At 47.3% G+C, this 245,345-nt stretch overlaps 4 protein-coding genes across 13 annotated transcripts; 2 read left to right on the forward strand and 2 right to left on the reverse strand.

Annotated features, from left to right (window-relative positions):
- Positions 1 to 5,980: 5,980 nt before the first annotated feature.
- Positions 5,981 to 143,840, reverse strand: SMOC1 (SPARC related modular calcium binding 1). Its single transcript, XM_081087628.1, has 13 exons — positions 143,433 to 143,840; positions 80,798 to 80,963; positions 79,560 to 79,672; positions 59,756 to 59,855; positions 57,625 to 57,672; positions 41,478 to 41,534; positions 39,260 to 39,340; positions 22,310 to 22,502; positions 21,766 to 21,848; positions 19,488 to 19,593; positions 12,948 to 13,192; positions 8,431 to 8,484; positions 5,981 to 7,953 (listed from the first exon to the last, which is right to left on the reverse strand). The coding sequence occupies exons 1-13, from the start codon at positions 143,529 to 143,531 to the stop codon at positions 7,937 to 7,939; spliced, it is 1,362 nt and encodes a 453-aa protein (XP_080943754.1). The 5' UTR covers positions 143,532 to 143,840; the 3' UTR covers positions 5,981 to 7,936.
- A 9,069-nt stretch (positions 143,841 to 152,909) lies between these two features.
- Positions 152,910 to 153,764, forward strand: LOC308514228 (aquaporin-9-like; the record flags this gene model as incomplete). The annotated part of the gene is made up of 1 exon (XM_081084310.1): positions 152,910 to 153,764. One exon carries the CDS (start codon positions 152,910 to 152,912, stop codon positions 153,762 to 153,764), a length of 855 nt encoding a protein of 284 aa, XP_080940436.1.
- A 51,136-nt stretch (positions 153,765 to 204,900) lies between these two features.
- On the forward strand, positions 204,901 to 225,111 carry SLC10A1 (solute carrier family 10 member 1; the record flags this gene model as incomplete). Its single annotated transcript, XM_081087641.1, has 5 exons — positions 204,901 to 205,256; positions 212,937 to 213,147; positions 220,404 to 220,582; positions 222,725 to 222,921; positions 225,005 to 225,111. The coding sequence occupies 5 exons, from the start codon at positions 204,901 to 204,903 to the stop codon at positions 225,109 to 225,111; spliced, it is 1,050 nt and encodes a 349-aa protein (XP_080943767.1).
- Positions 225,112 to 230,218: 5,107 nt separating this feature from the next.
- SRSF5 (serine and arginine rich splicing factor 5) lies at positions 230,219 to 235,973 on the reverse strand. Of its 10 annotated transcripts, none has more exons than XR_013995788.1 (10): positions 235,699 to 235,935; positions 235,041 to 235,380; positions 234,796 to 234,940; positions 234,401 to 234,471; positions 234,166 to 234,264; positions 233,410 to 233,479; positions 232,613 to 233,140; positions 232,122 to 232,195; positions 231,615 to 231,725; positions 230,219 to 231,081 (listed from the first exon to the last, which is right to left on the reverse strand). XR_013995788.1 is itself a non-coding variant. In XM_081087955.1 (9 exons), the coding sequence occupies exons 3-9, from the start codon at positions 234,919 to 234,921 to the stop codon at positions 230,790 to 230,792; spliced, it is 840 nt and encodes a 279-aa protein (XP_080944081.1). In that variant the 5' UTR covers positions 234,922 to 234,940; positions 235,041 to 235,380; positions 235,699 to 235,959; the 3' UTR covers positions 230,219 to 230,789. The 10 variants fall into 10 exon arrangements, 7 of the variants coding, with proteins under 7 accessions (XP_080944081.1, XP_080944076.1, XP_080944077.1 ...); XR_013995789.1 differs by having other exon boundaries at positions 235,821 to 235,915; XR_013995787.1 differs by having other exon boundaries at positions 232,122 to 233,140; positions 235,699 to 235,937.
- Between the last annotated feature and the right edge of the window lie 9,372 nt (positions 235,974 to 245,345).

Below are 245,345 nucleotides of genomic sequence, written 5' to 3' on the forward strand. Positions count from 1 at the left end.
ATGGGGACACAATGGAAGGAAACACTCAGCCTGGAAGTGGGAAGGACTTCCCGGAGAATGTGACATTTACGTAGAATCTTGAAGGAAGAATAAATAGTGATTTGCCTTGGTGAGGGGGCTTGGTGTTGAAGGACAGACAAAAAAGGAAATAGCACAAAGGCGTGGGGGGAGGGGCGGGGTGAAATGGGGTCAATAGTTAGCACGGCTAGGGTATGGAGTTCAACAGGACGCAACCCAGCGAGGCAGGCAGGGAGGAGCGCTTGGGTAAAGGCTTGTTTGGCTTTTTGACGCTCATTAAATTTAAAATGAAAAGTGCCCTTTAGCCAATTAAATGGTAGATGTAAAATCATGAAATCCATTTGTACCCATATGTCCCCTTTTTGCAAGGAGGGACGGAAGAGGGAGGGATGGAGGGAGAGAGAGAGAATAAGAAATTGAGTCACAATTATGGAGGCTGCCCCATTTTGGGGTTATTTAGATGTTAATTTGCATAAAAGAGAAGCTGGGATGAACCATAGAGAATGGGAAAGGGGGTTCAGAAGAGGAAGTGGGTACTAACCTAGATGCCACCACTAACCAGTTCTCAGAGCCAGACTGGTGCCCTCCCTGCCCTGATAGACCATGTGACTTTGCTCCTGACATTGTTGTCCCTTCAATGACACCCTTAGCTTCTCCTCAAGGAGTTATCTCTCCGTAATACAGTCCCGCATGACCCCTGTGTTTGCAAAGGAATGTACATCTCATGGCGCTATTTCCACCTCATTTCACTGCCTCAGCAAGTAGATTTTATTATACTTTTCCTAAACTGCTCAGATTTTAGATACTGACATGACACACTACTTACCATCACAGAACACACTCTCCTTCCACATTTAGTGGATTTTTTTGTTCATATATATCATGCCCCTCTTGTATACCAAATTAAGTGCCATTAAGAATACTAAGTTAAGGGTCTGACTGTACCACAAGCTAGGTGTCAGATCTGAAGAAGGTCACAGCTTACCGGGGTCCTGGACTGTTCATGCATGAGGATTAGGGCAGGGGATTTTCCAGGCTCCTCAGCACCAAAGTTCACCGATGATGCAGAGGAAGAGGAGGTGGAGGATGACTCACAGAGATTGAGCCCCGAGTTTGTACCAGGCACTGTGCCATGCACTTTACCCTCGTTGTCTCACTGAATCATCTTGGCCACCCAGTGAGAAAGGATCATTAGCCCCATTTTTCAGATGAAGAAACAGACTTGGGGTAGACAGGTGATTTGCCCAGAGCAGCAGCAATCCGAATGTGTGCTTGGATCCGTCCGCCATTAGAAACGAAACTCTAAACAAATGATTCTCCAAGTATAGACCCCAGATAAGCGACATCAACCTCACCTGGGAATTTATCATAAATGCAAATTCTCAGGCCCCACCCAGACTCTCCAAACTACTAGGGACAGGTCTTAGCAAACAGTGGTTAATAAGTCTTCCAGGTGAATAGATGCATGCTCATGTGTGAAGCCCCCTGTTCCAAACCATTATGCTCTATCATTCTCTCTCTCTCTCTCTCTCTCTCTCTCTCTCTCTCTCTCTCTCTCTCCCTCCCTCTCTCTCTCTCTCTCTCTCTCCCTCCCTCTCTCTCTCCATCCCTTTCTCTCATCATATTCATCTTACTACATGCTCAAATATGCAGATATCAATACTGCTCTTTAAGCCTCAGTGTCTATTGTATATTCAACTTTATCTTTAAATGTGCTAATTGTATAATTCTTCCCATATAAATATCTCAGTATATCTCAGACATTCTTTAAATATTTTATGATAACTGCCCTCATTCAGGTTTGCAAGGCGTTCTAAGCCTTAAGGTGGTCACTCCAGTCCAGTAGAAGGAACAGACTTGAGAATTATTACAGTGTGGGTAGAAATATGTGCTAGGATGGATGATGTATGGACAGGCTGTAGGAGCCTGAAGCAGATCCTAAAGCAACATATAATGAACAAAGAAGTTGGGGATTCTTTCTAAAAGGAAGTGACACTTGGGTAGAGTTTTAATCATGAGCCTCATGAAAATTATTGCTATTGTGGTCTGTTTGTTTTCATCTTAGTTCTTTATTTAAACATCAAAAAGAAAATCTTTTCACCAACTCAAAGACTTTAGTTGACTGTTCCCCAATGACAAATTAAGAAAAAGCCCTAATTCAAATTGTCACCATATTTCCTCCTGAGAGCTCAGGGCTATAGCTGAGGTGAGGACAGGGTGGCTTGAGAGCATCTGGTTGGAAGCACTGAGATGCAGCCTGGGTGAGCCATATGCTGAAGGACCAGGCACCACTAGCTGGAGGAGGACGACAGAGGAGGTGCACAGCCGGGCTGGTTAGCAATGCTGCCTGGGGAAGTGGCCGAGAGCAGAGTGACTCAGTTGTGAAGACCTGGGTTCCCGTCCTGCTCTCCTCGTCCTGGCAGGGTGACCTTTGCTATGTCACCTGAGGTGCTGAAGCCTTGTATTTTTCACTCATTTACATAATTAAGATACTATTATCTACTTTAGATTTTGGGGGGATTAAATATATAAGTGATGCATCATACTGCCTGGCTTTGTGATCATGTGTTGTCATGAATGCTGCTGTTCGGGGAGGAAGCGTGAAATGTGAAGGCGTTGAGCAGCGTGTGACACGGGAAGAGAACACTCAATGTGCAGGCAACAGGTTTAGCTGGATGTGCACCAGTGAAGCGTGTAATGCCACAGCAATGAAATGTGTACATTTTGCAGGAAAGTGTGTATGGGAGGAGTGGTTGAGGATCAGGACCAGACCAAGATTAGTTTTGTGGGCTAAACTAAGCAATTGTATTTATCCTGAAAGCCATGGTATTAGTCTGCTCAGGCTGCCATAACAGAATAAGACAGACTGGGTGGCTTAGACAACAAAAGTTATATTTTCACAGTTGTGGAAGCTAGAAGTTCACCATCAAGCTGCCGCCAGGATTGGCTTTTGGTTTGGCCTCTCTTCCTGGCTTGCAGATGGCCACCTTCTCACTGTGCCTTGGCTCAGGTGCCTCCTCCTCTTTCTATAAGGACACCAGTCCTGTTGGTTCAGGGCCCCACACTCATGACCTCATCTATATTATAAAAGTCAGTGGCTGTAATGCCGGTACACCAAAACAACCAAATGACCGGTCACCAGGAGGTGCATTGATGGGTCCCACAGCAGTAGCCGCGGCGGCAGTGGCAGGGACTCTGGGTCTTGTGTGATTTTGTGCGCTGGGCCTCTAGTTTAACCATAATTACCTCCTTAAAAAGCCCGTCTCCAAATATGGTCACATTGGAATTTAGGGCTTCCACTTATGAATTTGGGGGGACACAATTCAATCTGAGCTGTCTGCATTGAAGGGGGTGGTTGAGGTGGGGAATGAATGGAGTGGAGACCACAGGCCATATACAACTATTGATTGTTGTAGGGAGCAGATGATAGGGGGCCCTACGGGTGGGAAGGAGGGCACAGGGGAAAGAAATGGGAGGGGAATTTACAGGACATGGTGATGAACTGAATGGATGGGAGGGAAGGACATAGGAGGAGGCAGGGAGGGCTCTGGGCTCCAGGCCCAGGGAGAGGCTGGCTGGTGCACCAGCACTGAGGAGAGGTGGGTGGAGAGTGTGTGTCAGGCTTGAGGCATATTGAGTTTCGGGGCTTGTGGGACACCAAGTGGAAGTGTCTGGGAGCCAGGACTCAGCGGAGCCCGGGCTGGAGGTTGAGACTGTGACAATCTCAGTAGCAGATTTCAAGTGCCGTCGAGATTCTCCTGACGGCTGTGCTGCAGGAGTGAAGAACCCTGTGTGATTGAAGCTATGAGGTTGGGGAATGTATTACTGCAGCTTCTCCTGGTCGCTCCTGACTGGCTCTCACGCGGCCTTTAGCAATGTGCCCATTGTCTTGTGGGAGGACCATGGACCATCAGCCAGAGTCAAAGCTTTGGCTAGGAAGACTCCAGGCAAAGCGACCTTTACCTTATTAAAGAGTGCACCTTGTTAAAGGAAAAACCGGTGGTCCAGACGGGAGGCCTGCAGCTGCATCGATGAGGTGTTGGCGAGGGTCCGAGAGTTCGCCTGGAGTTGACAAGAAATGACAAGAGATGCCTGGGTTACACAGGCTTTTAATAGGCAGGCATGTAGCCAAGGGAATGACCCTCCTCCCTATCAGTTCATGGAAGGCACAGGAAGGGGTGCAGTGACCCCAGCTTTAGAACTGAGGGCTGCATTTGATGGCATTATGTGAAAAAGTTAGCTCTACCTATCCTCACCTCTAGCTGGGGAAAGACCGATGCCACAGGCAGAAGGGCAGGGTGCCTGGGAAAGCAGCCTCCTTGGTGGGCCTTGTAGGTCATTTGGAAACTTGGGAGTAAATGACCAGAGGATCAGCCTGGCTTTCTCTGGGTTTGTTTCTACAAGGGATTGGTGCTGCCCATCTCCCATCTCACCCAGGAAACCAGGGTGGGTACCGCCTGGAGGCCCCTCCTCTGATAGCATCATAGGGGCCCCGACAAGATGCCTGGCCCTGCAGCTGTCATCTGTGACATCCCGACTGAAAATGCCCAGTGTTCTTCCCCTCACAGGGGCTAAGCCTGGCTCAGGGCCTCGGTGCAGGAAGAATTCTTGACTCTTGGCCCTGCTGCCAGTTTGTTGTTGTTTTTTATTTATTTATTTATTTATTTATTTATTTATTTATTTATTTACTTATTTACTTATTTATTTATTTAAGAAAGCAGTGGAAAGCTAAATGGGGCCTCCAGTCAAGTGTGAGCTCAGACCCGCCCCCTTCCCACACCAGGCTGGTCTCTCTGCTGGAGGCTAGGTCACCCCCAAGTCTCCCAATGAGGTCCTGAATGAGCAAATACCCCCTTATTTCTCTTCCCCAAATCCCTTAAGCATAGGATAGTCCTCTGCAAATTAGCGGCTTTTAATGAGCCTCTAAACTGCTCAGAGAAAAAAATGCTCTCACAGCTGAAGGCAAGCACCTGGGGCCAGAGCTGGACAGGAGGGAGCAGGTTGCTGTTCTAGCCCCTCAAGGAAGGCAGCTGGGGAGTGGGCGGAGCTCTGGGCTGGGACTCAGAAAACCTGAAGGTGATCCCTGGCTCTGCCTTTCCCAGCTGGAGGCAGCCAGCAACTCACTGAACCCAGGAGTCTGAACCAATGTGTGAATGGGGAGCCCGTCCTGCTGGGCTGTGTGGGTGTGTCAGCACTAGAGGAGGAGGGACCCCTGTGACAACGTTCAAAGGGGTAGGCCCTTTCCCAAAGATTGGGAGACGTTTGCAAGGGGAAATACCTCCTGCTCACCTGCACGTGTCAAGGCCGCAGAGTATGGCAAAAGGATGTGAAGGAGGCGAGGAAGCCCTTTCCCGGGACAGCTGTGTGTAGAGACGGGACAAGGGGGAAAGACGCCGGGAGCCCTGGAGAGAACGGAGAGCCTCGTCTTTGCTGCCGGTCCTCACCTGAAGTCCTCCCGCTCTGGGAACCACCCCAGCTGCCTTGATCTAAACGTGTCCCCCACAAAACCAGGACCCAGCTGGCAAAACCCCACTGGGGAGCTGTTCCCTAGTCTAAAGCTGCTTCCCAGCCTGGGGTCTTGCAATCTGGATTGCGGCCAATGTGCCCACTCCCACCCACCAGCCTGGAGCCATGGGATGGGCTGTCCACCCCCTCCAGTTCTCACCCCAAAGCACAGCCAGTGACGTTCTGTACTTCCCAGGATGGTTTGGAGGGGGCAGCTGAATGGGTGGAGGCAAGAAGGAGAATTACAAAGAGGACACAGACAGTGTAGGCAAGGGCAAGGGGACCAGTCAGTGTCCTCCCAACAAAGTCTGGTGCCACCTCGTGGCCACATCTGGGTTCCCTCCAGCCGCTGGGACTTCCTAGGATCAGTGTGGAAGGCACCCGAGCGGGGGACAACTGGACCTTTTGGGAAATTATGCGCATCCAGAAGCCACCCAAAGAAAGAGGCAACAGCCACCAAGGTTTACTCATTTTTATTTGTCATAAAACAAGCTACAGATAGTGTCCCTCCATCCTCACAAAGGAAAAGCACACAGCCAGCTACACAGGCGAGGAGGAAGCAGCCTGGGGGGGCTGGGTTTCTCCAGGACCGCCTTCTCCGTGTTGAATGCTTCCTGCAGGCCCAGAAGGGGGCTGGGTCTCCCGGCAGGGCCGTCCAGTGCCAGCACGCCCAGTTCTCAGGGTGGAAATGGGCGAGGGCTGCCTTTCTACGTCCCCATGTTGGGATAGGGCCTCCAGTCATCTGGAGATGAACTCTAGGACTTCCTCCAGGACAGCCAGAACCTTCAGACCATGTCACAAAAGGCCATGCTCCTCCCGGAGGGCCCTCCCCCTGGAGGGACCTCCCCCCAGTCAGGCCTTGAGCGGCCAGCTCTCCAGACCCAGGTGGGATACACCATCTGCAAGGTGGGTGCACCTATGGGAACACTGGGATGCGATGCCAAGTAAGGCCAGATTTGCAAGAGCAAGCCCCGGGGGACCCGCCCTCCCTCCCTGCTGCCACAGCTGCTCCTGGGATGAGGCGCCAAGCGTCACTTGCTCTCTGTCTGAGGGGGCATGGTCACCTGGGCAGAGGAAGCTGCTCTGCCCGAAGGCGGGGCAGCCCCCACTGGAACCCTGGGAAAAGGTCTGACGAAAGTGAGGCCAGTATTCCCCCAACTGGGTTATTATTCCTGCACTTCCAGGAGAGGCAGAAGTAGGAGGCCTAAGGTCAGGGTCGTGCTGGAATTGGCCTCAAGCCTGGAAGCCCTTAAAAGCATTTGAGGAAACAGGAAGAACCCCAGGGTTAAAAAATAAAACCATTCGGTTACCTACAAGGTGCGGGACCCCACCCCTCCCCCAGGCTGCGCTGACCACTGAGATGGCGGGGGCGGGAGAGTGGAGGGAACACCCAGTGTGACCGGGCAGCCCAGGAGGGCCAGGTCTCAGAAGCCTCCCCTTCGGGCCTGCAGGGGAGGAGCCCTTCTACGGGCCCTGCATTCGCCAACGATACTTTCGGTCCTCTTCCTTCCGCTGCTTAAATACTGACCTCTAAATAAGAGCCCCACTATGTGCCTTTTTCCTCTTTGCCCTCCCTCTCATGTTTTACACAGAGTAGGTACTAAATGTGGGAGAAATGTTGATGCAAATCCTCTGAGGACATCTGCACAGGGGTCACTAGAATCCTGGTCTGCCTATGGGCCCAGGGCCACCTGGGGGTCTGGGTAACAGGGGGAACTGGTGTCTGAGCTCCCTATTCCCCTCCCTCCACCTCTCCCCCAACACAAGCTCCCTTGAGAAGGTCAGCGGCGAGGTGTCTTGCCAACCTTGACAGCTACGACGTGGGGCAATTCCCTCCTCCCACCAGAAAGGACTGGGGGAGTCTGCAATATAATCACAGGCCCCCACCCATGTGCACACGGGGTCAGTTTCCAGAAAGAATGCAGGTGGGCTGGGGACTCAGCCCTGGGTTGTAGGAAGCTGGGCCGTGTGGCTGGAGCTCCCACACCCAGAGCAGGGAGAGGGAGGGAATAAACAAACAGCAATGCCAACGCCTGTACAAAAGAACTATACAATTTACATATATATTTATATACAGTATATAAATCTCTTTCTTCTCAGTCCCGCAACACCTCCCTCCCACCCCCCAAAAAACCCCTAAAAGTTGTCAGTAGCAGATCCAAAAACTTACAATAAGAGAGAGAATAAACAATCATTCTTCCCTTTCCTTTTCCCACTGTGGTATTAGATATTGGTGTTTACAAATGAAACCAAAAAGAACACACGCAAATAAGAGTTATTAAAAGTGCAAACAGGGTGGGCACCACTCATGTTACAGGGGATGTGGCTGGGCCGTGGCAAGGTCGAAGGTCAGGCGTCTGCTGATCCGTCCTGCCTCCCTGGTCTCGCCGCCTGCCCTTTGGTTTTCTGCTTCTTAGACGAGGCGTCCTACTGAGAAGGGGCGATATAAACAAGAAGAAGGTAGAGCTGGGGTTATGAGAAAGCCAACTACATGGATCCATTTCCCCCAAAGAGCAGCCTTTTCCACCTGCTGCTAGATATGGGCTGGGGCAGGACACAGGTAGCCTAGACTTGCAGATGAGCCCATGTTTTCACCAGCCCATTCGCTGCCACCAGGAGGCATCATCACATGGTAACTGGAACGAGACTGGCTTGCTCTGCACAAACCACACTCGTCCCAGATGCCAGCCTTTCACCCGGGGCTGGCAGAAGCGGCCGGTGCTCATCTACAGGTGGGGATGGTGGGATCCTCACAGCACTAACCAACCTTTCTCCTGTATCCTCAGCAAAAAGAGAAAAAAAATTAAATAGGAGGCTAGGTCCTTGGCCAATCCCTCCACTCCCGCTGCAGTACCAAAGCTGTGTGAGGGGGCCCATAGAGCAGACCCCAGAAAGAAGGCAACTTACTGAATGGGTTTGTGCCTGCTCGTTTTCCCTGGGGGAAGCTGCCAAGACTACCACCTGCAACAAATAGGAACATATGACGCTCGAGTGGCCTTGACCCAGGGAACGGGCAGAGCTTCTTCTCCATCCCCTCCAGGCCCAGAAGGAAGTGGACGAGGGAAAGAGCCAGGGGTTGCGCTGTGCTTCCCGTTCTGTGGGTGCCGGCAGCCCTGCTCTGCCGGAGTGAGCTCATTGCTAGCCTACACCTTTAAACAAAGTCCCTGTTCCATCAGGCCAGGCCCCACTGGGGGCCTCTCTGTTAGCTCAGAAGAGCTTTGGTGCCGATGGACATGTGCATAACCTTCTTGGTCCTGGTTCTCCAAGTCACAGAATGTCAGGTGGAAGCATCTTTGCGACCACCTGGTCCCTCCCTTTTACTTGACATATCTGGAAACTGAGGCTCAGAGCAGTTGAGTGACTTGACCAGGGTCCAAGGTGTGTTCTGTAACTCGCATTCCGCCCCACAGGGAGGCTCCTGCGGGGCCCAGGTCTTCTAAAGGAAGAGTGGGCAGTTGGGAGGCAGCACACCAGGAGTCATGTGACTGGAGTCATGTGACTATGCATGCCCACCACCCTCGGGGTAAGTCTGAAGAGTGGGAGTTAGGACCAAGGCCCTGCTGCTCCTGCTCTGCCTCTCATAGGACTGCCCTGAGGATCGAGAATCCGTGGAGGTTGAGAGAGGGCTGTGAGGAGTATGAAGCATTGTGGGATCCACGCCACCCGCTGGCCAAGTGAGCCCACTGTTCCATGTGCCTCCAGTTATGCTAACCTTCCTGAAGACCTTCCTGAGAGGGAGAGGACATGGGGTGGGCTGGGGCACGGGGCAGATGTTGGTAAAGCCAATTCTACATGGAAAGACAGGCAGCTGGGAAGAGGCAGAGCCATCGTTCATGGACTCCAGCCAGCAGCGCTTCTCCCAGTCGTGAGCTGAGACCTCCGCACCTAGAGGCTCCCGCGGCCCTGCCCACCCGCTGAGACTAGAAGGGACTCACAGCCAGGAGCAATCAGCTCGCCCTGTGAAGCTCACCGCGCTAGTCCCCTCGCCTAAGTCCAGCAATGCATTCCTCAGGGCAATTGTAGGTGATAGTTAGAAAATGGTCATGTCCCCATAGGAGGCTTGGAGATGGCACAGCCTTTATGTGGCGAAGCAAACTCAGACCTGGCTCTGCTTCCGAACCACCAAGGAGGGCAGCGGGCAACAGGGGCCTGACCCAGAGCAGGCGGCATCCAGGGCAATTCAAGGGCAAGCTGCCATTTTTCAAAAATGGAGGAACTGGTCTCCACCCTGCCTGTCTCACAGGATGGTGACAATATTCCTGACAAAGGTGCTTTATAAACGGGGAAGGGTCAGTTAAGAAAGAGGCCTAGACTTTTTCTGCCACAGAGAATTCTGCTCCCAGTGAGGAGTCTGATTGCTAAAAATACCCGTGTTCAGGAGTCATTTCCAAAAAATTTGGTCCCGCAGACCCAAAGCTACATTCATCCCAAACACGGCATCCTTCCCCAAACCCTTCCATGCCCCCATCTGGCATGCAAGCCCCTCTCAGCCCACCAGAGGGCAGCACATGACACCAGATGACCAAGGCAAGGGCTCCATTCCCTACAACCATCAACCCAAGTGACCTTCGGAGGCTCCTGGAACAGAGGGACCAGGGAAGCTGCTGTCAGTCCGTGGGTGTGTACCCCTATTACTACTAATTTTCTTTTGTGCCTTCACCACGAACCAGGTCTGGGCCTAGTTCTTCACATGCACCATCGTGTTAAATCTAGGAAGTAAATAACATCATCTCCATTTCGCACGTGAGGAAGCTGAGGCTCGGAGAGTGTAAGTAACTTGCTAAAAACTGCAGGGCTGGTAAGAGGCAGAGCTGGAGGCTGCCTTGAGGGCCCGTGCAGCAGCCGGGATTGTCAGACACCCGGTGCCCAGCAAGGACTGCGTGGCCCCGAGGTCACCACACTCTGCCTCCTCTAGGCCTGGGCGCTGTGCGGCCATAACTTCCCTCATGGGCAGGGGACCAAGGGCAGAGTCGCTAGAGACCTCTGTGTGCCCATCCCTGCTCTGCTCAGTTCTCCTGGTTAGGCCTGGGCCTACACTGACACTGGGTGGTCTCTTTCCAATACTGGCCTCTGCATGTGCTCTGTGAAAAAAGCACAGATTCCACGTGTATCGAAGCAGGATGTCACCACAAGGGGCAACCCCCTCATCTACTCATTCACTCATTTGACAAGGTTCTAGTGGACTGCTACCAGGTACCATGCACGATGCTAGCGGCAAGGAATTAAAAAGGCACAGTCCATGGCTTCCAGGGGAAACAGAACAGTCAAGTGCAATACAGAGTGGTAAGTGCTACTGACAAAGAGGCAGGAATCTCATGAAGAAGAACAGTAATACCGGCATTCTATTGAGCTTTCCCAGTGTCTCGGGCATTGTGATAAACGCTCTCACTCACTGTCTCACTGAATCGGCCCAACAGCCCAACGAGGTGGATGCTATAGTTATTCCCATTTTACAGATGGAGAAACTGGAGCCCCGAGGGGCTGAGTAGTGTGTGTGTGGCGAAAGAGCGAGTCTGCGGCAGAGGCAGGGTTTGAACCCTGACACTGGTGACTCCGAGAACTCTGGGGACACAAAGTGGCATCCTCACCGGATGGAAGTGCCCAGAGTGATGAGGTCACTCATTCCAGAACCGGGGCCAAAACCCAGAGATGGAGGGGGCGGGCCCTGAGACTGGATACCTAGGGTGACTCAGGCACTGCCCATGCAGTCCCCGCGTTTACACCATCCACTGAGGGTTCGAACACGGACAAGGCCTTGGGTCTCCTCCTAGGTGACCTCACCTTTCCCAAAGCCTGCATTTCAAATAAGTCAGCATCACCCAAGTCAGTACCATCAGCCCAGGCCCTTCACCTGCTCCACTGATCATCTCATCTTCGGGCGCCTCCCACTTGACACACCCTGACATGCCCGGTGCCTTCCCCGGCCCCTATGCGCGCTCTGCTCTGCTTTCCATGCCGCCCACCTCAGTGAATGGCCCCCCGTCCAGCTGTCCATCATCCCCATCTCCACTCAGCCACTATGTCCTGCCTCTCTCAAACCCACCCACTCTCTTCATCCCCACTGGCTTTCTCATAATGTGGGCCTCCCCCACCTCCTGCCTGGACGATGCCACGGACTCCTGTTGGGTGCTGGGCCTTGTTCCTCTCCATTCTGTTTCCCACGCTGCAGCCAGAATAATTTTCTAAAGCAAAACTGATCTATGGTTTCTTACACTGAGCCCCTTCAACAGCTTTCCACTAGCCTTATAAAGTTGAATCTCACCGTGCTTCCTGCCCCGCCCCTCTCCTGCCATCCTCAGACATTCGCTGCAGCCACACTCACACCTCTGAGTTCCTCTCCCACTCGGTGTCCTCGCCACTGCACTTGCCCTCTTCCTTTCCCCTCACCTGGCCTGTCTGCTTCGCCAGCTCCTCCTCATTCCTCAGGCACTGGCTTAGACCAGGGTTGGCAAACTTACCTGTGAAGGACTCGATAGCAAATATTTTAGGCTTTGTGGGCCATGTACTGTCTCTGTCATTCCTTCATCTTTTTTAAAAAATTACATCCCTTTAAAAATATCAAAATCATTCTTGCTCACAGACCATATGAAAACAGGCCACAGACTAGACTGGGCTCACAGCCAGGGTTTGCGGATCCCTGGTTTCGACATCAGTTCCTTCAAGAAGTTTCCCAAGGCCGTCTGGCCCCACGCTGACGGAGGTGCCCCTACCGATGTCCCTACGATATTCTGTACTTGTCTGCCTGTGACAGGGAAGATTAGATGTTGGCCAGACTCTCTCCTCTCCTCCTCCTCCTGGGCTCCCAGCCTTCCTTACTGTTGGGTGTGGTCCAGTGACTGAGTTCCGGCCAGTGAAATACGGGAGGTGACGTGTGTCACTTCCAGGCTGGCCCATAAAACTCCCCACGTGCACTGCTCCATGCTTTACCCTTGGCTGGGGATGCAGATGACTCCATGGTGACCTTGGAAGCCAGCTGATAAAGATGGCACAGTCATTCTTAGCTGGGATTTCAGAGTAAGGAGCAATCCCTGCTCCTTCCTTCCCCTACTCACCACACACACACACACACACACACACACACACACACACACACACTGACTTGGAATCATGCTGAACTATTACGTGGAAGAGACACAAATTTCCACTGTGCTGAGCCATTGCATGTGTGGGTCTGCACCTGGCCTATCCTAACACACTCTCACAGCACTTATCACAACATCTGTAAACATCTGCAGATCTGAAAAAGGATGGGGACCTTGTTCATCACTTCCTCCAGTGTGCAGGCATCTAGCATGAAGCATAGCATCCTCCCAGGACACAGCTGAATAAGTGAGTAGCTGGGAGTCCATGGATTGGAGAGCCTTTGGTCCCTGAGCCTGGTGGGACACGTATTGGAAGACCAGGAGCCCTGGGGGAGCACTCACCTTCTTTGCTCACACCCAGGCAGCCCTTCAGCTCGGGCAGCGAGATGACCTTGTCCTTGTTCAGGTCACAGTAGTCGGTGAAGCGCCGGGCGCATTTCTTGGGCTTGGCTTTCTTCTTCACGTAGCGCTTGAAGGGCTTCATCTCCCGCTTGTTGATGTCGTTGCTGCTGTTGCTGTCCAGCTGGCTGAAGTACCAGTGCACCACTCGCTCCTCCAGGGTGTGGCTGGGGTCCGGCTCTGAGAACCTGGGCCACGGGCAGACACCCCCACCCCAGAGAGCACGGCTCAGATGCCATAGGAACCATCAGCCCCACCAGATTCTCTCCCGCAGCTCAGGTGGTGGGCTGCGGGCAGCCAGGAAGACATGGCTCCTCCAGCCAGAGATCTCCCAGACCCGCTCAGCCTGTACAGAATCAAGCCATCCTCTCCAGTCTGAGTCTCCAACCGGGATGGTTCAAGTCCAGTGGGTGACTTTATCACATGAATGTGCTTCACTTTCTACCATAGCCGTTCTTGTACAAGATGGGTGCTCAGACATACTGGCTGGCCTTAACTCGCCTGAGAAAACCACAGGTTGGACCTGAACTGTCCTTCTCCTGGCCTAGTGTTCCCTGCCAGACAAGCTGCTCTTCACACATGAACATGTATGAATGTGGCTCAAATGCATGTGACTACGGGAAAGGGTGCTCCGAGCACCAGGTCAGGTCCCGGGAAGGATTCCAGAGTGGGAGGCACAGCCCTGGCCCCAAGCTGCTCACGCAGAGCCCCCGGACAGGAAAGCAGGCAGGGAGAACTCGGTGTGAAGTGTGACGTTCCTATGGCCCATCACTGTCAGGTCCCACAAGCATTGAGAGAAGGCCGTTAGGAGGCACACAAGCAGAGGTTCTAAACTGGCCATCCCAGACCTGCTAGAGGCGAGTCCACAGAGAAGGTTGAGCCAGGAGGTCCTGGGTGGGCCTGGCGTGCCACATGCTAACAAGAACCCCGGCAGCTCTGCTGAGAAGCACTGGACCCGAGGAACCACGACAGCCTGCTAGAGTCTGTGGCACAGTAGCAGGCATGGCTCACAGCCACAAACATGGTGACCACACAGCGACACTGCCTGTACTTGTAACGTGCGCAGCTCACCCATCGTTTTGTTCACTGATGCCTCATCTTCTCCCCAGAAGGACTTGGGGTGCTAATATTTAAAACGTTTAAAGCCAGTGATGGGTCTATCCCAGGAGGAGACTGAGGTCTCTGACCAGAAGGCCAGAGCCACAGGAGTGAGTATGGACACAAACAGAGGTGCTAAAACTGGCCAGTCCCAGACCTGCTAGAGGTGAGTCCACAGAGAAGTTTAATGGCAGGAGGTCAAGGGTGGGCCCAGGCCCCCGTGTTCAAACTCCTGGGCAACCTTCCCTTGGTAAGGGGCGTAAGACTGAGCTCGGGGGGTTCCACACATCCAAATACTTAGTCTGCAGCGCGCTGGGGCAGACAGGTAACCACCATGCGTCAGAAGCAAGACCAAGGGGCTCACTGCTCCAAAGGGGTCCTAGCTCAGGGGCTTGGGGCCTGCCAGAACATTCTGCAGCCGGGCCTGGCAAGAAAAATATTCAGGGCACTTGCCAACGCCTTGGGGTTCCTCGCTGGGGTTTGCTGAGTTTTCCAGACAGTAGGGGACCACCCTTAACCCCTCCCCTATGGACAAGCCAGCACACTCCCTCCGCTTCCTACCCCCAAGTGACCTCAACGTTTAGGGAAAAAGAAGTTTCATTACTGCTAAGTGCCCAGTCCTCATTAAGTGGATTGCAGTCTTGGGCAGGCTCCCTGGGCACCCTGGACTGATTCCAAGAGAGCGCAATTAGTGGATCTGCCAGCGGGGCCTCATCCTGACAGGTTTAATGCGGGAGGACCTGGGAGGGTGGAGGGACGGGCTGCCTCGGGCTCACTGGGAATCGCTTGTCTGTCCTGGAAGCCAGGCTCGGGAGGTCTTTGGAACAGGCCTTGCAGTTATTCAACGCGGAGCTCAGATTTCTGTCTCTGCCAGTACAGGTACCTGGGTGTCTATTTTACCTGCTACATTCACTTTCAAGCCTGCCCCTGCAGGGTATACCAGGTGGGCAGCAGAAAAGTCTTTGTCAGGATGCTCACAGTGCAGGGAGGGTGGCCAGCTCCTTGTGGGAGCGCCCTGCCTGCCTCTGCAGCCCCTAAACTCGAGGGAAGACCCACAGTGGAGGAGCCCCAGGAGAGGTGTTCCAGTTACTCCCACCGGGGGTTCTCTAGGGCAGCTGGGGCTGGGTAGGCCCCTCTGACCAGGGGGGCATGAGCGTCCCAGGCAAAGGCAGCTAACCTTTAGGCTCGGCATAGCGTAATGTCTACCTAGAGGCTGGAATAATAAAGTCTCAGTCGCTGAGACGGGAAGGAATGAGGTCATCCCGCCTGGACGCCCTGCCAGGAGAGGCTCGCTGCCTCCAGCATGTGTTCCTGGGGCTCCGGCAGGCCCAGTTCTCAGCACCTCCATTGATGGAGCTCCCTGCACCACCTTTGGGTCCGTTTGCAGCAAGAAGCCTCTCTTCTCACTTTACAACTCCTAAGAGTTCCCTCCCATGCTGAGAGTTAGTCATTTCGCTCCTGCTCCCTTGTCCTTCCCTTTCTTTTTTAAAAAATTGATTTCAGAGAGAGATAGAAACATCAATGATGAGAGAGAGTCATCAAGCAGCTGCCTCCTACACGCCCCCTACTGGGGATGCAGCCTACAATACGGGCATGTGCCCTGACCGGGAGTCAGTGCCCTCCTGGTTCATAAGTCACTGAGCCACACCAGCCAGGCTTCCCTCCCTTTCTTTTGACTCTCCCTCCCTGCCCTGCCTCCCTTGTCCAGAGAGCCATGTTCCTGCCCTCCTTGCTCCCCAGAACCTCAAGCCTGGAGCAGCCATGATTTCTGACTGCTGGCCTCCCCGGTCCGCCTCCTGACTTGGCCCCTGGAGGCTCCAAGGACACTTGCAGAGGAGAGGCCCTCTGCGGTCCTGCCAAGCAATGCCCCTTTCTCTCTGTAACACTGACACAGCCCAGCCTGCCTGTGGAGCCTGAGGTCCTCCTCTGTCCTCCCTCCTCCCAGCTGGACTCTCGGCTCTGAACTTCTTTGACCTCCAGACGCTCCCCCTCCCTCTCAAATACAGAGCTCGGCCCTCCACGGGAAGCGGCAGTGCTAAGGTTCTACCTTGGAACCCAACACCTTGTCCAGGCCAAGCTCCCAATGCATTTCTTAGCTCTGGGAGATGGTGGACCCTTCTGAGAACCTGGGTAAGCTCTAGTCCCTCTCCCTAAGAAAACGCACACACACATAGGACTCTATAGATTTTAGGGGCTTAATGGATCCCCTAAACCTCGTCCAAGGTCACAGACTCAAGTAAAGAACCCTTGATTTAGAGGGAGGAGATTCTCACCACACCCCGAAGAAGGCTTAAGCATGAGCCTTCCAGAAGACGACGGGGTGAGAGACAAAACATAGTAACACGGAAGGATTTCGGGGTAGTTTCCATATTTCCAACAAAACATAATAGAAAAAAGAAAACTCTAAAGGCATCGGGTTTAAAACTGTGTAAATCAGGTTTCTGGCTTCATAACAGCCTTAAGTCCCAGACCTACCAAGCGTCACAAGGTTTAGTTAAGACCGAAATCTGCTGAGCGTCCTGGGCCAGCCAAACCAGCCGTGAGCACAAGTGGAAGACAGGAGGCCTCTGTTAACTAAGGGGAGCTAAGGTTTTCCCAACAGAGCGAGGAGGGGGGCAGGAGGGCCCCTCCCAGAGTTTCCAAGAATCTCTTAAGCGGTCTTGACTGGAGCCCTTTCCATCGTAGTTAGGCTCCCCAAATTTACCCCCACCTCCAGGCTATTCCCTACTGAGACCCCCCACTCTTGTAGCTTTCTACAGTATCCTTTCAATACTTTGACAACTTGCACTCCCAGCTCTAGGCTTATACTGGCATCAAACTTCAAATCCCTCTCTCACACGTGCACACATGATACCCACTGGAGACCAGGATTACTGGAATTCAAAGCTGGTTAGACAGGGTCTGGAGACCCTACATTCAAGAGTGCAATGGTCCCTTCAGATCACTTAGCATCAATTTGCTGGTCCATGCCACAGCCTCCCTACAGGTAAAGTTCCACTTCTACTAAAAGGGCCCGTTGGGTATGTAGGGCATTGAAGTATCCTTGGATATGGCGGGAGAGACACAGTAAAATGCCCTGCCTCTGGGCTGTTGAGGTGGCTGTCCTGCTGACTCCTGCCTCCAGGGATAAGGAAAGCCACTAGCAGCGGTTCTCAGCCAGTGGGTCGCGACCCCTGAAAATACATCCTGCATACCAGATATTTACATTACGATCCATAACAGTAGCAAAATTACAGTTATGAAGTAGCAACGAAAATAATTTTATGGTTGGGGGTCACCACAACATGAGGAACTGTATTAAAGGGTAGCGGCATTAGGAAGGTTGAGAACCACTGTGCTAGAGCCAGGGGCCCCTGGACTGGCCTCCATGAGTCTTCTCCCAGGTGGAGAGGTGGCAGGTGCCACCTTTCTGCAGCACTTTCAGTTTTGCTTCTGGGGCCTGAGCCGTGCCAGGCCTTGGCTGCAATGTACAGCTGGAGAGCCAGCCCCATTTGCCACAAGGAAACTTGCTTCGGCCAAGATCGTGGGCCCAGTTCTGCTGTCCCAAGCAGTTTTATAGAAGGTGAGGTGGGACGGCCCGGAGGCACTAGCCAAACCAAGCAGACCAACTGAGCTGCATGTGGCATTGGGGCCAGCCCAGCCAGCTGTGCGGGAGGGCGGGGCTGGGAAATGCCAAGTCAGCCACATTCCAGCCTCTTCCTGCAAGGCCATCAACAAGTAACCACACTGGGCAGGAAGGAAGAAACCACAATAAAGACAGTCTCTCCTGGAGGGACCACAGAAGGCCCAGGAGGTTCACATGTCCCATCCCACCGCCCCACACAGTTGCCTTTCTCCAGGGCGAGTGAAGAAAGGACTCAAGCACAGTCCTCCAGTTGGGATCTCAGAACTCGGCCTTTGGGACTGATAAAGGCTAGTTGGGTGCCATGGGAGGACTGATCTAAGGGAGAACTCTGCTTCGTGAAGCTCTAGTGGGAAGGACCAAGAGGATAATTCAATCATCCAAGATGCCTTCACTGAGAACGGCTGCCATGAAAAGACACTAGGCCAGCCCCTCCCATGCACCAGTGACAGGCGTTTCTAGGGACACTCTTCTACTTTGTCTATTTTTAGATTTGGGTGGCACTGCTTTCCCTCTAGGTCAGGCTAGCAGACCAGAAAAGGAAGTAGACATCTCTCTCTCTTCCATTTCCTGCATCTGAGAAGTCTTCAGATCCTATCGATCTCATTCCTAAAGCTTCAGTACATCATCCCTTCCCCATAGCTGTAGTCCATTCTTTCTCACCCTTCACACTGGCCATTGGGTAGCCTTCCTGTCCCGACTGGCTGCTGCCCTCTTTGCCATGAATCACAAGACCCAGCATGATCTGGATGCCGGCCAACTCTGCCATCTCATCTCTTGCCTGGCCACAGCCTGCTTCCCAATGTAAGCCATGCTTCTTGCAATTCCTTCCACAAGGAGCTACCTCGTTCATATCTCAGTACCCTTGCGGCCCCCTCTGCTAGGATGCCCTTATCCCTGGTGCATCTAAGTCGGAGCATTTTCCCATTTGTAAGCGAAGAGGTGGCTCCAACGTCGCCTCCTGTGTAAAGCTTTCTCTCACATGCCCTCCCTCCCCTGAGTCCCTGCAGCACCTTATCTGCCTCTATTATTATACTGACTTTAAAGTGCAACCACGTGATTAGCTATCTCTTCTTCCAGGAGCTCCTCCAGACCAAGAGCTGTGCCCTTGTCCCCGAATGTCCTCAGAACCCAGCGCAGAGCTTACATGAGGGGAGGGCAAAGATGTTAGAGTTTGAGCAAAACTGAAATCTCCATGCCTGACAGGTGAGTGGGGAGGGAGGACACCCTGCGTTCAGCACTGTCCAGCATCCCTCTTGCCCCTTCTCCCACTGTCCTGAGTGGGACTGTTTCCCACTGGCCTCAGCTGATGTCCAGCTTTAACTGCCAGACCCTGAGCAGAGGTAGGAGAGCCCGGATGTGGTTTCCTTCACACTCGTGTGTGCGTCAAAGAGAACTCAAGTGCTCTGTACCCGCTCCCTGCCCTCCCTGCTTCCATCATATACCATCCTCCTTCCTGCCATGGAGGACTATCACTCCATGTATCCACCTCTGAGACCGAGATAAAAGGCCTTATCAAGATATATTTCTCTGTATCAGACAGGGATCCCTCCACCTATCCATCCACCCTTCTAGCTGTTTAATCATTTAGCAAATATTTATTGAGCACCTGCTATGGGCCAGGCACTATTCTGAATTCTGGGAATAAACACAGCAGGGAAGAAGGACTGACCCTACTCAACCCCTCCCCAGTCTCCACAGCATCTGGGAAAGTCAGGGGCCCCACGATCCCCGCTGGGCCCAAGTCCTGCTCACATTCTCACCTCCCGCCTCCAGTGGGCGCTGCTGAGTTAATGGCCTGCACCATGTCCGTGGTGAGGGCATCCAGGAGGCTGGTGATAAATTCCATTTTCTTTCCTTCCGGACAGCCTGAAAAACACGGTGAGGTTTGAAGGCTGACGCCAGGTAAATAATCAAGTAAACAGTTTCCTCGGTGACCACCATTTCCCAAACCTCTCCAAGTCCTTCTTGTCCAGCCAAATCCATTTTGGGAATCATTGACTGCTCAGATGACTCGCACAAACCTCCACAGTTCCTCTACCTGCAGCCCACAAAGGACCGTCAGACAACATGGAGAGTAAAGCTTTCAATTTGCTTTCATCCCACAAATTTTTGCTGTGTGTCAACACAGGCACAAACTTTTGCTGTGTGCTAACTGTTAGGGATATAACACAGGGTATAGTGTCCTCATCCTCGTGAAGTTCACAGTCTACCGGGGAACTCGAGCTGGTTCTATTACTGCGTGACCAGCGGTCTCTGCAGGCAAGGACAGGAAACAGCGGTCTCTCCAGGTGCTGAAGGCACCAAGGTCAGTGTTGACATAAATAAATGTACCAGTTTACCTATCCAAGAGCCTCCTCCTTTTTCTCACTTCTCTTCTCATCCAACTTAGATGATAATGATCAAATCTCCCTTATAAATGCTCTCAAATCCTTTGTTTTTCTTCCCCTCCTTTGCTCTATTCCAGCAAGACCCAAAGCACGGATGAACCTTCTCACAGATTTGCTCTTTCCAGGTCGACAGCTCAGTATGGCTAGTGTACACACCACCACACAAATGGGTGTCCCTGTCAATTCAATGGACTCCGGACACTCCCTACACAGTCCTCCTTGGTGACTATTTCATTCTCTTTCCTTTGCAAACACTGCAGGTCTCAGTGTACCTTCTGGGCAAATACCTTTTCAGAGAAGCCACAGACTCTGAAGTAGGCTCTCCCTGCCCTTCTCACAGCACCGTGCTCTCTCCCTTCAGAGTTCCTGTCACTGCTATTGGGATGCTTGTGTTCATTTATTTGTACACTCTCTGTCTCCTCCACTATGGAAACCTCATGTCGATTTTTGTTGTTGTTAATCCTCACCTGAGGAAATTTTTCCATTGAGAGTGGAAGGGATGGTAGGAGAGAAAGAGAGAGTGGGGGGGGGGGAGGAGAGAGAGAGAGAGAGAGAGAGAGAGAGAGAGAGAGAGGGGGGGGGGAGAGAGAGAGATACATCAATGTGAGAGAGACACATGCTTTGGTTGCCTCCTACAGGTGCCCCAACTGGAGCTGGGGGTTGAACCCTCAACCCAGGTATGTCCCCTTGACTGGAAATTGAACCCAAGACCCTTTGGTGTGTGGGCTGATGCTCTACCCACTGAGAAACACTGGCCAGGGCCCGTGTGTCACTTTTGATCGTGCAACGATACTCAGTGCCAGGCACATGGAGAATCCCAATTCACGCTTGCTGAGGAGATGGCTAGAAGGAACTACCCCGGCCTCCGTAACTCCCTCTTGTAACAGGGTGATCTCTACACACCTCAGTTGGAAACCCCACACCTTCAAGAGCTTCTGTTGCCAGTTCTCACACTGGAGTCCTGATGGGGAATGGGGAATAGGGACAGGGAATTGGAAGGGGGGCCCAGCTCCCACTATCACGGGTCCCAGTTTATGCTGATTTAAACGAGTGTTTCAAGCCACCAATCTGTAGTAATCTTCTCATAACTCATTAGCAGAGTACTCTATGAATAAGCAGGAAACCAGCACAGAAGCCATGTAGAGGTCCTGGGCCCCCCACCTTTGTGTCTTGTGTCATAGGCCAGTGACAGTCCTGGGCCACCAGGGATCGTCACAAATGCACTTGGCAGGGCAGGCGACAGGCGGTGCCCACATCCCCCAGGACAGCTCCTCCCTGTAAGCTGTCTACTCTTCACAGCCCTGGGAAAAGGGTTCACAGCACCCAGAACGCTGTCCCGGTCACCACAGGATAGAGAGAGAATGATAGGATTGTAGGGACAGGTTGTAACCCAGTGATCACATGTTGAAAATAAAAAGGTCAGGGCAAGGAGGAGAGACAATGTGCTCAGGGGCACAGGACTAAGTAGGGACAAGTCCCGGACTGGATGCAGATCCCACAGCTCCTGGCTCCGTGCTCCCAGATGCCCCTGTCCAGCACGCCTGCTCCATCTCACAGACAGGACACAGACCTCAGGAGGGAACACTTTGCATGATGAGGAGGGGGTACAGAAAAAGGTGAGGTGCCAGCAAGGGGCACCCTCATCTCCCACCTGGCAGCTCCCTGTCCTTGAAGGGGTCATCCACTTCCGTGCTCTTGGCCCTGGCGTCGCTCTCACAACTGGGCATCACGTAGCTGGAGAGAGAGAGATGATGCGTGAGGAGGGGACTTCAGCCACTACTGCGGCAATGATCTGTGTTGTCATGAAGCCTGGAGCTCCCAGGGCTGGCAGGGAAGTACCTCCTGCCCTGGCCAGCAGCCTCACTGAGCAACCCAGCGCAATGTTCCCACTGAGACGTGTCCTTCAATCGTTTAAGCATAGAGATGGCACCCTGTGTCTGTATACGGGATCTTGTTTGATCCATAGGACCTAGGGACTCAGGCAGGGCAATAGGGTTCAGAGAGGCTACCTACTTTCCCCAGATGGCCCGGCATCCAGGACCCAGATCTCTCTGTCAGAACCTCATCTGCCCATGAAGGGAGGCGCTGCTCCCCCAGTGCCTTGATTCCCCCAACCTAGGGCAGTGAAGCTGAGAGGGGCCGGGGGCCAGCCCCAGGATTTACCCGGGGGGACAAGACAGGCTTGGGGGACTTACCGTGTGGAGGTCCCAGGCAGCGGGCGCCCCGTGTCCACCAGCACACACCAGCAGTAGCCCGTGGACTGGTGGCACTGCACTGGCTTGTAGAGCCCCCCAGGGGCGCACTCTGGGATGACAATGCCCTCCCGGGGGTTCTGCCGGGCCTCTTCCAGGGCACTCTGCCTCTCCTGGTCACATGAGTGGACTTTCTCTGCAAAAGAAGACACAGCCTGTGGTTACTATCACTCCCATGACTCATCGTTGCTGCCCTCCATGCAAAGACCCAGCCTGGTCCCAAGGAACTGACAGCTTGGCTGGCGAATCCTCAGGAAGAGCAGAGCGGTGCCTCCCCGCCTCCAGGGCTCATCAGCATCCACACCCAGTAGGCTCCAGCCAGGGACTGCGGCCACTCCTTACCAGGGCAGTGGTTTGCCAGGGGCTGGGGGGAGTGGGGGTGCATTTCCCGACTGTTTCAGAGTGGCTCCTGCTGTGCACTGTCTGCTGTCACAGTCACCACAGCAGATGCAGGGAAGCCTGCCTGTGGCTCTCCCAAGCCCAGACACAGCAGGACAGAGCCACGGGGCTGCCAGCCTCGGCAGGAGCCATGCTCAGTGCCCAGAAGGGGCAGACACGAGGCCCTGCCCACTCCTTCCCAGCTCCAACAAGGCTGGACAAAGGAAGCTGACGGGACTTGATCCTATTACACAACTCTGCTTCCCGCAGTGGGAGGGAGCAACGGGCCTGCGGGAAGGTGTCTGGACCCCGTGGCCTCGGGGACCGTGAACGTGTCTGGACAGTCACACTTGGCTTCCCTGGAGCCAGGCCCAGGCTGAGGCGTGTGCGCTGCCCAGCGCCAGGAAGGCCGGGTCAGAGGGCCTCAGACCCACACGGCCACCAGCCTGCAAATCCCACCCCGTCAACCAGCCAACCCACCTCACTTCCCTTTCTTGGTTTTCTTTTCTTGTTATTGTTGTCGGGCTGTGCTTCGTCTTGCAATTATTAAAAATAAATAGCATTGGGTTTCTTTTTGTGTTATTAAGAAATATTTAAAAACCCATAATCCCACCAATTCAATGCCACCTCCCCTAGATCTTTCCTTACGCGCGCGCGCACGCACACACACAAGTGCATATGCATACGCCAACTTGCATTTTTACAATCAAAGGGATCACACCATAAATCTCTACTGTTACTTTTTATCTACTTATTTATTTGTTTGTTTCCCTTATTACTTTATTATTTTTTTAAAGAACATTATTCAAGAACTTTCCTCTTGAAGATGACAGGAATACAGCCTTGAGCGTGCCGTGGAATTTTCAGTGCGTTACAAAAATACCACTCCTAGGGCCAGGAATTTGGTTTCAGCAGCCTGGAGACTCATGCCACTCACTGAGCAACCGAACAAATGATCAAAATAACAGTAACTCAACTCTCGGGGAGCCAATCCCTCTGAAAGAATGGCTCTGTTAATGGCACACATATGAGCAGTGCAGATGTTTACGCTGCAGTCATGCCCAGAGATGCAGAGCAGCTCCACTCTGCCTCTGAGAGACACCGGGTGATAGGGAACCGATGGCCTCACAAAGCTGAGGAGTGGCTCACACTGCAGGGGGAGGGAACGTTTCCTTGGGGGCCTAAGAACATCTGAGGGGCAGGAGGCAGGTGTTGATAGCACAGTCACTATTACAACAAAATTTTGAAACTGCAAAGTGAAAAACATACTATTGTTTTCATCATGCAAACACAGCAAAGCTAAACCGAATCACCTTGGCTGGGGAACAGTTCTCCACAGCAGCCCGGCGTTAGACTGAGGGTTCTGAACCAGAATACAGCTGCCACCTGCAGCTTAGGAAAGGGACGTAGGCCGATGGGTGAAACCTGGTTGGAGACCAGAGGTTGCACTTGAGCTCCTGGCTGGGAAGGAACCCTGGCACCTTCCAGGGGGATTACGCAAGTTTTTCAGCTGCTGCACAGCCCCAGTGTGGTAGCCTGATTTTCCTACCTCATATTTCATGCCACAGAAAAGGCGACAGGGGAGCAAAACCAAAGGAAAACGGCGTTTGACCGGCACCACGTTGGTGAACAACCTCTGACAGAGGCTTTAAATTAAGATCCTGTGGTCCAACATTCTAAAGCCATCAATCAGACTGGAAGCCAGACGCAGAGAGGTGGGGGGGTTGGGGAGGAAGCTTCCCCAGGGGCAGAGCGCATGATGAACCTGACCTCACACCACTGGGGATCCCGCAACTGCAGAAATGTGGAGAGGGGCCATCTCGGGAGGGTGGGGACTGCGGTTTGGGGGCCGTCTGTCTGGGAGTCCCTGGAGGCTGTTCTGAAATGCTTACAGCAGCTTCCATAGCGGCTGCACCACGTTCAATAGAGAATAAAAACCATGCAAATGGAAAACATGGGGGCTGGCGTGGAACTAGAGAAAAGGTTAAATGCAGGAGTTACCCCCCTTTTATGTGTTTGTTTGCTTATTACTTTACGGTAGTCCCTATAAGTCTGGGTGCCCCTCTAAGAGAGAGATAAGAAAGGTTTGTAATAATAGCGCTAGCAGTTTGTCTTCCAACAGAGAGAAAATCTCCTTTAAAACCATCTTTAAACTAATCATAGTCAAAGCAAACATTCTGTGCGTAGCATGTGCCCGTTGACAAGCCAGGGGCTTTCCTTGCCTCGTCTCTTCATCTGTATGAGGTGGACATTATCATTATGGTCGTTTGTGTAGACAAGGAAGATGAGCTTCGGAGAGATCCATGAACTCTCCCAAGTTCACTCAGGCTGGGAAGAGGAGGGCTGGGGTTCTGGTCAAGGGCTTCTGAGAATCAAGCCTGTCTTGCTAACCTCTGGACGGTCCTGCCTCTGATGATTGGCTCTTGGAGAAAAATATGTTTACTTTTATAGTGTGGAGTTTTTCCAGGTCAGTCTCCTTGCAAACGACCCCAAATTGCTGCCTCAAAACACATACTTGCTCATTCTACACAGGACAGCTTCTTCTGGAACAATTTCCTCAGCTTCAGCATCCTATGAATCTTACACCCAAGTGTTTTTCCCTCTTTGCCTTGGAACTGGAATACGTAAAGCCAAATTTGCACCTCGCCTGCCATTACAGAGGAGTGACATGAGTACCAAGAGCATTTGAGTGTTTTCTGTGCGCCGAGCTTGAGAATGACACTTGCACTAACTCACTTGAAGCTCATCAGCAGCCTCTAAGACAAGTGTTCTCATTACCCCCGCTGAGCAGAGGAGGGCCCGGGGACACAGACTGGCTGGGTGGTTTCCTCAAGCTCATACAAGCAGGAGGTGGCAGAGCTGGGGTTCGCCCAGGCAGTCTGACCCTAGGCCAGTGATGGCGAACCTTTTGAGCTCGGCGTGTCAGCATTTTGAAAAACCCTAACTTAACTCTGGTGTCGTGTCACATATAGAAATTTTTTGATATTTGCAACCATAGTAAAACAAAGACTTACATTTTTGATATTTATTTTATATACTTAAATGCCATTTAACAAAGAATCAACCAAAAAATGAGTTCGCGTGTCACCTCTGACACGTGTGTCAGAGGTTCGCCATCACTGCCCTAGGCTGTGCTCCTTACCTCTGCAATATTGTCTCTCACCGCCATAGACAGGCCAATCTGATTTTATTGTAACCCGTGTTCTCCTTTTCTTTGGTGTGGCAGATTGTTACAAAATGGTCCCTGAATCCTGCGCTAATTCCCAATCTTGATTGTGCCCAGAGTTGACCCTGTTGTTCTGGGGACCTTTTCTCTTTTATCATCTTTTGCTTTTTTCCCCCTCCTTTACTTTTTAAATTAGGTAGTTAGGCCATGCAATGAATTGCACCTCTCTGTACCGGCCCTTGTGTAGCCCCTCCATGTTTGTTGACTCTGATTTGCTCTGATCAATGGAAAGGGCAGAGGTGACAGTGTTTGGCCTTAAGAGGCCTTGAAGCTTCCAGTCTCCCTTTCTTGGAAGCCACCTTGAGACACCACCTAAAGAAGCCGGTCTAACCCCTGGAGGATGAAAGGCCACAGAGGAGAGCCAAAGGGGCTCAGCCTCGGCCAGTACCGACTGCCGGGCGGGAGAATGAGGTCATCTCGACCATTCCAGCCCAGCTGACCCTCAGCTGGATGAGTCCCAGAGTGAGTTCAGGTAGAACCAGCCAGGGAACCACCCAGCCAACCCATAGAAGCAGTAGAAAGAACACATTTTTATTTAAGCCATTGACTTTTGTAGCATCTTATTAAACAGCAACAGATGACTGAAACACTAGACTTGCTCAACTCTTTATCAATTTACCTCATATTTTTGTAGCCCTCTCAGATCCTTCAGCCAATCAATCAATCGACCAACTATTTCTACAGTGTTTCTCCGGAGGTCATTCAAATACTAATCACTATGTAGCAAGGATGAATGGAAGAAATGGGAAATATCATCAAGAGAAAAGATGTGTCATCAGAGACCAAGGCTAAGATCATCCACACCCGCATATTCCCAATAGCCATGCACAGATGAGAAAGTCGGACAGAGAAGAAGTCCAACAGGAAAAAATTTTATTCATTAGAAATATGCTTAACTTGATGAACAACCTGGACCACCAGAAAGATGAACAAGTGGATCCTAGAGCAACTTAAGCCTGAAACATCTCTGGAAGCAAAAATGACAAAACTGAAGCTGTCCTACTTTGGACACATCATGAGAAGGCAGGGTTCTTTGGAAAAGACAATGATGCTAGGAACATAGAAGACCGAGCATGAGAAATTGACTCCATAAAGGAAGCCATAGGCATGAATCGATAGCAGCTGAGCAGGGCTGGTGAGGACAGGACATTATAGACATGGCTCATTCATAGGGTCTCCAGGAGTCAGAGCTGACTCTCTCTCTCTCTCTCTCTCTCTCTCTCTCTCTCACACACACACACACACACACACACACACACACACACACACTCCAAGGAACATGAGCTCATTCTGTCTCTGAGGACCCAGAAGCCAGTCCCAGCCTTGGAGCCATTTTCACCCCCTACCCTCTGAGTCTCCACCCACATGAATCTTACAATTTCCAACTGTCAGTTTTCCTAGACACCAAGAGGTCACCTTCTGGAATGCAAGGCAAGGAATCTATGTCAGGGGTCTCTTCATGGCCCTGGGTCAGAGAGGGCGCTCCCCAGAAGTGAACACTACTGTTCTAAAATATTCCATCTCGCCGAAACCGGTTTGGCTCAGTGGATAGAGCGTCGGCCTGCGGACTGAGAGGTCCCAGGTTCGATTCCGGTCAAGGGCATGTACCTGGGTTGCGGGCATATCCCCAGTAGGAGATGTGCAGGAGGCAGCTGATCGATGATTCTCTCTCATCGATGTTTCTAACTCTCTCTCTCCCTTCCTCTCTGTAAAAAATCAATAAAATATATATTTTAAAAAAATAAAAAATAAAAAAAAATAAAATATTCCATCTCTGCTTAGGAGATTTTGAGGAAGAAGGACAAGAGTAGAAGGTCTGGCCTGATCACTGAGAATGGGCCAGGACTCTCTGTCAACATTTGAAAGACAAACAGCAGGGGAGAGGGAACAGTCGGGGCTGCCCAGGGAGCCTAGGCCACCTGGCCACACATTCTTACACACTCATACCACCCACCCCTATACTCCAATCCCAGGTGATGGAGAGAAGAAGGGAGAGCCAGGCCACTTCCACCTGGCAATGGTAGTTTAAGCTTCACTCACAAGCTCTGACGTCCTAAAAGAAGAAACACAGTGGAACAGCATCCTGTGGGAGACATGGGAACATGGTCCAGCTACTGCCACAGAAAATGCACCGAACTCCGTACCCACAGTTCCACCGAGCATCTGAGCACAGCAGGACTGAAGTGGGTGGGAGAGGGCAGGGAGGGGACGGGAAAGAGAGACTGGGCTGAACCACACAGACACAAACCCCGTCTGCAGGCTTAGGGCACGGGTCCTTATGTGTCCAGCCAAGACAGGATAAGCATGGAGAACAGCTCTGTCCGCTTTGGCCAGCCCAGGCCTCTGTGCCTCTCAGTTATTCGTGGTAAGTAGCAGCAAAGGGGAGTGTGGACGACCTAAATTCTCTGCTAATCCCCAATCCTGATTGTGCCCAGAACTGATCCTTTTGTTCTGGGAATCTTTTCTCCTTTATCAGCTTTTGTTTTTTTCTCCTTTACTTTTTTTTTAAACAAAAATGGCCAACAAACATAAACATTACAAGATCCTAGTTTCAGGTCCTTGGGCTGGTCTTTCTTTCTGGTTGCTGCCTTCTGGAGGAGGAGCTGCTGAAGGAATGAGCAGACGGAAAAGCCGAGGCGCTGGGTAACCCAACATCCAAGGAACAGGTACAGGTGAGCCGGTAGAGAATGCTTTGGAGAAAGAGCAGGGAACCTCATGGTGACGGAGGCAGCACAGTGATGAGTGGAGACAGAAGAAAGCAGTCAGAGATCAGGAGCAGTTAGGCTCTCTAGAAAATCAGAACTAATAGAAGAAATATAAATGGGGGGGGGAGAGAGAGAGAGAGAGAGAGAGAGAGAGATATTTTAAGGAATTGGCTCAAGTCTGAAATCTGTAGGGCAGGTTAGAAATTCAAGCAAGAGTGATGGTACAGTCTTGAGTCCAAAATCAGTAGGTTAGGCCAGCAGGCTGGAAACTCGGGCAGAATCTGGAGACAGAAGTCCTCCTCCTTCAGGAAATCTCAGTTTGTTCTCTTCAATTGATTGCGCGAGGCCCAGCCATGTTATAGAGGGTCAACTGCTTCACTTAAAGTCAACTGATTTTAAGTGTTTATTGCAGCTAAAGAATACCTTCACAGCCACACCTGGACTAGTGTTTGCGCAGACTGGGCACTGCACCCTAGCTGAGTTGACACATACAGTTTACCATCACAAGGTCCATATGAAAACTGAAACAAAGCCCAATCTTATAGAAAACCAGACACAGAAGGACCAAGAAGGATTGTGGCCATAGAAACATGCACTGGGAAGGTGCCTCCTCAATGAGGAACATGTACTTTCCAGAGAAAGGACCGGAAGCTCTCTTCCTGGCGAGGCGAGGCTGGTGATGAAGGGCAACTGTCAGGCCACTCTGACCGAGAGCTGCTCACACCTGAGGAAAGGGGAGTGGGGAGCTGAGGGCATGGGGGACAAGGTCCTGAGAGAGGAGGGTGACCCTGAGTCTTGGACCTAACACGGGATCCTGAAAAACACGTGAGATTGGGGCTCACGGGGAGATGGCAGAGAAGGTTGGGGACCTTCGTGGACCTGGTTCTCACACAGGCTGGTACTGGGTGGGGGTGTGCTGGCACCATGTCGGGCTTGTAACACGTGGCAAGAAAAAAGAAGAGGCCGCATGATCTTAACCTACCCTCATTCTAGCGGCCCTTCATGCCTGAGGGCTCCAACCCAGAGTCTCCTGCGCTGAGTCTAAGACTATCTGCTCCCCTCATGCCCACCTCACCCTTGGTACTGTGGCCTGACCAGACTGTAAGCTCCTGAGAGCAGGGCCTCTGTCACATCCTTTCTGATCCTTCACCACACCCATCTTTGGCCCCTGGCTCCCTTTTCATAGCTGAACCATGGAACCTCAGGTGTAAGGGACCCACAAAGAGTATTTAGTCCTAAAACCTCTCCATTGCTTGGGTCCTGCTGTGCCACCCCAGCCACAGAATTCTGTTCCAGCCTGACCTTCAGGGATAGGACCATCCACTGCTGAGTGATTGCCAGTCAGTGGGGATGAGGCCACAGAGGCTGAAAGAAGAATATCTGTCCCTTTGACTCATCTTGGGAAATGATACACTCAGACTATCAAGTTCTGGATTTTCTTAGGTGGAAAAATCAATAAAAAGTTACCCGCTTGAAAAATGAGAGGAGCTTATTTATGTTTCATTGCAAAAGGAATCCATCCCACCAGCCAAGAATATTCAGAAAAACACTAGCGCTGTGTCGCCTACAATTACCCCGAAACCCCTTCAAATACCTCACAGCCACTTAGCTTCTTATCAAAAATGAATGAAATGCCGAACAATAACCCAGAATAACAAATTGTATGTTTAAAAAACCACCTTCCCTAAATCACAACATGAAATTCCAGAGGCGTAAGAAATCGCGTGGCTCCTGGTCAGAATTCCCTGGGCTGGCGCGTAGGATGGTGCAGGGATCTGGCTGAGAAGGGGACAGCAGAGACAAAAGGAGGGTGGGAACAAGTCTGAAAGTACTGACTCCTGATATATATATGATCTATTTTTATTGATTTCAGAGAGGAAGGGAGAAGGAGAGATAGAAACATCAATGATCAGAGAGAATCATTGATCGGCGGCCTCCTGCAAGCCCCACATTGGGGATCAAGCCTGCAACCCGGGCATGTGCCCCAACCAGACATCAAACTGTGACCTCCTGGTTCATAGGTTGACGCTCAATCACTGAACCACGCCAGCTGGGCCTGACTCCTGCTCCTGAAGGGCTGGCCGAGCTACTGAAGATGTGGCCTCCGGGGAGGAGATGCTACTGGAGACCGAGTCTTCGGGAGGGATTTAGGAACATCACTGAGCAGGCCCCTTTGGGTGGTTTTTTTTTTTTTTTTTTTTTTTTTTTTTTGGCCACGCAGAGTTCTAGCATTTGAAGTTTCAAGCCAACTATGTGAAGAAGTTATTTTTCTTACTTGTGGACTTTGCACTTTTCACAGGAGGGCTAAGTGGCCCCAGAGGACCATTTTTCTGAGCACCATTTGCTGGGCTGGTTCTGCCCTCTCACTGTGGGCTCTCTGTCACATCCAGCACTGAGCTGCCACTCGGCCCTCGCCAGTTCCTGAGCCTCAGGGTCATACAAGGACTCCAAGAACCCCACAAAGAGAAGGGAAACCCAGAGAGAATCACTCAGGGCTCCCTTTGGAGCAGAGGGCAGATGATAGGCCTGGAGAGGCCCAGAGGAGAGTCTGGCCAGGGCAGGGAAGGAGCAGACGTGCTGACACAGAACTAAGTCAACCCCTGAAATTGTGCTCAGGTGAGTATCAAGTAGGGGTGGGGTGGGGAGAATAGAAACAGAATATGCACCCATTCAAAACCATCACCTCTTCCATGGGAATAAGTTTCCTCATCTCATTTCATCTAAAGGCCCTATTCCCCATAGAGTAGACAACCAAATGAAGTGAAAACGATAACATCATCTCCCAATCTTGACCTACAATGGGACCTTGGACCACTTCCCTGGAGGAAGGCCCCCCTTCTGCTGGACTAACCAGCTGAGAGAAGAGATAGTCTGTAGCTCTGGCCCAGGAGAGTGGGGGTGCTGTGAAAACTCAGCAGGATGGCTATTTCTAAAGGCCAGAGGGAATTCAGGGCAGTCAGAGGAAAGGGGTTCCGGGAACGGATGAGGTAGGTGGGGATATCTGGCTTCCTTGGCAAGGCTGAAAGCAAGAGTACGTGCCTACTACCTTGCTCCTGTACATGCCACCCCAGGGCCTGACATGGAAGGTTCTGTCGCTGTTTCATGGAAGTCAACCATAGTTAGAATAGAGACAGTGTAGCATGGAGGTGAAGACATGGGCTTTGGGAGATGAATGGATTAAAAAGTTGTACATTTACACCATGGAATACTATGCAGCTGTAAAAAAGAAGGATCTCTTACTCTTTGAGATAGCATGGAGGGACCTGGAGAGTATTATGCTAAGTGAAATAAGCCAATCAGGAAAGACAAGTATCACAAGATCTCACTATATGTGGAATCTAATGAACAAAATAAACTGATGAACAAAAAAGATCCAGAGACATTGAAGCACGCAACAGACTGCTGTATTTCAGAGGGAAGGGGGTGGGAAGAGATTAACGAATAAACTTATATGCATATATACATAGCTCATGGACAGACAATAGTTGGGGGAAGGCCTGGGGAGGGGACGGGAGCCGGGTGGAGGAGGTCAATGGGGGAATATTGGGGGAAACCTATAGCACTTTCAACAATAAAGATAAGCTTTAAAAAAAGACATAGTCTTTGGAGTCAGGAGGATCAGCCTCTACCAACTGTTAGCTCTGTGACCTTGGGCAGATAACTTAGCTCTCAAGTCCCTGGTTTCTTATCTGTATAGCAGAGTAACAACAGCACATGCCTCACAGGGTCATTGTGAGGACTAAATGCAGTCGTGTAAGTCAAGCGTTTAACCTGGCACCAGAGTTGATAAATGGTAGATTGTTAGCTGGTCTGTAGTGTCCTCAACAAATGTGGAGTAAACCCAGACTTCCTGACCCATCCCAGTGATGGCCAGTCCCCTCTCTGGACTGCAGGGGGCGGACCACAGGCAGGTTCTGGGAACAGCCTGCTCTGGGGGCAGGCAGCAAAGGGCCATCCTGTAGGCAAACTAAAAAAGTAATAGAACTGAGACTCAGTCTGCTTTTTATGTCACCATGCAGCAACTCAAAACAATGTCTGTGATAGAACAATCCCTCTGACTGAGGTGGACTGCCCCACCTTTAGGCACACCGCTGTCCAACAGTCAGCTCCTTCCTGAGATGGGCCTTGTATTTCTTCCATGGGCCCCTCAGCACCAAGCAGGGGACTTGACACATAGTTGTTGATGGGACTCTGACCCTGGGACAGGCCCTTAACTAGGGTGGGCTCCTTCTTCTCATTTGAAACGAAGCAGTGGTGCCAGATGAGACCACGCTCATGGCTCAGCGTCAGGTACGATCCCCACACTCAGGGGCCCGCAAGCACCGGGAAGGGCCTGATGTTGGGCAGGGCTGCTAGGGGCCTTCAGGTTCTCCCTCGGTCCTCGTACTGCCCTCCACACTCGTGTGTGTGGCCCAACCTGCTGTGGCTCAGAGGCCTCACCTGCAGAGCAAGATGACCAGAGCCCACCCCACAGCCGGCGCTGGCTGAGAGCACTGCTCACGGCGGGTGTGCAGCGGCCCTGGAAATCAGGCTTGTGGCTGGGATGAAGGTGAGGAGGTGTGAGGGAAAATCACACACCATCAGTCTAAGCAATTTCTCTCTGTGGAACCTAAAACGGCCACGCACGGTGCACCACTGTGACCTTCCTTCCCACACAGACAGAAACTGAGGAGTAAAAGAAAACAAGCTATAAAATCTACCAAAGATATTTCTTCTGGGATGGGTTATCCCAATATAGCAAAAAACAACACTTTTCCCCCAAAGCACCACTGAATCACATCCACTCAGATTTTAGAAAAGGCTCCATCTCCGTTGACTCATACCATTAAGTGGGCTCATGTGACCCTCCCACCAAAAATAAAAAAAATAAGTGTGGTTTTGTAACGAGAAGTGGCAAGTTGTCTTCTTTTGAGTTCTTCTCAGTAACTCATTGACCTTGACCTGAGCAGCTCTGTCCCTTAAGGATCAGAGCTAGTCAATAAAAACGCAGGCGAGAAGGAAGCAGGGGGCACAGGCCAAAGGGGAAGACGGGAAAGAGATTTTTTAATTTGTCCAAATAAAGTATCATAACTTCACTCTTCATGCCCCAAACCACGAATGCTGCCTGGGAGTATGTTTATAAAATCTATACCCTGCCTACTTCCAAAGCCGTTTGACAAATAAACACAGAATGAGGACCCTCAGATCAAAGCAGAGACCATCGCTGACTTCTAGCAAATTGGAAGGAGTCAATTACGATCCTCGGCAGGACCTCTGATTTCCGTTTTTTTTAGCAACAGAGACTAAAAGAAAAACACAGGGACACGTGGTTTTGCTATCAACACCAAAAAGCACGCAAACTCACCTACAGAAAAAACAGCACCTTTGCTGGCCGAGCAAGTTCCAGAGGCCGGATCGTACCCCCACATCCCACCCACTGTCCTTCTGTGTTCCAAGCAAACAATGTGGGGTGAAGGCCCCAGGCAGCCAGAAAATCTAGTTTTAAAACAAGTAAGGATGGACCATGGGGGTAGGCTCTCTGGGGCCTCTAACTGTGTTTATGGCTCCTTTCTGCAAAGGGAAAACTTGAGAAAGGCCTTTGTTGCCACAGAGAAAGCCATAGGGATGCTCGCCCGTCCCAGCTCTGTTCCATTGGCCATGATTGGCCGAGGCACCTGCATAGTTAGACGGGCAGACGTCCAGAAGGCCAGTCAGAGAAGTAAACATCAAGGGTTTGTTTTTATATAGATATTTTAAATGCACACAAGCCCAGACCCGTCCTCGGCTGCTAACGTTAGTGGATTACTCATTCTTCCTTCCAATCACGTCATGTGCGAGGTTCCAGGTGGCTGCGGGGTATTTGCTTACAACGGCTACCGCTGGTTTCCCTGAGAGCTGTTTATTTTTCCAGGCCTCAGGTCATTACATCACCCGCGGTTTCTGGGCAGGCCAAGAGTGCTGGTTTGGGGGTGGGGGAATCAGCCAGGAGGTGCAGTTGCCTCAGTGACCCCAAGTCCCAATCATAGCAGCAGCCCTCCGGGCAGGAACTTCCAGGTGAGGAGGAACAACACAAAATGTGGCCAAAGGGCCCTCAGCAGGCCCAGAGGAGCAAGGCTCCAATGCGGGCAGGTAAAGGCAGGATGCTGCGGATGGCTGTCTGGTGACAATGGGTGGGGAGGTAGGCACACTCACTCGTGTATGAAGAGACAGGGGGCCATTTTCCAGGCAGAACATATAAGAAATGCATTTCCACCTGCATCCCCGCTGATGGCTGTCTCTGGGGACAGTTACCTGAGCTGCTGCCCAAGAGGCAAGGAAGGAAAGACGTGGTCTTTTTAGATTTCACGCAGGCGGCCAGGTTCCAGGGCCTTCTTGAAGTCCCAGATCAGATCATGAAAGAAGTTAATGAGAAAAGGTGGAGATAAAGGAAAGAAAGAGATGGAGAAGAAGAAAGGGCAGGTTGGTGACCTCACCAGAGGCTACAGAGTCAGCCCCTGGGACCAGGGATTGAGGGAAGGTGCCCATGTGCTGCACAAAGAGAAGGGTTAAGGCTCAAAGACCATATAGTTCCTGAGAGAAAGCATTTTTTCAGAGAAGAAAGCATAGACTTTTCCCATACCAAGAAAATAAAAAGGAAAGAAAAGACTTGTATAAATCACAGTTGTAGCCAAATGTCCACAAACAGTAAAATTAGAAGCAGTGGGGTATGGGATGAAGAATGAGATGAAGCCTAGTTTTTGTCATTTCTTTAATCTCTCTACGCTCTTCTATAAAATGTAGATGACTTTTAAAAATTGTTTTAATTCTAGTTGTATTAAGAAATTCCTTGGTAGCTAGCTCCCAAAACAAAAAACCCAGCAAGAGTTCATATTTTCTTATAAAAGTAGAACAAAGTTTCTGGCCAAGACTCATGCAAGAGAGACGATGCCTACTCTCGAATTTTGGGTGTCAGCCGGCCAGGTACATGGTCTTGCTAAATGCAAGCACCCCTGGTGTGAGAATCAGAGAGAAGTCCAACGAGGCAAACCTGTCAACGCTGGACCTGCCAAGTTCTCAAAAGGCGACACTGACCATGGTGAAATACACGACAAAGCCTTAAAAACAAGGACCAACACCTCCAGCAGGAGTGAAGGAGACAGGCTAAGTCTGCAGGCATATGTGTCATGTTATTGCAAAACTGCGGCTGCCCAGTGGAACCTCTCCAACATCAACAGTCCCCAGGCCAGAAAACAAACCTGGCGTCACAGGGTCTGAGTGTGAAAGACGGACGTTTGGGGTGTAAAAGAAACTGGGATGGCCTCTTTGCCTCTGAGGCAGAGAGCTGAGAAGAGCGCTCGCTCAGTCGGTTCTGAGTCCCATTCCAACCTCCCCAGAGTTGTGGGCCAAAGTGCCCTGGAAGCCAGAATCTTTTAGCAAACTCTACCAGGAAACTGTCTCAGGGGCTTGACCCAGAGGTTCCAGTCCATAGCAGAGCCAGCTGCCTGGACACGAGGTGCCACTAAGGTATATCTGACTCCTCATCAAACCAAGTGAGAGAATCTGAAAAGTGGCAAGCATGGCCGGCCAGTGTGGCTCCGTGGTTGAACATTGATCTATAAACCAAGAGGTCCCGGTTTGATTCCCGATCAGGATACATACCCAGATTGTGGGCTTGATGCCCAGTAGGGGGAGTGCAGAAGGCAGTCGATCAATGATTCTCTCTCATCATTGATGTGTGTGTTTTTTAAAAATATGTTTTTATTAATTTCAGAGAGGAAGGGAGAAGGAGAGAGAGAGAAACATCAATGATGAGAGAGAATCATTAATTGGCTGCCTCCTGCACACCCCACACTGGGGATGGAGCCTACAACCCGGGCATGTGCCCTGACTGGAAATCAAACCATAACCTTCTAGTTCATAGGGTCAGTGCTCAACCACTGAGCCATGCCAGCTGGGCTCGTCATTGATGTTTTTATCTCTCTCTCCCACTCCCTTCCTTTCTGAAATTAATTTAAAAATATTTTTAAAAGTGGCTAGCACAATACATAAAGATATTCCATCAAGAGTAGCTACTGCTTTTATCTCTCCCCCAACATCCTACCCTATACCCTAACCTTACAGACGTAACCTCACAGATAAAACTGGGGCCAACCAGGGGAAAATCAAAGTGGTTGCGTCACCCTAACAAAAGGAAGGTGGCTGTAGCTGCCTGGCAATCATTTCTCCATACTCATGGCCCATACTCATCCAACTGGAAACCATATACAAGTAGGAATGGAAAGCAGAACTTATGGAAGCAGACAGCATCCGCTGACTTGGCATTGCCACTTGACTGCATGCAGAGAATACAACTCAAGAAGACAGGCACTCTGCTCCCAGAGCATGTGCTTTCCTCCAGCCCCACCACTTGCCAGCTGTGACTCAGGACAAGTTACTGTCTCTCTCTCTACCTCTGACCCTTCTCCATGTAGGATGGGGACAATAACAGCACTTATCTCATAGAGTTGTGGTAAAGCTCAAATGGGATAACATATGTGATGTCCTACAGGACCAGACACGGATGAGCGCCGATGACAGCGATGACTCCGGTTTTACTGAGGATGATGATCTTGCCTCCTCCATCCTTCCCCAAAGCAATCAAACACCTTGAGCTAGCTTCTTTAATAGATATATTAGATAGCCAATAAAGCCCTGGTCCTCACAGAGTTTATAATCTAGGTAGAAAGATTAACCACTTGCGGATGAAAATGAAACAATTCATGGGAGCTGTTGCTAAATGTCAAATGAGTGTTCCAGGCAAAAGGTGCTGAATCATTTCAGAGACAGCACACTCTCATATCGACCACCTGGTCACAGAATTAAGCCTCGTACTGGGGCTTTGCAGAGCTGCTGAGACTCAGGGACTGAGAGACCGTTTGCAGATGTCACTTCCAGGTGCCCCAAGCACCAAAACCACTTCTCTTTGACTTATGCTATTTGCCTAACAATGAGGGGGAGTGGAGAAGGTCCTAAGTAGAGGCTTCCTAATAGATGCTTTTGCTTCAGATGACAATCACAAATTCTCTCCTGATTGAAGAATTCTCCCTACAAGTGGCATCATTAATATTCCTATCTTTTCCTACCAGTAATGATAATAACAAATACATGTACTTGCAATATATCATACACTTACTATTGATCACTTAGCCAGGTATCAGTCAAGTATCATACAAATGTTAACTCAGGTTAACCATAGTTTTTTGAAGGAAAGATCATAATTCCAGATGAGAACTGAGGCTCAAGGGGATGATTTGACTTGGCTGAGTCGCACACTAAGTATTGGAGCTAAAAAATGAACTCTAGCCTGGTCGGTGTTGCTCAGTGGGTTCAGTGTTGTCTCGTGCACCAAGAAGTTTCGTTCGATTCCCAATCAGGGCACATGCCCGGGTTGCAGGTTCGATCCCCAATTGGGAGTGTGCAGGAGGTGGCCTATCAATGTTTCTCTCTCATCAATGTCTCTCTCTCTCTCTCTCTCTCTCCCTCTCTCTTTAAGAATTCAATAAAAACCTATTTTAAAAAGTGAACCCCAGATTTCACTGATTCCCCAAAGCCTGTGCTTTAATGACAGACCTGTTTTATCAAAGAATCTGGCCCACAGAGGTTCACATGGTCTCCTTTCTACCCACCATCCCACAGCGACTCCAGCTTTTACCAAACAGGGAACCAGATACATGCTGAGGTACTGGCCTGCCCAAGTCACAGAGGAATCAACCAATGCTGCACTGATTCACCTTCATAGTCTAACTCACTCCACGCATACCAGTCCCCACACTACCACCTTTAGGACAGAGCTAAAGGGGGCCAAAGATAGCAGACTCACGAATTACTGGCCATATAAAATTCTGTCTGCCAGTTGAAAGGGATGTAACTTTTGATTATATTCCTTGCTATCTACAAGAAAAAAGATGATATGGCTAAATTCAACAGGCAAGCATAAATGATGCCAAATGGCATTTCTCACAATAAAGCCTTAGGCTAAAAGAAGGATGATTCCCCCTGATAAGATATATGGATTAGGTCTGATAATACATTTCCTGTTGATGGACATTTGGTCTTTACTAATGGTAAATAAACCTTATTGACTTTGGTCTTCATGATGGTAAATGAACTCTACAAATCTGATTATCACCTTTCTACAAGGGGTTCAGCCAGTACCAAAACCTGACTACTCACAAGTTCCTCAAAAGATAGGACTAGAAAAGCTACAAGCAGAAGCATTTATTCAAAGCCTTAAAAACCACACAGAACCAAGGCTCTGAGACTTGAAGTACCACTGCTCTATGTCCAACCATTCTTCTTTCAAATACAGAAAGTCAATTAAAATATTAAAACATAGAACCAAAAGGTTGGGTTTTTTTTTTTAGCTAAAAGTGTCAACTGCTCATGAAAGAGGATCCCTGAGATAATAATTGAAGACGATTAGAGATGGAAGGGATTATCTCATCTAATCTCATTCTACAGCTGTAGAAACTGAAGACTAGAAAGGGTAAATAACATGCGCAAGCCTACCCAGTAAGTAGTCATGGGGTAACCATGGGGCAACCATGGGCTATCAGGTAAGCATATAATCCAAGGCAGATTATTTACCTGAATTTCTTACATTGGTGTTGTTCAGTTTGGAGTCCTTGATTACCAAGTGCTTAATCCATAGAGTGGGAGCTGTGATTTCTGAAAGAAAAAAAAGGAGAGAGAAAATGAAGCCTAGGCAAAGAGAGCATGTAAATTGGACTATAAACTCCCAGGCTTCTTAATAGCATTTTTAAAGCCTGAGGCATTGAGGCTGGACTATCTGCCTCATCTGCTCTTTGTCCCCAAACCTCCCCCTTCCTTGCTGTGGAAGCTCCTCTCCCTATCAGTTTGTAGGAGACAAGCAGGGCTCCTGTTCCGGGAGGCAGAGTGGTCAGCGTCCAGAAGCACTGAGCCACTCCATCCAGGAATAAAAATATTATCCCAGGAGGTGAGGAACCTGGGCCAAGCCAAGTCTCTCTCAGCTGCTTCCCTGGAAGAACTTAAAGGGGATAAGTCAACAAACGAACACCAGACAAACCACAAAGGCCATTTTGGAGGAAATGGCTGAGCCACACAGATTTTAGGTGCTGAGCCTCTCCTGCATGTGGGAAAAAGAGTAAAGGGCTGGTGTGTGCTTCATGCCCTGTCCAATGGTTCCTCATTGAACAGAGGCTGACCCCCATCCAGAGAGCGCGGGGGTGCTTCTAGGCCAGTGATGGCGAACCTTTTGAGCTCGGCGTGTCAGCATTTTGAAAAACCCTAACTTAACTCTGGTGCCGTGTCACATATAGAAACTTTTTGATATTTGCAACCACAGTAAAACAAAGACTTATATTTTTGATATTTATTTTATATATTTAAATGCCATTTAACAAAGAAAAATCAACCAAAAAAAATGAGTTTGCGTGTCACCTCTGACACGTGTGTCATAGGTTCGCCATCACTGTTCTAGGCCCTCCAGGGACAGATGACCATGAACACGCTGTAGAGTGGCAAGATCTTCAGTGGGGGTACTGGAGAGGTCGCCTAAGCTGGCATGGTCTCCATTCTCCACCCAATCCCCCAGGGCCCAGGCTTGCTGGTGATAAAGGACCTCTGAGGATCACAGAAGCATTGGAACTTCTGGGCGTGAACACAAATATGTCCCACGAAATGATCAGTTGCAAAGGACAGCTCATGCTAGGGCCATCCCTAGCCATAGTACCAAACAGTGGCATGATTTCTTTTATTCCTCTGTCTCACTGTCCAGGCTCATGATCCAGCCTGCATACACTCGCTGACAGCTACTAAAGGTTGCTGTACATTGCACCAAGGCCTGAACCTAGCTGTCAGACTCGGCACTGTGCTGAGCGTCCAGCTCCTCCTGGTGGGAACCCGGAGTACTTAGCAAAGCACTCTGAAGAATAGGCCCTGAGCACCTCAAACTCAAATCGAGGCCAGCCTTCTGCACCCCAAGCTCTTCCTCAACCCCTCTTATATCTCCAGGGACATCTATTTTGCCACCAGCCACAACTATTTCTCTTGACCTAGAAATTCTCCTCTCTCAATTGTCTTGACTCAACTCTCATGATCCCTACAACTTAACCAAACCAGCTCCACTAACCTGTCCCTTTCCTGCTACTTTCCTTACAATGTCCCATCCCCACAATACTCCCTCCCTTGTCCATGCCGGTCCCCTGCCTGGAATGCCCTAATTCTTCCTTCCCACCTTCAAGGTTCAGCTCAAGTCCCTGCCATCTCCTCGAAGAATCTCTCCCCAGAGCATTGTGATCTCTTCCTTCCATACATTTCTACTACAATTATAACCAAGACCACGTAGTTTAACACACAAAGCCCTCCAGGGCTTGCCACTGCCTTTAGAGCGGGGCTTCATCTGCTCTATTTCTCCTTCGTCCCCCAGAGGCTGAGCGCAAAGCTGGGCCCAGGGCAGGAGCTTCTCGGCGCTGGTTCATTTACTGAAGGGACGGTGCCGGCCTGACTGTCTTTCTCTGCCATGGCTCCTCAGTCTTGGCAGCTCCCAGGGTCCGTGCAGGCTGTGTTATTGCTGGCCACCAGCAGCCAGGCAGGAAGCCTGGCAGCACAGAGGGCCTGTCCAGAAGTGGCGAGGGTACCAGTTCCTGGGAGGGTTTGCATTTGTTTAAAAGGTCAAAACAACCCAGCGTACACTGGGGAAAATGACAATTAAAACAAGAAAAAAGAATGATAATGCTTACACAGACATCCGAAGGAAAGACCTACCTTCCCCACATCTGAAACCTGGTGGGGAATGGGAGTCTGAAGTAATACCAGAGCTTACCGTCCCCGTCGAACACCGGCTGCGTCTCCATCGTGGGCGTCGGCTTAGACCCGTCATCTGAATTGAGGGTTAAAAAGAATCGGAAAGAGACTACCATTATTGAGGTAAATACTATCTACTCTCCAGCACTGTTGAATGGTTTGGGTTTGCACATGGCCCGGCCAAGTCCCAATGAAGAGACCAGAGAGAAAGAGAAGAACAAGAAGGAAAAGAGAACCACAGAGAGACACCAACAGGAAGGCAAATCCAGGGGTGTGCTCGCTCTTCCAAGGGAGGGTCGAAAGGGAGCTGGGCTGCCATGGCTTGGGAGGACCTGTCCTCGTCGGTCTGAGTTCCTCGGTCTTCCCCACGAGAAAGTTCCTCTCCTTGCCCAGCAGCCCCGAATGGCAGCCAGGCATGATCACACAGAGTGGCCTCAAATTCCCCAAGTTTCTTCCCGCCCTCTTGTGAGAGGTGGCAGCCCAGTACCTCTCTAGTGGCCTTCATTGAAGAGCTTAAGGAAAGCAAGAGACTTGAGGTGCTATTACTCCCCTTCCACTGGACTCCTAACTATATCTTTAAAAAAATAAAATAAAATAAAAATAAATATATATATATATATATATATATATATATATATATATATATATATATATATAGATTTTTTACAGAGAGGAAGGGAGAGGGATAGAGAGTTAGAAACATGGATGAGAGAGAAACACCGATCAGCTGCCTCCTGCACACCCCCTACTGGGGATGTGCCCACAACTAAGGTACATGCCCTTGACTGGAATCGAACCTGGGACCCTTCAGTCCGCTGGCCGATGCTCTATCCCCTGAGCCAAAGTGGTCAGGGCTCCTAACTATTTCTTATCCTCTTTTAGAGTAAAGCACAGCACAGGGAAAAGAGTCAATCACGTTGTCATAACTTTGTAGGGCGTCTGATGGGAACTAGGCTAATCAGGGCGATCACTTTGCAAGTTATATAAATGTCAACTCACTGTGCTCTGCACCTGAAACTAGTATACTATTGTATGTCAACTGTAACTGAAGAACTTAAAATTAAATACAATTTCAGAATGAATAAGAAGAGAAGGCAGGAAGGACCATTCTCTCTCCAGCATGCTGAACTGAAGAGAATTGGGAACCCCTGCGAAATAGCATGGACCACAAGCCCCTGTGAGAGGAGGGGGCAAATGACATGAGCGGGGACATGGGAGATTGCACCCTGGATTCGCTCTCCAATGTCTAACCCAGATGATGGGAGCAGGGAGCTCCCAGCAGTCAAGTCCTGACACCCTCCGTCCTGGCAGGGTTGGCCGCTCTCTCTCACCTTTCAGACTCTGCTATTTTCATCAAAATAAACCTTAGTTTGCAGCAGTGGTTTTCAACCCCCCCTTTTTTTTTTCATTATTACTCACCTAAGGAGCATTATAGACACTTTTCTCCTAATCACTTCCCTAATAAAAGATACACTCCATGTACTGTATGTATATCTGTGTTTTATATGTAAACAGAGCATGCTCCCACCTCCCCCACCCCCACTGCCCCAAACCGATGCCCCAGAACCAATGTTTGCCTCCTTGGCAACAGCTGGGAGCAGGTATCTTCGCCCCCATTGAGAATGCATAGTTTAGAGAATTCTGTTTCCTCCCTCAGTGCGGGGAGGAAGGAGGGTGCTGTGGTCGCAGACATTTTATAATTACAACATCTCTCTCTTCCCAACACCCCCAGAGGTCTCTCAGAACTGAACACTTTATTCTCCGAGCATTAACTATTTGTGGAGAATGCGAGTTCTCAGTCTCTGCAAAGCCAGTCAGATCATCAGGAATAACAACCCCGGCACCATTTGGATCTCCAGAACCTTTGGCTGACTTCCCTGCATCATGTCCAGAGAGCCAAAAAGAACAGAGCCCTGATCCCCTTCTTGCACCAACACCTGACCCTTGGGATCTTAAGACGGGAGAGCTATGCAGGCCCTAACCCTTGCTGGGGGCTGAGGCCGGCGACCCAACAGTTGTGTGACACCTGACCCTGCTATTATTCTCATGTGCTGACACCAACATTGACCTCCCACAGGGGCCAAGGTGACCCTGAGTCACCTGACCACCATCCCAAGGGATAAGACGCAGCAGGAAGAGAAGAGCAACTAACCGAGCTGGAGTGCTTATTTGCCTCACACTGAGTCTGGCGCAGGCCTCTCTGATGCCAAGCTGGGTGAGTTTGTCTGGAAGTCACTGAGGGAGGATAAACACGGAGCAGAGCCACACAATGTCATTTTTAATAGCATCACTTCCCCTGACCCTATTAACACCTCTTTCCATTGACTTCAACGAGCCACTGAATGAAACCTTTTGGCAGCTGCAATACACAGTTGGTTGCTGCCACTGGATGCAGAGTTCAGGGCCCAAATGGCCCAGCGCAGTGTGTGCAGGCCCTTCGCATCGGGCGGAAGGGCATCGAGGGCAGTAAAGGGAAAGCGAGAAGTCACGCACGGCCAGAGGGACAATGCCAGGTGAGAACCTCAGTGGAAAATGGTTTATGTGACATTGTAATATTAAATTAAAATCCTCCCGTATTCCAAGAGCTGTATCTCTCTCTGGAGCAGAACAACAGAAACATTCTGTTTACTTCTCTCATCATCCAGATAAGAGCCCGGGGGGCGGGGGGGCGGCGGGGGCTGCCCATCTGGTCCAGCGGCCAGACCATAATGCCTGCTGCCAAGGGAGAGGAGGAAGGGCTTCCGGTCTCCTGGGAAAGCGCGCAGGTTGAGGACCTCCAAGATTGCCCAGATGCAGGCCCAGAGGCCACACAGCATGAAGCCACGTGCAGGGAGTGGATCTGTCTGCAGGATAGGGTCACCGAGGGTGAGGAGACGCAGCTGCACTGCCCCGGGGAGGCCCGAGGTGGAAATCTTTATGAAGTGCGAAAAGCAAGGTGCCCTGCTGCCAGGAGAGCCACCTGTGAGATCCAGCATGCCCAAAGGATGGGAGGCCAGGCCAACGCCAACAGGACCCTCTGACCATCATCTCCGGGCACCTGGGCACCTGGCTCCTGACCCAGCAAACAAGTGCTCCCTTCTAAGGCCTGGGTCCAAGGTCCACATCGGTCCTGCCTGCTGGCAAGCCTTCGGGCAACACCAGGCCCCACACAGGGCCCTGGGGAGACAGAAACGCTTCCACATGTGCCCCTGGCCTCCCGGTCTCCAACGGGGTCACACTCCAGACCCAGGTGTTATAGGCAATAAGTTGGTAACCCGAACCCCTCACTTTTCTGCTCTGGGCAGTGATTTCCTCTTCTAACAGCGAAGGTTGCCTGCCTCCCCAGCCCCAGGATGCTGTGTAGGAGGAAAGGCTTCAAAGTCCTCTTATAGGAGGTATAGTAGTACAAAAACGTCTCATCCCTCAGCCTACTTTCAAAATTGGATTTGCAAAGTTAAAATCCTACCAAAGTTTTTAAGTTAAGAAATAAAGTAAACCTTACAACTCAATAAGAAGGCACACAATCTGACTTTAAAATGAGCAAAATATTTTAGAAGACATTTCACCAAACAACATGCACGGATGGTTGCTAAACACATGAAAAGATGCTCAATGTCATTAGTTATTTGGAAAACGCAAATTAAAACCACAATGAGACACCACTGCATACCTACTAGAATGGCTAAAAAATTTTCAATAGATAATGCCATGTGTCGGCATGGATGTGGAGAAACTGAAACCCTTGCTCATTGCCAATGGGAATATAGAATTGGGTAACCACTTTGGAAAAGAGTTTGGCAATTTCTTTCAAAACTTACACATAAATTTACTGTTCAACCCAGAAATTCCAATCCTGAGACTATCCAAGAAAAATAAAAACATATCCAGCTAAAGACATGTGTACAAATATTCACAGCAGCATATTTCCAGCCCCAAACTGGGAACAAATGTTTGTCAACTGGTTAATAGATAAATACATTGTGATATCTCCATATAAAGAAATATTGTTCAGCAGTGAAAAGGAATGAATTACTAACACATGTGCAATATAGTAATTGCACATATAGTAATTGCAATATAGATAAACCTCGAAAACATTATACCAAATGAGAGAAGCCATGTGCAAATACTACATATTGCATGAGTCCATTTACATGTACAGAGATAAAGCAGACCCCTGGCTGCCTAGGGCTGGGAGTGGAAATGGGTATAACTATAGGTGGGCACAAGGTTTCTTTTTGGGGAGATGGAATTGATCTCTGGTAGTGGCTGCACAACTCCAGAAATGTACTGAATTCATCGAATTGTACATTGACAGTGAGTAAATGTTATAGTATATAATTATACTTCAATAAAGCTGTTAAAACAAAAGGGGAGGTAGTGTCAACGTCATCACAGATAAACCATCGGGCGGCAGCAACAGCTATGTTATTTGAGCAATCCGTGATTTGGGGGGAGACTTTTCCATATACAGGGTGGAGCAAAAGTAGGTTTACAGTTGTGAGTACGCAAAACACTGTTTATTCTTGTATTATTATCTATTAATTATTGTATTATTTTCCATATGAAGAACTGTAAATCTACTTTTGCCCTACCTTGTATTTTAAAGAGAAAGATAGCTGAATCTCAGTTTATATATATGCACATGATAATTTGATGCCTGACACTTACTCTTGGTGATTCTTTTGGACCTCAAATAGCAAGACTTTATTTTTCTTTCATCTACCATAACACACTTCTAGACCACGGTGAAGCAGACAGAACACCGGGGAAAAAGCCAATTCAAAGATTTTTACTTTTCATACCAGGAGAAAAAAGTAAATTTGGAAATATTAAAAAAAAAAAAACAAGGCAAACTTGGAAGAATTTCTCAAGGAGGATGTCAAGATCAACAACAATAATAATATTGTCACATTTCACAACACTCAACTTTTCTGGCCGGTGGCTTTCCTCATCTCTTCTCACCACCGACCAGGGGAGAGGAAGTCACGAAGAGACCGAGCCTCAGTTACAAAGCCCCGAGGCAGTGAGCAGCCTTGGAAACTACCGAGCCCAGAGCCACAGAGTTTGGCCTCCCAAGATTCCCCACCCCCAGGCTCGCCTCCGTGCAGGTGCAGCCCCAGAGCGTGCAGCCCCCGCACGGCTCTGGGAGCCCATACACACACAGCGGGTTTGTGTGACAGCACAATTCCTTGCCCTGAGAGAAGGCCTGGCCCACGCACAGACAGCTGGAAGTCACTTCGACCCCCGATGACACCGTTCAAAGCCTCCTCTGTTTGGCTTTTTGATTCCTGATTGACATTCGCTGGCGAGTGGAGATAAATGCTGGGCTGAGGACAATGTTGATCCGCTCTGACTATTCTCAGGAAAGGACTTTTCAGAATAACAAACAAAAAACAAAACAAAACCCCAAAACATTGGTGTGCATAAGGGACTGAATAGAGCCCAAGAGGTCCAGGGAAGCAGGGCTGGGCCTTTCAAGGGTCTGGCAAGTCCATTGAGGAGTTAATTGTTTGGGTGTACAATGAGTTTATTCTGACCACATACAAAGAGCTTTCTCTTCCAGGTCCTTCAAAAGCAAATGTGTCAAAGGGGCCAGGGGAGAAATCCTTATTAATGGCATCTTTTGGGGTCTCCAAGACTGAGAAGCCTTGGAGACAGAGGAAAAAAGAAACCACCACCCCCTCCTGAAATTCAGAAGGTCTCTCAATGATCCCAACTCCCCTCAGTTCTTGGGCTCTGTCCAGTGCGTGTCCATCACCAGTCACTCTCTCACTTATATTCTTTTGGGCTTCTGTTGACCAACTTGTTCAAAGACATGGAGATAAAGTTCAGGCTGGTAGAAGTGTGGTAGGTACTTGCTTTTGAAGAGGCCACATTGATGCCAGACTCAGGGGCCCAGTGTGGAAGTTGAGATTACTTATTTTGAGCATCATAAAGAGACAACGAGGCCTGTTTGCAAAATCCCTTAAAACCTGGCCAGGCCGGAACCGGTTTGGCTCAGTGGATAGAGAGTCGGCCTGCGGACTGAAAGGTCCCGGGTTCGATTCCGGTCAAGGGCATGTACCTGGGTTGCGGGCACATCCCCAGTAGGAGATGTGCAGGAGGCAGCTGATCGATATTTCTAACTCTCTATCTCTCTCCCTTCCTCTCTGTGAAAAATCAATAAAATATATTTAAAAAAAAAAAAAAAACCTGGCTGGAATCACACCAGGCGGACGATGGAATGTTACTCAGCCTCGGCATTTCCTGAGATGCATGTCCCATGACCACCGGGGCTCAGAAATGCACTGGGAGCTGTCCCAACTCAGAACTTTGACAGCAGAAGCTATCTGAGCAGTTTGGGTCCTTTCCAGAGCAAAAGATCAATGTTTTACATTCCATTTACCCACCTGCACACTCTCTCCCTAAAGAAGTGAAAACAAGCTTAAAGCTGTCTTTTTGCAAGCAGTTGCCCACATCCTCAAGTTCCACATTCCCCTGAATAAGAGCAAAAGCATGAGGCTGATGCAAAGGGTAGACCAGAGGTGAAAGAGGAAGAGGAGGGAGAGTGGGAAACAGCGGGGGGGGGGGGGGGGGGGCAGGAGGAGCAGGGGGGTGGAGAGGAGGAGGAGGAAGAGGAGGAGGAGGAGGATGAGGAGGCAGGGGGAAAGTGGAGGAGTCGGTTCAGGGCTGGGTTTACACAGAAGACTGCTATTTTTTTTGAACTATTTATTTTGAAATGAATATAGATTCACAGGAAGTTGCAAAAATAATTCAGAGCAGTCCCATGTATCCTTCACCCAGTTCCCCTCAGTGATGGCATCTTTGTAATTAGATAATTATATAGGTAACATAATTATATAGGTAATCCTATCTAATAAAAGAGAAACATGGTAATTAGCGTACGGCCGCTACCCTTCCCATTGGCTAATCAGGGAGATATGCAAATTAACTCCCAGCCAAGATGGCAGCCGGCAGCCAGGCAGCTGAGGCTAACAGGGAGGCTTGCTTGCTTCAGTGATGGAGGGAGCCAAGCTTCCCCGCCTGCCTTGCCGGCCTCTCAGCTGCACTCTAAGCAACATTGTAACAAATATAGAAGCTAAACAAAACCCTGGGCTTCAGCCAGCAGGACCACAACATTGTTTCAAATACAGAAGGGTAAACAAAGGCCAGAAACCTGCTTTCAGCAGCGGAGGTCTCATAGCTGGAGCCGAGCCTCAGAGCTAAAGCTGGCCCAGAATTAAAAAAAAAGGAAAAAAGGACAGGTTGGGAGCTTCAGTCACCCGCCAGCCTGAAAATGGCCCTCAGCCCCTCACCTAGGCTGGCCAGGCACCCCAGTGGGGACCCCCACCCTGATCCAGGACACCCTTCAGGGCAAACCAGCCAGCCCCCACCCGTGCACCAGGCTTCTATCCTATATAGTAAAAGGGTAATATGCCTCCCAGCAACGGGATCAGCGGAGCCGCAAGGCCTCCCAGCACCAGGATCAGCGTGACAGGGGGCAGCGCCCAAACCCCCTGATCGCCCTGCGGCTCTGTGTGTGACAGGGGGCGTGGCCACAACCTCCCTATCCGCCCTGCTCTGTTCCTGAAAAGGGGGAGCTCCCCAACCCCCTGATGGGCCTTGCTCTGTGTGTGACAGGGTGGAGCTCCTCAACCCACTGATCGGCCCTGCTCTGTGTGTGACAGGGTACGGAGCCCCAACCCCCCTGATGGGCCCTGCTCTGTGCGTGACAGGGGGCAGTGCCCCAACCCTCTGATCGGCCCTGCCTTGAGTGTGACAGGGTCCCATGAACACAATTGCATAGAAGTTACATAAGGCCTGTTTGCGGTGCCCCAAACCCCCAATCGGCCCTACCCTGAGCGTGACTAGGGGTGGCATCACAACCTCCCGATCCACCCTGCTCTGTGCATGACAGGGGGCGGCGCCCCAACTCCCCAATCGGCCCTGCTCTGAGCCTGACCAGGGGCTGCACCTAGGGATTGAGCCTGCCCTCTGCCACCTGGGAGCAGGCCTAAGCCAGCAGGTCGTTATCTCCCGAGGGGTCCAAGACTGCAAGAGGGCACAGGCCAGGCTGAGAGACCTCCTCTCCCCGCTGAGTGCACAAATTTTTGTGCACCAGGCCTCTAGTATCATTATAGTACAATAGCAAAATCAGGACATTGATATTGGTATGATTCACAGACCTTATTCACATTCCACCAGTTTCACATTCATTCATTTTTGTATGTAGGCAGCTCTATGTAACTTCTATGCAATTGTGTTCATGTAACCACCACCACAATGAAGATACAGAACTATCACATCACAAGGATCTCCCTCGTGCTACTTCCATTATAGTCATACTTTATCGTTATAGTCATACTTCCCTTCCGCTACCTCATCCCTCACCCCTGCCAACCGCGAACCCCGTCTCTATCGTTTTGTCATTTCCAGACTGTTACATAAATGGCATCATGCAGTATGCGGCCTTTGGAGATTGGCCCTTTCCATTTTGCATCATGCCCAGAGGTCCATCCGAGTTGTTGCACATACCAACAGTCTGCCCCTTTTCAGTACTGAGTAGTATTCCATGGTATGTCTGCAACCCCGTTTACTCATTGAAGGGCCTGTGAGCTGTGTCCATCTTTGGCCCTTACAGGTAAAGCTGCTGTGATCATCCATGTACAGGCTTTTGTGTGGACATAAGTTTTCATTTCTCTGGCGTGAATGCTCAGGAGTACAATTGCTAGATTATATGGTAAGTGTATGTTTAGATGTTTTATTTTTGAAGAAGCTTCCAAAGTATTTTTCAGAGTGGCTGTATCACTTTACATTCCTTACCAACAATGTGTGAAAGATTGAGTTGGTCTGCATCCTCACCAGCATTTGGCATTGCACTATTCTTTTTTTAATTTTAGCTCTTCTAATAGATGTGCAGTGATATCTTATCATAGTCTTAACTGGCATTTCTTTATGGCTATTGGTGTTGAACATCCTTTGGTTTGGTTTGTTTTAGGGGTTTTTTGGTGGGGGGTTTTTTGCCCTCTGCCTACATGCTTTGGTGAAATGTCTAGTCAAGTATTTTGCCTATTTTTAAATTGAATTGTTTTTCAACTACTGAGTTTTTGAGAGTTCTCTGTATGTTCTAGATATCAGTCCTATGTCAGATATGTGGCTCACAAATATTTTCTCCCAATCTGTAGTTTCTTTGTTCCCTTAACAGGATCTTTGGAAGGGCAAGTTTTTAATTTTGATTAAGTCCCACAATTAATTCCATTTTTAAATGTTTTGGATCATGTATTTGGTGTTCTAAGGAAACAAAGGTCTAAGGTCACCTACCTACAGATTCTGAAGATTCTATCCTATGTTTTTTTTCTAAAACTTTCAATAGCTTTTTACATTTTAAATTTAAGTCCAAGATTCATTTTGAATTAATTCTTGTATAAGGTGTGAGGAGCTTGGCGGTTTTGGTTTTGCCTATGGACGTCCAATTGCTACAGAACCATTTATCAAAAGGAGTGTCCTCCTTCCACTGCATTGTTTTTGCACCTTTGTCACAAAACAGCTTTCCACACTGTGCAGAAGGCCCATTTCTGGGTTCTCTATTCTGTACCATTGATCTATGTGTCTATCCCTGGGCCAATACCACACTGTCTTGATTACTATAGCATTATAATCTTAAAATCAAACAGAATATTATGGTTCCAACTATGTGACATTCGAAAAAGGCAAAATTTTAGAGACAGGAAAAAGGTCAGTGATTGCTGGTGGGAGGAGAGGGTAGGGAGGGGAGAGCAAGGGATGCACAAGTGGAGCACAGAGGATTTTTAGGACAATGAGAATACTTTGTGTGATACTGTAAGGTAGGCACCTGTCATAGTATAATTGTTCATTCCCATAGCACGTACATCAAGAGTGAACCCAATGTAAACTGTGGACGTTGGGTGATAATGATGTGTCAGTGTAGGTTCATGGATTGCAAAAAAGGTAACACCCTGGTGAGATGTTGATAATGGGGAGGCTGTGCATAGTGGAGGCAGGAGGTACAGGGGAAATCTATGTGCCTGCCTCCTAATTTTGCTGTGAACCTAAAACTGCTCTAAAAAAATGTCTTTTTCTAAAAAAGAAAGTGAAATCAATACTAAAAGGGTTATAGCATCTGTTCGGAAGAACAAAGGGAAGCATCAGTTGAAAATTCATAAAGGGTCATGAGGGAGTACAATAGTAAAGAGATCTTTATTTATAAAAACAGATGGAGTAGGATCTCCCATTTTCTTTGTCTTTGGAAACTTTGCTTTAGCTGTTCTAGTTCTGTCGCCCTTCCTTACACATTTTAGAATAAGCAGCCCTTGAGCCTCACAGCTTTCTTCAGCAGGCACAGAATTGGTGCAACAGGGCCCAAGAGTGCTGACCCCTCAGCCTTTGCCACAGGAGCCCCCTGGGGCTCGGGGCTGGAGACAGGGGTGCAGATGTGGTCTGAGGCCTTCCCACCACATGCCGGCATCCCGGCCTCCCTCCAGGTTTCTGTGTCACACCTGGAACCGAACTCACTCAGCCAAGGAACAGTGAGCTGTCTCACCTGGGTGTCAGGGGCCCCACAAAGGCACCAGGTAGAGGGACCAAGAGCCTGCCAGTGGCCATGCTCATCTCAGGCAGACAGCCTCCACCAGAGGCCCTTCCTTAGGGTCTCTGGCCCTAAGAGCTTCCTCCCAGGCCTGTTTGGAGGATCCACCCGTCTTCTGTCCCCTTCAGAGGCGAAAGCTTCCCAGCATCTAGAAGCTGTGCTCCCCTGGGAGGCCTTACCTCCACCTGAAGGTAAGTTCTATAAGAAGAGGCTAAGGACTATTAAAATATGAGCTCTGTGAGGCAAAGCCAGGGCTCTTATCGTTTTACTTGTCGTTGGATCCTCAGTGACTGTAACAAGCCTGGTACTCAGTAAGTTCTCAATAAGTATTTGTTGAATTAAAGAATAAAAAAAGATATATAAAATGTCAATGGTTACTAATAACACCAGGGACTTGTAAGAACCTATGACTAGGACGCTATTCCAGATCCATACACCCCATTTCATCTCCAGCCCTTGGAAATGGAGATATGGCAGGGATTCAAACTCTAAATTTAGTATCTTCCACGTACAAACTTTCTTTTGGAGACCCCAGAATAGGGGCTAAGATGCAGGGCAGGGGGTTCAGTAGATGGGCCAAGCTGGGAGAGTACTAACTGTGGGAGGAAGGAGACGTGGTGCACACATGACACTCATGCACACCCCTTCTGCAACGAATCTCTGCAAAGCTGGTGCACGGATATGCCAGGCCTGGTCAGGGTGGCTCAGAGCACCAGAAAGCAGCAGCAACATGCATGCAGAGAGCAAAGAGCTGCCTCTCCTGGGCTTGGAGTTGCTCAGGCACAGTTCTGGTCAGCAAGCACAACATGGGAATGAGAATGCTTCTCATCCCACAGGGAAATTCAATGTGCACAGAAGCCAACCCGTACAGGTCATCCGCTGCCCGCCTCCATTCAAATCCAGTGCAGGCTGGTAGGTCATCACACTTTTGCCATTGGATGACCATGCTGACACATCAACTACTGATCCAGCTTCTCCCTCAGTGCTTGGGGAAGAGGAATCAGAGAGATAGCTGGGAAGAGAGTACAGCAGGAGTGACGCCCCACATGTAGAATGTCCCAAGACAAGAGCCTGCACATCTCAGCCAGGCTCAGGGCAATGAGGCGAACCTCCTTCAGGTGTGCTAACTCCCCCCTTCCTCTGAGATGCCTGCCATCCGTCACCCCTGCCCTAAGCACATCCCTCAGCCCCGAATCAGGAGGATGCTTCATCCGTCACTTGAGTGACAAGATCTCCCAGCTGGTACCAATCTGTAGACCCAGGCTCCATGAGAAATTCTAAAGATAGAGACAAAAGAGAGGGACCTTTGTCTCTATCTTTACCCGGATAAAAGAGTGTGACCTACTCTTTACCTGGAGCACATACTACACAGCAGCCAGTGAAGATTAAAAACAAAATCTCTGCAAATTAAAGGTGGGTTGGGTTTTGGAAGTTCAGTGCCTCTCGAAGACTGGCTTGACAAATACAGAAGCCCATGGAGAAGTGTACACAGAGGCTGCTCGTGTTTTCATTTTTGTCCTCACTTTCTTTAAACAGCAAACTCCCAGGCCTGGTACAAGGAGAAAAAGGCAAACTGCAGAAAACCCCTGATGACCCTAGACCAGTGGACGGCAAACCGCGGCTCGCAAGCCACATGCGGCTCTTTGCCCCTTCAGTGTGGCTCTTCCACAAAATACTGACTTCTGCGCATGGACCACGAAGTTTCAATCACACTGTACGTGCGTGCCCGCACGTGGTATTTTGTGGAAGAGCCACACTCAAGGGGCCAAAGAGCCGCATGTGGCTTGCGAGCCGTGGTTTGCCGACCACGGCCCTAGACTTTCCCCTTGCCATGTACAGAAGCATCACCCTGGGCTCTCTAGGTCCCAGGTCCAGAAGGAAAAACCTCCTGGAGATCTGCCAGCACTCAGTGTACAAGGGCTCGCCTGTACGTCATGCAGTCACTCCTCGCCACGCCCCTTCCCCACCGCACCCGCTGGAGGCAGGCAGTCCCTCTGCCACCTCACAAGCAATGACTCCGGGACCAGTCCCTGGCTGTATTCAGTCATCCCGAGGGCTCCCCAAATCATCCACATGCATTATCACCAACATCCCAAAAAGAGGCACCATAGGAAACCCCACAAGCCTTGGTCGGCCAGGAAAAGCCATTCAGTAAATTCATGATCTCTAAACACATTTGCTTCCCAGCCATTCTTCAGCTGAAATCGAAAATTCATCTCGACCACAACTTCTGCAGCCTTGGGCTGTTTTAGCAACAGATCATCAGGGGTTAAGGGCTGTTGGGGGCTCTTTCCCCTGTTCTGACATTCCTCTGTAGCCTCAATAAAATACATGTGGATGCACGTGTGTCCCCCACCCTCCAATACACACAGAACCCCCCCCCCCTTCTGTCACTCCTCAAGGGCAAAAACCAAAGGAGAAGAAGGGGAGGGGTGGCCAGGATGGGAGTGCCCCAGATCAATGGATATTTGAAACTCAAACACATGGCCGGGACCTACACTGCACGTGTTAATTACCACACATGTGCCTGTAAAGGAGTCGGTGAAACACAAGGGGCCCAGAGATCAGAGCCAGGCAAGGACATTCCAAGGGATTAAATAAATAGTCTGAAGTTCTGACCCGCTCCCTTCCAGGAGCACGTGCATCTGGGTAAGATAACAGCACCTCCCCCGCTCCCCTTCTCCCCTAGGGCTCCACACCTGTGGACCCAGGAGCCTCAGCAACCCAGGCCTCCCAGTCCAGGCCAACCGGCTGTGACCTGCTACTGCCTGGCCTCTCTCCCTCCTCCTTTGCTCCTGCTATCTCTCTGGGCCTCCTCCCCCAGCCTCCTCTCGCTCTGCCTTTCTCCTCTGCTTTGGAGGACTCATTCCTGGCTGGCAACCAGACTCTCCGTGGCTGCACAATACGTCTTTTCATTCCTTCCAGGCAGAGAGAACCGATCCCTCCAGCCCTGTCAGGGGAGCATGTTCAAGAGGGTGGGGAAAGAATAGGCCGGGTCTGCTCCTCCCCCGCATCCCCCCACCGCTCACACACCCAGCCCTCTAGCCTCACCTCCTTCCCACCCGGACCCCTGCCCTGCACGAGGGCCAGGCCCAGCATCTGCCTGTGGCAGGCCTCAGGGCTGCGAGCTCCGGCTCTCTGGAGATGCCTGCTAGGAGACCCCACGTGTGGGCACGAGCTCAGACAAGGGGCCTTTGTGTCCTCCCACCTGCTGCCCTCGGAGCACATTCCATTCTTAAGTGGCAGCTGAAAGAGGGACCTCAGTGGGCCAACACAGGATATTACGAATGCCCTCTCGCACCCTGTCCCCATTCAAACCTCAGCTTCCTGGGCAGGTGTGGCTTCAGGTGGCCCTTCCTACAGGTGGCCCCAACTGCATTTCACTGCACTGCCCATGGCAGAGAGAGAACAGGATCAGCACCTACACCAATCCTCCCAAGTAGAAGGAAGAGAGCTCACTGACACGTCAATTCTCCAGGATAAATACGCCCTAGCATCCCTCCCTCCCCACCTCCCCACCCCCCACCCACCCTCCAGGCCTTTTCACTAAACAGGGGGCCTCTGCAGAACCATCATGGAGGGAGGAACTCATCTGGTATAGGACAGCAAAGAACTAAAAATTGATGACAGCTTAGCTCTGAGATGAAGCTTCAGACTCTATGCCCCTGTTCCCTGCACCACCCCTGGAGGAATCAGGTTCCCCTGCCCTCTTCCTGACAAATCCGTGAGATCCCACCATGACCGTGTGTCTGATTCTTACGTTATCCATGGGGTGCGAAGTCACGTCAATCTGGAAAGCACTTCTCTGTGCAGTTTAAGAACCCAAACCCCATGGGCCTTTCTTGGTGTGGATGCTTAACTCAGCATCATGAACTCTGTACCCTCTCGTGGGGAAAATCTGGGTGGTCAGTTCTGAGTGGATTGCCTTTTTTTTTCCTACTACCAGGACCTCATGCCCAGAAATAAAGCGCATGTTCTGAAGACTCCTGTTGCAACAAGCAACACTGAAGGCAGCTTTCTTTTCCAGCCCCAATACATGGCAGATACATGCCATTCACAGAATGGATGATTCCAGCTCTTTGCAGAAAGAAACGGCCATGTTTCTCTCCCAAGGGAAGGAACCACCCACACTCACAGCTGTCTCCGCTGTTCCCAGGAAGACCTGGGAAGGCACGTGCTCTCTTTTTTCACCCACTTACTCATTCCTGCTCACAGGAATAGGAGCAGCCCATCTAGTCCATTGGTCCATGTTTTGCAGTGGGTGGTGGTGTTACCATGCCCTACCTCCACATCTTCTTGGAGCACCCACAACTAGGCAGCAGGTTCTCCGGACACTCATCTCCTACGTCCAGGAAGGGTGACCTGGCCTCCTCCTCCCCTCTCTATTCAGTAAGCGCCTGGAGCAGGGTCTAGGCCCTCTAGGGACTCACCTTGGTCTCCCTGTGACAGCGTGTGCCAACTAGCACGTGGGTCTTATGAGCATGAAGTTCCCAAGGCCCAGATTCAGGTGGGAAGCCTCAAACTCAGCCAAGGTCCCTTGTCTGGGTTTTACCTGAAAATGGGGATTCTGGATTTCTCACTCATGCAATGAAATTGAGAGTTATTTTCTATGCAACCACACCTCTCCCTGTGCTTGTATGTCATTCTGGAGGTGAGCAGCGGTGATCTTAGTGTCTGCCACACCGGAAATTATGGTCCGCATACCCCGGGGACCTGCTCCTCATGGCAGCTGGACCCCTAAAGAGCACTCAGACAAATGCCTTAATCGGGGTATATATAATTTGTAGGGCCCAGTACACAGTGAAAACGACAGGCCTTCTGTTCAAAAAGCAGGGGAAAGTGTCATTAAAGAGACTAAAAGTAAAGTTGTATCCTCTCTTCCATAGTCTCTCTCGGCTTGCCATGGTGTTTTAATTTGCTATTTGATGTTGCTGTAGGTAAAGAAAAATTAAATTTTGAGCGTACTATAAAAGCATGCATCACAAAAGCTATGTGCACATGGGACCAAGGATCAACAGCAGACATGTAACTGCATGTACTGCTGCTCACATGTACATGTCATTGTCCCGTCGACTTTCCGCACTTAAAAGCACAAGTTCAAAGACAAAACAGTTGAGAATTTTATGACAACCAATGCACGGGGGGCAAGCGGGTGAAGCCAGCCTAGTCTTAGTGAAGAGAAACTGGAGGAGCTGGAATAGTTCTTGAGAAGCAGTGAGGGAAATAATGCTCAGATGGGTTTCCAAAATAAGAGAGTCGGGGCAGACTTGAGCACGCCTACTAGTACTTTCATTATCCTTCTTGTTTAATGCTGGCGACACTGATTGACTGAACTTCCTAGGAACCAAGATTCTCAGGGTCCCTGCCAGCTCTGTGGCCTGCACTCGCTCACCTCCCCCAGAAATCCTGGGAGCTCGGTCCCCACCACCGATGAGCCTTACTCACCTCCGTGCTTCTGGGAGGAAACACAGAATACGAATGGATATTTTCTGCAGGGCACCTTTAGCTCTCACCCCAGCTCCATCCATCTTGTCCAAGAATTCTTGCTTGGACTGGCTTTAGGAGCAAACATTTAGATAAAGCATAAAACTCTACTCACCTTTCCTTCCTGAGTTACCCTGGCTCAAGGGCTTGTCGGTGACTGAACCTTGGGTGAGAGGGGAAACAGAAACACAGGCATTCAGAATGCATCGCGGTTGGTTCCTTTCACAGTGTTGGCACAGCCTGATGTTATGAGCATATGGTTATGTGTATATATATCGTGTACACATCTAGGGACATTATATACACAGTTAGTACATACATACATGTTGAGTGGGGTTTGTTTAATGTCAATGTCACTGGTATCACAGCACTGTTGAGATGAACCATGATTTCCAGGTTCCCTGGCAATAGTTGTAACCAGACTTCTCCCTTATTGAACATTCCAATGACTGCCCCTCGCCTCCACTCCCCATCTCCCCCACCGGCTCCATGTTCGGAGCCATAGCTATTCAGTAGGACCAACCGAAAAGAAACCCCCTCTTACTGCAAATGCAATGATTGACATCCCTTGCTGGTTAGGGCAGGAAATCGGCGATTTTCCATCTGCATTAAGTAGAAAATTGTTGGCCCAATTGTCCTGAATGGGCCAAAATAGTCTGAGGCATGGAAACAATTTTCTAGATGCAGCAGGCTGCTCCTTAAGGAGAGGGTAGTGTGTGAGTTTGGCCAAACACTTTGCCCTGCAGATGCCAGGATGCCATATGCACCCATCCTTTGGTCCTGACCGTGTGGCACCTGTCTTTTCCACAAAACCCACCACACAGGCAGGGCACAGCCAGCTCATCCACAGAAAGGCATCTGTGGACATCCCAGGCCAAAAGAAAAGAGAGAACCCATATTTCTGCAGTCTATATCATACCCTTTTTCCAGGCACTGATTTTGTGAGGATTCAATTATCTTACCCTGCATGACTTGCTTCTAGTGCATTTGTTTGCTTTCAATGGAACTTTCCAGGTCATCTGCAAGGAGGGCTCATTCCTGCCCCTTCCCACAACAAGCCCAATTAAGGTTTCCAGTTTCCATGTAAACCAAAAATAAACTTCCCTTTTTGGCCTGCAAGTCTTGGTTTCCTAATGTAGACACTTACTGCCCTTCCCACTTACTTCTCCCTTTATATAGCAGGGCCAGAAGAAAAATGAATAAATTTTGTGGAAAAAAAGGAAAATGTTAGGATAGCAGAACTGCTAGCCTTTGGGATCTCCCATAGGCTTTAGAATAATGTTTCCATCCTTTGCTTGCACTTCAAAATTAAGATAAGTAAATACATAAAACCTCATATACATAGCTATTGAGAAATATGAAGCAGCAGATGGTGGGATAGGGTTTTGTATTTTTTAATGAAGGCTGAGCGGCATAGTGAATTAAGGGAGAAACTCTCATCTTAATGGAAGGTGAAAGTGTGGGGCTTGTGTAAATCCACAGTCCACAGTCCCCTGAAGCTAACCTAAGGGCAAAATGTCCCTATGCTTATCAAGTTGGAAATAGAAAGGACTTAATATTTGGCATGGGCTGACCTAGAGGGTCAGCTGTGGTGCCCTAACTGGTCTACTCATCAGAACCACCTGAGAAGCTTCATACACATGTGGACTCCAGGTCTCACTGCAGACCTGCTGGGTGAGAATATACAGGAGGGGCCTCAACACCTGGGTTCTTTTTCGTCCCCCAGGCACCGCCGAGGGCAGCCAGGTGTGAGGGCCACTGTGATGAGAGTTCTCCATCGCTCTACATTACATTGTTCAGGGGTGGCACACCTATGGTGCATAGGCCACCACTCTCCTCTCCTGTGCTCATGGCAACTATCACTAATGGATCATCATGGTCTTTATTGTTGCATTCCCATGGAGCCTTGAAATCCACCTTAATCAAGTGCTCCCAGGGCCACTAGCAGCCAGAGCATTAGAGCTAAAAATGTATATGCCGTGTTCTAGGGGTTACAGCCAATATTTGGGGAAAAGAGCCTTGAACCAGAAACCTACACTGGCAATAATAAATATATGCATACAGGTATATACTGGCTCTGTCACCCGGCTGACTAAGAGCAAGTGCATGTTCGAGTGGAACCCCCCCTCACCTGGGGATGGCTGATAATCACCACCAATCTTTCAAATATTCCCCTACAGAATTCAGGGGACAGCAAGAGGTCTCTCTCCAACCCTTTTCTTTCCTCCCGCCCCTCCCTACGGTACCTGAACATACAGGAGTTTTATTCTGCACAGAAGAACCACTGATGGGCTTCCCATCTGGGGTGACACACCAGCAGTACCCTGTGTAAGTGTGGCACTGCACCTGTACGAAAAAGTCAAAGGGCAAGAACTGTAAGTCTTGGGGCACAATATCAACAGCCATCTCTCACCCCTTCGAAAGCATCCCCAATATGGTGGGTGAACTCCTCCACCTCTCACCCCAGCAGCTGTCCCCAGAGTGGGCTCATCAGCCAACAACATTATGTTTTCTGCATGACTCCCATGTACAGCCATGGAATCTTATCTACTTCTTTCTTATGACTTCTAACACTATCTTAGATCCAATATGTGTTTCCTGTGATGGTTCTCACCAATACCCACATATTTTTCTCCCAAGCACTGGCATACACTCCCACCCAATTGTAAAAACGTCTGATTGGTAAACTAATTTGGCAAATACAGGTTAAATGTCCCCATTGTAGCTTGATGTGACCCTTGTTTAACAAGCAGAGGCGGTGCTAAGCTTTTCTTGTCTTTCCAGCTTTTCCCAGCATCCCTTCTTATAGTCAGCTGCCTGCTGGTCAGGTGGCTCTCCCGAGACAAGGGCACACATGACGGGGTTAAGGCAAGAACAGGTCACTTGTGCCTGCAGGTTCTAGCTGTCCCTCTGCACCAGGGCTCAAGCCTCCACCTTGCCTGGAAATAGTAAATGAAAATGAGGCTTTGCTTCATTCGGGGTAACTCTTCTTTCTCTACCGATAGCTGCCACTCTATCCACCTCATCTTACCTGCCATTCTCTTCCCGTCTGCTTTCTACACAACTTCCTAAACACAGATCAGGGCGCCACTCCCCTCCTTAAAACCCCCAGATGACTTGCTGGACTCAGGATGGAGATTAAGCTCGTGACCGTGCAGGACCTCAAAGCAAATTTGGGTGGCACTTGAGGTCCTCCATGATCTGCCTCCTTCCTATTCCCACAGCCTCATTTTACACCCATGTCTCCACACACACTCCATTCCAGCCACAACAAACCCATTAAGCTTGCAAGCACGTCCAAGTTTCTCATAATTTTGAACTTTGCTCCAATAATTCAATCTTTCCAGAATACCATTCCATAACCCATGCCCGGCCCACTTCTAACCCCTTCAGATTCCCACCTCCTTCGTGACACACCTTCGCTGCAAAGTGGTCCCAGCCCCTTCCCCACCTCTCCTCCCTCCTTTCTCTGATCCTCCACACACCTTGGTCTCCCAAATTCTGAGCCCTTATCACAATGAACTCTAACTGTTGCTCTATCTAGTCTATTTCCTCCCTTTACTGTGACCTCCCAAAGGCAAGGGACTACAAAAGGTTATTTCTATATTCTAAGCATCTAGCATAATGCCTGGCACTTACTGTAGGCATTTGACGAGTTGAACAAGTGCATGAATTACCGTATTTACTCAGTCTTGGTCTCTGTCGATTCTAAAAATGCAACATCAATTTAAACAGCCCCACCACATCAAACGTAGACCTCATTCACAAGATGTGCCGATTTGCACAGATATTAAAGCATGAAGAAGTGTGCCTCCTGGGATCAAGGACATGCTGAAGCTGAGGGTAGACAGTAATAGCATACAACCTGAGTGCTGAGGCCCATGAGGGGCACAGAGGTAAAGGAGATCTGACGGCCGGCATCAGTGAGGCAGGAAAGCCACAGAAAAGCCTGTTTTTGTGTGGATCCCAAACACTGTAGTATTCCCCAAGGCTAGTCGTTTCCCTATGGACCTACCCCCAGAAATCAGGACAAGAACAAGATGGAGGGCATCTTGTTCCTACCAGTATGATTCTGTGTTTAAATGAGGCATTCACCTCTCCTGTCCATGCAAGGAAACAATCCGAGCCAAGGCCTTCACCCAGGGCCACGCTCCACTCCCACCTCATCTCCTGGAGCCAATCCCATGCCCATGGCTGCTGCCCAGATGCTCTCTCGGGATCAACATCTTGGGTTGGGCCAGTGCTACCTTCTGAGGAGGCGTAATGGTGGAATGGAAAGAAACCCAGACAGACCCAAGTTTGAAGCCTGGTCCAGCCAAGTTACAAACTTAGCTCTTTAGTCCCATCTATAAAATGGGGGTGACAACGCCAAACCTGGAAGGCTCTGGAGAGCAGAGCAAACAGTGTGAGCCCAGTGCCTGGCGTGGGTGATGGCCGAGGCAGGGTGGCTGTGGCAATGATTGCTCTCAGCTGCGTCAGGAACACCTGGCAAGCCGGCCTCCTCCTACGCCAGAGCTCGCGAAGCTTGGGTGGGAAACGTGGTGGAAACTTGGATTTTACCGCTTCGGACTCTGTCAGCCCTGCAGGGGTTAGTTCCTAGAGACGATTCCTCGCCACTAACCATTTTAATAGGGCCTGGCTGGCAGCGTTCTCCTCCTTGGCCAATAATCACCTCAAGGGAAACCTGTCTCTGGGGCTGGGCAGCCACACTGACTCACTCCCGGGCCCCTTGGCTCCCATGGTCAAGGCTGCCTCCCTCTCCTTGAGGACAGTACTGCCCAAGTCCAACACCCCAGGCTGTGCCTTTGGCCCAGTGCTTCCTGCTACACTGAGCGCTGTGGTCCAGCTGCAGAGAACCGCTGGGTGGAAGCCCTCTCCTCCAGGAGCCCACCCAAGGCTAGTGGGCTCAGAACTAAATGGGTAAGAGCTTAAGCCCAAAGTTTTGTTACAAGGGATATAATCTGACCTCTGTGCTCAGCGGGTCCCAAGGGCTACATGCCCTCTGACTATGCCCATTGTCTCTCCAAGGGCACATGGACACCGCCTCCCAGCCCCCAGCCAGGCCCATAGGCCTAAACACAGCCCCTTTCTCCCCGAGGCCCTCAGCATTTTCCTTGGCTCCAAGGAATAGATTTCAAATCACGAAATCCTCAGGCTGGGAGCTACTTACAAGTCCTAGAAAACTGGAGCCAAGCGAGGAATTGTTGCCTCAGAGGCCTGGAGCACACAGAAATGGGCTCACCTGCCCCAGGTATGCTGCAGGGCAGGGGCAGTGGACAAGGTCACTTCCCTGTGCTGAAAGAGCCCCAAGTGAATTAACCCATGATTCTCAATCAAGAGGGTGTTTGTAAGATGTTGGGGAGTTTGCAAGATGTCATCTTGAAGAAAAGATTTACATGAAGACAGGAAGCAATGGTCATAAAGTCAGACTGCAGCCCACCTTCCTTAACACACCAGCTCTCACTTAACCACTGAACCTTCCAACCCTCTGCGGCCTCGAAAAGGTTCTTAGTCAAAGCCAGCCTCAGAATGTCTGAGGCTATTTTATTTTTTTAAAATATATTTTATTGATTTTTACAGAGAGGAAGAGAGAAGGATAGAGAATCAGAAACATCAATCAGAGAGAAACAGTGATCAGCTGCCTCCTGCACACCCCCAACTGAGGATGTGCCCACAACCCAGGTACATGCCCTTGACCGGAATCGAACCTGGGACCCTTCAGTCCGCAGGCTGACGCTCTATCCACTGAGCCAAACCGGTTAGGGCCCGAGGCTATTTTAAAAGGGGAGCTAATAATGCCTACCTGGTGCCACTGCTGATAGAATTAAATTAGATAATGAAAATAAAGCACTTAGAGCACATGGTTAAGTACCCAATCAAGCTACACTATTTATTATCACTGTGTTCTTTTTCAGCAAACTTTTTTTTTTTTTTTTTTTTTTTTTTTTTTAGAGGGAGAGAGAGAGAGAAACATCAATAATGAGAATCACTGATTGGCTGCCTCCTACACACCCTCTACTGGGGACTGAGCCCACAACCCAGGCATGTGCCCTGATGGGGAATCAAACTGCAACCTCCTAGTTCATAGGTTGACGCTCAACCACTGAGCCATGCCCGCCGGGCATCAGCAAACTATCTCTGCACTCCAAAAGGGCACAATCGGATTCTCGGGTGGGAACCACCAAAAAACACCCTATTCTGACCAGGCACATGGAGGAGGCAGTCTGGAATCAGCAAAAAGTTTGAAGACGTTTCGATGGAGTAAGGGGAAGTTTGTTTTCCTATAGCAACAGTTTTATTACACTCAGAGGAGAGAAGTAAGGCTTCTTGCAGAAAAATTCAGGATATCAAGTCTATAGAATTGATGGTTTACACATACATCAAGATCTAGTTTAGCCTCTTTCTTTGCAAACTTATTTATTCTTTTGAATTAATAAATGATTTATTCTTCATTCTACCTCCCCTGCCCCCCAGCCTCAAATTAATAAGCTCACAGATCTATCTGTGGCAGAAGCATGGCCCAAGAGGAATCGACAAGGTAATTAATTGGCCATTTCTAGTCTCCACTGTGCAGTTCGCAACACTCAGGATTGTTCTGGCCCCAAAGGGACAGGTACAAACCATGGACTTTGCTCCCACCCATTCTGGAGCATCCCGGGAAGGCTAAAATGTCAACTGATGGGTCCTTTTGTAAGAGACTAGAGTGTTTGTACATCAGCCTATGTGAGGTTACTCTCTGCTTAACTATACTGTTGAATGTAACTGGCATTCCTAAAAGTACTTTAAAAGTGTGTTCTGCCCAGCTGGTGTGGTTTAATGAACCAAAAGGTCACAGATTTGATTCCTGGTCAGGGCACATGCCCAGGTTGTGGGCTTAATCCCCAGTATGGGGTGTGCAGGGGGCAGCTGATCCATGATTCTCTCTCATCATGGATGTTTCTAACTCCCTCTCCCTTCCTCTCTCTCTAAATTCAATAAAAATATTAAAACACACACACACACACACACACAACAAAAAACAGTGTGTTCTTAGATATGTAAATTTCATCTCTGACTCATATACTTGAAGATTTTTGGTTTGGCCCTGACCGGTGCTCAGTTGGTTAGAGTGTCGTTCCAATACAGCAAGGCTGCAGGTTCGATTAACCAATAAATGCATAAGTAAGTGAAAAGGCATCTCTCTCTTTCTCTCTCTCTAATAAAAAAAAGAAAGATTTTGGCTTGAAGTCCTTTATATAAATAGCTCAGTGGTATATTGCAAGTCAACCTCTATTTAAATTATGACGAAATTTGAAATTATTTTAGGCCTGTTAATCTTCAACATTAGCCCAACTCCTGGACAGTGGCAGAATGTGAGAGGCTAGCATTCCCAACAAATGCAGTTGAGTGAGTGATGAGTAGAGAAGAGCAGGCAAACACCTGCTCACAGGATCGAGCAGGTAGGGGGTGGATGGAGGAAAGCGCCGAGAAGGACAGAGGAGACAGCGATAACCACAGGTGCCACGCCCCACATGGAGATGACCACCTTCTACTTTACAGCGGTTTTCCATCACCACCCGCCATCTATGCATTCTCTCATTCGGGCCTCAGTCACCCTGGGTGTACATCTTTCATAGGAGGGCACAGCGAGTGGAGGATGCGTGTTCAAATGTCACAGCTAGTTCAGAGCAGCATAGGAATTTGAATCCCGATCTCCAACCTCTTGTAAAAAATGAGAATGGACAGAGCTGGAGAAAACCTTAGCATTCACCTGTCTAACCCAAACATTTTACAAACAAGGAAACCAGAGACAGAGAGGTAGCCTGAGGGCCAGCACCCCGTTGTGGCAGGTGTGCTGGTGTCAGAGGGAACTGTGTCTCAATTCCGCAGCAAAGGGCACCCTTTCGGAGGGAGGCGGAAGATATGGGATAACTGGTCAGGAGGCAGCTGAAAGAGAGTCTTTTGCTCCAGACTGGGTGAGGATAATATCCTGGAGTGATTTGGGGAACTGCGTGGGGGCCTCCGCTGTGCGCAATGGCCGGCCTGCTTTCCTTGGTTATTCCTGGGGTGGTTCTCTGACAGGGGTCGGACCTCACATCCCACAGTTCATCTCCATCGCTGGACGTCTGCTTCCCCTCGTGTGAAGGGTCCCCTGCTTCCTTAGACCAGTCTCTCCTGCATGTGCACACTTTTCTCCTCTGCTCCCGACACCTTCGCTTGGCCACTTGGGTAAGTGATGAATGCAGCCGGTGTCCTGTGGGGTGTGGCTAGGAATTGTTGAGGATGTGGAGCTTCTCTAGCCAAATAACTTTGGAAATATTGGGTCAACTGAAATGAAAAGAGGTCTCGACTGCAGAACGTCTCAGAGCCTTATATCGATCCAAGACTTAGCTCTCAGAGGACGAGATGGTTTGCAGCAGTGCCTAACCTTACTTCACTGTGGGCCCCCCTTAATTTTGTGGGGGGGGGCACTTTTCATGGTACTAGTGTTCTCTGAAATTTGCTTTATAAATTTATTTTCAAAAAGGCAATATAATGAAGTGCAGGGCGTTGCTGTATTTCTTTGCTTCTCCCAGCCCTACTTTTTTACAGTCCGGGGAGCAGGCTCTCTTGAAATAATTTCCCTCCAGCAAGCCCCCACCCCCGTTTTCGTAAGGCTTTCCCAAGCTCTATATCTGTGAGGAAATCCATCTTGAACTGCCCCAGACCTTCACTGACTACTGGGGTCCCCTCCGAGGCACAGTGCCTCCTCGCCTGGTGGTTTTGTTCCCCCGCTCTGTTTCTTTGTGCCTCTTTTGTAAAACAGAAAATGTGAACCATATGCAGAGAGACAGGCTCAGTTCAACATCCTTGGTAGCAACTACCGAACTTGGGATGAAATGTCCACTATCATGTACCTGAACATTTCCCAGAGGGACGAGTTAAACTGAAAGCAGAAGGCAAGCAGATATTTGTCTCTTTAGGTGGTGAGAGTATGAGGCTGCCTTTTTATTTTTAATCTGCCAGTTGCTCCAAATCAATTAGCAGATTCTGCGGATTACGCGAATGCACAGTGAAAGTTAAGGATCTTGCTGGGTTGGTCCCACTGAGCACTTTGCTTCTGGGCAGCCCCGTTTTCGTTTTGTCAGCATTCCCTACAGAACCTCTGAGAAACTGTGTTCCAGGGGTGTCTTGGCCCTGGCCAGTCTCCAGGCCAGCTGAGGTTGCTACTTGTACCCCCAGAACACCTTTCTCCATCAGTAGCTGCAGGAGAGCATTGCTTATTACCTGGAGAACTTATGAAAACAGATGGCTGGGCCCTGCCCACAGAGTGTCTGGGTTCAATAGGTCTGGGGTCGGCTGGGGAATCTACATTCTAACAAGTTCCCAGGTAATGCCATGGCTGCTGGCCTGGAGACCACCCTTCAAGATTCGCTGTTTTACCCTGACTGGTTTGGCTCAGTGGATAGAGCGTCGGCCTGTGGACTGAAGGGTCCTGGGTTCAATTCCAGTCAAGGGCATGTACCTTGGTTGCAGGCACATCCCCAGTGGGGGGTTTGCAGGAGGCCGCTGGTCGATGTTTCTCTCTCATCGATGTTCCTAACTCTCTATCCCTCTCCCTTCCTCTCTGTAAAAAATCAATAAAATATATTTTAAAAAAAAAAGAATCGCTGTTTTAAAGGAAACTTCTCATGCCACCCTTTCTGGCAATGATCATGAAATACTCAAGAAACAAGCACAAAATTTTCTAGGTGGGAATGTGCGAACAAGGGCCTTGTGACCATCCTTCTTTCCGAAGTTCTTCTATTCCGGGTGTTTTGATGGTATATGGTCTTTTCATTCACGGATCTGGTGATTGCAGCATTGCGTTTTCTGGATGATTTCACATGTGGAGGAGAGTCTGGAGCGGTGAGAAGGGGTGGGGCAGAGGAAGGGATGGGGGACCCTTTTGGTCTGCCGAGCACGAGCATACTTTTTTCCTCAGTTTGAAAAAGGTGGTCCAGCAATGACCTCCTCATCTTCAGTCAGGTTTGGCTCAGAAGCAACAAGATGCAGAAAGAAAACATAGCTTTGGAGCCCAAAGAACCGATCTCGCCTACAAGCTGTGTGACTTTGATACAGTCATATAACCTCTCTGAGCCTATCTATGAAATAAGGCTAATGGCACCCACCTTGAAGGTCATTGAGAAGACAAAATGAGACAAGATATACAGGGTGGGGCAAAAGTAGGTTTAGAGTTGTTCGTATGGAATATGATAATTAATAAATAACACAAGAATAAGCCATTGTGCTGCTCACAACTGTAAACCTGCTTTTGCCCACACTGCATAAAGCATCTGAAGTAGTGTCAGGTCTAGAGTCTGCTCTCAGCATACCCTGATTCCACCCTTTCCCCTTCCTTTGTGCAGGGAGAGCTGGAGGCCGAAGCTTCAAAGCACAGCTGTTCTGTGGGCTGTAGACACTGTCCCCTGCTCTATGCCAGGTCTAGAGAGGGCAGTGTGCGAAGGAATGAGGGGTTTTCCTTTTACAGTATTTACCTCATCCTCCAGAATTTAATGGAGGAGATGCAGGAAGGAAGATAACCCTTCAATTTCAAATCCTCCTAAATAAGGGATTCTTTGTCGATTGTGTTTTTTATGAGATGATGGTGTAATGTGGCTGCCAACACCATATTCGTTAGAAGTGGTGTGTTTTAGAATGAGGCAGTCTATTCTCCCCCAGGCTGATTATGACCACATCCAAAATCTTGTGTCCAGTTCGGGGAAGGACACTCTATATTGAATTCAGAAAAAAAGAGACCAGAAGGAAAGAGAGACCTAAATAAGTCCCTATGACATGGGAATGAGTGATAGAACTAAGGATTTATGCCAGGACAAAAAGAAATATTTGTTGGCTAAAAGATAGAATTTCAGAGGACATAATGGTGTCTGTTTTCAAATCTTTCTGTGGAAAGTAGGAGTACCGTGGATTCTATAAGTCCCACAGCTAGAACTGAGGTCATTTGTTGGAAATTATAGGAAGACAGCTCTCAAGTCATTGTAGAGAAGGACTTTCCAACTAAATTGTCCCAAAATACATTATGTATGTTGTCATTGGTGGTGATGAACTTCCTGTCTCTGGTGGCAATCAAGTAAAAGTTAGATGACTGCTTCTTGAGAAATTGTCAGTGGAACCTGAGCCCTGGATTGGGGCAGGACAGGGAGAGGAAAGAGAAGATGAACCAGGAACCTCTGAAGTCCCCTTTAACCCAAAAGTTATACGATTCTACGACCCTCTCTAAATTGAACTTTTGCTGCCTAGGAGTAAGGTACAAATTTACAAATTAGTACTCGATTTGTCCATGTTAATACCACGTTTTCAAGTATATGATGAAGACCTTTTCCCCAAAAAAAGTATGAATGAACACTGTCCCCCCCAACACACATCTAAAATATATTTAGAACCTCGGTGTTAGGGCTTCAGGGACTCAAAAAGTTTTATTTTCTTGACTCCTGACCTTCGTTTGGTGTTTAGAATAGCCAATTTTGTAAACAGCAAATGTGGTATCTGGTTCATTCACTTTTATTTCCATTTGGTGGCACCGGGGGGAAGGGCAAATATGTTTTTATGTTTTAAAATGCCCATTAAGAGTCCCTCCTGTGTAGGAGCTTTGCTTAGATCTGAACTGTGAGGGTCTGGCCAGTCCTGGGCCTGCGGGAGTGGGAGCTCTTCCTCTTCCCATGTCTGATTTCACTTTTAATTTAACTTTTCTGCCTTCATAACTCCCTCCTGTGTTCCCATTACCTTTCTCTACTTTGACCTGGCAAAAAAATCTGACCCCTTTAATTTTGCAAAATAGTTTAGTTGACTGACCTGCAGGGTCACCTCCTGGTGTGTTACATGCACACAGAGTGTTGTGGCAATGAATGGCCCTAAGTATTAATGGTTCTGCCTGGAAGGTCCCTGAGTAAGTGCTTGCTGTGGGCCTACTGTGTACCTACCCACCTAGTTGAACATTAGCTATTGTCTCATAAAATCCTAAAAAGTGAGCGAGTTACTTCCCAGGAGTCTCTAATTTAAGCTCCTTCCCAATGCACTGGCACTCCCTCCCCACCCCCACGGCACCCCTGCTCAACAGCCTTCAGTCCCTGCTCACCCATTTCCCAGTTAAGTTCTCTGGTTCAGGCCTTCCATCTGTGAATTGCTCTGCTTGTAAAAAGTTCTTCCCTATTTTGAGTCAGAATCTGAGTCATTATACATATAGTAGAGGCCCGATGCATGAAATTCGTGCAAGGGGCTCAGCCCTCGCAGCCCCAGCTTCGTCCGGAAGGTCATCTGGACGGTCATTCTGCTGTTCAGTCTAATTATCATATTAACTCTTTATTATATAGGATTTTACTCAGTAATCCTGAGTCGGCTCTGTGAGACTATTCAGTAAAAAGCTATTGTCATCCACAGACAAATGTCTGAAGAAGATGCTCATTTATCCCTTTGGTCTCCAAACAAACCATCTCTGGCTCTTTTGAATATTCCTCATGGAACATAATTTCCAAACCTACTCACCTGAGTCACCCTTAGCTATGCTATAGCCAATGTCACTTTAAAAGATGCAATGTCCACCCGGCTGGTGTGGCTCAGTGGTTGAGCATCGACCCATGAACCAGGCGGTCACTCTTTGACTCCAGGTCAGGGCACAAGCCTGGGTTGCAGGCTAGACCCCCAGTAGGGGGTGTGCAGGAGGCAGCTGATTGATGATTCTCTCATCATTGATGTTTCTATCTCTCTCTCTCCCTTCCAGTCTTTGAAATCAATAAAAAAAAAATGTTTTTTTAAAGATGCAATGTCGTTTAGAGAAGTATAGAGAGTAGTGATTAGGACTAAGAACTCTGCAGCAGGCCCTTTGGTTTGAATCCTGACTTTACTACTTGCAAGCTTTTCCTTCCCTTGGAAATACCAAACCAAGGACATGGATACTGTCACAATGCCTAAAACCACAGCACTGGCTTCAGGCTCCTGGCCCCATCTCCTCACTCTCCTGGTGATGGCAGCTGGCATTCGCCCCACACATGGGTGCAGAACAACACTCACCCCACTGTTCATTTAAAAAGGAAATGGCCCTAGCTGGTTTGGCTCAGTGGATAGAGCATCAGCCTGTGGACTCAACAGTCCCAGGTTCGATTCTGGTCAAGGGCACATGTCCAGGTTGCAGGCTTGATCCCCAGTAGGGGGTGTGTAGGAGCAACCGATCAATAATTCTCTCTAATTATTTATGTTCCTATCTCTCTCTCCCTCTCTGAAATCAATTAAAAATATTTTAAGTGTTTAAAAAGAAAATGGAAGATTCAGAAGTTACTACAAAGCTGTAGTAATAAAGAGAGGGTGGCACTGACATAAGGCGAGACATGTCGATGCATGGAATAGAATTGAAGTTCAGAAAGAAACCCTCACATATAGAGTGAATGGATTTCCAACAAGGAAGCTGTGACAATTTAAGGGGGGAAGGAGCAGTCGTTTCAACAAGTAGTACTGGGATTGCTGGATATATACATGCGAAGCCTCACACCGTGTACAAAAGTGAACTCAAAATGGATGATCAACCTAAATATAAAAGTGAAAACCATAAAACTCTTAAAAGATAACACGGGAGTAAATCTCTACCCCCTTGGATTAGGGAATGTTTTTTTAGATATGACACCAAGAGCACAAACAATGTTTTTTAAAAGTAAATAAATTGGACTTCATTAAAATTAAAACTTTTATGCATTAAAAGACGTTATCAAGAAAATGAAAAATTAACTGAATAATGGGGGAAATATTTGTAAACCATGTGTCTGATAAGATTCTTGCATCTAGAATATAAAAAGAACTCTTACAACTCAATAAAGATAAATAACTGAATTTTTTAAATGAGCAAAAGATCTAAATAGAAACTTCTCCAAAGAATATATACAAATGACCAAAAAGCACATGAAAAGATGCTCGATATCAATAGTCATTAGGGATGATGAACAGGGACAGATCCAAAGACTGAGAAACAGCGATCAGGCTATCAATCCCCAGAAGGAAAGTAGGGGAGGGCGGGGGTAACGGGAAGAGATCAACCGAAGGACTTGTATACATGTATATAAGCCAAACCAATGGACATGGACAACAGGGGGATGGGCGCATGAGTGTGCGGGGCGGGGGGGGGGGGGCGGCGGGGGGGGGAGGCTGGGGGTTAATGGGGGGGATGAGGACACATTTGTAATACCTTAGCTAATAATAATAATAATAAAAATAGTCATTAGGGAAATGCAAAGTAAAAACACAATGAAATGCCATTTCAGCCTGGCCAGTGTGGCTCAGTGGTTGATCATAGACCTATGAACCAGAAGGTTATGGTTCAATTCCTGGTCAGGGCACATGCCCGGGTTGCAGGCTCAATCCCCAGTAGGGGGTGTGCAGGAGGCAGCCGATCAATGATTCATTCTCATCATTGATGTTCCTGTATCTCTCTCCCTTTCCTTTCCTCTCTGAAATCAATAAAAATATATTTTTTTTAAAAGAGAGAGATACTATTTCACAGCTAACAGGATGGCTATAATAAAGAAAACAGATAATTACAAGTGTTTGCAAAGATGTAAAGTAATTGGAACCTTATACATTGCATGGGTCAGAGTTTGCCAGCCTCCGTATGGCTCAGCCAGCTCCCCCATTTTACAGTTGAGCAGCCTGAAACCTAAAGAGGAAGAAAATTAACATTTGTCAAACAGCAATTATGTACTAAATAGAGGGCATTTTCATGTAAGTTATCACATGCAATATCTAATTGTTTGGAACAAGAGCAATTCCATGGAAAAAAAACACATGAAAATCAAATAGTAAGATGCCCTGGGCATGGTGGATGTTCACACTGTTAAAAAAAAACAAAAACATAAACAAAAAAAACCCAATATTTTTACTGAGCACTTAACAAAAAGGAAAAAAAAAGCAACCAGTTGCCCACCAACAGTGGGTCTATTGACCATTGTGCCATCAATACATAAAGGATGGGCTTGGATTTTTAACAGTGTGACTGCTTTTTTAAATAAAAGTTGGCATTCTACATGCGCAGAAGGCTGAGGGAGCCTAATGCAGGGTACTGCCCAGTGAAACGTACAGGACTGGCTTTGTTTGGGGGGAGCCATGGGCTGGGGAAGCTCAGAACACTCCAGCTTATGGATGCAACCAGGGTCTTAGTACTGGAGTGTTCTGAGCCTCTGGACTCGTTTGGGACCTCCAGGCTCATCAAAAACAGGACAAATCCTTGTCACCCTATGAAGACGCTCAGCAGTCCCGCCTGTCTATGTTTAAGCAGCTGAGGCCAGCAGAAGCTCACAGTCTAGGAAATCACAGAGACCTCCCGTACTTGCTGGAGAGCTGGAAGAGGGAAGCCCAGCTGGTAAACCCAGGTGTCTCTAGGGCAAGCTAGTCACACAACTCAGGTTTGTAGGGGTGACTTCAGGAAGCGCAGTTCTATTCTGTGGGGCTGGGGGTGGCGGGGGGAGGAGGAGGAGGAGCTAAAAAAGAACATCAAGGCCTGCTCATAGCTCAAGCCCAGGCACTTGGGAAATAGGCTGTAGTTCCCTAGGATTTGGCAAATACAACAGTAAGAGCTATAGGATGCTGACAAGGGGAGCCCACCGTCTTTGCCAAAAAAGCCACAACACATTTCCTTTGGGCTTCCAACTTCAGAATATAGCATCAGGAAGAAGAAAGTACAGCTTCCCAGTCCCCTATATGCAAAAAAAAAAAAAAAAGACTTCAGAAAATAAGAGTATGTATATGTGTGCATTGGTGGAGGAACAGTGATTAGAACAAGTGAAAATGGGGAAAGGGTTAGTACCAGACAGATCTACTAGTATATCAAGAAAGACTGTTCCTGGGACATGGAGCAAAGATGGGAAACCTAACGCATCTTTTTCATATAGAAGTAACATTATGAATGGAGTTTTATATTCTATAGGGTTATTAGAGCTACAATCCATCTACACAAAAAGTTAAAATGGCTTGGGAATGTATTTGATAACAACCACTGCTCAACACTATGGAAGGCAGTTTGGTAGCATTCATCAAATGCCTTAAAAAGTGAATGCCCTTTTGACCCAATATTCACCTTCTAAAAATTTAATCCCCACATTTCCAGGATTCATGGTACATTCATACAAGGAAATACAAGGCAGCCATTTTACAAAATGAGGTAACGTTACATGTAATTAACCTGGAAATAGGTCTACAATATAATTAGTTTAAGAAAGTGTTATATATGATTTATGATATTATACCATTTCTTTCCTAAATAATAAGAACTCACAGTGAAAATAAATCTAGAGGGCTATAGACTTCATTGTCCTTATTTCAGGAAGATGAAATCACGGGCTTTACCTTCCTGCCTCATGTGTTTCTGTATTGTCAGAATTTTTTTTTTACAAAGTATATGTAACTTTTCTATTTAGAAAAAAAAATGAAAATAGTTCTCTCTTTAATTAATTGAGTCCCTAACATACTTACAGATACACATATATAAAATAAAACTTTGCAACACACCATTTTGCTAGCTGCATAGTGTGTGGCTATGTCATAATTTGTTTTGTTTAAGCAATTCTCTATTATTGGATATTTAATACTTGTGTTCTTTCAATCCTCACCTGAGGATATTTTCCCATTGATTTTTACAGAGAGTGGAAGAGAGAGGAAAAGACAGAGAGAAATATCAATGTGAGAGAAACACATCGATTGGTTGCCTCCTGCACGAGCCCTGACCAGGGCCCAGACTGGGGAGGAGCCTGCAACCAAGGTAGGTGCCCTTGACCTTTCAGTAGGCAGACTGACACTCTATCCACTGAGTCAAACTGGCTAGGGCAATTAATGGATATCTAGGTTGTTTCTAAATTTTTGCTACTATAAGCAAAACTTAGATGGAAATCCTTGTGGCTAAATATTTGCACTTATTTTTAATTATTTTCTTAGAATAGATTCCTAGAAGTAGAATTTCAGGTTTAAGATGTGGGCACAATTAAAGACTTTTGACCCATACTGCAAAGTTATGCCACAAAAGTCAGTGCCAATTTACTCCCCCAACTACAATGTGGGGGTCACCTTCTCCCTTCATTCAAGCCTTTTCCAATTTTTACCCATCTGGCAAGCAAAGTGACACATCATTATTTTTATTTGTATTTCTTTCATTACTAAGAAAAATGACATCATTCATTTTCCCTTATTGGCTATCTGTTATTGTGTAACCTGTTTGTTAATATCTCTTTCCCACTTTCTACTAGAATCTTTTTCTTTCTGGTTTGTGAGAGTTCTTTATATAATATTAGTCCTTTGTCATTAAGGCTAATAATGTGTATCATTTGCCTTTTAGTTTTGCTTCAGGTGTGATTTTTATGTTCAAAAAATTTTAATTTGTATATGTTTTCTCAACAATAAAGTATGTACATTCAGGATTCTAAACTACTGACTTGTAAATTATTGAGCATTTGAAATATAACCAGTTGTACATGTATGACCTCGTACACTGGTTGCTTTATCATATGTTTTCATCTCTTTTCTGCATGTGACATCTGTGAAGGCACAGGTCATGACATTTCTCGAATCCCCCATAATAACCAGCACATAGCTCAGAACATAGCAAAGCTCCAAATTGTCTTAAATGAAAAAATATTGCCTGGGATTTGCTTTGAAGCAATCTAATTTGGAGTGGAAGACAAAAATGGGGTAAGATGAAACAGAACCAGCCACATGTCAATCATTGTTGAAGCTGGGTGATGGATACATGGAACTCATTATACTATTATTTCTACTTTTTTATATATTTGAAATTTTCCATAATCAAAAGGATTTTTTCAAAGGTTTGCTTGACCAGTTGATCAACAGCATCAGAGAGGGGACTTCTAGAACAACAATGGGAAATAAATTACATTTATATCAAGGACCCTTCTGTGGCACCAAGAAGTTAAGATCACAGGCCTTGAAACTAGGCAGGCTGAGTGCCAGTCCTTTCTAGCTTAGTGACTTTGAACCAGTTATTCAACCCCTCTGATGCTCGTGTTTCCATTATAAATAAGGGTATTAAGAACTGCCTCAAGAGGTCCTAATAAAGATTTATGGGTGTAAAACTCAGTGCCTAGCACCAAGTAGCACTCGATAAAGAGTCGTCATCGTTATTATCCAGGGATGCACAAGCTTGACACACTCCAGCCACACTTCCTGGTGGTGGTGATCCGATACCTTTCAACCACAGCTCTGGTTTCTGTGAATCAGCTCGGGCATTGGGCAACTGCTTGGCAGAGAAGTTGGTAGAACAGATGTCAGGAGCCACGTTCCTGATGCCCAGATAAGGCCACAGCAGAGGACAAAGACCACAGACCCCCGACCTTACTCAGCAGGTCACCAAAGAGCATTAACTCCATGTTCCAATGATGCAATCAAGAACAAGAGTGATGATGCCCTAACCGGTTTGGCTCAATGGATAGAGTATCGGCCTGTGGACTGAAAGGTCCTAGGTTTGATTCTGGTCAAGGGCATGTACCTTGGTTGCGGGCTCGATCCCCAGTAGGGGGTGTGCAGGAGGCAGCTGATCGATGTTTCTCTCTCAACGATGTTTCTAACTATTTCTCTCCCTTCCTCTCTGTAAAAAAATCAATAAAAATATATATATATTTTAAAAAAGAACAAGGGTGATGCTGCCTGGCCAGTGTAGCTCAGTGGTTGATCGTTGACCCACGCACCAAGAGGTCACCAGTTCGATTCCTGGTCAGGGCACATACCCTGGTTGCAGACTCCATCCCCATCACCCAGCTTCAACAGGAGGCAGCTGACTGATGTTTCTCTCTCATCGATGTTTCTATCTCTCTCCCCCTCTCCTTGCCTCTCTCTCTATGATCAATAAAAACATATATTTTTTTAAAAATTTTCAACAATAAAACTTAAAAAAAAACCAAGGGTGATGAAGCCCTTTGACCCAACACTGGCATCACCTGGGGTCCCCCTCCCAGGATTTGATTTCACGGTCGGGGATGTGGACTGGGTAGGTATCAAGGTTTTTAAAAACATCTAATGTGCACCAACCACTGTGCTGTGTGAGCGGGGGTGGAGGGGAGAGGGCAGGGGAAAACAAAGAAGAGAACAGAGATCATTGCACCCACATGAACCCCATGAAAGCCAAACCAGTCATGTGGTCCCAAGCTGTGTCCGATGCCAGACAAACCTAGTCCCTTTCAAGCCCCTTCCCTCCCCCTCTAAACTTCACAATTCATAGGGCTACCATGTTTTATTGACACCAAGATACATGCATATCAATATTATACAGAATAGTTAAGCAGCACAGCCATAGCTCATCTCTGGGTTTCAGTCTTAAAAAACAAAAGAGTCCAGCTCGGTGCTGGTGGAGGTTGGGGGAGGGAGAAAGCAATTTGTCCCTCGCCTTTTGGCAGCCCGTCAGGGCGAGTGAAGCTCACTCAGAGAGGCAGCCTCGTTCTGTGAAGTTATTGCCGTGTCTTTGATCAAGGGGAAAAGCACATCCAGTTCAATCACTGTAACGGGCCCGGCCGGCTGTCTGGCTGCCTGGCTGCCCACCGGGGTGACCAGCCTTGAGCCTGCAGACACATGGCAGCGCTTACCGTGTCAAACAAATGAGGGGTTCCTGACTGCCTCCCCAACCTTTGCTGAACTTCAGGGGCCTCTCACTTAGCAATTCCGCCCTGACTAATCTGGAAGTTCCTCCACCTGGTCGGCCCGGCCTCGCCCAAACAAAGGCTGGCCAGCAGCTGTCTGTCATGCGGCAGCAAACACTTCAGAACCAGGAGGGCAGGGGTCAACCGCTCTCATAAGCAACACACTCAGAATTACACAAGCCTGGAGAAAAGGGGGGAGGGAGGACGAGATTGTGCCTCCTTCCTATGATCTTTACCCCATCTCGGCCCCAAACTCAGCGCAGAGAGGTCTGTTCGAATTCTCAAATCCATACACAAAGATCGCCTGCAATCTTCCCACTAGAATAAATACTGTAATAAAAAATTGAGGAGAGGGCTAATCAATTTTCAAACTTGGGGAGGTTCGACACAAGGTTTTTATTTTCTTTAAGTGACATCATTCATAAAATCTGGGGGAGACGTGAGTAGCAGAGCCAGAGTGGAGATGGGGAGGATGATGATAACAATGACAGATATTTATACACAGTTTATGTGCTTCAAGTGCTTTACATGCATTAACTCATGTAATCTTCAACACAACCTTATGAGGTAAGCTATAGTAATGTTTGTTGATAGTAATAATAGTAGCATAATAATAGATATAATAATTATCACTATGTACAATAATGGAGATAATCTCCAGTTTTCCCATAAGGATAATAATGACCCAGAGAAGTTCAGTGGCTTGCCTGAGGGGTGGGGGCTGGGAGTCATGCTCAGGCAGTCTGGTACCCTAGCCACAGCACTAGGATCGGTGCGCTAACCACAGCACTACACTGCCTTCTGCCAGTCCACACCTCAGAGTCCACTTTAAAACTGCCCGTTCAGAGAACAGCAGAGTGTGGAGACCTCTGGAGCTAGAGAGAGCTGAGTTTGCATCCCAGTTCGGCCACTCTGCGCCCGGCTGTGGTTGCATCTTCTGTGAATGGGATCATCGCACCTCCCTCACAGGCCCGGGTGAGGCGTCAGTGAGCAAATGAGCCAAGGCCCATTTTAATGCAGTGGCCCTCAGTCCTGGACAAACATTTGAATCCGCTGGGAATTTCTAAAAATATGAGGCCCAACCACTTCCCCACCACCCCACCACAGTTCCCCCTAAGCAGGTGGTCAGTCTGAAACCAGCCTTCCCCTGGCCCAGCCCCGAAAGGAGACCTGAAACCCATGGGCCCGAAGGCCAACCCACACCCTTTGCCCCACCGATTCAGAATTGCAGGGAAGGTTGAAACCTCTGAAGGTTTTGCTTCCACCCAACTCCGCTCTCTTCCACAGAGAAAGTGGAGGCACCAGGACCATCCCCAACGCCCCGGCTGGCGCACCCCTGCCCTGTGACCTTCCCCACGATCATGGACAGTGCCTTCATCCAGCCGCCTCCCGCCCCACCTCCAGCCTAAACACTTCTGAAGGAGCAACCTGCTGTCCTATTGTCCCCTGCTGCCTGTTTCAGAAATAGTCTGAGCCACATCAACACGGCCAGCGTTCCTCTTACACAAAGCTCTGGCCAGAGCAGCATGAGAGGCGGGACTGCCTGAAAAGAAACTAAAATCTGTGTGCACGCAGACACATGAGCGTATGCATGCACGTGGATGAACGCAGACGCCACACATACACACACACACACACACTCATACACACACACACACACACACTCACATACTCTCACACACACACTCACACACACACACACTCACATACTCTCACACACACACTCACATACTCTCACACACACTCACACACACACACACTCACATACACACACACACTCACATACTCTCACACACACTCACACACACACACACTCACACACACTCACATACACACACATACTCTCTCACACACACTCACACATACACACACTCACACACACACTCACATACTCACACACTCACACACACACTCACACACACACTCACACACACACACACACACAAACACACACACCACGTACTCCTATTACCACAGTACACTTTGTACCCCAAGGGGTACCTGCTTCATTGAAGGACTTGGGAGAAGGCGGGGGGGGGGGGAGCAGAGAGCAGTAGCAATAAATAGTGAAGGGAATACCAGGGTTGCCCATGGAAACTGGCAAGGATAAGAAAAAATAATCAGCCTCCATTTGACAGGAGAGAAAAATGGAGAGGGCCAGCAGGGAGGACGGGGACCAAGCAATGCCAGTTTCCTGGCTCAGACTTGCACACGCCTTCTTGGCGCCCACTGCCAGCTGGCAAGGGGCGGCGTGGAGGGTCCAGGAGGGGGAACGTAGGCACCAGAAGGTAGCACAGAGGGTGTCAAAGAGCCCTCAGCTGATTCCCAGAGAGCCAGGCTCGGGGCGGCCCTCCCGTGCCTGGCACCTCCTTTCGGCCCGGTTCCAGAGTCCAGAGAGACTGGGCCAAGGCCTCACCTGGGTGAAGGAGCCATCCTCGCTGCATTCTGGGACAAACACCGCCTCCTGGGGCTTCTTGGCTTGCTCCAGGGCCTGAGCCCGCTCCAGGCGACACTTGCTCTGGCCAGCGTCTAGAATAGGAGAGGAGCGAGCAGATGTCACACCTCCCTTGGATTCTGCTCAGGATGGCTGCCCGACCTGGGAGCCTGAGGCCCCTGCAGGATCTCTCCGTCCATCCTCACCACAATCCAGCGGCGCCCCCACAGCACCGGCTCCTCTACGACAGGCAGGGCCAGTGAGTCCCGGGCTCATCCTCCTCGTCGGTGTTCTTCTTAGAAAAGTGGGGGCTGTATTTATACACCTTCTACTTATTTTTTCTCCCAAGTACCCCCAAAAGCTTGTCCACCTCTCTTATTTTTCACTGGGTTTGTTAAAAAACACGCAAGCCCACGGGGCCTCCAAGATGTTTTCTAGTTCAAGAATGGCCAGCACTTCCTTCGGGAAATCAGAGGCTCGAGAGAGGCCTGCTTAGCCTCCCACAACTCCTATAATGGCTCCAAGCAGCTCAGAATCACAAATCCAAATATTTGCAGCGGGTAGGAGAGTGACAGGAATTAGAGGAGCATTCAGCTTGGAGACACCATAGTGGGTGCTGAGGCCGGTGACAAATCGGAGAGCGGGTTCCCTTTACAGGAGGTGGCTGCTACGCGCTCTAGCCGCGTGTTGCCTTGTGGGAGGGAACACAAACAGAATATTCCCAGAGCTCCCAATTTTTTATGAGAAGTACCAAAATCCGGATTTTGATGTTGAATCTCCTAATGTTTAAATGTTGTCTCAAATGTTTTTAATATTTTTAAACAGGTGAGCGGACCAAAAACAACACCACATCTCTTGACCAACCATTTGGAAGCCCTGTTCGGAAGCCAGCAATAACGTCTTGCTATTTTAAGCATCTCCATTTTTAAAATAAAAATAAATAGCCCATGCCACACAGCATCACCTCCCTCTAAGCCCGAGCCTGGCGACAGGGTTTCAAAGACAGAAAAGTGTTCATTTCTTCAGGTAGACCAGTTCACTTCATATTCCCTGGTAGAAAGGGTAGGGGGGTAGGATAGCAAACCAGATAAATAGACTCGTTCTGAGATCCCCAACTCCCCCCCACCCCACCCCCCGACCCCTGCTAAGGAGTGTACCATGCAGGAAGCTGTGGTGCCCAAGCATCTCTCCTCACCTGGGTAGAGATGGGCACAACTCACCTTTGCATCTGCCTCGATGTACCACACCCAGGGCTGGGTCTCTGCACTTGGCTCGCTGGTACTCACACATGGACTCATAGGACCGGCCATCGGAGGCACAGATGGGTTTGGGTTGAGTCCTAGAGCAGTGGAGGTTGCACTGAGGGTCGCGGTCACTTATGAGAAACTAGATTGGAAAAAGTGAAAGGGTATAGAGGTTACTCTTGCAAGAAAATTTAGGGCGAGCCCATGCCTTAGAACACTGACTCACTTAGCAAGTCCAGAAACCCAAAGTTATTAAACCCTGGATGTGGAAGGGAACTGAGCAGCCACAAAGTCTCACCAAGGAAGGCACCTGTGCTGGGTAATTCCCCCACAGGATCTATCTCATCAATCCTCACAGCCACCCTATGAAATAGAAACCATCTATTTTGTAGATAAGGAAACGGAAGCTTAGAGAGAGGTAACTTGCCCAGTGTTACAAAGCTGTAAGTGGTGCATGTGATTGGCCAGAAGTCAAATCAAAGCTTTTCCCACTGAGACATTCAGCCTTCCCATTCATGCAGGTCACGAGTCCTCTCTTTTGGTACTTCCCCAAATTAGGAAGTCCCTAGCAATCTCTAGATTCCATCTTTGCATCGTTTTATTTATTAGAAAGTAATATTGATCCACAAATCGATTACTTTTTCATTTAGGCCCACTGCTCTCTGGCAGAACTCAAGCTACATGATTTTCTGTGAGTAAAGGAGTTCCTGATTTTAAACAACAATAACAACCAGCTTGAAAAATGCTGAGTTAAACAGGTTTCTTCAGGACTTCTCAGGCACCTTGGATACATTCTCATGCATTGTGACTCTCCAAGAGATTCAGTAAATTAAAGATTGCTGCAAATTATTTGCTACTCTTCCCATTGAGCTGTGGAGTCTACGTCCCTCCCCGTGAATCTGGACTGGCCTCGCTAACTTACCTACCCAATAAAAGGCTGTGGCAGTGATGTTTGGGGATTTCCAAGCAGGTTCATACGAAGCCTTACAGCTTCCTCCCAGGCCGCTTGCAACACTCACTCTGGAGGAAACCAGCTGCCATGTAAGAAGCCTAACAACCCTCAGACGGCCATGCTATGAGGAAGCCCAAGCTACCATGTGGTGAAACCATGTGCAGGGAGAAATCCCCAGACAACCCAGGCCGGGAGACGTGTGAGTGAAGCAACTTCTGATGAGTCTACCCCCGGTCACTGTCTGATTGCAACTAACAGAGATGAGAGGAAGTAACTGCGTGAGAGACCCCAAGTGAGAACCGCTCAGCTGATCCCCATCAACCCGCAGTCCTGTGAGAGATAATAAATTGTTATTTTAGCCATTAAGTTTAGTGGAAGTTTGTTACATAGAAATGGATAACCAGGAAGGGGCATTTATGATGATGCATCTCCCAAACTTATTCAACCATGAGCCCCTTTATCAGTGAACCCCTGTTAACAGGAGGCCATACAATCCATAAGTTTCTTTTGAACAGCCCATAATTCCACAGCATGGGCCTTGAGAGCCGGGTCTCCTCTCATCCACCCTCGTACAGCAGAATCTGGGCACACTGAAGGCTCTTCATCAGTGCGGAGCGAGGGAATGGGTATCCCACAATGCATGGCAATGTCATGAGCACACATCTGGCTGCAGTGGTGCTAGAGTCGACTGAGTGATCACACCAAGATCACAGGGTACAGGGAAGGTGTGACCACAGCCCCTGTTTCAGGTATATCTGCAGGCTCTTTGTGTGAAGCAGAAAGATGAGAACTTGCTGACCCTTTTCCAGAACAGCAGAGGGAGGTCCAGAGGCAGTGCCATTTCTTCAAGGGAGCACTGGAAACAGACGCCCCCTACTGGAAAGATTCTAAGAGAGTCCAAGCCTGTCCATTAATGCACAGACTGCTTCCCAGCTGCAAAACCAGTCCCTCCCACCCCACCCCAACCCAACCCCCCCAAACTCCTGCCTGGTGCTGGCTGCTCAGCACAGGGAGGAAGAGCTGAGGGCTGACAGCACTGCACAGGCTTCGTCAGGTTACGGTGCACTGTGGCTCTCCCTTCAGAGACCCTGAGCTCCACACTCACAGGTTCAACCTAAGTCTTGCCCAGAGCCCAAAAGGAAATGTCCTGGGAGTGTTTCATGATCGAGCCTAGTGTTCCCAGATAAAGATCAATAATATATCGAGTCACGTCCAGAGGAAGCCTGCCGCCTCCCAGGCAGGCACACAGAGGAGGGATGAGCTGATAGGATAGCAGGAGGGGGCACACAACCCCCAGCCTCAATTCCCCTCAGGTTGCCCCTGCTTAAAACCTAAGGTATCCCACTGCCCTTGGGGACCTTCACGTGGTTTTCTGTCCTGTGGAAATCTGACCGCAGGGCCCCTCTCTGGCCTCAGCACTTCCTGCTCTGTCCCCTCCTTGCTTGTGCTGGTCAGGCATCGGCCTGCGTTTTCCCCAGAGCCACACTGGTTCCACCTCCAGGCCTTTGGACACACTGCTCCTGCTCCCCGCTCTCCCATCCCTGCTACAGACCTCAGCTCACGTCATCTCCTCTGGGAGGCCTTCCCTAACTCTCACAGGTGAGGATGGTCCCCCGTAATAACCTCTCACACCCCACTTTTCCTTCACGGCTCTTAACACAGTTTGTGTGATGCATTGATTGTGTGCTTTGAGGAACAATGAAAGCACCAACTCAGAGCCCCACATGACAAGGATTCTGTCTATCCTGCCTGTGAACGCAGCCCCAGCATCGGAGCAACGCTGGGCGCTCCATTCTTGTGCGATGAAGCATCCCTGCCATGGCATTTCCCACGTGGCACTAGCTCAGAACCAGGTGACAGGCTGGTGCAGATGACAGGACTGGCCTCTCAGGCTCCTGCCACCCAGGGATCCCTGGGCCTCTTCTCCACGCTCATGCTCTGAGCTTTCCCCCTCCCTCCCGAGTTACATGGTAGGCAGCAGTGGGCACAGCTTCCTGCCTTAGCTCCACCCCAGAACTTAAGTTATCTTGAGGTGACCCCGGCCCCTCTGCCACTAGAGCCCCCAGCCTCCAACCGACTGTGCACCAGGGAAAGTGTGGGACCCAAAGGTCCAGCTGAACACGGCACAGGACACAGGAGGCTGCAAACAGCAAAGCCGGCCTCCCTTCCTCCCTCAGTATGGCTCCCTGAGTCCCATTCCTAATCTCTCTGCCACCTAGAATGCAGCCAGACCTGGCTCCGTCATTCTCCCTGGTGAGCAGCAGACGCCAGGCCAGACGGCAGGATCCATGTCCTCACGCGCAAGGCTGACCAAGAGCAGGTTAGGGCACTGCTGTCGTCACACCACTCGCTCCTTGTCCGTGGAAGTCAGGGCTACTCACGTGAAATAACACGCTGATTCTTAAGACCCATTTGTTAGGTTATTTGCCATGTGAATCAGCAGGCGCCGAGGAACAACATGCCCTCTATTTTCATGAACACACGAGGATGGAAATACATGTACCTTCCAACGCCTGGGAAAACCAAGGGACCCATCCTTGGTCACAGGGATCTGGTAGCCAGACCTGAAGTCTGAAGAGTAATAATAATAAAAGCTGATAATTATATATTACTTATAATATGCCAACAATTTAATCTTCATAATCACCCTCTGAGGCAGGGTATGTTACGGTCTTCATTTTACAGATAAAAAACTAAAGCCCAGAGGAGTTAGGCAACTTCTCCAGGATTACACAGTGTGTACATGTCCACGTTGGGATTGATACCAAAGGCCTGGCTCCAGACCATGCTTCTAACCACTAACCCACACTGCCGTTCATTATGCCAGAGAAACGCTGCTAAAAACAGCTCTGGCCCAATTGCAAAACTGATTCACAAAATCAGAAACTGATCGTCAAGAACCTACTGTGTGCCAGACACTAACCTGAAGATCTAGATAGGACAGCCCTGCCCACTTTAGGCCTACTATCAGGAGCTCCTCGTAGGGCTCTTGTTCACCTTAAAAACAAAACAAACAGGAAGCAAAAAAGACAGTTTCTTTTCATACTCCAGGAGGTGACCCTGTTGTCTCCTCCTCAGCTCACAGGGGATGACAGCTGCAGGCGTCACCATGGCATTGAACTACAGGCCATAAATTTGGTTTGGAAACGGCCTTCTCTGGACCAACATAGGCGCCACATAGACGCCAGAAACCAGCTTAATAACTAGGGGAACACTCTGTCTACAGCAGACAGGTTAAAGAGCTTCAGAAGAAACCCCACCTGCCTCACACATGGACATTCGTCCAGCGTCAGAAGAGTTCCCAAAAGGTCCCAGCTAGAAATTACTGATCCCTGAGACCAAGTTAAAAAGTTCTGAGACAGCATAGGGCCCTTGCTAAAGACCATCTTCAATCAACTGTGGTGTCTTGTTTTCATCTGTTTTAGGAACTGTATGTGTTTGTGTTTAAAAAAAAAAAAAAAAGCAATGAGTTCTATAAAATGGAGCTTGGGTAGGATGACTGTGCCCTCATAGTTATCCTATCAAAACCTCCAGGGCCCAGGGGGATTACTGTGGGTCCACAGACATTACTTATTTAGCCACCCATTCAACTACTTTTGTACTCAACAAGAGAATACTGTGAAGAACCCAGCACTACAGAAGGCATGGGAAGCAGACCAAAACCAACATAGTCCTGCCCTCAATGACTTGCACTCTAGGGCAGACACACAAGCAAGACGACATGGTAAGGGAACAGGGCACTGAAGGACAAGAGAGGATTTAATCCTAGGGTCTCTGCAATGCTACAAAGCCACACACTCCCGCAGAACTTTCTGCGGGGATGGCCCTGTCCTACATCTGGGCTGTCCAATATGGTAGCCACAAACCACACATGGCCATTAAGAACTAAACTGTAGCTACCGCAACTGAGGGACTAAATTCTTAGTTGCATTTAATTTCAGTTAACTTAAATTTGCATAGCCATATGTGGCTAGTGGCTACCCTATTCAAGAGCACAGTTCGAGAGTGGAGCGGAGATAGGTTCATCCTCACTGGAATTTCTCTTATTTGAGCTAAGCTCAGACAGACTGGACCAAGGGGGGCGGGAGAGGGGGAAGAAGCAGATCCTGGTGATAATTTCCACATTCTGAAACTGGACATGAAATCAGTTCATTGCTTATGGGTCAGCAGCAGGACAGCCCAGGAGCTCATCACAGCCCGCCTGAAGCCACAAGGTAGATGTTTCCCTCTCTCCTGCAGGACATCGGAGGTACAGGCTAGAAGTCTCCAGCAGCAGCCTGTGGCCTGGGTCAGTGCTCTCAGCACACAGGCAAAACTCAGTCTGAGTCACCCTGCCGAGACCTGAGCCGCCGAGCCACAGAAGTCTGTTGTGGGCTCAAAAGCAACTTGCCGTTGGTGGAAATTTTTGGTGTGGGGCAGAGGCGAGCTGTCTCCCCAGTGAGGAAAACGCTGAGCCGTCTCCCTCTGGGGGAAAATAGTATTTTCATTAAAATCCTCACATACATTCCCTTCCCTCTTCCCAACCAAAAGTCAACAAAAACAAAATAATTATGTTAAACATGATTGCGTAATGAGGAAACCAAACAAAAGGGGCTGGGACAACTGTGCATGTGCAGTCTTCTCCCGCCCTCTCTCCTTGGGGAGTGAATGATTCCAAAGCAAACACACATTTGTGGTCTGCTCACATTTGTAAAGTAGGACAAGCACTTGAAATACATATAAATAATCCAACCTTCCTACGGGAGTAGCAAGCTACCGATGGGGGCATCCTTCACCGTAGAAGGGATGGAGGACAAAGGAAATCAATGCTGGGCCAACAATCCCTTCTGTCTGAAAGGCACACACGCCAACCTGGGCCCTGCAGTCTCCAGAAGAGCAGAATGCAAACCCTGCCACCGCTTTGGCTCAGAGTGACGGCTCCAGTACCACAAGCTGTGTTAGGTTTGACTGACTGCCAAGTTTCCATGACAATATAGGGGACAACAAAGGCAGCCTAAGGTTCCATCTGGGAGAAGTTTGATTCTTTGCAATATGGAGTTGGTTCCACGGTCTTCACTTCCACCTGTACCATGCTGACTTAACCTGTATCTAAAATCCTACACAGGCATTTTTCTGGTAAGATGCACTATGTTTCCCAGGTGTACAAGTTGGGGTAGGAACCATCATAAGCAACCGAGGCGGTGGCCCATCACTGTGAGACAGCCACAATTTGGAGTAGCAAGTAGTCTTCCTCTTTATGATATCAGACTCAAAAATCACAGGCCAAACTCAACTAATTTGAGGGGTTTTTGTTAATAAACTCATATATAACACAGCTTCGGGTACTCACTTAGCTATGGCTGCAAAACAAACCAACCCTAAACGTCGTGGTGTCAAACAACGATTTATGATTTCTCTCAATTCTACAGGTTGGCTGGGCTCAGCTGGGAGCTTCTTCGGCTCCACGTGGTGTCTGCTGAGATTACACTTAGCGGCAATCAGTTGGGAGCTTGGCTGGGGCTGAAACATCCACGAAGACTTCACCCTCTGGCTCAGTTGGGGTGGTGGAAATGGCTGGGGGGCTGGCAGGGCCTCCCTCTCCAGCTTCCTCTTAGCCATGATGACTTAATCCAGTCCTTTATCTCTTGCCGAGATGTTTGACTCTTTGCCCCCAACCTTTCTTCCTCAGTCAAGTTCAGATGCCATACAACCACTGCGGTTAACACCCTAAACAGCAAATGCTTTCATGTTTTAAACACCACCACTAGCTTCCTTGAACCGCAGCTGCATTGTGCTCAGACTTCTATTGAAGGCTCAACATATGACATTATCATTCATGTGTTTACGCGTCTAGAAAAGACTCTCTTGTTCCTCTTTATATACACAGGGCCTCACCCTGCCTGATCAGCAGCACTTGTTCAATACCTATTTGAAGAATAAATGGGTGGCTATCAAACCTTACCTAAAATATATCCTAGATAAGAAACTCCTTTTTCTTATCACTTACGATGAAAAGAGATATTCTTTGTCCAAATACCACCAAAAGCTTAAAGCTCTCAAATGCAGTAAGGAAAGCAGTTTGTTCCTTTTCTCTTTTCAAAAAACATCTATTAGATAAGGAAAACCATAAACACCATATTTTCTCCCTTGAAGTAAAGCCATTGAAGAGAATATACCAAAGTGGCTGAGACAGTACCCATATACCATGCACGTCATCACTAAGTCACCAAGGAGTCCCGCCCCTCCCCCCCCAGAAGGCTGGACTTAGCCCGAGAGCCGCCTCCCATTGCCCTGCAGGGAGCCTTCCCAACTCCCTGCAGACAAGTCTTGTCACCCATAGGTCAGGCAGTAATCTGAGGTGCCCGGGGTGGCTGAACCTGAGCTGAGTTTAATTCAACAGCCAATGGGATTAGCACTCTGGCTTTTCTGACGGCTACCATATGCGTGCACTCAAAGAAGAACAACAGCCAGATAATAAAATGGATTCATGTATAAGTCAGATTTTTCACACCCTGAATTCATTTTTTCCCACAGAGTTAAGGTTGTAAATAACAGTGAGCTTCCCAGCTCCATCCACAAATGCCTGTTTGGAAGGAACGGGGAGGGGAATGTGTGCCTGCTGAGTAGGGAGCAGACACAGTAAAGGACCCTAGTGCCTGGGCCCCCAGTGGGGCAGAATTCCTCAGCCCCACTGCCCTGTCCTGCCTGCCTCTGGACCTGGCACACGCTGGCCCATCTCCCTGGACTCTGTGTCCACCTCATACGCTCCTATTCACCCTTCTGATCTCAGAGCACATGCGGCTTCCTTGGGGCATTTACTTACCCAGGAGGCCGGGACTCCTGTGAGGAGCCTCCATACACCCTCTGCTTTCCCCTGTGGCCTTTGTCACACTTGTAATTAAATGACTAATTGTTCCATTATGTTTCTTGCTCATCCTCCCCACTGACTCATAAACTCCCTGCGGCAGGAACCAAGATCTGCTGGGTGCCACACTGCTGGGTCCCCAGTGCCCAGCAGGGCCTTGCCCACAGGGGGTGCTCAATCAGTACTGACTGGAAGGAGAAGGAGGAAGCTGAGGCTCAGCCAGGTTGAGCTAGCAAGTGGTGGAGCACGCCTCCCAGCCTGCCCACAAGCCCAGATCCTCCTGCTGCAGCACACGCATCCACGCAGGTGTCCAGCCCTGAGCCCTGGAGGTGAGGCGGGCACTGCTGTCCAGGAGCGGAGGCAGCTCTGCTCTTAGCTCTGGCGGTGGCCCCTCCAGTGGACAGGAGAGAAGAAGGGCTCTGTGAGCAGAGAGAGCTTTCCTAAGGGAGGGATACTTTTCCCATCTTGTTTATAAATCAAAGTCCAGCTCAGGTTTTGTTTTGTTTAATATAATTTTATTGATTTCAGAGAGGAAGGGAGAGGGAGAGAGAGAGATAGAAACATCAATGATAACAGAGAATCATTATTTGGCTGCCTCTTGCATGCCCCCCACTGGGGATCGGGCCCACAACCCAGGCATGTGCCCTTGACCGGAATCGAACCACGGCCCTTCAGTCCATAGGTTGAAGCTCTATTTTCTGAGCCAAACCAGCTAGGGCCCAGCTCAAGTTTTTAAACTCAGGCACTACAAAGCATTTCTGGGAGGTAACTCTGCTATTGAAAGAGGAGGGGAGCCACTCCCGGAGACTGCGCCTGGAACAAAAAGGAGAGAGCACATTCCAGACACGGAGTGCAGCTCGGCCTCTTACTCTCCCACCAGGGACCGGCCGCCTCTGGTCACTTGCTTCCTCGTCTGCAAAACCAAACTGTGGCCTTTTCCTCCGGGCCCGCTTCTTGGGGAACGAAGAGCGGTTTCCCATTAAACCATCACTCACCCCGCCACTATCTAATCCATCATCCGCACTGAGAACCCACCTCCCTGCTTCTGCCAGCTCGCTCTCACCCTTCCCTGACCCCGCAGCCACCGCATTTACACAGGTGCAAAGGGGGCGGCCAGCAGGGCTGGAGTGGGGCTCCTGAAGATGGAGGAGGGCAGATAAGGGAGGTCAGAGGGAAGGCGCGGTGCGTACCACACAGCTCTGCTCTTCTTCCACACACCTCCACGGCCGGCCTGACAACAGCACGCCCGCCGATTAAAGGGCTTTTCACGCCGCTGAGGGAAAGCAGACGGCCCCCTCCAGCTGTTCGGCAACTGGAACCACTTCTGTTGTTTTAGCCAGGAGAGGCCTGACCTTCGTCACCCCACCCATCCCCTCCCCAAGGGAGGAATGTAGTGGTCACCTACCCCATCCACCCAACTTTCCACCTCCCCTGTGCCCCCCACCACCACGGGGATGACAGGTCAGGACCCGGGGGAGAAGGCTGTCTAACTCCAGGTGCCATTATGGGGAAGGGGGAAGGTGCCATTATGGGGAAGGGGGGAAGGTGCCATTATGGAGTGGGTTAGACAAAGCAGCTGGGACCCTGGACTGAAACTCACACAGACCCCCATCCATGCCGTGCCTGTCTATTAGGAAGGTGGGCACAGATAGTGTGGGCTAAGGCCAGGGCATCAAACTTCCAAAATACAAATTTGGCATGATCCTGAGTGAGAGGAGCCAGGCTCAAACGGCTACATACTTTGTGATTCCATTTATAAGTGACAGTCGGGAAAAGCCAACGCTGTATGGAGAGAAATCAGATCAGTGACTGCCAGGGACTGGAGATAGGGGGGAAAGCATGATAGTATGGGGGGTGGGGGGGGGGGTGTTCTCCTTCTTGATTATGACAGTGGTTATAAAACTATATAAAGTTGTTACAATCCATAAAAGTGTACACCTAAAAAAGGGTGAATGATACGGCATGTAAATCATATACCAATAAACAAAAAAGAGAAACGCATAACACTAATGAAAAATAATTCAAAAAATGTTTGTTTTGAACAGCAGACCTCCCATAGGTCCTCAAAGAGGTTTCTGGAGATTTCTCTGCCCACCCCCGGCAATTACCAGGCATCGTGCTAGGTGCAGAGGGGGTTATAAAAATAAACAACAGAGGCTCTGCTCGGCCCCCCCCCCCCCCGCCCTCCCCCGAGGCTGAGTTTGTGGCAAAGACTGACAAGTGTACAGTTAACTCCACAGGGACCACATTTTCAAAACCAGCAACGAGGAAGCAACGCCTAAGTCACAAACAGACAAAAGGGTAGAACATTTGAAAATGGGATGCCAGGAAGTCTAAGATGTGAGGTGGCTAACTCTTTAAAAGGGGGAGAGGAGGAGAGAGGAGGGGAGCGGGGAGGATCTCGGGTGCCCCGGGACAGAGCAGCTGGCCCTGTGTCCTGTGGGGTCAGAGAGAGAGGTCCATGCAGACTGGACAGGGCCAGGACTTCTCCAAGAGCCACAAACTGGGCCGCAAAAGGATCTCCACAGGCAGGAAGGGACGACGGACGGGCACCCTAAGCAATCGCAGCAGGTACACAGAAGTAAAGAAGCAAACTCATTCAAAAGGTAGGTTAGAAATGGCCATTTATGGGAAAAATCAGGCTCTAGGGCCAGACTGGGGGTGAGATCACGGAGGATCTTGAACATTCCCAGTTGTCTTTTTTTTAAAAGACTTGGAAGCCAGTGGAGGAAATAGAAGACAAGATCAGACCTGAGCTTTAGAAATCTCTGGCAGGGGCATGAAAGTCAACAGAGCGGCCGCTCAGAGGCCATGCAGCTGAATGCCGCGCAGGAGGAATGGAGAAGAGGGGGGACGTGGGCCAGGGCAGTGCCTGGGTGAGGCCGGTGGGTGAGATAAAAGCACCAAGAACCGAACAGCCACCTGCAGGGAGAGGGGCAGCTGCCGTGGGAGGTGGCCTGTGCTCTCGGCACAGCCTGCAGGACTTCCACGGCTCGGGAGGGACGGGCGGGATGCACACGCGTGTTGGCAAGGAAGAAGAAATGGAGGACACGTGGGAATGAAAATATTTCTTTGAAACAAAACAAACAAAACTGAAACAGACTCATAGACACAGAGAGCAAACTGGGGGTTGCCAGAGGGGAGGGGGATTAGGGGACTGGGTGAAGGAGGTGAAGGGATCGAGATGGACAGATTGGGAATTACACAGTAATCACAGGAAGTAACTAAAGCATAGAAATATAGTCAGTAATATTGTAATAACTACTGGTATGTATGGTGCCAGTTGGGAACTGGAAATACCGAGGGGAACACGATGTAAAAACTAGATGATTGTCTAACCACTAAGCTATAACCTAAAACCAATGCAAAATAAAATTGAAAGGAAAAATGTTTAATGTTAAAATATATATTTTTTTAAATATATATTTGACTAAAGTGGAATCCTTCAGCTTAAGAACTATCGAGGTCTCGGTCTTCCTTGAGCACCAGCAGGGCGTCAGGTGAAAGCACTTGTTTTGTTTCCTGCTTGCGGTCCCGTCACTAACTACGAGGCAACAGAACTTCCCATCGAGGGCGTGGAGAAGGCCACGTGCCCATCCCCGCCTCCCAGCCCCTGAACGCTGCCACCAGCGTCAATAAAAACCCCTCCCACTCCACCAGAGCCACACTGTGCTCTCCAGGACCCAGGTTTCTCCAGTTCTCTCAGCCCGCTAGCACTGGGGAAAAGGTCGCGTGGACGGTATCAACAAGCAGCAGCGCAGTGGCCTTGCCTTCGGGGTGCATCCGAGAGATGCTGGATTACAAGAGAGAACTCAGATGAGGTGCAAAGCAACGAGAGCAGGGAAGGTGTTCTTAGCACCTGTTTGGATGTAAGTGCCTCGCCCTTCAACCCAATGACCCCTGGTAGTAAGGGTTTGCTGAATTATCTCTCTCCCTCCACCAGGGCTAGTGGCTCCTTCCAAGGTTACCCTGAACTCTCCCACAGGCTCCACCCAGTGTCCTGCTCCAAATTCTCACTGGGTATTGCTAAGCTTGGAATTCATGTCACTGAGTACCTTGGGTAGTGGCGATGGGGCCAGAGATTATTGCTGCACATCCTGACCCTAGCCCTGCCCCCGCCACACTCTGTCCCACCATCACTAGTAGCAGTTCATGCCCAGCAACATGTGACATGTGTTTTCTAACTGGGGGGGATGAGTGAGGAGATGGGTCAGGATTGGGACCAATGACTGTAGGAGGGGTGGCTGGGATTGGTCCTGACTCAGCTGGGTGCTGGCAGTGACTTACCCCCTGTGAAGGGCAAGGTCCCAACCCAGAACTGTTTTCACAGGAGACTTGGTGAGATTCTGGGCAAAGGAGGAGGTACAGAAGCTGAAAAGGGTGCTTGAGAGGTCCGAGACCACTTTGAGAGGTCCGAGACCACTTTGAGAGGTCCGAGACCACTTTGAGAGGTCCGAGACCACTTTGAGAGGTCCGTGGAGGTCCGAGACCACTTTGAGAGGTCCGTGGAGGTCCGAGACCACTTTGAGAGGTCCGTGGAGGTCCGAGACCACTTTGAGAGGTTCCAGGCACACGGAGAACTATTCAGGGCTTAGGTGACAGAGCCACAGAAACGAGGCAGGTCCTTTTCCCCACCTCTGCCTGACACCTAGCCTTGCCCTGGCAGCTGCAGCGACAGCGTTGGCTGCAGGAGACAGTTCCATTGGCACAGACTCGGTGTTCTCATGACGAGCACTGCCAGCAGCGAAGTTCCTCTGGACACAGGGAAAATTATGACTAGCCTGTGGAAATATGTAAAGCACCCCAAAGTAGGGCCTCAGGGGGACTGCTGTTGGAGCAGATGTAATTTGGGAATAAAGGTAACTGTGGTACCATTTTGTAATCATGGACAGAAGAGGCTGGGAAATACCGGTTCTAAGAACAGATGCTAATGGGTGTGCAGGCCCACAGAGCAGGCTGTGGGAGGCAAAACAAGCAGCCCCCAAATTAGGAAGCGTTTGCGAAGGCCACCCGAAGAGCTGGAGATCAATATTCCAATATGGGGATATCGGACATGGTTGTCAGGCTCCCGGGCTGGTCAACAACATGCCAGAGGAACTCACAATGTGGCTGAAATAAAGCTAATCACACTCAGCCCAGAGTAGGGTGGAGAGTCTGAGGGGGTAGGAGTTGGACAGCCTCCCCCCCCCCCGCCGCATAGAAAGGGCCAGTCACGAATCTGTTCATGAGCTGAGGCATGAGTGTGTTCACCGTATGGACACCCGCACATCCATGTGCACTCACACACTCACGAGTATTGTTTGGGGGGCACAATCACTAGCCCTTGTTCAAGAATATAAGGTCAGCCCTGTCCAGTATGCTCAGTGGTTACAGCATCAGCCCACACACTGAATGTTCTAGGGCTCTATTCTAGGTCAAGGGCACGTACCTGGGTTGTGGTTTGCTCCCCGCCCCCAGTCAGGGTGTGTGCGGGAGGCAACCAGTCCATGTGTCTCTCTCACATCAATGGGTCTCCCTCCCTCCCTCCCTACCTCTCTCTTTAAAAAGCAATGGGGGAAAAATCCTCAGGTGAGGATCAAAAAAATAATGCAGGGTCAAGCACTTTGAAGGAGAAAGCTGGTAGCTAAGTTACTCACAAAAAAAAAAAAAAAAAAAAAAAAAAAAATATATATATATATAGCACTAGAAGTCTTTGTCTTCCTCTCTGCCCTGACAGATGCAAGTTCTCTGACACCACAATATGTTTCTAAACAAGGTGAATGGAGACCCCATTTGGTGACCCTCACAACACCAGCGACACCATGACCATACACTGCTGGTGCCTCCTACAGCAGCCAGTTGTGCAAGGTGAGCCCTCACCCCCAGCCTGCTCCCAGCCCCACCCTCACAGCATCCTGGGTGACGACAAGGCCCCAAAGCCCCTTCAGGACTGAGCCCCTTAACCGAAAGACAGACTCTCATCTTCTTATCTTGCTAGAAGGGCCGCCTGTGGCCTCACCAGTCCACCCCTCGGGATTCTCGGTGCCGCTGCAGTTGCTTATCTGACCTTAGAAGACACTTGTCCACTCACATATTTTGCAGTGAGTCCTCCAGCTGTTACCAGTTACTGCTCCCCTTATCAACACAAAGCGACCCAAAACAGCCTTACCATAGCCCAACCACGATAAAAAATAAAAACTTCCAAAGTCTAAACACAGTAGGAAGAAGTGACAGGAGAAATTCACCCTCCCAGACTCTAGGAATGAACTCATGGGTCCATCATAACTAGAGAAATTGGTATACTTTCACTGTCATCGGATTATCACGAAGGAAGATGTCACTTTAATGCCCGTTTCATTTGGGCAAGACACTGTGGCGTATATACAGAGGCTCAAATTCGTATCCACTTACACAGGGGAGCAATTTACTTTGACAAGGGAGATAACAGGAAGAGACCCTTTATCCGTAGCACTTGAGGAAATCCTCTCCCTTACAGCACCACGCCCCAGGGATGGACAACGAGCAAGTACAGACTAAAACAAACAGAAGAGGAAATCCCAGTCTTGCTATGTCCTCGAATTATGTTAGGGCTGTGTGTGCTCAGACTGTGTTTCCTTTTATTGCGATTTCCACTGTCATCTTGAGATCCTGCTGTGCTGGAGGTGGGCTTCAGATCACGAAACAGAGCGTAAGCATTCATGCCCCTGAGTGTGTGCGCGCGCATGCACACACACACACACACACACACACACACGCACGCACACACGCACGCACACACGCACGCACCCACTGACAAAAGAGAAGAAGAAATCGTTTGGCCCGGGTGGGACTGCCGTGAGCCAGAAAACCTGGTGCTGTCAGCCCATCTCGGGCTGAAAATCCCCACTGCGTCGCGCAGGCAAGGATTAATTACTGCTGTCCAGAGCCCAGGCTCACGTCTTACTTCACACAGTGTGAGGCTGTTCTGGGCAGGAGGGAAATCCCGTAGACCCAAACTGGGTCAAGGAAAAGTAAATAGAAAGAACCATGTCAAATTCTACAGGCAGGAATGGAAGGTTAGTGGAAAACTAAAGCTAGCCCACTCCCAAAGCCGAGAAAAAACGGTCCTTCCATTTTCCTGGGCACAGACAAAGTCTTACGTTTAAGGATAAAACCCTGTGTTAAACTTTTGAGGATCTTTTTCTTCTATGCCAGGCACTTATGACCCTTCAGGCCATATTTCCCCGGAACACTAGTGCTGATGGGAAGGACACTTTCCTTTGCAGCAGCTCCCATCTGGGAAGCAAACGAGATGGCATGGCTGAGTCTGCTGGGGAGAGCCTTCGGAGCACACCAAGCAAGCCTGCAACTCCCAAGGCCTGGGCTCTAAGACTTGGCACTAAACACTTTTATTCCAGGCTCTAAAGGCGTTCTCAAGACTTTTTATTGGCCAATGAAATGCTCACGATACAAAGTTAAATAAAACCAAAGCAGACCATCAAACATATATGCATGTATGTATAGACAGATAAGATATATATATACATATATGCATACACATAATACATAAATGTACACATATATGCATATGTATATCTTCCTCCCACTCCAGAGAAAGAAAGCAAATATAGAAGGAAATTCACCAAAATGTTAACAGTGGTCTCTACAAGGTAGGAACACAAATGGGTTGGCTTGTTTTTCCTTTGCGTTTTTCTTTATTTTCCGAGTTTCCTACACTATGCATTTAAGGGGGCTGAGAGTGAAGCACGTACCAAACTCCGAATAGATTGACCCAGACCTGCCTCTTGAGCAAAGTTGTCCCCAACCTCTACTCCGGACTCTGGTGTCACCTAAGGACCATGGAAGACCAACAGCCAGAGGCCCATCCAAGGCCAGGACTTGGAAGTGGGAGGGGAAGGGTGCCTTCCTCTTAGCTTCTTTATCTCCCGAGGCCGATCAAGTGTCCTGTTCTTCTGCATCACACACACAACTCTGGTAAAGTGGGCACGGAAAAGCCCAGTAACTTCCCACGTGGTGCCATGCGGGGCCTTGTGATAACTCTGCAGCCTCTATCCCCGCAAGAGCCTCGTCACCATGGCGTCTCCCTTTCCGTTCGGACAGCACAGCCAGGGAGCCTCCAGCCTTCTCTGGGACATCGTTGCCAAAGCCACGGTTTGGTTCAGGCCCTTTAAACTAATGTTCCACCCGGCGACAGGGCTCACCAGCAGCATTCGGCAGCCTTTCTTTCATCAGCCATCAGACTACAGGGAAGGAGGATGGCGACTATGTTGTCTTCTGGACGAATGGGAAGGAGAGGAAATCACATGGCTAAAAAGAAGGCCTTGGAGGACAAGCTGCTGCAGCTTCAGGTGTGGGAGGGATGCAGCGGGTCACTCCCATCATCCCTGAAGATGCCTTTAGAACAAAAATGTCTTTGCATTTAGTTCCTTGCAAAATAAATCAAAATCTGCAAATTTTTGTGTCTTGGCTCTACAACTTGCCACATCCATTCACTGGATAAATATGTATGAAGCCCTCTGTGGGCATGGTCCCTGCCTTTGTGGACTGTGTTGAGTCTACCATCCTGTTGCTCCTATTCCACATACAGACGACGTCCTTCTAGACAGAGTTGGGTCCCAGGCACAGAGCTCAGAGTAGGAATCAGCCAAAGCGGGATGTGCCACCACATGTAGCAAATTCCTCGGGGAAGGTTCTTCTTGGCCTGAGTCGCACACAGGTGCCCCCACAGAAGAAATGCCATTGCAGAGCTGATCCAGGAAAACAGATCGACTCCAAAGATAACCCAGAAAACTCACTGGAAGAGGGACTCCTGCGAGCCCCCCGACCACCTCCCGATGCTGCTTAAGCTAATCAGAGGCCTCAGGCTGAGTCCAGACCCAGGGCAACCACCCACAGCCAGGCCCCCAAGAGGACAGGGCTAGGGGTGATGTGCCGGAGCACTTGGTCTTGCATAAGAAACTTCCAGGGAAGGCAGAAAAAGACAACTTCCAATTTGCCCTTTTATACCTCAATAGAGTATATCCTCTCAAGTGCTGGTGTATTTTAAAGCATTTCCAAAGAAGATGCTTAAAGCAGAAGCCTCTTTCCTTGAAATAGATTCTCTATGCCAGATCTAAATCTGCTAGGGCAGTGATGGCGAACCTATGACACACGTGTCAGAGGTGACATGCGTGTCAGAGGTGACACGCGAACTCATTTTTTTGGTTGATTTTTCTTTGTTAAATGGCATTTAAATATGTAAAATAAATATCAAAAATATAAATCTTTGTTTTACTATGGTTGCAAAGATAAAAAAATTTCTATATGTGACACAGCACGAGAGTTAAGTTAGGGTTTTTCAAAATGCTGACACGCCGAGCTCAAAAGGTTCACCATCACTGTGCTAGGGTATCAGTAGTCACCAGAAAACTGCCTCAGAGCACTGTATTTTAGTGCAAAGTTCCAAGAAAGAAGTCTACATTGACCTAACCTTGCCTATAAAGCACCTAAACGCACAGCTAAAACTTAAAAGCACGCTAAGAGAGAGTTGAGGGGACAAGGCCATAGCAAAAATAAATTTGGAGGGGTTCTCACTTATTGCCAGGCACAGTAAAAGGCATTTTACATCAATTATATTAATTGATCCTGACAACAACCCGAGGTAATACTTTGCATCCCACTTTGCAGATGAGATAACAGAGGCTCAGAGAAGTTGCGCAATTGCTTAAGGCCACACAGTCAGAACCCCAACCCAGACCTGTGGCTCTATAATATCCCAGCCAACAAGGAACAAAGAATTATGTGCAGACCCATAAGAGTTACCCACTCTAGCCTGGGACTATGTAAAGGTTTGGCAATTTTAAAAATTCAGTCTCAGAAGGAGACTTGACTTTGCATGGTGAACTCACAATACAATATCCAGATGCTATATTATAGAATTATACACTTAACCTACATAATTTTATTAACCAATGTCATCCCAATAAATTCAATTAAAATTTTTTAATAAAAAATAAAAATTTTATCTGATATGGTTATGTTCTCATACTATTGAGTAAAGAAAGTGTAGACTTCCAATACCCAACTATCACATTCTCACCTCCTCCAGCCCTTCCCCTTAAAAAAATAACAGCACAGGAGGGCAGTGAGGAAGAGCAGGATTAAGCAAAGATTCTGGACCCTTCACAGGCCACGGCACCTGGTCACCAGCAGCAATTTTCCTAGAACCCAACACTCCCACCCCAGTGGTCCAGCTCCACCCATCTTCCCAGCTCCTGTGGCTGGATTGGGGGTCAGTCTGTCTCTTGGGGACTGCTTTCTAACATGAGGTGAACATATTAGGGACAAAGTTCAGAGTCAATGCCATTCTATTTCTGATGTAGGGGAAAGAGGTTGCCCTTATTTATGGGTTGCGGGAGAAGATGGATACAACCTAACTCAATACCCAATGGTCAGCCGGCGGGGACATTGTTAACAGAGACCAGATCTGAGCCTCTCACAGGACACAGCCAGGGAGTGCTGTTTGGGAAGGTCTAAGGCCTTCATGCCAGGCAGAAAACACAGGTGTACAAAGCGTAGGCCAGTGATGGCAAACCTATGACACGCGTGTCAGAGGTGACACGCGAACTCTTTTTGGTTGATTTTTCTTTGTTAAATGGCATTTAAATATATAAAATAAATATCAAAAATATAAGTCTTTGTTTTACTATGGTTGCAAAGATCAAAAAATTTCTATATGTGACACAGCACGAGAGTTAAGTTAGGGTTTTTCAAAATGCTGACACGCCGAGCTCAAAAGGTTCGCCATCACTGGCACAGGCTGCTCCAGTCCCTGGACTGTGGATCTCAGTCAAGATATTTCCCTCTGAGTCTGTTTCCTCATCTGTTAGACAAGGAAACACAGCGGTTCTACTATCATAGGTTGACCTAAGGACAAAAGAGTAGGTTGGCATTTTAAAAGTTCTTCTATTATCAACTAAATCAAAGTTTTTCCAAACTGTATTCCATAGTTTCACCTATTCTCACTGAAGATCCTGGGGACTGGTATGCAAAGTTAAACTTCGGCTATTTTGAGAAGTAGCCACATTTTCATTGTATTTTACATTTGCGTGAGTGCCTTTCTTTCTAATTTCATATTATTTTTCATATTTTCAACCACAGCAGGCTCATCAAGAATGATAACAAAAAGAAGTGGAAAATACTTAAGTTCTAAAAAGTCATAAAATTTTTTAAATGGTACAACTGTTACTAACTATAATCAAAAAGTGTCTTTGATTTGTTTTATGGAAATAGCAACAATGAATTTTTTAAATGGGAGAATAATGTTATTACGACCCTAAAATTGCCATCTGACCCCATTCTTTCCAATAAGAGTCACTGGAGGTAAAACAGTAAAATAAAACTGTATCTTGATGAATTATTTTGCAGCAAAACTATGGTTTTCAGCTGGTTATTCTGGCCAACGTGGGTAAAGGAGACTAAAGGAGAAAGAGAAATAAATGCAAATAGACAGTGAAGAGGCGCTGGCAGAAATCTAGACCTGAGGTGTTGACAGGGGTCTGAGCTACCCAGTGGCAGTGCAGATGGAAAGAAAGAATCAACCCAGGAGATGGTGGAGAGAAGGTTCTGGAACCAGCTGTCACTATCTTCTGGCTCCAGCCTAGTTCAGTAAATGTGATGTAATTAGGTCACTGCCTGCATTCCCTGTTCCGGGCCAAGAGCTGCTTCGGGCGCTGGGGCGAGTGTCCTTGTCAGGGAGCAAGCTTCAGGATGCTCTCCCGCCGACCAGGCTCCTCGGGGACTTCTCTCCAGGTCCTCCCTGGAGAGGGAGCTTTTCCAACGCCCAGCCCTGAGGCCAGCCGATCTGGCTCCCTGACCCATTCCTTAGTGTCCCCAGGACCCCTCTTCCCAACTCTGACCTTCCAAACTCCAGCCCAGGGACCTTGGGGCTGGCTCCTGCCCAGGAGAAGGATTTGGAAGTGACTGGGTGGTGTTACTCTGCACCCTGTCGGCTGCCAACAGGAAAAAGACATCTTTCCCAAAGCCACAGTTTGGTTCAGGCCATTTAAACTAATGTTGCACAAATGAGGACTCAGGATACCCTGACCCTCCTCCCAGGCACACCTGCCTCTGTCCTCAGGGGTGTTTTTGGCACAAGGCAAGTGCCACATGGACCTCTCGAGTGGGTGGCCTGGCAGCCGACCCATGGGACCCACTGTGCGGCCACTCTCACCGGCTGCAGATGTGCAGAGATGGTCAGGGGCCCATCAGGAGTGACAGTCCTTAGGAGGCAAGGGGAAGTGGGAGGCAGAAGATGGAACGGAGCCAGGAATGGTCCAGAAGCAAGGCAGCAGAAGCACATGTGGATGCTGCAGCCCAGTCTCCAAGATGGACTTGAGGGTGGGGCTGCTCTCTCAGGGGCTATAACAGCTGCTGGCCAGCCCCCCACCTCCTTCGGGGAGGAGCTGGGTGGCCCTCATTGAGTTCTGCACCAGAACTTACTTGAACCTTCAGAAGCAAGACTGTCCCTTGCCCGGCACAGGCACCTGGAAGAGCTTTCCTTGTAAGATAGTTTCTCTCTTTCTTCGCCAGCACGGCCCTGGCCTGCCTCCTTCCATGTCCACTCGGAGAAACGAGCCCCATGGCTTCTGGCCACACTCCCAATTACTACTCAGAAGTCCCACCTGGGCTTAATCCGGACCCAGGACGCTCTTTGTTGACTTGTACTTTTCCCCTGGAGAGCAGCCCACTCTTCTGGGGACTCAGGTTTTTACAGGAGCCTCCAAGATTCAATACCCTGTATCCAGGCTTAACTCTCAAATGGCTTCTAGAACATCTCTTTAAAACATGCACCCCAGCGTCCTAGAAAGCATTCAGTATCTCGGGCATTTCTGTGGCCAGTGTGGAGCAATGTTTAAGAATGTGGCCTTTAGAATCAGACAGTCCAGGTTTCCAAATCCCATCACCACCACCTACTTGCTGTGTGACCTTAGGTCACTTAAACTCTCTGCGCCTCAGCCTCCTCATCTGCAAAACAAGAATAATGTCCATTCCATGGATTTGTTGTGAGTTCTACTGAGACAATGCAGATAAAGCGCCTTCACACAATGCCTGGTACTCAATAAATGCTAGCTATGTTTATTAGGACCATTCCACAGCCCTCAGACCCAAACTGAATCTATGATAAAGGAAAATAACCATAAGCATAGGAAGCACAGATATGCATGATTTAACTATTTGGGCTCTGAAGATACGTATTGGTAGTAACTATACCCAGACAAACACATTAAGTGAGCAGAATGGATTAATCTAGATTTTTCTCCCAAATTGTTATGTGAGGTGGGGTCTTCTTTCACTTGCACTCTGAAATAAAGATCCCAGGCAACAGAAAAAGGGCCCACGGAAAAGAACCCCCGAAGTGGGGCACATAGGAAACCAAGGCCACACACACACTGCATGCACCACGGATCAGAAGACCCTGAGCTGGAGCCACCTGGGCATTTGCAAATCCAGCTACAAAGCTGTCTGTGCTGGGAGGGACCCTCACCCTGGCTGGCTGTGGCCCCATCCTCAAACACTCTGCATAAACAAACAGGGGATCACGCTGACCCAGGCTATGAAGAGACTGCATTTTTGCTTTCCAAAAAAGTTGCGATTTGCCAAGAAAAAGCATCTCTAATACAGAGGAGGCAAATCTCAAACTAAATCAGAGCTGAACACAAGGAAGCCCGCCTGCTTCCTGGAGGAGGAGGCTAACTAGAGACCTATCCAACCTCCTGCTCCCCAACCCGGGTGTCAGCTGCAAACATCCACAGGGATACGTGGCCTCCTCCAGGCCTTGAGCAAGTCCCTCCTCCAATCTGGGCCTCAGTCTGAAGCTTCCTGGATTTACTGGAGGCATCTCTTCTCTTCAGCAGGAATCCCACCGCATTAAGCCCAGCAATCCTCCTTGCCCAGGTCCCTGTCACCCTATCTTCTTCTCCACACTGACCCCCACCTGGTTATTCCCCTCCTGGTTTCCTCAAGGGCTCCCTCTTCGCTCACGTTACAGGACAGGAGGGAATTCTGCGCCATTACCCCGGCCGAGGCGGCTTGAAAATCCTGCCAAGTACTTGGTTCCAGTGTGAGCAGGGAAGGAGGACCGGGTCCTCCCAGTCTCCCTCCAGAAAACCAGAGAACTGCTGCAGAGTGTCTCTGCCCAAGCAGCCTGCACGTCTTCTGAGGTTTTCTAGCCAGAATGGGAGGTGTCCTCTTACCATTTCGCGGAGCCCAGCTCCCTATGCTGCCAGCCCCTCACGCTCTCAGGCAGTCGCGAAACCCTTCCTTTTTGGCGATGATGGGCCCCAGCACACACACAGCAAGTGCTCAGATGTCAATGACTTCCTAATCCGAACCCCAGGCCTGGGCCTCCTGAAGTCATCTCCGATGTGTGACACTGCAACAGCTGGCGGCAGGCCTGCGATTGACAAAGCACGTTCTGCATCTCTGATCTCAACTGGTCACAGGAAAGAAATGCTTGGGTTCAATCCCTCACTTTAGTCTGTGGCCTTGGACACGTTGTTGAACTTATCTGTGCCTCAGTTCCCACCGCTATAAAATGGGCATGATAATAAATCCATCAGCTATGGATGAGGAGAGCAAAGTGAAGGACCTGTGAAGAACATAGCATCGTGCCTGGCACAGGTTGAGTTCTTGAGCAATGTTAGCCATTATCATCATTGTAACCATGTTCATGTTCTTAGAGCAACCTGGAGCCATCCTGGGCAGAGCTTAACTGAGGTCCCGAGAGGTGAAGGTCACCATGTAAGGAAATGCTAGAACATGGCTTTCAATGAGGTCTTCTTACTGCAACGTACTTTCCACCCTTCAGCATCCAAGAATGGCTATCTGGTGCCAATGTGTCATTCTGTTCCAGCAGCAACAATGGTGAGCAGGGCAAGCATGGTCCTCAACTCTGCCCTGTGAGGGGCAGAAAGTGTGAAGAGAGGAAGCTGGCTTGGGGCAGTTGGACAGGGCTGGTCAGCAGTGTTGGCTCCTGAAGATCCTCTAGGACTGGAGGCCACAGGAGGAAGATAAAGTAAGAGAAGGAACCCAAATGTCTCCTGCACCCACTGCCCGGCCATCGAGTCCTGTTTCTTCCACTTTCCCTTCCCCATGCTCTTATGTACCAGACCAGCAGCCTGCCCAGCCCCGTAGCCTGACCTGCAGCTTGAAGTGGGGAGGATGGGTCAGTCTCCCCTGGCCCCAGGCACAGAATCAAACACTAAGTCCAACCTCGCTGTCTGTATGGGGGTGATGGGCCCCAGCACTGAGCTTTCTCCTTCCAAAACTTCACTTCGGAACACCATTCAGAGGCCTAACTGGCTAAACATCATGATTGTCCTAAGACTCTCCCTTCAGGAAAACCCTGCCTCTTGTTCTTCGAAGTTGTCATCCAGGAGAACATAGTTCATTTGTGTTTGTTCCCTGGACACGCAACTTCCAGACTTCATCAGGGTTTGGGTAACACCAAGTCAGGAGATGGAAAAAAATTCTAAAGGCTGTGATATTAGCCAGGTCCACAGGCCCCAGTGCCAGGGGGTTCCTGAGAGGAGCCCCTCATGGGGCATTGAGCAAGCCCCTGGGGAGGTGTGTCTTCAGGAGGGAAGAGCCAGGACACTACTTCAGTGCTCAGATTTTTCCAGATCCATCTTTTTTTCCTGGTGGTCTGAGGTAGAAGCAGGAAGCTGGGTCTCATTTCCTGCTCTGCTTAGTATTTTGATAAGAAGAAAGTTGGAAAAAGAACTTCTAATCTACAATGAACTTTCCAGATAGAGCTGCCTGCCCTTAAATGGGCCCATGAAGATTCCAGAAAGTGGGCAGCCCTCATGTCTCTTTGCTCACTTCTCCCAGTGTTCATTGGTCAACAAATATTTGAGCCTACTGTGTGCCTGGCACTTTCTTAGCGCTGGGGATGCAGCCCTGAGCGTATACACGTGGCTCTGCTCTCACAGGCAGAGCCTCTTCGTGGACTGGGCCAGACAAGTACACAAATAAATGTACAGACGATTTCGCAGTAATTTTTTTCCGAAGAAAATAATACAGGGGGATGGCACAGCAAGTGACTGGATCTTATGGTCAAGGAGAAATGGGGGGTGACATTTGAGCATAGACTAGAATGTCAAGAATGAGCTGCCAACACAAAATCAAGGGGAAAGCATGGCTCCTCCCCTCAAGAGCCTCCCAATCTAGTGGAAAAGAAAGATGCAAAAATATCTGAGTCATGTCCTACCTTACCTACCTTACCACATCCTACCTGATGCCCAAGGTGGAAAAGGGTGTGGGAGGGGCAGAGGTCAGGTTATGGAGAATTCTACATGGGCCAGGGTGAGAATATGAATTTCATCCTCAGTGCCATGAGAAGGTGCTGAAGGGTTTTCACAAGGGGATGGTGTGATTTGATACACTTCTTTTTTAAAGAGTCACCCCTAATGAGAAAACAAATAACCCATTAAAAAGTGAGCCAAAAACTTTAACAGACATCTCACCAAAGAAGATATGCAAATGTCCAATAAGCACATGAAAAGATGTTCCACAGCATATGTCATCAGAAAAATGCAAATTAAACAACGAGATACCACTACACACCTATTAGAATGGCCAAAACTCACAACACAGACACCACCAAATGCCGACGAGGATATGGAGCAACAGGAACTCTCATTCATTGCTGGTGGGAATGCAAAATGGTACAGCTACTTTGAAAGACAGTTTGGCAGTTTCTTACAAAACTAGTCATACTATTACCATATGATCTGGCAATTGCACTCGTTGATATTTACCCAAAGGCAATGAAAACCTATGTTTATACAAAAACCTGATGTTTACATCAGCTTTATTCATAATTGCCAAATTTTGGAAGCAACCAAGATGGCCTTCAGTAGGTGAATGTGTAAATGAACTGTGGTGCCCTGGCCCATATGGTTCAGTTAGTTGGCATCATCCCCTTGCACTGAAAGGTTGCAGGTTCAATTTCCAGTCAGAGCACATGCCCAGGTTGAGGGTTCAATCCCCAGTAGGGGGTGTGCAGGAGACAGCCAATTGATATTTCACTCCTACATCCATGTTTCTCCCTTCCTCTCTCTCTCTCTAAAAAAAATAATTAATAAATAAACAAATAAGCACACTGTGATACACCCAGGAAATGGGATATTATCCAGCATTAAAAAGAAATGAGCTATCAAGTCATGAAAAGACATGGAAGTACCTTAAATACATGTTACTAAGTGAAAGAACCCAATCTGAAAAAGCTGGGTGTGGTATGATTCCAACTATATAAAATCCTGGAAAAGGCAAAAATATAGAAATAGTAAAAAGATCAGTGGGGTGGGGGTAGGGAATGAATAGACAGAGCACAGAGAATTTTTAGGGCAATGAAAATACTCCATATGATTCCATAATGATAGGTAAATATTATTATACATTTGTCCAAACCCAGAGAGTGCACAACACCAAGAGTGAACCCCAAGGTAAACTATGTGGCTTCATCAACGGTAACAAATGTAGCACTCTGGTGGGGGATGTAGATAACGGGGGAGGCTATGCATGTGTAGGGGCAGGAAGTATATGGGAATCTCCATACTAAAAAGCAGGAAGACCAACATTGAGGTTATTGAGGTTACCCAGGCAATTCAGAATAGGATGATTTAAGTGGAGAGAGAGAAGTCAATGCAGATTGGATATAGTTCCAAGACAGACTCAACAAGATTTGCTGATGGACCAGATGTGGGTAGTTGAGAGGAGGAAAAAAAGAACCAAGAGTGATCTCTAGATCTGTGGCCTGAGAAATGGGTGAGTGATGGTGCCTTCTACTGAGATAGGAAAGTCTGGGGGAGGGGCGAGAGAAGTTTGCAAGGGAAGAGCAATTTGAGGTTTGTTAATTTACAGAGCTTATTGGACATCGCAAATAGCTGCTGTTGGCACCCCACTCAGATCCTCTATTCAAGCTGGTGCACCCATCCACCAATTACTGAAGGCACCACAGATTCTCTCTGTAGAACTGCCTTGATGAAGGCAGCCACCTCACCAGGGGACACCAGGGAGGTTATATACCCACCCTTCCCGCTCCACCCAGTAGAGCAGGCCAATGTTAGACATTACCTGGAACCACATCCTTCCCCCTCCCCAGCTTCATTGAAGTACGATTGACAAATATAAAAGGTGTATATATATCTAAGGTGTACAACATGATATTTTGATACATGTGTAAATTGTGAAATGATCATAATAAAATTAATAACATATCAATCACGTCACACAGTTACCTTCTATGTATGGTAAGAACACAAGATCTACTCTCTTAGCAACTTTCAAGCACACATTAACTATAGTCCCTGTGCTCTATGTTCGAGTCTCAAAACTCACTCCTTGTATAACCAGAAGTTTATACCCTTTGACCAGCATCGCCCCATTTCCCCATCCCAGCCCCTGGTAACCACCGTTCTACTCTCTGGTTCTATGACTTTGCCTCGATTAGATTCCACATGTAAGGGAGTAGCACCACATTCTGGTTTAGCCTCTTTTTCTACCCTATCCTGCTTCCCTCAATCCCTTTCCCCAGAGAGCATGCCCTCAATAAAGCCATGCACCAGCACCCCTGTCTCAGCCTCTGTCTGCCGCCAAGACGACACCTAGATGAAGATGTCCAACCGGCAGCTATCATAGAAGGTACGGGCTGGAGATGGAAGTGTGAAGCCATGGGACTCGACATTATCTGAGGGGACAAATACAGTAGAGACAGAAGTCGAGGACCAAGGCACAGCGTAATACCACACAGTGAGCTGGTCCTACATCAAACAGGCTTCTTGACCTTTAAGGTGCATGCGAATCACCTGTGGATTACGTTAACATGCAGATTCTCCTTCAGTCGGTCTGGAGGGGCCTGGGATGCTGCATTTCTAACAAACCTCTAGGTGATGCCAGTGGACCACACTTTGAGCATCAATGTGTAGAGAACTCATTACACCCAACAGCAGTGGCCAAGGGCAACAGCAGGGGGTCAACCTGAGCCAAGACTTGCCCCAGGTAAGCCAGCTCCTGTGGCAGGAAGGGTTCAGCTAACCCTGGACCAAATTCCTGAATTTTGAGCAGCAGCACATACAGATGTAATAATGCACAGAACACCCTGAAGCATGATGGGAAGAGTAAAAGAAGCAGGTAACTATATTCATCGCCATCTATTGAGCTGGCTGACTTTATGCCAGACACTGTGCAAAGGACAGTAAGTGTGTTTTTCAGTCTATCCGCCCAGCTTACACTCATGTTACCAACGAGAAAGCTCCAGCGATCACATTACTAATCCAGGACAACCCAGCCCTTACCCAGGCAGTCCCACCCTAACGCCTGGTCTCTGCTTCATGACAACGGGGCTGCCTCTTCCATGAGCGGATGGAGCATGAAGCCCACCGCTTTGAGCTGGGGCACTGCCTGCTTCTGCAGCAGGTCTCTGGATCAGAGAGGTAGGAGGTCGGGGCGATGGAAGCAGTGTGCCAGGAGGGGCATCCCAGGACCACAGCGAGCCTAATTCACCTGGAGCACCTGGCGGGGCGGGGCGAAGGCCTCCTTCCCTTGGACCCTGCCCCCTCCTGATGCTTAGCCTGCTGTTTCTGGTTGCTACCACAGAGCACTGGAGGCTTCAAGACCCTCTGAGCCATTTTATAAAAGAAAAGAAACATGTGAGAAACATCCATTTGTTCCTTCCCCAGCTGGATGCAGTGAGACCACCCAAGTGAGGGCCCAGCCCAGCCCCCGGGAATGCTCTGGGGTTGGAAACAGAAAACTAATAAGATTCTCCTGGGGTTTATGTCAGCCGTCTCCTTCCCCAGAAGACAAAGCCCTGCACAGAGATGGGGTTTCATTCACCCCTCTCACAGACCAGTCCAGAGAGGAGAGGGGGGGCTGGCCTTGTCACCAGGCTGGGAGCCCCACGGGTACAGGACAGAGCCTGTTACCTCTGAGAACTCAGGACGCAGAGCACAGGGACTCGGAACATGATGCATGCGGGGTGTGCGATAAGTATCTGTTAAATGAATTCATGTCTCCTCTGCTCTGCTGGGAAACTTGGCCCGAACAGAGAAGAAATCATCACTCCGAATCCCACAGTGCGTAAGTGGAAATGAAAAACTGTGTCCTGGAAGGTCCAGGCCTACTGTGTGAGCCGGGAGGGGCTGCTCGGGCCAGCTGCTCCTCTGCACCAGCTTGCAAGGTCCTGCCCTGATGTAGCGATCAAGGCCGAGCTGCGGCTGCAGAGACCAGCTCGCTCCCTCCCTGCCCCTGGCCTCCCCAGGCTGTGACTCAGGAAGCAGAGCTCAGGTGGGCATCCAGCATCCGGTCAGCCCTGCCGCACGAAGGTGGTGTGAGAGAGGGCAGTTCATGGCCCATTCCAGCCACCCATTCCAGCCTTCATCCTTAAGGAGATAAGAGTCCGGTAGGAGTCAGGGTGTGTCAAACACCTAAGAAATCCAGCACTGAGGAGCATGGGGCAGGGCTCCCCTTCTGAGCAGTGATTGGGAACTGGCTTAAAGAATGGGTAGAATTTCAACAGGCCACCTCCACCTGCTAACCTTTCCCTAAGCTGTGCCCTCTGCCTCGGGCACCTCCCTTCCCTCTCACTGAGGGAGTCCTCTCCTCCTCCGGCCTCACCGGGAACAGCTCACCCTCCCGCCTCTCTGGCCTTCCAGCTGGAATCAAGGCCCACGGTCAAGCATGGAAGCTGTAGTTTAGCTGTGTGATTATTTTATTGCTTCCCCATTAGATGTCTACTCCGTGGTGGCAGTGGCTGTCTGTCTTGTTCTCGTCATTGCATCCTCACCGGGTCTCAATACAAATGTGCTGGAGGGATGTTGGAACAGTGCTGGGAGGACACAGTGGTGGCATTTTGGGTGGAGCAAATGGTTTGCATGTGGCAGGAAGCTGTGGCGATGGATGAGCATATGAATTATGACTCTAAGTCCCACATCTGTGTCAACAATAACATAGGGGCTGCCTGCTCCAGTGAGGGCCCCCCAGGCTCAGCTGCACCTGCCTACTTTGCATATCCATAACGCCCACGGCCAGGTGGGTGGCAAGAACAGAGCCAGCAGGGGCACTCACCATATCTAGGGTGAGCACATTAGGGTTCATCCATTTGCAAAGTCAATCTGAGCAAAACCCTAAAGAAACCATCATGGAAAGATTTTCCCACCACAGAATATAAGGACCTGGTGGTCATGCTTTGCTGGCACTGTCCCCACTGCAGGGGCAGACGCTGCCCTTCTGCCTGCAGATCCAGACCCCATGAGAGGCTCTGAGACTCATTCTGATGAGATCCCTTAACCTGAATCCATTCCACTGTGACACCCTGACAGCACTAGGGGGAGAGCCCACCCACAGTCCCAGGGGACCGTGGACAAGGCGCACCCAGCTTGGTGTTAGGGTCTGATGTGTGCATTTCTTCCCTACTCCAGGAGAAATCAGAGTGCGGGCGGAGAGAGAGAGAAGAAGGAGGAGGAGGAGGCGGAGAAGGAGGAGGAGGAGGGAGGAAGGGAGGGACAGAGAGAGAAAGAGAGAAAGGAGGAGGAGGGGGAGAGAGAAGAGTGAGAGGAAGATTCATCTTAATAGAATGATTTAGTCCAGATGGTTATGTTAATTCTATGTTGGATAATCCTCCAAATTTATGTTGAATGATTGTATAATAAAAGCACATTTAAAAGCTATCTACCTCTGGCAGGTTTCCACTGATTTCATCAAAGCCAGGAGAGGGAACAAAGTAGGATTCCCTACAGGTCTTGGGCCCTCGTGGAAGCTCTGACAGCTGTGAGTTAAGAGCATGAGATCTGACGTCATGGTCAGAGCTTGGTGCCCAGCTTTACACACACAAGCCAAGCGATCTTGGGCTTAGGTCAAGTTTAATACGCCAGTTTCCTCTGCGTGTCCATAAAATGTAAACAACCGGGTGAAATGGGATGATATTACGTATGCCTGGCACCTGCTCGGTCTCTGTAAATATCAGTAGTAATAATTGCCATGCTTAAAATAATAATCGTTATCATTTTTTTAAATACAGAAGGCAAAAAAGGTTTAGGGTATGTGCGGGAGGTCACGTCCCCCTTGGCTGGAACACAAGCTGGATGTGGGAGACACAAGGCTGGGGAGGTAAAGTCCAAATTGGGGGAAGGGCCTGGAGGGCTGCACCAGGAATCTGGGCATTATTCTTCACCCCCAGAGGGAACACCTGGGTTTCTGACCACCTGCTCTGTCCCAGAATAGGAGAAGGTTGCTTCACCCAGCTCTTCCCACCAGCCTGCCCCGGCTGTACAGGCAGCAGTAGGGTTTCCCAATAGGAATCCAGCCCCATGAGAAAGAAGATTCCACCTCCTTCTACAAAAAATAACCCTAAGTCAGCACTTCTCCATCCTACCTCAAGTGGGTGGGGCCCAGCGGCAGCAGCAAACAGGCAAACAAATGGCTTAAACTCTAGAGGAGTGGGAGTCAGAGACGCCCCAGTGACGCCCCTTGGTTATCCTCGGTAACAGAAAGAAGATGTGTCCTGATTCCTGCATCATTTGTCTGGCGTGTTTGATGTCCTGAGAATTACCCAAAGCCCCTCAGAATGCTGCACTTCAGAAGGGACATGAGAGCTTTGTTCTCAGCTCAGTAGCCTGTGGTCTTTGCCAGCTGCACTGCTCTGAAAAGTGTCACCTCTCAGAACAATAACGGCAAACTGTTTTGTTGCTGGGCACTGTCCTAGCTATTTAACATGCTCGTTCACTTAACCCTCAATAACATTCTGGCAGATAAGTACTTTTTACAGATTTTAAAGTTGAAGAAACTGGGGCACAGGGAAGTTCTGTTACTTGGCCAAGGTCACCAGCTGGTGATAGAGCTGCCCATGGAATCCAGCCCGTCTGACTCTAGGGTTCATGGTCAAAACCACATCATACAGCCCTGGCCAGGTGGCTCAGCTGGTTGTAGCAGAGCATCGTCCCCAAAAGGTTGCAGGTTTGATTCCCCATCAGGGCATATACCTAGGTCATGGGTTCCATCCCCAGTCAGAGTACGTACGGGAGGCAACTAATTGATGTTTCTCTCACATCAATGTTTCTCTCTCTCTCTCTCTCTCTCTCTCTCTCTCTCTCTCTCTCTCTCTCTTCCTCTCTCTAAACATATCCTCAGGTAAGGATTAGAAAAACAACACCACAAAATCCACATCATAAAGGCAAAAGGAAGGGGAAGCAAGGTTTTGTTTTTTAGAGAGGATACTGCATGTTGCCACCGCTTCTGACTTCTGCTGTGTTCAACATCTAACATTCATTAACTGGGTGTCTACTATGTGCTTGCTAGTAGAAGCTATCTTTGGAATCATCCCTAATGGCCCTTTGGAAAAGACACCCAAGTTCACTAGCCTGATGCCCACTGCTCAGTAGATTCACACGGAACCCAAAAAACGATGTTTGCCATTTTTAAAAAGAGGGTTAAGACAAAGAATAAGTCAGAACAGTTTAAGTGTTTTTAAAAGCATTTAGCCTGGCTGGTGTTACTCAATGATTGAGCATTGACCCATGAACCAGGAGGTCATGGTTCAATTCCTGGTCAGGACACATGTCCAGGTTTCGGGTTCAATCCCAGTAGGGAGCGTGCAGAAGGCAGCTAATTGATGATTGTCTCTCATCATTGATGTTTCTATCTCTCTCTCCCTTTCTCTCCCTCTCACTGAAAGCAATAAAAACATTTTAAAAAGAAAAGCATTTTTAAATTAACAACTGATGTGTTGTTGCCCAAATTTTAACACACTGAACAATGTCAACACGGTGTCTTGTGGTCCCAAGGTTTTTGCACAACATTCAGTAATAAAACTTCTCCCAGAACATATCTTTGTGTGTATTTAAATGTTTTCTAAATATGTCACTTGTTGATTAAGAAGCTCTATGTGTTTTTGCTTTGTTGTTTGTCTTTCTTAATTAACATTGCACATGTCTGTCCATGTGAAATTCTGCAAGCAAGTAAAGTTCAGGACAACAGCCCATGTGCACTACAATAAAATGCTCAGGCACATCCACTCAGCAAGGATTCTCACCAAAGTGTTTTGGTCAATTAAAAACCCATGAATGTATAACTTATCACATCATAATAAGCCCATTATTGACAGTCTGTGGACTTATAATAAATCTGGATATTACTTTCCAGACTGGTGTGTGTGTGTGTGTGTGTGTGAGTGAGAGAGAGAGAGAGAGAGAGAGAGAGAGAGAGAGAGAGAAAACAGTTGTTAAATACTGTAAGTAATTCAACTATCCTTACTATCCTTCTTTCAAACTTCTGGGTTTAACTCAAGCACGTTCTGTTATCACAAAGTAAATCAGGACTTTCTCAACGCTTTACAAAAGGACAACAAAAACAAAGTAAAATTTGATTAATTTAAATTGGTCAAATATCATTGCTTTCCATCCTACAAATGTGGGAGAGAGGTCAAGAATGACTCCAAAGGTTTAGTGAAGATGGTGTTGTAATGGATTAAGTTGGGAAAAACTACAGGTAAATGGTTTTGGTAGGTTGGCGGGAAAATCTGGACTTTTGTTTTGGTCATTTTTGGTTTCAGATACCTATTGGACATCCATGTAGAGATGTTAAATAGGAAACTGGATGCTTGACATGGATATATCCAAGCTAGAGATACAGATGTGAGATAACTCTGCATATAGTACTATTTAAACCATAAAATTAGATAAGATCAGCAAAGGAATAGATAGAGTTCCAAGCCCTGAAGAATTCTAACATTTAGAGGTGGGAGGGAGGAGGAACCAGGAGATGAGGAGGAACCAGCAGATGAGGCAATGGGGAGCATCTGGGAAGGCAGGACAAGGACTGAGTGATGTCCCGGAAATTAAAGGAGACAGGGGACAAGTGTGTCCAGTGCTACTGAAAGCCTAATAAGACGAGGACTGAACATTGACCATGGAATTAACCAGCTTGGAGGTCAATGTGACACCGTCACGTTGTTTCAGGGAAAGGATAGAGATGAAAACCTGATAGGTGTGAGTTCAAGAGAAGATGGAAGGAACTGAGAAAAAACCTGTATAGACAACCCTTTCAGAGAGTTTGCTATCAAGAGCAGCAGAGTAATGAATGGGGTGGTAGCAAGAAGATAACATTGGAGAAATTATAACAGGTTTGACACTGAGGAAATGATGCAGATTTGCGGGGGAGGAGATAGTGATAGAGAAGACAAAGAGGCAATTGCTAAAGGAATGTCCTTGAGTAGCTACAAGGAGATGAGATCTAGTGCCAGGTGGAGGTTTATCTTGGATAGATGCAATGGCGGTTCATCCACAGTGACAGGAGGACAGATGGAGTATTTGGGGACAGAAATGGGTAGATTTGGAGAGGTAGTCATGGCAGCTTGCAGATGTTCTCTCCTCTTGGCTGTATTTTCTCAATGGAAAAGAAAGCAAGGCCACCAGCTGAGAGCGAGGAGGGAGGCTGCGTTAGACATTGAGGAGCGAATGTGAGACCTAGTCTTCTAGAACACAGGGCGAGTGAATGCACTACAGAAACCAAACAGAACTGCCAGTCAACACGAAATAAACAGGAACCAACTCTCGGTAAGGACAGTCCGAACAGTCTCATTAATGAGCATTCCAGTTGGAAACAAGGGAGAACTTACAGATGGACAAACACACTGTAGTCACTGGGCCCCTGGGAGGGAGCCTTCTCTGATGACAGCAGCGACTACATCTGAACCAAATGGCTGTTTTGTTTTCTTTCTTTCTTGTGGCATTACCTACTTCAGATTATTTGGCTGTTAGGGAGCAGTTCACATCTATCAATCACTAGAAGAGGCAAGTGACAAGCAAGTATGACTACTCTGAAGGAATGTTCATTTTCGTAGGGGTCACAAACTACTCAGAAGGGACAATTCCTGCCCAGCTCCCCATTTTTGTGAATATAAAGCCTTACTTACATTATAACACAGCCACACCCATTCTCTTACATACTGTTTGTGGCTGCTCTTACACTACAATGCCAGAGTTGAGTCCCAGAGACCCTAGGGCTCCTAAATCTAAAATATATACTCTCTGTTTCTTAAAAATAACAATAAATAAATTAAAATGTTGCCTACCCTTGATTTAGAGCAGTGATTCTCAAACTTCAATATATATATCAGAATCACCTCTAGGACTGTTAAAAACAGATTACTGTGCCCACCACTAAGAGTTCCTTATTCAATAGGTCTGGGATGGGGCTCAAATTCACATTTCTAACAAATTCCCAGGCAATACTGACGCTGCTGGCCCAGGGACCACATTTTGAGAGCCACTGGCTTAGAGAAAGCCCTGAATGTCACCTTTGGCCTACTGTGCTCACATCAAAAGGATTTTATTCGTGACTCTGTAGTGAACTTGAACTTTTCTGTTCTAACTCTAGGTTCAAATGCATAAATAGATATTAAAGGAACACAACTCTTTTTTCTTAATTCTCTAAACAGGCAAGGGATGAGCCGAGGAGATAAGGGAACATAAACCTCACATCACCCCTCGATCTCATGCAACCCTAGCCAGGGTTTCCCTAAGGACTGTATTGGCTGAGCTCATTAGCAGCTCTGAAAAGGGAAACTTATTTTCTCTTGCTTCAGAAGAACATCAGAAATCCCACACTCAGAGCAAAATTAGATCAACTAATTTTGCACCCTTGTGCCAAGACTGAGTGTGTTTCCTTAAAATCGATCCTATCCCACCAGCTGCATCAGGCTGAAAGGAACCCGGGCCATCTTCTGACATACATGCAGCCCAAGTAGGGTTGTCAGATTTAACAAATAAAAATACAGAATGCCTAGTTAATCAGGAATTTCAGATCAGCAGGGAATAGATTTTTAGTATAAGTGTATTCCATGCACTATTTGGGACATCCATGTACTTAAAACAAAACAAAAAAATCATTGTTACCTGGCCAGTGTTGCTCAATGGTTGAGTGTCAACCAATGAACCAGGAGGCCACGGTTGGATTCCCGATTAGGGCACGTGCCCAGGTTGCAGGCTTGATCCCCGTGGCGGGTGTGCAGGAGGCAGCCAATGATTCTCCCTCTCATCACTGATGTTTCTATCTCCCCCTCTCCCTTTCTCTCTTTGAAAGCAATAATAATATATTTTAAAAGATCATTGTTTATCTGATAAATAGGTATCCTGATTTTATCTGGCTGGCCTAACTCTAAGGTTCCCCAAAGAATCCATTCACATTTCACTTTATTTCGTCTTTCTAAAAAGCTGACAAAGAGTACATAATTCACATGTTTGTAGGTGGAAAATCCACCATGTTTCGCCCCTCAGGAGAGTACATCTAGTAGAAAGGAAAAAGGTACAGAAAGCATTTTGTTACCAGCAAACCAACCCTGCAAATGGAAGTACATCATCAAGATGCCACAGGCATGGGAGCCACCCAGAGCTGTTTACCCCTATACTCGATGGTCTTGGGCTGTCATCCGGGTTTTCTTTCTGCAAAGAAATTTCATTGTCAAACTGTCAGTTGCTAGTGTCTCCCTATGTTAGCCTTTACCTATCCCTCCTCCAACTTGCTAATTGGATGCTTCCACTTTTCAAGTGAAGTTAAAGTAACACACTTGTTCAAATCGTGCTCAAACTGAAAATAAACGGGCCCTGCATGAAAGCCTGGTATCTCCCTTCTGCAGGAAACAGTCACACACACACTGAAAGATAAAGACCAACGGGAGCCTGAACGGGCGTGCAACCAGGAGGCAAAGAAATGTGTGTGTCCAACCTGAGAAAGAGCTGCAGGAGCCTCTACCCTTTCCCTCTCCTGCCAGGAAGGGAATGTTGAAGCTGGAGCTCCAGAACCATCTTGTGACCTTGAGAAAGGAAGCCACGATCTGAGGTCGACGGCACAGGAAGAGAGGAGAACCTGGGGCCCTGATGGCCTTGTGGAACCACCATACCAGTTCCAGACAGTCTACATCTGGAATTCCCTACATGAGAGAATAAACCCAGATATAATTAAACCTAAACTACAGCTGAGTAGCTGCTCACTGTAGCCGACACCATTCCTAAATGCTACAGGCTCGGGGTATATTAAAATACAAAGAAACACTAAAACAAGATGACCAGAATTCTGTTAAATTTTCAATGCAATTGACCCTTGAATAACATGGAGGTTAGGGATGCCGATACCCCTGCAGTAGAAAATCTGTGTATAACTTTTGACTCCCCGAAAACTTACCCACTAATAGCCTACTGTTGACCAAAAGCCTTACTGATAGCATTAGCAGTCAATTAATATATATTTGTATGTTATATGTATCATATTCTGTATTCTTACAATAAAGGAAAAGGAAATGTTATTATAAAATTTGTTTTAAAAAAGAGAGAGAGAATACATTTACTGTATTCATTGAATAAAATCCACACATAAGTGGACCCACACAGTTCAAACCCATGTTGTTCAAGGGCCAACTGTATAAACACTTGACAGATGAAAGGGTTTTTTTTCCACATACAAAAAAAATTGTGCTATTTACTTCTTTCAATCCTGTAAATTGTGACTGTACATGTAACCTCATTTGGAAACAATGTCCAAAAAATTTCAGAAATGCAATTTAAAACCACAATGAGATGCCATATACCTGTGCTAAAAAGAAATATAAATAAATTAAAAATAATGATAATACCAAGTGCTGGTGAGGATGCAGAGCAACTAGAACCCTCATGCATTGATGATGGGAATACCAAATGATACAGCCACTCTGGACAAAAGTTGGTCAGCTTCTCATAAAGCTAGTCATACACTTACCTTATGACCCAGTAATCCCACTCCTAGAAATGAAAATGTATGTTCATACAAAAACCTGCACATGAATGTTTCTAGCAGCTTTATTCATAAGCACCAAGAACTGGAAACAACTCAAATATCCTTCAACTGGCGAATGGATAAACAAACTGTGATATATACTCAGTAATAAAACTATTGATACACGCAATAACATGGAGGCATCTCAAATGCACTATCATTCGTGAAAGAAGCCAGACTCAAAAGACTATATAATTACATTTATATGACATTCTGGAAAAGGCAAAACTATAGGGATAAAAAAACAGATCAGCAGTTGTCAGGGATCAAGGTAGGATGGGTAGATTAAAAAGAGCAACACAAAAGAATCTGGGGGGTGACAGAACTTCTCTGTATCTTTATTGTGATGGTTACACAACTCCACGCATTTGCCAAAACTCATAAAACTGTGCACCAAAAACAGCATTTCATTTACTCTATGTAAATCGAAAAATAAACTTTTAAAGAGTTGAAATGAGTGGCCTTCCGGGAAATAGCTGTGAGCCCCATGGCCCTCCTGGGGTGTCCACCTTGGGCCCAGTCTCTGTGTCTGTCCCGAGGATCTATTCCATTCCCAACCTCCTACCGGCAGGCACTGTCTGGACAGTCTTCCAGAATCTAATAGTGGTAGTCAGAGAGGGTTCTCCATGCAAATGCTGGACACATTTTCACACCAGTCACTAACTGGCACCCCTGAAATGCAGAACAATAGCCTTATTGTATGCAGCTCCATACAGGCCACTGCATCAACATTAGCAACAAGTTCCATGGTGACTCCCTGCTACTGGCCTTTGCAGCTGCCCAACTCCCAGGACTTGAGGATCTGCCCAGGGTAACATGGAGTCTGGATACAGTTCAATGTGTCAGTCTTAAATCTATAGTTCATAACAGTCACAGTCCTTGGGAACTCCCTGGTAATAATACAGGCAACAGGCCCACTGCCACCAAAAACCCGTTTCAGGCTACCCAACAGTTATCCCTGATGATCCCCCCAGAGGACACGGTCCCCTAAAGCTTTGAATGTCCAGGGTTAATCCCTGAGAGTCGGGTCATGGAAATTCCATCTGCTCAAGAGGGACTCGGACCAGGGCGCATTTGCCTCGACACCTCTTCAGCATAAGCACAGTCTGTCTCTCTTGACCTTATGAGCTACTAAGCCTGGTTTATTAAATATTGAGTATCCAAGGCTTATTGCAATAGGGGTATTTTTGTCAACCAAAAAAAAAAAAAATCCTTCAAACATAAATCATTTAAGGCACCCTCCACATTAGCTGGCATGAAATAAACAGAGCCTGTCTTGTGGAAAGAAGGTGCCAGAATAGTGTTGCCAGCTCCAAACCTCCTGCCTGGCCATCATAAACTCCACCCTAGATGCTTGAAATATAGTAAAAACCTTCACAGAAAGGTTTCTTCCCGACCATTTTTTCCACCCACCTGTGCTGGGTAACCTGAACCCTGCTCTAATGCGCCGTTAATGCAGCCCGGTGTGTTGGAAAACACAAGCACTTTGTAACTAGCCAGACTTGGATTCAAATCCAGTCTCTTCCTCGGAGTCCTGAGCACTTTCCTTAAATTCTCTGCCCCTCGGTTTGCTCATTTATCAACAGGGATAATAGCTCGTCCCCTTAGCAGGACGGTTAAGGGAAATAAAAGAGACTGTATGCAAAACACCGAATGTGGAACCGAACTCATAAAACATGCGTATCACATGGGAGTCTTTCTCCCCCCTTCCCCTGGCTAGGTCATTTCCTCTACCTGGAGTTACACTCCTTACAAACAAAGAAAGCAGAAGCAAATGACCAGAGGGCAGTGGGAAGAAGCCATCTGCTCCCAGTTAGGGAACCTGGCTCAGAGGAGTGACGGATAGGTGAGTGAAGAAACGTGGTCTCCGTGGTCTCCGACTGTGTCACCCTGATGAGTCCTCGGGAGTGTTAGACCAAGAAACCTCTGCTCTCTCACTCCCCCAATCCTCGTTCACACCCGGTTGGAATTCTTTCTTTGGCCCAAGAATCAATGAAAAACAAATTAAATGGCCAATGTCCATCAGAATACAGGTTTTTTGTTTAAAGTGTTTTAACTGCTCCCACCTCCTAGGGTGCTCTTGGAAAATGCCCTGACATTTTCTGGAAACTTTCTACACAGCATAACTTGAAAACCAAGATTGTTTTCCAATGGAAAACAGCTCTTCGCACACATAGGAGACTGGACATTCATTAAAGATACAGTCACAATTTTGAAAAGCTTTTACACAAATCCTCGCCAGAAGTCCTGTTTCCCCAAGGCTACCCTCGGAACTGAAAGCTGTCTCCCTCCACCGCCCAGACACTGCAGCTGCATAAGTCACCTTCCATGGATCCGTCTAGAAAACCCAAGTGAAGGCCATCAGAGGCACGGATTTGATGACAGAGGTTTACTGCAAACAGGGAAGATCACTAGCCAGTCTCTGCTTTCAGATGATGATAATACATGTTCCGATCATAAGGCAATATGTTGTACACTAGTTACAGTGAAATTACATTGCACAGAGTAAATATATATACGATGGTTCAGAGACATGGGAAACTCACATATGTATGATGAAATGCTGGTAGGTGCATAATAGGTGAGATTATTCAGCACTTGGTACATGTTAGGCCCTGGGAAATGCCATGTTGGTAATATAGAGATTGAAGATCGGTCTCTGTCTTCTGAGTTCTTTTGATGTAGTTGGAAATATGGGATTCCTGCCCCCATGGAGCCCACAGTCCAATGGGGCAAAAAGATACAAACACAGTGTACAAACCAATCCATTACTTAGCAGTTGTGAGCGGACATAGGGCAAGAGGAGAGGGAAATTTCAAATAAACAATCTGGAGAGTAGACGTCTCCCAAATAAAAAATCTCCCCCAAAAATACGTAAATAAATATACAGACATATCACTCACACACACACACACACACACACACACACACACACACACTCACACACACACACACACACACTCACATACACACACACACACACCAATACTTAGCATTAACAGGAAAAGGAAAGAGAAAGAAGACAGAAAACAACTCCCCTGCCCTATTTCAAAGCAAAGCCCGTCCCAAGCCCTAATTGTGCCTTGGGAGGTTACCACAATAGACCAGAATGGTCTCTCCTTCCAGCCTCCAACACTAACAGGAAGAACGTCGGAGGGCACCGGAAGGCCAGCGCAGCACCCGCAGAACCCAAAGCACCGTCAGAATTAGAGAAGCGTCCAAGATATACATATTTTTCACAGAAACGGGACAGAGGCCAGATGAGAAGGAGAGCATAAAGGATGCTGAGGCACGGGCCCTCCCGTCCTGGCTACCAGATTCTCAGGGGTCCAGCTGTGTCCTTCCCTTTTCTGCATTTAAACACAGCTTGCCCTGTGCCCAGTCTGCCTTATTCCCACCACCCTCTGAGCAGCAGTCATCATGAAGGTGCAACATGGCTTCATTCAAGGGGCGAAACATCAGGACAGGTGACAGCCAGGATTTGCCTTCTTGCATATAGAACACCATGCAATATTAGTCCACTTAGACACTTGAAATGAACAGACAGGCAGATTCGGTGGTTACTTCACTTTTACTAATTGTATTTATACACACAAGAAATGCATGCTCCTTTTAAACAAGAAAAATGAAAATCTCCCAAGTCCCACCGCCCAGAGGAAACTCTTCCCGTTGTAATGTGTACTCTTTGCTCTGTGCATATTTATCTTTTACAAAATGAGACTCTACGATGCACAGTACGTTAGGTTGGAAACCCCCTTTTGCCCCGCAGTAAATCCTTTGTGAACTTACCCATGTCAAAAACAACCAAGCATTTTTATAGATTGTGCCATAGATCTGTGCCATAACTTACTTTCCACTTAGGTTCATTCTTCATTCTTCTCTTCTGTTTCTGCCTTATCCCCCCTCGTTTTTACTGAGTGTCACTGAATTAGAGGCACACTGTCTTCACAGCCCAAAACAGCAGAATCACCTTAAGTCCTGGGTCCTCACTCTTGTTCTCTCTACTGGTGATTAATTACAAGATAAAACGGGGTCTGAATGTCTTTTGTGTAGCTCTGGAGAACTGGGGCCAGTGGATAGAAATTTCAGAAAGGTGGAATTCCATTTGAAGAAAAAAGCAATTATTGTGTACTTAAACAAGAAAACAGATCACCAGTAGGGATGTTTTAGAAAGAATTGAGTCATATGTCTAAGATTCCTTGTGGTAGATTTCACCTTTTATAAATGGATAGTGAAGTTAACTAAGTTTTGCTATCAAAACAATAATACAATTACTCAATGATGAGACATTACATGGAATAGTCCTGCTTCCTGTGGTTGTCAGCCCCTGAATTCTAAGGCAATGTCTACTCCACAAAGAACGTCATGGCGGCCACCAGAAGAAAAAGTGGTTGCAGTTCCCAGCATCAGAAACTATCTCTACCACCATCCATTCAATCTCCTGCCCTCCTCACTAGAGGTTGCTCAAGACCATTTCTTCATTAGTGTGGTTGTTTTCATCAAACTCCTACTATTTCCTTCAAGATCTTCTTCCAATAATAATTATTTCTTTCTGCATCTCCAACCACTTTCTCCTCTCAAATATTTTTCAAGAAATATAATCTTTTAAAGAAAATTCTTTGATCCTGTATTTCTAATTTTCACCCTTCCTGTCCCATATTTCAGGGCCATTTCCACTTTATTCCTTCATGGTATTCTGATGCCCTGAAAGTGCTTCTGCTGAAGTTGCTAATGGTTTCCTAGTTGCCAAATCCATTGGACACCTCATAGGTGTTAGCTGTCTAGACCTCTTCTAGGCTTCCCTCTTGCTCGGTTAGTTTCCCACTTCTCTTGACTCTTCCTTGGTGCCCTTGTTCTGGTTATCTATTTTTCTATTACTGCATAGCAAATTGGCCCATGTCATCGTCAGTTCCGGCTGCTAAAACAAAAATATCATAGACTCGGTGGCTTAAACAATAAACATCTATTTCTCATATTTCTGGAGGCTGGCAACTCCAAGATCAAGATGCTGGCAGATTTGATATCTGGTGAGGACCCACTTTCTGGTATTTTCTCACTATGTCCTCACATGGCAGAAGGGGCGAGAGACCTTACTGGGGCTTCTTTTATAAGGGCACTAATCTCATTCATGAGAGCTCCACCCCTTCATGACCTAAACACCTCCCAAAGGCCCCCACTCCTAATACTGTCACCTTGGAGGTTGGGATTTCAACACATGAATGGGAGGAATACAAACATTCAGTCCATAACAGCCTAAAACTCAGTAACTTAAAGCAACAATTTGTCATGCTCACAGATTCTATGGGCCAGGAATTCGGAAAGAGCACAGTGATGTGACTTTTCTCTGCTTCAGGAAGGACTCAAAGGCAATAGGCTGAATTTACAGCAGGGGGCAGGGATTAACGGATGGTGTCTTCATTGACACTTCTGGCAGTGTATACTGGTTGTCAGCTGTGACCTCATGTTGGTCAAAAGAACTACAGTTGGCTTCTCCCTGTGAGCTAAGTCTTCAAATCATGGTAACCTCAGATTCTTACATGGTGGCTCAGGGCTCCAAAGGAACCAGTGAAAACTGCATCTTCTTTTATTAACTAGCCTGGAAGTCACAGAACATCACCTACACTCAAGTCACAAGCCTGCTAGATCATGAGAAAGAGACACAGACACACACCCCCTCCGCTTCTAGAAGGAATGTCACTGTCACACAGTAAGAAGAACATGGGGATGGAGGATATTGTTGCAGTCGTCTTTGGAGAATGCAATCTGCTACAATCCTCGTCCATGACTTTTCTTCCTATTTCCAATTTAATTGTAGCATTCTCCATAGTTTGGTCACACATTTACCCAGGACAGCTTTATTTATTTACTAGAGACCCGGTGCACGAAATTTGTGCACTCAGGGGGAGGGGGGGACTGTCCCTCAGCCTGGCTTGAGCCCTCTCACAGTCCAGGAGCCCTTGGAGGCTGTCCGACTGCCTTGGAGGCAGGAGAGGCTCCCACCACTGCTGCTGTGCTTACCATCTGTGAGCCCAGCTTCTGGCTGAGCAGCACTCCTCCCCCTGTGGGAGTGCACTGACCTGCATTGAGCATCTGCCCCCTGGTGGTCAGTGTGCATCATAGCGACTGGTCATTCCACCGATTAGTTGATTTGCATATTAGTCTTTTATTATATTTACTTATTTTTTTAATTCCTCACCTGAGGATTTTTTCCATTGATTATTTTTATGAAAGAGTGGAAGGGAGAGGGAGAGGGAGAGGGAGAGGGAGAGGGAGAGGGAGAGGGAGAGGGAGAGGGAGAGGGAGAGGGAGAGAGAGAGGGAGAGAAACATTGATGTGGGAGAGACACATCGATTGGTTGTTCTCGCGCACATGTCCCGAGCTGGGCCAGGTGCCTGCAACCGAGGTACAAACCCCTGACCAGAATCGAACCCAGAACCCTTCAGTACACAGGCCAATGCTCTATACACTGAGCCAAACCGGCCGGGGCTACCCAAGACAACTTTAGCCATACTTATGGCTTTAACTCTCATCTGCACATTGGTGGTCCCTCATCTAGACCAGTGGTCACCAACCGGTGGTCCGCGGACCACTGGTGGTCTATGAAGTCTGAAAGGTTGGTAACCACTAATTTAAGTAAACCTTTGGAGTAGCAGTCACCAACTGATGGTCTGTGGACCACTGGGTCCGTGAGGTCCAAAAGGTTGGCGACCCTGATCTAGACTATGACCTGAAAAGTTCACCTGGAATTGAGATGCTTCAAATTCAACAAGTCCAAAAGAGTCCTTCCTTGGCCCTTATCAAGTCTGCTTTGTTTTCTGCACTCCCCAATATGATTTGTAGCACCACCTAATTTCTGAAGTCATCTAAGTGATGATGATTTCAGAAATTAGGCCCTCAGCTAGCAGGTGACAGAGCCAACCTTTGAGCACATGTATGTCCGACTCCAGGGCCTGTGCTATTTCACTACCTCTACTACCTTCCTTAGTCTCAAGTAACTGATGCCTCATATCTCCTAGGCATTTTAAGAACAGAGCAGAAACCCCAGAAGTCAAATGTATGAGAGCCTGTTAAAGGCAACAACCAACTTCAAGAAGTCATCTTGGAGATAATTTCTCCAAATGAGGTAGAGAAATGCCAAGTGTCCAATCACCTAAGTGATCAGCAGAGAAGAGTTGTTGAATGGTCTCCCCTTAGGTGCATGTGCTGGAGAAGCCCACCCTTTTGGGGGATAGTAACACTATCATGCAGATAAGCTACACAAACATGAACAAGAAATGGAATCCACCAACAAGTGGATTCACATGTGCATACCAAACAAGTGACAGTGTAGATGGAGGAAGCTGATTTCACACCTTGAATGGCAGGGGTGGACAGATAGTCCGCAAAGGTACATGTCTAGTAAGGCTTAGCTTATTACATAAGCATCTCAGTCAGAAATATTGGAAATCAGTTTCTGTTGCAAATGACAGAAACTAAAATTAAACTGACTTAAGCCTAAAAAGAAATGTATCATTTACTTATTGACATATAGCAAACCCCTCCAAAATTTAGTGGCTTAAAATAACAATTTATGATTCTGTAGGTTGACTGAGTGGCTCCTCCACTGGTTTCACCAGGGCTCACTCATGCAGCTGCATTAGGCTGAAGTCCCCAAGATGGCTGCACTGACATGCTGGCCAAATGGTGCTAGCAGCTGGCTGGGGACTTCAGTTCCCCTGCACATGACCTCCCATCCTTCAGCACACTGATTTTCTTACACAGTGGCCTCAGGGCAGAGGTCTAAGAGGGTGAAAGCAAAAGCTGCAAGATCACTTGAGGCTCAGTCTCCAGAATTCATACAATGTTGCTCCCACCACATTCTATGAGTCAAAGCAAATCACTGGCCAGCCCAGATTCAAGAGGTGGGGAAATAGACTCCGCCACTTAACAGAAGGAGCCACACAAAAAACTATATTTAATGTACCACATAAGGTCACTGCACATGTAAATGGGAGTTACAAGGGAGCTTTAAGCATAGCTGCATCCAAATGCTCACAATGAATTATCAGAAACCTATCTCGAATGTCCTCTTTCAGCTTGTTTTGCTCTATGCTGGCTTTATTCTCAGGCAAGCTTTTCATTCATAGTGACCACCAACCACTATAGATCTATATCTTCACAATGTCCCAACCCCAGAGCTTGTTTTCCCCAATAGTTTCAACAAATTTCCCATAATTGAATTCATTGGCCCAGTGTGAGTCGCATGACCATCCCTGACCGGAAGAGAGCACACACTGATTGAGCAAGCCCCAGTCACACATTTACTCTGCAATGGGGAGGTAGGATCAGTCCACTTAAGTTATGGGGACTAAGAGGGAGGGAAGGATTTTCCCCCAAAAGTAGAGATTCTATTACCAGAAAAGAGAGAATAGGTTCTAGGCAGATCAAAGCCCAGCTGTTTACTATAATAAGCTTCTCAAGATGATGATGGGGCAAACAGCCACCACACAATGCACTGAACTTCTCTCTCCCAATGCATCATATAACTTCCCCAGCTGGTAAGTCCCAGTTTCCCAGTGGGGTGGGATGTGCACCATTGAACAGCGTGTTGTGAATATGAAAAACAAAGACATAAGACAAAGCCTTTTGCAACAAGCACTTGCACAATTCTTCCATCTGGCAAAAGATGTCCTTTCTTGGACATTTGTCACATTGCTCCCGAAGGTGCCCCTCCCTAACAGGAATCAGAATGTTCTTTGTCTTTTAACTTGGTGCTTTTTTCTGGATCAGATGCAAACACAATTTCCTCATGGCCTCCCACAGCCCTATTAAAAGCCAACTCATAAATGAATAAGGAATGAGTGAAAATGTCCCTCCCTTACTAGAACTGTGCTCAGACCCAAAGCCCCAGGTGTAGAAGGCAAAGATGGTCAGTGGAGCAATCCAACCAGTCCATCTCTTTGCAACCTCTTGGACTCCAATGTTCTAACTTATTTTGTAACACTTCTTTTCATCTTCCCAGGCATCTCCAGAGTATGGGACAAGGGGTTGGGAACATAAATCTTCATTTTTAATTTCATCTCATGGTATAGCAGTTGCACGTGGCCCTTAAGACGTGGTCTTCTGTGGAATTAGACATCAGTCTTTTAGAGCTTCAGTTGCCCAGCTAAGATTCTCAATTTTATGTCAGTGCAGAAATGGCTCCAACCCAAAAACAAGATGCTCCCCCGCCCTCAAATATGAACATAATATCTGGCAGAGCAGAGGTCAGAGACACCAAGAGGCTCCTCCCTTCCTTCCAAGGGAGCTGATCTTGACATATGTAAGTAGCTACTGGCAAAAGCAAATGGAATTGGCATTCATTTATGATCTTTTAAGTCATAGGTGCATAGGCCATAGATTCCAGGCCCTGCCTGAAGATTTTATTCCCTTCTACAATTTTAGCCTCAAAAAATCTCAAACTAGAGTGTGCATGAGAATCACCTACAGTGCTTCTCAGAAATGCAGATTCCTGGGCCATATAGCATCTCAGGTGAGCTACAGACTAGACTTTAGGAAATAAACTCTTTGAGAAATACAAGCCCACAGGATATAACAAGATTCTTAACTGCTGGTTCTCAGCTCCTCAGAGAAGAGGCCAATTTGGGGGTTTAACAAACTGTAGTTAAGAGGCCAATAATGATGTTCCGTTACAGCAGTGGTTTTCAACCTGTGGGTCATGACCCCTTTGGCGGTCGAACGACCCTTTCACAGGGGTCGCCTAAGACCATCCTGCATATCAGATTTTTACATTACGATTCATAACAGTAGCAACATGACAGTTTATGAAGTAGCAACGAAAATAATTTTATAGTTGGGTGACAACATGATGAACTGTATTTAAAGGGCCAGAAGGTTGAGAACCACTGCGTTACAGGCTAGCATGACTAAAGGCTCCAGGCCCTAAACCAGGCCATTGTGGTAGGTGGTCATGAGCCCAATCAGCCATGGTGAGTGCAGGGATGGACAAGCAATGTACACTGCGATGCATAAATCACTTGCTTTAGCACTGGGAATACCTGGTTTAGTGGGTTTTTCATAATTAATACTAGAGGAGAGCCTCTGGATATTGGATATAGGCAAGAATATGTACCAGGGTCTCATAGTGAATATCAGAGAAAAATCCGCCCGCCCCCCCCCCCCCACACACACACACACACACTTCCAGCAGAGGAAGGGGAAAGTAGCCACTTTGAAATAGCCAGAGTATTCTGTTCTTCTTAACAAGGCCTGCCCTTTTTTACCAAAGCCTAACTTATTAGGGTTAATCAGAGCCTAACCCACCTGGAGGAAAATCTCCAACTCCAGCTCCCTCTGGCCACCCTGTCCCACATAAGAGGAGGAAAACATTGGCAAGCACTTGTGAAGTTCATGGTACAGAGGTTCAGGTTCACTGAAAGACTGAGACCTGGAGATCCAGAAGATGGTGGCGTAGGTAAACACCTGTATTCCCCGTCTCCCACAACCACATCAAAATTACCACTAAAGTACAGAAAAACCATCACCCAGGACCACCAGAAAGCTGACTGAATGGAAGTCCTACAACTAGAGAAGTAAAGAAGAAAGCACACTGAGACTGGTAGGAGGTGTGGAGGCACAAAACGGGCTGATCCAGCACCCACGTGTGCCACTTCTTTTATGGGGAGGAAGATCGTCTCTGTGGAGGCCACAGGGAGGAGCAAGGGGTCCCAGCCCCACACCAGATCCCCCCAGCCCAGGGTCCCAGAGCTGGTAAGAGAAGTTCTTATGGGCAATAAGAACTATGGACTGTAAAAACCAGTGCGGATTGGGGCTCAGTGACACAGAGGCTGCTGGAAACCCAGCTGTTTCTCTTAAAAAACCGGCACCACAAACTGAACTTACAAGGTCCTGCTTCCTCTGAGCTCCAGCACCAGGGTGAGGCTCTGGGGAACACAGACACATAGGAGGAGGAACTGGATTGTCTGCCATCAGCACAGGAACTTGGGGGCAGCTTTCTCCCAGACAGAGGTGCTTGCAGAAATCATTGTTCCTATGCAGGGACTTCCCTGGTCACAGGGCTGACTAGCAACCATTTCTGTTTGCTCCACCCTGGTGGTTCCCTAAGACCCCGCCTCATCCAATTTACAACCCTACCCAAGCTGTGTGCAGCAGCTTTTGCAAATGAATGGCCTGTCCTTGCTCAGGCTAAAATCTCTCAAAAAAGCTGCAGCTGGGTCAGGGAGCCTCAAACCTATCAATAAAAGGCCCAAGACCTGGGACCAGCACCAGCCTGCCTTGCTTCACAGCTGGGCCTCATCTGTGCACCTCCAACCCCAATACAAAGAGGAGGAATCTGAAGATCTCTCTGTAGCTCCTGCTAGATGGCCCCAGGTAGTGGCTAACTTTACACTTTCCTGACCCAACAGCCAGTGTACCCAGTGGTCAGTGTCACATCATACCAGATTACAACTCTACACATCCATAACTGACACACTCAAGGGGTGAGCACCACAGCCCCACTGAAGCAAGTTCTGCTCCTTAGAGGTGTCTCCTGCACAGCAGCTCTCCCACTGTAATCACAGCTGGTCCTCACAGCCAATTGGCCTGGAGGTCAATTCCTCCCAGTGACACCAATAGCAATCAAGTCTCAACTACAACAAGACTGTGCTCACAGCTCAGAGTGAAAGACAAAAGTAGGAAAAAGAACATGAACAATAAATAGAAAACAGTAGCGAATACAATAGATATTAATCTGACTATATCAATAATCACCTTAAACATCAATGGTCTTAATACAACAATTAAAAGTATTTAGAGGGGCGGGTGGGGGGAGTAGATGTGGTGGGCACCTTATCTGGAAATATCCCTCCTGAAAGTCACGCTAACAGCGAGGGGTTTTGTTTCTGAAATGCTCTAAAAGCAGGTTGAATCATAGGTGGGCCCACCCTCAGGCCCTGCTGTGACTGACTTTGCAACCCAGACAAGAGAAGACTTAGCATGGGTGAGGGAGAAGGGGCATTAGAAAAACCAGGCACTGCTCCTCCAGCTCCATGGAATTGCCTGGGACCAGATCTGGAAACATTCTGGGCAATCAACACCTAACCGTCAAACCCAGGAGCTATGAAGAGGACATGTCAGCAGGGCCCTCAGCTACCTCCTAATGGCAAAACTGCTTCTCACAGTCTTAGAGAAAAAGGGGAAGGTGATCAGGCTTGCTAGAGCTTCCTTCAGATGCTTAACTCAGGAAAACCACCTACCATCCCAGGAAAAGAGAAAATGAAAGAAGACTTTAGGAAGGAGAGAGTATACAGTGCCTGGAAAAGACATGTGGAGAAATCGTATCAAAGCACATCTTTCCCGTACCGATTCCATTTAAGGGGGTCCCTCTGACCTACAGCAGGTTGAGAAATGGGAGGGATCTGATTTATTGCACAAAAACTAGTTTCATTTTAAACCAAAGGGAATAGAACCACAGATTAGAAATATTCCATATATTCCGGGAGCCGGGGGGGGGGGGGGGGGGGGACTAAGCAAAACAAAACCATTTTGGGTTTTCATCTGAATCTCTCAGATTTTCTTATTTCATCTGCTATTGTTATGAAGACTGAACATTTACTGGATATCCTGCCATTATTTCATTTAAGCTACACAATGACCCAATGAGGTAAATGATACTTTCAATTTACAGATGAGGGAATGGAAGCTTAGAACTCAGTCAATTTGCCCAAGAAAACACAGCTAGAAAGTGGCAGAGCTAAGACTCAATCCTAGGTCTCTTTGGCCCCAAATCACTAAGTACACTACCTTCTGGACGAGCAAGAAAGGCAGGTAGTCAAATGTTAATGAATCAAAATTCTCCCATCATCCAGCAATGTGGAGGGAGGTGCATTACATAATCAAGGTAGATGCAGCTTTAAGGAAAGTAAAGGTACAAAAGTAGGAATCCACAATAGATGGGAGTCCAGGCTGTGGGCCTAGTCTTTTTCTCAGCCTCTACCTTGACGGGAGAAGAAAGTATAATAACACACCCCCCGGAGAGGGTGCAGGCCCTCAAAGCCAAGGTGAAGATGAGGCGGATGGAAGTGATACACCTTGTCCTCTGTTCAGCCCCTGACTTCAGACTGCCTGAGCCAGGGCAGTTATGAATTTGCTCTAAGGTTTTCTGAAGTCACTGCCAGAAAGGCAGGAAGGGAGTATCCACAGAGGGAAGGCCCTGGGTACTGTCAGGCACTCATCAACAAATAAAAAGGGTTTCCATTTCAACCCTCAATCGGGGCATGGATTTTAAAAGGCCTCCCAAGAATATATTGTGCCAACCATGAAACATGCCCCCTGTGCTCCCGGCCATTTGCCATGTGCCTCTGCGGACATCTGCACTGATTGCACTGCTATTGACGAGCCTTAAGAATCTTAATGTCAAGATCTACCTCCACTTCAAACTATATCTCTGGCTGCTCGCTTTGGTTTCAACCACTGTAAATTGGTGGATTAGTCAAAGGCAACTCAGAAATATAATCCTTCACTAGAGTTAAAAGTATTTCCTCCTCTTGGCTAACCTTGTGCAACTTTCCCAAGTTCTCCAGGGCATCTGTGAGTGGAAAAGTCATGGACAGAGCAATTGAAGTGCAGATCTTCATTTTAACTCTGGCTCTCCACTGTGGCTTGTTGTTATGTGGACTTTGGACAGTCCTTACCTCATGCATTCAGTGAAGGCATCCTGAGATTTCTTCCAACTGTGGGTCTATATAACATGCTCTCCTCATTTGGGGGATCTTCTGGAATCATCTTCATAGGCCCATTTATCCTACTCTGAAAGTGTCAAAATTCTTCCTACATTCCCTTTTTCCAATCAGCTTCTAATCTTGGAACTCCAAGTCTATGCTGGTAGTCAATTGGAGTTAGTCTACCTTTAATAGATGGAAGAACTGATCACACAGGAACATATCTCCCTTTCTGGGTTCTGGCTATCAAAGTCCAGCAAATACACTTCTCACCAAGCATCCCACCCACCATTCTGCTGGTCTACCAATGCTACCGATCCCACATCCCAAAGCGGACACTGGGCTTGTTGCCCCAGCCTCCCTTCCACCTTTTATAGCCATGTGGTCAGGAGGAAGGAGGAGGAGTAACCTGACCCCCAGCTCCAGAACTGGGCACCCTATCTCCTTCCCTGCCACAGTGAATGGTCGATGGAATCAAGGCCTAGGTCACACAGCATGGCACTCTCCTGACCAAAGGGATTGATTAAAAGAATAGGCATTTGACCCAATGTATGTAAGTAAGTTAAGAGTCAAAGTTTTCTGAGAGCATGTAGGAAAAGGTTATTGAAAGCTAATTCTCTCGGCCGTCTTCTAGAAATTGTGGTGTTTAGCTATGATGCTTGGAACCATTGCAGTGATTCTGCCACCTTGAAAACCTAGTCTTCTGATAAACGCATACCGCAAAGGGCAAAGGGGAGAGATAGCCACTCACGGAATGTTTTGAAGGCACCATTAAGCTGCTGAATCAAACCAATCCTGAAACCCACCAGGTATCTGTATCTTCTATTATTACTTGAGCCAATGGGTAAGCCACTTCAAAATTTGGCAACTGTTTCTTAGAATATACATTCCCAAGTGTTGTACACATGCCAAAGATCACACACAAAGCTGATCTACAGTTACACTTTAAAGGCCTACTGATTCGCACTAGAGTAAAACCAGCTCCCTCATGCTTTCACTGCTGGCACCCAAAACCAAGGAGACTCCCCTTCCTTGGCCACCAACCAAGAACTCCAGCAGAGCTTCTCACTCACAGCTCTGCAGTCACACTCAGCTTCCCTACCCCAAGGCCACTGCTAAGAGGGCAATGATGGCACCTAAGCCCCTCCCACTCCATGATAACACCAGAGACCAGAAATACGGAAATGCCACACAAAAGTTGAAAGCCTTTTTCAGTCTACTCTTTTTAAAACCTAAACTCCTACAAATTAATTGGTGCCAACGTGATCATCACAGGGTGCTAATATCACCAACGTTATGTGCCTCCTGATGGAAGTACCTACCAACTCCCATGAAAAACACTTGCCAAAAATATATCAAATCCATATCTGATCAAGCCTCCAGATCTATCATTTTATAGGAAATATAAAGGACACAGGAACATGTCACACAACACCATGGAAAGGCAGTCAGTGAAATCTAATGTGGAAAACCCTAGAACAACCTGTTTATTCAACAAATACATTATGAAGTAAAAAGGAGATGGAGGAAAACTCATAGATTAAAAGAGACTTAAGATAGAGATAAGTGTGGACCTTATTTGGATCTTGAGTCAAATGAACAGAAAAGCTTATCTGAGTGATAAGCAGGGCAATTTGAATGTTGATTGAATTATATTATATGAAGGAAAGAATTATTGTTAATATTCTTTGGTTGTGATATAGTATTATAGTTAGAGTTTTTGTGAGTCATCATCTTTTAGAGATATGTATGAAAATATTTACAGATGATAAAACACAATGTCTGGGAAGGAAGTGGAGGAGGGTATAGGGAGAATAATGTTGATGGATGCAGACTTGACTTGGGGTGGTGAACGCACAATGCTGTGTATAGATGGTGTGCTGTAGAATTGTGCACCTGAAGCCTGTATAATTTTGTTAACCAGTGTGACCCCAATGAATTCAATAAAAAGGAAAAAAATACAATGTCTGGATTTGCTTCAAAGTAATCAAAGTGGAGGACTAGGGGGATGGGTGGAAGAAATGAGATTGGCCTGGAGTTTTTCATTGTTGAAACTGGGTGAGGGTTCATGGAATTCATCACACTATTCTCTCCTTTTTTGTGTATATTTGAAAGTTTTCATAATAAAGAAAAGGCTTTTTTAAATGAAAAGACGCAAACATTAAGAGGAGTCCAAATTATTGTAATTTCTATAATCTTAGAATAGAAAGACCTTTTTCATCCTGACACCAAAGATAGAAACCACAACAATAGATTAGCTACATAAAGGTATAAAATTTAGCCCTAGCTGGTTTGGCTCAGTGGATAGAGCGTCAGGTTCGATTCCCGTCAAGGGCATGTACCTTGGTTGCGGGCACATCCCCAGTAGGGGACGTGCAAGAGGCAGCTGAATCGATGTTTCTCTCTTATCTATGTTTCTAACTCTCTATCCCTCTCCCTTCCACTCTGTAAAAAATCAATAAAATATATATTTTTTAAAAAGGTATAAAATTTAGCAGATTAAAACCATTGTCTTTTCATAATGAAAGGCATTTGCCAAACATGACAGAAAAACAGATTAATATCCTTAATATTTTAAAAACACACACACACTCTTCCATGTCAGACAGTAAGGTGGGGGGGGGGGGGCGGCCTGAAGGGGAGGGGGAGCTACCAACCTTATTTTAAAAATTAGCAAAATACCTGTCCAGATGATTCCCAAGAGAACAAGAACTAATGACTAATGTAGGATGGGCAGGTACAATACAGGATACCCAGTTAAGTTTACACTTCACATAAATAACAAATGATTTCAGATAATAACAAATAACTTCTTATTTGGGCCATACTTACACTGAAACATTATTTGTTGCTTATCTAAATTCAAATTTATGCAAATTACATTATTTTACATTAGATCATTCAAAATTTACATTATTCAATGACATTCCAACTTACCCAATTTATAATCCAGGCAAGCCTACATCCGTATTTTTATTCGCCAACCCTAACTAATGGCCAATAAATCTGAGAGAAGAATCGACCTCATCCCTAGTCAACGAGAAAGAGCCAGTCCAGTGTGAAGAGCAGAAGCTGGGGCAGCAGAGAGGAACGCACGCACCATAAGGCAGAGGTGGGGAAGGGACCCTCACGTGCACCTGGCCCTGAGCTGGTGGGGGGAGCCTGGCCTCAGGGCTTCAGGAGGGCGGGAGGGAGGTGACAGCACTTGCAGGGAAGGTCAAAGTGTGGCTAAAGGTCCCTGTACAGGTGCTGCAGGGAAAGGAAAATCGTAATGCGCAGCACAGGGCAGAGGACCCCTTCCAGAAGCATCACTTTCATTATTTACTCTTAAAACTTTGTTGTGATCGATACATTTTTATTTTTTATGGAAAAGTGTATGATATATTATGGATACATACAAAAAGGAATTTTAAAATCCATGTACGCACTTTAGAGACATAAAGCATTGCCAAGCAATATGTTTCTCTCCCTCCTGCCCTCACAACGCTGATCTTCAGTTAACACAACTCTTAATTTTCTCACAAATTTTACATATGTATGCACCCCTAAACAATAGGTAGTTTATGCATGCTTTCAACTTTTATATAAATAGCAGCATAATGTCTATTTTCTTCTACAATTTGTCTTTTTTCATTCCAAATTTTATTATAAAATTTATTCATAATAAGTATAGCTTTAGATTAGTCATTTAGAGTGCTGAGTAATATTCCATTATGTGAATATACCATAACATATATTTCTAGTTTCCTGTTGATTAGTATTTAGCCAGTTTCTAGTTTTTTTTACTACTATCAAAAATGCTGCTGTGAAGGTCCTTAAACATGTCTCTTGGTACATTTATGTTTTAATATGTTTTTATTGATTGTTTTGAGAGAGAGAAAGAGAGCAAAACATCAATGTGAGAGAGAAATATTGATCAGTTGCCTCCCACATGCACCCCAATTGGGAATTGAACCCGCAACCTTGAGTATGTGCCTGACCAAGAATTGAACTGGTGATCTCTCGGTGCACTAGACAACACTCAGCTAACTGGGCCACACCAGCCAGGGCTCTTGTTATACATTTAAGTGCATTTCTCTAGGGCAGGGGTCCTCAAACTACGGCCCGCGGGCCACATGCAAATACAAATTTTATATTTGTTCCCATTTTGTTTTTTTACTTCAAAATAAGATATGTGCAGCGTGCATAGGAATTTGTTCATAGTTTTTTTTTTAAACTATAGTCCGGCCCTCCAACGGTCTGAAGGACAGTGAACTGGCCCCCTGTTTAAAAAGTTTGAGGACCCCTGCTCTAGGGTGTATATATGGGACTGGAATTACAAAGTTAAAGAATGTGTGCCCCTTCAACTGTAGTTCTACAAAGTGATTGTACTAATTTATATTCCCACGAGCAGCAATAAATACATTTTTTTACAATTATGTCCTGCTGAGGTAAATTGAAAACTCCCCTTTAAAGCAGACTGAGTTCAAAGTATCCTGAAAATGAGTAGGAGGCCTGGTACTAACAGTTACTAACCCGAAAAATCAGACCAATGTAAACACAGACCAACTATGTCGACTCAATCCCAGGGCGACCTGCGGACCAGGATGGACTGAGACAGGTGTAGAGCTTTTTTAAAAAAATCATGCACAACTTAGTCTGTATTACTTTCCTCTAAGATTAAACAATGCTCATTGTAAACAAAATTATTTTAATAATTACTAAGACACATCTCAGGAATGGAACATCCGATTTTTCTATACAACAACCAACTTTTTTTTTTTTTTACACAAAGGGAATTATATATTGTGGCTTGCATTTTACTTCTTTTACTGTTCAATATTTTTTTACAAGGAAAGAAACAATCTGCATTTATTGAAAATTCTATTATTCAATAAACATTTACTAAGCACCTGTTCTTGGGCAGGATGGAGTCTATAAAGAAAATTAAACAACTCCACCATTAAGAGACTCCCACTCTGAAAGGAAAGAAACCAATAGATACCGGCCATAATAATGACCCCCCATTTATCAAGCACCTTCTATGAGCCAGGTACTGTACTAGACCCTTAATGGGGGCGGGGGGGAGGCAAAGCAATGGCCCCCAGTGATGCCCAGGTCCTAATCCTAATACTGCTGTGTTACTTGGAGGAATTAAGGTTGCTAATCAGCTAACCTTCAGATAGGAAACCAGTCTAGACTCTCTCATTGGGCCCAATGTAATGGATCACAGGGTCCTTAAATGAGGAAAGGAGAGCCAGAGGAGTCAGAACCACCCAGATGCAGCAGGAGAAAGAAGGGACCAGCTCTGGGGCTTTGAAGGTGAAAGGGCCTGTGAGCTTAGGAATTCAGGCAGTTTCTTGAAACTGGAAAAGGCAAGAAAACAGATTTTCCCCTAAAGCTTCCAGAAAGGAACTCAGCTCTGCTGATTACTTAACCCGTTGAACCCTGTTCATTGAAAACGCTCCTTTTTGTATCTTGTTTGTGGTATTTGTTACAAGAGGACTAGGAATGGGGAGCTAAGACATCCCACTTCGTTCTTCCCACCACTCTGGAATGTAAATACTGTGACCTCCAGTGGGCAAATCAGAGAATCAAGGACCCAAAAGGTTAAATTACTAGCCCAGGCTCACCGTGGCAGAGCCAGACTCACTTTGGGTCTGTGTGCCTCCACGGCTGTGCATCAAGGCTGCCCCACTACCCACCTACCTTTGATTGGCTGGATTACGGGGCAGACCAGACTGGGACTCACATAGCTCTAGGAGTAAGCGAGCACAGGGTGAATCTGCCTGCAGGGAGGCTGGGAGGGCTGTGTGGAGCCATTTGAGCCTTTCGAATGAAGGGCAGAATTTTGACAGAGATGGGGAAGGAAGAAAGATCAAGAAATGCAACAAGAGTCAGTTTAACCGAAGTCTGGGGCATGTGGGGATTGGATGTTCGTTGGGAAGTAAGCCTGGGCACGCTGGTCAGAGACCAGCCCTGTCCAATGAGATAGCAACTAGCCACATGGAGCTATTAACATTTAAATTTAAGTTAATTACAATTCCAGTTCTTCAGTTGTGCTAACCATATTTAAAACTTCAATAGCCACACGTGGAGATATAGAGCATTTCCATCCTGGCAAAAAGGTCTCGTGGCAGTGTTTCTGAACAGGTGAGTGACACTGTGTGCCTGACAGTGTGATCATGTCCCTTCATAACACTCTCCACCTCACCCTGTTACTTACTATCTACTTTTGTGTACTCTCCCCAGAGGCTTTGCAGAACTTTTCAAGAACAGATGCCCGACAAATAGATACACACACACATAACACACACACACACACACACACACACACACACACACAAATATGTAAAACTCCCAGCAGTGTCTAGAGATGCTTATCTATTCCTAAAAAGAAACCACTCTGGAAAGTGGGTGTATTTTTTTCTCCTCTGTCAATACTGGGGGGGAGGGGGAGGGAAGCCCTTATAAATAAGGAGTTATAGTTATCAGATCGACACTGGAGTGTAAGATGGTTTTTAAGGGGGATGGCCTTAAAAACTCACATTTGTAGACTATCTGTCAGGTTTCAAAGCCCCTGACACATTGCCTCCTGGAACCTGGTTCACTCCTGGTCCTCTCTGGTGGTGGGAGAGGATGAGGGGCCTTTTCTGCTCTGTAGAGGTTGCCCCATGCTGGCTCCAATAAAAGGAGGCTGAAATCCACCCAGGGAACATCCGGGAAGTGCACAGAACGCCTCACCTATCAAGCTTAGCGGTCTGCCAAAGGTAAGATTAATTGTGATCTAGGCATTCATTTGAGAATGATGTCAGTTGCAAAGGGAAATCCAATTAATTTCGATAATGACCAATGTTGCTTTGGAGTCTTCACAGGACTGTTGTAAGTGTTCATGGAGATCCAATCCTCTTACCTCCTGGGTAACTCAGGATTTGTGCAGTATGTACAATGCTAACCCTGTTTGGCAGGCCTCACAAGCAGGTCCGATCGATTTCTCATCCGCAACTCAACCCTTGTCCTCTCCCAAACAGCTCCGCAGTGACAAACGCTGAAGGAGGGGGCCCTCCGCATGGACACCCCCCTCCACCACCAGCAATGCCAGGAACTTGGCTGCTTAAACAATAGATCTCTATGTGGTTGGGAGAGAAAGGGTGCCCTGTACCTGCTAAGCAGGGCCATGCCTCCTCCCCCAGCCTCTGCAAAGGGGGGTGAGGAGGAGGCCGGAATGAAGACAGGCATCAAACCAGAAATCGCCTCCCCCACCCCCACTGGCAAATAAGGCTTCTGACCCAGGCCTCAGCTAGTGAACTTTTCTACTCTGCAGGGCTGGGCGCTCAGATGTCCAGGCTGATTCCCCTGAGCAAGGGAGAGGGAAGATTGCCCGCAGCCAGCTCAGCTTTACATGAGCCCTTTGGCCAGCTGGTGTAGACATTTATGCCAGGGCCTGGGCCTGCGCTGGGTCTAACTGGCCAAGAATTAAAACAAAGCCAATAATCACTCCCCAAGGTGGTGTTTTAGGTGGGGCCACATGCACATCTGGAGAGCGGGTGGAGGGAGCAAGAGGCAAGAAAGGAGTTCCTATTTAGGGAATTTTTGTTTGACCTGAAGTGCAAAGAATTTAATTATAATGTTTGGCTCATGACACACTCAACATGGGTACATGCAGGGCCCACTTTTATTTTTTATGTAATCAGCTATTAGATCTTTACTAATGAACAAATACCTTCAAACTCACCACCACCACCACCAGCCCCCACCCCCACCATGAAAAGAAGTAACGTACTTACACCAACCCACTGGTCATGTCCCCCCTCCAATCTATTCCGTCTCACCCTTACTTCCTCCTGAATCCTGTGCTCATCATTACCTTGCTTTTTTTATGTGGTTCTATTGCAGCTATATGTATTCCTAAACATGTTATCCTTTCATTTCAGGTATTTGTAACTTTATAAAAGTTGCTGTGCTGCATCTTTCAGTGCATTTCTTTTACTTAATATCATATTACCAAGATTCGTCTGTATTTTTGCATGCCACTGAGCTTAATTCACCATCGTGTGAATACATCACAGTTTATTCAACTGCCAACTGAGTGGCATTTGGATTCTTTCCAGGCTCGTGGTATTTGGGGCATGAGTTTCTCTTGGGCATACATACCTAGGAGTGGGATCACTGGGCCATAGAAATGTACATGTTCAATTTTCAGAGGTAATGAGACAATATCAAAGTGTTTTCCATTTGATTGCACTTCCTAGAGTTTCTGAGATGATTGTTTCCTCCTCCTGTCCTCCTCAATTTTGTTTCTTTAAGTTACACATGTCAGATCTATCAGAATGCTTAAACCAAGTTCTTGACCTAACACCTGAGTAGCATCTCGGATAAATCCCCCATGTGGAAAAGAAGGCCTCGTGTCAGGCACACAGATCAGCAGAGAGACATCTGTGCGGACACAAGGACCCACCCTGATCCTGACATGAGGCAGGCTAGTCAAAGGGAAGGGAACTGACTAGAAGCTGCTTCACATTTGGCAAAGGCAAGGTAAAAAAAAAAAAAAAAAAAGGTTTAGGGTGGAGCTAATGCCTGTTTCCCATCCAAGTTTGCTTGCTCTCCTCCCCTAAACCTTCCATCACCAACACACACTCTTACTTTTAAACAAAGAACAAAGGCCTAAAAATGAGAAGAGAAATCACTTGCACGTAACCAATTTCAGGTTCAAATGAGAGCAGGGGGTCCAGCTTAGAAATCACTGCACAGTCCAATTCGTTGCAATAAATATTTACAGAATGCTTTGCAGTGTGACCAATAAGATCTCTATTCTGCCCTCAAGGGTTTTCGAGCTTGTTCATTTAACAAGACAGGACCATGCATGAAGTGCCGAAGGGGCCGGCTAGTGCTAAAAAGATGCAGATGCTGGCCCGGTTTCAAGATGCTCACGGTAGAAGGACTAGCAAAAGTTAGAACACACGAGCACCAGATATAGGAGTTGTTAGGAGGTGAGCGTGATGATTCTAACCAGTAGGGAGGTTCCGAGAGAGTGACGTTGGAGCTGGGTTTTGCAGGATGAACCAAGTAAGCAACAAGAGGCAGGACAAATGAAGAATAGACCTAAAACTATTTATTTTAAATGTCTTATTCGGTCTTACTCAGACTTCTGGACCTTCCCATTTTCTCAAACTTCTTAAATCTATTTCCTGCCTCCACCACCAAAAAAAGTGGTACCCACAGGTTACTATGAAACATGCATTTATGTGTTCATTCCACAAACACCTACAAAGTCAGTCCCTTGTGCTGAGCTCTGGGGATACACTGACAGACAAGATGGGCACAGTTCCTGCCCTCACTCAGCTCCCAACTTTCAAGGGCAGACAGAGGATTAGACAAAGACAGGCAGCTAGCTTGGCCTGACCATCCATTGGCCTTGGGGAGTTCCTCCCCCCACCCCCATCCCATCCTCCCTGTAAAACATTTTCAGTAAATTGTACAGGATTACAGAAATGGCTGTCTCCTTGGTAATTAAAAGGATCCTAACCATGCCCCAGGTATCCATGCTGCTCAGAGCTGAGAGACCAAAAACTCAGGTGCTTCCTACATAATAGCCTCCAATCTGATACCTGATCACTGCTGGTTTCCAGCGTCAAACAAATGTCAGGAATTTTATGAAGGCAGGAAGCGAATAAGGGGGCAAGGATTGGGGTCTAGGCCTCAGGGGAGCTCAATTAGTGAGCCAGATAAAGTTAAGCCAAAAGGGCATGCTCTCAGTTTCCTAGAAAGCCAGCTGCAAAAGATGCCAATCCCTAAGCTTCTGTCACTCAAAAGATTAACAGAAGAGTCCAAGGGGTGCCCAAGGGAACACTGCAACACGCCAGATGTTTCTGCTCCTCCCATGACACTGCCACTCGCACTCAGAGCCACACTTCAGAGGCCACCAAGGAGCCACATGAGAGAAGTGCAGTCTTTGCAATAGGTGGAAACTCAAAGACAGCACCCTTTAGCGACACAAACGTCCAAAAGTATTATTACTAACCCTCTCTTACAGGCTTGCCTGATGCATCTGGGCTCAGTATTTTCTCATTGAGCTCTCTCTTCCTTTAACAGTGACGGCAGCCCTGGTTTGACGAGCACTCCCTGCAGCTGCTTGGTGGTGTGGCAAGCACACAACCTGTAAGTCCATAGAGACTGTGCTTCGGCTCCCAGAGCTGCAAATGCACCGTGGGTGTTTCAAGCAAGCCGTTTGGCCTCCCTGGGTTTCACGTGCAAAATGTTCTTATAAGCATAAGCGATCCTGGAAATCTGTAGCCCAAGCATTCATAAGTGGTAGCCTATTGTTGCCTATAAATGCACGCAGGTAGCCACATGCTCAAGACAGCAGCTTCCCCTGGGTACTTTCTAAACACACACGTGGGGGGGGGGGGGGATGTGGGGGGGGAAATGCAGGTGGGACACACACAAACATATTCACAGTTCCTATTTATGTCCTCTCACTTCTATCGAATTAAAAACTAAAGAAGTTGGAGGAAAACCTAACCAATACCCTAGCTTTCCCCTACAAGTTGCTTCCTCCGATTTCAGGAGTCAGGGAAGGAGAGCCATATGGCTTAAGACGCTAGACATGCCCAGCAGCAAATAAGCCCCCCACCATTTGTCTCCAGGCCCCTCATGTGGGCGGGCATCCAGATTTCAGGAGGGGTGCTCTGGTCTGCATCTCTTTCTCGACTGTTCCTAATTATTGGAGGGAACGCCATAGCTCTCCTGACCTCAGCGTTTAAGAGCTGCGGGTCCTAATATCAAACCAAGCAGCTTCATTTAAAAGGCATCCTCAACTGCATCCATAAAAGTCACTCCCGGAGCCCTTACTTGCCCCAGCTTTGGAAATGCCTGCTGTCGAGGATTTATGACACGCCCTGGATCTAATCTGCGGCACTTTAACTGCTGCTGTTGCACATCTGGTCATAAAAGCAAAGGCCGGCCCAACACGGGGACAAACACTTTTCTTTCCTAAGTGGCTGCAAATCTGATCTCACGGTGATAGCCCGGCTCGGATGCAATCAGCCAGCATCTGGGCAGTCATTAAAGCTTGTCAAACTTTGCAAGGCTTTTGCTCTCCACACGACAGCTATAAAGGCGATTCTCATATAGCAAGAGCTATGAATAGAGAACCTGCGACCTGAACAGGTGGTAAGGAGGCTAGGCCCACGGAGACCCAGGAAAGCACACATGGATTAAGGAGCCAACCTTGTTTTCACAAAGGTCCTAGCTACTTCACGGACTCCCAAGATGTCAATGGAGGCAAGCAGCTACCCTCGAGAGGCCACCGGCCTGGCATAAGCTACTTCTTGGCCAGAGGTTGTCTAAGTACAATTTGACTGATTGTTTGGTCCAAATGAACAACAAGGTGGTTTAATAGTACTTTTTAAGGCAGTGGAATTCTTCATTAGACCAATTTGGGGGGAGGGGGGAGGGGGGGGCAATAATCTAGACCAAAAATGAACACAATGCTGTCGGTTCCAGGGGAGTTTACAATGCCCTGTACAGCCTGTCCTGTGCACAGAATTGGCACGTTTCACATCGTTCAGAATCTCCAATCAGACCAAGGTTCAACAAGGAGTCCAGGCTCCCAGCCCCAAGCCAGGGGAAGAGACCCTTGCACGCTGCGCACCTCCTTTCCACCACCTCACCACAGCCCCCACCCACCCCCACCCCCCACCTCTAGCCTCCTCCAGGGCTGTGCCCAGCAGGAGGGAGCATTAAAATTATCTGCTGTGGGTTTTACGAGCAGCGATCGCTTTTTAAAACAACACAAGGTCCTTGTGTGGCTCTCGGGTAACCTAAAACTCTGGAGGCAGAGCTGCCCCCCCCCCCCCCCCCCCGCCGCCTGCCAAGAAGGCCAGCGCTCCGGGAGCGGGAGCGGGCGCAGGGTTGAGACCACAGGGCAGCCCTACTGGAGCGAGGAGCGAGCCTCTGAGACCCAGGAGGCACCCCGAAGGGTCTTGGAGCAAAATGCCCGGGGAGAAGAGAGCTGTGAAGAAAACCCATCAGTGACAGTTGGGGTTTGGGGGGGGGGGGGCGGGTAGGCAGAGTCGCTGCTGCAAGAAAGGATTGGGGGTGGGGGACAGACAATGGGAGAAATTTTTATTTCAGCAACTTCGCCAAGAAGCCCTCGGGAGACTTGTGGGGGGCGGGGGGAGACAAGGTCTGACACCTCCCTTCCTCTTTCCCCCTCCCCCCGCCCCCGCCCCCCCCCCCCCCCCCCGAGGATGAGAGCGAGCGACCTTCGTCTCCGTCGGCAGGTAGGCGCGCGACTGGGGGCGCACTTACCCGGGGGCCGGTGGTGCGGTGGCCGCGAGCCGGGGACAACTGCACCAACACGAGCAGCAAGTGGGGCGTGAGCAGGCGGGCGCAGCGCGCGGGCAGCATGGTGCCAGCGGGCTGCGGGCTGCGGGCCGGGGTCGCGGGCTCCGCCGGGCGCACTGCAGCGCCTGCCTCGCTGCCTGCCTTCCCGCGGGGGCCCTGGCGGCGGCGGAGGGCGGCCGGCGGCGGAGGTGCAGCGCGGACTGGCGGAGGCTGCGGGCAGAGCGCGCGGTCATGAACCGCGAAGGAGGGAGCTGGGGCGCGAGCGTGTGCTCTGCGCGCGGCAGTCGCTCGGCTGGGCCGGTCCCGGCGGCAGCAGGTTGGTTGCCAGAGCCTGGGCCATGGGAATTCCCGTTATAAACCCCCGAGGGGGGCGGGGCGGAGCCCGAGGGCCCTGATTGACGGGCCGCGAGGCCCGTAGCAGCCGCCCCTCTGGCAGGTGAAAACCAATGGGAGAGAAGATAGAGGGGCGGCTCGCGGTCCCCCCCCCCTCCCCCAAGAGGAGAGACACACAGTTGGTCCCCTCCAGTGGGCTCTGGCAAGAGGGATGGAGAGGAACTTTCGGCCCGCCCTGCTGTCCGAGGAAGCCTGAGAGAGCGGCAGCAGCCCTAACCTACCAGAACGCCCACCCAGCTGACAGCAATGCCTTAGGCTCCTATCGATTTCAGCACAAGAGTTTGAGCTGCCACAACAGCCCAGTGAAATAGACAGGGAAAGTCTCCTAGCCCCATTTTTCTGATAAGGGTCCTGGGGCACAGAGGCGCCAAGACACTGCTTACCCGCTGTTTCAACACCAAGAAGAGCTGGGAAGTCACTGGATGACCCCTACAGGGTAGGCTGTTTCTGGCGTTGGGAGTGGGGAGTGGGCATTAACTTCTTTCAAAGAAGGTGACACCTAAGTCCTACAGCAGTTGTCCCAGGACCGGAGAAGTAGCAAAGAGACAAGGTGAAGCCCTGCTTGGCATCTGCCTCCTGGGAGGGCCCTGTGAGTGTGGAATAATGGCCCACCAGTGGTCTGTGGTGGATCTGGGATTGGAACCCAGGCATTCTGGCTCCCGGCCTTGAACTGGAGGGCCAAGGGGTAGCCTCTCCGTGGCCTGGGAGCAGGGATCAAAGGGGCCAGTGTCTCCTGGTGGGGGAGAGGGAATCTGTGGATGCAAAGACCCCAGAGATGGGTCAGAGGAGGGAGGGAAGACCCCCTCCTGGGTGCCTGACGCACTTGGATAGGACAGTGCAGCAAAGGGTCCAGTTGGATGTTGGAAGGTTCTGCCCAGGGTGGTCCCCAGAGGGCCATCTTGGGAATAGCCAAGCCTCACACCAGCTCCAAACCAGTACAATCGCCCAGGAGAACCAGGTTTCTCTCTTTGTGTGAAGCACAACCCTTAGAGTTTACTCCGTTGGTATGGACCACCCACTTCACAAGAAAAATTCTTTTCCCCACCAGACTAGAAACAGCACCAACGCTTAACTCCTCCTCCTTGTCTGGGCCTGCGAGGCCCCGACAAAGGTTAGCTCTGCTCCCCTACGACTTCCCTCCTGGGTTGTACGAACAAGCTTCCCACCCTGTAGTCAGTTATTCTTCCAGAGAGCAAACCTGGCTGCACCACTCCCTGCCTAAAAGGCTTCAACTCTCCCCAGCACCCTCAGATCAAACAGCCTGAACTTGATGCCGGAGCACTAACAGCGTACTTATAGTTCTCCAAACAAAAAAAATGAAGAACACCTCTAAGAGAACTGCCTAGCTTCCTCTGCTGGGACACAGTGCAGTGGTCAGACCTGCTCTCTGGAGCTGGACAGGATGGGTTCAAATCCTGGGTCTGCCACCTAGTGGTATAACCTTGCATGAGTCACTTCACTTGTCTGGGATCCAATTTTCCCGCTGTAAAAGGGATAAAAATACCATCCACCTCATGATTTGTTTTCGGGGGTTTTAAAAAAGATGGAGTATATAAAGCCCTTAGAATGATTATGTTAAAAGTATCACCATCTGGCAAGTAGTAGATAGATTCAACTTCACAGGAAGTAAACGGATACTCCATGAGACTTGCCTGCCTTCATTTGGCTGGTGAATGACATTCGAGATTCAAGCCCAAGTTTTCAGAGTCTAATTCTGCCTCTCCCATATGATGACTGTAATGGACCATCTTTTTAAATAAATAAATATATGTATTAATTTAGAGAGGGAGAGAGAGTTAGAAACATCCATGATGAGAGAGAATCATTGATCGGCTGCCTCCTGCATGCCCACACTGGGGATCGAGCCTGCAACCCGGGCATGTGCCCTGACTGGGAATTGAACCATGACCTCCTGGTTCATAGGTCAACGCTCAACCACTGAGCCACGCCGCCGGGGCTGCAAAGTCCCATATTAAAAGCCATAGGATTAGACGATCCCCGTGTGCTCCTTGGGAATTTCTTCCGTGCCCTGCGAGGGAACGGAGGCTGCTGAGCTTCACTGAGCTCCAGGGAAAGAGCGTGGAAACAGCAAGGGTCAGCCCTTCCTGGAAACGGCCCTTGCAATCTGGCACCCTGGGAACGCGCCCAGCTGGACTCGTGACACTTGTCCAGGACTCCTGCGCCTCACGCAGCACTTCCATCAATTCCCACGTGCCCACCTAAGTGTTTACCCAACTAGGGCTCCGCAGGGTGGAAATGTTACCGCTGGGCTCAGAAGCCTGACGGGTGTGTCCTGACTCTACCACCTGGCTATCTGCACCCCCATCAGGCTGGTCAACTTCTTTCTGTTGCTGGAATTATTGAGAAAACTGTTGGAGTAAGTAAATATGCTTGAGATGGCCCCCGTCTCTGGCAGCGCCAACTGCCCAGGGAAAAGGCATTGCAATAGTCCTTTCCATCCATAACACCACATGCTGCCTTCCAGCCAGACTGCTTGCTTCCAAGTAGTCTCTGGTCCAAAAGACTGCATTATTCTGGATGGCAACCATGTCGCTCCATTTAAAATATGAGCGAGGGCTTTCCAGTTACTTTGCTCAGCAAGTATTTTCTTTCCCTCTGGTTGGCATGCAGGGCCTGTTGAAACCATGGCCATCATTCAAATGATGCATTTTCTTCTCCAGAAAAGGTTAGAAATTCCAGAGGACTGTTAGTCCCAAAGAGCGTCGCTTTGCCAGGCTCGATCTTTAGATCCAAGCAAAGAATGAAATTGACAAGTTTCTTCTTTCCCTGGAGGCCAGGCTAATAAATAAATCTAGCTATCCCAGCATCTGGTCTGTCCAGTTTCAGCCATACCTCTGGTCCTGTGGGACTTCTATTTGCAAGGGGATAGTTCAGTAGAAGAAAAAGAATACTTTATATCCCGTATTGAGGCCTAAGGGCCTCACATATTTAGTCCTAGCTAGGCATGCCCATTTCAAATAAGTCTGTTTCTGCCTAATCCAGAGGAAGCTTGCCTTGTCCTGTACACAGGAATAAAACCTCCCCGTTCATTTTAACAAGCACTTTGATGCATCTCCTTCTGTGCCCAACACATGCCCATCATTAGGAGGGACCTTTGGGTGCACACCCTGCCCTCTGAGAGGTTACAGTCTAATTAAGAACACACAGCAGACAGGTACTTGGGGACCACATTGGAGAGCGAAGCCTGAGATGTGTTACAGGCACTCGGAGAGCGGGGGCCCAGAACAGAGCCAATGGATAGGGAAGGTCTCATGAAGAAGGTAGATCTGGAATGGGGCTTTGGAGAAAGGGGCTCCTATCATATAAATACACCTTGATTTCTGTTTGCTTCACTTGTGACAACAGCTACCAACAGAAAAAGGTGAGTTGCATCTAAGGTCCGACTCTTTTAAAATAAACTACTGAGCTCAGAAGCCTGGGACACCAAGAATCCTGGGTTCTGTTTCCGGGTTTATAAATAACTTGCAGTAACACTTGGCATTGGCTGGGGAGTTATTATTAGTCCCATTATGCAGAGGAGGTTCACCCACAGAAGTTAACCTTACCAGGTCAGTCCTTAAATTTTAGATATGCATGAACACACACACACACACACACACACACACACACACACACACGGTGATGGATGTGTTAATTAACTCAATGGGGGAGTCAATTCACACTGTACACACATATCAAACCACTTTAAATATCTCACAGTTTTGTCAGTTACACCTCAATAAGGATGTAAATATGCATGACAAAAATAATTATAGTGACAATTTAGAAGCTTATTTCTCTCTTTTGTACCCAAACTCCCTTCACAGTGTAGTGTGGTTCCTTCTAACCTAGGGTCCTCTAGTATCACTCTGTCATTCTTAATGAGCAGCTTCTGCCTCATGGTCCAAGATGGCTGCTCAAGTCTAGCCATCACATCTGTTTTCCAGTCAATGGAGAGGGAAAAGGGTGAAAGAAGAGCATGCCTCTATTTTGTTGTTGTTGTTGTTGTTGTTAATCCTCACCTGGAGATATATATCCATTGATTTTTAGAGAGTGGAAGGGAAAGGGAGAGACAAAGAGAAACATCTGGTGAGAGAGGGACCCATCGATTGGTTGCCTCCTGCACTCACCCCAACCAGGGCCAGGGAACCTGCAACCAGGTACATGCCCTTGACCGCAATGGAATCCTGGACCTTCAGTCCACACAGGCCGATGCTCTATCCACTGAGCAAAACTGGCTAGGGTGAGCATGCCTCTGTTTTTAAGAACACTTCCCAGAAGTCACATTTAATTTTATCTATTGGCTAGAAGAACGTAGTCATATGACCACATCTACTTTCAAAGAAGGCTGGGGGATGGGAGAGGAATGTTCTTAGCTCAAATAGGCCAAAGGTATTCAGTAAAAATCAGGGTTTATGCTGCTAAGGAAGAATAAAATACTGGGACCACTAAAGTAGGGGCTCACATTATTATGACAGCTTGAGTTGCCAAATGAAAGAACCATGGACAATGCAATGGAGTCCAGAGGATTCAGTGTGGCTTCCCTCTAGCTCTGCATGTCCAGCTGAAAAATACTAATGGTCTTAGAGCCAGACACCCAGACTCTTTTTTTTAGATGTAATTGACATATAACATTGTATTTGCCCAAGGTGTATAACATAATGATTTGATATTTGTATATATTATGAAATGGTTACCACAATAAGTCTAGCTAACATCTGTCACCTCGTAGTTACAATTATTTTTCTTGTGATGAGAACTTTGAAGATCTACTCTCTCGGCAACTTTCAAATATATAGTACAGTATTGTTAACTGTATAGTCACCATGCTGTACATTCTATCCGCAGAGTTTATTCGTCCTATAAACTGGAAGTTTGTACCTTTCGACTCTCTTCACCCGTTTTGCCACCTCCATCCGCCACCTCTGACAACCACCTAGCTGTTCTCGGTATGAGCTCAGTTTGTTGTTGCTTTGTTTTATTTTTAAATGTCACAGATCAGTGAGATTATACTGTATCTATCTTTTTCTGATTTATTTCACTTACCATAATGCTCTCAAGGTCCATCCATGTTGTTACAAATGGCATGACCTCTAATTTTTTTATGGCTGAATAACATTTTACTGTATGTGTATGCCACATTATTTTTATCCATTCATTCATCAATGGACACTTAGGTAGTTTCCACATCTTGGCTATTGTAAATAATGCCGCCAAGAACATGGGTGCAGGCACCTTTTCAAGTTAGTGTTTTGGTTTTCTTCCGATAAATACCAGCAGCAGAGTTGCTGGATCACATGGTAGTTCTATTTTTACCCAGACTATTGATGCCACAAAAAATTTACTTCTGGCATTTCCCTCTTGGTTTCTTCAAGCGGGAGGAACCAAGAACATACTTTGACAAAGCTCAAGCCACATGGTGCCAGGGTGGCAAGAAAGGAGCCTCTTAAAGAGACCAGTGGTCAATTATGATCACCAAGAATAATGCACATCTTTGTGAAAATATTCTTGGCGATCTTCTGTATTCATGTTTCTATTACTTTCCCCTCTTCCACCTACCGAGGAATCTCTCTCTTCATTCAGTTACTTTTCTGTGACCCGGTTTCAAAATTAGTAATAGTAGTAGTAGTAAGTGGGAGGGCTTAGCAAATGCCAAATATGCAGACCTTAAACACACACTCTGGCATTTACTCTATGAGGTAGGTGCCATTATTGTCCCCATTTTACTAAGAAAGGAACTGAGATTTGGGGGAGGCTACATAACTCACATAGCCAGAAACAACTATCAGACCAGAATTTGAACCCAATCTACCTTGTGCTACCAGCAGCTGAACTTTTTTGCTAAGCACTTTTTCTATGTGTTCTCATGTCCTCAGGCTCAGCCTGTGGAGTCGGTATTATTAGTGCCATTATGCAGATGAAGAACTGAGGCTTAACCACAAAGATTAACCTTATCAAGGGTGGTCCTTAAACTTTACGCACACATCACAAGTTTCGGCATCCTCTTAAATCTATTGGTTTTAAGAGTCAGAAGCATATGCTATATTTGCACTTGATAGTTTGTGTATTACTAAAGGCTGACTCCTGTTTCCGTGTATATGGGTTTTCCGCACTCACCTGCTTTGATTTTCATTTGTGGGCATCATTGGTTTGTATTGTTTACACTGAAGCCCAGGAGGCAAGGAGCCTTTTCCATGTCCTCACAGTTGGGTCCTGTGAAGGCCCAACTGTGTAATCACCACAGTTGGGTACTCCACAGAAAGCATTGCCAAAAGGTCCTCTCTCCTGTAAATCATCCAAATCCATTGACACTGAGACAAACTAGTCAATCAAACAAATGTCATTGCATTCCAACAGTGTACCTAGTATTGCACTAGCCACTGGGTACACAATAAGGACAAAGGGAGAAGGTGATTAACCTCAAAGAGCTTACAGTTTATTGGGAAGACAGACATTATGCAACTAATCCTATATAATAAAAGCCTAATATGCTAAGTATCCAGTCGTCCGGTCAGCCATTCAACCAATCAGAGCGTAATTTGCTAATGATATGCTAAGGCCGATCAACCACTCGCTATGACGTGCACTGACCACCAGGGGGCAGATGCTCTGACTGGTAGGTTAGCTTGCTGCTGGGGTCCGGCCAATCGGGACTGAGCAAGACGGCCTGGACACACCCTGGAGCCCTCCTGTGGTCCCTCCCCGGCTGGCCAAACTCCCATGTCCCTCCCTGGCCCCAGTCATGCACTGGTGGGGTCCCTTGGCCTGGCCTGCACCCTCTCGCAATCCAGGACCCCTCAGAAGATGTTGGAGAGCCTGTTTTGGCCCGATCCCACAGGCCAGGCCGAGGGACCCCACTGGTGCATGAATTTGTGCACTGGGCCTCTAGTTATTAATAATTCACTAATTACAAGTGTCCACAGAACTGCAAAGATGTACAGGGTATTTTGAGAGTTATTAAAAAGATGCCTAACTCGGTCTGGAGGGTTAGCTTTCCTGAGAATATGATGTTTAAGCTGAACAAAGAGAAGGGGGAAAGCGTTCTGGGCACAGCAAACAGCATGTGCAAGAGCTGGAGAGAACATGGAAGTAAATTTTCGACTAACAAGATCACTCTTATCCCTTTAATTCTCAGTAATTCAGAAAAAAAGAGTTATACTATTTACTATCTGGGTCTGATGGACTCATTTCATGTTTTAATATACTAGCACAGAGACAAACCAGTCAAACAAATTTTATGATTTTTAATAGTTTATTGATTTTTCAAGAGAGGAAGAAAGAGGAAGAGAGAAACATCAATGTGAGAATGCAACATGGATAGGGGCTTGAGCCTGCAACCCTGGCATATGCCCTTGACCAAGAATCAAGCCTGCAACTTCCCAATGCACAGGATGATGCCCAATCAACTGAGCCATACCACCCAGGGCTATGTTTTTATAGCTTTAAGTCATTTTACAAATAATTTACAGAAGTAGGAATAAAGGGATACTATATTCATTATCTATTGCTACATATCATTAGTCCAAAAACTTAAAACAACAAACATTATCTCACCATTTCTATGGATCAGGAATCTAGGAATGGCTTAGCTGGGTGGTTCTGGCTCAGGGTCTCTCATGAGGCTGCAATCAGGGCCAGCTTCATAGGCGTGCAACCTATGTAGCCACAAAAAGTCTCACATTTGGCTTAATCCTCTGCTGTTGATGTCTTGAAATTTTTAATAATTTTTTAACAAGGACCCCCCCATTTTTGTTTTCCTCTGGACCCCATAATTTTTAAATATATTTTTATTGATTTCAAAGAGGAATGGAAAGGCAGAGAGAGATAGAAACATCAATGATGAGAGAGAATCATTGATCGGCTGCCTCCTGCATGCCCCCAAACTGGGGATTGAGCCCTCAACCCAGGCAGGTGCCCTTGACTGGAATCAAACCCAGAACCCTTCAGTCTGCAGGCCAACACACTATCCACTGAGCCAAACCAGCTAGGGTGACCCCATAATTTATGTACCCAGTTCTAGTTGCTGCCAACCTATAAGCAAAGGATTACCATCATCTATGGCTAAAAGACCCACTTCCAATCTCAGCCATGTGGTTGTTAGCAGGCCTCTATTCCTCACTGGCTATTGGCTGGATACTTTCATTCTTCTCCATGCGGATCCTCGCAATAGGATAGCTGGCTTCTGCCCAGAGCAAGTGATCAATGAGAGAGGCCAAGATGGAAGCCAGTCTTTTATAACTTAATCTCAAGAGTGACATACCATCACTTCTGCCATATTCTATTTATCACACAGGCCAACCCTGGAACAATGTTGGGGAATATATATGGGTGTGAATACCAGAAGGCAGGGATCAGTGGGAGCCATCTTGGAGGCTGAAAAATCAACTTTGTTAGAAATGTTAATAAGAATTTAAATATAGCCCAGCCAGTGTGGCTCAGTGGTTGAGCATCAACCCATGAACCAAGAGGTCACCAATTCGATTCCCAGTCAGGGCACGTGGCCAGGTTGCAGGCTGGATCTCCAGTACAAGGTGTGCAGGAGGCAGTCGATCAGTGATGTTTCTCTCTCATCGATGTTTCTATCTCTCTATCCCTCTCCCTTCCTCTCTCTCTAAGAATCAATAAAAATATTTTTTAAAAGAATTTAAATATAATAAACCCAAAATTTTATTCTATATTTTCCTAGTTTTGATGGCCATCATCTTTGCTCCATAATTATAAAACATTTTCATTTTCAGATTGATAAACATAATATCTTCAATCCATTTCATGTTTTTATTTCTACATTATCTATTTCCTCTTTTTATACACACCTGCCTTCGACATTCGACTATCACAAACCACTTCAAGTAAATGTTGGTGCACAAAAATCTAAACGATCACTTTTGTTTTTGTCCGACATCTTATCGAGGCAGCCGTGGTAGCAGCTGTTCAAGTTTCACCCTGCAGTCCAAGGACAACAAGAAGAAAGATGCTGACATGTGTGAGTGAAGTAGGGAGCAGACAAAGCAGGTACTAGTGGAAAGAGTGGTCCTTGGAGAAGCCACCATGCAATCTGAGGAGGTACAGAGGAGACGCTTCAGGCAGAGACTGATATTGAAGAACAGTTTGGCTAAAGAAATGCTCTCCGAGTTCTTGGGCACATGTATAATGATCGTTCTCGGATGTGGCTCTGTTGCCCAATCCGTCCTCAGTCGCGGAACTTCTGGAGGAGCCTTCGTTGTGAATGTTGGCTTTTCAGTAGCAGTCGGAATGGCCGTTTATGTGGCTGGGGGCGTCTCTGGTGGCCACATCAACCCTGCTGTGTCTTTTGCAATGTGTCTCTTTGGGCGGATGAAATGGTTCAAATTTCCTTTTTATGTGGGAGCCCAGCTCTTGGGAGCCTTCACAGGGTCCGCAATCCTCTTTGGTGTTTACTATGATGCATTTATGTCCTTTGCTGGTGGAGAACTGTACATCGTGGGAGAAAATGCAACAGCACAGATTTTTGCAACATACCCAGCTCCGTATCTGTCTCTGGCAAATGGGTTTGCAGACCAAGTAGTGTCCACCATGTTCCTCCTCATGGTTGTCTTTGCCATCTTTGACTCCAGAAACTGGAGCGTCCCCAAAGGCCTGGAGCCCGTTGTCATCGCCCTCCTGATTCTGGTGCTTACCACCTCCATGGAACTGAACTGTGGCTGTGCCATGAATCCAGCTCGAGACCTAGGTCCCAGGCTTTTCACTGCTTTGGCGGGATGGGGGTTTGATGTCTTCAAAGCTGGAAATAACTTCTGGTGGATTCCTGTCGTGGGCCCTATGGTTGGTGCTGCCATGGGAGGCCTCATCTACGTTCTTTTCATTGAAATCCACCATCCAAACCTGAATACAGACTTTGAGGCAGAACAACCGAGGACAAACTAGAGACACATGAGTTTAGTGTGGAAATGTAGCGGCGTGTTCAGTCCTAAGTTTACAGTAGGCTGAGCTGATGTTCTCTTCCGGGAAGACGGCATCCAGGTGTCTGTATAGTCATGAGACTGGGGGAGATCTTCCCAATTTTCTCTGCTAGCCATTTGGGACACTTGATTGGAAAAGCATCTGAATAAAGCTTTGAAAATACTGACCTCTTCTCTACCAGTTCCCCCTGCCTTCAGAGTAACATGGACTGTCTCGTGAAAGAGACTTCTCTCCGCCCTGTTTGTTTCATTCTTTCATGTGAATTTTTTTTGCTGAGTGAGCACTGATAACTTGAGACTTCGACCTTGGACTTATTTGGATGGTCTCAGCTGCATTATCTGTATGAAACAGCATCACCAAAGCCTTATTTTCAAACCCATAAAGGTTACATTCTGAATATTAAAAATAAGAAGGAGGAGGAGGAGGAGGAGGAGGAGGAGGAGGAGGAGGAGGAGGAGGAGGAGGAAGAGAAAGATACTGGAAAGTTGGCCAAGAAAGACAAAGACCCAGTGAACAAATCTGGGGGCAAGGCCAAAAAAATGAGACACGGTCCAAAGACAAAGTTCAGGACAAGCTCCATAACCTGGTTTTGTTTGACAAAGCTACATAGGACAAACTCTGTAAGGAAGCTCCCACTATCTGCTTATTATAATGCCAGCTATTGTCTCTGAGAGACTGAAGACCCCAGTTCCTTGGCCAGGGCAGACCCTCAGGAGCTCCTTGGGAAAGGACTTATTAACCTAGTTTCAAAGCACAGAGCTCAAATAATTTACACCAGAAACACCGAAGGTGGGGATGCCCCAGCTGCTGGTGAAGGTGCAGGAACAACAAGTCCCATCAGCTATACATTTTGAGAAATAAAGCATCATTACATTTTAAAGATCTAAAATATTAAAGAATATTGTCAGATGTCTTCTTAGGAAAACAGAAAGCCTTAGATTCTTGTCATAAAACGTTGTATAATTAAGTTCATCTGGTTGAGTAACTGCATGAAAATACCATATTTCCTCTTTTTCCTTAAAAACATATTCTTAATTCATTGAAAATCATCTAGGATATCATTGTCTAAAGATTCATAGGCTAAGATTTCTTTTACACAATCAATTTCACCACTATCATTTGCTTATATTCTAGAGTGCTACATTAATCTTCTGGTTTATGTAATGCTGTAATTATGAAAACTCATCCTCTACCTCTCTTTGCCATTATAGGGAGAAAAGGAAAAATTCGGCCTTTTCAGTTATATCAAATGAAACTAAAAGCAGACCACAAAGATGATGTCTCCAGTTTTTTTTTATATCTTCTTGAAAAATTATATAATACTTTAGGCAGTGAATTAAGAAAACTGGAGGATGATAAAATACTGATGATTTACTATACGATTGCCTCATCCTTCTTGGTAATTCCATCGTTCTTCAGTTTCCTTACTACTTCAGTCTTTCCCACCAAAGTTGGGAATAATTGATGAATAATGATAAAATCATTCCTAGGAAGACAAAAATAACCATTTCACGACACAAGAAAAAATAAGATCACTAAGATCTCATATCTTACATTTATAAGAGAGTTCCAATGCCCTCATATCATAACTGCAAGATAGAATGAGTTTTATTCTATCTTTAAAAAATAAGTAAATACTGTTTTTGTGCTTTGGAAAGTATCTTAAAAGCCAAGAAGTAGTAACGCTTTACAAAAATGCCAAGTGCTTAGTCTAGCCCCTTAGACCACTTGGTCATCCTGACACGTTTCAAGTGCTTTAAAAAAATCAACTAAAATTGGGCCCAGTGGACCCTGGATGGAATTAACACAACCAATCTACTGGATTTGGGAGAAGTGGCACCACTAACATGACCTGAAGCTGACACTATTCCTGCCTCACCCACATCCCCTCAGCCCACAAGCATCCTTGCAGCTCCCTAAACTCCCAACACCTCATCTTTCTGCCTGCGGGCTTCCTTTTGCTACAGGTGCCTGCCTGCTCATCCTGTGTGGAGGGTTGAAAGTGCCTGGAAGGTCATACCCCCAGGAGCAACCCTCACCCAATGAGGAATCAAAATTAGTGGATAAATCCAACTTCTTCACCTCACCCCCAACAAGACAATGTTGAGGTGTGTCCCACAGTCTTTCGCTGAGTCCTCAACAGGATTAGGCCCTCATTGCCCACAGCAGTAGCCATCTCCTTAATAAATCATTAGCTATATGGATGAAAAAGGGGCCACATACTAAACCTGACAAGCTCAGGAGAGGCCTGTATGGCCTCACTTACAAACTCAGAGACCTAAAGCAACCACATGGGATGGTCTGAAGCATAAAAATCCCTAACTAAAAGTAGGTTATAGCAGATAGTCACATTCTAGGCCTGTAGCTTCCTTGACAAGGGTGGATCTTTACCTTAAGTGAGCCTGTCTACTATCTTTTGAGTCTAAGATAATATACCTTTGAAATATCAGAGTAGTAGCATCTTTTTTCAGACCCCTCAAGGCAGAATTGAGATACCAGAGCATGAAACCACAGAACCACTCATTGTGATCTTGTTCCCCACATACCATCACTATGTGTTGCACATCTTAATTATTAGCTATCCCGGACCCACCAATGTAAAAGAAACGTGTCTCTCCATTTTACTTTTTATCCAGTGCCAGAGATCCCCACCCCATGCTTTCTCCCGCCCCCGTAAGCTATCCCCAGTGGATTTCACATGACCCTCCTTTGATTCTACTGTATAAAATAAGCCGAAAAACTGCCAATCTCTAGAGCATTTGCTCACTCCATTGAGATTTTGCTTTCTGGCAATTGTTATCAGTTTGACTCCAATCAACTCATAAAAATTCTCTACAGGTTTGGACTTTTCCTACTTGGACGGTGGCCTTGTCTCCTTTCCCTGCTGCACTTCCCCACTGCCTTGCTGTTTCCTTGAATCACCTCCAACTACACTACAAAATTTCCTGTTTTAGAATCTGCCATTGAAACATAGAACCTACACCAAGACACAAGGTGAAACCACATAATAAAGCAGCTGCAGCTCCCAGAGGCATTGGTGGGGCTATTCTTGCTCTACCTGGAGGCCTCGCCAGGATTGCCGTCAACACAGAACAGAGAAAAGTGGGCTGACGCAAGCAGGCCAAGCAGTGAGGAGACTCGTTAGTGGTGGTGGATTGCAGTTTAGGAGAAATAATGCTTGTAGAGGTCATTAGAACAAGTTCTAAAACCATCAGAAGTGCTTTCTCCAATTGACAAAAAGTCGGAATGGGCTCCCGGTGGGTGGCAGATGGACAGTCTGGTCTCATTTAAGAAACAGCTTGGGCAGTGAATAACCCTGGGCGTGGATTCCAGTCCAGGCCTCTCTGCCTTCAACTGACGCCTCTACCAGGTAGGGATAATAAACTTCACCAAGTTGCCTGGAGTAATAATGGAAATCATGGGTTGTAGCAGAATGCTAGGTGTTTTCCATCTTCTTTAGCAAGATAATTTGCCAGCGACCTTGTAGTATAGGCAGGGCAGAAACTCATCTCCAAGTCTTGTTTTAGAAGAGGCACCGAGTCCCCTTTAGTCGAGTAAATGAGGGCTCTGTAGGCATCAGGGACCTGGGAAAGAGTACAGCAAGCCCTGTTTTGTGCTGGATGCAGCTTTGCTCCTTTAAAGGAATGTGGCTCCCAGCTTTCCTAGAGCTCGTTGCAACCTCGGAATGGCTGTGTGAGTGAACTGGGACATGTGAACAGCAGGGACCCTGGGGCTCAGGTCTCAGGGAGAGGGATTATGTGTGGCTGGGGGTGGGGAGAAGGCAGCTCCTGTGAGGCATTTCAATATCTACAACAGCAACAAGGTCAGAAGATTCAGTACCCCCTCTTTCCCTCCCCCACCCCTGCCCCAAGCTCTGCCTCCCACCTTAGAGGATTCCTTCACCAGCTCAGCTAGTGCATCCTCTCCTCTGGTTGCCACCAAAGAGACACCATCACTGTTTTGTCCGTGTCCACCTCACTGTAGTTCACAGACAGCAGCACCTGACCTCTGGCGTCCCAGAGCAGCATTCTGGGAACATTCCTGATGAGGGCACCTAGCGTGTACACTCTTCACAAGGGTGGTGCTGGCCACCCTGGCACCTTGGTCACTGTCAGCCATGGAGAGGCATATGAGGCAGGTAGGAATCCTCTCCCAGTGAAAGCCACAAGCACCAAGGCATGGCTGATGCAGAGCAGGGAAGGGCCAGAGAGCCCTGCCCTGGAGTTTTGCATCTATTTTCAGCAGGTGAGGGCTTGTGTGGCTCAGCTTCAAGCTTGCTATCCATACCCAGAACTCCACTAGCACACCAGCAACCAAGCAAAACTCTCCCGCACATGCCCAGTCAATGTTTAGGATGTTAGCTCCCTCCCTGCATCAGTTTCCTATTGCTGCTGTTAACAAATTACCACAAGCAATGGCTTGTAACAACCCAAATTTACTATCATACAAGTACGGAGGTCAGAAGTCCGAAAGGGGTGTTCGTGGGCCAAAATCAAGGTGTCAGCAGGGCTGCCTGACTTTGGTGGGCTCTGGGGAAGTCTGTTTTCTTGCTTTTTTCCTGGAGGCTGCCTGCATTCATTGGCTTGCAGCCCCATCCTCCATCTTGAAAGCCAGCAACTTCCTCCAATCTCTCCCTGACTCTGACCCTCCTCCCTCCCTCTTATAAAGCCCCTTGTGATTACATTGAGCCCAGCCGGACAATCTAAAATAATCTATCTCAAAATACTAAACTTAATCACATCTGCAGAGGTACTTTTCCCATATAAAGTAGCATATTCACAGGTCTCAGGGATTAAGATGTGGACAACTTTGCAGGGAAGGAATTATTAAACCCACTACATTCCCCTGCACCTCATTTCCTCCCACCCCCACCTTTTCTTTAAACAACTCCAGGCCTTCTGTTTATCTCCCGCTGCGTTCCATCCCTTCATTGGGGTTTGTTGCTGTCACAGCCTCAGTGCCAACATGTGCTTGGGTGATTCTCAAACTAATGCCTCAGGCCATGTGCCTCATCATAAACAGAGCGGGTGATCTCCTTGCCACCCCCAAAGTCCCACCTTGTCTCCACGCCCAGGCCACCACCCATCACACCTCCAGACACCTGGTCCTCCAGCTTCAAAACCCCTCCCACCCCACTTCCAAAGCCTACTACCTTCCCTCAACCTTGCAGTCACATTCGTGGTACTCCGCTCTTTCATGTGGTTTTCCCAGCTTCCAATGCATTTCCTGAAGACAAATCATCATACCCTACCCCAGTGGTCGGCAAACTGCGGCTCGCGAGCCACATGCGGATCTTTGACCCCTGGAGTGTGGCTCTTCCACAAAATACCAACTTCTGCGCATAGGCCACGAAGTTTCAATCGCACTGTACGTGCGCGCCCGCACATGGTATTTTGTGGAAGAGCCACACTCAAGGGGCCAAAGAGCCGCATGTGGCTCGCGAGCCGCAGTTTGCTCACCACTGCCCTATCCCATTGCTCCATTCTCCTTTTCAAGGACCTTTGGTTATCTGTATTTTTGTGATGAGGAAAGTGTTATTTAAAATATAAAAAGGAAAGATCAAATTCAGTCTCCTCTGCCTTCTCCATACAACAAACCCATAAACTTCCCTCTATCTCATGGCCCCTCATCAGGAATCCCCATCCCAGCTGAGATATCATTCACCAAACAGTGAGCACCCGCTCTGCGTGAGGTTCACACATTGCGGAATTCAGCCTCCACCCTTATCTAGACCATCTCGTCTCCAACAAATCAACTGGTTCCGTCCGTGAAGCAGACCATGATGATGTAGCCAAAGTGACAAAACCGTCCAACAAAGAGAAATAAATATAAATCAAGCTTTACATTAGATGCATTGTAATAGCTACTATTTACTGAACATTTACAATAAACCAAGCACTTTATAAACATCTCATTTCACCCTCATGACAACCTTATCATCCCTGATATTTCCATATTTCAGATAAGGAAAGTGAAACCAGAGAGGCTAAGACCCTTTCCTATAGTGACACAGGCCTCAGTGGCAACAAGGTTTTCAGCATGAACTTGTCTGACCCCAAAGTCCATGTTCTTCGCCACTGGCCTACATTGGACTACATTGTCCAACTTGTTGGTGGACAGCCAGATGGAACTTTTCCTACAAGACAGTTTAAAGCCGTGGTTCTCAACCTTCTGGCCCTTTAAATACAGTTCCTCATGTGGTGACAAAACCATAAAATTATTTTCGTTGCTACTTCATCACTGTCATGTTGCTACTGTTATGAATCGTCATGTAAATATCTGATATGCAGGATGGTCTTAGGCGACCCCTGTGAAAGGGTCGTTCGACCGCCAAAGGGGTCGCGACCCACAGGTTGAGAACCGCTGGTGAAGGCTGGGCTGGCAATAGAGGCAGGAGCCCAGCAGCCTCCATGGAACCTATGTTCAAACTCAATGGTGTAGCCAAGGTCTACAGCCTCTGGACAAAGCAGAGACTCTGGACGAGCCCCGAGGCTGAGAGGCAGGGCAACCCCAGCCGCAGCCTCCTTCTCTAGGCTGCACTGCATGGACTCACACCAGGCTCTGCGCCCAGCGGAGGAGGCAGCTTGCCCTCAGCCAAGACTCACTGCAATCAGCCTCGGTCCTCCCAACAGCCCATGGCCTCCGGCAGCCCAGTGCCTGTGCTCCTGGAGAAGGCCTCTCAGGTGGCCACATGTCTCTGGCCAGTTAGACCACAAACATCTTGAGGTGGAGTCCCTGTCTTCTATTTTCTGGCTTCTCTACCTTCCCCCATAAGGACAAAATCCATGCTCGTCATACTTGTTAGTTAAGCCACTTAAATGGCCAGATGACATTGAGGCAAAGGACAGAGTGACCAAATTAAGTAAATTACTTTAAAATTAACGATGATGAAATAAAGATTAAGGAGAAATTATTTGTTATTGCTGTTTTCCTGTGTGAAAGGTGTATTTTTAGTAAGAGCATATAAAAACTCCTTGAATATATTTCATTCCTACATTTGCACCTTGACTAGATATCTTGCACAATTAGTCATCTGTGCAAAGACAGAAATACTTGATTTGGATACATTCAAATGCAAGAGGCAGGAAATATAATGGTTATATCCTGATTTGGAGAATAAGACCTTGATTTGAATTCTACCTCGGTGACTTGCTGGTTGACATGGACGCATCATTCCACCTCTCTGAGCCTCAGTTCTCTCATTTGTGAAATAGTAATTAAAAGTGCCTCCCTGTTCATACCCATTAGAATAGCCATTATTTTAAAAAGAAAAAAAACACAGAGGAAATAACAAGTGTTGGCAAGAATATGGAGAAATTAGAATCTTTGTTGGTGGGAATGTGAAATGATACAGCTGCTATCAGTACTTCCTCAAAAAGTTAAACAGAAATATCATATGATCCAATCATGCCACTTCTGAGAATAGACCAGAAGAACTGAAAACAGGGACTTGAACAAGTATTTGTACTCCCACATTCAGAGCAGCCCTATTCACAATAGCCATCAGATGGAAGCAACTTCAAAGTCCACCAACAGATAAATGAATAAACCAATGTGATCTATCCATACAATGGACTATTATTTGGCCAAAAAAAAAAAAAAAAAAAAGAATGCTACATGCTACTGTGCTACAATATGGATGAACCTTGAAGGCATCATGCTAAGTGAAATAAAGCAGATACAATAAGGACAAATATTGTATAATTCTACGTATATGAAGTAGCTAGAGTGGTCAAATTTATAGACATAGAAAATAGAAAGGTGGCTGCCAAGGACTGGAGGGAGAGAGTAATGGGGAGTTATTGTTTAATGGGTATGAGCTTCGGTTTAAGAAGATGAAAAACTTTTTGAAATAAATGGTGATAGCTGTACAATAATGGGAATATGCTTAATGCCACTTAACTGTACACCTAAAAATGGCTAACATGATAAATTTATATACAATGGATTACTAGTTGGCCATAAAAAAATGAAATCTTTCCATTTGTGACAACATGAGTGGACCATGAGGGCATTATGTTAAGGGAAATAAGTCATAGAGAGAAAGACAAAAACTGTATGACTTCATAGATAGGTGGATCTTTTAAAACACACACACACACACACACACACACACACACACACACACACAAGCTCTTAGATACAGAGAAGAGATTGGTGGCTGCCAGAGGCAGGAGGTGGGAGGATGGGTGAAATGGGTGAAGGGGGTCAAAAGACACAAACTCCCAGTCACAAAATAACTAAGTCCTGGGGATGTAATGTACAGCATGGAGATATAATTAATAATACTGTATTGCATATTGAAAGTTTTTAAGAGAATAGATCTTAAAAGTTCTCATCGCAAAAAATATTCTGTTGCTATGGGTGGTAACAGGTGTTAACTAGACTTACTGCAGTAATCATTTCACAGTATATACAAATATCTAATCGTTCTATTGTACAGCTGAAACTAATGTAATATGAGTTAATTATATCTCATTCTTTAAAAAGGTGAATTTTATGTTACATATATTTACCACAGTTAAAAAAAAAATGTCCCTTCCTTTTGTTTTGTTTACTAATGAATGAACATTAGTAAAGCAGCTGACAGGGCCTGGCACATAGTAGGGGTTACTAAATTGTAGATATCACCGTCATTGGCTTTAGTGCTCAGAACCAATGGCTGGATCTCGACCAACCCAGGGCCTACCAGTAGGACTCAACAAGAGCAAGCCGATGAGTAGAGAACCTCAGACTGAGACATGAGGGGATTATAATGAGACAGAAAGAGAGCAAGACAACAGGCCCCTGGGGAGACCTAAGCCCCAAAAGCACCCCAGGATGAAAAGAGGAGCCCTAGAAAGACCCAGAGAGGAAAACCTGCAGGGCCTCACAGGAAAGAAGGCCAGAGCGGGGCTGCCAGAAAAATGCAGGACACCCTCGTAAACTTGAACATCAGATAAACAACGAGCAGCTTTTGTAATAAGTAGGTCCCAAATACGGCATAACCTGTTTTATCACATGAGACATACTTATCCTAAGAATTTATTTATTGTTTATCTGACATTCAAATTCAGCTGGGCGTCCTGTGTTTTTATTTGCTAAATCTAGCAATTCTAGGCCAGAGGCCTGGCTCATCCTCCAACACTTTGCCCTAAGTCGTTTCAGATGCTTATACTAGTAGATCCTAGAATACCTGGTATCTGAATGGACAGGGCCGAGGATGGATTCGGATTCCTTGCTTTGCAAATTTATCCCTTCACAGTTGAGGTCCTAGAAATAGCAAGCTCCCTTAAACGACTTAACATAGAAATTAAGTTTTTGAATTTAAATTTGCAGCCCTGCTGTTGAAGGAGCCCGCCTGTCCAAGTTTAAGGCCACGCAGGCCACAGTCCCAAAAGCTGTGGTTCTGCTGGCTTCTGAGAGCAGAAGAGGGGGAGTAACCCATACCAAGGTCCCTGCAGACAGAAAGGTCTGGTTGATAAAGGCTAAAGCACTACCCCGTGTCTCTCCTCCCCAGACCTCGGCTTCAGAACTGCCCCAACACCTTCTGCCCAGGCTGCCCTGGCCATTTGCATACAGGACTGCGGATTTCTCTGAAAGCAGAGACCTAAAAAAAGGGCTTTGTCTATGTAAAACCAAACACAATTCTCTCGCCTCCGCCCTAAACTGATTAAAAGCTGGAGTCATTTGTTTTGTTTTGAGAAGTGCCAGGGTTTATGCTCGAGGTCCCCCCTTCCCTCCTCACTATTTCCAGCTGCTGAGGCACATCAGTGTGAAAGACCACACACCAGCAGGCCCAGCGCTGCAGAGGCCTGGTGGAGATTAAACCCCAGGCTCTGGGGAGGGTCTCGCGCCACCCGCCCCCCCGCCCCCCCGCCCATGCAGAAGGGGAACTGAGGATGGAGAGCAGAGTTCAAGGACAGAGCCCACCCTGGATTCCCATTCACCGCAGCCAAGCCTTACCCATCCTACAATCAGACAAGGAATGGTCAAAGGCAAGTCCGAGGGACAAATGAGAACACTGTCCTGGAGGTGGCCAAAACACCTTCCCCTCAACCTTTTTATTTTTTTAAATTTAACCAAATTTATTTACCACTTAACAAACTTCATTTGAGGGGAAACCTGGGGGCAGAGGGTGTGGGTTTTCATCCCAGCCCCACCAGCTAACTGGGCTACCTGGAACCATTTTGCCTCACCGTGGCAGTCTGCCTGGCTTTCCCACCAGGGAGGGCACGAACCAAGACTAAAACCAGACGAATGTGTGGCTGGGTTATTTTCATGGTCCCACTTGGGACCACCTGAAGGAGTGTGCTTGTTGCTCACTCTGTTCATTGTTGACCTCACGGATCAGAATGTCGGAAGCTGGGTGCTGGCGACCTGGTGGCCAGCACAGGGCCAGCCATCAATCAAGTCAGGGCTCCTAAAGTTTGTTTTAGTGGAATGAATAGCATGGAAGGTGTACTGACGAAGGAAGGGAGCTGCCCTCCCCACCTGAGCCTACCTCTTCTCTGCCTTGTGACCTGTTTTCTCAGGATCACAAGGGCCCTTTTGAATGCCTGGAGTTCCTGGCTATTGTCTCACCCCAAGTTCGGAAGCAAATGGGGGTTAAATGTATGGTGTCGGGCATTGGAACCAATGTCCTCCCCAGCAGTGCTGAGGGGGTCTTGAGTACATGGCAGGGGTGTCCCTTCTGAGCCTACAACACAGAGCCTTCAATGAACCCCTCTTCCTGACCCTACCTGCCAAGTGCCCTACCAACAGAATGGGGTCGTCCGGGATTAAGGAAATAAAAATGGGCAGAAGGTACTTGGGGCGGAGGCCAGAGTTTCTGTGGCCCCAGGACAGAAACAGGCCTCGGCCAGTGATCCCAAGAGCGGTGGGCAACCTTCTTCCCCCACATCAGACTGTCGGTGCTCATTCTCTCCCTTCCTCCCCCCTCCCTACCCCCACTCCCACCCAAATGCCATAATGAAAAATTCATGTTAAAAGCTTCCCATACGATCTGATTTTCAACACTTTAATGGGATTAATTGAAGCAGGGAGTGTAGTGAGCCCACGGCCCTTCCTCCCCAGGGTCCCCCCACCTACAACTGCCACTCCCCCCAACTTGCCCCTTCCCCATGCTTCTCTCTCTTTCTAAACTCTATCACTGCTTTTCCTGTCCCTTTCTCCCCCATTCACAACACCCCTTCTCACTTCCTTCCAGCTCAGATCCTCTTCCTCTCTGTGCCCGGCACTTTTTAAACTCCAGTAAAATTTTCTCTTTCCCAACGGAGGAGAGAGCAGTTTGATTACTTAAAACCCTGATGAATGGAATGTCTAAATACTCACTGAATTGGATGTATCTAAGGAAATTTTATTTTCTTCGGGTCTAGAACATACACTACCCACTAAGAGAGTTACAGGATAATCACACTCAAAGCCTTTAAAAGGTAGGAATTAAATAATTAGTATAACAGTTATTAGTGTGCAAGTGTTATGGGTAAAGGCCCTCAATCTTGAGGTGACTAACATTTCCCAGACACAATCTGGGCCACCCCATATGCCGGGAGCCGGTCCATCCTTGCTGTTTCAAGGGACCTGGCATATATGGCATACTGTTCTTAATATGTTTGCTCACCTTCTTGGCACTATGTGTTTTAACCAAGGTCTCTGAGAAAGGTTGTTTCCCCGGTAGGGATTTTCCCCTGAAGTTAGGGAGGGAATAAAACCTCTTAATAAGTGCCAGGCGGGTAATTAATCACTTTAACTATGAACAATCATGCTTAAGCTACATAATCTTTACTCCCTGGAATGGAGATAAGAAACGCCCTAACCTTTGTAATAGAGATTGATAGGATTGAATCAACTGGTATAAATACAGATGTAACAAGACAGCAAGAGACAGAGAGAGAGATAGAAGTTGGCACAGAACCTACACAGAACGTTCTCGAGAGACAGAAGAACTTCGCTGGAGAGAACATGGCAAAAGATCCTGGACTGAACCTGACTACAGAAATTGGCAAGAGAACCTGACTAGAACCTGGTGACTGAACCTGGCTGGAGAACCTGGACAGAACCTGACTGGAGAACCTAGCGAGGGAACATGGCTACAGAGTCTGGCTGGAGAACCTGGAGAACCTAACAAGAGAACATGGACACAGAACCTGGCTAGAGATCCTAACCAGAACTTCGCTGGAGATCCTGACCAGAACTTGGCTAGAGATCCTGGCTAGGCTGCTGATCAACTGAACACTGTCTTCATGTCATTCCTTCTTCGCCAACTCCGTCCACATCTTTGGGGACCCCTGGACCTGCTGGGGTTGGACCCCAGCACCCATATTTTTATAGCTATAGCTAAGCTGCAGAGGGAAAAGAAAAAAAAAATGCCCTAAGTTGTTTCGATGATGCATACTAAGTGGCTGGGAGGTATTCCATCCTTAGCAACAATAACAAAATCCTGTATAGCTGAGAAGTTCTGGACAGGCAGTTACCTGAGTTTCAGAGCCGACAAGGTGACCCAAGACTAACTCACAGCGAGACCTTGTACATGAGGCTTTATTCCTCTCCCTCAGTTACTTCAACTGTACAACCTGAGGGACAGTCTGGATGGATGGATCCAATTTTTTTATTTATGCCTCTATCAATAAAAATACTTTGAGCACTCATCCCTATATATATAATATATATTATAATATATATTATAATACATATTGTAATATATAATATGTATAATTATATTATATATATTATATATAGTACATTATATATATAATGTACTAATATACTATTTGTACCAATATATTATGTATGCATATATAATGTACTATCTACACTAATAAAAGAGAAACATGGTAATTGGCGTACGACTGCTACCCTTTTCATTGGCTAATCAGCGAGATATGCAAATTAACTGTCAGCCAAGATGGCGGCCAGCAGCCAGGCAGCTTGAAACTAACATGAGGCTTGCTTGCCTCAGTGACGGAGGAAACCAACGTTCCCCGCCTGCCGCTGCAGGCCTCTGAGCCGGCAGTTTAAGAAACATTGTAACAAATACCACCGGGCTTCAGCCAGCAGATTCGCAACATTGTATGCAAAGGCCAGAAACCTACTTTCAGGAGCGGAGGCCTAAGAGCTGGAGCCAAGCTTCAAGCTAAAGCTGGCCCAGAATAAAAAATAAAAAAAAGGAAAAAAGGAGCGTTTGGGAGTTCAGTCACCCCCAGCCTGAAAACAGCCCTCAGCCCCTCACCCAGACTGGCCAGGCACCCCAGTGGGGACCCCCACCCTGAAGGGTGTGTGACCAGCTGCAAACAGCCATCATCCCCTCACCCAGGCTGCCCAGGCACCCCAGTAGGGACCCCCACCCTGATCCAGGACACCCTTCAGGGCAAACCAGCCGGCCCCACCCGTGAACCAGGCCTCTACCCTATATAGTAAAAGGGTAATATGCCTCCCAGCACCAGGATCAGCGGAGCCGAGAGGCCTCCCGGCACCGGGATCAGCATGACAGGGGGCAGTGCCCAAACACCCTGATCGGCCCTGCTCTATGTGACAGGGTAGAGCCATAACCTCCCCATCAGCCCTGCCCTGAGTGTGAGAGTGGCGGCGCCCAAACCCACTGATCCGCCCTGCTCTGTGTGTGACAGGGGACGGTGCTCCAACTCCCCTATCAGACCTACTCTGTGAGTGACAGGGGGGAGCTCCTCAACCCCCTGATGGGCCCTGCTCTGTGCATGACAGGGTACGGAGCCCCAACCCCCCTGATGGGCCCTGCTCTGTGTGTGACAGGGGGCAGTGCCCCAACCCGCGGATTGGCCCTGCTCTGTGCGTGACAGGGGGTCGCACCGCAACCTCCCTATCGACCCTGCCTTGAGTGTGACAGGGGGCGGTGCCCCAACTCCCCAATCGGCCCTGCTCTGAGCCCGACCAGGGGCTGCACCTAGGGATTGGGCCTGCCCTCTGCCACCCGGGAGCAGGCCTAAGCCAGCAGGTCGTTATCTCCCGAGGGGTCCCAGACTGCAAGAGGGCACAGGCCGGGCTGAGGGACCCCCCTTCCCCCCGAGTGCACAAATTTTTGTGCACCAGGCCTCTAGTTATATATAATGTACTATAATATATACATATAATGTACTATTTGTACCAATATATTATGTATATGACATGTAGACAATTTTAAAGGATAAGAGAAACATGAAATAAATTCTATTTTTATGTTTTACTAACCATAATGGGTTTAATTTATCATTGGCTAATATTTCAAGGCAACATATTTACTTAGGACAAGACTCTCCACTGAGAGTTGTTGTAAATCCATATTTCAAGTAGCAAGATAATTTCCATCTGTTTTTGCTGCTGATTTCTTGCCAGATCATTGTTCTTATCTCCTAATGTGGCTGAAAAGGAGAACTCATAAGAGAAATTAGAGAAGTGTCAGCTCATCCATTATCATTGTTTTTGCTTACAACACAATATTATCCTATATAATAAAAGGCTAATATGCAAATCAACTGAATGGCAGAAAGACCAGTCGCTATGATGTGCACTGACCACCAGGGGGCAGACGCTCAACATAGGAGTTGCCCTCTGGTGGTCAGTGTGCTCCCACAAGGGAAGCGCCATTCAGCCAAAAGCCGGACTCACGGCTGGCGAGCACAGTGGCCATGGCAGGAGCCTCTCCCACCTCCATGGCAGCACTAAGGATGTCCAACTGCTGGCTTAGGCCTGCTCCCCGTGGGCCTAAGCCATCAGTTGGACATCCCCTGAGGGCTCCCAGACTGAGAGATGGTGCAGGCTGGGCTGAGGGACCCCTCCCCCAAGTGCATGAATTTCATGCACCAGGTCTCTAGTGTTATCCTATCTAATAAAGAGTGAATATGCTAATTGACCCTCACACTGTGGCAAAGATGGAGGCATCCACAGCCAATAAGGAGGGAATATGCTAATTGACTGCCCCACCCTCAAAGATGGCGGCACCCACAGCCACAAGATGGCCAGCAGGGGAGGGCAGTTGTGGGCGATTAGGCCAGCAGGGGAGGGCAGTTGGGGGCAACCAGGCCTTCAGGGGAGCAGTTAGGCATAGATCAGGCCAGCAGGGGAGTGGTTAGGGGGTAATCAGGCTGGCAGGCAGAAGCAGTTAGGGGCAATCAGACATGCAGGCAGGTGAGCGGTTGGGAGCCAGCAGTCCTGGATTGTGAGAGCGATGTCCGAGAGGTCCCAGATTGGAGAGGGTGCAGGCTGGGCTGAGGGACATTCCCCTCCAGTGCATGAATTTTGTGCACTGGGCCTCTAGTATAATATATTATTCACATTATCTTTAAAACTCAGTTTTTTGCAGGAATCTTTTTAGGTTTGTGAGGGTAGGTATTAGTTATGCCTAGACAATACACTTTGTAAATTGTTATTAATAGGCAAGCACAGGGAAAGATGAGGAGTTTTCTCCTGACTCAGGGATCTCTGCTCACGCATCCAGCCTGGTGCACACCGCTCGATGTAGGCACTGAGTGAGGGAATAAGAACCACTCTATGATTAAACATTAATAAGCACTTTTGTGTATGTGTTTAGACAGACTGCAAATAGAAAAAGAAGTTCTACTATTCTCTTCCCACCATCCAGAGGACTGTCTCAGAGCTGCCCTTTGGTGACCACAACAATTCCCTTATCGATAAAGCTCTTTGACTCCCCACTATCTCTGTAGATAGAATCTCTCTCAGCTCCCCAGTCTACCTGCTGCTGGTCAACACTCCCTACATGTGAGTTGAGCCAAGGTAATGGCTGACCCTGGGGTCTACACACTGCAAAGAGGTGTGCTGTCTGGGGAGAGCAGCACGTGGTGCCTTTAGTCAGAGCTGGGCCAGACTGTGTGGGGATCTGGCTCCAGGAATGATTCTCCACTGCTCTTTCCCCTGTACAACCATTGTGCACAGCGAAGAGTCTCTCCTTTCTCCCAGTATGCGAGGAACCCAGTTTTTGCTTAGCCAACCCCACTTCTGCTAGGAGTAATAAGGAGACCTCCTCTTGATGTGTATAGGTGTGCACACAGATGGAACTAGACCAGATTTTCCACCTAGGACCTTCTACCCAGTTATACTTCTAGAGAGAATAGGTGCCTTGACCTGGGTCACAAAGCTACTACATGGCAAAACTAGAATGTGAAGTTGATTGAGGTCTTAACCCCACACTGTTTCCAACTCTCCAAGAGCACAAAGTGACTGGGGTTTGTATATGTATCATGTGTTTCCATATGTGCACATAAATATACATGTCTATACAGTCAGACAATATAGTTGATCACATGGTGGACGGTTGGATAAACAGCTGCAGTGGAAATGGCTGACATGTCCCAGAAACCAAGTCCCAACATGGACTGACAGGTGGAGAGCCCCTGGAGCAGGCAGTCCCCTTTGCTCACACCTAAGACCAGCTCCTGGTGACTGATAAGTGAACAAGGTGTGCCCACTCACAACCTCCTAGGAAAACTGAAAAATAAGGCTCAAATTTGTCTGCTCCAGATTCCTCTGTTTGGCCTCTTGGAAAGGGTAACATTTACTCTGGCCTTGGACAGAAACTGTTTTGGTTTGGAGAAGAATCAGATTCCTTGTCAAGGTGATTATGGCCCAAATACCACTTTGGGCCCTTCTGCACCAGCTGTCCAAGCTCAAGGGAATAAAGTCAGCGAGGAATTTGCAGCCCTCCTGCATCTACATGACTATGTGTTTGGCAGTCAAGTGCAACTTTTAAAAATAAGAGAGCAGAGGACTAGACGCAGCACAAAACAGGGCTCCTCCTTGAGTGCGATTAATTGGGGGAAAGTATTTCAAAATAAAAGTCTACACTTCACCCCCACAGTATTGCCAGTCCTTAGATTAGCCCCACTTTCAGTTATGGGGGCTGGGTCTCGGCATCAAGTTAGTGAAGGTGATGATGACCATGATGACAATGGTACATCATTTGTTGTACACATACTTTGTGTCAAGAATTGTCATAAATATTTTTCAAACATTACCTCATTTCACCCCATAGTCCTTTGAGATGGCAACTATTACTATCCTCAGATGAGGATACTAAGGCTCTGAGGTGCTAGCTGGGTAATTATCCCAAATTCACATTGCTATTGAGGGGTGGAGCTAAGATTTGAGTCCAGGTATATCTGGCTCCAAAGGCCACAATCTTAACCACTGCTCTAGAAACCCCAGGGTGAAAACCAAAGAGAGAAGGATCACCCTCTTCTAACGCATTTATCATGAAGTAATGTGACCCAACAAATATGTAAGACCAGGAACCTGTAGGTGATCACCCATCCTATCTAATAAAAGAGAAACATGGCAATTGGCATATGACCGCTACCCTTCCCATTGGCTAATCAGGGCGATATGCAAATTAACTGCCAGCCAAGATGGCGGCCGGCAGCCAGGCAGCTTGAAACTAACATGAGGCTTGCTTGCTTCAGTGACGGAGGACTCCAACGTTCCCCGCCTGCCGTTGCCGGCCTCTGAGCTGCAACTCTAAGCAACTATGTAACAAATATAGAAGCTAAACAAAACCCCAGAAACCTGCTTTCAGCGAGCAGGGATCTCAGAGCTGGAGTTATACATTGTTTCGATTATAGAACCTAAACAAACCAGATACCTGCTTTCAGCAGCCTCAGAGCTAAAGCTGGCCCAGAATAAAAAAAGAAAAAAGAAAAAAAGGAGCAGTTGGGAGCTTCAGCCCTCAGACCCTCACCCAGACTGGTCAGGCACCCCAGTGGGGACCCCCACCCTGAAGGGTGTGTGACCAGCTGCAAACAGCCATCATCCCCTCACCCAGGCTGGCCAGGCACCCCAGTGGGGACCCCCACCCTGATCCAGGACACCCATCAGGGCAAACCAGCAGGCCCCACCCATGCACCAGGCCTCTATCCTATATAGTAAAAGGGTAATATGCCTCCCAGCACCAGGATCAGCGGAGCCACAAGGCCTCCCGGCACCGGGATCAGCGTGACAGGGGGCAGCGCCCAAACCCCCTGATCGCCCTGCGTCTCTGTGTGTGACAGGGGGCGGGGCCACAACCTCCATATCGGCCCTGCTCTGTTCGTGACAGGGGAAGGCGCCCCAGCCTCCTGATCAGCCCTGCTCTGTGCCTGATACGGGGGAGCTCCCTAACCCCTGATCGCCCTGCGGCTCTGTGTGTGACAGGGTGCAGCGACCCAACTCCCCTATCGGCTCTACTCTGTGAGTGACAGGGGGGAGCTCCCCAACCCCCTGATCGACCCTGCTCTGTGCGTGACAGGGGGAAGCTCCCCAACCCCCTGATCGACCCTGCTCTGTGCGTGACAGGGGGCAGCGCCCCAATCCCCTGATTGGCCCTGCTCTGTGCATGACAGGGGGTGGTGCCGCAACCTCCCCATCAACCCTGCCTTGAGTGTGACAGGGGGCGGTGCCCCAACCCCCCAATCGGCCCTACCCTGAGTGTGACTGAGGGTGGCATCGCAACCTCCCAATCTGCCCTGCTCTGTGCATGACAGGGGGCAGCGCCCCAACTCCCCAATCGGCCCTGCTCTGAGCCTGACCAGGGGCTGCACCTAGGGCTTGGGCCTGCCCTCTGCCACCCAGGAGCAGGCCTAAGCCAGCAGGGCGTTATCTCCCGAGGGGTCCCAGACTGCAAGAGGGCACAGGCCGGGCTGAGGGACCCCCCTTCCCCCCGAGTGCACAAATTTTTGTGCACCGGGCCTCTAGTCTACACTAATAAAAGAGAAACATGCAAATTGGTGACACTCCGCTACACCCACCAGCCAATCAGGATGATTATGCAAATTAACCCAACAAAGATGGCAGTTAATTTGCATACACAGGTGTGGAGCGAAGACTAAAGGCTCAGGCTGAGTGAAGACTGAAGACTGAAAAGGCTTGGCTTCTCCGCTTCAGCCGGACCAAAGGCCTGGGTCCCAGGTGCTGGAGGAAAACCGGTGCCGGCAGCCAGGGGAAGGAAGGCCTATTGCACAAATCTCTTCATGCAACGGGCCTCTAGTTTATTCAATAAATATCAACTGAACATCTACTAAGTGTCAGGCATTGTGCTAAGTGCTATGGATAAAGCATTGAATAAAACAAGTTCCTATTCCCACAAAACTCAGGATGTAATAGGAGAAGATAAGACAAATCCACTAACATCTAAAATGTCAGAGGATGATAAGCACCATAAGGGAGACAGAGAGTGTTGGGGGCTGCTCTTTTGGATCAGGTGTTTGAGAAAGACCACTCTGCATGGGGGCCATCTGAGCAGAGACTGAAGGAGTGAGGGGTGGAGCCCTGCAGAGATCTGGGAGAAGTGTCTTCCGGGCAGAGGGAACAGCAAACAGAAAGAACGCACAGTGAACGCATGCTGAAGACCAGGACCACCCTGCCTTTTAGATCTCCTTCCCTTTTGTTAATTTGCAGGACCACATCATTGTTACTTCGATGTGAGGAAATCAGAGGCCTAGGTTCAGAAAGTTCTCTTCAATGGTTTCACAGACGAGGAAAAGCAGGTATTTTATTGTATTTACTTACATGAGCTTATTTATCTTTACCATGGCTCTGAGAAGTCAGTATATTAAAGCTATGGTCTGCTGGCTTCAAAGCCTATGCCCTATCCACCATGCCTTGTGAAGTGAACCACATGCCTTCAGACTGATGTAATTCCTTCCTCCTTAAGAGCTCAGAGCACCTGGAAATCAGAACTTCAGGTCTTCATCCAGCTGACACGAGCTGAGAGCCTGTTGGGTGCCAGGCCCATGCTGGGCACTGTGAGGACATAGCGATGAGCATGACAGTCATGGCCCCTCCTCCAAAGGATAGCTCTCAACACTCAGCAGGACCACTTCCAAAACACACATCATCAGTGTGTCATATGCTCTCTTACCCATCCTCCGGCCCTATGAATTCTTCCCATCTTAGCTCTGGCAGAGGGAAAATGAGTCCTGAACCTCTAGGCCTCAGCCACTTTGAGCTCCACCAGGACACAGTCTCTGCCACCCGCTCCACTCGCCCTCCACCCTTCCCTGGGAAGTCTTCCCAGCCAACAGAGCTGGTTTTCAAGTTGAACTCTCCAGTTCTTGCCCACTGACAGAGGTAGAGTGGATGAGGTAACTACGATTGTGTCAGTTCCCAAGGAATGGGATTCGAGGGGCTCCATAGGGTGGGCCAAGCCATTAAAAGAATCCAAAATGGGCTTGGGGATTCAGACAAAGGTCAGGCCAGTTCTCATTTGATCCAAACAATATGCCTGACAATAAGTCCACCACACCCCCTGCCTCCAAAGGGAATTCAACTCCATCGAAGGTTGCCAGGAACCCATCTCTCAAGTTCTCCCATAGAGGGATGTAACTTCTAAACCCAGTGGATCTATGAAAGGATCCAAAAACAGCCAACAGATGAGACATGAGTCTGACTGGGGGCCATCAAATCTTATTCAGAAACGGACCTGTCAGCCCACAGCTTCCTCCCTCCAGAAAAACTAAACAGGGTGGTTGGAAATAAGACGTGGAGGAATGGCAGAGGGGCAGAGTATTAAATTGCAGCTGAAATCCACCTCCCCCAACCCCAAGGGCTTCTCCTCCAGTGTCAACAAATATGCAACCAATTAATGTAATTGCGGAGTTATTTATGGTGCCCAGCAAAGTGCAGCTGGATCCTAAAAGACAGGGGTGGGAGCAGAGAAAAAACTCTCTCGGTTTTTGGTGTGCAGTTTTCTGGGTTGGATTTTTTTTCTTTCCTTTTCTTTCAGATCTTTCAGTCAACTTGTGGTATCCATGTGTCTGGTGGTCATGGCCCCTTCCAGCCAGTTTGCAGGTGTTCCTGCCTGGCGGGGAGGAAGAGAAAGGGAGGGGGAAACTCGAGGGGAAATGCTAAAGGTCTTCCGATTTCAAACTGTGACCTGTCATAGAAGACTTTTTTTCAAGGTTCCCCACTCTGACTGCACCCCTGCCTTAATCCTCTCCATTGACCCTTTCCATAATAACCACCACCCAAAAGTGCATATAGAGACTTTTTTTCCCATAGCTCTGTTATGCGATTGTTTGGAATGACAGCTGTGTTGCCATTCAGCACCCCACACACAAGACGGGTTTTAATTAGAGTTATTGAGGGGTTTGAATTGGCACAATTAGGGCCAGCATTAATGGGGTCTCCATGTGTTCTTTTGAACAGTTTGGCCCTACAGGGAAGGAGGGAGTTGCAACTAATGAAGTTGGAGAGTGCAAATTATCTGAGCAAAAGGAGGGCAAGTGTGAACCACCCAGGGGAGGGGGCATGCAAAGAAAAGAAAGGGGTTACCTGTGGTGGAGGCGCACACATGCTTGCACATACTTATTTTTGTGTTTTCCTTTTTTTAACGTGGTCCTTTTAGAAGGAAATCCTGGCCACCAAATATGTATCATTGGCTAAGAGAGGAAAGAGAAAACGTGTGTATCTTATGCCAAACTAAAGCTAGCGAAGGATGTGTATGTGTGTGTACGTGTGTACGTGTGTTACACTTGCCCCAAATATGGGCATATTAGAGGAAGAGCAAGATACAAAGACAAACCTCAATTATCAAATGTCCTAACTTTTTTTTTTTTGAGGTTATAAAAGGTTGCTTATTTATATAATTGAGGCATTTTGGGGAGAGTAGTAGGAAAGTGCTAGGGTCCGATCCCAGCAGGTCCAGGGGTCCCCAAAGGTGTGGACGGAGTCGGCGAAGAAGGAATGGCACGGAGGCAGCCTTCGGGTGATCATCATAGCCAGGTTCCTCTAGCCAGGATCTCCAGCCAAGTTCTGTCTTGGATCTCCAGCCAGGTTCTGTAGCCATGTTCTCTCGCTAGGTTCTCCAGCTAGGTTCTCCAGGTTCTCCAGCCAGATTCTGTAGCCATGTTCTCTTGCTAGGTTCTCCAGCCAGGTTCTGTCCAGGTTCTGTCTCTAGGTTCTTCAGCCAGGTTCTCTCGCTAGGTTCTGTCTCTAGGTTCTGTGGCCAGTTTCTGTCCAGGATCTTTTGCCATGTTCTCTCGCTAGGTTCTGTCTCCAGTTTCTGTCCAGGATCATTTGCCATGTTCTCTCCAGCGAAGTTCTTCTGTTTCTAGGTTCTGTGTCTAGGTACTGTGTCCAAATGTCCTAACTTTTCATTATCTGAAATGTTGATTGCTCTGTACTATCCCCATTTCCCAAGTCCTTTCTTTCCAGATGTCTGTTCTTCTCTTTTAATTCCTTAAGCCCTTGTCCTCTATGCTCTCTTGGCAGGGCTCAATCAAAAGAATATATGCCCCAGTCCAGCCGGCATGGCTCAGTGGGTGAGCATCGACCTATGAACCAGGAGGTCATGGTTCCATTCCTGGTCAGGGCACATGCCTGGTTTGCGGGCTCGATCCCCAGTAGGGGGCGTGCAGGAGGCAGCCGATCAATGATTCTCTCTCCTAATTGATGTTTCTATCTCTCTCCCTCTCCCTTCCTCTCTGAAACCAATAAAAATATATTTTGAAAAACAGAAGCCCAAGTCTCTGAGCCCCCCACCCAGACACTGTATGTAGCTGGGGAGGGCTCTGAGGACGCTGAGCTAAAAAGCCTGGTGGACTCTGATGTCTCTGACTTCCCTAAGAACCCGACACTTCCCAGAGGGGTTTTTTGCTAAGACGTTTCCAGTGAAAAGTCAGTACGGTCATTTGGATAGTAGGATGGTCAGAACTGGAAAAACAAATATCTTAGAGCCAGTTATCAATCAACTCTACGTAAGAAAAAGGTAGTTGAACTGAAACGGGCCTCAGTTCAGTGTGGCCCTAGAGCAGTGATGGCGAACCTTTTGAGCTCGGAGTGTCAGCATTTTGAAAAACCCTAACTTAACTCTGGTGCTGTGTCACATATACAAATTTTCTGATATTTGCAACCATAGTAAAACAGAGATTTATATTTTTGATATTTATTTTATATATTTAAATGCCATTTAACAAAGAAAAATCAACCAAAAAAATGAGTTCGTGTGTCACCTCTGACACGTGTGTCATAGGTTCGCCATCACTGCCCTAGAGCCTACGGTTGGCTTTTGAGTGACTGGGGAGGGGAACCACTCAGTAAGCTAAGGCAGCCCCAGGCCACAGCAGGACAAGGAGGTGGAGGAAGGGTCACATACAAGTTGCAGCTAAAAATGTTGTGAGCACTTAGGAAAATCGGGTGAAAGCCCCCTGCCGTCACTGGGCCATCGGTGGGGCTGGCTTATTGCACAAGGAGGCTCCATTCTGCATGGGCGGCATCGCCTGCCTTTTTGCTGCCGTCACTGGCTACATGGCTGGTGTTTTAGCTCTTCCAGTGGCCAAGGCTACTCTCACTCATGGGCAGAGTGAATGGAGGAGAGAGACTGGCTCACCCTCCGCGGGGCAGTCTTGGCAGAGAAAAATGGGGAGAGCACTTGAAAGGACTGAAGGCCACTCCAGACAGACAGACAGATGCCCAATTCAAAATGCCCCCAGCACTCAACGTAGCTTTGGCTTCTGGTGTCCAGATAGGTGGCCTTGTCCGATTCAGAGCCAGCTCTTCCGACACACCCTCTACAAACCACAGGGTCGACCTTTATAAAAAGAATCCCACGGCCCTGGGCGGTTTAGCTCAGTGGATAGTGTCAGCCCATGGACTGAAGCGCATGTACCTCAGCTGCAGGCTCCATCCTGGGCCCCAGGGTCAGTCACGTGAGGGAGGCAACAAACCGATATGTCTCAGTCACATCTATGTTTCCCTCTCTCTGCCTCCCCCTCCCGCCCACTCTTTCTAAAAACCAACGGAAAAATAGCCTTGGGTGAGGATTAACAAAACAAAACAAAACAAAACAAAACACAAAAGAATCCCATGTTGCTGGTCAAATTGGTTTCCCCAAAAGATGAAACACTGGGCCCAGCGAAAGCCAGCCTGCAGCGTGTGTGCGAGCAGCATGACAGGGTTGCTCTAAAACAGCAGGTCTCCCCAGGGAACATGCGCCAATGTCTGGAGCTGTGTTCGGTCGCCACCCCTGAGAAGAGGGTGCTCCTGGCAGCTAGAGGGTGAGGACCAGGGACGCCGCCATCCATCCTGCCATGCACAGGACAGCCCCAGAGCAGAGTTCTCCAGGCCAAGACGTCCACAAAGCCCAGGCTGAGACAGCCAGCTTTCAAGCCAAACAGACCTGCTACCACTCCGGCTCTGCCTTTCCTAGCTGTGCCACGCTAGCAGCCAATGCCACCCGAAGCTTTGCATTGGGCACCTGTGAAACACGAGTGTGGACACCACCCTCCTAGATGACCCTCTGTTAGGGGGCAAGGAATACCCTTTTTCCCTATTTTTTTTTTAAGTTTCTTTCATGTAGAAAGAATGTTCTGGACTATTGTGATTGGAAACACTGCAAGAATGTGGCAGTTGGCAATCCCTACCGAAGCCTTCCAGCCCGGAAACTGTCTTCCAGCCTTGCACCGGCCTCCCTCCCGAGGTGGTCTGCTGCTCCCGAAACTGGCAGGCTGGGTGCCCACGCCCTTGGGGAGAGACACCTTCAAAGCACCAAGTCGGCACAGGAGAGGATTCTGCAGGATTCTGCAGGGCGCGTGCCCGCCGCCTGGGGCCAGCTGCGCTGTGGCCCCGCCTGCGCCCCGAGACCAGACCGGCCCTGGGGGGAGGGGCGGCCTCATTTCCGGTGGAAGTGGACTTGAGTGCGGCCTCTTCTTTTGAACCACAGGGCGGCCAAACGTCAATTAGCCGAGCCCTGAAAAATGAGTGTGCTCTGCGCACTCCCGGGGGAGGGCAGGGCGCCCCGGCCCCGCCTGGGGTGGCTGCCCCGTTCCCCCTATTGTACCGCCAACAAGGGCGTTTCATTGAAAAGAGCCGGTGCGTCTAATGCAGTTATCCGTGTCCGCCCCATCGGGCCTGGGCTGGGGCGAGGGCGCAGCTGCCGCCCTCACACGCTCCAACAAAGGAGCTGCCTGCAGAATGTGCTCCCTTTTGAACAGCTCATCTGGTTTCTATTTTTGAAAGGTCCCCAATCTTTGCTTCCACCCAGCCCCCACCCACCTGCACCTTTCCCTGCTCCCCTCCTCTGTGCCCTAGATGTGCCCCTGGGCCGGAGGAGGGGGAGCGCACCCCAGGCTGCTGCCCCATGCGTTGGAGGCACGGACTTCCCCCCACTCTGTCCATGGCCACCCGTGGGAGCCCAGGGCTGGAGTGTGAAGGTGTGGGGGGGCTCGTGCCTGACTTCCCCGCAGCCTCAGTTTCCCCACCTTTAAAATGCCAGCTTGTGCCTTTCCACCCCAGTGGTCTGTGAGTCAACGGAGGGATGTGTGAAATATGTGGCATAATAGTATACATAATAGTATAATTCATAAATTTTAAATTGTCATAAAATTTCACAGCCTGGAGATTACCGCTGTTAACATTCCAGAGCATTTTCTTCTAGCCTTTTTATGCGTGTAATAAGTCATATACAAAATTATCATTGCTTAATCGGGCTCATGTTGTATAAACATGATCCTGCTTTTGCTTTATCTGGGGCGTTTTGTTCTGTTAATAGTACTTGAAAATATCTTTAAACAGCTGCAAAATTACAGCTTGTACCATAATTGATTTAACTGGTTCCCCCATGGTCGGACATTTAAGTCGTTTTGCTGTTTGCTTGGAGTTTGTTTTGTTTTTCCTCACTATTATAAATTCAAGGCGATCCTTTTTAAACAGAATCCTCAAGTGGCTTCCCAAGTTGACAGCAGGGACTAACCCCTGCCCCGTTATAAATCAGAGGCATATGGCAGGCACTTCCACCTCCTCCTAGGGCTGGCATGGAGGGGAAAGGTCATCCTGGGCCGCCTCCTCCCCTCCCTGACACCTCCAGGCACCTGCAAGTTGAAAATTCTGGTGTGAATCATGGCCCCTGTAAATTATGGCCCTGAGCAAGCTGTATAAACTTCAGAGTCCACAGTTACATAATGAAGATACAATCATACCGACCTCAGAGGGCTCTTGTGAGAACTAAATGAAACAAGATACTCAGCATGCTTAACGGATGCCTGGCACCTAGAAGTCCCTCCTTCTTAACGGAGGCCGAATTCCCGGATGAATTTCAGGTCCCACAGGTCATGGGGATTGGAAGGAGAACATGAGAACTGGTCCTTCCCAGAGCTCTCGCACTCTTCCCACAGAGCGGGGTGTATAGCAAGGACACCGATCCTGGCTGCCCCATTTACTGTGCGGCCTGGGGCACATTTCCTAATCCTTCTGTGCCTAAGTTTCTCCACCTATAAAAGGGAGAGTTGTGAGGATTAAATGAAGTAATACATAAAAAGTACAGGAAACAGTGCCTGACCCATACTAAGTGCTGGATACAGTTAGCTTTGATTATTGTGAACCTACCTGCCTGCCCTGCTCATGGGAAGTAAGGCGGGCCTCCCCAGGAACTAGCTCTCTCTTTCGTCTCCAGTACTAGCCCCTTCTGTGACCTTATCAATGCAGGCTCCTGCCTTCAACCTCAGGCCCAGCTCAAAGCCGAACCCCAATGAAATGCTGAGCTCCAGCAAAGAGCCCAGTCCGCGGAGAGAGCCTCACAGAGTGCTCATGCTTCGGCCACACCCCCCAGCCTCTGCTTCTGGAACTTGGCATTCCCACTGGTCCAGAGAAAGGAACAGGCTGGGAATGAGGAGGCTGCCTTGCTATGATCTTGAATTTTCTCTCTTGCCTTCTCAGGACTTTCTGTTCACTTGCCCAGTTAAGAATTACATCAATGGCAGTCACCAGTGACTGAGTGTCCACTAGATCAGCGGTCGCCAACCGGTGGTCCGTGGACCAATGGTGGTCCGTGAGATCTGAAAGGTTGGCGACTGCTGGTTTAAGGAAACCTTTGGAGCAGTGGTCGCCAATCGGTGGTCTGCGGACCAGTGGTTGTCCATGAGGTCCGAAAGGTTGGCAACCACTACACTAGATGTCAGACCCGTACGTAGCTCATTTAATCCACTGAAACCCTGGAAAATTTTATAATAGCATCCATTGCCTGATGAAATATGGAAACTGAGCTCCAATTTCCCAAAGTGGTAGAGCAGAGATTTGAACTCATGAGAATCTGGCCACAAAGCCCTGCTCTTCCCAGGATGCTACATGGCTCAGGTTCCTTTATTGGTGAGGTCACTGTCACCTTCCCTGACGAACATGCCCTGAAATGGGAGGGCCCTTGGGGAAGGGCTGCCAGATTTAGCAAATGAAAATACAGGACACTTTGAACTTCAGATAAACTCTTTTTGTATAAGAAATCTTTTGTACTAAGGAATCTTCATTACATATTTGAATTCAAAGGTAACTGCGTGGCCTGTGTTTTACCTTGTAACCCTTGTATGGGAGCTTCATTCACACCCTCCAGCAGCCGGTTCAGCAGATGAGCTGCAGTCTTGGTCTCCAGACCACATCACAATGATGTGGTGCCACGTAATCCCCTCTCACCTCTGTGCCACACACAGCCCCCCGCCTCCTGTCCTGAGTCGCCTGCATCATTAGAGCGCTTAGCAAAGCGGTTGCCACAGCTCAAGGGAGGGTCTGTGCCTTCCAGTGTAACATTGCCATTCAGCTGCATTAACATAAGAAAAATATTGTGAAAATTTTAACAAGTAATACAACCTGAAGACTCTCTCTTAAGGTTTATTAAGAATCTTTTGGTGGCAGGTGACAGAAACCCTAATCTAAATGACTTAGACCACAAAGGGATTGGTAGCGCATGTCACTGAAAAGTCCAGGTGGCCACAGTGATAGGAGCCAACTGGCATCGCCCAATGCTCCAAGCCAGAACAACTGAGCAACAAAATAAGCAGATAGTATTGGATCATTTCTCAAAGTACAAAATGAAGACACAGAAGTCCATATTTTCATAAGTACATGAGTGAATAAATAAAAGGAGGTAAGACAAATACCCTCTGCAAGAGAATGCCAAGTAATTTATGTAAATACTCCAAAGGGAAGGAACATAAATCCCCATGGGCTGCACACACTGATGCCTTCCAAAAATGACAATTTGGAAAGAGATGAGCAATCACTTTCCATGGAGAAACGTGACAAACCCAGCGTTAGCCAGGTGAGCAGGGTCAGAATGGTGAAGCAAGTCATGTTGACAGCACGTGCCCTGGATAGGATGTGGTGAGAGGGTGGTCTTCCTCCAAAACATCTGGCCCCAGGCTGATTATGAGAAAAATATTAGGCAGATCCCAATTGAGGGCGCTTTGCAAAATACAGTGGGGCCTTGACTTACGAGTGTCCCGACTAACGAGTTTTTTGAGATACCAGCTGTCTCTCGGCTGATTTTTTGTGTTGAGTTGATAGAGTAATTTGAGTTAACGAGCTCCTTAACGAGCTCGGTCTCAGAACGAATTAAACTCGTAAGTCAAGGCCCCACGGTACCTGACCAGTATTCCTCAAAGTCACCAAAAACCAGGAAAATCTGAGAAACTGTCAGAGCCAAGAGGAGCTGAATGTAATGTGGTATCCTGAGGGGCTCCAGGGTGAGGGGGACTCGGGGGAAACTAAGGAAACCCGAATGAAATGTGCCAGTATCAGGTCATTCATAGAGATAAACGTGCCTATGAATACAAGATGTTGATAAGAGGTGAAACTGGGGAGGAGATCTATGGGAACACTATACTATCTTCACAACTTTTCTGTAAATCTAGAACTATTCTAAAATAAAACGTTTCTATTAAAGAAAAAGCCAGAGGCTTTGGGCGTGCTGGGCTTAGAGCCCCAAGAAGGCCCTCTGACGGCTTCTGTGTAGGCTTCAGGCTCCACGTGGTAGCGGTGTGGTGGCCCAGTGGGTGCAGCGCGGTGTCCTCACGGGTTAGAGCTGCACACAGGGAGCAGTTGCTTCTTCCCCAGGGTCCTATGAGGCTCTCTGTGCCTCACGGGGTCTGGCTGACCCACAGGCCCAGTCACCGGGGCTGGAGGAAATAGAGCCCTAATTGCTTTGTTCCTGGCCCACCTTTGGCTCTGAATCAGGGGCTGGTTGTGGGGGAGGGATGGATGCACCAAAAAAAAAAAAAAAAAATTGGGGCCTATTACGTAAAGCAAGTGAATGGATATTCAGTGGTTAAAACTCATCAATGTGAAGAAAAAACAACAACAAAAACTCATCAATGTGCACGTTTGGTGCTAGTATGTCCCTATATGAAATGATGGTGATTATTCTTTCTTTAATATCCTTACTTTTCAAAATAGTTAACTACTCTAGCTGGTGTGGCTCAGTGGATTGAGCATCGTCCCATGGACCAAGAGGTCCCAGGTTCAGTTCCCACTCAGGCACATGCCCAGGCTGTGGGCTCAGTCCTCGGTGGGGTATGTACAGGAGGCAGTCAATCGATGTGTCTCTCTCATAGAGTTTCTGTCTCTCCTTCTCCCGTCCTCTCTATCTAAAAATCAATAAAAACGTACTTTCAAAAGATCTTCTTTAAAAAAGTTAAATACTCTGTATCTGTCCATTGATTTTTGTCCAGCTGATTCAAGAAATCCCATGAAGGAAGCACTGTTCAAGTCTGACTCACAGAGCTAAAGGGTCTCAGAGGAAAGAGTGGGAGCAATGAATTGCCAGACTGTCCTGACCTAACGCTGTTTCCTAAAGCAAGTGCATGGGTGTTTGGTGGTTAAAACTCATCAATGTGCAATGCCCCCATTAGCACTTTTGGTGCTAATATGTCCCTATGTAAGGTGATGGTGATTATTCTTTCTTTTAATATCCCTACTTCATCTTGAGGGTCCAAGAAACTGATGGGACCACCTGCACCAGGACCAAGGGAGAAGAAAAGCCAGAGGGCTCCCCAAGATGAGCCCTTCTTGGGCTGAAGCAGGAAAGGTGGGGCAAGCCCCAGTTGTTGTAATACTTAGTGATGCATACAATGAGCCAGACACACGCCTAAGCAGTACATGCGTGAATGTCTGTGACCCTCACCATCGTGCTATGCAGTAATTCTTATTATCCCCATTCTATAGGTGGGGAAACTGAGGCAGGGAGCTTCAGTAAATTTGTCCAAGTCACACAGCTGCCAAATAATAGAGCTGGGGTCTGATCCCAGGCCCTGCCCAGAACCATTCTTTAAAAACTGAAATAGGAAATGACCCAAAAATACAGATAGTATTCAATCTCCAGCTTCTCACCCCCAGTTCTTAGGTGTGGGATACCATTGACCTTCCTTTGGAACGAAAGTCACTTCAGTTTTTCACCCTCATGAGCCTGGACCTTGCAGAGGAAACAAGTAATGTATCTCTCACTATCTAAAAGGGAAATAAAACTAAGCTGGGGGCAGGGGGAAGAGGGGGTAGGGACTGAACAGGTTATCTGTAGAAAATACAAATTTTGCAGTCCTGTGCTCAATTTGCCTCTGTGGGTTATTTTTTCCTTGACTGATACACGAGATATTTTAGAGCAAACTTAATTTTTTCCCCTCCTGTAAGTCTGTTGCCAGTTAGCACCACAAATTCACCCTGCCTGCTCCCAGCTGTGGCCCGGCACCTGGCAGGTGTTCCGAATGAGCTTGGCATCCTCAGGCAGGAGCACTCCCTGCCAGGGACTCAGCGAGGCCAGGCCGTTGGCTAAAGGCAGACGTGGGGCCGCAGCATGCTGACCCTCTTTCGGGAAATTCCCGTGGGACTCTGTTTTGGCTCGCTGTTCCTCACTATTACCAACCTGAGTCCACAGCAGCCAGAAAGAACATCTTTCCAAACCCAGCTCACCGTCTCCCACTACGAACCCGCCCCTCCATCTGCGTTCCCTGCTAGGTGCTGCTGCCACCATCTAGCTAGTCATTCAAGCCAGAGTCCTAGCCTTCACACCCCAAAGCCAACCAGTCCCAAAGTCCAGGGAATTCACCTCCTCCCTGTCTCTGAGCTCACCTGTCCTCACCTGTCCTTACCCCTCACCTGGTTTGTTACAACTCCTTCAAACCCTTCTACCTCCAAGTCATTCCTCCACGGTCTGAGTTGTCACACTGTGGCCAGCATTATCTGGAACCCAACGACAACCAACCACCTCAAAAAGCCCCTGGACCCCACTGCCTACAAGACAAAGGCTGAACAGGGGCTTCTGAGGGCCCAGCCCAGTTCTAGAAATTATGGGAGAGACACGAGAAATGGGGGACATTGCCTTTGTCCCCAGAGTCACAACAGAATTGAGAAAGCGAGAGAAACATACAAAGCTGCACATGAAGCAGACCTAGAGGTTTACCTAAGTGCGGTGTTCAGCGGAGGGCCTGGCACACAGTGGGAGCACAGGAAGCAACAGCAGTAATACGTAGCATTATCATTATTGTAGGATAGTATGTGCCAGGAGTCGCTGGGATGAGGCGGAGGACCACCGGGCCTCCCTTTTTTACATTTCCCAGGTGGTCCAGCTTTGGGAAGAAGCGTTGGGGCCCTTGGATGAAAGATGTTCAAATATCCAGGCTTTTCTGGACTTGTCTCTCAGCACCTCTCCAACTCCTCACCACCACCACCACCTCCCTCCCAGAGCAAGCTGGCATCTCCGTGCTGGTTCAGAGGGCCCAGCCGCTCCGCTCCTGGGCCTCCGCGCTGCCTGGCCCACTGCCTGGCCTTCCCCAAGAACATGCCCAGCTCTGCGGCAGGAGGAGAAGCCCTGAGGAGCACTCTGGCTCTCCAGCTTCCCACAGCTGGCTTTCTTTGCCAACGTGGACAGCAGAGGCAGGGCCTGTCCCTGGGCTACGCCGACCCTAACACCTTAGCTGTTATTAAAATTCCAGCCTTGCTTTCCAAAGAGCCAGTGCCTTGGCCAGGGGGCTAGACCAGACTCAGCAGTGCATGAGCATGCACACACCACCATTAGTCTCCCAGGCCTCAGCCCTTCCCCCACTTCCCCTCTGCTCTCAGCCCCTCGCTCTGTGCCAAACTCCGACACCCTCAAAGGTTTCCCAACTGCTGCCGCTAATCCGGTTCTGGGGAGCAGGTCAGCAATGAGGGAGCCAAGCTGCAGCTCATGTGAAAACAGCCCGGGCTGGCCCCAGCCGCTCACACCTGCACACTCCATTCATCCCCACTGTTTACACATTGTCATCTGCAGTTAATGCTTTCCCAGCAACTGCAGCGGGCTGATTGCCCCACCGGCACATAGGGACCCCATTCTGAGCCCTTGTGTCTGTTTAATTGAGCATGGGGCCCTGTGATTAAATGAAAGTTTGTGGCCCCCACTCTACCCCACTCTGCTGCAGCCTCCTCCTCTTCCTCCTCTTCCTCCTCCTTTTCCTCATCCCCCTCCCTCCCCTTCTGCTTTCCCTTCCCATTCATCACAGGGCCTCTTTGCAGTTGATGAGGGGAGGTGGGAAGGGGGAATGGCTGGGCCCCTGGACAGCGAGGCAGAGTAGGTTTCTTCCATTGAAAGCAGGATCAAAGGGGATGCATGACCTCTTGGGGAGAGGAGCTCTGGGGAGAGGAGACAATGCTGGGACTAGAAAGAAGGGTCAGGGAGACTTTGCTAAAGTAAATAATCACCTCCTAGAAGCAGTGTGGCAGAGTGGCTAAGAACACAGTGTCCAAGGTAGACAGGCTGAGTTTGGGTTTGATTCCTGGCTCTGTCACTTCCTACCTCTGGGATCTTATTCAAGTTTAGTTAAGTCTTGGTTTGTCTGAGCGGGGCAGTGAGATCAACATAAGCAAAGACATACAGAATGATATGGAGGAGAATGGTACTTGACTTCTCTGGTTTTCCTCCCAGAACCCCATCAACCCAGTCAAACCATGAGAAAAACATCAGACAAATCCCAATTGAGGGACATTTTACAAAATCCCTGGCTAGTACTCCTCAAAAACAAGGAAAGTCAGAGCAACCGTCATAGTCAAGAGGAGCCTCAAGACATGACGACTTAAGGTAATGTAGCATTCTTGATGGGATTCTGGGGCAGAAAAAAAATTAGGCAAAACTGAGGAAATCTGAATAGAAGGTGGACTTTAATAATAATATATTGGTTCAGTAATTATAATGAATGTACCATAATATTGTAAGATGTTAATAACAGAGAAACCCTTTTAATAATAAAGAAATCTTTGTAGGATTACTCTAGTTAATCAATAAAGATTGATAGAATTAGAATATTATCATTTTTACAACCCTTAATGAATGAATGAATGAATGAATCTACTAAGCAACGAACATCCGTAGTTGATAAAGTCATTATTTTGTTGATAAAAATCACCAAAAAAAAGTATTAATCAGATATTGCATACCTCTCAGTGGAGGTATATACCACCATCTATGAGATACTCTTGCAAAACAAAGAACAAAAAACAAACAAAAAATCCCAAAATGGACCTAACGTCAAATCTAACTTCCAAGATACAATTTTTAAAAACACAGGGGACAGAGAAACATGTTAAACAATAACCATAGTTATGAAATCAGCCAAAAGTGGAAAATTTACAGGGCAAAGAATTTGTTTCTTCAACAACAGAAACAACTAAGTTATGAAAAAAAATAGAGATAGAGAAGAAACCTACAGATTAGTGGAGTCATAAGAACCATACCAATCAGTTACAATGTATGAAGCTTCCAAATCTTGGTCAAACAAACTCACAAATTGTAAGACAATCAGGAAAATGTGTACACTGCTCATTGATGATAACTAAGGGACATGATAACTTAGGTATGAAAGTAATATTGGGGTTATATTTTTTAGTTTAACTTTTAGAGATATATAATAAAATATTTATAGATAAAATGATATAATGACTTGGATTTGCTTGAAAATAAAAGTAGATTAAGTATAGAAGAAACCAAATTGGTCATTAGTGACAGTTAAAGGTGAGTGATGAGTACATAAGTTTAATAAACTATTTTTTACAGTTTGGGGGTATGTTTTAAATTTTTTAGTTAAAAAAAAAAGACAACTTGGAGGGAGGGAAAGGGACCAAACATTGATCTGCCAAGATCTGACAACCACACTTCTATAATATGAGGTAATTATTAATCTATTCCAGTTAAAATCATGATCAACAATGTTCCCAGAATATTTTCTGTTGCCTTATGTGTTGGTGGACCTCTAGCCATAACCTATGAAGATGAGCTAACATGTAGAACTAAGATCTCATGAGCTTGGTCCTGGGTTCCAAGCCTCACCTTTGGGGATCATTTTGCCTGCATGTTGATTCCACTTTAAACCTCATTTTACTCTATTTTCGCTGACCAAGAGCATTGCTGTTGATACTTATTCCCACAATACAGAAAGATCTTTGGAAAACTGTTGAATGCTTGAGTTAATTAACACATTAAATCTTTCCAAGTTTTTCATTTAAATTATCAATAAAGAAAATACACTATTGAAAAAGAGAGCAAGTGAGGGGTGGGAGAAGTAGCGTAGGAACTAGGAGACCATCAGGCTATAGGGGCCATCAGTGTGGACTCCAAGGTTGCTCAGGGAAAAGCATGAAAAAGAAAACTGAACCAGCCAGTCCAGGCATAATCCAGAACATCATCTAGGCTCAGTCTCCTGCTCCACCCACAAGGGTCCCCGAACAGCGACAGCCTGGGTGCAAGTGCATGGTACCCTGAAACACCAGCAGATTAGATACTGTCTTAGTTGTTCAGCGACTATAATAGAAATGCCATCGAATGGGTGGCTTATAAACAACAGAAGTTTGTTTCTCACCGTTCTGGAAGCTGGAAGTCTGAGATGATGGTCGAGTTCTGGGAAGAGTTCTTTCCGGCTCAGAGGCTGCTGTCTTCTTGTTGTGTCCTCACTGGTGGAGGGAGAATGGGAGCAGTCCCTCCCAGGACTCTTAGGGGGAAACTAATCTCGTTCCTTATGACCTTGTTTAATCCTGATCACCTGCCAAAGGCCCCACCTCCTAAAGGCATCGTATTGGAAGGAAGGGTTTGAACATATGAATTTGGGGGGCACAAACGTCCAGTCTATAACAGATACCAAAGCCCAAGGCAAGGGCTCAGCCACACACTCACTAGGAGTCACAGCTTCCCAGCCCCACTGTGACCCGCTGGGAGTTGACTCCTCATTGGCGAGCTGACTTCACCACACACCTGTCTCTGCCAGATGCAACTAATCCAGGTTCACAAGAGGTGGAGGGCCAAGGGGGTTGGCTTTCTAATCCCTCCCAGTGGGGGTTCATTGACGACATTATCTTAATGTCTTTAGCACCCAGCACAGGTCCTGGCACCCAGATCAATACACAACACACACACACAGAGCGCCCCTCAACCCAGTGATAGACATGGAAAATGTACTAGAAAAGAGATTTACAATAAGAGTGAATTACTGGGAAGGTTTTCATGCATTACTTCTGTCACTAAATATATAATTTTTTTAAAATGTGGTAACACCAAAAATGCCAAAGCCTCTGGACCTCCTTTCTTTCATCCTGGAGTAAGTGTGTCTTTCTTCTGGACTTCATCAAGACCCAACAGCTCTAGAAGCAAAGATATCTCTGGAGGAGAAGAGACCCAAATCCACATGAAAAGGAAAATGAACCAAAAATTATCTGCCTGCCTTCCTTCCTTTCTTCTTTCCTTTTTCCTTCCTTCCTGCCTTCCTTCCTTCCTTCCATCTTTTCTATATTTTTCAAGATAATGTTTTATTACATACTCATTGGAGAGAATTCAGAAAAAGAAAGATTTGGATTTATCTGTACACTAGAGACCCAGTGCATGAAATTCGTCCACTGGTAGGGTCCCTAGTGGCTGCCAGCTGGGGCCTCCCTCCCTTCCCCCAGCCTGTCTCACCCCCTGGTTGAACTTCCAGACAAACTCCCAGTTGAGGGGACAATTTGCATACTATGCTTTTATTATATAGGATGGTAATAGTATGCAGCCATTGAAAGGCATGCATTTTTTAAGCATAAAGTTTATCTGTATGTATTGACATGGAACGATGTCCATGACATATTGTTTAGTAAGAAAAAGCAAATTACAGCATAGTGTATATAGTGTGATTGCAGTTGTATTAAATATAAATACATGTGTTTCTATGCGCATATAAATGTCTGAGAAAACATATACCAACCTGTCCACAGCAGTTCTCTCTGGGGAATGGAGCGGTGAAAGGGTAAGAACCTATTACTTCTGTCTGGTTTGAATTTCTTACAAGCCTGTATGACTCTTGTAATTTTTTTTAAAATCTAAGAAAGTAAAATAAAAACAAATGCAACAGAAGAAATAGTATGGATATTTCAACATTGAAATGAAAAAGAAACATCAATAAGCAAAAAAAAAAAAAAAAAGTCATGTATTATCCTTATTCCTTCTTTCCTGCTTTGAGGCAATCACTGTGACAATTTTGTTGTATAACCCAATCTATTTTTTAAACATGTAATGTATAAATTATTGTTATTTTCATAAAAATGATATTGCCCTGGCTGAGTGGCTCAATTGGTTGGGGCATTATCCCGTATATCAAAAGGTTGTGGGTTTGATTCCCAGTCAGGGCACATACCTAGGTTGGGGGTTCAGTCCTCCTAGGCAGGGGGTGTGCAGGAGGGAGCTGATTAATGTTTCGCTCTCACCTCTACCTCTACCTCTACCTCTCTCTCTCTCTTTCCCTTCCTCTCTCTAAAATCGATAAACATATCCTCGGGTGAGGATTTTTTAAAAAGGGATTGTAGCCCAGGCGCTGTTGCTCAGTGGTTGAGGGTCAAGCTATGAACCAGGAGGGCATGGTTTGATTCCTGGCCAGTACACATGCCCGGGTTGAAGGCAGGGGGCTTGCCGATCAATGATTCTCTCTCATCATTGATGTTTCTCTCTCTCTCTTCCTCTCCCTTCCTCTCTCTGGAATCAATAAAAACATATTTTTTAAAGGGATTGTATTATACATACGAAATACACCTAATAATTCAACATGAACGTCTTCCCAAGCCCATGGAAAGACGTCTCTCAGTGTTTCATATGGTCATGTGCCTGTTTAGGTGGTTTCCTTTTCTTTTTTTCTCTTTTTTGTTTTTGTTTGTTTGTTAATCCCCACCCAAGGATACTTGTCCATTGATTTCCAGAGAGAGTGAAAGGGAGGGGAAGAGAGGGAGAGAGGGAAACATCGATGTGAGAGGGACACATTGATCGGTTGCCTCCACCAGGGCTGGGGATTGAGCCTGCAACCAAGGTACACGCCCTTGACCGGAATCGAACCCAGGACCCCTCAGTCCTCGGGCTGACACTCTATCCATTGAGCCAAACCAGCCATGGCAATGCACAGAAGTTTTTAACATTGAATTAAATGAGTTAGTTTTTTCCTTTATGGTGTCTCTGTTTGGTGTTATATTTAGAATATCCTCCCACTCCAAGACTACATAAATATTTACCAATATTTTCTTCTATTGTGACATTAAACTCTTCAGAAAAAAAAAAAAAAAAACAACAACAAGAATGTGGACAATTTCCTTGCGGGACATTTGGTCCTGTCTAAAGCATCCACAGAGACGTTTAGTCTGTGTAGTTCATGTAAATCCCACTTTCCCACAAGATAGGAACCCTGGCCCACCAACTAACCCTATGGGCCGTTACAGCCAGGCCACCGAGGCAAGAAGGGTCATTATTGGCAGTACAGCCACAAGACAATTATTGAACCTATAAAACATGATAGTATTTCTATGTATTAACCCTGTAAAACAAAAATAGAAATAAACATGATGGGCTATTTAAACCCAGGGTTGTCTTTTAGGCATGGACATTTTGGGCAGGACCTTTAGTATGGGTCAAATGTCACTGCAGGGGTTTTGAAGCAAATGTCTGTTAATCACTAATCAGGAAATTTACTTGCGAATTAATTTCAGGTCCTGGCTGCTCAATGGTTAGAGTGAAGGCCTTCACACTGGAGGGTCTTCGGTTTAATTCTGGTCAAGGGCACATACCTGGGTTGCAGGTCCGATCCCCACCCCCAGTCAGGGCCGGTATGCGAGGCAACCAATTGTTGGGTCTCTGTACATCGATGTTTCTCTCTCTCCTTCTCTCTCTCTCCTCCTCTTCCTCTTCCTTTCCCTCTCCTCTCCCTCTCTCCTCCCTTCCACTCTCTCTAGAATCAATGGGGGGGGGGGGGGATCCTCACTCCTCAGGTGAGGATTTTACAAATAATAATAATAATAAAAGAATTAATTTCAGGCCCTGGTCAGTGTGACTCAGTTGGTTGGGCATTGTCCTGTGCATGGAAACATTGTTGGTTCAATTCACTGTCAGGGCACAGGCCCAAGTTGCTGGCTTGATGCCCAATAGGGGGTGAGCTGGAGGCAGCCAATCCATGTTTCACTCTCACATAGATGTTTCTCTTCCTCTCCATTCCTCTCTCTGTAAAAATCAATTTAAAAATCTGTTTTTTTAAAGGATTAATTTCAGTTTATATATGAAAATATTATGCAAATATACCCTGAGCACTGAAAAGCACAAGACAAACCTGGGGAGTGTTTGCCCCCCAACTTCCCCCTCCACCTTCCTCAAGCCCAGGGCTCCTTGGCCAGCCCTGGCAGCACTAGCTGGGCTCCAGCCATGCGAAAGCACCAGTTATCCTTGGCAGCAAGACTCAGGCTTGTGACCGGCCAAAGGAGGCCTGAGGGTCATTTCAGAGTGAATATATTGAACTATCTGTCTTTTCAGGCAGACCGAGAATGGGGCTGGACCCATATCATTTCCCTACCTGGATCACGCCAGAACACATCCGGGGCTTTCCATGAAAACTCCTGGAAGTCTGAGGAGTTGTTTCTAGCAAGAGAAGAAGCGAGGGGTCCAGGCAGTAAGTCGGCAAGGCCTCAGCTTTACCTTGGGAGTGGGGAGGGCTAGCTGCAAGGGAGGAAGGTTGGGAAAGCCCACAGCTGTGGGATTTCCCATGACTCAGGAGATGAGGAGATCCACAAGTCTGATTCGTCGCATTGCATCCCAACCACTTCCACCTGGTGGCACTGCCACATGGCCCGGTGATGGCCATGGGTTTCACAGCCCTGGTTTCTAAGAATCCATTCAAGAAAATAAGGTGGTTCATGGGGAGTAACGGCTTAATGAGGCTGGGGTTTCACTTCAAGGGGATTAGATGTTTGGGAGCTGGCAGAGGAGGTGGTTGCCCAACATTGTGAATGTACTGGGTGTCACTGAATTTACTTTAAAATGGTTAATTTTATGTTATATAAACTTTACTTCAATTTTTTTTAATTTTACCTCAATCATAGAAAATAAGATGATTTGATACAGTGAATAAATAAAATATAATATTCAAGAACCAGTTACCTTGACATAGAACAGAAATATCCAATAAAAAAATGAAAACTGGAGGGAAAGTCCATTTTAAATGGCAACCAAAACTGTGAAGTACTTAGGAGCAAAGTTAGCAGGAAAGGTGTAAGATCTGTGCATTTAGAATTGGCACATTTAATTTCAGGGCAACACAAAAATAATTTGAATATCTAAGGGAAGATTTGCCATAATTCTAGATAGGAATTCTAAATATTGTGTAAATGGTAAATCTGCCCATGGAGTTTTATAAATTAAATGCAATTCTTAATCAAAATCCAACATTTTTTCTAGAACTTGTCAGTTTTACTCTAGAATTCATTTAAAAGATAAGAAAGTGCAATCTCTGGGATTTGCCCACAACACATACAATTTATGTACACATTTTTGGGAAAGCTCTAAGACACAGTGGTGGAGATCTCAGGCTCTGTATTCTGTTGATGCCACAGTTTAAGGTTCTGTATATGACCTTAGCCAAATTCTTAACCTCCCTAAACCTCAATTATCTCTTTTGCAAAATGAGGCAGATATTAATTCCTACCTCATAGATATGAGGATTAAATGAAATTTTCATGTCTGAGTACTTAGCCTAGTATTTCAGGCATAATGGATCTCAGCCTCTACACACACACCCCTATGTACTCCCCACCCCACACCCAACCCCCCAGCAGTCCCCAGGTGCAAGGCAATCCCATAAGAGGTGCCTTGCTGCCATCTGGTGGCAGACTCGGTAAGGGCGGCTAAGATTTTTGTCAATGGATTTATCTGGTAAACATAGAATGTGATCTACCAGGCACAAAGCAATCATTTTTTCTCTTTTATGTGGGATATAATTGACATGTAAAATTGTGTATGAGTTTGGGGTGTACAGCATGTTGATTTGATCCATTTAACTATCACAATATCACTGCCATTGTAGCAATACTTTATTTAACTGCGCTCCCGGAGCTACAGGGAATGTAAAGATAGACCAGCCTGCACTCCTCCCCAGACTCAGATGAAAACATTTGGGTTCTGGGGAAACTCATGATAATTTGGGGTCCCTTCAAGCCTGTTTTAACATATGTTTAGTTGGAGTAGGGATTCCCTATTTAATAAAAACCAAAATTATATATTTCTTTATGCTCAAATAAGGAATTTCCTACATGTACTCATATAAAGCTTTACTCATTCGCATGTAACCAAGGAAAGAGATTGTTTACAAGCAATCGGTATAAGACAATGTCCAAATGTACTTTTAATTATCTTGTTGACCTTGTCAGCAAAATTTTCTTTTTTTAAAAAAATATATTTTTATTGATTTTTTACAGAGAGGAAGAGGGAGGGATAGAGAGCTAGAAACATCGATGAGAGAGAAACATCGACCAGCTGCCTCCTGCACATCTCCTACTGGGGATGTGCTTGCAACCAAGGTACATGCCCTTGATCGGAATCGAACCTGGGACCCTTGAGTCCGCAGGCCGACGCTCTATCCACCGAGCCAAACCGGTTTTGGCAGCAAAATTTTCTTATATTTCTTCTCACTTAGTTTTCTTCTGCATTTCCCTAAATGGACAACTTTTTGAGAGGCAAATGTAAGGATTTATAATGGAGATAACACATCACTCCTTATTGATAATGCTGTGCCGTGATTACTTGATTTCGGAATTCTGAGCGGCTGTCACAGCTGATGGTGTGCCCCAGCATTTCCACGGCACAAAAACACTTACTAGGTCCAGTGTGGTGCTGTCAGGACTGTTTCTTTAGTCCTGATCCAGAACCATATCAATGAAAGTAGGACCAGTTTACTTCTCCCCACATGAACAGAGTTGAATTTAGAAATCTGAGTTCACTGACACTAGATTTCCAATTCATTCCAGTGACTTTTTTCGTGTGTATATGTATTATGCAGTATTTTCTACATCTAAATAATGCATGCATATGTTATGAAGAATAATACAATGCATGCGTAAGTACCCATTTCCCATTAACTTCTACGGATTATATCTCTCTCCCACCAAGGGGAATTCAATCCAATCATGCTTTTGTACCTGGCTGAAAAGCATAGAAATAAACTTTCATGGTCTTTAACCAAAAAAAGGGGGTTGTTGAAAGAAGAGAGGGGTTCTCGCAGAATTTATAGAAAACTGAAGAGTCAGATCAGACTTAAACAGGCAGGAACCAGTGCCGGAAGCTAATTCCAGCAGGTCATAAATGCAAGAAGTCCTCAAAAGGTTGCTGGGCTTCTATATTCAGCAGGGCTAAATCATATTACCTGCTGCTAGAATAGCTGAAAGCATTTCCCCAAACCTAAAGATTTGCATATATTATTGCCTGCTACCTGACAGCCAAAGGCACTTCTCCCAACCTGACAATGCCTACTCTATACTAAACCTTACCTTTGATATGTATATCTGCTTTGTTTTAGGGCAATTTGTGTTAATAAAAAGCTAGGGGTCCAGAGATTCAGAGAACTTGGTTGCTATCGCTAAGTCTCCTCTGGCTCCCCAAAATGCCTTCCAAATTTATATTTCATGTCTAGTCTCTTTATTAATTTACACGCAGCCCCTTCTCCAGATTCCTGAACCCTTCTATATGCTGAGAAACACCCCAGCAAACCAGCAGGCTGGGGTTGGCCTGCCGCCCTTGACACTGGGTAACTAACTGCTCCCCAGACGGGAACCCATCTGACCTTTGCCTGGAAGGCATCCTTCCCTCACAATAAAACAGCTTTCCAAATGTGAATGTTGAAGACTGATAACAAAAATAAGAATTCTTTTCCACATTTAGCTGGGTTCTGTGCCCAGAGCAAGCAAGATGGTGGCCTCTGGGAGTTCCAACCCTGACAATGGTCCACTGCAGTTGAGCGCCCAGAGCTGCTGGGCTGGTGCACCCACACCTATCTCTGCTTGTCCTCCGGGAGATTTCTATCTGGGAGGGAAGCCACCTGGCAAACAGAGAGCTGAAGAGGCCGTGAACCATGTTCTGTGAGGTTGCCAGATGCGTATTGACTGCCTCCACTGAGTACACACAAATGTGGCAAACCTTCGGGAGGGAGGGAGAAAATGCTTCTCTCCAAGGCCAGGCGAACCCCTAACAGAGTGGGCGGACTTCGAAACGGTGTCAGGTCATAGAAGACCTTGGATATGTTCCTAAAGAGTTTGGATTTGGCCCTAGCCCGCGTGGCTCTGTGGGTAGAGTGTCGGCCCTCGGACTGAAGGGTCCCAGGTTCAATTTCAGTCAAGGGCACGCACCTGGTTGCCCTGGTCAGAGCACATGCAGGAGGCAACCAATCAATGTGTCTCTCACAACCATGTTTCTCTGTCTCTTCCCCTCCCACTCTCTAAAAACCAATGGGAACAATATCCTTAGGTGAGGATTAAGAACAAAAAAGAATTTGGATTTGAATCCTGTGGGGCGGGGGGGGGGGGGGGCTGCTAAATGGTGAGAGAGAGGGGGGAGAGAGGGGGGGGGGAGCTGTGCTTTGGGAAGGTTATGCTGATGATGAGACTCATGGGATTAAACTGAGTTTAACCCCTGCTTGTTTCTCAGAAGAGGAAGGTAAAGGGAGGTGCAGGGGTATCTCCATTCCCTTGGCTTTGGTGTAATTGTCCCAGCCCAGCTCCCTCCCCCGATTCCGTCTCTCCTGAAGATGGACGGTGAGGGACCTGAAGGGTGAGCTTGGCGTAAGGAGCCCAAGGATGCAGGTCAGCTTTCCTGCGCCTCCTCTCGGGAGCCCATCTCCCAGCAGGCAGTCCACTCGAAGCAGAACCTCCAGTCAGCGAAGTTCTCATGAAGTCTTGGCACAGCCTCTCCTGGGTTTCTGCTGCCTCGCTGAGCATTCTTTCTCCATCTTCTTTGCTAGGTCTTCTTCCTTTTCCTCAACTCTAATTGCTGATGAGCCTCGGAGCTCTGACCCCAGACCTCTTGTCCGTATCCATGTTCATCTCCTACCTTCCCAGCACATAACTGCCACCCATACACTGATGACTCTGCTCTCTGTTTTGAGTTTCAAATAAAAAGCCGAGTATCCACATGCTTCTCTCTGCATTTCTGAAATCCTCCTCTGAAGACCTAAGAAGGTCCCAGCCAGGCAGGGAAGGGCCGAGGGATGCAAGGCCATGTGAGCTTAGGGACGGGAAGGTTAATATTCAGCATTATCATCCTGCCACTTATTCAAAGGTATTTCCATATGAAGATATTTCTATTGTGAGATATCTCAATAATAAAAACAAGACTAGTGCTAAAATGGCCCATGATGTGATGCAATGGCACCATGATGTGATACAAATTCACACCACGATTGCCCCAGGTAGGGTGACCGTTTGTGGCAGAAGGGAAGGCCCTGAACTATCTTGGCCTGTAACCCAGAACCATACTGTGTGCTGCCCTAGAGTGTGCTCCTATGTGATTTCCCACAGTAGGCCTGCAGGTCTACAGGGCCCCAGCCTGCCCACCAAGCCACATTGATGACAAGTGCAAGTTAGCACCAGAGGTAGCAGGAGAGGCCAGGTTCAAGGCCGGCAGAGAGAGAGGCCCACACATTCCTAGGTTGGCGGTCTCCATGAGGTTCTTGCTCATCTGCGCTCACCTGCACATTTGCTCATTGCAGCTGTTATATGGTCCAAATCTCTTCTGTTTCTTTGATTAGATCCTAACTAGCATTTACGGAGTCTTGGAAGCACCTCCACCACAGAGGCCTGGGTCCCCCAGGAACCCTGTTGGAAACCGGCAGGCTAAAATATGAACCATGCTTCTCTCTGGGTGGCGAGAGTCTTGTTTTCTTCTTTGTGCTTATCTTTATTTTCTGCCTGCTCCAAAACAGACCCGTGTGACTTGTGTAATTTTGTGTAAGCCTTAAAGCAATCAATGTTATAAAGAAACCCTGACCCTGCGAATCCCACACTGTCTGCATGGGACCTTTAGTCTCCCATGCACTTTGCCCGTTCCTGGCCATGGAATATTTGCTCACATCTACAAGCTGGTGATAAGTGTCTCAGGGGTGAAGCTGACTTTCACTCCACCAGCCTCCCCATTTTCCAGGCCAAGTGGTGTAGGCACCATGAGGAGAGTGCCAGTACCCCCAGCCTGAGTGGTTGTAGGAGGATCCTGAAGAACTTCAGGAAGCCTTGTAAGACACAGGGAGTTGTCTTTCCCATCCCCCAGTTCTAGCTCATAATCATGGATTCCCTCCCCTGCCCTCCCCTGCCCTCCCCTGCCGGCCTGATCTTGCCCCTAACTGCTTGCTCCCCCATGCCTGCCTGATCTCGCCCCATGGTCCTTGAAAGACCTCAGGGCCTCCACCTGACCTAGCCGCTCTCAGAGACAGGCCAGGTTCTCTAGGAGCAGTGTCACTGCGGCCACCTGAAAACCTGCTGAGACCCCCAGCTATGCAGCATCAAGTTCAGACATTTGCAGGTGTGCTTTGTGGGACAGGAAGAGTTCAGTAGTACCCCGGGGGGTGGGAAGGGGTTGTTGCTCCAGCTGGAGGAGGAGGGAGGACATGCTAGCTGCTCTTTAGCACATTTCATGTTTGTTTTGGAATGGTATCAATCCTGAGAGTGAACTAAAGAGTGTGCTTTCTAACTCTGCTGATGTAGCAGCTAGCATGCACATTTCCCAACCACGTGTTAGAACGCTGAACTAGTACCACTTTGGCCTCAATCTCAACAGAGATATACGAACAGATGATGCGTAGGGTTGTGTGAGCCCCTCCTATTCATCCCCTCTTCACAAACATATCCCACCCCCAGCTGGCCTAACCCTAGAATCTCAACTAGTGTCCTTGTCCAGGTCCCCACTTGGTACTTGAATCCCCTGAAAAATGGTCATCTCTGCTGAAACCGATCCCACCCACCCAAGCCCTACTGACAGGCACTTTTTTTTTTTTTAAGACAGTGAGAAGTTCAAAGTTTTCCCTATGCGAAATCAAATACAGTTTTACCCTTCCAATTCTGCAATTCCCCGACCCAAAATGCTCTAAAATCTAAATGTTTGTGATTACTTTGACAACAAACCCTATTCTTTTTTTATATATATTTTTATTGATTTCAAAGAAGGAGTGTGAGAGAGAAATAGAAACATCAATGATGGTAGGGAATCATTGATAGGCTGCTTCCTGCACGCCCCCTATTGGGGATCGAGCCCACAACCTGGGCATGTGCCCTTGACCGGAATCAAACCTGGTATCTTTCAATCCACAGACCGATGCTCTATCCACTGAGCCAAACCAGCTAGGGCACAAATCTTACTCTTTACTGGTGTGGGGCTATCTGTTGTCTTGATTTACTTATTCATCATGTGATTCACTGCAGAAATGTTGAAGCGTTTGACCATGGTACGGCCCCGGGCCTCAAGATGAATATTAGTTAATATACAGTGCATGTATTATATCACCTTTCCAAACTTTGAAAAGTTATGGAAATTTCCGAATAAAAAATTGTAAACATGTATCTGCTTCTCTGATGTTTTCGTCTTCTATTTCCCTTTCATTTTTTCCTGATGACCTATAGCTGAGTTCAAGTGTCCTACTATTTATTTGCTTGTCTGTTTTCCCCCTGAATCTCCTGTAACTTTAGCTTTATGAATATTATGCTTTCGTATTTGGTACATAGGCTTTCTTTCTCATTGTGACTTGCATCTCTGAGCCTTATAAAGTGCGTTTCTTCATTCTCACTGTATGTGATAGTAAGGTTATCACCTGTGCTTTCTATTGTTTGGATTTGTTTCATATACCTTTGTACATACTTCTATTTTCAGCCCTTCAGAAAATACTTTGTCTTAGATGGATCATTTGCTTTATACAGTATAAAGGTGGGTTTTGCCTGGGAAGAGCCTGAATATCTTTTTTATTTTAATAGATGAATTAACTCTCATTCTCCTCTCTCTCTCTCTCTCTCTCTCTCTCTCTCTCTCTCTCTCTCTCTCACTGTCTCTCTCTCTCTCTCTCATCTGCTGGCCCCAACAACAAAAAGGAGAATAAAAAAATAATAATAGATGAGCTAAATCTATTTCAACATTTATTGATATGTCACATGTTAGCCTTGGTTCTATCATATTAACATTATGTTACTTTCTGCTTTTATCATTTTTTAAAAGCTTAAACTGCCCTAACCAGTTTGGGTCAGTGGATAGAGCATCGGCCTGTGGACTGGAGGGTCCCAGGTTCGATTCCGGTCAAGGGCATGTACCTTGGTTGCAGGCACATCCCCAGTAGGGGGTGTGCAGGAGGCAGCTGATCAATGTTTCTCTCTCATTGATGTTTCTAACTCTCTATCCTTCACCCTTCCTCTCTGTAAAAAAATCAATCAAATAGATTTAAAAAATAAATAAATAATTAAAAACTTAAACTCTGTAGTCTGTTGTCTTGGTTGCTGTAATTCTCAAATTTCAAAAGATTTCAGTTTTGCTCTTTTATAATGAAAGCTTTAACTAATACCTTGAGTTTTCTATTATTTAACAAATAGACATTAGTTCCTTACTGTGAACAACAAAAAAGGAAACACATTTCCTCTCCGTTCCTTCCTCTCCTCTTCTACCGTACTTTAGTCAATAATGTCTTTCTCGCCGAAACCGGTTTGGCTCAGTGGATAGAGCGTCGGCCTGCGGACTGAGAGGTCCCGGGTTCGATTCCGGTCAAGGGCATGTACCTGGGTTGCGGGCATATCCCCAGTGGGAGATGTGCAGGAGGCAGCTGATCGATGATTCTCTCTCATCGATGTTTCTAACTCTCTATCTCTCTCCCTTCCTCTCTGTAAAAAATCAATAAAATATATTTAAAAAAAAAAATAAATAATGTCTTTCTCATAGTTAATCTTTGTCTTTTAAAAAGTGCTTATTATATTACTAGAGGCCCAGTGCACAAAATTCGTGCATAGGGAGGGGGGATGTCCCACAGCCTGGCTTGCACCCTCTCCCATTTGGGGCCCTTTGGGGGATGTCCAACTGCCAGTTTAGGCCCTAAACCAGCAGTCGGACATCCCTCTCATAATCTGGGACCACAGGTTCCTAACCGCTCTCCTGCCTGCCTGCTTGATTGCCCCTAACTGCCTCTGCCTGCTGGCCTGATTGCCGCCTAACTGCTCCCCTGCCAGCCTGATCACCCCCAACTGCCCTCCCGTGCCGGCCTGATCTCGCCCCTAACTGCTTGCTCCCCCGTGCCAGCCTGATCTCACCCCTAACAGCTTGTCCCCTGTGCCAGCCTGATCTTGCCCCTAACTGCTTGTTCCCCTGCTGACCTTATCACCCCTAACTGCCTCTGCCTCAGCCCCCGCCACCGTGGCTTTGTCCATAATGAAGTCAGACAGCCAGAGCAGTTAGGTGGCAATCAGGCCAGTTGATCCGGTCTAATTAGCATAGTACCCTTTTATTAGTATAGATTTGGCTGGTTGAGGAATGTTTTTGGAACACTGAACTTGTACCAATTATTACAGATGGAGCAATAAGTAAATTTTACCTCTCACCTATTTTCCTCCTTCCTCTACCAATGTTTAAGTATATTGTTTACATAGTGTCAGGTGACATCATTTCAAATCCTTCTCAATCACTCTCAATTTAGCGTTAGTCCACAGTAAATGTATTCAAATTTTGCTGTTGATATTTTTTTCCATAGTTTTCCCAATTAATTCTTAGTTGGCTGACATTCACCCACTGGTAGTTTCCTCAGGAAAAGAACATTCTCTAAATTCTTTCATGTTCAAGACTATCTGTGGTCTTTATAGTTGAAAGGTAATTTAGCTAGATATAAAATCCTTGGGTAACACACCTTTTTTTCCTGTAATACCATTTAAGTATTGCACCAATAGCTTCTGGTATTGAATGCTGTAAAGACCTGGGTTTTGTCCCTTATAATTGACTTGATCATTTTACTTGATTGATCATCTTCAATGATAAACTCTTCTGGATTAATATTTTCTAATACATGGTATAAATTAAAGTCTTCTTTATTTCAGAAGATCATATTCGTATTTGACCTGTTTCATCATTTTGGTTTTCTTCTATGGAGGCTCCAATGATGTATCTGTTGAATCTGTATTCCTTGATTCTAAATCTTTTTCTCTCTGGTCTTTTTTTAACTCTTTTTTGCCATTCCATTTTGCTTGCCTTCCTCATGTCTCTCTTCCATGTCCCTTGCTATGATGTTCTTAATTGTCTTTTATTTGTATTCCTTCCATTTCATCTTTAGCACTCTGATATGGTGTATTTCCTGAGTTCTTCCAGACATGCTACATCTCCTCCTGTCATCTCACCATCTCTTTCCTGTGTCCTTTTCATTTCAACTTTTTATTTTGAAAAATTGCAAACTGACCAACATATTGGAAGAATAATGCAATGAGTATCCATATATCTTGCACACAGTTTCAACAATTGTTATCATTTTGCCACATCTGCTTTTCCTCTCTCTACACTCACACAATACACAAACACGTTTTTCCAAACCATTTTCACATAAATTGCAGACATCGTGACACTTCACCCATTAAGACATCAGCCTGCATTTCTAAAATGAGAACATTGTCCTAAATAACCACAATGCTAATCTAATAATTCCACAATACCATCTACAATATCAATATACAGTCCATATTCAAATTTTCCCAATTACTCCTCAACATGTTTTTAAATATCCTTTTAACCCAGTATCCAACCATACATTGCATTTGGTTATGTCTCTTTGTTCTTGAAATGTAGAACAGCCAGTTTTGTTGCAATAATTATTTGTTTAAGAGAACATGCCAGTTATTATTTTATTGTTCTTGTTGTTCATCTTTACCTGAGGATATTTTTCCATTGATTTTTTTTTAAGGAGAGTGGAAGGGAGGGGGAGAGACAGAGAAAGAGAAACATCGATGTGAGAGACACTGGCTAGGATGATATGCCAGTTATTTTGTAAAATGTCCCATATTCTAGATTCTGATTCGTTCTTTATATATATTTTGTTTGTTTGCCTAACACTTGTACTTCCAATAAATCGCCAGTTCAGTCTAAAGACTTGATGAGATTCAGAGTAAGCATTTTTTACTATATTTATATTGTGTATTTCATATTGCATTCCATCAAGAGGCACGTGATTTTAGGTGGTCATGCTGTTGAGAATGCCAACTTTAATCACTTGCTTAGGGGGAAAACTGCCAGGTTTGGCCAATGTAAAAGTACATATCTTCCCTCTGTAATTATTAATTAATCTATAAGGTGACTAGTGATACTTTATCACCAGAGGAATACTCCGGTCCTCAATTACTTTTTACCCAACGGTTTTAGCATCTATTGATGGTCCTTACCTGAATCAACTATTTACCTTTAGGGGTTCAAAAATGGTAATTTTTTATTGTGTTTTTGCATTGCTATTTTGCCTTCTTCCTTCAAGAAAGTAATTACTGCATTCAGGTTGTTGGGTTTTTTAATTCAATGGCATAATGTTTGGACAGTTTTTATTTGCTCTGTGGCAATGTTTTCCTGGCAATTGTTGGAAACTTTTGCTACTCTTTTCCTCTTTTACTTTATAGTGAATTTAATTTGATGCTGTGTATTACTCATTATCAAATGGGCTAGTTACTTGCATGAGGCTCCTGCAGAATGGGCCAGGGTAGCCTTCCATCAGCCAGACGCAGGTTACTTCCTAGACTACTGCTCATCCACCTGATTCTTCATGTAGCCCCAGGTGGAGAGGATCCTGCCACCCAACCCTTAATGCAGGATTCCCAAGGCCCCTGGGGCCTTGTTGGAGTGTACTCATTTTTAGGCGCTTCCTCATACCAACTCAAAATCCATCCCCACCTCTACCCCACAGTGGCTACCCTGCCCTCTAGAGTTCCACACAAAAAGCCTGATCTCCCATTTCAGCAAATACGGAACCATGAGACCCCACCCAGGCCTGGTAAGGTCCAACCCAGCCAAGAGGCAAGTGTGTTTCTGAAGACTGGTCCCTTGTCCCCTCTGAAGGTCCTACCCTATGGCTGGGATGAGAGGAGGGAGGCTCAGAGGGCCACATTCTGTGAGCCTGCCCCAGGCATGCCTGTCTCCGCCTCTCTCTCCAAGGCTGCAGTTTGTCCAGAGCCCGGCTCCCTGCCAGAGACACACAGGCACAGAACAAAAGTAGAGCTGTCAAGAAGTTGGAAGGAAAAGCCGGTGCATTCCTGCTTCTTGCTCAGAAGTTTCCCAGCTATGGGGCTCCCCGGGCTGCTGGCCAGCGAGTCTGGACACAAACCTTCACAACCAAGGTGCCCTCAGAGCTGCCCTTCCTGAGAGCCCCTCAGCCATCCCTGCAGGCTCTTCCCTATGGAGGTAAGCGTGTTCTTCCCCGGGGACCCTACCACCCAGGTTTGGGGATAGGACATGGGTTTCCCCAGCACAGGCGAGAAGGACATGGGCACCTCATCTCCTGGGAAAAGAGTCGTGGACACATCGCTTCCTAGAGGCCAGTGACACACCCGCCCCTAGACTATCCCACAACCCCTTGGGATGTGCCACCGATGTCTGGGAAAGAAAGGCACCGCTGGATTCGTTTCACCCCGAGTGAGGGTTTAGGAGCGGAGGTGACTCGCTGGGCCTGGGGAAGGCAGCCTCCTAAGGCATCCAAGACCGAGCAGAGGATGAGAGGGCTGGTCTTGGATTGGTGCAGGCCCTGGATTGGGACCCAGGAGCAGAATATCTGGGGCAAAAGAGAGAAATAAGTGCCCTGGTCCCAGAAGCAGCCAAGTGGTAAAGGAGTGTTAGTGGCACCCAGAAAGGTCAAGGAATTCGGGAGAGACAGGGCAGGCCGGGCAGATAAGGCTCCAGGCTCTCCCCTTTGGGGCCACAGCCAGTTGCATAATCCTTCTATTTGCATTCTGGCCTGGACAGCCTACCAGAGTAGACCATATCAGACCCACAACAGCTCCATTTGTCCTGACACTCGGCCCAGGAGGTGACCGAAGGTGTCCAGACAGGACTGAGCAGCAGAGGGAGCCAGGGTGTGCAGGTCTCCCGGCCTTGCGCTGTCACTGGAGGATGGAGGCCCTCAATGTGTCCGTCCCACTCAACTTCTCCCTGCCGCCCAACTTCGGCAAGCGCCCCACCGACCTGGCGCTGAGCGTCATCCTGGTGTTCATGCTGCTCATCATGATGCTGTCGTTGGGCTGCACCATGGAGTTCAGCAAGATCAAGGCTCACTTCTGGAAGCCTAAGGGGCTGGCCATCGCCGTGGTGGCGCAGTATGGCATCATGCCCCTCACTGCCTTTGCTCTGGGCAAGCTTTTCCGGTTGAACAATATTGAGGCACTAGCCATCCTGATCTGCGGCTGTTCCCCTGGCGGGAACCTGTCCAACATCTTCAGTCTGGCCTTGAAGGGGGACATGAACCTCAGGTAGGACTGGGAGTGAGGAGGGAGCAGCCTGGGGACACGGGCCAAATTGGAGGTGTCACAATCATGAGGGAAATCTGGGCTAAAGACAGGAGAGGGGATGAGTGGGGGCTGGGTGGATGGTAGGGTTCGAGGTGGCAGCATTTATTGTCAAGACCTTATGCTGGGCTGGGAGCAGGAGCTGAGGTGTGTCTTGGTTTAAGCACCATGCCAAAGGGGCCACACTGCCCAGTGGCATCCTGGAGACCCCCTGCTCCCAGAGGCATCTCAGGTGGGGTGTAAGGATTGTTTTAAACCAAAGGGGCCTCTGGAGAACTTTACCTGCCTACACTGGGGGACAAGTTGTCTGCTTTGAGGCCAGAGATCTGACAGGGGGTGCAGGTTGGTTCCAGACATCTTCATGGTGATCAAGATTTGGCTTGGAAACCAAATAGGCACCTCCAATTCCTACAGAGCAAGCAGGGATTTCCAACGCTCCTCCCAACTATCCAGGCAGACGGGATGTCTTCCCATAACTTCCCCCATCCTCCCAGCAGACACAGGAACATTTCCAAGTGAAGACACAACCAGGTAGATCCAAGAGTTTCCCAGCACCAGCCAGGTGATGCTGGGCCTCACCTCAGCCCAACTGGTATAGGGGTGAGGGAGGGGAGAGCGGGGAGTGGGACCAGCAGCATCCCCTATGCTGCCTGAGGAAACATCTGCAGAAGCTCCTGCCTTTACCTAAGCCTCAGCCTCAAGCTGTGTCCTTTGGTTGGGTCCTCAGTTGAGATGCTTTTCTCTACTGAGCAGGGAGGGCAGTGGACTCAGACAGTCCAGCTGGGTGTCTGTCAGCACCCTGCCCTTGGCCGACGTTTACCAAGGAAAGCCCCCAAGGAAGGAAGTCCCTCCTGGTGATGCCAAGTGAGGCCGGGGTGTATTTTTAAGTGAAAAAAAGAGAATGATACTTTGGGTTTACCAAGACCCGCCATCTGAGGAGCTCTGGAGTCTCCACCCACAGGATTCCGCCCTCGCCCTCCAAGTAGACTATGGAAGAGAGGGGCAAGGAGGAGGCTTGGCCTGTCCGGTCTCCCACAGGAGCGTACCGACGTTGGAGCACCACACTGCGGAAATTCTTCCCTCTGTCTAACCCGCATCCTTCCTGCTGCAAAGCAAGCCCTCAGTCTTTTATTTTTTTAAATAACTTTTTTGTAATTTGTATTGATTTCAGAGAGGAAGGAGAGGGAGAGATGGGAACATCAATGATGAGAGAGAATCACTGATCGGCTGCCTTCTGCATGCCCACTACTGGGGATCGAGCCCACAACCCAGGCACATGCCCTGACCGGGAATCGAACCCTGACCTCCTAGCTCATAGGTCAATGCTCAACCACTGAGCCACACCAGCCAGGCAAGCCCTCAGTCTTAATCTGGCCCCTGGACAGAGCTCGTTGCAGCCTCTGTGTCCTAAGAAACCCAGACTACATCCTAATTCTGGCTGAGAAGGGATGCGGGAAGTCGGCTGTAGGGAAGGGGCCCTCTGAGGATGTTTGCATCTGTAGAACCGCAGAGCAGGGCGGGCCGGTGTAAAGGACAATGGGGAATATGTCAGTGTCAGTGGCCAGATACCCCTGCCTCTTTAGCCCAAGGGCACGGGCCAGGTCTCTTCAATACAGCTGCATGTCTGAGGCCCTCAGCCCCCACCCACATCCAGTGACTCAGGGATGGGACCTCGATGCTGTCCTGCTCAGCCTCCCTGACTGGCATCTGGAGATGGTCACTTCTACCTGGGCCCCGCAAGAGGTAATGCTCTGCCTGGACAGCCACCTTCCAGCAGAGAGCCCCTTCCCACAGGCACCCCTCCCATGCACACTAAGCCACGCCGCAGACCCCTGGCGGAGCATGAGCTCATCATCAACCATCACACGCTACCAGACTTCGTATTCCAATGTGAGCTCCTCCAGGACAACGTGCAGCATGTAGTGTAATTATGATAATGAGACCGACAGACATCTTCAGGGTCGGGCATGGGCAATAAAGGAACACAATGCCGGGAGGTCCCCCTAAACAGTGCAGGCACTCTGGGTGCTCTCTGGGAGCAGGAACCCACCCCCACCCCCCTCTCTGTTTCTCCTCCCTTCCACTCTTTCTTTCTTTTTTTAATATATTTTATTGATTTTTTACAGAGAGGAAGGGAGAAGGATAGAGAGTTAGAAACATCGATGAGAGAGAAACATCGATCAGCTGCCTCCTGCACACCGCCCAATGGGGATGTGCCCGCAACCAAGGTACATGCCCTTGACCGGAATCGAACCTGGGACCCTTCAGTCCACAGGCAGACGCTCTATCCACTGAGCCAAACCAGTTAGGGCCCTTCCACTCTTTCTAAAAATCAATGGAAAAATATTCCTGGGTGCGGATTAACAAAAACAAAAACACTGTGCAGTCAGAGGCCAGGTGTCGCTCAAAGGCTGCCAGGGTGAACTTCCCTGTAAGCACCGCATCATGAGGAAGCTGAAGTTCAGAGACTTGCCCGAGGTTTCCCAGAATGTGTGGGAAAGTGGTGTCTCCTTCCTGGGACTCTGCCTCACAGATGGAGTGAGTCTGGGGCGGCTACCATCACATTGCAGGAAGGCAGGCACATTCAGGGAGGCTGGGCTGCCAGGCAGCCACTTAGACAAGCTCCCAAAAAAGCAGGCAGCCCCCAGGCAAGGGAAAATGTCCTCAAAGTTGAAGCGAGCCCAGCTTGTCAGGGTCAGAGGGGGCCAGAGGGAACTGCCCGCCCTGAACACCTGTCACGTCACTCAGGTTCATCTGCTCCCTCTGACCCTACTCACAGCAGAGACCAGAGCCACTGTCTGTGGGGGCAACAGACATGGACACAAGCCAAGGATTCCCACAGCTCTAGCCATCATGACATAGGGAACCCAACCAGGATGAGCCTGGCTCCCAGAGGTCTCCACTTCACCCGAGAGTCTGGCTAGCGTTCCCCTCCCCTCCCCACCCCCCCCATCCCCCCCCCACCCCCGGTTCCCTCAGCTCTGACACGGCGTTGGAAAGCAGGTGGTGCTGTGCTCCGAGAAGTCAGGCAGAGGGATAAATAAAAAAACAAACATGCCCTTTCCCCCTGACCCCTGGCTCCCCGAGAGGCCACTGGGCCCGCAAGTCACTATGGAAGAGGTCCCAGTCTCAGAACTGGAGCCTGGTCAAGTCAAGCTCCCACCCCACCCCACCCCACCCCACCCCCCATTCCTGTCCTTCAAGGTAAACTGGGGAGCATGACAGTCACAGATTCCAGGAAATCGGGAGGTGGGCGTCCCTGATCAGGGTCCAGCACTTACCCATGTGGAGGAGGTACCTGAAGGTGGACAGTCTGTTCCCACACTCCTGCATGCACAAGGCACACCAAGTCCCAGAGCAAATTCCAGAGCTCCTGACGCGCCGGCCAAAGTAAGCATGACGCCTCTGCCCAAGGACATCCAAACAAGCCCACCAGTGTGTGTGTGGCCTTTCTCCTAAGAGGGATCAATAGCTAGCACCGTGTGCCCGCCCCAGTCTTTTCTCCTTGTCCCCACCCCACAGGGAGCACCTCCCAGAATTCAGCACTATTGTAGTATAATTTATACCGTTACTACTTAGGTACCGATCCATAAGCAAAATACACTGTTGTGTTTGCCTGTTTTCAATGTCATACAAACACTACCCTACTACCCAAGTCATTTGACAACCTGCTTTTTTTGAGATATAAAGGCATAGAAATTAAATAGCTCCTTTGTGCATTTGAACTGCCGTGGAGTGTGCTTATATTTATCTATTCTCCTGCTGTCAGACATTCATGTGGACTTCACGTGTTGTTGCTATGACCGGCCTTGTGCATGTGCCCCAGTGCTCACGTGTGAGAGGGTATATAAACAAAAGCAGGCGGCGGGTCACGGGGTTCACCCATCTTCTACAAACTCTCTCTAAAGTAGTTGCATTTTTTCTATGTTTTCCTCCGTATTTGGAATTGTCAGACTTTTCCATTTTTGCCATCTGGTGAGACTAAAAGGGGTCACAGTGGTTTTAATTTTTTTTTAATTTCATGGGAGATATAGTACCTTTTCAAATATTTATTGGTCATTTGGGTGTCCTCTTCGGGAAATATATCCTTTGCCAATTTTTTTTTATGGGATATTGTGTTTTTCCTCACTAATTTGTAGTTTATATTGTTTTTATATGTTGCCACAGTCTACTCACAGCTTGGAGCTTGTCTTTATACTTCGATAATAATGTCTTATAACACAGACTGCTTATTTTAATTCTATCAAATTTGCCAACGTTTTTTCTTGACAGTTTATGATTTTGGGGTTTCTTTAGGAAGTCTTTTATTACCCTCAAGGTCATGAAGATATTCCCCTAAATTTTCTTTGAAAAGTTTTTTTTTGTTTGTTTGTTTTATTTTGAAAAGTTTTAAAGTTTTACTTTTCACATGGAGATCTTCAGTTGACCTAAAACTTATTATGCACACTGTGATCTTATTTTCTTTTCTATATTACAGAGAAAATTCCCAGTACAACTGAGTTAATTTTTCTCCAGTAATTTGTAATGCCATCTCTCCCACAGATGAAACTCACAAATATGCATGGGTTTGTGTCTGGGATCTCTCTTCTCTTCTATTGGTCTATGTGACTATCCTTGCACGATATCACATTTTCTTAATTATGACTTTATAATAAATATTGATTTCTGAAAGGTAAGTTCCCTCTTCCTTGTTTTTGAAAATTACACCAGCTATTCATGACCCTTTACTGTTACACTTGAATTTTGGGATTAGCTCTCAAGTCTACATAAAATGTTGCTGGAATTTTGGTTAAATTTGCATTAAATTTATAAATAAATGTAGAGGCCATCTTTCTAATATTGAGTCTTCTCATCCATAGAAATAGTGTAGACTTAGGCCTTATTTTATACCTTTCTATGAAGTTTTATAATTCATCCCCTTAAAGATCTTGCATCTTTTTTATTCATTTCTAAATATTTTATAGTTTTGTGATTATAAATGGCACCTTTTTAAAAAATCATATGATTCTTTTTCCTACTAGATCAAGACAATAGAATTTTTTATATTAGTAATGTATTCAGAATTACATGGATTCTCTTATTTACTAGTTATAATTGAAGTTCACTTGGATTTCCTCTGTAGATATTCCTATCATTGGCATATAATGAAAATTTAATTTCTTCCTTTCCCATCTCTATACGTTTCCTATTTCTTGTTTTGCTGTGCTAGCAAAGACCCATATATAGTATAATTTACAACAAAGTTGATAATACTGCTATTCATCTAATTTTTCACCATTAACTTTACTGTTTCCTGAAGATTTTTTATAGATAACTCTTTTCAGGTTCAGGAATTTCCATTCTGTTGCTTAGTGTGCTAATTTTTATCATGTATGAACACTGAATTTTGTTGAGTGACACTTTTCTGCCTATAAAATGATCATACCATTTTTTTAAATTTGGTAATAGATTATCTAATGTTAAACCATTCTTTTAAAAAAAAAAAGAATAGTTTGTTGGGGTTTTTTAGAGACAGAGGAAGGGAGAAGGGAGGAACATCAATGTGAGAGCTTAACCTCGATTGGCTGCCTCCTGCATGCGCCCCCCCCCGCCCCCCCCCACACACACACACACCCTGGAGATCAAACACGCGACCCAGGTATGTGCCCTGACTGAGAATCAAACCCGCCACCCTTCCGGGTATGGGACGAGGCTCTAACCAACTGAGCCACACCGACCAGGACCAAGGTTTTAATTTTGATGAAGTCACATTTATGTTTTTTCTTTGGTTGTTTGCGCTTTCGGTGTCATATCTAAGAAACCATTGCCTAATCCAAGATCATCTCCCCCATGTTTTTGAATATGCATTATATTATTATTCTGTCCCAAATATTATCTCTTTTTCATTATTTCATATTTGACCCATGAGATAATTAGATGTTTTGTTTTTCCAGTTTCAACTCTCCTCTTTTCAGAAGCCTAAGATATCAATTCTGGTCCCTCCGTTGGGCATTAAAACCTAAACTTCCAGATTATCACAACTAACACTTGACCCGGCTTCATTTCAGTCCACATTGTTTCATTAAAACACTGATGAGATGCTGTGGGAACTTAGCTCCTGTTTGTATCAGTCCGTGGTAAAATTGCCTTAGCATGTACCTCACCTTGCTTAAAGCTGTAGGACCTATCAATAACTTTAAATGAAGGCACTTTACTTGGCATTCTTTGTTTCTGATCCCTGGAAACCTCCCTTACTTTCTTACACTCTCACACATGTTCCTATGTCCTTAAGGAAGGGTTTTCCCATTATTCAGCCCACAGGATTCTTTAGGGTCTCTGCTCACCTCTGACAGCTTCTTGTCCCTGTGACGCCTCCCCCTGCTGCTGTTCTTGATGGCTACACTCTGGACCATTTGGACTAGGCTGTACTTGATGTTCATTAAGCCATAGTTCACCTGTATGGGCACAATGAAGATGAGGATAGGGCTGTGGAGAGGAAGGAAACACCCTTACTGTGATTTTCCTGAGGTCTTGTCAAGCCTTCTCCATCCACCCACCTCCCCAACCTTCCCACTAGAATGGAAGTCAAAGCCACATAGTATAAGGTCAGAATCCCCAAATCCAAGAATGCTTCCTACCAGCTTCATTCTCTCAGCTGGTCTTTCTGGAAGGCCTGTGCCTACACAGGGTCCTGGGACTAACATGTATTACATTCCACATGGAAATGGTAATAGGACAATTAGGATACAAATTAGAGCTGGGAGGATGTATTATTCAGGCTCCGAGACTCACACTCGAGTTATCTTAAATAATATAAGGATAAAACAGAAAGCAAATAACGTGAGAATTATCAGTATTGGGGACTAGAACTGCAATCAAGATGCAAAGCAGGTCTGATGGGCAGGTTATCTGGTCACCCACTCAGCAATGGGTAGCTATTGCTGCCTTCTCTATTGCTCCCCATTAGGCTCTCCAATTATTTTGTTTCTACAGCTTTGCTGCTATTTCTTATTGTCCTTCCAATCACAGCCTCTGTTTACTTTTTCTTCACATGGTTTTGGCTTCTGCCTGACCATCCCTCCAATGACACCCCCTCTCCAAGGCCCAGGGTTCTATCACTATGTCTCATATTCAGAATCTCCAAGAGAGAAAATGTTCTTGATGTAGTTAATCCCTGTTATCCCAGTGGAACACAGCCATTGTGTCCAGGCATCCCTAGGCTCTGAGACAGACACAACTGTGGGTCGGGTGCTATTCTGTGATCCAATGGGATAAAGTCAGAGTGATGAAGTCACACGGTTAACTTTCTTCTGAATGGGCTGTGCCTAGGGCAAGTGCTCAGAGCAAAAGGAGTTCTGTTACAAAGGAGCTCAGAACTCTCCTTCCATAAGGAAGCACAAGGAGTGCAGCAGCTGGACAGACCTGGGGACAAATCCTGTCTCAGCCTTTACTACCTGCACAATCCTGGACAAGTCAGCACTCCTCTGGTCCCCAGCTTCCTCATCAGCGAAAGGGAGCTGGCAGGCTTACTCCTCAGGCTACCGGGAACAGGAGAGGAAGCAGTGTGTGTGAAGTGCTTAGCAGTGTCTGGTACGTCGCCGGCACTCACCAAAAGAGTCTATATTAATGGGCTTTCTCTCTGCACTCTTCCTGTCTCCCATCCAGCATCGTGATGACCACCTGTTCCACCTTCATTGCCCTGGGCATGATGCCCCTCCTCCTGTATGTTTACTCCAGGGGGATCTATGATGGGGACCTGAAGGACAAGGTGCCCTATGGAGGCATTGTGTTATCACTGATCATGATTCTCATTCCTTGCACCATAGGCATCTTCCTCAATGCCAAAAGGCCGCAATATGTACGCTATGTCACCAAGGTAAGAGCGTGGGGGTAGGGCAGGGAGCAAGAATGCTGCTATCTTCTCAGGGGATGGCTTGAGGCAAGTCATTTGGGTTTTTTCTGTGTTGGTTTTGTTCCTTGTTTTTTTTGTGGGTTTGGGGTGTTTTGTTTTTTTAAAGACCTACTATTAGGACACCTACATCATGGGATTGCCATATCCCCTGAGAATACTTTCAAAAAGTTAGGAGGAAAAAGAAAAACACCACACACACTATAAGGTATTTTATACTCATTACTAGAGGCCCAGCACATGAAATCGTGTGTGGGTAGGGTCCCTAGGCCTAGCCTGTGATCAGGGCCATCTTCCGCCCGCTCGCCAGTCCCCAGTCCCGCCCCGCTGCCACCCACCCAAGTTCCCTGTGGTTCCCCATTGGCCATCCAGCAATCGGGGCCTGTGGGTTTGGGGGGAGGGACCGAGAGGTGGTCAATGCACCTCATAGTGACTGGTCGATCAGTCGTTCTGGTCACTACACTGTTATGGTCACTGGCCTTTTATTATATAGAATTTTAATAATAAAATTAAATTTTTATTATGCACCTACAAATTCTAATTTTTCTCCTACACTGTCTGAGGGTTCACTGTTCTCAAAGAGTTTATTGCAGAAAGTAAAATAGCACATGAGAAACAAGACCCAACACAGTGCACAATCAAGCATTGGCAGAGTGCAAGGTGAGGTTAGTGAGGGCTGGGTAGTCACAGAAGGCCTCCTGGAGGGGACAGTCTTGAGCCAGACCATGAAGAAAGGATGAGACTTGGGTAAGCCTGGGACAAGCCTGAACACAGGAGTTCAGAGGGCACCGAGGGCAAACTTGGCTGACTGGTCAAGCAGCCAGAAGGGTAGAACCCAGGGGAACAGGTGTGTTCACACTCCCAGCCATTTCAGGAGCAGGATGGGAAGAGAGGGTTTGGGGTAGCACTGTGGTCACAGACAGGGCACCATGCCACTGCCCTGTCCTTGGAAGAATCAGACTCTGGGAGGGCTACCAGGGTCCCTCTGCCAACGTTCATGACCTCAGAGCTCAGTCCCTGTCAGTCTCCCCTCAGGCTCACTGCTCTTCACTTGTCCTTGGGAAGGACTCTGCCTCCAACATTCTGAGGGCCTGTTTCTGTCCTGCCCCTGTTTCTGTGCCCTCAGGCCAGTCTACACGGCGTGCTACCTGGAAGCCAAGGCTTAGCAGCTGCTTGAGCCCTGAGATAAAAGATCTGTAATTCAGCCCTAGCCAGTTGGGTTCAGTGGAGAGAGCATCGGCCTGTGGACTGAAAGGTCCCAGGTTTGATGCCAGCCAAGGACACATGCCCGGGTTGTGGGTTCAATCCCCAGTAAGGGGTGTGCAGGAGGCAGCTGATCAATGATTCTCTCTCATCATTGATGTTTCTCTCTCTCTCTCTCCCTTCCTTTCTGAAATATATATATATATATATATATATATATATATATGAATAATATATATATAAAATATATTTTAAAGGCTGCAATTCAGGTTTTCAGGGTTATTTGATTCTCACACTATCATTGTCAAGAGTAGTTTTTGCCCTTGTCCTGACCCAGTCCTGATGCTGTGCCACAGCTCCCTTCCTGCCTGTTGAAAGACACCCTACTTCGCTCTTGGCATCTTCCATTCTCTCCACCCTTGCTTCTCAGAGACCTCCTTTTACTGATCATGCCCCCCACTTCCACTGCTCCCCCATCTTGCTCTCATCTCCAGAACATCTCTGAGTTAGTTCTTCACAATCAGCATTGATACAATGAACTGCCAAACTTTTCTACATGAATATGCTTTTAAAACTCAGTATGTTTTCAATTAAAAGCATCTCCACCCCAAGCCGGCTCCTCCCCTCCACCCCCTGTGATTACCCCAATGAACAGCATTCCATTCAACATGCCCAACTGCCTGAGCCAGAAACTGGAAAGTTCTTCTCAGCATCCCCTCCCCCCGCCCCCTCACTCAGGCTAATCAGTGATTCTACCTGCTTTTCTAATCCATCCATTCCTCCCATCCTAATCCACTGACTGTCTTCATTCTGGCCTCACTAGACAACTAAAATAACCTTTAACCTGGCTCTCTGCCCCATTCTTACACTGAGGGTGGAAAGCTCAAACGTCATCATGTCACCACTGCTTAAAGGCCCTCATTGGTTCCTTACTCTCCCCCAGAATAAAGTTTAAACTCCTTACTATGGCTCCTCAGGCCTTTCTTGATTTGGTCTCAACTGACCTCCCGAGTCTCAGCTTTTTTCTTTGCGCATGTCCTTCCCTCCACCTGGACACTCCCCTCCCAAGTCCCCTTCACTCATCACCTTTCACCGGGCTCACACCCACTCACCCTTCATGTCTCAACACAAATGGCATCTCCCCCAGGAAGTCTTCCTTAGCTCACAAGCCTGAGTAGAATTCTGGTCCTATTTACTTCCATAGCACCCAACACTGGGCCCTTGCAGCATTTATCATACTGTGTTATAAGCACCTGTGTGTTTATTACCCTCACCTTGAGCTCCTCAAGGAGAAAGACCCTAGTGTGGTTCTCAACCTTGGCTGGACATTAGAATCACCTGGGAATCTTTTTAAAATCCTGATTTCTGGGCCTCATCCTCCGGAAATTCTGTTTGTTATGAGGTGGGGCTGTGTCTTAACACTGAATCCCAGCACCTGTCACAGTGCCCCCACAGCCCACACCTGATAATGAATAAAAGAATAAAGGGCATGTTCTGTCTCTCCCACACATTAGTAGAAAAAACAATTCAAGAAACGTGCTTGTGTTCATCATTTCATTTATCCACGATAGCTTGTGGGGGTGTAGAAATAAATAAAAAAAAATCACAGAATACAAAAATGTGCTGACCCCTGATATAATTTAATACGACTCTACCCTTCCCCCTTTATAGATGAGAAACCCAAATAATTAGACCCCTAAGTGCAATTGATATAAGAACACATGGCTCATTTTTTACCTCTGAGTAACTTTAATCAAAAGTGTTCTGAGGGTGCAAAAAAATCTCAGATCTTAAAGCTGTAAAGTCCTTCACAATAACCTTCTAACCTGGCTCCTACTTCATTCTCATTTTATAGGTAGAAAAACTGAGGCCCAGGGACGTTACTTGGCAGAGCCTAGGCCAGGGGCGGGCAAACTTTTTGACTCGAGGGCCACAATGGGTTCTTAAACTGGACCGGAGGGCCGGAACAAAAGCATGGATGGGGTGTTTGTGTGAACTAATATAAATTCAAAGTAAACATCATTACATAAAAGGGTACGGTCTTTTTTTTCAAAAGTTTTATTCATTTCAAACGGGCCGGATCCGGCCCGCGGGCCGTAGTTTGCCCACGCCTGGCCTAGATTATCAGTTAGTCTCCTGTTTCTGTTGTGCTGCACAACCACTGCTCAATCCCACAGTAAAAATTGAGTCAAACTAACCCCCAAGAACATTGACAGGGCTACGATTCACCTGGAACAGAAGCACAAGGACCAGTAACAACCGCATAAAACAGTGGTTCTCAACCTTGGCTGCACATTAGAATCACCTGGGAATCTTTTTAAACTCCTGATTTCTGGGCCTCATCCTCCGGAAATTCTGTTTCTTTGTTACTAATGTTGTGGCCCCACCCCATAACAAAGAAACAGAATTTCCGGAGGATGAGGCCCAGAAATCAGGAGTTTAAAAAGATTCCCAGGTGATGCTAATGTGCAGCCAAGGTTGAGAACCACCACTAGCAGCCGTGGGCAAACTACGGCCCACAGGCCGGATCCGGCCCGTTTGAAATGAATAAAACTTTTGAAAAAAAAGACCGTACCCTTTTATGTAATGATGTTTACTTTGAATTTATATTAGTTCACACAAACACTCCATCCATGCTTTTGTTCCGGCCCTCCGGTCCAGTTTAAGAACCCATTGTGGCCCTCGAGTCAAAAAGTTTGCCCACCCCTGAGTCCACTAATATAAAAGGTGATCTATAAAACACAGGTGTACATTAGACCCAACTTACCGCGGCTAAACCCCAGGGTTTAACCACCAGAGGTCAGTGGCTCCATTTATCAAATACTCCCAAACAGCACTCACGCCTGTGAAGATGCAGACAAATGTGCGGTCAAAGGCAAAGGCTTGCTTTTATGGCTCCTTCATCTCCGTTCCATAAACTATAATGAGTGACGCGCTGAAAAATGAGCCAACAATCATCCCAGTGGCTTTGCACACTTAATCCCTCCTAGAGCAGCGGTTCTCAACCTGTGGGTTGCAACCCCTTTGGGGGTCGAACGACCCTTTCACGGGGGTCGCCTAAGACCATGGGAAAACACATATATAATTACATATTGTTTTTGTGATTAATCACTATGCTTTAATTATGTTCAATTTGTAACAATGACAATACATCCTGCATATCAGATATTTACATTACGATTCATAACAGTAGCAAAATTACAGTTATGAGGTAGCAACGAAAATAATTTTATGGTTGGGGGTCACCACAACATGAGGAACTGTATTAAAGGGTCACAGCATTAGGAAGGTTGAGAACCACTGTCCGAGAGCTTTCCAAACGAAATTTAACTCCTAAAAACTGGCTCTGGCAGAAGGTATTGCTCAAACTCTGTTCAACCAGTTGCATTTCCTAGTGGGAGGTCATTGATATGCCAATACACAAGTTCAGGGTCGCCCTATTTAGAAAGGCAATTCAAGTAGCACTCTGCCTTATCCATGTAAGGGTTTATTCAAGGCTGCGTGGTTAGAAGGTTGCACAACATGACCAGGAGCCAGTTTTACCATAAGCCTTCCACCACTCTTTAAAAAGGGTCCAGCCACTACATTGACTCAGCCACTCTACCTCTGCTTTTGCCATACCTGCTGCTACTGATGAACTAACCTGGCCCCTTTGGTCACACAGCTTCTGCCGATTTGTGGCTTCTGCTGCCCCCAGGCCTCTGTGTCTTTAATACTTGCATCTGCTCCTGCTTCCCTGTAATTCCGAAATCTCCCAAAGGGAGAGGATGCGACTAGTTGGGTCATTCACCAGCATGTGTAGGCCACCTCTGTGGGAATAGGTTGGGCCAGGTCATCTCCCGGGTCAAGCTGATGACATTGGCTGCCCATGAATGGACACTCATCACAGTCTCAATCACTCATGAGAAAGCAGTGCAGACAGGTGGTACAAAAACCAGGTGAAGCAGGTAGTTGTGGCCATGAGATTTCCACAGATGGCAGGACTGTGACAGGAAACTTTGGGATGTGAACCTCTCCTCCTTTATCTATCTATATATATAAAAGGCTAATATGCAAAGTGTCCCCTCAGGAGTTCGACTGGGAGACTGGGAGACCAGGAGTTCGATCACTCACTATGACGTGCACTGACCAGGGGGTGGCACGGAACAAAGGAAGGCCCCAGCCGGCCGCCAGCAGCTGGATCACCAGCCAGGCCTAGGGACACTATCCGTGCATGAATTTCGTGCACTGGGCCTCTAGTGAGTAATAGTAGGAGCTACAGTTTAGTGAATGGTTTTGATATGGCAGGTCAGAGAGGTTGAGTGGCTCATTGAAGTTTACACATCGTGAAACCACATGAAGCAGTTTCCACACCAGGATCACAGCAACGTCTATACTCGTAACCACTCTGCAGCCTCCAAGAGTGGGAGACCGAGCGAGTGAGAGCACGAGAGTAAATGCCCACAGAGAAAAAGGTCTGCCGGATTCATGGGGCAATTCCTGCAGCCCAATGCCCTGCCCCTCCCATTATCCACTACACTCTTTTGATGGGGTCAAAAACTATTTGGTCATTCGGTAGAAAGCAACAAAGGACAGGAATCCAGAAAGAGAAAAAATTCAAACTGCAAGAGCAAACTGAACAGCTCATCAGTGAAGTCATGTAATAAAATCTGAAGCATGTGGTTATTGATGAAATCTGTGAAATTCCTTCCTATCCTGGAATAGGAACTGGTTAGTACAGGTGATATTTTATATGACCACATCAGTTGGAATATGGATTTAAAAAACATAGAAATGCAAAACTGCAGCTGAAATTTGAGGAAAATAAATTTTAAAATGCTACCAAGACAACCTTGTGGATCTAAGTAGTGCCACTGAATTGTACACTAAAAAAATAGTTAAAATGGCAACTTCTGTGTTATAATTTACGACTATTTTTTAAAATGGTACTAGGGATATCAAATATTACACATGTGAATGAACTGAAAACTGAACCAACACATATAATCATTACATTTGCTATGTGTATATACTTATATATCTTTACTAAACAATGAGCAAGACCAAGAGCGTTAAATCTGTGCATATATTTTATCATTTGGAGTGTGTCTTTCTCCATAATGCAAACAAGAAAATGCACTTTGAAAGTTTGCATCCTATGTCACCTGCTGAAAAATCTTAACATTGTAAATTCATTATTATTCTATTGAAAATTGTATTAAGATGCAACTATAAAAAATTTGTAATAAAACTCAACATTGCTTTCATATTAAATATTAACGTATTTAATAGTAATTATTAAGGGCAATAAATGTTGCTTTCACAGCACTTGCCTGGGATAAGGTGGACACCTGCATTTTTTCTATGATGCCATTATTACCCAAGATATTTCTGAAACTTTCTTTTGTAACCAATTTGCAGGTCACTCAAGAAAGACACGTCTCTTTACATTTGGGATCTAAACCCACATTACCTGGCTTGATCATCCAATTTGCTTACCAGGTTCACTTCAAATGATTCTTGGCAACTTCCAAGAGTCAAATTCATCCTAGAACGTATGAGGTCCTTACCCATAAAGGAGGTATTTGAGACAAGTAGGACAGGTTCTAAGAATAACATCGATTAAGTTCCAAACTATTTGGAGCAATGGCAGAATTGTTGGATTGTGTACACAAGCAGTTAATGACTTTGCAAAAGAATTTTTAATTTACAAGAACCACTTTGCAGGAGGACTGAACAGTCTCATTCCTCCAGAGCCACTTACTGAAAATCTGCTATCCAGAGATGTCAACAGATGCTGCACGTGGCTTAGTCTTTAGTAACAAGTGTTAATTGGGTCTCTGTCCTCCAAGAAGCTTCCTAGCTACTGAAAAGAATCCCAAAAACATGGAAAATAAAGGTCTTTGTATTCCCTCCCACTTCAAATACCAATTTTTGAAAATTGAAATGTCTTTCACCTCCAGTGCCCACCTGGGCTTCCCCATGCCTCTCTGCTTCTCCCTATCCCCACCCTAATGGCCTTTTCTCGTCCTCATTCACAGGGAGGAATGGTCATCATGCTTTTGCTCAGTGTGGCCATCACAGTGCTCTCTGTCATCAACGTGGGCAAGAGCATCATGTTTGTCATGACACCCCACCTGTGGGCCACCTCCTCCTTGATGCCCTTCATCGGCTTCCTGCTAGGCTACATTCTCTCTGCTGTCTTCCGCCTCAATGAACAGTAGGTATTACTTTAGTCTCACTGTTCTGTGGGCCTCGTTCTTGTCCTGGTCTCTCAGGAAAAGGATGAGGAGATCTGAGACCTGCGGAAGGCATTTCGCCAGCAATATGTTCAAATGCATCAACTGAACAAGGGACTTTAGACTGAAATATTGGGAAGGTATTGAATGGGTTAGAAACATTAATCCAAAGACCAACGGCATCTCTCTAATCATCCAAAGAGCAGCAACTCATGGCTCCCTCCAGAGGCTAGATTCCCTCTCCTGCCCAACTCCCTGGTAGCTAATGGCACTGGGGTATCTCTTGTCATTATGACAAATGTTGATCATAGTCTTCCTCTTCCACATTTCCTCCTTTTTTCCTTTGACAAGAACACCATCAAGTGACAGCTCTGCTGACGTAGCTGGGACCTCGGCTAGAGTCTAATCCAATTCACAAACAGCTGCTACTTTAAGGGAATAGATAACTTTGAAAGCCTGGAATGGGAACATCAGGCACCCTGTCTATACAAAGCAGTGCATGTCCAGAACTTTTGCTCTTTTCAAGCATAGTAGACAAATGTTTATGCAGGAATTTACATTAGTAGCACCCTAGCACTCCCGTCCCACACCTCAAAAAACTTGTGTTTTAAAAATATAATTTTAAAATAATTATTCATACAAAAAACAAGTTGGGAGTTCCCAGGAGGAGGTGGGGTTGGAGAGCTGGGTAAAAAGGGTAAAAGGATTAAGAAGTACAAATTGGTAGTTACAAAATAGTCACAGGGATGTAAAGTATAGCATAGTGAATATAGTCAATAATATTGCAGTAACTATATATGGGGCCAGATGAGTACTAAAATTATCAGGGGATCACTTTGTAAATTATAGAATTGTCTAACCACTATGCTGTACACCTGAAACTAATCCTCCTATATAATAAAAGGGTAATATGCAAATTGACCCTAACAGCTGAGAACAACCAGTCGCTATGATGTGCACTGACCACCAGGGGGCACACGTTAAATGCAGGAGCTGCCCCCTGGTGGTCAGTGCGCTGCCACAGGGGGAGCACTGCTCAGCCAGAAGCCAGCTCATAGCTGGCCAGCACAGCAGCAGTGGAGGGAGCCTTTCCGGCAGTGCTTAGGGGAGCAGGCATAAGCCGTCAATTGGACATCCCCCAAAGGGTCCTGGACTGCATGAGGGCACAGTCTGGGCTAAGGGACCACCTGAGTGCACAAATTTTCGTGCACCAGGCCTCTAGAATAAAATAATATCAATTGTAATTAAAAATAAAAAATTTTACATAATTTTTAAAAATAATCATCCATTTTAAAAAACATGCTAATAAAGACCAGATTAGTACAGGATATAACACATGGTGATACCGTATAGTCAAAAGACTGCCAATGACTACTTGACATCAACTTTCACAACAGAGTGGTATGGATCATATACGGCCCAAACATCACAGCATTAAGTACCTCCAGAGCAGTCTTCCTCATATGCTGAGACAGCTCTCAGGGGTTTTAGTGAATAACAATTATTTTAATACATTAATTACAATTCAATGAATTAAACGTACGTTTATTAAATGTAAACATCCCATTCTTTAATTCATAAAATGGGAAGCAAAGCTGAGATTGTATTCCAATGATAGATAAATGTGGCTGAATCAAGTATATCTTTTTAATCATCACGTTTTAGAGTTAAAGGTAGCAAAGCCAGAAATTTGGGAACAGGACAAGAGCTTCAGGCATTTCAATCCTCTACTATATGTTAAAAATTTTAATTGTCCTGTAAGTCCAATATAACAAGCCAATGATTGATACTGGCTCACACCTTCCTTTCCTCCCTCACCACCTGGACATTTCTCCAAATTTTAATTTAGTAACCCTACAAAAGTGGACAAATCATCCATTTCCAAGACAATAAAAAGTGATCTCATAAACACTCCCTTCATGAACCCACTTCCACAAGGCTGGATTGATGATTTTAACATGTGTCAACTCCCCTTTTCCTGAAACCATGTGCACTCTACTCCCTGGCACACTTCCTGTCTCAGACTGTTAAAATATCTGGGGGGAGAAGATAGGGAAGTGAGGCTGTACACTCATGCCTCTTCCGTGAGGGCATATGGGGTGGTTGTTTTGTAACCTACACAGATGCAGGCGCACTGTCAGCATGGAGACTGGATGCCAAAATATTCAACTCTGCTCCACCATCCTCAATGTGACCTTCCCCCCTGAAGTCATCGGACCACTTTTCTTCTTTCCTCTCCTCTACATGATTTGCCAGCTTGGAGAGGGGCTTCTCCTCATTATCATCTTTCGGTGCTACGAGAAAATCAAGCCTTCCAACAGTGAGTACTGAATTATTCCCCTTGGAGAACTCACATACTGGAGAAAAACAAGCTTCCAGCAAGGACCTATTAGATGGGGCTGTAACTATCAAGTCACTAGAAACCAGGTAGCAACAAGAAGTATGAAGGGGCCTTAGCCTGTTTGGCTTGGTGGATAGAGCGTTGGCCTGCGGACTGAAGGGTCCTGGGTTCGATTTTGGTCAAGGGCACATGCCTGGGTTGCAGGCTCGATCCCCAGTGGGGGGCATGCAGGAGGCAGCCAATCAATGATTCTCTCTAATCACTGATGTTTCTATCTCTCTCTCCCTCTTCCTTCCTCTCTGAAATCAATGAAATCAATAAAAATGTATATATAAAAAAAAAAGTACAAAGGGCCTCAAAGAGCCAAGGCTACTTCACTCACTGCAGTTTCGGGTGGAGTTTGCCTCATGGGTAATTTGGGCTGCTTTCACTGAGGAAATCATGTATAGGGCTCAGGATGAGAACACAGGACAGAACCATTTTGGCCAACAGATAGTTGTGAGACGTCAGTTCTGTGAAAGGCCCTATTGACAAGAGTTCAGGAAATTTGGACTGTAGGTTCTCATGTCTTAGAACCAGGTCAGAGTCCCTGCACCACTGGCACCCCTACAGGAGGGAAAGCATTCAAGTAATGCAGCCTGATAACCCTGAATCCAAAACAGAGGATCCCAATTCTGGTTACACAGTAAAGAAAACTTAAGCTTACTGAACAATCGCTTTCACAATCTGGTCTGATTTGCTTTATACCTTAATCTGATTACTACTGGATTAATAAACTTCCTACCCAATTAGCACCTATTTTCTAAGAGGCTCAGATCATTTCATTCTCTTCCAAACATAATCAAAACTCAAGAAAGCTCAGAGTCCCTTCCTCAAAGTAGACTTTAACCCTACATCTTTTTTTCCAAACCAGGAAACAACCTTACTTGATAACATTTCAGTATTTTATATTCTAAACATCAGTATATTCATAATCACTCAAACCCTCAACTCTTATTCCCACGAACTTAATTGAGGGCCCCTTCAAAACCTTTTCTAGGCCCAGGGGACTGGTTTACACCCTAAAAGAAAGATGCAGCTTCCCTGGTGAAAGTATCTTATAGTAGGCAAATGCAGATTTACAATGAATTAAGATGCAATCTTGGTATCAAGCAGTCAAAAAGAAATAGAGGATTATACTTCAGAACCATTTTATAAGTTTTGGTTCGAACTATAGTAGAGCTGTAGAAAATCTAGTTTGATGCTTATCCAAGAGCAACTCAGAAATCTGTTGCCCCTGAAGTCTCCACCCTCTTACCAAAAAAATGCAAGAGGGAAGAAAAATTTCTACAACAACCCATCAGGTTCCCAGTCTTAGTTCCAGAAAGGTCCAGAGTGCCCTCATGGGGCCATGCTCTCAGTATGGGTATTTGGCTCTCAAGACCTAAAATGAACTTCACTCACAATGCACTTCAGAAGACCCCTAGGACAGAACTATGTGAAAGCACCTTACTTTTGGACCTAATGGACCATAAGGACCCAAGCAGCAATACTCAGGATGAAGAATCTGCCAAGTTTTAATGGTTTTGATATCTGTACCCTTCTACAGAGATGGGAGAACCAGAAAGGTAGACCCTATCTTCATAGCTCCTCACGACAGCCATGCAGCCCGGAAATGTAGACTAAACCCAATGGGGGAAGGGAGAGGCATGGGAACCCACCTTAGAAGACTTCCCTAAAGTTCTCTTCTCCCTGACCGCTGCTTGCTCCCCAAATGCAGTCAACAACTTCACTTAAATTCAACTCCCCTATTGAATTGCATGTACAACGAAGCTGGACATAGAGTCCCAGAGAGTCAGTATTCTGCTAATTAGACCTTTTGTTACTAGTATTACCGTTAGGTATGTTGAGGAAAAGCAAATCCTTTCTCAGAATTAAAACATGGGAGGAGAGATGGTCAAGAGATGAAAAAAACAGAGCCCACCCTAGGGGTAAAATGGTTTTGTCATCCAGATTGAACAAGCTTTATATTTACTATTCTCTCATTCTCCTACCCCACCCATAACTCTTTTCAACTTGACAGATAAAACAAAAATGATCTACAAAGCTGCCACAACTGAAGAAACCTTTCCAGCGGCTCTGGGAAATGGCACCCATAAAGAGGAGTGTCCCCCCCCTTACACAGCCTAACCTTCCCCCAGTGACCTGGATTCAGGTCAGAAGACAATTCAGAAGGAAATGTGGTAAACTACAGAGAAAGCAGAAAGATGAAAGGAACGCACCAGCAGTGACTGAGTCTGTCTCCAACATTTCCAGCAGAAACTATCAGCAGCATCAAGAGTCTGGCCTGGAGGACAGATGGGGTGGGGAGGCGGGGGGGAGGGGGGGTGTCTAATTCTAAAAGCCTCGCCTATCTCCAGCTTAGAATTTCATACTTGTTTTTTTAAAAAAGTTAAAACTTGCTCAATGACAATCCTTTGAAAGGAACCCAAACTGCCTTTTACCTCTGCATCCCTAAAACAGTGCCTGCTAGGCATATAAAAGTCACTCTTTCTCATTCTGGCCAGGTGGCTCAGATGGTTGGAGCTTAATCCTGTACACCAAAAGGTTACCGGTTGGGGTGCCTCTGGGAGACAGCCAATTGATGTATCTCTCTCTCCCCCTCTCTAAAATATCAATAAATACATCCTTGGGTGGGGATATTTTTAAAAAGCACTTGATTTGTGAACTACTCAAAAAATCAAATACCCAAATCCAGTTCCAAGGGGATTTTGTTTTTAATATTTTTATTGATTTCAGAGAAGGGAGACAGAAACATCAATAAGAATCATCTATCAGCTGCCTCCTACACACCCCCTACTGGGGATCAAGCCCACAACCGAGGCTTGTACCCTAACTGGGAATCGAAACCTGACCTCCTGGTTCATAGGTCAATGCTCAACCACTGAACCACACTGGCTGGGGCCATTCCAAGTTTTATTACTAAAAAATAATGCTCAAAGAGCTGCAGGGTTAGTAGACTTCAAAAATCCTTTCTAATAACATTAAAAATCCAGATCCTGTTTCTTCCGTCATTACTGGGATTAAAGTTCTTGAGAACACAAGACACCAAGTATGCAAAAGCAACTAGAGAAGACAAACTCAAAAACTCAGCCATAATGAAAGAATATAATCCCAGTAGAGGGGAAAACTGTAATCCCAGCAAGGGGATAGGGGGGAATTTTAACAAGAAAAAGCCAGGCAACAATACAAAAATCAATAGAATTGTTTCACTAATCGAATAATTCTATATTTCATCAGTTCTCTAGTGGTTTTCACATTAAGGTCCCTCAAAATTCAGAGTTAAGATGCTGCCAAAATGAGTGGTTTCTCAAGTCAAAGAAAATACTCAAATTGATATCCTTGAAAGTTTCTCAATAAAATTTAAACATTTTGCATATTGTTCACTAAGCAGTGGGTCAAATATTAAATAACAACTAATATTAATAACACTTGCAAACAGCCTACCATGCCTAGCTACTTGTGATTTTCACATCATTTAACGATTAGATACAACTGAAACTGACATTAATTTCAGGACATCAGTCTGGCAAATGTCCAGGACTATCAATACTCCTGGTACCAGAGCAAACTTAAGAATCACTGATTTGGGTCACTAATACCCTATTAAAAATGAAGATATGTGAAAAGGTCTCCCATTTATCATTTTTACGTATTATATCCATATTGACCTGTCTATGCCAATTGTTTTCTCTAAATCTAGCAGACATCATCTGCTAGGAAACTTGGTTAAGTACAATAAAGCAATATAAGAACAAGTTTAGCTTTTTGAGGAAGTGAAGGCTGGAGTTAAGATTTATTGCCCTCCATGTAAAAAGGTGAAGGGGAATATAGTTAATATTGTGGTAAGTCTGCATAATGACAGATGATTACTGTGTATTATACACCTGAAACTAATGTTATATTATACTAGAGGCCTGGTGCATGAAAATTCATGCACTGGAAGGGGGGTTCCCTCAGCCCTGCCGGAGCCCTCAGGGGCGGGAGGCGACCCAGTGATCAGGGGAAGGCAACGCTCCCATCACACCTCTGCTGCTGCCACTACTGGTAACGCAAGCCTCGGGCAGCCCTGGGCAGCTGGGCAGTCGTCATCTGAGGCTTGCCTGTGCCTCGAGCAGGCCCTGGGCAGCTGGAGGGAGCAGGCCCTGGGCAGCTGGAGGGCTGATGGGACTGGGGGACTCGAGAGGCAGGTGTGCGGCCCGGCCTTGCTGTGCCCCTGCCGCCCCAGCAGGGCTGATGGGACTGGGCACTGCCATCTTTGAGGGCGTGGCAGTCAATTAACAAATTCCCTTATTGGCTGTGGATGCCGCCATATTTAAGGGTGGGACAATTAGCATATTCCCTCTCTAATGGCTGTGGGCACTGCCATCTTTGCAACGGCGTGAGGGTCAATTAGCATATTCTCTATTAGATAGGACTAGAGACCCAGGGCACTAAAATTCATGCACTAGGGGGGAGGGAGTCCCTCAGCCAGGCCTGCACACTCTCGCAGTCCAGAACCCCTCAGGGGATGTCCACCTGCTGGCTTAGGCAGGGAGTGGGCCTAAGCCACAGTCGAACATCCTCAGCACTGTCGAGGAGTCAGGAGAGGCTCCCACCACCACCGCTGCACTGGCAGCCGTTAGCCCAGCTTGTGGCTGAGCAGAGCTCCCCCTGTGGGAGTGCACTGACCACCAGGGGACAGCTCCTGCATTGAGCGTCTGCTCCTGGTGGTCAGTGTGCATCCTAACAGTCGCTCCTGGTCATTCCACCGCTACGATAAATTTGCATATTACCCTTTTATTATATAGGATACCTACTATACTTTTAAAAAAATGTTACAGCCCTGACCGGTTTGGCTCAGTGGATAGAGCATCGGCCTGCGGACTCAAGGGTCCCAGGTTTGATTCCAGTCAAGGGCATGTACCTTGGTTGCGGGGCACATCCCCAGTGGGGGGTATGCAGGAGGCAGCTGATCGAGGTTTCTAACTCTCTATCCCTCTCCCTTCCTCTCTATAAAAAAATCAAATAAAATATATTTTTTAAAAAATGTTACAGGCAAAATAGATGCTACTCTCAAACTTTCCTCACAGCTTGCTAGATGAAAGTTGCACAAAAGCTGCACTATACCCTGCAAAGGCTGGTCTTAAAACTGCTTGCGCTCAAGGCCACTCCACTCACGACTTCTCAGAACCTGGATCTTAAAATTTAGGCTAACTTTTTGGTTCAAACAAAGTTCATCTCCTCTACCTTTACTTAAAGGGTCTTATTTTATTGCCTCACTGTATAGTAAACTATTTGTAATATTAAAACAGAAGGCACTTATTTTACAGGGGTGGAAAAATCAGAAAGTCAACTGGTAAAATGTCCAAGTACCTAACACCATACATATCACTGAGGTACATTCTAAAAACCTAAAGGGTTAAAAACTAGGTTCTACCACTTCATTTTTCTTAATCCTCACCCAAAAAAATTGAGAGGAAAACATCAATAGGTTGCTTCCTGAACACCCCCTGACCAGGGATCGAACCCACAACCTAGGTATTTACCCTGACAGGGAATCAAACCTGTAACTTTTTGGTGAGCCGGACACTTCAACCAACCAATGGAGCCACCCAGCCAGGGCAGGTTCTGGCAATTTTATTTTTAATATTCTTATTTACTTCAGAGGGAGATAGAAACATCAATGATGAGGATCATTGATCAGCTACCTCCTGCACAACCCCCCACTGGGGATTGAGCCTGAAACCAGCACATGTGCCCTGACCAGATATCAAACTGTGACCTCCTGGTTCATAGGTCAACACACAACCACTGAGGCACGCCAGCTATGTGGTTCTGCCCTTTCAAACAAAGCCAGTCCCCTCCATACAAGTTAACACATTGTGGGGCCAGTTTTGCTAGCTTTACCCAGTGGCCAGGTAAGTTTCTATTGAACCAGTACAAAAAACGTTTTATATAAATGTTAAAGGCATGCTTTAAAATTAAATACCCATTGTTTTTAAGTTACTACATATCTTACAAGGTAATATGTTTTTAAAGAATTCTCGTAATTAGCCACAACCCTCAGAACAGGAAACACCAGAACTCTCACGATCCGTCCGCAATGTGTTATCACATAAACTCTCCCTAAAATCAGCTTCACAATTTTCTGGCCCAAGTTCTAGCCTTCAATAGAGAGAAGTGGCCATGCCAGTAAACCAAAAAGCTTTCAAATCCAACCCCAAATAGAATTTCCCCTGGTGGGTCCCACATGTGGAGAAAACCAAAGCAATCTTTTTGGTGCTTTCCTCAAAATCCCTGCAGGGCTATGTAAGGGTCTGCACTGAAGGTGTGGTTTTTAGCCTTCTGGAACTAAACTTTACGGGTTCTAATACCAGTTTAACATTTATTTGCTCTTCTCTTTGGCGTAATTTCCTCCAGTAAAACTATTACCTAATGGGTAGTTTTGAAGATTCAGTTACCAAGTATTTATATAATACTAGCACTCATATGGACTAAAGTCTAATCCAGGGGTGGGCAAACTTTTTCGACTCGAGGGCCACAATGGGTTCTTAAATTGGACCGGAGGGCTGGAACAAAAGCATGGATAGAGTGTTTGTGTGAACTAATATAAATTCAAAGTAAACATCATTACATACAAGGGTACGGTCTTTTTTTTCAATAGTTTTATTCATTTCAAACGGGCCAGATCCGGCCTGCGGGCCGTAGTTTGCCCAAGGCTGGTCTAATCAATCTCTGAGACTCCTGTACCTTTAAATCATTACCTGCAGATAGCAGGATCTAACTCTTAAGATGGATAGAGAATCTTAAGCAGCTTTCACTATTGTTTTCGTCTTCACATATATTGTGACATCCATGTCTCAGGACTAAAAGAAAAAGCATGTGAACCCCTTAAAAGCCATGTGCATGGATCTAAAAAATACCACCCCCCTCCCCCAAAAGAAACACCTGTCCACCAAAACTGTAGTACAACCTTTAAGAAAAGCATAAAACATTAACTGTATGATTTGCTTCCTAAATTGTCCTCTTGACTATGGAAGCCCCAAGTAACCTGATGCCAATAGAATAGTCAGGTGATACAGGGAAAGAGCATGGGTCACAGACAAAGGAAATGTCAAAAGTACTGTTCAAATTTTTTAAGAATAAAGAACCTGAGCTTAACCAAATGACTTCAGGTTCTCTACAAGAAATTGTGTTGAATGTAGACGGGAAGGGAGGAGTAAATAACACACATCCTTCAGACAGACAGACAAAAGCAGTTTTATAATCTTTTATTATCAATAACTAACAGCTGCTTGTTAGTCTTTGCCAGGCAGCTGTTAAAGGGTGGGTGGGAGGACACCCGTGACCCTAACAAGGAAAACTCAAATTAAGCCTTTATGTACAAGCAAATTTAGAGCTCTTTTAAGTGTCCAAAGCTATTAATTAGTTTAATTGACACATTAAACTAATTTTGAATTAACATATTTGAATAACCAAGAACTAAAATGTTCAAAATTTTCTAGTACAAAAAAATTAAATTTGCTTTAGTTATAAAAGAGCTCTGTCAATATACACAAACTATATACTTCAGACATTCACAAAAATGTGAGCAGAAGGCTTATCAAAAGACATTTAATACAATTAGGTTTCAACAACCCTTGGTGGTCCACATCTACAAAGATATCCAGCCCAACCCAATCCAACCCCCCCTTCATAGCCCACCCCCACAAAAAAAGCACATACTTACCAGAATTTTTAGCAAGTATGATTTGGGTATTTGTGTTTTTGTTTTTTGTGTTTGTGGTTTTTTTTAAAAAAGGCCCCCTGGGCAAGTTATTTACAGTTTAATTGCCACTGTCAACTGATCTGGACCGGGACCGAGACCTGGACCTGGACCTGGACTTCTGGCGATCCACAGATGCTGGAGACTTAGATCTACTTGAAGAACCACGTTTCTGGCTCTTCTCAGGTGCAGGAGACCTACTAACAGAACGGGACTTGCTCCGGCTTCGGCTCCGGCTCCTGCTCCTAGACCGGCTGTAAGACTTGCGACTCCGAGAACGAGAACGAGACCGAGACCGGCTACGAGACCTAGAGGAACTCCTAGTCCGGGAACGAGACCTGCTTCGTGACCTACTGGTAAGGAGGGGGAAAAAACAAAACATAAGCTGCAGGCCCTACAAATCCATTAAGTAAAACTTTGACTTAAAAATGCTAGTGTCCTGGCCGGTGTGGCTGTTAGTTGGGCGTTGTGTCCCATGCATGCAATGAAAGGTTGCTGGTTCTTTCCAGTCAAGACACATTGCCTGGGTGATGAGCTTGTTCCCCAGTAGGGGGCGTAAAAGAGACAATGGATAGGTGTTTTGCTCTCCCTCTCCTGTAAAAATCAAAATATTTTAAAAAATATATTAAGGAGCCGAAACCGGTTTGGCTCAGTGGATAGAGTGTCGGCCTGCGGACTGAAAGGTCCCAGGTTCGATTCCGGTCAAGGGCATGTACCTGGGTTGCGGGCACATCCCCAGTAGGGAGTGTGCAGGAGGCGGCTGATCGATGTTTCTCTCCCATCGATGTTTCTAACTCTCTGTCTCTCTCCCTTCTTCTTTGTAAAAAATCAATAAAATATATTAAAAAAAAAAAAATATATATATATATATATATTAAAGAGATACCTGTGCCTTTTGCTGCCTTCGATTAATTTTATTTTTCTCCCATTTATTTCCTTTCCAGAAAGTTTTTCAATAGCATTCTTTAAATCACCATAAGAGGCGAACTCAACCACCCTAGCGAGGAAAAAGAAAAAACATTTGTGAAGTTATGTACACCTGACAGTCTCACAAAGGAATCTAGATTAAGTACCTTTTCCATGCTCATTTTGCTATTACTGTATCAAGAGTTTTTAACTCTCGATGAATAACATGGCATTAGAGCAAGGCTTCTCAACCCCCTAATTGTTGACAATTTAGCCCAAAGTTTGTTGTTAGGGGCTTTCCTGTGCATTGTTTATATGCATCCCTGGCCTTTATCCACAAGATGCCAGACATTGCCAAAAGTCCTCTGAAGCAAACTCACCTGAGAACCAAGAGCATTCGCAAATTTTAAGTACTGAGAACAACATTCACAATAAAACTGCCAAGGTATTTTAACAGGCTTACAATCTACAGTATATACTTACTTACCCTTCATTTAATTTAGGTCGATGTGCATCCGCAAAGGTTACTTCTCCAGCTTGTCTCATGAAATCTTTGAGATCCTTAACACAAGACAATTGTGTCATGCAGAGAAAAGGAAACGTGACACACAAACAACAACATGATATAAAAACAAGACTACTGAAAGAGAAGATGTTAGATAAAGTACAAACATGGCATTTACCACACTTGTATTCTATCAGAATTCAAAAAGTATTTATGTCAGGGCACGAAATAAGCAAATAGCATATTGCTTTTAAGCAAAATGCTAAAGGAAATTTAGATGTTAACATTAAGTAGTATTAGTCTATACTGAGCTCAATACAAAAGGAAAACAAAAAACAAAACAAAAAAAACAAACAAGTAGAAACAGTACATATTTTTAAAGACTAAAGTAGAAATTTTATATTTAAAAACAGAACATTTACAAGACATCAATTATTTTGTGCCCCATATGTCATTAAAAAAGTTTACTTTACCTTTAGTATTATTTCCCTAGGCTAGTCAAGCAGCAAACCGTTAATCGGTCGAAGAAACCTTCATGACATATGCCCGACTGGCTCTTCGCCACCCACTTGAAGGACACTACCCAATCGATGGAAGCCTTTAATCGCACAGCCCTCCCTATTAGCAGACTATTGGCGGATGCAGACATGTTCTACTCTTGTGCAGTTAGTTACCAAGGACCACTTTACTGCGAACAGGATTCCAACGACCAACTAATTTCGTATCGTTCGACCAGGACCTCTTATTCGAAGCGTTACAGGAAGACAGCTCTCAACTTAGGGATCAGATCACGTTATCAGCGCTCTGGGATCGCTGCAACCTGGCACTCCAAGTAAGTGCCCCGATTACGTCTAGACCGGCAAACACAGATCTAGAGGTGGCCAATTGATCACTGTAGGAGCTGACTGGCAAAGTCAACCAGGCCCAACCAAGAGTGACCAAGACAACGATTAGGATAACCCACAGGCACTCCTCGTCATAAGGCCAACGACACAGATAGGCTGGCAAATAAAGGGTTTAATATTTGGTTAAAATTGATTTTAAGAACAAGAAAAAATATCCTCAAAAACATTTACATTTGATCACTAATATTAAAATTTGCAATATCCCCCAGTTACATTAAATTAAAATTTTAAAATTACAATTAAGTCCATTAATTTAATTAAAAATAGAACTACTTTTAATAAAATGTTAATAAAACTTTAGCTACCCATTCCATTAGTTTTTAAAAAGCCACATTAAAATATCTCAAAACTGAATTTCTACACACCTGCCAGCTGACTCTTGAAGACAAATTTTCAACTATAAGCCGATTTTCTGTTCTTACAGGTGGAGCATTTCTGAGAAAAAAAAAACAAGTATTCACAATGGAAGAAATACAGCAATTCGCAATTTTGTTCCAACTATGAGCAAGTTTATGCATTCAGACATAAGCCATTCAAATGATTTCATCAACTGTTTAATTATTTTATGCTTCATTATAGTGACTTAACCGAAACAGTGAACTGACATAGGCACAAGAGAACTGACTTTCTTGGTAAATACCAGAATCACTTATTGCTAACTAGAGGGCCAATGAACAAAATTCGTGCACTGCGGGGGTGGGGTGTTCCCCTCAGCCCTGGCTGCGGAACCCTCAGGGGATGGGATGTCTGACTGCTGGTTTAGGCCTGGCTCCCCCGGGCCTCAGTCAGACATCCTTACTGCTGCCTCAGAGGCGGGAGAGGCTCCCACCAATGCCGCTGCCTCAGAGGCAGGAGAGGCTCCCACCAATGCCGCTGCGCTCACCAGCCATGAGCCCGGCTTCTGGCTGAGCAGGGACACCCCCTGCCCCCCTGTGGGAGCGCACTGACCATCAGGGGGCAGCTCCTGCGATAGGCGTCTGCCCCCTGGTAGTCAGTGCATGTCATAGTGACTGGTCGTTCCGCGTTCACTTTGCATATTAGGCTATTATACAGGACAGTACTTAATCATTAAATAGTCGTGCAGTAATGATTATTCAAAACAGCCACTGGCCATCACATACCGTCTATCATTTCGAGGTCTGCGACTACTAAAGCGATCAGAGTATCGCCCTCTACCTCTCCCACCTCGAGATCGAGCTCGAGCGTGTTCAATAGTAACCCTAAGGAAGAGAAGAAAAATCTTCATTATCCACACAAACTATGTAAGAGATCTACTTAGGAAAATGCTCCAACGCACCCTAGTCTGCTCTATTTTATAATGCTAACTAACTGTAAAACTAAAATTAAGATTCTCACCTTTCACTGCAGAGTTCTTTTCCATCAAGTTCATATACAGCATCATCAGCATCCCTGGGATCCTCAAATTCCTAAAATACAAGCATGAAAAAAACGATATAATACTTGGCAGTCTTAAAAGTGTATTCTACAGCAATAGGAGCACTAAAAACATTTAACAGTAAGGAAGTATCTTAATGACAGTACCCTATCAATAAGCCTATTTGACAAGTGACCAGGAGTGGTTCCCCAGTCAGTAGGGAGGCTCTTTTCTTCCTTAAGGAAATTCACTGCCTTCAGGATGCACGCATTTTCTAAAGACACTCTACCTGCCTCAATAAGATAAAAAAAAACGTTGCTCATCAAAAGCTTTACCAGCGTAACAACAGGTAATCCAACCAGTTCTAAACACTCACCACAAAACCAAAGCCTCTTTTCAGATCGATATCTCGTATTCGCCCATATCCCTTGAAGAATCTTTCCACGTCTTTCTCCCGGGCCGCTGGATTTAGCCTCCCGATGAAGACTCGACAGCCGCTCATGGCGCCCGGCTAGTACTTCCTGTTAGGAGAATAATTCAGTGGAGACACCCCGCGTGAATGTCAGAAGAACGGCTGGTCCAGGGGTCAAAAACATGAACGGCATAAAATAAAATGTTTACCGGGTGATGTTATAAACAAGATTGCCAAGAGTGCCTCTTATTAGGCCGGGTCCCTTGCAGACAAAATTAAAACTCGGCTCCCAACACGATCCTTCCCTGGGCCCAGAACGCAGCCACCGCAACGCCCACTGCCGCCTCCGGAACTGCGCAGCCTCACACTCGCCCCGGCTCTTCTGGCCCCCTCCCATCTGCCGCAGTTAGGAAAGGCCGAGAAGTGCGGGCGGGGCCGGCGCCGCCCTCCGCGCGGCCAGCCCAATGGCGACGGGCCGCGCGAGCGTCGCCGCCTCCCTGGAGCGTCACAGCAGGTGGAAGCTGGAATCTCGCGACGCCACGGCCGCGCCTGCGCAGAGGGCGGCGGGCGGACGCTAGACAGCCACAAAATGGCGGCGGCGGCGCCAGCGGTGGGCAGAGCCGCGCGTGCCCAACTCCCTCCTCCCACGCCCTCCCCCGACTCCACCGTTCCGGAGTCTCCATCCAGAAACCCCGGGCCGCCACACCCCAACCCCAGCCCACTACCCCCGGGGTTCGGCCAAGGAGGAAGTCAAGAGGCAGGGAGGGGCACACAACCCCGCAGGAAAAACGACCAGAACCAAGACCGCCCTTCCACCTTCACTTCCCCTCAAACAAGACCCCAAGGGAGACGTGCCCCAGCGCCCACCTCGAGTAAACTGCGCTCATTGGACGCCGTCCTCCGCAAAGAGAGCAGCCCTGGCCACTGATCCGAGTGGCCATGAAGAAGCCTCGATCCGAGAAGCCATTCCCTCAAAGTGAGCCACTCACCTACCGGACGGGATCTTTGGCAGCTGAGACCCAAGAGAGGTCCGTAGTCTGCGACGGAGCTGTCGGCCTCCCCGCAGACCAGGACTCAACTCGTCTACGTCTCTCGACAACTGACGCACTTAGCTGCTCCGCGTTCTACAAAATGGAGGGTGCGCCTTGCGTCACTTCCGGGGCCGCCCATAGACCCTCCCCCTTGGATCCGAGGACGGAAGTCTCTGAGGGGTCGGGGCCCTGTCACCTGGGACCGGCCGAGCGGCCTCGCCCGCGGTGGGCGGTGCCGACGGGCGGGGCGGGGCGGGGCGGGGCGCCGCTGTCAGGTGCCCGGCGCTGGGAAGGCCGCAGTTGAAGACGTTTGAAGCTTTTAGGCCGTGAAGTTCGGTCCGTCATTCTCTCTCGCATGAATATGCCCTGAGACAATTGACACCGCTTTTTCATCGGAATTTTTTTTAAGATGCCCCGAAGAGTCCTGGGTAAAAGAAACTCCGGAACTCAGGCTTTGCAGAACTACCTGGCCATCGCTGGCCCCTGCCGCTGGCCATTTCGGGGGCAACGTTGGAAGACGCTCCTTGACGAGCAGTGAGGTGCGGACCGAACCACGAACGAGTAGTTGACAGTAAGAAGACCGCGGGAGTGCGTGCTTTTTAAGCGGCAGGTTTCCGCGGGGTGAAGTGTTGCACGTGGGACTGCCGCCGGAAGGCCGTCTTGAATGGAGTCCCGGAGGCCGATTTGTGCCTCTCCACTGCCCTGCACCTGAGCTGGCCGCGCGAGGTTCCCGCGGCTTTCCGGCCCCGCGGCATTCGGCGACCCCTCCCGGGTCCGGTTTCCGTAAGGTAACGCGCGAGCGCCTGCCGCTCCGCAAACAGGGTGTGGTGGTTTCCAAACGCAGCCCTGCGCTCCTTACCTCCGCGCGTTCCCGGGAAGGTGGGCAGGCTCAGAAGTTGGAGCATAAAGATGGGGCAAGTTTACTTTTCTTCACTGCTTTTGGGTGGCACCCGAGGCGCCCCGTTCTTGAGAGGCGCCCAGAGTCTAGGGTTGCTGCTGGTAACCGGAATTACACAGATAAATAAGGTCGTTCGAGGAGGAGCCGAGCTCCTGGCCCCGGCTCCGACCTCCCCTGACCTGGGCCCGGAGGAACTCGGACAGAACTCGGATAGTTTGTCCAGCGTGGGCTCATCCATCCCTGCATTTGTATGTTTATTCTAAAAAGAGCCTCAGCAGGTACTCAGCAAAATTGAGAGGTTAGCTGTCTATCGGGTGGGGGAATTAAGGATGATTTTAAAGGCAAATATGTCCTCGGTAAAAGAGAATGCTTCCCTTTAGCGGCCGGCCTCGTGTGCATTGGCATCTCACCGTGCACAAACTGCCCCACGCCAGGACTGACTGAATTAGTTTGCTTTCTGCATAATTTTTGAAAATCAGCCTTCCCGTTATTTTCTACATTCTGTGTTGACGTGAAGCAATCGCTCGTGATTTCACTCACTGACCATCATTTTTTGCTGCCATAAGAGAGAGGAATCTAGAAAAGGTTTCCTGGGAGGTAAGAAAACCAGTAGTGGTGTACACCGTGAACAGAGGGGCTGCCTTCAGCCCCGGTGTTGCGGTTTTCTTAGGACCAACTTTTCTAATAAGGCCTTTTCTCTTAACTAACTTACCTTAGAAAGTTGGTGATTTCCGCAAAGGTAACTTTTCGTTAGTATTGCCTAGTGAGTTATTCTGTATTTAAAACCATTTATCTTCTGCAGTGCTTGCTTGTTCCATGACAACTGCCTCATCGGTCTCCATACCAGATTGTTTAACAGTCCCCCCAATAAACTCATGTTCCATGAGCAGAAATACTTTTACTCCCATGGGATCCTACAGTAGTCTGTGTATACTCCTATAATCCTTTCATTATTGAGGATGGTTTTACATTTTTAAATGGTTGGGAGCTGGGGCAAATCAAAAGAAGAGTATATGAAATTCAAAGGTAATTTTCCATAAATAAAGGGTTTTTTTGGAAAAACAGCCACTCTCTTTCATTTAATTACTGTCTATAGCTATTGTCCTGTGTTGTCAGGGCTGAGTATTTGTAATAGAGACCGTAGGCCCACAAAACCTAAAATATTCACTATCTGGCCCTTTACAGAAAATGTTTGCCAATTCCTAGACTTTAGGTAACGCGCGAGCGTTACTGTGAATACTCCACCCAGCTCCCTTTGCCAGATAACAAAATCATAACAGAGACAGGATTTGATCTTTATTTCTAAACTAGAGGCCCGGTGCACAAAAATTTGTGCACTCGGGGGGAAAGAGGGGGGTCCCTCAGCCTGGCCTGTGCCCTCTCGCAGTCTGGGACCCCTCGGGAGATAACAACCTGCTGGCTTAGGCCTACTCCCGGGTGGCAGAGGGCAAGCCCAATCCCTAGGTGCAGCCCCTGGTCGGGCTCAGAGCAGGGCCAATTGGGGGGTTGGGGCACTGCCTCCTGTCACACTCAAGTCAGGGTCGATGGGGAGGTTGCAGCGCCACCCCCTGTCATGCACAGAGCAGGGCCAATCAGGAGGTTGGGGCGCTGCCCCCTGTCACGCACAGAGCAGGGCCCATCAGGGGGTTGAGGAGCTCCCCCCTGTCACTCACAGAGTAGGGCCGATAGGGGAGTTGGGGCACCGCCCCCTATCACACACAGAGCAGGGCGGATCAGGGGTTGGGGCGCTGCCCTCTATCACCCACAGAGCAGGGCCAATCAGGGGGTTGGGATGCCACCACTCTCACACTCAGGGCAGGGCTGATGGGGAGGTTATGGCTCTACCCCCCCTAATGGGGATGTGCCCGCAACCAAGGTATATGCCCTTGACTGGAATTGAACCTGTGACCCTTCAGTTCGCAGGCTGACGTTCTATCCACTGAGCCAAACCAGTTAGTCTTTTTTTTTTTTTTTTTTTTTTTTTAATTCTGGGCCAGCTTTAGCTCTGAGGCTCCAGCTCTTAGGCCTCCGCTGCTGAAAGTAGGTAATCGAAACAATGTATAACTCCAGCTCTGACTCCAGCTCTGAGATCCCAGCTCGCTGAAAGCTGGTTTCTGGGGGAGGGGGGGGGGTTTAGCTTCTATATTTGTTAATATGTTTCAAACTGCAGGCTCAGAGGCCTGCAAGGCAGGCGGGGAACGTTGGTTTCCTCCGTCACTGAAGCAAGCAAGCCTCATGTTAGTTTCAAGCTGCCTGGCTGCTGGCTGCCATCTTGGCTGACAGTTAATTTGCATATCTCCCTGATTAGCCAATGGGAAGGGTAGCGGTTGTATGCCAATTACCATGTTTCTCTTTTATTAGATTTAGATAGAGTTTATTTTATTCCAATTGTAAAAAGACATATAGTCTTACTATAGCAAAAACGTTCAACAGGAAAAATAATTGAAAGAATACTCATGATCCTATCTCACCAAATCCACCTTTTATTATATTTCATTCTATTTCCTTTTTATGGTTTTTATCCTGACCGTTTAATATGTTTTCTTTTTCCATTCAAAAATGACACCACCATTTTTTTAAAAAAACACAGATATGGAAATGTAAAAGGCCATTCTTATTCCCAACCGTGAGGTGCCGGAAGCCAGTCCATCCTTGCTGCTTGACACAGTCACTGCAGGGAAGAAACATCTGCACAGCATATGTTTTAAGGGACCTGGCGTATATGGCATACTGTTCTTAATATGTTTGCTCCCCCTTTTTTAGCGCTATGTATTATAACCAGAGCCACCTCCCCGAGAAAGGTTGTTTCCCCAGGTGTGAATGTTTCCCTGGAGTTAGGGATTAATGGGGCTAGGGAAGGGAATAAATCAGTAAAACCCTGTAACTAAGTGCCAGGCGGGTAGTTAATCACCTTAACTATGAACAATCACACTTAAGCTACATAATCCTTACTTAGGCCGTAGAATAGGAAAATCTCCTTATAGCAATAGGATAATGACCTTGGAATAGAGACAACAAACTAGCCCTTATAATGGAACAGAGACTAACCTAGACAAGATTAAAATCAACAGAGCTAGATAGAGATAAGATTTTTATCAAAGGTCAGATAAGAAACTATAAACATAAAACAAGGAACTGTAGAAGGTCAAAGGAGGATCCAAAACATATGATGATGTAACTATAGAGGCATGCTTATAGGATCAAATGGTATAAATACAGATATAACAGGAGAATAAATAGAGAACCCAACTATGCTGATGATCTGAACGCTGTCTCCGTGACCTTCATTCTTCGCTGACTCTGTCCACACCTTTGGGAATCCCTGGACCCCTGGGGCTGGACCCCTGCAATTGGCACCCAATTCAGTATCATGAAACTTACTAGAATTTATTCATAAAACTTAATCATAGGCATTTCCCATGTTTCTTTGTTTTAATATAGTAATGGTCAACAGTGTATATTCAGATTTATATCTTTTTTCACTTACATGCCACAACTACAGGCCTGGGGAAAATATTTATTCTGACCAAGCTATTCTATTTCTCTGAATATGCCCTAAATCTCACCAAAAGTTTAAAAATTCCTATCCAGAACTTTCAACACTAAAAACGTGTTGCTTCCGTTATTCTAGCTAATAATTCTAAAGATTTTTTGAAGGAATAAATATCCTTAATCTCTCTTGGAAGTATATGGGTTTTTTTAATGTTCAGTTTTGACTCAGATTCATCCCTACATACCTGACTTCTTTCTATTGCTACCTCCTGATTTTATTGTTGCTTAATTTAGTGCACAATAATTAAAATACCTGCAAACCCAGGACGGTACTTTAATTTGAGTGCCTAGATGAGTGTGTCTCAACACCAACTGTACACTAAAATCACCTAGGAAGTGTTTATAACATTCTGCTGCCTGGGTCCCTACTGGCAAAAATTCTGATTTAAATTGTCTGGGTTGGAGCCCTAGTGTGTTAGTAAGGGCTGCAGGAGATTCTCATACCCAGGAGTGTTGGAGGCGTGCTGACCTAGGTCTGGGCACTCGCATTTTTGTTCATAAAACCTGTCTGTCATCTGGCTCCATCTTCCCTCCTCCAAACACATCTCACTCAGGCTATGGCTGGGGCCCTATTGGGACCGTCACAGGGAAGTGGATTTCCAATGGAAATCATGCTAACATCAAGATAAGTTTAAATTCAGGGCACTTAAGCATATTGTCCTTACCATTCCTCTCAATATTGACAGCTGCTGTTTCCTGAGCCACGACTGTGTGTCAGTCCTCATACCAACTCTTCCATGTTATAAAATGTTACTGGGAATTATTTTCCTCAAAATGTTGTTATAACATTTTTTAAATGAGGAAACAGGCTTAGAGAATCTTCTGATCTACTCTGCCCAAAACATCTTAATTTCTGGTGTTCCTGCCATGACCCTGTTTGCAAAAGCTTGCAGCATGACCTTCCTGTGATCCATTTCTGTGCATTAGATGGCCCCAGAAATCCCCTACTACATGCCAGGCATAGGGCTGGGGCTTTGTATTTTTTGCCTATTCAGCCCTTATACAACTTTCTGAAGTTAGTTCATATTCTCCTTTTTAAAAATATGTTGAGACCAAAACTCTAAGTCACACAGCTGGAAGTGGTGGAACCTTGAATTGAACCCAGTATGTCTTTTCTAACTCTGTGCTTCTAAAGGGTTTTCTTTCCAAGTTATAGGAGTTACCCCTAAAAATAATTATTGCATTTTTAAGTCAGGAGAGAAAATGTCACATCATTTAGTACATTTTTGTCTCTGTGTTACAAGAGTGAGAGCTGGAATGTGAAAGTGGACTTAGCATAAGCACTTACGAGTTAGAACCGAAGCATCTCAGCTGTTACGAGGGACAGCCATGGGCCAGATCACACAAGGGAAGCCACCAAGCTGTCAGCAAAGCATGCAGCAGCTGGATTCTGATGTGAGCTGGAACGTCAGGCCCAACACTTGCCATGGTACGCTCCAGAGACTAAACTAGGGCCTGGCACATCACAGCATTCCTACAAGATTTGTTAAGGAGTCGATCTATGACTTCCAGAATGTTGCTGGAACTCTCTAAGCCTCAGTTTCCTCATGTGAGAAATGGGTCAATCACTGTACTTAATCCCTAGGGTTGTTACAAGGATTGTGTTGAGGCAGTGCATGTAATGTGTTGGATCCAGTGCCTGGTACACTCAGCAGGTTTCAGCTATAATGAGTACTACAGACAGGAGCCTGTCTGTCCATTCACAATCAGGATGGAAGACCATAGGCCTGAACCCAGGACCCAGGGCAGTAGATTTAAAAGGGCGAGTGTTGTGCCCTGGCTGGTATTGTTTAGCGGTTACAGCACCAGCCCTCGGACCAAAGGGTCTCGGGTTCGGTTCCCAGTCAAGGGCACGACATACCTGGCTGGGTTGCAGGTTCGATCCTCAGCCCTGTCCAGGTGCATGTGGGGGCAACCAATGGATGTGTTTCTTTCACATGGATGTCTCTCTCCTCTCTCTCTGTTTTCTTCTCCTCCCCTCCCCTCGTCTCTCTCTAAAAGTCAATGGATAAAATATCCTCAGGTGAGGATTAACCAAAAAAATTAAATAACAATAAAAGGGCGGGTGTTGTGGGAGGCACCCCCAGAGACTGGAGCCTGGCTCACCCTGAGTCCTCCTCCTTTCCCATCAGGTGACACACTGTGAGCAGCTGGTTTTCTCAAAGGCCACCTTCAAAGCCCTCTCGTGGCACCCCCCCACCCCCGGCCCCTGGAGGAGTCACCAAGCTCCTTCTACGGCCACAGCCTGAAACTCACAGAATCACCTGTGTCAGCCCCATCAGTGGGTCTGGTTCACAGTGCGATGTCAATGGGCCCCGTGGGATCACATTCTCTGGGGGCTGAGAAAGGAACGTCCCAAACCCAAGCCGAGTGGAACGCTGTGGTCTGGTGGGAAGAGCTGCTCCTCCCAGAAGGACGTGGCATTCCTGATAGAGCCCGTGAGCGACCTTCTGCTGCGCTGTCGCTGGGGCCTTTCCGGGAACCTTGCCAGCCTCCCAAGGACCTTTAACCAGTCCTCGGAGGTTTCCGATCATCCTTCGCCAGACAGTCTTCTTTGATCTTTCGTTTCCTGTCTAACGATGATTATCTAGATTCAATAGAAATATCATGAGAGCCACACTTCTCATTTCACGTTTTCTAGTGGCCACATTTTTTTCAAAGGTAAAATGAAACAGGTGAAAACTAATGTCAAGAATATATTTTATTTCACTCGATGTATCCAAAATACTATCCTTTCATTATTCAATCAATGTAAAAGCTATGAAAGTGAGGGTCTACGTGTTTAGCACATTATGTCTTCACACTCTGGTGTGTATTTTACATGACAGCACAGCTTGCTCAGACCAGCCCCAGTTCAAGCGCCCAGTGGCCGCGTGTGACTGTGGCTGCCATACTGGCCAGCAGACATCTAAACACTCATATTTTTTCCTTTAAAAATGTCTCTGCCAAGAAGGAAGTCTTTGAATTAGGTGGGGGTTTTTTCTCATTTTTCTTCTCCCTTGTAGCAAATTTGAAACAAATTATATAGGATTGACTTCAGAGAGGAAGGGAGAGGGAGAGAGAGATAGAAACATAAATGATGAGAGAGAATCATTGGTTGGCTGCCTCCTGCACGACCCACACTGGGGATCAAGCCCACAACCCGGGCATGTGCCCTGATTGGGAATTGAACCGTGATCTCCTAGTCCGTGGTCAGCAAACTGCAGCTCTCGAGCCACATTCGGCTCTTTGGCACCTTGAGTGTGGCTCTTCCTAAGCCTTAGAAGTACCCTAATTAATAACAATGTACCTACCTATATAGTTTAAGTTTAAAAAATTTGGCTCTCAAAAGAAATTTCAATCGTTGTACTGTTGATATTTGGCTCTGTTGACTAATGAGTTTGCCGACCACTGTACCTAGGTCAATGCTCAACCCCTGAGCCACACCAGCTGGGCTAAAACAAAACTTTGACATGTGTTTGTAATCAATGTGTCTGAAAAGTTGCTTTACCAAGGGGGTGGAGGGGAGATCAGAAACCTGCATTTTAACAACTGTTCAGATGGTTCTTGGGCACACTTCAGCTTTCGGGTCACTTTTCTAACTAGTCCACATCGAACTTCAACTTGCAAGTGGCCATTTCTTCCCCAGCTATCTCTAGGGAGACCTATTAGCCAAATTCTTTCACACCCCGGAGGCCAGCGACTGATAGAGCCCCTGAGTGCATTGCTTCTCCTGGGTATTGACCTCAACACAGGGGTAACAAGTACCTATACCCCGACTCTCAGTCCTGCCGCATGCCCCAAATATAGAGGCTTGAAGTGTGTGCCTTGTATGCAGAGAGGCTCAGCAAATGGTGGCTGTGGTTTTTAGGAAGGCTGCTACCATTTAATAGTTATGTGATTTGGTCGTGTTACTCGACCTCAGGTCTTCATCTACAAACAAGGGGATGATGATGTTCCCGCTTCTTAGAGTTTGGACCCATTAGATAAAGCCCACAGGACCACGGGCATCTCACCAAAGGAATCAGGAGGGATTTTCACAAGGTAGGGCTTCTGCTGAATGATTTGGGGAAGGCACGAGGTGGGGAGCGGCAGGGGTGGAGGGGGTGGCGGGGAGGAGCTCGGGATTGAGTGTCATCATGAAGTAAGGACAGTTTGGCAGCTGTGTTTCTCAGGAATCTTTGTTCACGAGGTAGGAATGAGGCTGTCATGGGTAAGAAAACAGTAAGGACTCAAAAGGAAAGGGTGGTGCGGCCATGGCCACAGTCTCTTACACACGTTGTTTCAGGTTCTGTTAGAAACTCTAAGTCTGACTCCCACCAGGGCTAGGAGGTGAACTCAGAGCCTTGCGTCCTTACTATAAAGTTAAGCTGAGTGCGGAATGCTGCATCCCAAGCCCTGCGCCTAGGCTGGCAATTAAACCTGCTCTGTCATGGTGAGCAGTGTGGTTCAGAACCTCAGGCACAAATGGGAGGTCCATTCTCATGGAAAAGACTTCAGGTAGCAGAGTTTCTCACAGTCCATGGTTTTAGAAAACCCTTCTGGCCCTTTCATTGATGTTACATTGCCCAATTGGGTTTTGTGGTTCGTGGTGTAGAGTGTTCAGTGAGATAATATATGCAAAGTGCCTAGTGCATAATAAGGTCCCAATAAGTGGCAGCTGCTCTTATTAGTGACTAGAGGCCCAGTGCATGGGATTCGTGCACCAGTAGGAGGTGTGGCCTGCGGGGATCACCCGGCTGTGGGAACACTGCTCATCCAGGTCAGCCAAGCGGCACTCCCACTGTGGTAGCGCACTGACCACCAGGGGGCAGCTCCTGCATTGAGTATCTATCCCTGGTGGTCAGTGTGCATCATAGCGACTGGTTGACTGGTCGTTCTGGTTGTTCCACCCTTTGGTCACTGGGCTTTTATTATATAGGATTATTCATATTAGTGTTAGTGTTATTCACCGAGGTTTGCTGTAACAGCATTCCTCCCCCTGCTCCATGGCTGCTGCCAGTTCCAAGTTGGACCGTGTTGAATTTAAACCTCAGCCCTCACCAGGCTGCTCC

This window comes from Myotis nattereri (assembly GCF_964212035.1).
Source record: "Myotis nattereri genome assembly, chromosome: 1".
In the NCBI taxonomy this organism is placed as follows: Eukaryota; Metazoa; Chordata; class Mammalia; order Chiroptera; family Vespertilionidae; genus Myotis; species Myotis nattereri.

Excerpts from the sequence above, each read along its gene's own strand:
- SMOC1 (XM_081087628.1), bottom strand. The coding sequence starts at position 143,531 with ATGCTGCCCGCGCGCTGCGCCCGCCTGCTCACGCCCCACTTGCTGCTC. Across the intron at positions 39,341-41,477 it reads GCCGGTGTTCGACGGGGACG|AAATCACAGCTCCCACTCTA; the intron begins GTAAGCTCTGGT and ends TTTTTCTTTCAG. Across the intron at positions 19,594-21,765 it reads CAAGGACAGGGAGCTGCCAG|GCTGTCCGGAAGGAAAGAAA; the intron begins GTGGGAGATGAG and ends CGTGTTTTTCAG.
- SRSF5 (XM_081087952.1), bottom strand. The coding sequence starts at position 234,921 with ATGAGCGGCTGTCGAGTCTTCATCGGGAGGCTAAATCCAGCGGCCCGG. Across the intron at positions 234,265-234,400 it reads AAAGAACTCTGCAGTGAAAG|GGTTACTATTGAACACGCTC; the intron begins GTGAGAATCTTA and ends TCTCTTCCTTAG. Across the intron at positions 231,082-231,614 it reads GAAGGCAGCAAAAGGCACAG|TAGGTCACGAAGCAGGTCTC; the intron begins GTATCTCTTTAA and ends CCTCCTTACCAG.